The sequence below is a fragment of the Oryx dammah genome, unplaced genomic scaffold (genome assembly GCF_014754425.2).
Source record: "Oryx dammah isolate SB20612 unplaced genomic scaffold, SCBI_Odam_1.1 HiC_scaffold_18, whole genome shotgun sequence".
NCBI classification, from domain to species: Eukaryota; Metazoa; Chordata; class Mammalia; order Artiodactyla; family Bovidae; genus Oryx; species Oryx dammah.
Genome location: NW_024070202.1, coordinates 51,903,396 through 52,174,257, shown reverse-complemented (window position 1 = coordinate 52,174,257; position 270,862 = coordinate 51,903,396). Strand labels below are relative to the sequence as shown.

General features: G+C 38.5%; 1 protein-coding gene across 2 annotated transcripts; it reads left to right on the top strand.

The window, feature by feature from the left end:
* The first annotated feature begins 128,564 nt into the window (after positions 1–128,564).
* MET (MET proto-oncogene, receptor tyrosine kinase) lies at positions 128,565–244,375 on the top strand. 2 transcript variants are annotated; one of them, XM_040260885.1, is made up of 21 exons: positions 128,565–128,833; positions 158,271–159,487; positions 189,785–189,976; positions 198,320–198,454; positions 199,767–199,940; positions 204,737–204,897; positions 206,581–206,683; positions 206,795–206,931; positions 207,564–207,725; positions 208,683–208,782; positions 212,319–212,537; positions 219,502–219,648; positions 220,874–221,030; positions 221,225–221,365; positions 224,564–224,794; positions 226,726–226,806; positions 228,720–228,901; positions 231,732–231,841; positions 233,174–233,339; positions 241,882–242,018; positions 242,124–244,375. In XM_040260885.1, exons 2-21 carry the CDS (start codon positions 158,285–158,287, stop codon positions 242,386–242,388), a joined length of 4,203 nt encoding a protein of 1,400 aa, XP_040116819.1. In that variant the 5' UTR covers positions 128,565–128,833; positions 158,271–158,284; the 3' UTR covers positions 242,389–244,375. The 2 variants fall into 2 exon arrangements, with proteins under 2 accessions (XP_040116819.1, XP_040116821.1); XM_040260887.1 differs by lacking the exon at positions 221,225–221,365.
* The last annotated feature ends 26,487 nt before the right edge of the window (positions 244,376–270,862 follow it).

The window sequence follows — 270,862 nt, the reverse complement described above, 5'->3', positions numbered from 1 at the left end:
AACAAATGTTGGAGAAGATATGGAGAAAAGAGAACCTGCCTTTACTGTTGGTGGGAAATTGGTACAACCACTGTAGAAAATAGTATGGAGGTTTCACAAAAAATTATAAAGAGAACTACCATATGATCCAGCAATTCCACTATTGGGTAAACACCCACGAAAAACAAAAACACTAACTTGGAAAGATACACACATCCCAATGTTCATAGCAACATTATGTACAATTGCCGAGATGTGAAAGCTACCTAAATGTCCATCAACAGAAAAAAATGGATAAAGGAAAAAAGAAGACATATACATACACACAATGAAAGCCATACTGATCCATACACCTTGTTATATTTAAAACAGATAGCCAACAATTCCCTGTATATCACAGGGAATTATGCTCAATATTCTTTAAAAATCTAAATGGGAAAAAGATTTGAAAAAGAACAGATACTGGTATATGTATAACTGTGCTTCCCTGGTGGCTCAGACAGTAAAGAATCTGCCTGGCATGCAAAAGACCCAAGTTTGACCCCTGGGTTGGGAACATCCCCTGGAGAAGGGAATGGCTATCCACTCCATTATTCATGCCTGGAGATTTCTGTGGACTGGAGAACCTGGCTGGCTACAGTCCATGGGGTCACAAAGAGTTGTACATGACTGAGTGACTAACACACACACACATGTGTATAACTGAATCACTTTGCTGTACCCTTGAAACTAACAAAACATTGTTAATCAACTATACTCCCATATAAAATAAAATTTCTTTAAATAAATTAATTTACTGCTGTGTCTGAAAAAAAAAAAAGAGAAAATGAAATAATCCCATTTGCAGAAACATGGGTGGACCTAGAGAACATCATACTAAGTGAGCTAAGTCAGACGGAGAAAGACAAATATCATATGATATCACTTATATATCATGGGCAATTTTTTCTTTAGGATGGTTTCCCTTTTATCATTAATTCAGTGGATTCTGTCAGTTCCATTTTCACTATTACCTTGCTTTTGAACCCTTGTTTCGTTTTCACTGTTACTACCTCAGTGTAAGCAACCATTATTTAAATCCTGAACTATCCTAGCTAGATTTTCTGTTTTTACTCTTGCCCCCTAATCTAACTCATTTGGTCATTTTATGATACAGAAACACAACTGTCATACACACATACACAACACAGCTTAAAAACCTCCAGTAGCTTACTGTATTCAGTATAAAATCTAAGACCCACAAAGTCTTACATGACCTAGACCCTAATTATATCTTCTATCTTAGCTCATACCACCACCTCCTCTTACTATGGGCATGGGAAGTCCTATCTGGTCACAGGACTTTGCACAGATGTTCACTCTGACTGGAATGCTCTTACACCTTCTTCTCTACTTTGCTACCTGCTCATCCTTTAAGTCTCAGCCTCAATATTACTGCTCAGAATGGTCTTCCATATCTGAAGCAAGTCCTCCTGTCTTAGTCACTATCTTAGCCTCTTGCCTATTTTCTTCACTGCATGTGGCATATTAAGAAATTATTTTGTCTGTTTACAAGATTTTGTCTTTGTCTTCCTTAGGATATAAACTCCATGAAGCAGAGATTTTATCATAATAGACATTCGATTAGTATTTTTTAAATGAATGGATTGATGGATGGATGGGTAGAAAGGGTGGTCTATAGAAAGGGAGACTATGAAGGCATGAAGTGCCATGTTTCTGCTTTACCACTAATAGTGTCTTAAAGATGGTCTTCTAACCCATTCTGAAGTAAAGTACAGCATTATCAAAACATACTTGCCATTTGTTTTTATTCCCCAACTTCATTTTTTTTCCTCCATGATTTTCTTCCATTGAAACTTTCTCTATTGTACCCACTTGAACACTTTGATATGTCAAAACATGAGTTTCCCAAATGAAAATTCTAATGAGGACTACCATGGATATTTGATATACATTTTTTTCTTACTTGAATAATGGAAAACACATGTGATACAGTTATTAAGAAAAAAGATGATTTGCCAGCAGCTGTTGACTTCATCAATTCCACTATGTGATGAGTCACTCAAACTTCCACAGAGCTAGAAAGTTACATGCAAGAAAGAGGATTTCTTATTGTGATCAGAGAGGAGTGGGAAGAGTTAGACATGGGGAAAGTGAACAAAATCAACAAAAATGAAGGATTTGATGCTATAAAAAACTAAGTAATTAGGGGACATATGTATACCTATGACTGATTGATGATATTTGGCAGAAAACAGAAAAATTCTGTAAAGCTATTATCCTTCAATTAAAAAATAAATTTTAAAAGAAAATTAAGTAATTTATATGTCAAAAGGAAAAAACCATAATCTACCCAGTACTTTAACAGAACAACTGAAAACATGTGGAAACTAGCATAAAAGGTAGGGAGAGTACCTTCAGCAGGAGAAGGTAGTCGTTTAAAAAGGCACCCGCTGCCAGTCTGAGCCACTCTATGAATGGGCAGCAAAGAAGTCTACTCCTCTACTTCATTTGTGTTATTATCATGCCAAATATTAACAAAATAATAACTGTCCCAGGTATCAGTCAAAGTCCTTGAGAGGACATTTCTTAAACTCTTTATCACATTACACAACCTCTTGGAAAAGGTAAGATTTATTTACCTGTCTAACTCTAAAATAAATTTCTATCAAGTGCATAACACAAGTAAGCACTCTGTGAAATGCACAACACAATATTCACACTGATGGATATAATTTGGCTTGAGATTGACTTTGCATTTTCACTGTGATTTTGTCCTTTTGCTCGTTGCCTTTCCTTTATTGAGCATATACCACACATGATGGAGAAAGAAATGGCAACACACTCCAGTATTTGGTCTGGAAAACTCGATGGACAGAGGAGCCTGGTGGGCTGCAGTTCATGGGGTCACAAAGAGTCAGACATCACTGAGTGATTAAACCACCACCACACACAAAGCAGTATGCTAAGCATTTTATAAATATTCCTAACAACATCCCTGTGGCTTATGTGACCTTCTTTAGGTCAAGTGGTTGCCAGTGCTCCGTTTGAAATCAGAAAACAGAAGCTCAGATGGATTAAATAGTTAAATGCTCAAGGTTACCCAAACACTTTAACACCCATAACTATTAGTCCCAAAGCTTTTCTTTATAGAGAGACTCACTATGATCTTGGGAGAAAATGCTAAAGTGGAGCACCATTGGCAGTATTAAAATAGCATTTTGTGTCCTCAAAGGTTAAAAAAAGACAGTAAATGGTTAAAAGTCATGCAGATAATATACTCTGTAATCCAAGTATCTGTTCACATAGTTATTTATCTTACTCCTTCAGCAGGAAGCAACTCTTTGGTGTAGTAGGGAATAGAAAAATAAGTAAGACAAAGATGGGTAGGACAAAGGCCTTTGTCTTCAAGGAAGCTCAGTGAAGCACCAAATGAAGTCATCTCTAAGATACAACAGAATTGATATTTTGCTATTTTTCTCCGAGAAAATAAGCTTTTCATAAAATAAAAGTTACTGACAATAAATTTTATGGTTCAATACAATGGCCTTATAATTGTAGAACACAGAACTATAGAATCCAGAAGTACTGATAGCTTTCCTAAGAGAACAAGGTTGGGTTAGAAGTAGAGACAAGAGGAACAGTATCAAATACTTTCTCTCAAACAAACAAGTTCCATTTTAATTTTTTTCTCATTAATTTTCAGCATAATATTTTGCTTGATTAAACAGTCCCATCACTGAGAAAATTTGAAAACCTCTGCCTTGGTGAAATAAATACATCTTTTATATCAACTTAGATCTTATGAAAGACTGGTGCTTGCTTTTGTGATTATTACTCAAATATGTCCTAACAATATTCTTTGAAAATCCAGGCTCAACTGAAAAGACAAACCTCAGACAAGATGTATCAAAACCATGAATAAATATATAATAGCCTTGTAAAATCTCATACTCCAGATCTAACAGAAATGAATAATAATTTGAGAATTTGAGTGGGATGAGTAGGAAAAAACTGGGAGTGTCATTTATATTCCTGAGGAGGAAACACATTTAATAGTGAGGTTATGACATTAGGACAAATATCTGAGATGATGTCAAATATTGCCCAAGCAACTTATTAAAAAAATCAGCCTTCAGTATCTACACTGGGTTAGAACAACTTCTTTAGTCCTTGTTTTTTCACCATCAACCTTAAATAATAATGAATGTGAATAATAAGCCATACTGTAGCAGAAAAAACCTCGAACAGAAGTGGGGAACTGTAACCAAATCCACAACCAAACAGCTATGAGACCTTGGATAAGTCACATAACTACAGTCTCTTAATGTAGCAGTCATAATGTCTCCAATCTCATGAGATTGTGCTTCAAATAAAAATGTGAAAAATGACTAAAATAGAGCCAGGCCTCATGGGAAATAGGTGTCAGTCTCTCAGTCCACCACTCAATTTCATTCTTTCCAGTGCCTCTGGGTCACTTGATTTTCTTAACACATCCAAGCCATTCTCTTGCCTGTCTTCATGGACCATATTTCTTCTAGTACTTATCAAATGGACTGAGTCAAAATGCCCCAAATATACCTGACATTTTATTTCAAGAACCTATCATTGTCTGACTTCCATTTCTTGTCTCTATATTCATACATCTGATTGGCTCAGACTAGATCATAATAGGCTTCTCCTACATTAGTTGTCCATTCTGAACCTATCAGTGGTCTCTACAGCATCAGGGTCAGCTGGTTTGAAAAGTTATCCATTTAAGGTGTAATGGAAGGAAGGGGAAGCTAATTAGAAATAGGGATATGACCGGTAAACTAGCCAAATGCCTCATAACCTAAATATCTGTAAAATTATAATCTTCCAAACTCTTCCACATCTGTGTCCTCCATGTTCCCATGAGATAGGAAGGGAAGTAGCCTCATAGTCTCATTTTACATATGGGAAGAATAAAATACCAAGGACCAATGACTTACCTAGGGTCACTTAATGAGTGACTGATGGAGCAGGAAATAAATCCAGATTTTCTGAGAGCTTAGGGAGCCTGGTCTCTTTTTAACAGTTAAGATTGCAAAGATTTCTAAATACAGCAAGGGCAACAAGTACAGTACCAATTGCATCAGTACTAACTGTACAGGCAGAAATACAGTCACAACTAGAAGGAACTACCCCAAGTCACTAAAGTAAGGGAAAAAATCACCTTGACATGGACTTGTGTCTCGACAGTGCTGTGCTTTTACTCCTGGGCAACTTATTTCTGTAGAGGAATATCCATGCCAGTCAGAAAGAACCTAAGGGTTAAATCCTTGGCACTAACCCTAGAGGGTAATGGAGAACTTCCCCCACCCCATCCAATAATTCAGCCAGTGAATAGATCTCTCTTTCATAAATCTCAGAAAACACAGTTAATATTCAGCCACTACCCTCCAATTAAATGAGGATTTATCTTACTCTAAAAGACATAACGATTTCATTATTTGTGCAAATTTAAACAACACATGATAAAAGGAGAAGAGACACAAAATAGCAGCTCTCAGAAATTTCATTAAAAAATCACCGCTGGCCACTCTTAGAACACTGGGACCATGTTAAACATAAATGCCTTCTGCACCTGACTTATAGTAGGAAGAGAAGATGGGAGGAAGGTTCTCTCAGCTTTAAACAGCAGAGTACAAAGAGCAGCGTCACTGGCATGAGATCTAATTGCCTGCCTTATGAATAATGTCGCCAGGCGAATTTGGGAGTTGTCATGGTTCCCACCCTATAGTCCAGGATTATTTGTAAAATAAAGCAAAGGGAGCCCAGTGCTTTGAGAATGCCAATGCAAAATTATAATAATTGCTTATTACATAATATAGTTATTAAAGTACTTTCTGTGTTGCTCAGAAAATGGGGCATGTACATGGATAGAGAAGCCGAAAGAAAATGGACATAATTGTTTTCCTCTTGTAACTTTCCCAGGCAGAGAAAGTTGCCCTGCCCTCAAGGCTTTGGGACATTTTATTCATATCTCCACTGAACTGTAAGCTACTATGGGGCAGAGACCAATGTTTAGCCATCAGTATGGCCATAGAGCTCAGCATAAGTACTGATAATAAATATCTGCTAAACTGACACTCTGTGATTGAACTTACCACAATGTACTCTGTTCAGCCATATGCAAACAATAATAATACGTTTTTTAAATGGTAGGCCCCAGTCTGATCCCTTTACATCTCCGTCACTTTGGAGCAGTGCTATCCAATGAACTTTATTTGAGTAGAGAAATGCTTTATTTCCAGTATAAAAATGGAAAGCACTAAAAGGAACGTTTTTCTTCTAAAAAGCTTTATTTGCACTGTCCAATAGTAACCACTAGCCACATGTGGCTCTTGAGCATTTGAAATGTGACTAGTGTGACTAGAAACTGAATTTTTTAATTATAATTAATTTAAATTGTAATTAATTAATTTCAATTTAAGTCGCCACTTGTGATTCACAGCTATTATGTTGGACACAGCAGCACTGGAGTATAGTATGATGCATTGCACATAGTAGTTACTATTCAAATGTTCCTGAATGAATGAATGACATACCTGTCCTTCCTAAGACCACATCCCTCCACCGAGCTGGCAGCTACAGAGTAGTGGAAGCATTCAAATACATAAACATTAGCCTGGCTCAGTTGGGATTTTTTTTTTCTTTTGAATTTATTTTTTTATTGAAGGATAATTGCTTTACAGAATTTTGTTGTTTTCTGTCAAACCTCAACATGAATCAGCCATAGGTATACATATATCCCTTCCCTTTTGAACTCCCTCCCATCTGCCACCCCATCCCACCCCACTAGGTTGATACAGAGCCCCTGTTTGAGTTTCCTGAGCCATACAGCAAATTCCCATTGGCTATCTATTTTACATATGGTAATGTAAGTTTCTATGTTACTCTTTCTATACAATTCACCCTCTCCTCCCCTCTCCCCATGTCCATAAGTCTGTTCTCTATGTCTGTTTCTCCATTGCTGACCTGTAAATAGATTCTTCAGTACCATTTTTCTAGATTCCATATATATATATATATGTTATAATACAAAATTCATATTTCTTTTTCCGACTCAATTCACTCTGTATAATAGGTTCTAGGTTCATCCACCACATTAGAACTGACTCAAATGTGTTCCTTTTTATGGCTGAGTAATATGCCATTGTGTATATGTACCACAACTTCTTTATCCCTTCATCTGTCAGTGGACATCTAGGTTGCTTCCATGTTCTAGCTGTTGTAAATAGTGCTGCAATGAACAATGGGATACATGTGTCTTTTTCAATTTTGGTTTCCTCAGGGTATATGCCTAGGAGTGGGATTGCTGGGTCATATGGTGGCTTTATTCCTAGTTTTTAAAGGAATCTGCATACCATCTTCCATAGTGGCTGTATCAGTTTACATTTCCACCAACAGTGCAAAAGCATTCCTTTTTCTCCACACCCTCTCCAGCATTTATTGTTTGTAGACTTTTGATGATGGCCATTCTGACTGGTGTGAAGTGATATCTCAATGTAGTTTTGATTTGCATTTCTCTAATAATGAGTGATGTTGAGCATCTTTTCATGTGTTTGTTAGCCATCTGTATGTCTTCTTTGGAAAAATGTCTGTTTAGGTCTTTCTCCCACTTTTTGATTGGGTTGTTTGCTTTTCTGGCATTGGGTTGTATGAGCTGCTTGTATATTTTGGAAATTAATCCTTTGTCAGTTGTTTCATTTGCTATTATTTTCTCCCATTTGGAGGGTTGTCTTTTCACCTTGCTTATCATTTCTTTTGCTGTGCCAAAGCTTTTAAGTTTAATCAAGTCCCACTTATTTACTTTTGTTTTTATTTCCATTAATCTAGGAGGTGGATCATAGAGGATCTTGCTTTGATTTATGTCATCAAGTGTTCTGCCTGTTTTCCTCTAGGAGTTTTATAGTTTCTGGTCTTCCATTTAGGTCTTTAATGCATTTTGAGTTTATCTTTGTGTATGGTGTTAGGAATTGTTCTAGTTTCATTCTTTTACATGTAGCTGTCCAGTTTTCCCAGTACCACTTATTGAAGAGGCTGTCTTTGCTCCATTGTATATTCTTGCCTCTTTTGTCAAAAATAAAGTACCCATAAATGCATGGGTTCATTTCTGGGCTTTCTATCTTGTTCCATTGGTCTATATTTCTGTTTTTGTGCTAGTACCATACTGGCTTGATGACTGTAGCTTTGTAGTATAATCTGAAATCAGAAAGGTTGATTTCCCTAGCTCCATTCTTCTTTCTCAAGACTGCTTTGGCTATTTGGGGTCTTTTGTGTTTCCATATGAATTTTGAAATTTTTTTGTTCTAGTTCTGTGAAAAATGCCAATGGTAATTTGCTAAGGATCACATTGACTCTGTAGATTGCATTTGGTAGTATAGTCATTTTCACAATATTGATTCTTCCTACCCAAGAACATGGAATATCTCTCCATCTGTTTATGTCATCTTTGATTTCTTTCATTTGTGTCTTGTAATTTTCTGTGTACAGTTCTCTTGTCTCAGTTGGGATTAAGTGTGTGATCTAAAGGAAGAGCAAATTTGATCATTCACTGGATATTGTGAGGAAAGTCTTTTATGGTTAATTTGAAAGACAGACTTAAAAGTAACTGATTTGTGTAAGAATAAGTTATTTACAAACCATATTTTCACTTCCAGTCTTATAGCTTTGTGCAGAGTGGTCAAGTGGAAAAACAACATACTTGGGTTCTAATCCCACTGAACTGTCTATTGGCTGAAAGATTTTGGAGCTCAGTTACCCACTCCAGTACTCTTGCCTAGAAAATCCCATGGACGGAGGAGCCTGGTGCAGGCCACTATCCATGAGGTCGCAAAGAGTCAGACACGACTGAGCAACTTCACTTCACGAACATAAAAAGCACTTTACTTGTTTTTTTACCTGCAAAATGAGGGAATTCTATCTGCCTTGCCTGCTTCCCAGGATGTGGTCAACAACAAATAAGATTACATGTGTGAAAATATATAATGCTAAGCAAAGGTAGATTCAGTTCAGTTTAGTCTCTCAATCGTGTCCAACTCTTTGCAACCCCATGAATCGCAGCACGCCAGGCCTCCCTGTCCATCACCAACTCCCGGAGTTCACTCAGACTCACGTCCATCGAGTCCGTGATGCCATCCAGCCGTCTCATCCTCTGTCATCCCCTTCTCCTCCTGCCCCCGATCCTTTCCAGCATCAAAGTCTTTTCCAATGAGTCAACTCTTCGCATGAGGTGGCCAAAGTATTGGAGTTTCAGCTTTAGCATCAGTCCTTCCAATGAACACCCAGGATTGATCTCCTTTAGAAAGGACTGGTTGGATCTCTTGCAGTCCAAGGGACTCTCAAGAGTCTTCTCCAACACCACAGTTCAAAAGCATCAATTCTTTGGCGCTCAGCTTTCTTTTCTTTCTTTCTTTTTTTTTTTTTTAGGGTTTCCTTTTTTTTTTAAATTTATTTATTTTTTTATTTTACTTTACAATTCTGTATTGGTTTTGCCATACATTGACATGAATCCACCACGGGTGTACATGCGTTCCCAAACCTGAACCCCCCTCCCACCCCCCTCCCCACAACATCTCTCTGGGTCATCCCCGCGTACCAGCCCCAAGCGTGCCACATCCTGCATCGGACATAGATTGGCAATTCGATTCTTACATGATATTATACATGTTTCAATACCATTCTCCCAAGTCATCTCACCCTCTCCCTCTCCCACTGAGTCCAAAAGTCCGTTATACACATCTGTGTCTTTTTTGCTGTCCTGCATACAGGGTCATCATTGCCATCTTTCTAAATTCCATATATATGTGTTAGTATACCGTATTGGTGTTTTTCTTTCTGGCTTACTTCACTCTGTATAATTGGCTCCAGTTTCATCCATCTCATCAGAACTGATTCAAATGTATTCTTTTTAACGGCTGAGTAATACTCCATTTTGTATATGTACCACAGCTTTCTTATCCATTCATCTGCTGATGGACATCTAGGTTGTTTCCATGTCCTGGCTATTATAAACAATGCTGCGATGAACATTGGGGTACATGTGTCTCTTTCAATTCTGGTTTCCTCAGTGTGTATGCTTAAATTTATTTATTTGGAGGCTAATTACTTTACAATATTATATTGGTTTTGCCATACATCAACATGAATCCACCACAGGTGTACATGTGTTCCCCATCCTGAATCCCCCTGCCACCTCCCTCCCCATACCATCCCTCTGGGTCATCCTTGTGCACCAGCCTCAAGCATCCTGTGTCCTGCATCGAACCTGGACTGGCAATTCATTTCTTATATGATAATATACATGTTTCAGTGCCATTCTTCCAAATCATCCCACCCTCTCCCTCTCCCACAGAGTCCAAAAGACTGTTCTATACATTTGTGTCAGCTTTCTTCACAGTCCAACTCTCACATCCATACATGACCACTGGAAAAACCATAGCCTTGACTAGACGGAACTTTGTTGGCAAAGTAATGTCTCTGCTTTTGAATAAGCTGTCTAGGTTGGTCATAACTTTCCTTCCAAGGAGTAAGTGTCTTTTAATTTCATGGCTGCAGTCACCATCTGCAGTGATTTTTGGAGCCCAAAAAACAAAATCTGACACTGTTTCCACTGTTTCCCCATCTATTTCCCATGAAGTGATGGGACTGGATGCCATGATCTTTGTTTTCTGAATGTTGAGCTTTAAGCCAACTTTTTCATTCTCTTCTTTCACTTTCATCAAGAGGTTTTTTAGTTCCCCTTCACTTTCTGCCATAAGGGTGGTGTCATCTGCATATCTGTGGTTATTGATATTTTGTTAATGGAGGGCACATGTAGGTTTTTCCTGTGTAAGAAAGTACATATAATCATTTGCTAATAGCACAAGATCATTACTATAAGTAACATTTAAAAATGATTATTATAGTAATGATCTTGTGCTATTAGCAAATGATTATATGTACTTTCTTACACAGGAAAAAACCTACATGTGCCCTCCAAAAAAAGGTCAAATTACTTTCTTCCACTTTGATTTCCACTTTTTTCTCTGCCACTTTCTATCTCATGAGGTCACATCCTGCTTGCTGGGTGACTTCAAGTGAAAATTCTGCAGCTATTCCTCTCACTCATCGCTCAGCATTGTTGGATGTGGCTGTTGCCACAATAGGGTTGCATTATAGGATCTGTGTTTGCAGGGGAAAAAAAATTGTATTGGCATATCATTTTCCCAGCAACTCCCCTAAGGGAGCTTCCCCAATGGCTCAGTGGTAAAGAATCCATCTGCCAATACAGGAGACCCAAGTTTGATCCCTGGGTTGGGAAGATCCCCTAGAGGAGGAAATGGCAACCCACTCCAGTATTCTTGCCTAGGAAATTCCATGGACAGAGGAGCCTGGCAGGCTACAGTCCATGGAATTGCAAAGGAGCTGAACACTATTTAGTGACTAACACACACTAGCGACTAAGCAACAACTCCCTCAAGGAGGAAATTTCATATTGTATTTTTGAAAGTGAAGTGAAAGTGAAAGTCGCTCAGTCATGTGCGACTCTTTGCAACCCCATGGACTATACAACCCATGGAATTCTCCAGGCCAGAATACTAGAGTGGGTAGCCTTTCCCTTCTCCAGGGGAACTTCCTGACCCAGGAATCAAACAGGGGTCTCCTGCATTGCAGGCAGGTTCTTTACCAACTGAGCTATCAGGGAAGTTTCTGAAGGCCCTCATGCAAAGTAATTATATGAACTTCTCTCAGAAATGAAAGAAATGGAGAAAGAAACACTGGAAGGCAATTTGGAGAGAATCCTTCAAGACTAGGGAGATAGCAGAGGTGTGTGGACTCCACAAGCACTGGGAGTTCCTCCTCTGAAGTCTTACAGTGCTTCAACATGTGGTAGGACCTCCTCAGAAAGGATCAACTACCTATAGATTCTAAGGAAGCAGGACACTGAGCACTTGGCTCCTGGCCTTGGCTAATTATCCTAGTTCCCCAGAAGAAGCCCCAACCTTGAGGAACGGTACCTATCATTGACTATTGCCATCAGCTCTGATCTTTAGAGACCAAATACAAGAGACCCGTGGGGTAGTCACATGGAACCAGAAAGGTCTCTATCATGACAAGGTTTGATATTTCTATTAGTCAGGCTAAATGGGAGCTTGGAGCATATTAAATTTATTTAGAGCAAGGAAAAAATGTAATATTACTCACATCCTGTGTTCTGAAGAAAAATCATGCTGCTATCAACTTTATGACTATGTCTCAAATCAGGGCTTCCTTTCACTACATATTTTTTATAGAGGCCATAGTTAGGTGGCTTTTTGACTCATCCTTTGTCAAAGCCTCTATTTCCACAAAACAATGAGGGCTGAGCTAGAAACAAGTCCAGTTATACTCACTAGGCTGTGTTCAAAAACTACCATTTCTCTTCATGCATGCTCAGTCACGTCAGTTGTGTCTGTCTCTTTGAGACCCTATTGACTATAGCCTGCCAGGTTCTCTGTCCGTGGGAATCTCCAGGCAAGAATACTGGAGTGGGTTGCCGTGCCCTCCTCCAGGGGAATCTTCCCGACCCAGGGACTGAAGCTTAGCCTTCTGCAGCTCCTGCATTGCAGGTGGAATCGTTATCACTGAGCCACCAGGGAAGACCGTTTCTCTTCAACCCTCAAACAATTTCCTTAGATCAAAAGAGTATATTGAGAAGCAAACTGTTTTGCTCATGAGTTTTAAATTATTCTGGCAGATATCAGTTACCACCGGTAGCTATGGGTGAGAATTGTAATTATCCTCCCCCACAATCTCAGTACCAAGTGATATATTATACTGAAAGCATTTCAATCAAAAAAGCCACATGTTCAAATACTCAATACAAGAAGGCCCCAAAACATCTAGATAAACTAAGACATGTGCAAAATCCCAGGAAATATTATATATGTATAAAATGGTCACTCGCGGCAGTGTCCTAGTAAAGAATTCAGCTAAATTTCCAGTCAGAAGTCAAGTCATAGGATCCTATGCTAAGCTGTTGAATAAAGCCTGTATGAAGGTCTGTCCAAGAAGCTTCCTATGAAGCTCTCTCTAGATTCTTACTCCCCGAGGTTCATACAAAGGCATGTATAATATTTCCAGCTAGTCTACATAACTTATTCATCATTCTTTCACTAGTGAACAATTATTCTTGTATCCCTTATACAAACTAGCAAATCTTCTTGTCCTTATTGGATTGCAAGTGATGGTTTTTTCAATGCTAACTGACTACCCCAGGGTGCAAATTCCTTAGTCCAGTATTTCAGAAGTTAACTATCCACCACAATCCACTCTAAACACACATACATATACACACATATCCCTCTGTTAGTACTAAATAATAACAAAGTAACTCAGATAATACAATAGTACTGCTCTCTCTTTTCTGAAGAGTTCTCTCCAGGATGGTTGAGAGGTTTGAACTCTTGCTTCTTCCCAGTCATAGGGCTTCACCTTAGAGTTCAATGTTTCCCTTCCCTTCAATGTCTTTCCATTAAGCCTCCCATACAAATAAGCCTCTGGTGAATCACAGAGCTGGCTATTGATAACCATATCTGTGTGAGAAAATTATGATTACACAGCTTGTGTATGCCCTGTTCCTGGTTTTTCCAGTCAAAACACGAGCCATTCTTAAAAGCAAGGGAAAGCCCTGCAAGTGCCGTTCCAAAGCTTCAAGAGTCTCCCAATTTCCCGTTATCTATTTGTTCCATTTAACACCACAGTGCTTGTTCTCATTGGAATGTGGACACCTGGAAAAATTCTCACAGGAGAATGCCTGCCATGTATTGATTTTTTTCTTTCTTCCAGGAACAGAGGATGTTAATAAATTTTGGATTGTATTGACAAAGGTCACTGCACAGCTATCCTGAGGGACAGAAAATAACAGTTTTGCAAATCCTCTTGAACATTCATCCTTTAAGAATGCTGTTACACCAGTATCTGCTTTGGAATGTGTCTCTTTCAGCTAGTGCTTCTTAAACTGTGGATGCAGACCTATCACAGCATTTTAAAACTGATTTAATGGTTAATGGTTTTCATTTTTAAATAAAAATAAGACAGAATAGAATGGGATGGGATGGCATGGCATAGGAAGATGTGGGATGAAATGGGATGGCATGAGATGGCATGGGATGGGATAAGACAGGACAGAATAGAAACAACAAAGCAGATCACAGATAGCAAGGGTAATATAATGACTTTAATATTACTTGTTTCAGTTTTATGAGTGTGGGTGTATGTTTGTGTGTGTAGTGAGTTGCAAATTAGAACATATTTCTTACTGAGGATAGTACCAAAAAAGTATTTTAAGCCACTATCAAAATTTACATGGAGATAAATTTTCTTTGGGTCTCAAATAAAATAAAAGATAGTTATAATGGGAAACTTCCATGTACCAGGGGCTTCCCTGGTGGCTCAGATGGTAAAGCATCTGCCTGTAACATGGGAGACCCAGGTTTGATCCCTGGGTTGGGAAGATCCCCTGGAGAAGGAAACAGCAATCCACTCCACTATTCCTGCCTGGAGAATTCCATGGATTGAGGAGCCTGGTAGGCTACAGTCCACGAGGTTGCAAAGAGTCGGACATGACTGAGTGACTTCACTTCACTTCCATGTACCTATTGAAATTAGCTAGGAAGGAAGGTTAGGGGTAAATACCATCATGATCCCAAAATATGTGCCTGGGGAAAAAATGTTATTTTTAAAGTGTCAGAATAAACCCTTCATGCAGCCCAGGCTATTTTCTGGAATAGTAGAGTTTTAGTTTGCTCTCTCCCAGAGGCAGACACTGAGACAAAAATCCACACAGTTTATTTGAGAAGAGCAGGAACCATCATCAGTTGGGAGCTATGAGTGATCAATCATGGTCAGTTTAACGCACATGGGAAAACTCAGGGAAATGGTCCACTAGACACCAGAGAATTATCCCACCCAAGGAGCAAGAGAGTATGCATTTATATTTAATTTCCGATTCTGCTGAAGCCTGCTTCTGGGGCTGGGAGGTGGAAGTGGCAGGTGTTAATTCCCTGGCACTTCCAGTCTGCCCTACTCCTGGGCAGAGCAAGCCAGAGAAGTTTCCACTTTTCCCACCAAAAAAAAAAAAAAGCTTATACTCTGGACACACACACAAAAAAAATGCAGATACTGGGACTCTACCACCATGAAGGGAAGGGGAATTTGCTGAAGTTCCATAGTCACCTGGATTCCCCTGAGTTAAGATGGACCCAGTCAAGGCATCTCCAAATCCTATGCAGGGGAAGGCCTCACCTGCAGGGGGTGTTACTCACAGGTGTGGAACAATTCCTCAGGGCTATCCAGGTGACTGGTAATTTCATACTTTCTCATCAATCATTCAGCTGCAGATTCACAAGGCGGTTCCTGGCTCTGCCAAATTGTCTGGCCAGATAAATAAATGGAAACTAAGATGGGTTTAGATATGTAGTAAAATAAACCTTGGAGACTCAACCACAATGTCAACTAGATTCAGAGAGAAACTCTATATTCTTCAACTCCAACTAACTGAAGAAACTCAACACCTTTGCCCTAGTCAGCTCCAGGGTTAATTCTATCGAATCTGATAGAGCATCAGAGGCTCCTCTCCATCAAGTGGTGTATGTGTGTCTGGACTAGTTTGTGCAGGAGACTCAACTTTCCTCCTGGACCCACAGCGAGACCAGATTTCCCAACCTTTCTTGCACTGGCCATGAGACTCAGATCTGGCATTGAAATGTGGGAAGAAATTATGTGCTCTGTTTCCTGGTCTGAGCTATAAATGTTCCTCCATTTTTTAGCTGGATATCTGTAGACTAAGGGCATCTATGAAAACCACATGTTGAAACAAGTGTATCTCTCAGCTGGGGTCCTCCAAAGACTGCAAAGGAAAGCACCATCCCCTACCCCATCCCACTCTCCAGCACTAGTGGGCATTTACATGAGTAAAATCTGAGTTACCAAAATTTCAGGGTTTATCTGTTACAGCAGCTGCACTTGGATTAAACAACACAGCCACCCACGACAGAAGCTAGGCTCACAGCCAGATTGGTTACTCAGCTGTTGGCTGCCTGCTCCCCTCTCCCTCACAGCTGTGGGGGTCCCAGTATTCTTTACTGCCCAAGGAGGTAGTTTTAGATATACAGGGTGAGTAAGATGGCTAAGAGACACTGTCTTGGATATGTTTCTCAAGGCAAAATCTTTCATTTTTGCATGTTTTGTGACAAGAATTTTCCATGGCCATGCAGTGAGTCAGAAGCAAAGCAAAGATTCATGTTCTCGCCTGCTAGGGCATCTCCCCACCTCCAGGATGGGGTCTAGGCTCTGTGCTGTGAGATGTGGGGAATCAATCACAATAAGGGTCGGGAAACCAGGATTCTACCTTCTGTCGTAGACCACTGAGAAGACTTTAAGCCCAGCAGCCTCAAATAGTTTAAAATCAGCTGGAAAATCCCTTTTTGGTCTAAATATAGGACCGCTCAATCCTTCTCCCAAGTGACTTTATGCCATTAGTATCTGTACGTCATTAGAAATGCATATGCTCATTGTTTAATCTCTAACCTACATAGTCTGATTCACTTATACAAAGAAGAAAATTGAAAGTTCTACCCTATAGTGTCATCACACTTAGCAGCTAAGTGCTGCCACCAAGATGTACAAGCAAGTTAGTTTAAGAATTGGGGAAGAAACATATTCTAACAGGGTTCTTGAGGCTCTGGACTCTGGGTCTGGTCACCAGGACCAGCTTGTTTCCTCCAGAAAAGAGTTTATGAAGTTCCCGCTGTTTTGTGGGTCCTCAGAGAATTTAGGAACGTTTCTTCAGCCCTACTCTGAGAAGAAAGATTTCTCAGAGCAGTGTAAAAAGCACAGGGCAAAGAATGAGGGAGGAGGCTCATGACATGTAGCAGGCCTCTGTTTGCAGAGAAACAGCTAAGCTGGGAGTGCCTTGCTCAGCCTATATTTAGTTTGTCCAGTGACATCTTTGCACCTCAACACCATCTCTCATGCTAGCAAAGTCCAGAGACCAGTCATTTTTCTCATTGTAACAAGGCTGTGACTCACTAGTTCTAAAAAATATATGAGAACAATAAGACCCAAGGGGACAAGAAAATTCAAAAAAAGAATAATTAAAAAAACAGTTGAGCATTCCCTGTAGGCTGAATTAAAAAAAAAAAAAAGATAGTCCTAGAAGTTTTCCAAGAGGCCTCTAGCAAGCTCTTTTATCGTTAGAGCACAAATTCAAACTGCACCACATACTAGTTTATAATTTCCAATGATGTCTGAAAAACATAAGCCTATTTTTATAATGAGTGTTTGCAAAACAAAAAACTGTTAGCACCAACCACAGACCAGCACTGTGTCTCACTGCCAATAGTCTTTGAGAGGCTGACTCCAAATGGGAGAGGAGCCACATTCAAGCCAAGCGGTGGCCTGTTTTGGTTTCGTCTTGACCCCCCAAAAAGGTTAAAGACAAACTGAATATTTTTCAGCCAAATCTCTTCTATATCTATGCATAACTTACTGCAGAGGTTGGCAAACTTTTTCTGGACCAGAGAGTAAATATTTTGAGGCTTTGTAGGACATACAGTCTTTGTCACAACTAGTCAACTTTGCCATTCCACACACTGGCTGTGTTCCAATAAAACTCTATTTTATTGGGAAAAAATAGGCAGCAGGCTGAAGTGAGCCTGTGGCTATAGTTTGCTAATGTCTGACTTAGTGGTCAGAGCCACCATTGATGAGGCCAGACTCACAAATACTACCTAGGGCTTCACCCTGGGTCCTATGGCCAGGTATGTTCCCCCATCCCCACCCCAGTAAGCTGTTTCAAAAACTCTGTCCTGGTCAAGAAAGCCAAGCAAGAGAAAGTGAATCTATCCTTGTTTTTCTATCAGCACCACAATATTATCACTGAAACTCTAACTTTGTAAGAAACAGAAAGTTACTGGAAATCTGAAATAACTATATATTCTTTTAAGTCTGAATCTGAAAAGAGAATGAAATCTCTGGCAACTCCTGCATCCATCAACAGGAATTGGACTCTAAACAAACTAACTTCTATGAGGTTGGGCCTTTGTGTGACCCGGCTTTTGAGATAACAAATAGACCAAGTTCCAGGGCCATAATATAAGATTTGGTTTCCAAGAAGGACTGACATCAGAGCTGTGTAAGGAATATTTGCGGCATGAGGCACATGGGAGACTTAATTAGTTCTTGCATTAAAAAAAATATTAATGAATGGTTGAGTGGTCCACCCAAGTCTGGTCATTTCTGATTTCATAGTACCTGATTGAGGTTCTTTAGCAAAATAATAAAAAGAATTACCAACCTGATAACAAAATGCAGGCTTATAAATAATTCATTTAAGCAAGTATAACTAATACATTTTTCCCATGTAAGTGGTAAACTCTTACCATCCCAAGTAAAATCTCAAAATCTAGGTCTTGGTTCTATCTCTTCTCATAAGGCAAAAAGCATGGAGTTGAATGAGAAAAGAGGAGGGCCTTTTTCTTTTTAAGTCAGAATAATTTTTATAAAATAGGAATTATGAAAGAGATCAGGATCTATACTATCTATATATTATAAGGCTGTAAGGATTCAATGAGTTAATTGATATCAAAATCTCAACACAGTTCTTAAACATTATCTCTTAGCACCAATTATCTTCTTCTTGGCTTCTCAGTTTTGAACTTTAATACTTTACAAATGGCACTAGTGGTAAAGAACCCACCTGCCAATACAAAAGAGACATAAGAGATTATGGTTTGATCCCTGGGTCAGGAAGATTCCTTGGAGGAGGGCATGGCAACCCACTCCAGTATTCTTGCTTGAAGAATTCCCATGGACAGAGGAGCCTGGAGGGCTACAGTCCATGGGATCTCAAAGAGTCAGACACGGCTGAAGCGACTTTCGCACCTTTCAAACACTTAAGCTTTTCCTCCTCTTTTGTGTTCTTTTGTATCAAGTTACTTTACATATGGCTCTTTCACTGCCTCTCACTCTAGGTTGTGCAGTTGGTACTCTGGCCAGGCTCACGCTTGCCTCCATTAAGGGCTATTGGACAGGCACTGGAGGGTCCAATGCCAAAGAACACACCAACAGACTGAAGATAGTTACATGCAGGATTGCTGAGGACCAAGGAGTTTACCAGGATATGGGGGTTGCTGTGCTAAAACAGAGACAGTCTGGGCTACCTAGGTCACCCTAGCTGGAGCATCTGGGAAGTCAATGCAGGCAAGTTTTAAGGAAGTCAATTGGCAGGAAGTCAGGGTCTGAAGGTCAGGCTCCACTTCTAGGCAAGAATTTGGTTTAAGAAGAGAAGAGATGGAAAGAATAAAGCAAACCCCAGCCCTAGAGACATTAGGCCTATGCTTTTTAAGGAAAGCAAGAACCTAGTTAACAAAAGTGAAATTCAAGAAGGCAGGGTCATAAAGTCAAGGCTCAACTAGAGCATAGGTGGCATGAGTATTGTGCTATAAATGCTTAAATCTCAATGATTTCAACAAGGCTGAACTATCTCAGCCCCAAGCAAAACAAAGATGCAGATGCTGGGTGAAGCAATCTACCCTGCACCATCCTCTCTTTTTTTCTTTTTAACACTCTTAAAATTATGATAAAATTCACATAAAATTACCTTCTTCACCAGTTTTAAGTGTACAGTTCAATAACATTAAGCATATTCACATTGCCCTGCTTCCAATCTCTAGAATCTGTCACCCTGAAAACTGAATTATGTACCCATTAAGCAACAATTCCTCATTTTCCCCTTCCCCAGCCCCCACAATCACCATTTTACTTTCTGTTTCTGTGAGCTTGACTACTCTAGATACTTCATTTCAATGGAATCAAATAGTACTTGTCTTTTTGTGACTGGCTTATTTCAGTTAGTATAATGTCCTCAAGTTTCATCCATGTTATAATATGTGTCAGAATTTACTTCCTTTTTAAGGCTGAATAATATTCTATGGCACATACCAGGTGTTGTTTATCCATTCGTGTGTCAAAGGACATTTGGATCACTTTCATCTTTTGTCTATTGTGAAAAATGCTACTATGAACATGAGTGTAAAAATATCTCTTCAAAACCCTGCTTTCAATTTTTTTGGATAAAAACTGGCACATGGAATTCCTTTGATCTCTTCTTAAGCTCTCAACCTGACCTCCACATCTCCTTACAGAATCTCTGTGGCTTTTCTCAGGGTGACAAGAGCTTGCTACCCTTCCCATGGAACAGCTCTGCCCTGTTACTGTTACCAAGGCTATAGTTGCTGCCTCTGCTGTACTTTCAAACTCTTGGGACCGGAATGTTAATTTTTTCTGCATGCTCATCCATTCATTCATTTACTGAAGAAATACTGACTGTAAGGCTGAGACATGAAGACTGACAACATAATATCCAGTGAAAAGTAGAGGGGAGAAGAGCATTAGAAGTCAAGCAAACGTCATGTGTGAAGATTTACACCTGATACATCTTTTCTCACCTTCCCTGATTTTCTACTACTCTTCCACATCAGGGCACACCCTCTTTGGCTCCATACAGTCTGCCTCACCTAGTACCTTCCTAATCATTTGGCCAGGAAAGATTCCTCCTTGACCTTCCTTGGACCCTCACCACCAGCTGCAGCTACCTCATCACCTCCAGCAGCCTCATATCTGCTTATCTCCAACAAAACTCACAGCAGATGCTCTGAACGCATTGACTCCTAGAAACAATGATTCTTCCTCTCTGCTCTCCAGTGGACTGGGATAGGTTCTTTATCTTGCCCAAGTCTTTTGAGATAGACAAGAACAGCCCCTAAGGCAAAGGACCCCCTGGAAATTCCTGTCCCTTTAGGAGAAAACATTCCATTATCATTTCTCTCTCTTTTCAAATTTCCCTTTACTAAATCATATTGAAACCCTATGCAAGCCAATGTTTGGTATTTAATATGAATAACTCTTCCTACAATTACCTATGAATTGTGTCTTCAACAGATAGGGCATCGGGTGGTGTGCTGCTGGTGACATTCAAAAGGAGAGCATCTGGATCTGGAATCACATCCTCTAGTCTGATCCTTTCTAACAAATCAAGAAAATGCAGAAAATTTGCTTATTAACTTTATCATTCCAGTTTTTGTGGACCTTTTAATTTAATAATATCTCTTGTTTTTTTTAACATCAAAATTGTTTTCAAACAAAATGAAACAAAAAAGGTATATGTTCCATTTATATTGGTCCTCAATGGCCAAAAATGAATCAGGAGGTAGCTTAAAGCTGAGTTTCAACTTCATTATGTGAAACTTCATCAAAATTTCCAAAATGCGTATTTTTAACTAGCTGCAATTAGGGTTTAAGAGGATGGTGTTCTGTGAATGTTAGTGCATAGACTGCCATCTACTGGGCATTTATGATAAAAAAAACTAGCTAAACTGATCTAGGACCAAGGGATTTAATAATTTAAGCAGGATCTGTAAAAGAAAAATATCTCACAAATATTTTTAATTTAATAACAAATGTAAGTATCTAAATGGCTGAATGGAATAAATAAGTAGAATATACAATCACAGCAATATTCCATATGGAAATACTTGTTACGAAGGAGTTTTCATTTGCCACTCTGATGAAAATAGAATAGCAATGTTCATGCTAATAAAACGACTTTCAAAATGTGATAAGGCAGAGAGCAGAGATAATTCATATCATGCTTCCTGTGGTAAAGTAAAAGTAGATGCGTGGAACTTCCCTTTTTTCCAAAATGATTGCAGAATAGGACATTCTGTCTAATCATACATTCTGAAAACATACATTATAAGTATGTACACAGTTAAGGAAATTTATAGAAGCTTACCATTTTCTAAGAAATTGAAATCAAATCATATTTACAATGCTTAATTTTTCATAAGTTAAGTTCAACCTTCGTTTCAGAAGCCAGTTCTGGGTTTTGTAGTGCTTTGTTATCATTATTAAAAACATTATTTTTTATAATATTGCAAAAAATACATTTAGTTGAGCTTTGACCTGTTGTTACTCTAAACAAGTGCTAGACTGATTGGATTGCAGAAAAATACAAGAGTTTTGCATTTTTATTTTTATTTTATTTATTTATTTATTATTTTACTTTACAATTCTATATTGGCTTTGCCATACATTGACATGAATCCACCACGGGTGTACATGCATTCCCAAACATGAACCCGCCTCCTACCCCCCGCCCCACAACATCTCTCTGGGTCATCCCCGCGTACCAGCCCCAAGCGTGCCACATCCTGCATTGGACATAGACTGGCAATTAGATTCTTACATGATATTATACATGTTTCAATGCCATTCTCCCAAATCATCTCACCCTCTCCCTCTCCCTCTGAGTCCAAAAGTCCGCTATACACATCTGTGTCTTTTTTGCTGTCCTGCATACAGGGTCATCATTGCCATCTTTCTAAATTCCATATATATGTGTTAGTATAGTGTATTGGTGTTTTTCTTTCTGGCTTACTTCACTCTGTATAATCAGCTCCAGTTTCATCCATCTCATCAGAACTGATTCAAATGTATTCTTTTTAACGGCTGAGTAATACTCCATTGTGTATATGTACCACAGATTTCTTATCCATTCATCTGCTGATGGACATCTAGGTTGTTTCCATGTCCTGGCTATTATAAACAGTGCTGCAATGAACATTGGGGTACATGTGTCTCTTTCAATTCTGGTTTCCTCAGTGTGTATGCCCAGCAGTGGGATTGCTGGGTCATAAGGCAGTTCTATTTGCAATTTTTTAAGGAATCTCCACACTGTTCTCCATAGTGGCTGTACTAGTTTGCATTCCCACCAACAGTGTAGGAGGGTTCCCTTCTCTCCACACCCTCTCCAGCATTTATTGCTTGCAGATTTTTGGATCTCAGACATTCTGACTGGTGTGAAGTGGTACCTCATTGTGGTTTTGATTTGCATTTCTCTAATAATGAGTGATGTTGAGCATCTTTTCATGTGTTTGTTAGCCATCCGTATGTCTTCTTTGGAGAAATGTCTATTTAGTTCTTTGGCCCATTTTTTGACTGGGTCGATTATTTTTCTGGAATTGAGCTGCAGGAGTTGCTTGTATATTTTTGAGATTAGTTGTTTGTCAGTTGCTTCATTTGCTATTATTTTCTCCCATTCGGAAGGCTGTCTTTTCACTTTGCTTATATTTTCCTTTGTTGTGCCTGAATTCAGGCTCTACTACAAAGCCACAGTCATCAAGACAGTATGGTATTGACACAAAGACAGAAATATAGATCAATGGAACAAAATAGAAAGCCCAGAGATAAATCCACACACATATGGACACCTTATCTTTGACAAAGGAGGAAAGAATATACAATGGAGTAAAGACAATCTCTTTAACAAGTGATGCTGGGAAAACTGGTCAACCACTTGTAAAAGAATGAAACTAGATCACTTTCTAACACTGCACACAAAGATAAACTCAAAATGGATTAAAGATCTAAATGTGAGACCAGAAACTATAAAACTCCTAGAGGAGAACATAGGCAAAACACTCTCTGACATAAACCACAGCAGGATCCTCTATGATCCACCTCCCAGAATTCTGGAAATAAAAGCAAAAATAAACAAATGGGACCTAATTAAAATTAAAAGGTTCTGCACAACAAAGGAAACTATAAGCAAAGTGAAAAGACAGCCTTCCGAATGGGAGAAAATAATAGCAAATGAAGCAACTGAGTTTTGCATTTTTAAATGCTCAAAGTACATACACATGGGAGTGACAAGGTGGGTTCTGAATATTTGGCATACAAATGGGAGTAGCAAGGTGGGTTTTTTGCACAGTAATTTTATAATAAGGGGGAAATTTGGGATAGGGCAGACTTAGGGATGAAAAACATAAACTCATTACAGATATTACAACCAATTTTTATAAGTCACATATCATTTTTCTACTTATTTTGGAGCAAATCTTCCCATGCATATGCACCTTGTTAGAGAGGTCCTTTCAATAACGATATAGTAAGTTGCTCCCTTGTAGCTCCCTTGTAGCTTAGTTGGTAAAGAATTTGCCTGCAGTGCAGGAGACCCAGGTTCGATCCCTGGGTTGGGAAGATCCCCTGGAGAAGGAAATGGCAACCCACTCCAGTATCCTTGCCTGGAAGATCTCATGGACAGAGGAACCTGGTGGATTGCAGTCCATGGGGTGGCAAAGAGTTGGGCACGACTGAGCGACTAACACACACAAGTTGCTCCCAGTCATCCTAAGTCTTAGAAAAATGTGTGTATGAGTGTATATATGTGTGTGTGTGTTTGTGAATATGTATGTGTAATATATGGGGCTTCCCAGGTGGCTTGGTGATAAAGAATCTGTGCAGGAGACGCTAGAGATGTGGGTTCAATCCCTGGGCTGGGAAGACCCCCTGGAGGAGGAAATGGCAACCTTCTCCAGTATTCTTGCCTGGGAAATCTCATGAACAGAGGAGCCTGCCTATCTGGTGGAAAAGAGTCAGACACGACTGAGCGATTGAACATGCATGTGTGTGATATGTATGTCTGTATGTTTGGATGTTTGTGTGTTGTTGGAGGAGTTGTTTATCTGGCAATAGTGGTTAAATTAAAATATGTTCTATGATGCCATAGAAATCAAGATATTATATACTAGTGAAAGAGTTAGATGAGTAGATTAAATTTTAACTGCAAGAGCACAAGAGAAAGTATACCTAACAATAAATAATTTGGAATGAATAAAATGGGATGAAATTTCTATCCAAAATCCTTTAGTATTTTCAGAGTAGAATTCAAGAAAGCTAAAATTTAAGTTAATCAACATTTTTAAAAAACTGTCCATTTCTCTTTGCAGACACTATAATAAAAAGAAAAGTATACATTTCAATATTTCATGGGACTCCTGAGCTTTTTTTTTAACCTCAACTTTCAAACACAAAAAATTAGCTTAGAAAAATAATTATAGGGGTTGGGCATTGAAATTCATGCTTACTAATTGTTACAAAGTGTTCTCTGTTTTTGCATGTTTTCTTCCTTGTTGTGAACCAGAAGGAAAAAAAAAATCTTCGCTTTACCTTAATTCTACTAAATCAAACTTACATAGCTGAAACCATGAGAGAGAATTCAATTATGGAATCAGTCCTAAAGCACTTGTATAGTGAAATCTGCCCCTGCCCCCCGCAAAAAAATGGGAGTGGTGAATATGAAATAACAAGAGTCACATATAGTCAATCAGCATACAAAACACCAATTTAAGTATATTGGTGAATGTCACTTTAACTTTATCAAGAAGTTCCCATATTTCCTACACTCCATAAATCTATATGGTCTAAGATGGCAACCACTAGTCATATGTGACTATTTAAATTTAAATTAAAATTTGTCATTTGTTGTTGTTTCATCACTAAGTCATGTCTGACTCTTTTGCAAACCCATGGGTTATAGCCCACCAGGCTCCTCTGTCCATTGGATTCTCCAGGCAAAAATACTAGAGTGGGTTACCATGCCCTTCTCCAGAGGATCTTGCCAACCCAAAGATTGAACCCAGGCTTCCTACATTGCAGGCAGATTCTTTACCATTTGAATTACAGGGAAGATCTAAAAATACTGGAGCAGATTGCTATTTCCTTTTCCAGGAGATTTTCCCAACCCAGGGATCAAACCTGTGTCTCCTGCAGTGGCAGGCAGATTCTTTACCAGTGAGCCACTTAAAATTAAAATTTAGTTCCTCAGTCTCACTAGCCACATTATAGTTTCAAGTATTGGGTTGACAAAAAAGTTCATAAGATAGTACAGAAAGACTTAAACTTTTAGGCCATCTCAATATTAAGCAAAGCAGATATAGATTAGACAGTGTTACTACAAATCATTAAAATTCTTAGTTTTTGTTAAAACTTGTAACATCAGTTTTTTTTAAGCAAAAGAATAACAATACTCCTCCAACTAACAACTGTTTTATTTACTAGTTTATTGTGTAGACATATTCCAAGCTTCAAAATGGAGTTGGCTGGCATACATATCCAATGCTTAAGATATCTTACAGGGTACTAGAGTTTGAAAGAGCCTAGAGATACATATGGCACCCCACTCCAGTACTCTTGCCTGGAAAATCCCATGGACGGAGGAGCCTGGTGGGCTGCAGTCCATGGGGTCGCTAAGAGTCAGACACGACTTAGTGACTTCACTTTCACTTTTCCCTTTCATGCATTGGAGAAGGAAATGGCAACCCACTCCAGTGTTCTTGCCTGGAGAATCCCAGGGACAGGGGAGCCTGGTGGGCTGCTGTCTATGGGGTTGCACAGAGTCGGACACGACTGGAGCGACTTAGCAGCATCAGCAGCAGCAGAGATACATAAGATCCATCCCTCTCATTTTACCAATGAGGTTATTCAGACAGATTGAAGAGGAAAACAGTTTGCACAAGAACACAGGAGCTACAATGTTATGTGGCAGCCTGGAAAGGAGGGGAGTTTGGCAGAGCGTGGACACATGTTTATGTATGGCTGAGTCCCCTTTGCTGTTCAGCTGAAACTATCACAACATTGTATACATGCATGCTAAGTCGGTTGTGTCGACTCTTTGGGACCCCATGGACTGTACCCCACCAGGCTTCTATGCCCATGAGATTCTCCAGGCAAGAATACTCGAGTGGGTTTTCATGCCTTCCTCCAGGACATCTTCCTGACCCAGGGATTGAAACTGCGTCTCTTATGTCTTCTGCTTTGGCAGGCAGATTCTTTACCACTAGCACCACCTAGGAAGCCCATTAATTGGCTATACCCCAACACAAAATTAAAAGTGAAAAAAAAAAAAAAAAACCACAGGAGCTACCCAGCTCCATGTCTAGAATCCAGGCTTCTGACTTCAAATCACATTCTACAATTTGGATACCAAAGAGTAAGTTATATCTTTCCTGAGACTATATCATAACCTGAATAAATCTCACAAGGTATATAAAGAAATTAAATGAAATTTTAAAAATGGAGACTCAATACACTTTGTATGGAAATATTCAGCAGTACTCAAAACTAACACTAGATGTCCTATCATTAGATTTGAAAAGCTAAACCTGATGAACACACAGTTATATATTTGATCAAAAATTATCTGTCTTCTAAAACTCACTACAAAATTATATATATTGCATGGTAAAGTAGCTTTGCTTGACTTGGTTGTCCCTACAGATTGGGCCAATATAATCAGTCAGTCCCTACCTCTGATTTGCGTTCTTAGAATAGTATTTACTAAATTGATTTTTGTTAACTATTTGGGAACATCTTTCATTGTTCTCTGCATTTGAGAAGAAACCAAAATATCTAATGCTTCTTAACTGTAAAGAGACTTAGGGTGGCATAATAATTCACCTTTATGTTGTGTGCTTAATATCTGAAAGGTAGCATAGCTCCAGGGCAAACATAGAAAGTCTCTCTTTTAGATGATTTACAGAAACAGACACAAGTATAAGTCAATAAATAGAGCTCTAACCCCAGCTGGCAAAAGACAAGATAGCAGGTTGAAGACCAGGGATACTAGGGAAGGATTTAAGCAGAGGAAGGAGACAATCCATGGCAAAGCAGATTAGGATGTGGGCTTAACATGCAGGGCATGTGGCAGAAAAGGTTATGAGTCGAAAGCCAGTTCAGGGACTGAAGGGCAGAGTGAAGAGGGAAACCTGGCAAGAGAAGGAAACAGGAAGGAGTGTAGGTAGAGATAAGAGGTACAATCTAGCCAGCCATGACTCTGCTCCTCCCTCTGAAGATGAGAACTTGATATAAGGGAAATTAGGGGACAAAGTCAAGGAAAGAAGCAATAGAATTAGAAAACCTTGAAAGGAAAATGAACCAATGAACTCACTGTAATTCTGGGGAAAATGGGAAGAGTGAGAGTAAAGAAATCAGAGTTCAGATCACAAGAGAAATTCAGATGAAAATATTAAAACCAAAATATGGGCACGTGATATCACTTTAGCATTTGGGAAGAGGAATTCCACAATCCATGATAAAGTTAACTTGACTTGGAAAGTTTTACAGCAGATCATACCATGTATGCTCCTGTTTTCTGATGTATGGACACTCTGGAAACATCAGGGGTACCTCAAGCATATCACTCTAGATGCCTAGACTTATGCTTGACAGTCTATGATCCTATGACCCTAATGATCCTCCTAGGGGAGTTTTCAGATACTATAGGAAACAGGTCATGCACCTGAAAAAAACAAGTGGACAAAGTTTGCCCTTGGGGAGTTATCCTTTTAAAACCCTCTCCCCTTTTTTAGGAGCCCATGCAAAAGTCCGTGGATCATTTGAAACTGTCTTTCCATAGCCCCTACTCCACACATTACAACATTCCACCAAACCTTATTCCCTCAGGGTTTCAAGTTTCTAGTCTAACAAAGAAAAAGAAAGGTAATATGCTAATGAAAAGGTCTGAGGTTTATAACATGTAAACTTATGACTACACATTGGGCTAGCCCTGCATTACAAGAGAAAAACCACAATTACATTAAGAACACTTACAAAGTTAGGAAACTCATTGTTTCCTATGTGCATTTCTTCTTGTATTTATAGGAATCAGATTTCCAGTGTACTCAGGCTGATCCCTTTGGCTTTGCATTTTAAAGACAATCTTATAAAACTGGAGGAAACCCTGCTGTTTTCTGTCTGTATTCTTAGATCTAGGAAAATTAAAATAATGGCTAAAAGAATGCAGTCATAGTGTGAGTAAAAAGTATTATCTTCCCACTGGCTTTTAAATCCCCTGGAGTTACAGGGTGCCACAGAGAAGCCTTAGAGCCTTTTACTGGGGAAGGATGTACCCTGGCAAGAGGGGAAGATCAGTGGGTATGGCTTATGGCTCCATTCCCCTAGCTTTATTCTTCATTTATCTGTTTTATGCACTGAAATTCACATTAAAAAAATTTTTTTTAATGGTTCTACAGGTAAATGTTTAACAGCCAGCTTTCCAGAGAGTGTAAAAAACCCTGATCTTTACTGTTTTTCCATTTTTCATGCTGTAAGTACTCCCAGTATGGCCAATTTCAAGCTGCCAACATGAAGGCTCTGAATGCAAACTTGGGAAGAAATGCACACAGTCAGCTTGCACAAGCTGGTATGAGTCAGTTCCAATACATACCTCATTAATGAATGGATCAGAATTGGAACTCAGAACCATTACAATAAAGCACAATACCGTTACACATTCCAATAATCTTGGGCTAAAATTACCCAGATCAATGTCTAAATCTCATATGTAAAAATCTGAATTTGGACCATCTTTGTCATGGTGATTCAAACATTTCACAAGTAAACATATGTTTAATTAGGCAAGTAAATGTTAGAATCATGTATTTAGGATTTTCAGTTTCAATAGGAGCTTGGAGTTTGTTAGTCCAATAATGCTTACTAAGCCTAAATCCCTCGGAGAAGGCAATGGCACCCCACTCCAGTACTCTTGTCTGGAAAATCCCGTGGGCGGAGGAGCCTGGAAGGCTGCAGTCCATGGGGTCGCTGAGGGTCGGATATGACTGAGCAACTTCACTTTCACTTTTCACTTTTATGCATTGGAGAAGGAAATGGCAACCCACTCCAGTCTTCTTGCCTGGAGAATCCCAGGGACAGGGGAGCCTGGTGGGCTACCATCTATGGGGTCGCACAGAGTCGGACACAACTGAAGTGACTTAGCAGCAGCAAGCCTAAATCCCTACTGTAATTGATTTTTTCAGCTTATGAGTAAATCCTCCCAATGACAGAAAATTTACTACCTCTCAGATTACCCATTCCATCTTTAGTTATGAAACACCTTTTCTTAAGTAAACCAAATATTTATCACCTTGAAGCTTTATCCATTTGTCATCATCAAGCATATGGAGCCAAGCAGAATAAGTAAAATTAAACATTCACATTAACAGTCTCTTGGCTGGAACACTAACGTGTCTATGAGTTTTCTCTTTCCAGTTCAAGAACCCTTGATTTCTTTTAATTTTAAACCCTATAGGTCTTCCCCAGCAGCTCAGCTGGTAAAGAATCTGCCTGCAGTGCAGGAGACCCCAGTTCAATTCCTGGGTCAGGAAGATCCACTGGAGAAGGGATAGGCTACCCATTCCAGTATACTGGCCTGGAGAATTCCATGGAAAGAGGAGACTGGCAGGCTACAGACCCTGGGGTCGCAGAGTCAGACATGACTAAGCAACTAAACTACTACCACCTCCATCTGCATGAGTAAGTCAGCAATTTGCACTATCTCAGGGTAGTTGCTTTTGGTCAGGAGTTAGAACAAATGCCAGAAGAGGAATGCTCACTAGCCTCAATTTCATGCTACATAACAAATCTGGTGCAAGGGTAGGGTGACTAGAGAAAGCTCTAAAACAATTCAAGGGTTTCAAATAGAGAATTCAAAAATCTGAGTGGATTTTGTATCATTATGAGGCACTAAGGTCTGGAGTGGAGCTGCTTTAAGTTCAAGGAAACCCCTGAGTGTTGAGACCAGAGGTTGAGACCCGGTAAACTCTGAGGCTAATCTGAGCTCTTGGGTTTAAGCACTATGATCACAGGGAGCCCTTCAGTTCCTGGTCACCCAATAAATACTGACTATGGCATATGCTGAGAGCTTGGGTGCTCCTTGTGGGATACCTAATTGTTTCCCTGGAGGTAGTAATACTTTACCAACCAATGAAAACAAGATAAAACCCTCAAACTTAACCTCTAAACTTATCTAGTTCCTCCAAGGTGGAAGTTGAGTGATGAACATAAAGGCAGAGCAGGCTTCAAATGGACACACTCCAAAATTTACAGGAGGTGACCTTGTTCCTGGATAAAGGAAGGAAGTGAGTATGGCCTCTTGTGTTCAGGGAGATTTGGGGAAATTCAGTCTAGGAAATGTGGACAGTCCCAAAGAAATCCTTGTCAAGGACAGTGTCACTCAGGAAAGGTAGAGAGGAATACATTTGAAATTCCCCAGGAAGTTGGAATTATAAAATGACCATGTATTTTTGTTGAGTGTGTAGTAAAGGGAAGATAAAAGGAATATTTAGAAAAGGGGTGGAAATATCATTTTATTCAGTTTTTATCATTTTATTTTAATGTTACTAAACTTACAAAATAATCAGTTTTGAATCATTTTTCTAATGACAAAACTAAGTCTCAGAAAGGTAAAAGACTGACCCAAGATGACAACTAGCAAATAAAAAGTCAGAATTCAAAAATCAGATTTGTTTGACCCCCAAATTAATGCTTTCTTCCCATAAGAAAGAAGAGAGGAGAATGGGAAGGAAAAAATGTTAACTGAGTTCCTCAGGTCAGTTCAGTTGCTCAGTCGTGTCCAAATCTTTGTGATCCCATGGACTGTAGCATGCCAGGCTTCACTGTCCAACACCAACTCCCAGGGCCTACTCAAACTCATGTCCATCACATCAGTGATGCCATCCAATCATCTCATCTTCTGTTGTCCCCTTTTCCTCCCGCCTTCAATCTTTCCCAGCATTAGGGTCTTTTCCAGTGAGCCGGTTCTTCACATCAGGTGGCCAAAGTATTGGAGTTTCAGCTTCAGCATCAGTCCTTCCAGTGAATATTCAGGACTGATTTCCTTTAGGATTGACTAATGTAGACCAATTACTATGCTAGGCACTTTACACATATATTTATTTTTATTATGTACTCTTTACATCAACAGATATAGTTGGCATTTTTGTTCTGCTTTATATTTGTAACTGTGGTCTCCTGTGTAAGTTTGAGAGTCTGATAGCACATTAATCCCCTTCTGTCCCTTTTCACTCACCCCCAGACTCTCTCCCCTGATATGCTCAAGGTTTCTGGTCAGTAGCTAAAATAGTCAAAGGCCCAGACCTATTGATGTATCTCAGACTACAACTCAAAAGGGCCATCTTTAAGCTGGGGAATCTCATAAGTGACATGAGAAGCACATCGCTCCAGAGTAAACCAGGGCTCCTTGTGTTGCCTCAAAAATGAGAGGCCACTGAACCAAGTAGGCAGACCAAGGGCTAGAGGGCTTTATTCTTGTTTTGTCCATGGTTGTACTGCCACTGCCGGATGCTCCACATCCTTAAGCTCTGTCAAGGAAAAGCAAAAGATACTTGTCCTCCTCGCCTTTAGTACAAAGTACTACAGTCACTGAGACTCCAAGCGAAACCACCTAGGGCTAAACCTTGCAGCCCTTTCAAGTGGTGCACAGAGAAATCTCGCCAAAGCTAAAGTAAGTTTCCCTTCACTTCCCTGAACCACTGATCATGACCTGCCCAGTAGTCCTCTCTTTCTACACCCATCATTATTTTATTTTAGGAGTTGTATCACATATTCCCACCCCTGGGCCTTGCTCAAGGAAATCCTGGTCCACTCGAATCACAGAAGAATTGGAATTGAGTGGGGACAGGGCACAGGCAGTAAGTTATCCTGGTCCCTTCCCTTTCTGGAGTCTTCTGTGCTCCTTATGCAAAATTACAAACTGAGCTACTCTATTCCCAAATAGTCATTTTTCATCTCACAGGGGAAGAAAAAAAGTTGGCCTACCATATTGTCAGATTCTCCAAACATAGATGAAAAAAACTGAAGTCATAACAAAGAAAGAAAAAAGGAAGGAGAAAGAAAAAAGCATACCCAAGTTCTTTCAGCTAGTTAGTAGAGATTCAAACCTGTGTCTGATTCCACAGCAACATGTGCCTCAAAGAAAACAATTTTCTGAGATTCAAAATTCAATGTGTATCATTCATTTTTGTGGTACACACCCTGGAAACCCAGCCACCATGCCATGAGAAGCTTAAGACAATGGAGAGGCTACTGGTAGGTACTGTAATCCAAGGTCCCAGCTGAGGCTAGCCTTTCCAGCCCCCCTGCCATTCCAGTCACCCTCAGCTATTTGAGTCTTCCCAGCTAAGGCTCCAGACACCAAAGAATAAAGAATCCATCTCTGCTTGTGCCTTATGAATTACTAACCACCACAGAATCAGTGAGTACAGAAAGATAGCTGCTGCTTCAACCCCAACCCCAAAGTTTGGAGAGATTTATTATGCAGCAAAAGGTAACTGGGGAAATCATCAGAAGGACTAAGAGATCAAAGGCCTTAAAAAGTAAGGTTTTAGATCATCCTAAACAAACAGCATCAAAATGCTGGAAAGTGCATTCTGTCACATAAGTTATCCAAGTACAAGTCTCTCCATTATAACTTTTGGCTGAGGGACTCAATATGCACATTACTAGGTATTGTTAACTAAGTGTTGTTCATGCTGGGCTGGGAAAACCTTTACTGGCAACAGTGGAACATCTGAATGTGGAATTCTCTGCCATGGAAAATAGAAAAACCATTCTTCAGTGAAAAACACTGACCATCTGGAAAAAAGCTTTATCAATATCTTACTGATGTTTTTCACTTTCTTTGAAGCAAAAACAGTTTCTCTTAGGTCTATATGACATTCATAACTTTTAATAAAGAGTCCCTTTTGTGCAAAAAACACTGAATAAAAGAAGAGAAACTGTCCAAATTGTGGAAAAGATTAGAAAAATCTATGACATGTAAGACAAAAACCCATAAATATGGAATTGACTTTCATATTTCTTGTTTCCTTAGCATATATAGAGTGTCATATATCACATGTGTTGAATATGTGCATGAATTTATGACTGAAACAAAACAAACAAAATGAACTTCTGCTATTAAAACTCTTGGTTCTGTATAACTAAAATATAAGGATAAAATTTTTGATAGCCCTATTTTCATCATTTCTCTCTCATAGTAGCAAGCAGTTAAAGTCAAGCAGGACATATAACTTAATATATGTATTTATAGACTTGTAACCATATACATTTATTTACAGACTGTCTCAGTTCATTTATGATGCTATAGCAATACCATTGACTGGAGAGTTCATAATAGAACTTTATTTCTCGTAGTTCTAAAGGCTGGGAAGTCCAGGATCAAGACACTGGCAGATTTGGCATCTGGTGAGAGTTCACTTCCTGGTTCATAAATGGTTATCTTTTTATTGTGTCCTCACATGGTGGAAGGAGAGAGGAAGCTCTCTGGGGTCTCTTTTATAAGGGCATTAATCTCATTCCTGCGGGGATTAGTGTCCTTATCAGATTCCCCAGTGGTCCCACCTGCAAATACCCTCATAAAGGGGGTTAGGTTTCCTCACATGAATCTGAGGCATACACAAACATTCAGTCTATAGCAGAGACTGTCTACTGTCCATAGTCAAACATGTATTCATGTATTTATTTATTAAGAAAATATATACTGAACACCAACTGTGTCAGGCAATACTGGAGTGGTGAATAAGAGAGACAAGATCCCTCTCCTCATTAAGCTTACATTCTGGAGGAGAGAGTTAAATTATAAATAGGTGAATAAATATATGGCTGCTGAGGATTCAAGAAAAAAGCAGATTAGATACAAAACTTTTGAAACATGATGTCACACAGCAAAGAAGTAGAGTAGGTATTTGTTCTTCGCATGTCCAGAATATCACCTCCCTCCCTTTGAGCAGCTTGACTTCCATTTAAGTGAAACCTCTTGATCTTGAAAGAACAACCACCTCCCACAATTAAAACCAATGGTCAAGAGCCTCCCTCTCCTCACCCTGCTGTAACAGGGAGGTGGTGTATTACTGAGGTGCTGCCAATCAAGACTTTGATTCTTGATGACAGATTACTCACAAATCTCAAGGGTGGCAGGCTAACCAGGCCACATCTGTAAAGAGGATTTTGCCATTCATGATGGTTAATTTTATATGTCAACTTAGCTGGGCAATGGTAGCAGATACTGGGTCAAATGTTATCCTAGATATTTCTCTGAAGAGATTTTTTTCGATGAGATTAATATTTAAGCTAGAACACTCTGAGTCTCTGAGTAATGGGGGTATGCCTCACCTAACCCGAAGAAAGCCTATTGACCTCCCATTGAGACAAAAGGAATTCTGCCAGAAGACTGCCTTTGGATTCAAGCTGCAACATCAGTATTTCCTTTATCTCTAGCCTGCTAGCCTACCCTGCAGATTTTGAACTTGCCAGCCTCCATAGTCATGTGAGTCAATCCCCTAAAATAAATCTTTCTGGATAGGTGAATAGGTAGGTAGGTAGGTAGACAGAGATTTGGATAGATAGATTTCTATCTCTCTTTCTCTGTCTCCTGCTCATGATAGACAATGGAGCTTGAAACTATGTACCTTGGCTGATGCAGGAAAATTGTAACTTTTGCAGCTTGTGGGCTCTTCAATATCTTTTACTTGACATCATTTGTCTTATCCTCCTTGAAAAAGTCTCCTCATACCAGTAAATCACATCCATACTTAGAACATTTTTGGCATCCTCACATTAATTCTGTGTAAAGATAAAAAGTTTCTTTGTCTCCCCAGCTAGGTCCTTCAGAGCAGAGATCATGTTATATACCCTTCATATCACCCATGGCAATCCTTCAAGATCTTGCTCGTGGTGGCTTTCCAGCAATGGTCTCTTGAGGTGGTGGAAGTGCAATGCCTGAATGAAAGACCAGCTTTCACTTTGAAAATGCATCTTTGTCCCAGTGAATTCTAAACATCTGAGCACATGATTTCATGCATGAAAATAACTTTTTAGCAAGTTATTTACAAAGAGACATCCAATAAAGACAAAACATTGCAATGATTTTTCCAGGAACACAGTTAGCTAAAAGTAATCTGAGAAAAAGGCTACAATTTTCCTTATATTTAGTAAGCTGTGTTTTAAGCTGTTTGCCTGTGTGATTATCTATAGCCTTTTTCTTTCATTGAGGCTACAGTTTGTCAATATTTGAGGTGAAGATAAAAAAAGAAACTGGGGTATCTGCCCACATACCCCTTACTGACAGTGAAAGGATAAAGAGAGAGGAAAGAAAACAGAAAGTGGGAAGGGCATTAAAGCTATCCATATCCATTCAGAAGGTCAAGAGACAGAATCAAAGATGCCAAAAGGAGACTGAGTGCATCATCTTGCTCGCTCCAACTATGTATTGCTGAGGATTAAAGAAATCAGGCAAAGGATTGAGGCAAGTGGTAAAGGTTTATAGGCTGAACACAGCTAAGTTGTGATATTTAACACACTAATAATGAAGACCTCTTTATGAATTCCTCTTAAGAACTGTTTTAAAGTATTCCTATTTAGGCAAAAATGTTCCCAAGGCAGCTCCCACTTTTCAGTGATTTTTATGAGCTTGAAGCTAAGCTGAAGAATCACAAAATAAGAGGTTTCAAATATGAGTCCCACTCTTACTTGTTTGTATTTTTTGACGTTTTAGAAGTTGGTAAGGGGAAGCAGCAAAGAAAGAGGAAACAGCTAAGAAACTTCAAATTCTTAAGGGTTTATTGCCATCTGCTACTGGCAACTAATTCAAATTTTAATTAGTAAATTATTAATTATAATACAATGGCCAGAAAGTTAAAAGGATCAAGTTGATGAAAATTGCTAGGCCAGAGCCTAAGTAATAATAGTATGATAGTCTTATGTAGCCACTGAAAAAGGAAAATTCAGCTCCCATAGTTTTAAACTCTCTTCTTCAAACTTATTACAGAGACCATTAACCACCAAGCTCAAACGCAAAAGGCTATGAGACAACAAAGGTAAAATTTAAGGCAACTGAAAGGGAACTTGGCTTCCAGTATAACTTACCCATTAAATTACTATCATCATGGACTCATTTTCACCACAATCCAAGTTACTGGCTTTTACTATGAGATTCTAATAGGCAATATAGGAAAATTCTTGTTCTGTTACAGAGCTCCAAACATGGTGATTACTCTATTTAATGTCTTGTACACATCAACAGCAGTCATAAAATCGCATCATGAACAGTTCTCTGTCTGTAGTGCCTAATTAAGTGTTATACAACATGAGTTTCTGTAATTGCCTAAAACATGGGCAAAACGAGGCCTTCAAAGAAATCCAGGTCTTTAATCTGTCACTTCCGATTCTTATCCAAGAAGTAGGGCTTATACCTGGGCTTTAGGTATGTAAGAGCCACTGAGGCTTTGAACAACTAACTTTACCTCTCAAGCCTCAGTGCTTTTATGAGCAAAATAAAGACAGTGGTGATAACAATAACAAAAAGATAATAGTAATAGCCAACACTTAAATAGCTGCCACTATCTGCCAGGCACTGTTCTGAGCAATTCACAGGTATAAATTGACACTCAGAACAACTCTATGAGGTAGGTACTGGTATCAATGGCCCTTCTATTACCACCACTCACCCCAGCACCTCCCCAACACCCCTCCCACTATGGCCCTAAGTCTTAGGCCAACCTAACTTCACCTCTTGTAAACATATGAAGCTGATCTCAAGTGGTGCCAGCTAACTAAATAGGCCTTAAAAGTTAAGAGAGAAAACAGCACCAGGACTCTACAAACAAAATGTATGTCTGTGGTATAATAAAAACACATATAATTTGGTCTTTGCCCCTGGTTTCTGACACAAAACTCCTAAGACCCTTGGAATTTCCTGAGTGATAGGAGGGTCTTGTTTTTCATAGCCAGCCCCTTTCTACTATACCTGAGTTGGTAAGGAGGTAACTCATAGTGGGCCCTGAGATAGTTTCAGAATGACAGCTGTTCACCACGAAGTCCAAGGACATGACTAGAGGATTGAAACTTTCAGCCCCACCCCTCAACCCCTGGGAAAGGGACAGGGGCTGGAGACTGAGTTTAATCAGGTCAATGATTTAATTGATCACATTTACACAATGAACCTTGAATAAAAACTCTTAAACAATGAGATTTGGGAAGCTTCCTGGTTGGTGAACACATTGAAGTGCTAGGAGGGTGACATGCCCAGAGGAGTGTGGAAGTTCTAGACCATCCACCCTGATACCTAGCCCTGTGTATCTCTTCCATTTGATGTTCATGAGTTGTACTGATATCTTTGAAAATAAAATGTTAATTCTATGTACAGAACCTTCCTGAATTCTGTGAGTAGGTCTAGCATATTACTGCACCTGAGGAGTGGTCATAGGAACCTCTGAACTTGTAGTTAACCAAGCAGAAGTGTAGATAGCCTGCTGCTGCTGCTGCTGCTGCTAAGTTGCTTCAGTCATGTCCGAGTCTGTGAGACCCCATAGATGGCAGCCCACCAGGCTCCCCCGTCCCTGGGATTCTCCAGGCAAGAACACTGGAGTGGGCTGCCATTGCCTTCTCCGATGCATGAAAGTGAAAAATGAAAGGGAAGTCGCTCAGTCATGTCCGACTCTTTGCGACCCCATGGACTGCAGCCTACCAGGCTCCTCCATCCATGGGATTTTCCAGACAAGAGTACTGGAGTGGGTTGCCATTGAGGACCCTATTTATAGCTAGTGTCTAAAGTCAGGGCACAAAATGTGGGACTGTGATAATTCCTTATAGTTAGTGTCAGAATTGAAATCTGGGACAGATTGTTAGTGTCAAAAAAGTAGAAACTTAGTTGTTGTTGGAAAAAAACAAAGAATATCCCCAATGACTAATTAATTGGCTAAATCAAGCTCAGTGGCAGAGATGGATAACTAAAATGAAGTGGTATAATTTTCCCTGTAACTTGTAAAGTAACAAGTTACAGTAACCTGTATTTTTAGCAATTAGAAAAAAGAAACAGAAAATTCTTACTTATTACAATACAGGAATTTCCCCAGTCTCATCTGCCAAGTTCATCTGACCCTTCTTTCAATGAGAAGACATATCATCTGTTATTAAAGCTATGTTCCACGAGGAATGTGCATCTTCTGAAAACATCTATTTAAAGACTCATTCCTCATGAAAAAACAGATATACATAAATTGAGAGGATTATAAAAGATTTTATGTAGTTATAAAAATTATTACAGTATTTCTTTTTAAAGTGTTCTCTCTACCAACTACTGTCCTATCACCCACTGAAATATACAGCACTCTAAATATCTATAAAAAATAAATAATACTTGGCCTTAAGTCACCACTTCTGTCTAAAATATATTGACAAAATGTGAAATATTAATAGATGAAGGAGAAAAGAAGAAAGAGAGGCAAGGTGGGAGAGAGGTGGGGAAGGGGAAGGAGGAGAAAGTCTGCCTTCTGCTTACACTAACCCACATAATAGCAGGCTTCCCCATTGATTTGTAGTCATTCTTTTTGTCAGGTATTAATGTGATCTAATGAAACATCAACCTCTATTTTGATCTGTTGCTTCTGCAGCACCCTCAATTTATTAGGTACTTGCTTGCATTTCAAAACACAGCAAAGCTTTGAAGGATGATTGGCCTCCTCTGATCAAAGCAAATCTCATTAGCTGAAATAACTTGACTTATAGCTGGCCTATAATACAGAATTGGAAAAAAATTTAATGTCTGTATAAAAATACCTACAAAGCCTTTCAATTATGTTCTTATTCAAAAGACAAAAGAAAGATGGGATAGCTAAATAATTTCTTATCTAATTGAAAAACCTGGTACCTAGAAACCATTCAGAAATTTTTCATATAAACCAAAATAAAACACTTTTGAAATACTATCACATAAACTGCAAAATCTTACTTAACAGAACTGATAATTATTTATAAAAAACAAGGAAACTACATAGTTAATTCTTTTTAAGCCCACAATTCATAGAATTTAAATACAGTAAGTTCTTGGTGATTTAGTAATTGATAATTCAATCAGAGATTTTCTTTTTAAAGGCCTTATTTCTCTGGAATCTTCTTTCCTTGGCTGCATTTTGAGGCATTTTACTGCTTTTAGTCACAACCACTGAGTTTGAATAAAGAGTGCAAGATCTAGTTCAAATTTCCTACTCAGCATTAATTTAATTACTTAGTAACTTGGTTGGAAAAGTCCAAACCATGGACTAGCATGGGTTTCTAGATTCTCTTTGTTTCATATTATTTCACTCTTCTTCTGTTACTGTTTGATAAGAAAAGAATGTTGGGGTTATTAGTAATAACTTTACAGTGAAAAATCTTAGCTATTTTCCTACTTAGGCAAATGAAAAAAAAGTGATGTTCAAATAACTTACTCAAACAGTCAATCAGAATAAATTAAAAAGAAATGTTTGGGAACGCATGTACACCTGTGGTGGATTCATGTCAATCTATGCCAAAACCAATACAGAATTGTAAAGTAAAAATTAAAATTAAAAAAAAAAAGAGTCTTCTCCAACACCACAAAAAAAAAAAAAAAGAAACAAGTGCCTCAATGCAAATGCTAGTTCACCTAAAATATTCTATTACTCGAATTTCCCTGTACTTTTGTCTTCGTCCTATACTTTATTTTTGTTAACTATTTTTTGAAAATATATAATTATGTGAAACCGATGAACACATGGAAATGATTAGCTTTCATCAAATTCTGGCACATGAGATGAGGATCTATCCCTTGAAACTTGAAAAAGCTGTGATTTTATGATATATCACAATAAAGTTTGATTCATCAAAGTGGAGATAGATTCAAAAAATAAATATTCTTACAGAGCCACTGGCACTTCCCAGATAGCACTAGCAGTAAAGAACCCACCTGCCAATGCAGATGATGTAAGAGATGTGGGTTTGATCCCTGAGTTGGGAAGACCCCGCTCTAGTTCTCTTGCCTGGAGAATCCAATGGACAGAGGAGCCTGGCAGGCTCTGGTCCATAGGGTCCCAAAGAGTTGGACACAACTGAATCAACTTAGCATACATGCACAGAGCCATTAGGTACCACAAAACTAAAGTTATATGTGTTAGAACATAAATATCTGAATATCTGAGATCTGTTATATATAAGATTATGTCATTCTTTTACAGTTCTCCCCTAGAGAAAATGCAAGAGGTCAGATTCAGACCTGTACATAATACCTTAAAAGCTCATCCTACAATGGATGGCAAAATTAGTAAAGAGACAATCTTTGGCTTTGGCAAGTAAAATTCTAAGTTATTTTTTACATCTCAGACCATTGATACCACTTCATATCAGAAATAGAATGCATCTTTTGTCTTGTTAAGGAAAGGGGAAAACAAACTCTAGCAATGAAATTAGAGAGTCTAAGTCATAGGTAACTTAGGAGCATCCAAGAAACATATGTTTAATGAAATTTATCACGTAAAGACTTTTCTTAGCCAAATATGAACAAGAAAATAATATAAATAAAACTTTTAAAAGAGATATTTAGAAAACAGAATATTCACTGAACATCTGCTTGATCCTTTAAATTTATGAGCTCACCTCTATTTCTTTAGCTTGGAGAGATGCTGATTCCATTTCTAGAATATCCAAATCTAGAGTATCTCTAATAGAGTACAAAAGAAGCATGATACAAAGTGGTTTTTACATTAAAACTTGTGTATATTTGCCTTTCACATATATTAATCAGGATATTTTACTGGAACTTACATCACTAAATAGCTAAGCATGTTCAGAAAACTAGTCTCCACAAGACTGAAGAATTCTCTAGTTTCTTCATTCTAACTCCAACTACCACAAAATTCCTCTTAATAGCCTGGCCAGTTCTGTAGTTTATTTTACTTAAGCAAATACAACACATACTATGAATTTTTTTTAAGTTTTTCTCATTTTTAGTAACTTTTGCTATGTGCACTGAAAATTATCAATAATTGGGAAAGTTAGATGACAATTGCATTTAAATCATTTAATAAAACTGTATTGATTTAAAAGCAAATTTGAGAATATATAACCAGGTAAATTCATTTGAAGATTTGCCACTGTTCTCATTAATTAAATAATTCAAAATTTAGACCATTAAAAACTCAGACAGAAATAGAATTTCTGCCCATGGACTGCAGCATCAGCTTCTGGCCTAATAATTTCCAGTCTGCCCTTCCTGACAGCTAGCCCTACTGATTTAGGATTTGCCTAGTCAGTCCCTACAATTTCATTAGATCAATACCTTGTAATAAGCCTCTTTAAATATTTCTACTGGTTCTGTTTCTCTGCTTGAACCCTGACTGATACATGCCACAATGCTCTTGCTAACAACTCCCCAGCCCTCCCCATTCAAAATTCCCTACCCTATCCCCACTCCCACTATTCCTCTCTGAATATACTCCTTACATCCCATTCTCTGGTCTTCCCTGGCACCATAAAGGCAGACATATCATAGAAAAAGAGAAATTCACTACTAATAAAGAAATAGACCAGAAGCCCTTTTTAATTCTTCTATCTGCATATCATTATAAAAATTTTCAAACTATAGAATATTTAAAAAATTTTATGGTAAAAACCTGTACAAGTTAGAGTCTACTATTAACATTATACTGGTAAAGAATAATGCAGGAAACACAACAGATGCAGCTTTGATCCCAGAGTTGGGAAGATCCCCTGGAGAAGGAAATGGCAATCCACTCCAGTATTCTTGTCTGGAAAATTCCGTGGACAGAGGACCCAGATGAGCTATAGTCCATGGAGTCATAAAGAATCAAACATGAGTGAATGCACACATACACATATTAACATTTTATTACAGTTACTTCACATGTTATCTATTCATCCATGTATCCCTCTACTCACCTATCAATTCACCTTATTTTTTGATGTTTTTCAAAGTAAGTGACAGACACAAACACTCTTTTCCCTAAGTGCTTCAGCATGTACATCATTAATTACAATTGAATATTTATTTATAACTTTTTAAAGGAAGATTTAATATAAAACAAATGTCCAAATATTAAGTGTACCGTTTGATGACACTATTTGTTGTTGCTCTTGTTTTAAAAGATTTTATTTTTTAGAGCAGTTTTAGGTTCAGAGCAAAATGGAGAAGAAGGTAGAGATTTCTCATATCCCCTCTACTCCCACATATGCATAGCCTCCACCATTATCAATTTCCCCGACCAGAGTGGTACATTCATTACAATTGAGCCTACATTGACACATGATAATCACCCAAAGTCCAAAGTTTACTGTGTAAATTACCCAAAGTCCATTAGGGTTTACTCTTGGCGTTGAATATTCTGTTGGTTTAGACAAAGATATAATCATGTGTCTCCATCATTGTAATAGCATACAGAGTATTTCCACTGCCCTAAAAATCCTGTGTGCCCCACCTAGTCATCCTTCCTCCTCCCCAATCCCTGGCAACCACTGATCTTTCTACCAGTTTTGCCTTCCTTTCAATGAGTGTTGACGTATGTATTCAACTATGTGATCTGAACTTTATCAATGAGGCATTTATATGACCCTAGAGTTCCCCTTTGTTTTTCCCAATTTGTCTCTCCACCTTAGAAGCAATTACTCATATGATTTCTTTTCATCCAGATATTAGTTTCACTTTTTCAAGAATTTCATAAAAACAGAATCAGCAGAAGATGTATTCTTTTGTGTTTGTTTTTTTTTTTAATTTATTTATTTAATTGGAGGCTAATTACTTCACAATATTGTGGTGGTTTTTGACATACATTGGCATGAATCAGCCATGGGTGTACATGTGTCCCCCATCCCAAACCCCCCTCCCCCTCTCTCCCCAACCCATCCCCATGGATTGTTCCAGTGCGCCGGCTTTGAGTGCCCCGTTTCATGCATCGAACTTGGACTGGTGATCTATTTCACATATGGTAATATACATGTTTCAATGCTATTCTCTCAAATCATCCCACCCTTGCCTTTTCCTACAGAGTCCAAAAATCTTTTCTTTATATCTGTGTCTCTTTTGCTGTCTCATGCTGCTGCTGCTAAGTCACTTCAGTCATGTCCGACTCTGTGCGACCCCATAGATGGCAGCCCACCAGGCTCCCCAGTCCCTGGGATTCTCCAGGCAAGATCACTGGAGTGGGTTGCCATTGCCTTCTCCAATGCATGAAAGTGAAAAGTGAAAGTGAAGTCGCTCAGTCATGTCTGACTCTTAGCGACCCCATGGACTGCTGCCTACTAGGCTCCTCCATCCATGGGATTTTCCAAGTGAGAGTCTTGGACTGGGTTGCCATTGATTTCTCCATCTCATGTATAGGGTCATCGTTACCATCTTTCTAAATTCCATATAAATGCATTAATATACTGTATTGGTGCTTTTCTTTCTGACTTACTTCACTCTGTATAATAGGCCCCAGTTTCATCTACCTCATTAGAACTGATGCAAATGTGTTCTTTCTAATAGTTGAGTAATATTCCATTGTGTATCTGTACCACAATTTTGTATCTGGCTTCATTTGTTCACTGTAATGTTTTGGAGATTCATCCATGTGGTTGCATGTATTAGTTGTTTATTCTGTTTTGCTATTGAGATGCAATTCATTGTATGGATAGACCACAGTATGCTTGTACATTCTCCTACTGGTAAATATGTGGTTTGTTTAAGGCTATTACAAATAAAGATGCTATGGACATTCTCATATTAAAAATAAATTAAATACATAAATACATAGAAATCTAAGATGTTATTACAAGTTCTATTTCTCATATGAACAAATATTTATTAGACAGCTACTATGTACAAAACACTGTTCTAGGTACTGATATCATGGAACTTGAAATCCAATGTTAGAACAAACTATGTACATAGATTATTACTGTTCAGTTCAGTTCAGTCACTCAGTCGTGTCCAACTCTTTGAAACCCCATGAACCACACACAGCACACCAGGCTTCCCTGTACATCACCAACTGCCAGAGTCTACCCAGACCCACGTCCATCAAGTTGGTGATGCCATCCAACCATCTCATCCTCTGTCATCCCCTTTTCCTCCTGTCCTCACTCTCCCCAGCATCAGGGTCTTTTCAAATGAGTTAGCTCTTCGCATCAGGTGGCCAAAGTGTTGGAGTTTGAGCTTCAACATCAGTCCTTCCAATGAACACCCAAGACTGATCTCCTTTAGCATGGACTGGTTGGATCTCCTTGCAGTTCAAGGGACTCTCAAGAGTCTTCTCCAACACCACAGTTCAAAAGCATCAATTCTTCGGCGCTCAGCTTTCTTCACAGTCCAACTCTCACATCCATACATGACCACTGGAAAAACCATAGCTTTGACTAGAAGGACCTTTGTAGGCAAAGTAATGTCTCTGCTTTTTAATATACTGCTAGGTTGGTCATAACGTTCCTTCCAGGGAGTTTAAGTGTCTTTTACTTTCATGGCTGTAATCACCATCTGCAGCGATTTTGGAGCAAAAATAAAAATAGCAAAAAAATAAAGTCAGCCACTGTTTGCTTTGAAGTGATTGGACCAGATGCCATGATCTTAGTTTTCTGAATGTTGAGCTTTAAGCCAACTTTTTCACTCTCCTCTTTCACTTTCATCAGCAGGCTCTTTAGTTCCTCTTCACTTTCTGCCATAAGGGTGGTGTCATCTGCATATCTGAGGTTATTGATATTTCTCCCAGCAATCTTGATTCCAGCTTGTGCTTCCTCCAGCCCAGCGCTTCTCATGATGTACTCTGCATATAAGTTAAATAAGCAAGGTGACAATATGCAGCCTTGACGTACTCCTTTTCCTATTTGGAACCATTCTGTTGTTCAATGTCCAGTTCTAACTGTTGCTTCCTGACCTGCAAACAGGTTATTATTGTTAAGAACTAGAAATGCCACAAGAATGATGTGAATCTGAATTTATCTTGAGAGGCTTCAGTAAAAAGAATATCAGTGGACAAGTCTACAGAAGTATGTTTGGACTACATTTCAGAGGGTTTTAACAGAGTAGGAGGCTCTCTACTGACTCCAGCAAATATTGAAGGAAATAACTGAAAGATTTTGAGCAAAGAAGTGATGATCAGAATTTCATTTTAGCTAGATTCTTCCAGAGGTTATGTCATATTGAAAAGAGGATAGCCTAGAATTAAGATATCAATTTGATATCAACTAACATATCAATATCAATTTATATCAAATAAGATAGCAATAAATACCTTAATTAGAATTAAGAGATCAAGTTGCCAACATCCATAGGATCATAGAAAAAGCAAGAGAGTTCCAGAAAAACATCTACTTCTGCTTTATTGACTACACCAAAGCTTCTGACTGTGTGGATCACAACAAACTGGAAAATTCTTCAAGAGATGGGAATGCCAGATCACCTTACCTGCCTCTTGAGAAATTTGCATGCAGGGCAGAGAGCAACAGTTAAAACTGGACATGGAACAACAGACTGGTTCCAAATTGGGAAAAGAGGCTGTATATTGTCACCCTGTTTACTTATATGCAGAGTACATCATGTGAAATGCCAGGCTGGATGAAGCACAAGCTGGAATCAAGATTGCTGGGAGAAATATCAATAATCTCAGATATGCAGATGACACCACCCTTATGGCAGAAAGCAAAGAACTAAAGAACCTCTTGATGAAAGTGAAAGAGAAGAGTGAAAAGGCTGGCTTAAAATTCAATATTCCTGCCTGGAGATCTGTCTACTGCATACATTGGGGTGTCCTTCCAGGACCTCTGTTCAGAAAGGGGAGGCTTCAGTGACAAGTCTGTGGCCTGAAAGAGGGTCTTCACCTGACCATACTGGGCACCTTGATCTCAGACTATCAGCCTCCAGCACAGCTCTCTTGCAGCTGTGACCTGGACATGTGACCTGGGCCTGACCTTTGAGCTGTGTACACACCAGACTTTAAATTAGTAGCTAGAGATGTGAAGAAGCTGAGACTAAGAGATCAAGCCCTGAGCTTCTGGAGTGGGAGCATTGACTCCAGCACCCTTGACTACCAGAGAACTAACCTGAGGGAGAATCAAATAGTGAGAACTCACACAAAGGAAACCACTTGAATACAAGACCCAGCATCACCCAACCACCACTAGCACCCTGTGCAGGATGCCACATCTAAATTACAAACAAAACAAAAATAAAAACCCAATCATCAACAGATAGGATTACTACCTCATTCAGCCTTGCCCCTCAGAGGAAAAATGAACAAACAAGCAAACAAATGAAAACTCAGCACAAATCTCACCCTATATGAAACTTACACAAACCACTGGGCAAACTTTAGGAGGGAAGAAACCAAAAAAGAGAAAGAATTCAACTTTGAAGCCTGGGAAAAGGAGACCTCAAACACAATAAACTTTAAAAAAATAATGAAAAGGCAGAGAAATACTACACAAATGAAGGAACAAACTAGAAACATAGAAGACCAAATAAATTAAGAGGAAATAGGCAAAATACCTGAAAAAGAATTCAGAATTAATAATAGTAAAGATGATCAAAAATCTTGGAAACAAAATGGAGAAAATCCAAGAATCAGTTAACAAAGACCTGGAAGAATTAAAGAATAAACATACAGAGACAAACAACACAACTGAAATTAAACATACTCTAGAAGGAATCAATAGCAGAATATTTGAAGCAGAAGAACAAATCAATGAGCTGGAAGACAAAAGCATGGAAATAACTTCTGAAGAGCAGAATAAAGTAAAAAGAATGAAAAGAACTGGGGATAGTCTCAGAGACCTATGGGACAATATCAAAAGTACCAACATTCGAATTATTGGGATCCCAGAAGAAGAGAAAAAGAAAGGGTATGAGAAAATTTTTGAAGAGATTACAGTTGAAAATGTCCCAACATGAAAAAGGAAATAGTCAATCAACTCCAAGAAGCATAGAGTCCCATACAGGATAAATACAAGGAGAAACATGCCAACACACATACTAATCGAACTAACAAAGATTAAACACACAGAAAGAATATTAAAAGCAGCAAGGGACAAGCAACAAGTAACATACAAGGGAAACCCCGTACACTTAACAGCTGGTCTTTCAGCAGAAACTCTGCAGGCCAGAAGGGAATGGCAGGATATATTTAAAGTACTGAAAGCGAAAAATCTACAACCAAGATTACTGTTCCTGGCAAGTATCTCATTCAAAATTGATGGAGAAATAAAAAGCTTTTCAGACTACCAAGAGTTAAGAGAATTCAGTACCACCAAACCAGCTTTACAACAAATGTTAAACGGACTTCTATAGTCAAGAAATACACAAGAAGAAAAAAGATCTACAAAATCAACCCCAAACAATGAACAAAATAGCAGTTAAGAAAATGAAGATATATATCAATAATTACTTTAAATGTAAATGGAATGCTCCAACCAAAAGACACAGACTGTCTGAATGGGTACGAAAACAAGACCCATAAATATGCTGTCTACAAGAAACCCACTTCAGGCCTAAAGACACGTATAGACTGAAAGTGAGAGAATGCAAAAATATATTCCATGCAAATGGGAAGCAGAAGAAAGCTGGAATATCAATCCTCATATCAGACAAAGTAGACCTTAAAGAATATTACGAGAGATAAGGAAGGATACAACATAATGATCAAGGGATCAACCCAAGAGGAAGACATAACAATTGTAAATATCTATGCACCCAACATAGGAGCACCTCAATACATAAGACAAACACTAACAGACATAAAAGGAGAAATTGACAGTAACACAATAATGGAGACTTTAACACCCTACTCACACCAATGGACAGATCATCAAAACAGAAAATTAATAAGGAAACACAAGTCTTAAACGATACATTAGATGAGATGGATCTCATCAATATATTCAGGACATTCCATTCAAATGCAGAAGAATACGCCTTCTTCTTGAGTGCAGGTGGAACATTCTCCAGGATAGTCCACATCTTGGGTCATAAATCATACCTCAGTAAATTTAGGAAAATTGACATCGTATCAAGCATCCTTTCCGACCACAACACTATGAGACTAGATATCAATTACAAGAAAAAAAAACTGTAAGAAACACAAACTCATGGGGATTAAACAACACGTTTCTAAATAACCAGCAGGTTACTGAATAAATCAAAAGGGAAATCAAAAAATTTCTAGAAACAAATGACAATAAAAACTCGACAACTCAAAACCTATGAGATGCAGCAAAAGCAGTTTTAAGAGGGGAGATTATAGCAATATAATCCTACCTCAAAAAACAAGAAAAACATTGATTAGACAACCTAACTTTACATCTAAAACAATTGGAAAAAGAAGAACAAAATCCCCAAAATTAGTAGAAAGAAAGAAATCATAAAGATCTAAGCAGAAAAATATGAAAAAGAAAATAAAGAAACAATAGTAAAGATTAATAGATCTGATAGAGTGCCTGATGAACTATAGACGGAGGTTTGTGACACTGTAGAGGAGACAGGGAGGAAGATCATCTCCAAGAAAAAGAAATGCAAAAAAGCAAAATGTCTGTCTGCAGAGGCTTTACAAATAGCTGTGAGAAGAGAAGTGAAAAGCAAGGGAGAAAAGGAAAGACATACCCATTTGAATGCAGAGTTCCAAAGAATAGCAAGGAGAGATAAGAACGCCTTCCTCAGCGATCAATGCAAAGAAAGAGAGGAAAACACTAGAATGGGAAAGACTAGATATATCTTCAAGAAAATTAGAGATACCAAGGGAACATTTCATGCAAAGATGGGCTCAATAAAGGACAGCAATGGTAGGGACCTAACAGAAGCAGAAGATATGAAGAAGAGGTGGCAAAAATACTCAGAAGAACTGTACAAAAAAGATCTCCATGACCAAGATAATCATGGTGGTGTGAACACTCACCTAGAGCCAGACATCCTGGAATGTGAAGTCAAGTGGGCCTTAGGAGGCATCACTACAAACAAAGCTAGTGGAGGTGATGGAATTCCAGTTGAGCTATTTCAAATCCTGAAAGAGGATGCTGTGAAAGTGCTGCACTCAACATACTAACAAATTTGGAAAACTCAGCAGTGGCCACAGGACTGGAAAAGGTCAGTTTTCATTCCAATCCCAAAGAAAAGCAATGCCAAAGAAAGCTCAAACTACCGCACAATTGCACTCATCTCACACGCTAGTAAAGTAATGCTCAAAATTCTCCAAGCAAGGCTTCAGCAGTATGAGAACCATGAACTTCCAGATGTTCAAGCTCGTTTTAGAAAAGGCAGAGGAACCAGAGATCAAACCGCCAACATCCGCTGGATCATGGAAAAAGCAAGAGAGTTCCAGAAAAACATCTATTTCTGCTTTCTTGACTATGCCAAAGCCTTTGACTGTGTGGATCACAATAAACTCTGGAAAATTCTGAAGAGATGGGAATACCAGACCACTTGACCTGCCTCTTGAGAAACCTGTATGCTGGTCAGGAAGCAACAGTTAGAACTGGACGTGGAAAAATAGACTGGTTCCAAATAGGAAAAGGAGTACGTCAAGGCTGTATATTGTCACCCTGCTTATTTAACTTATATGCAGATTACATCATGAGAAACACTGGACTGGAGGAAGCACAAGCTGGAATCAAGATTGCTGGGAGAAATATCAATAACCTCAGATATGCAGATGACACCACCCTTATGGCAGAAAGTGAAGAAGAACTAAAAAGCCTCTTGATGAAACTGAAAGAGGAGAGTGAAAAAGTTAGCCTAAAGCTCAACATTTAGAAAACTAAGATGATGGCATCCAGTCCCATCACTTCCTGGGAAATAGACGGGGAAAGAGTGGAAACAGTGGAAACAGTGTCAGACTTTTTTGTGGGGGCTCCAAAATCACTGCAGATGGTGATTGCAGCCATGAAATTAAAAGACACTTACTCCTTGGAAGGAAAGTTATGACCAACGTAGACAGCATATTAAAAAGCAGAGACATTACTTTGCCAACAAATGTCCGTCTATGGTTTTTCCAGTGGTCATGTATGGATGTGAGAGTTGGACTATAAAGAAAGCTGAGTGCTGAAGAATTGATGCTTTTGAACTGTGGTGTTGGAGAAGACTCTTGAGAGTCCCTTGGATTGCAAGAATATCCAATTAGTCCATGCTAAAGGAGATCAGTCCTGGGTGTTCATTGGAAGGACTGATGTTGAACCTGAAATTCCAATACTTTGCCCACTTGATGGGAAGAGCTAACTCATTTGAAAAGACCCTGATGCTGGGGAGATTGAGGGCAGGAGGAGAAGGGGACGACAGAGGTGAGATGGTTGGATGGCATCACCAAATCAATGGACATGAGTTTGGGTAAACTCCAGGAGTTGGCGATGGACAAGGAAGCCTGGCATGCTGTGGTTCATGGGGTTGCAAAGAGTTGGATACGACTGAGCAACTGAACTGAACTGAACTGAACTGAAAAGCTGGTTCTTCGAGAAGATAAACAAAATTGACAAACCTTTAGCCAGACTCATCAAGAAAAAAACTCAAATCAACAAAATTAGAAATGAAAAAGGAGAGGTTACAATGAACAATACAGAAATACAAAGGATTATATGAGATTATTATAAACAACCATATGGCAATAAAATGAATAATCTGGAAGAAATGGACAGATTCTTAGAAAAGTTAAATCTTCCAAAACTGAACAAGGAAGAAATAGAAATCACAAACAACCCAATTACAAGCACTGAAATTGAAGCTGTGATCAAAAATCTCCCAAAAAAAACAAAAGCCCTGGACCAGATTGCTTCACAGGAGAATTCTATCAAACATTTAGAGAAGAGCTTATGCCTATCCTTCTAAAACTCTTTCAAAAAATTGCAGAGGAAGGAACACTTCCAAACTCATTCTATAAGGCTATCATCACCCTGATACCAAAACCAGACAAAGACAACACACAAAAAAGAAAACTACAGTCCAATATCACTGGTGAACATAGATGCAAAAATCCTCAACAAAATTTTAGCAAACAGAATTCAGCAGCACATCAAAAAGCTCATACACCATGACTAACTTGGGTTTACTCCAAGATGCAAGGATTCTTCAATATGTGCAAATCAATCAATGTGATAGACCATATTAACATCATATCTGACTCTCTGCAACCAGTCCATGGAATTCTCTAGGCCAGAATACTGGAATACTGGGATACCGGAATACTGGGTAGCCTTTTCCTTCTCCAAGGGATCTTTCCAACTCAGTGATTGAACCCAGGTCTCTCACATTGCAGGCAGATTCTTTACCAGCTGAGCCACAAGGAAAGCCCCCATATTAACACACTGAAAGATAAAAACCATTTTATAATCTCGATAGATGCAGAAAAAGCCCTCGACAAAATTCAGCAGCCATTTATGGTTAAAACTCTTCAAAAAATGGGCATAGAAGGAACCTACTTCGTAATAGTAAGGGCTATATATGATAAGCCTACAGCAAACATTATTCTCAATGGTGAAAAACTGAAAGCATTTCCCCTAAGATCAGGAACAAGAGCAGGGTGTCCATTTCAACCACTCTTATTCAACATAGTTCTGGAAGTCCCAGCTACAGCAATCAGAGAAAAAAAAAAGGAACAAAAGGAATCCAGCTCAGAAAAGAAGAAATAAAGCTCTCACTGTGTGCAGATGACATGATACTGTACAAAGAAAACCCTAAATATAGTGTCAGAAAATTATTAGAGTTCATCAGTGACTTTAGCAAAGTTGCAGGATACAAAACCAATACACAGAAATCACTTGCATTTCTATATACTAACAATGAAAAATCAGAGACAGAAATTAAGAAATCAATCTCATTCACCATTGCAACAAAAAGAAATAAATATCTAGGAATAAACTTACCTAAGGTGACAAAAGAACTGTATACAGAAAATTATAAGACACTAATAAAAGAAATCAAAGATGACATAAACAGATGGAGAGATATTCCATGCTCCTGGGTAGGAAGAATCAATATTGTGAAAATGACTATACTACCAAATGCAATCTACAGAGTCAATGCAATCCCTATCAAATTACCAATGGCATTTTTCACAGAACTAGAACAAAAAATTTTACAATTCACATGGAAACACAAAAGACCCCAAATAGCCAAAGCAGTCTTGAGAAAGAAGAATGGAGCTGGAGAAATCAACCTTCCTGATTCCAGATTATACTACAAAGCTACAGTCATTAAACCAGTACGGTACTGGCACAAAAACAGAAATAAAGACCAATGAAACAAGATAGAAAGCCCAGAAATAAACCCATGCACCTGTGGGTACTTTATTTTTGACAAAGTGAAAGTGAAAGTGAAGTTGTGTCCGACTCTTTGTGACCCCATGGGCTGTAGCCTACCAGGCTCCTCAGTCCATGCAATTTTCCAGGCAAGAGTACTGGAGTGGGTAGCCATTTCCTTCTCCAGGGGATCTTCCCAAACCAGGGATTGATCCCGGGTCCCCCGTATTGCAGGCAGAAGTTTTACCATTTGAGCCACCAGGGAAGCAGGAGGCAAGAATATACAATGGAGCAAAGACAGCCTCTTCAATAAATGGTGCTGGGAAAACTGGACAGCTACATGTAAAAGAATGAAATTAGAACAATTCCTAACACTATACACAAAGATAAACTCAAAATGCATTAAAGACCTAAATGGAAGACCAGAAACTATAAAACTCTTAGAGGAAAACATAGGCAGAACACTTGATGACATAAATCAAAGCAAGATCCTCTATGACCCACCTCCTAGAGAAGTGGAAATAAAAACAAAAGTAAGTAAGTGGGACCTGATTAAACTTAAAAGCTTTGGCACAGCAAAGGAAATGATAAGCAAGGTGAAAAGACAACCCTCCAAATGGGAGAAAATAATAGCAAATGAAACAACTGACAAAGGATTAATTTCTAAAATGTACAAGCAGCTCATACAACCCAATGCCAGAAAAGCAAAAAACCCAATCAAAAAGTGGGAAAAAGACAGACATTTCTCCAAAGAATACATACAGATGGCTAAGAAACACATGAAAAGATGCTCAACATCACTCATTATTAGAGAAATGCAAATCAAAACTACATTGAGATATCACCTCACACCGGTCAGAACGGCCATCATCAAAAGTCTACAAACAGTAAATGCTGGAGAGGGCGTGGAGAAAAGGGAATGCCCTTGCACTGTTGGTTGGGGATGTAAGTTGATAACAGCCACATGGAAGATGATACAGAGATTCCATTAAAAACTAGGAATAAAGCCACCATATGACCCAGCAATCCCACTCCTAGGCATATTCCCTGAGGAAACCAAAATTGAAAGAGACACATGTATCCCATTGTTCACTGTAGCATTATTTACAATAGCTAGAACATGGAAGCAACCTAGATGCCCATCAACAGATGAAGGATAAAGAAGTTGTGGTACATATACACAATGGAATATCATTCAGCCATAAAAAGGAACACATTTGAGTCAGTTCGGATAAGGTGGATGAACTTAGAACCTATTATACAGAGTGAACTGAGTCAGAAAGAGAAAGATAAATATTGTATTCTAACACACATATATAGAATCTAGAAGAACGGTAGTGAAGAACTTATTTCCAGGTCAGTAATGGAGAAACATAGAGAATAGAATTATGGACATGGGGAGAGAGGAGCAGAGGGACATGGAAGCTTACATTACCATATGTAAAATAGATAGCCAACGGGAATTTGCTGTATGGCTCAGGAAACTCAAACAGGGGCTCTGTATCAACCTAGAGGGTTGGGGTGGGGTGGGAGATGGGAGGGAGGTTCAAAAGGGAGGAGATATATGTATACCTATGGCTGATTCATGTTGAGGTTTGACAGAAAACAAAACTCTGTAAAGCAATTATCCTTCCATTAAAAAAAAGAAAAAAAAAAAACACTCAACACGCAAAACATGAAGATCATGGCATCTGGTCCCATCACTTCATGGCAAATAGATGTGGAAACAATGGAAACAGTGAGAGACTTTACTTTCTTGGGCTCCAAAATTACTGCAGATGGTGACTGCAGCCATGAAATCAAGATTCTTGTTCCTTGGAAGAAAAGCTATACCAGCCTAGACAGCATATTAAAAAGCAGAGACATTACTTTGCCAACAGAGGTCCGTCTGGTCAAAGCTATGGTTTTTCCAGTAGTCATGTATGGATGTGAGAGTTGGACTATAAAGAAAGCTGAGCACTAAAGAATTGATGCTTTTGAACTGTGGCGTTGGAGAAGACTCTTGAGAGTCCCTTGGACTGCAAGGAGATCAAATAAGTCCATCCTAAAGGAAATCAGTCCTGAATATTTATCCGAAGGACTGATACTGAAGCTGAAGCTCCAATAATTTTGCCACCTGATGTGAAGAACTGACTCACTGAAAAAGACCCTGATGCTGGGAAATATTGAAGGCAGAAGGAGAAGGGGACGACAGAAGATGAGATGATTGGATGACATCACCAACTCGATGGACATGAGTTTGAGCAAACTCCGGGAGTTGGTGAAGGACAGGGAAGCCTACTGAGTGACTGAACTGAATTGAACTGAAGATATCAATTATTAACAGAAGGCTGTTATGCTCAAGTGAGGTAGTAGATGACCTGCCCAAAGTTGAAGGCAGTGAGAAGGAGAGAATACATTGTTACAAACAGGCCTATAGAACTTGGCCACCATTTTTTAATGCAGCCTCTAATTATATCATAACTCAACACATATACATATGCATAAATAACTGAGAAAAAAATTTTCAAAAAAACACACCCCTTTTATGTTTAATGCACACTAATACTTTCTATGTTCTATTCTCTTTCTTTTCTTTATTTAAAAGCTGAGAATAAACCACTAATCTGATTTCATAATCTGTTGGGTCATGACCTTGGTTTGCAGAAGGAAATGGCAACCCACTCCAGTACTCTTGCCTGGAAAATCCCATGGACAGAGGAGCCTGGTAGGTTACGGTCCACGGGGTCGCAAAGAGTTGGACACAACTGAGCGACTTCACACAGACTGGGTAATGGTAGTAAAGATGACTCAGATTAAAACCTGGGCAATTGGAAGAATGGTGGTTTCATGCATTTGAAAATATTTTATTGAAAAAGTCTTAACTTGTTGGGGAATGAACATATGACAATTCAATTTTTTCCAATAAATGCCTTTATCTTGATCTGTCACTCACCTTTCATTCTCACTGAATTCATCTCCACCTAACTTTATAACTTTTCTTTTTATATATTTTTAATGGACTTCAGGAGTACAACACTGGAAAAAATATAATATTTCTTTCATTAAGTACTATCATTGTTATAGCCCTCTTCTTCTTCATTTGTTATTAATTAATAATAAAATAATCAATACCCATAAATCAACCAGCCAGGTAGAGAGTTAAAAAATGACAAAACTTACATTTATGTTCACCTCCCCATTCTACCTCTTGCCTCCTCTTATCTGATATAACTATTATCCCTCTGATTAAAAAAAAAATAATGCATTGCAAATGCTAGTTTAGAACAAAGTAATCAAACTATAAACAGTCTTCTAGGTCTGGCTTTTACTCAACATTATATTATTAGTGTTCATGATAATTTTGGGATATTGATTTAATTAACTCATTTTCATTGTATAATATTCTTTTGTGTGAACAACTGCCATTTTTTATTGCTTTTTGCCATAAATATTTTTGTTAGCCAGAGTTTTGTTTGCTTTTACTACTGAAGTATTGCTACAGTCACTTTTTTTTTTTAAATTTATTTATTTATTTTTAATTTTTACTTTACAATTCTGTATTGGTTTTGGCATAGATTGACATGAATCCTGTGTCCTGGTGCACATATTCACAAGTGATTCTTGGATAAATATCCAGGAATAGAATTACTGGGTCATAGGAGTGTGCATATCTTCAACATCATGAGATAAGTCTAAATGAGTTTATCAGTTCACTTCCCTCTAGCAAGATATTAGAAATACTGCTGCTTCATATTCTCTCTAACACTTGGTATCTGATTTTTCCCCATCAATTTTCATTCTACTTCTTTAAATTCAGTCCCAGTAATTTAGACACCTTAATGTCAGATGGATTTAGAGCTCTTTTGAATATCCCCTTCTATCCATCTTAGATCTGTTACTCCATAAGTTTGGGGTGGGGGTTGGTGCATGGTCTCTTTAACATGTGTCTCTCACCCCTCATCTCCCATGTTTCTCCTCTGATCTTACAGTGGGCGGGGGGAGAGGGACAGAGGAGACAGAAGTTTTCTTACTTGAAGGCTCCAGTCCAAACTTTACACTTTTCTTTTGCTTCCAGGACAAAGATGGAGAAAGATCTTGGAGAGAAAAGGAGGCAGGTGAGAGGTTATGGAGCTGGAGAGGGCTAGACACACAACAGATTCAGCTGAAACCATCTCTCAAGCCCTGAGGAAAAGTGCCTGACTCCTACAATAGTATGCTCTCTGCATTTAGAAAAAGGACTACTTAGAACCCTCTGTTTCCAGCTTTGAACTTTAATCACAATTTTGAAATAAGTCCCATTCAGCACATTTTACCATCCTATTACAGAGAAGAAAAAGTAGTCTTAAGAGAGAGAAGATTTACCTTCAGAATGTTCTGAAAACATCCAGTGACAGGTCTAGGATTATTAGTGAGATATCCAGGTAGGGTTTCCTAGTAAGCAATTGGTAACAGAGTCCTTGACCTTAGGGGGATGATTAGAGCTAGAGAGAAGAACATGGAAATTAGCCACAATGTCAATGTCATTAAAAGGTAATTATTATTATAATCCATTTTACTAATGAAAAAATTGAAGTATGATAGTATAAATAATTTACCCAAGATCTCATAGCTAACCTGAGACAGAAAGAATATTTGCCTCTGAGAACTTGTGACTGAAAATCTATGTTCCTCTGACTACGATGACAACATCACATGAAGGACACCACAAAGAAGGGAAAGGGGGACCTATGACCATGATTATTTCTCTTGGAAATCATGGAAATAAGATCACAAATGAAATTTCTAAAAGTTAAATTGGCTATCCTTTATACAATCTGCTTCTAATAACTCAGAAGCTAGAAGGATTTCCATATATGTTAAGATATGACTGTACTGAAAGAGCATTCATAAGAAACGATGATAGTGTGGGGATATGTACAAGGTATACGAGAGGCACAAAATGGGACATGGTATGATGGAAATCAGCTAATGAAGCAGAGGTGAAAAAGAGCTACAGAGACAAATAGTGACCGTGCTCATACAACTCTAAGCACTACCTATGGGGAGAAAGAACACTGACCCACGAACTCATCCTTTACCCAGACCAAGACTATATATCCCCATTGAGAAGATCAACTGCATAATCTGTATGTCATTTTCCTGCCCCAGGCTCACTATACAACCTGCTGATGATAATTTGGCTTCCTCACACTTTGTTTTAAAAGAGAGAACACATTGACCAAAAGACAAGAGTATCTAGCACTCAGTGTTCTTCCAAATCTCACTGCAGTTTGACTTAGTCAAGGTTATAAGCATCAGTTTCTGGTGATATTTTCCCTGGGGGTAAGGTTTGGTAAGTCAATTGTAGAAGCTGATATCAGATTTCTCATCCCATAGGACTCTGAGCAATGGTCATTCCACCATGATAAAGATTTGGTAAAGCTCCATGACCATCTGGTGTCCTCCATCCCACTGCTTACCTTCACCCTCGACTTCTTGATCAAGTAAGGAACCACTGTATATAGCCAAAATAATTTTACAAAGGAAGAATAAGGAAAGAGCCACAGGACAGAGAAAGTAATGGTTAAATGAGCAGAGGGTTGGTATCCACTGTGTAAAATACTACTGAGGCAGTCAGACCTGAGCACAGAGAAAAGACTTTACTTTCTCTATGTCATACATTTTGATGACATATATATATATATATATATATATATATATATAAAAGCTAATGGATAGCAATGAAAGAACTGCTTCTGAATGAGGATCTTAAATGAGGGTTATTTAAATGTAGTAGGTAATTTAGAAAAATATTATAGATAATCTTTAAAAGAAGGAATTAAAAGGAGTAAAATTAAGTGCTTTGACTTTTTAAAAGTATGAGTTATTAATTCATTCAATTATACACAGGCCAGGTTCGCACATTTTAAGAACATCATCATGAAACTAGCTCTATAAAATGAAAAGAAACTGAGATGCTCTCCTGAATGTTCATCTTTGTGGAGCCCTTTCATGTGAAGACATGAAATTCCTGCTAAAACTGCACACATTGATCACAAATAGGAATGGTTGGGGGGCACTTTTTTTATTATCAAATTACTGAGTCCCAAGTCACAAAACACAGCTTTCCTCTAAATAACTGTTTTTTCAAAAAACTCTGCCCTTGTCTTAGCAGCTCAAATTTTTCAAAATAATAGAATCTTAAATGCAACTAAAAAAAGTAAGCCAGAAGACTGCTGATAAATGATATGTCTGACAGAACACATACCACTGCCTCTTCTGTGTCCAGTGACTCATATTCAAATCATATGTGAGATTTGGATGGGAAACAAATCTTCAGCCCTGATTTCCCTTTCTGATGTATTTGTGATTCTCTCAGGTAATCATATTTTATTTAGAGTGAGGACAGAAACATGGAAAAGGATTACCTAGCAGTCTCAATTAAATAAGAAAACTATGCAAGCCTGTATTTCATTTGCCTAAATGTGTGTCTTAGATTATCACACTGCCCACGTTTCAGCTTCTCTGCCAGTTAGTAACAAATGAACTGAGAAAAGTTATGTTCCTTTGTCCCAGCTGAGGTCGCAGGGGTAGAGGCTGCTCATGCAGAGGAACCACAGAGCAGAATAGCAAGAGTGTCCTTTGTGAGCCCTGTGTGTCCTTTGTGCCCAGACACATTTAATGGGAGCCTCCTCTATGACCCAGGATACACTAAGGGGAAACAATACAATTAAATGATGAAGGTAGGGTCAAGATTAAAGGTTATTAACAACCAGGGAAAGCTCAATTCTGGGCCTAGTAAATATTACACAGATAGTTCATTTAAGGCAGACACATATGAATATCAAAAAGAAATCTCTGTGATATCATTTCCCTAGTGTCTGAAACCCACACAATAGACAAATCAAATGTTTGACAACCTCAGTAGTGTTTCTTTAATTTGATTTGGATGCCGTACTCTCAATATTGACTTCTGAGCTTTATCTGGACTTTCTTTTACTGGCACAGCCTTCCCAAGGAGCTGGTTGTCTAAGTGATGAATGCTGCACACCATAATAAAATAAACTACTTTTGAAATAAACAGTAATTAATGCATTTGCTTTGTAAATTTAACCTTTTCCCTGATGGAGAACGGGAACAGGGGCACCTTCCTTGTCAATAGTCAAAATGAGGTTTGGTGCCATTAATAATTTACTCACGTGTTTATTCGTCTTCAATGGGCTGCAATTAGCCCACATTATGAAAATACTTTCAGTGAGCTCAATTTAAAAAAATAAAAGAATGTTACATCATCTCTTGCCAGCTGGCATGTGATGTGTATAAACCATTTCTTTATGATTCTTTTCATAACTTACCAAATTCACATTATAAGAATTTCCTAGAAGTATACATGCAGCTAGATTTGGATTATTATGCCATTTTCACTTTCAGCTCAGGTTTCTGTCTTGCCGCAACCTGAGAGTGACATGCCAGTCCCCAGTTATCAGCAATTCCATCGAGTTAGCATAAAGGGTTCTCTTAGGTACAACTCAGTGATTCAGTGACAAACAGCAGTTTGAGAGAGGTGGGAATGCACAGCAATGCAGTGCCTAATCCTTTTATACTTTTAGGGAAAGTAATGAAACTGAAGAGAAACGAAAGCCATCTATAAAAGAATGAAAGTAATACCAGGATGTAGTGGCCAATTAGGCTAGCACAATGGATTTTCACATTTAGGAAAAGAGAGTTGAAGACCTAGAAATAAATGAAAGGAAATTGTTTTCAATTTCTGTGCTATTATTCACTTATAAAAGTATGTGCACACATACCACACACACACACACACACTCACTTATCCATTCACACCTACGTACACACCAGAGAACTTAGGAAATCGGTGTGCTGTGCCCAAAAAAGGAAAGGGTAGGAACAGCAGGAACAGGTCCATTGGCAGAACTACACAACAAAAGACAAATACACACAGCGTGCAGTATCTGTGCTTGGCTCAAGTTTGTGCAATTAGTACTGCTATTTACAGCAAACTCCTTGTACCAGAACTTTAAAAGTAAATGACAATTAGATTGAAACTGTTTAATCTGAATGCAAAACTGAACCACGGCAGGTTCCAAAGATGATTAACTAGCTCACTTTATTTTTCCCCTTCTGCTAATTGCTAAGTACATTTGCTGGTTCCTGGCATTGATTTGCTAGATTCTAATTCAGGGTATGAGTTTAAAATATTAATCCACAAACTTCTCATTTTCTTTATTGGTCAATACAACTCATGACAAACTATATTCCATAAATTCTTCATCTTAATGCTTCCACTTTGATTTTTTTTCTGATTCTTCCATCAGCAAAAACAAGACCGGGAGCTGACGTGGCTCAGATCATGTCCTCCTTATTGTCAAATTCAGACTTAAATTGAAGAAAGTGGAGAAAAAACTACTAGACCATTCAGTATGACTTATATCAAATCCTTTATGACTATTCAGTGGAAGTGAGAAATAGATTTAAGGGACTAGAACTGATAGAGTGCCTGATGAACTATGGATGGAGGTTCGTGACATTGTACAGGAGACAGGAATCAAGACCATCTGCAAGAAAAAGAAATGCAAAAAAGCAAAATGGCTGTCTGCAGAGGCTTTACAAATAGCTGTGAAAAGAAGGGAAGCAAAAAGAAAAGGATAAAAGGAAAAATATACCCATTTGAATGCAGAGTTCCAAAGAATAACAAGGAGAGATAAGAAAGCCTTCCTCAGCAATCAATGCAAAGAAAGAGAGGAAAACACTAGAATAGGAAAGAGTAGATATCCCTTCAAGAAAATTAGAGATACCAAGGGAACATTTCATGCAAAGATGGGCTCAATAAAGGACAGCAATGGTAGGGACCTAACAGAAGCAGAAGATATGAAGAAGAGGTGGCAAAAATACTCAGAAGAACTGTACAAAAAAGATCTTCACGACCCAGATAATCACGATGGTGTGAACACTCACCTAGAGCCAGACATCCTGGAATGTGAAGTCAAGTGGGCCTTAGGAAGCATCACTACAAACAAAGCTAGTGGAGGTGATGGAATTCCAGTTGAGCTATTTCAAATCCTGAAAGAGGATGCTGTGAAAGTGCTGCACTCAATATGCTAGCAAATTTGGAAAACTCAGCAGTGGCCACAGGACTGGAAAAGGTCAGTTTTCATTCCAATCCCAAAGAAAGGCAATGCCTAAGAATGCTCAAACTACTGCACAATTGCACTCATCTCACACGCTGATAAAGTGATGCTTAAAATTTTCCAAGCCAGGCTTCAGCAATACGTGAACTGTGAATTTCCAGATGTTCAAGCTGGTTTTAGAAAAGGCAGAGGAACCAGAGATCAAATTGCCAACATCCGCTGGATCATGGAAAAAGCAAGAGAGTTCCAGAAAAACATCTATTTCTGCTTTCTTGACTATGCCAAAGACTTTGACTGTATGGATCACAATAAACTCTGGAAAATTCTGAAAGAGATGGGAATACCAGACCACCTGACCTGCCTCTTGAGAAACCTGTATGCTGGTCAGGAAGTAACAGTTAGAACTGGACATGGAACAACAGACTGATTCCAAATAGGAATAGGAATACATCAAGGCTGTATATTGTCACCTTGCTTATTTAACTTATATGCAGAGTACATCATGAGAAATGCTGGGCTGGAGGAAGCACAAGCTGGAATCAGGATTGCTGGGAGAAATATCAGTAACCTCAGATATGCAGATGACATTACTCTTATGGCAGAAGGTGAAGAAGAACTAAAAAGCCTGTTGATGAAAGTGAAAGAGGAGAGTGAAAAATTTGGTTTAAAGCTCAACATTCAGAAAACTAAGATCATGGCATCCAGTCCCATCACTTCACAGCAAATAGATAGGGAAACAATGGAAACAGTGAGAGACTTTATTTTGGGGTGCTCCAAAATCACTGCAGATGGTGATTGCAGCCATGAAATTAAAAGATGCTTACTCCTTGGAAGGAAAGTTATGACCAATCTAGACAGCATATTAAAAAGTAGAGACATTACTTTGCCAACAAAGGTGCGTCTAGTCAAGGCTATGGTTTTTCCAGTGGTCGTGTATGGATGTGAGAGTTGGACTATAAAGAAATCTGAGGACAGAGGAACTGATGCTTTTGAACTGTGGTGTTGGAGAAGACTCTTGAGAGTCCCTTGGACTGCAAGGGAGATCCAACCAGTCCATGCTAAAGGAGATCAGTCCTGGGTGTTCATTGGAAGGACTGATGTTGAAGCTGAAAATCCAGTACTTTGGCCACCTGATGCGAAGAGCTACTCATTGGAAAAGACCCTGATGCTGGGAAAGATTGAGAGCAGGAGGAGAAGGGGACGACAGAGGATGAGACGGTTGGACGGCATCACTGACTCAATGGACATGGGTTTGGGTGGACTCCAGGAGTTGGTGATGGACTGGGAGGCCTGGCATGCTGCGTTTCATGGGGTCGCAAAGAGTCAAACACGACAGTGACTGAACTGAACTGAACTGAATCTCCCCACATAGTACCTTTTATCTTTCTTCTGGTAAATTTCCTTAGACAAGTACAACGTCAGTTAGAAAAAATGAGAATATGAGTAACAGAGATTAATAGATACCTCTTAGAGCTCATGCGCTCAGTACAATGGACTTTCTGTGCTAAAAATGGAAGCACATTGGAAACCTTAGAGAGACTAGGACTAAAGGTAGATGTGGGCCGATTTCCTGCTTTCTACAAATGCTTCTAAATACCTTATTTAGGAAGCACTGAGTCTTACATTAATCAACATTTTCTTTTGGCATTTGTGATCAATCTAATTTTATAAAGGAGCCCCTTTGCCTGTTGGGAAAATGATACTGGTGTGCTATGAAGAGGGTAATTGATCCCAGCAAACATAATGCCTGATCCATTAGTCTGTTCTTTACTTACAGGGAATAAACTAAACTCTGCACTGTATAATGGGTTACAATGATAATTTTTCCATTAGATAATGGCATGAATACCTCTGTATTTCACAGTCCATTTTGATAAAACTAAAACAAAAGTTATTTGGAAAAATTTATCAACCTCTTAAAAGTTATACTTCATATTAATATGATAATGCAGGTTTTAAAAAATGCTACCATTTTATTTACAACAATCTAATTACTCATACTGCTTACAATTCAGAGAAACTCTGAAAAGTTTTGAAAATAAAGAGAATAGGGTATGGTATATTTTAAGATCACCTGTAGGCAAGGTGCTTTACATATTTCAGACATATGATACATGAACAGAACAACTATGTAAGGTCTATATAGGATTACCTGACAGGCAAAAATTGACAGAGAGACTAAATAAGTTGTCCAAGATCACACAGAGATTAAGTTGTACATTCAAGATTTAAACCAAGGAATATCTGCCCTGAACTACCATCGTAAACTTTCCAGCATATACATCAGTCCCCAAAGTTGTCTTTTTTCCTTTCCTCTTTTATTCCAAAAGCAAATTTCTTGTATCACAATTACCAGGAAATTATTCAGGGATATATAACTTAACTTAGTAAAGGTGTTCTTACATATAAATTAAATTAATTTTGATTATAACCAAGAGTGATTTTTTCTGCTATAACTTGACAAATAATTTTAATAATGTTTCATTTATATTATTAAATCTTTTTATTTAAGGCACATGTACTAATTTGGACTCCAGTATAACAAATTTTAGCAGAGCACAAAATAATTATGAGCAATTCTTCATATGTAAACATAAAGGACACTGGTGACCAGCCATAAATAGGTAATATTATTCAAGGTGTTTTTCCAACAGCAGTGATGGATTTGCACAGATTCATTCTTTCTCTTTTTTTTTTTTTTCTTTTTGCTGGTTCCCTTAGGACCATGTGTAGGTACTCACATTTGCTAGAAAGTCTGTTTAAGATTGAGAGCATGAAAACAATGCAAAGTGAACTAGCCCATGAGGGAATTAAACCTATGACCTTGGCCTCATTAGTAGCATTCTCAAATCAACTGAGTTAACCAGCTGTGTTTTCTTAAGTCCAAGTACATATTTATTTGGTACACACAGGAGTTCAAACTTCTTCAAGCCCCTTGGGGACCATTATGTGGATTTCAACATTCATTCATTCAACAGATATTAACTGAATACTTAAATTGAGCAATTTGTCCTCAACAATCTGTGAGCTATCAAGCAGCGCAAGACATGGTTCCTGGTCACCAGGAATTACAAGTTAGTAGATAAAGGGAAGGAGATATATGTACAAGTAGAGTCTCATGTACCATTAATACTTAAGCAATATTAATAGTTAAGAACCTAGGCCTGGAGACAGAGAAATCTGACCTTGAAACCTGGCCATGCCACTTATTGGCTGTACAACATAACAGATTCTCTAAGAGTCCACATCCCTATATGTGAAACAGAAAGAATACTATCACAGGAAGTTCTTAGAATTAGATTAAGAGCCTATTCTCAAAGCCCTCCACACAGCTGATGACATATAAACACCCAATGAATTGTAACTACTATGTTAAAGACTAGAAAGATGAGAATGACTATTTTTTATTCTCATAAAATTACACAATTTGTCCAGCACTAAAGCTCCTACCAACCCAAACTACCCATATTTTTTTCTCCATTTCTAATGATAATAGTGTCACCATTACTTGAATAAATCTCTGTAAACTCTTGTGTTTTTTCTACATTCCTCTTGACCAGATTCCAACATCTCAATATGACTTCTTGTACCTTCTCTTGCAGAACCCCTTTAATTCTCCTCTGAGCCATCTCTTCAGCTACTCCCTAATTAAAGCTCTTGATTCCTGGGCAGGGGTAGTCTCTTTCCTACTTTAGTAGCCTCCTGATACAATATATTTCTTTCCATTTTGCCATGCATCCAATCAGTCCTCTGTGCATCTGTTCCCAGCAATCTCTCTAAGCATAGTGTTGGTCAAGTTCTGATTTAACTTTCACTGGCTTTCCACTGCCTACAGAGTACACAGTAAATAATCAGCAACCATATCAATATCGCTCTTTTTTTCTGCCTCCATTTCCTGTAGTACCCTCAATATTTGCCATTAGACATATCACAAGTAGGTCAAGCTTCACAACCTCTACCCCCTCACCCATCCTGCATCTTTCCACCTCAGTGTATTCACCTGCCCCCTGCAACTCTGCCTGTCCTGCAAGGTTCAATTAAAATACATCTTCCAAATCAAGCCTCTTACGCTATTCTCAGCATGAAATGAGCTCCCCTGATCTCATGTTCCAACTACACTTCATTTGTATTTTCATAAAACATTTACTGAAGTACACTTTGTATTGGAGTTATTTGTATATGCCTTTCTTCCATTTCTAAAGTAAATTGTCTGAAAATAGTCGTAGTATCTTATATATTTTTCTGTATTACAAAATCCTAGAGCAATGACTGGTTCAACCTGCAGGACCCTTACTCCTTTACCTACTTTTAGCACTAATGCTATAAATGATAAGGTTCTACACAAGTTCTCTTAGCTCCTAAACCCTATAACACATATAGGTTCTTATTTTTACTTTTTTTTTTTTTAATCTAGCCTCTCTGAAGCACTTGGCATTATTCACTCTTCCTTACTTTCTTTAAATCTCTCTTCCATTGGCTTCCATAACCCTTGTTTGTTGTTTAGTTGCTAAGTCATGTCTGACTCTTTTGCAATCCCATGGACTGTATTCTGCCAGGTTCCTCTGTCCATGGGAAATCCCATGGTAAGAATACTGGAGTGGGTTGCCATTTCCTTCTCTATCAGCCCTTCCTGACCCAGGGATCACACCTGCAGCTCCTACATCGGTAGGTGGATTCTTTACCACTGGTCTACCAGGGAAGCCCTCCATAACCCTACTCAGTCTCAATCTTACCCACTATAAACTTTCTACTTCCAGTTTCTTTCGTAGGAGTCACTTCCATGCTACCCGTAAAATACTGATATTCTCATGTTTCAATGATCAGTTATGTTTCCTTTTCCCTTTACATGCAATCTTACTAATACACAAATCTGACCTGAATCCATCCAATTCATCCCTCATCAATCCTATTCCTTCCTTGTTGAAAATCTTCAACATAAACTCAATCACACAAACTGAAAACTTATACATCATCCTGGAGGTTCCTCCATCCTCCACACCAGCTATAAATCTCTTGCCTTCAAGTGCCAAATTCATCCTTCATTGCCCTGCTTATGATACTGAAGCTGGATTGAGTGAACATTTCTGAAAAAAATGTTGGCCCAAAGTTAAACTTCATCATTGGAGGGAAGTGGAGGTACACTGCAGAAGGAAGGGGCTTTTTTCCTGGCTCCAATTTTCTTTCCTCTCTTCTTACTACTGTGTTTCCTGTCCAGTGTGAATGACACACAGTGGTGTGCACCCCCAAGAGTTTCAGTAGCCTCCATGCAGACAGTTTTCTAGTAATTTCCACTGGTGCCACAATCAGCTTCCCAGTGAGATCAGCCATGAAATGGCTCCCCAGCAAGTTAGGCAACAATCCTCCAGACAGCAACCCAACAAATTTCACCAGAGTCCAGCTTTACGGAAAGCTTTATCAAAACCCTAGCAAATGGTTTTCTGCTTGCCAGCCTCAGGCTTCTGTACCTCAGCAGACTTCTTCATTATCAGTGGGCCACAGAACCCCTCTCTACTAAGACTTAAATCAGCCTTGAGGAATGGAAGCATTTCCAATTTTGTTCCTCCTGTATTCTGTAGAGTTTTCTTTACCTCTTAGTTATTAGTTAATAAAACTTTCCCTGTTCAAATCATTGTGGGGTTTGTCTCCTGACTAGAGCTTGATTAATAACCCCTACCCATCTCAATTCCATCTCCTGAGCATCTCTCAGATCTTGACTTCTCTTCAGTTCCAGAGCCCTTGTTTGAGTTTAGACCCCTGTCATCCTTCAGTTCAATTCAGTTCAGTCGCTCAGTCATGTCTGACTCTTTGCGACCCCATGAATCGCAGCACGCCAGGATTCCCTGTCCATCACCATCTCGCGGAGTTCACTCAGACTCACATGCCATCCAGCCATCTTATCCTCTGTCGTCCCCTTCTCCTCCTGCCCCCAATCCCTCCCAGCATCAAAGTCTTTTCCAATGAGTCAACTCTTCTCATGAGGTGGCCAAAGTACTGGAGTTTCAGCTTTAGCATCATTGCTTCCAAAGAAATCCCAGGGTTGATCTCCTTCAGAATGGACTGGTTGGATCTTCTTGCAGTCCAAGGGACTCTCAAGAGTCTTCTCCAACACCACAGTTCAAAAGCATCAATTCTTTGGGGCTCAGTTTTCTTTATAATCCTACTCTTACATTTATACATGATTACTGGAAAAAAACATAGCTTTGACTAGATGGACCTTTGTTGACAAATTAATGTCTCTGTTTTTTAATATGCTCTCTAGATGGGTCATAAACTTTCTTCCAAGGAACAAGCATCTTTTAATTTCATGGCTGCAATCACCATCTGCAGTGATTTTGGAGTCCAAAAAATAAAGTCTGTTTTCATTGATTCCCCATTTATTTGCCATGAAATGATAGGTCAGATGCCATGATCTTAGTTTTCTGAATGTTTAGTTTTAAGCCAACTTTTTCACTCTCCTCTTTCACTTTCATCAAGAGGCTTTTTAGTTCCTCTTTACTTTCTGCCATAAGGGTGGTATCATCTACATATCTGAGGTTATTGATATTTCTCCCGGTAATCTTGATTCCAGCTTGTGCTTCTTCCAGCCCAGCATTTCTCATTATGTACTCTGCATATAAGTTAAATAAGCAGGGTGATAGTTTTTGGCATAAGCTCCCTAAGTAGTTGCCTACTTCTGGTTTAGAAGTTTTCAAGTACTTTTTCCAAACCAGAGAAATCATGTTATAATGTGCAGTAGGTGTGAATTTTGACCCACCAATTCAAAAACAGATGTAATACCAAATTATTTTCCCTAAAACTTAATTAAATCTAACTCTGATCAAAAAAAATCTTTATTATAATTTTTTACAGAGTTTCTCTTAATTAGTCCAACATTTACTCCAGGACTATATGAAGATCCCAAAAGTCTTGTGTAGATTAAAATATGATCTCTTGATGGTGAGTGGCATAGCTAGTTTTCTCAAAGGATGGGATTTTTGTTGAAGCTGGCCCATTAACCATTGGCCAGACTCATTACCATGAGTTCAACTTTCTAAGGGCACTCCACCCTATCCCCTGCTAAACCACGTGCCTTCCTAGGACATCATAAAAGAGTGGAGCACAGGTATGAATGGACCCTGAAGAGCTGCATCCCTTCTCAAGAATCTCTTGCCTTGCTCCTCTTTCCCTACCCCCTATACTGAACAAGGTGAGGTGTAATTCCAGTAAGGTTTATTTCTTCTGACAGCCCTACTTTAGGACACTAAGACCCCAAAATCCCTAAGGCCAAGAAATACAAAATCCTAGCCATCTTCAATAAATAGAAGAGGAAAAAGAAATATATGGGGAAAAAAAGACTTACCTTAGTATCTCACAGAGGGTTATGATCTTATTAGAAAAAATTTTCAGCTCTTTATGTTTCTGGCCAAAGCATACAGAGTATATACGGTATCGTCTTAAACTCTTTTTACCTTTTCTACAAATTCTCTGAAACTTTCAATAAAAGGTTTAGGTTTTAGAGGCAAATTTTCTTATATTTTTCATACTTTATTTCGCACTACAACCATAAGGCAATGAGGACAGAGGCAGCAGTCTGAATTTGGCAGGTTGGGGGAGACAAGCAGTAGAGAAAGGGAAAATACAGGAAGAAAATAAAACATAAGCTGGCTTCTCATTTTATCCCGCCAAATATTAAGTAAACAATCATTCTAAAAATTTAACTAACTTGTCCTCCCCTCTTATCATCCTTCATTATTTCTCAATTATCCCTAGGATGAAATTCAGTCTCCTTGCATTTGAGCAAGGTCCTTCCCAGTGTGGCTCTTGATGACTTCTCCAGAATCCCTAGGTACTGCCAGTTCCCTGCTAGCACTTTCCCCCATCTTGCCTTGTACTTTTACTATTTAATATGTTGCATCTTAGAAATGCCTGGATTTGTCTTTTAAAACTCAGTTCAGGTGACATCTCCACCAAAAAACCTGTAGGCATTTTCCCCACTAAATCAGCCAGTCCTTCAGAGTGCTTCTTCATACCCTGTGCATTCCACATCCTGCACTGTGTTTATTATGATCTGCTTTTTTGTTTGTTTGTTTGTTTTTATATTCTGTTCACTTTTCGTTTTTGCTTTCCCCTCTAGATTATGAGTTACTTTTGAAGGATAGACACAGTACTTCTGATCTTTGTATCCTAAAGCTAAGAACAAAGATTGCTTTTGAATGTTAGCATGTTTGTTTAAATCATTTTACAAATTGCTTTGGGTTGCTACAAAGAAATCTGATGACAAGGGTGACCTGAAAGATGCATTGTTCCATGAGGTACCAAAACTAAGATGTCAAGTATTTTTTTTATCGTTCTAAGAACACACTAAACTCATCTTTAATTTCAGCTATAAAGAAGAGCAAAGTAATTACTTCATCTTTTCAGTGTTACTTATAACATCTGCTATGATGTAGTCTTTGGAACCTTCTAAATATGGAAAAGCATGGAATTTCTCATTCTCCACACTTGAAAATCAGGTGTGTGTTATGCCATATGATATTTTAAAAGGGCATGTCTTTTTAAATGATCTAATGACCAATAGGTGAACTTGCTGATGATTTGCATTTTTAGGCTTCCAGAATTTGAATTTTGAGTTTTCAGAAGGAGGAAGATATTTTTCCCTTAAAAATGAGATGTTAATATCTTTATGTTGCTTGTGTATTTTGGCAGTCTCAAGAAATGCCATCTGGATTAACAAAATGAGGTATATTCTTAAGAACTGAAAAATAGCTCACAATTCAAAATGTTAGTGTTGAAAATGTAAGTTACTTCAAAAAACAACTACTAAAGACGTAGCATGTGTCAAAAAATATGGTAAAGGATTCAGTATAATTTATTGAATGTTTAGTTATCCAAAAGTGAGGTTATCCAAGTGCATTTTGCATACAACACAACCATTCTTTTGTGATTATTATGTAAACTGTTTTCAGATTTTTGCAAATTAGTAAACTGCTTTCACATTTCTGCTTGGTTCAAAACTTGCCTCTGTCATTTTCTAGCTGTGCAGCCTTAACCACTCTGTGCCTTAGCTTTCTCATCTATAAAATGGGGACAATAATAGTATCTATTTCAGACGATCATGGTGATAAAGTAATAAATTGCACTCAAAAATATTTACTGATTGCCTTCTGTGAATCAACTGCCAATCACTGTGAATAAAACAGGCAAAAATATCTTCATAGAGCTTACCTTGTAGCTAAAATGAGCAAGGCTTTGAACAATGCCTTGCATGTGAAGCATATAGAAGGAGTTATCACTATTATTATTACCATTATTAATACTAATACTGTGACCAGAAAGTAAGCATGTGTTCACTGGTAAGTATATACAGTCTGTAAGCAATTGCTCGTGATCTCAAGTCATGTCTCTGTAGCCTGTCACACAAGGCTGCTGGATAAAGGTTGTAAAACACTGCCCAGTCAAACCATGTCCTGAGTTGGAGGGAAGGGGAAGAAAGGGAGTGGGGAGAGTATCATCTGCTTCAAGATGCTTAATATTAGCACTAGCAATTGAGTATCACAGAATGTATTTTTCCACTTCACAAAAGTCTAGGGAAGAAAGGATGAAAATTCAACTCAGGACACAAAGACTGATCCAATCCTAAGTGATTCTACTTTTGCCAACAGAACTTCTGGGACTTTCTAAAGAAGTTGCAACCCATGGTACATGAACCTGAATGGCAGCATCAGGAGGGGGTGGAAGTTTGGGGAATAAACTAATCTGCCCTAATCTTCCATTTCCTCCACAGCTTTGTACCAATTTGAACTTCACATAGAGTACTTTTTTCACAAAGTATGACTGATACAGGTAGCCTGCAATTTGCTTGCTCTCCTATCTTAGCCTTATTCTCCTTTTGCCAATATTTGGTCTTTCCCTTCACAGCTTTTATCCGTCTCTTCCTGCTCTCCCAATGCTTGCTTCACAGACTCTCCTCTATACCTTAATTATTTAATAGATCATAATTTTGGAGAAACTTATTAGATTCTACTAAATCCTTTTTTGAAAACAGGCACAAATAAGAAAAGCATAAGCAGTGGTTGTCTTTACAGATTGAACTTTACCGTATTAATATGATTTAAACATGATTTTTATCCTGTCTAAAATAGTGTGGGGATAGTGTGCTCTCATCCCCACCCTGCACACTATCATGGATGACTCTCACTGCCTCCAAGCTTCTTATCGCATAAGACCAGATATATAAGTTGCCTAACCACTTATTATGCCTACACAATCCATCCAGACCATGATTGACAGTTTAAAGAAGTGGAAAGTCTCCCAAATAAGACTGATGTCTCTCAAAAGTGCAGTTCAACTGACACCATCCTCCAAAGTGATTCCAGAGGTATCTGAGGGTCCCTGTGCCTCTATCTTGCAAACCATAGTCAAACTCCAAGATACAAGCTTCTCCAATCATTTGTCTGCCCAAGAATACAACCCCAAATACTCATTCTTTCCTCTCCACCAACCCAACTTTCCACTGCTCTTCTCCTCCCACATCTTCCATGGTTGCCCCTAGAATTCATTTCAATGGTTAACCAACTCCACCAGCTTCCTCACTAAACATTCCCTCCACATCCAGGCCTGTCAGAGAGAACAGGGTTTTCCCCACACCCTCTCAAGCTAAGTTGGCAGCTGTGGTTAGTGTCCTTGAGAACTTTCCAGCTTCTTTGAGGTTCATGGCATTTTGCTACCTAACCTATTAGCTACCAGGTTGCAGCCACTTTTCCTTTTTCACTAAAATCTTGGAAACACTGTCTCCACCCACACTTAGAATCAAAATTCTTGGAAAAATCAGTGCCCATAAAAGCCAGCTGGCCAGCACTTCAACCACCCAACACTTGGATCTGGTCATTAGCCAGAACAGATCCATCTTTTTAAATTATAAGTGTGGTTTTACAATAACCTGAACTTCTCAATCACAGCACATACCACACTGCTGACTCTTCCCAATCAGACTGTAAGCTCCACGAGAGCAGGGATTTTTATCTGACTTATTTACTGCTGTCTTCCTAAACTCTATCACAATGTCTGATACAGAACAAACTTCAAATAAATACTTGTTAAATGAATAAGCAATAACCTGTGCTTGTCCCAGTGAACAAAAATGGTTTCTCACAAGCAACACAGTTAAAGAAATTCAAGAATTCATGGGACTTGAGCTAATTTTTATTCAGTAACATGGCAGAAATACTTGCTAAGTCACTGTATGTTAGCTGTCCTTGCAACAGTTAATAACTAGAGGATCATTTTATGGGCACTTATATGCAAGTCAGGAAGCAACAGTTAGAACTGGACACGGAACAACAGACTGGTTCCAAATAGGAAAAGGAGTATGTCAAGCCTGTATATTGTCACCCTGCTTATTTAACTTATATGCAGAGTACATCATGAGAAATGCTGGGCTGGAAGAAGCATAAGCTGGAATCAAGATTGCCAGGAGAAATATCAATAACCTCAGATATGCAGATGACATCACCCTTATGGCAGAAAGTGAAGAGGAACTAAAAAGCCTCTTGATGAAAGTGAAAGAGGAGAGTGAAAAGTTGGCTTAAAGCTCAACATTCAGAAAACGAAGATCATGGCATCTGGTCCCATCACTTCATGGGAAATAGATGGGGAAACAGTGGAAACAGTGTCAGACTTTATTTTTCTGGGCTCCAAAATCACTGCAGATGGTGACTGCAGCCATGAAATTAAAAGATGCTTACTCCTTGGAAGAAGAGTTATGACCAACCTAGATAGCTTATTAAAAAGCAGAGACATTACTTTGCCAACAAAGGTCTGTCTAGTCAAGGCTATGGTTTTTCCAGTGGTCATGTATGGATGTGAGAGTTGGACTGTGAAGAAAGCTGAGCTCCAAAGAATTGATGCTTTTGAACTGTGGTGTTGGAGAAGACTCTTGAGAGTCCCTTGGACTGCAAGGAGATCCAACCAGTCCATTCTGAAGGAGATCAGTCCTGGGTGTTCACTGGAAGGACTAATGCTAAAGCTGAAACTCCAGTACTTTGGCCACCTCATGAGAAGAGTTGACTCATTGGAAAAGACTCTGATGCTGGAAGGGATTGGGGGCAGGAGAAGAAGGGGAACGACAGAGGATAAGATGGCTGGATGGCATCACCGACTCGATGGACATGAGTCTGAGTGAACTCTGGGAGTTGGTGATGGACAGGGAGGCCTGATGTGCTGCAATTCATGGGGTTTCAAAGAGTCGGACATGACTGAGTGACTGAACTGAACTGAACTGAGAATTTTATCCCAAAGAGAGTTTCTGATGGTGTTTATGGCCATTTAAAAAAAAATCGTCATGTAGATTTTTCTGACTGCTAAATAAATTGCTTTCTTGTGGACTAAGACAAGGTTAATCTTGTTGAAAATAACCTTGCTGAAGACCACTGGGCTGCATGCTAGGTACTCCCTGAACTCAAATCTAACTACATTCTCACTTGAAAGATAGCCAATAGGCACATGAAAAGATGCTCAAAATCACAAATCATCAGAGAAATTCAAATCAAAGCCACCATGAGATATCACCTCACCACAGTCAAAATGGCTATCATCAAAAAGTCTATAAATATGAAATGTTGACTAGGATATAAAGAAAAGAGAACCATAGGACACTTGGTAAGAATGGAAATTGGTGCAGCCACTATGAAAAACTATATGGAGGGTCCTCAAAAAATATATATGGTCTTTCCTGCCTGCAATGCAGGAGACCCCAGTTCTATTTCTGGGTCACAAAGATCCACTGGAGAAGGGATAGGCTACCCACTTCAGTATTCTAGGGCTTCCCTTGTGGTTCAGCTAGTAGAGAATCCACCTGCAGTGTGGGAGACCTGGGTTTGATCCCTGGGTTGGGAAGATCCCCTGGAGAAGGGAACAGCTACCCACTCTAGTATTTTGGCCTGGAGAATTCCATGAACTCTGTAGTCCATGGGGTCACAAAGAGTTGGACACGACTGAGCCACTTTCACTTTCATACATACATATGCACAATGGATTACTATTTGGCCATTAAAAAGAGTAAAATTCTGCAATGTGCAACAACATGGTTAGACCTAGAGCATATTATGCATAGTGAAATAAGTCAAACAGAGAAGGACAAATTATCTGTTATCACTTTTATGTAGAATCTAAAAAATGTAACAAACAAATGAATATAACAAAACGGAAACAGACTCACAGACACAGAGAATAAAACTAGTGGTTACTAGTGAAGAGAAGGAAAGGAGATTGAGTCGAGATGGGGGTAGGGGATTAACAGGTACAAACTATTATGTATAAAATAAATAAGCTACAAAGATATATTTTACAGAACAGGGAAATGTGGCCATTGTTTTGTAATAAGTTTAAATGGAGTGTAACCTATAAAAATACTGAATCACTATGCTTACACCTGAAACTAATATAATATTATAAATCAATTACACTTTAGTTAAAAAAGATCAGTTCAGTTCAGTCTCTCAGTCATGTCCAACTCTTTGCAACCCCATGAATCGCAGCACGCCAGGCCTCCCTGTCCATCACCAACTCCCGGAGTTCACTCAGACTCACGTCCATCGAGTCGGTGATGCCATCCAGCCATCTCATCCTCAGTCGTCCCCTTCTCCTCCTGCCCCCAATCCCTTCCAGCATCAGAGTCTTTTCCAATGAGTCAACTCTTCCCATGAGGTGGCCAAAGTACTGGAGTTTCAGCTTCAGCATCATTCCTTCCAAAGAAATCCCAGGACTGATCTCCTTCAGAATGGACTGGTTGGATCTCCTTGCAGTCCAAGGGACTCTCAAGAGTCTTCTCCAACACCACAGTTCAAAAGCATCAATTCTTCGGCGCTCAGCCTTCTTCACAGTCCAACTCTCACATCCATACATGACCACAGGAAAAACCATAGCCTTGACTAGACGGACCTTAGTCGGCAAAGTAATGTCTCTGCTTTTGAATATACTATCTAGGTTGGTCATAACTCTTCTTCCAAGGAGTAAGCATCTTTTAATTTCATGGCTGCAGTCACCATCTGCAGTGATTTTGAAGCCTAAAAAAATAAAGTCTGACACTGTTTCCACTGTTTCCCCATCTATTTCTCATGAAGTGATGGTATAAGTAGAGTCAATTGTTTACCAAAATAGATGAATTTAGCAAGTATTCTTTGAGATTGATCTTCTGAAGTGTTTTGATACCACAAAGGGGGAAAAAAAGATAGTATCACCAAACTCTTTATACTCCTTGAGATTAATTTACTATTTGACCTTGTAACTTCATTAGCAGAATATTTTCATTAATTAAGATACTTTTTTTCAATTGTAATTTAAGTGGTTTGTTTTTTATTTTGAAGTTGTAATTACAGCCTAGGTATTGATGAAAGGGACATGTGAACTTGTGATTACTGAATAAATTGAGATCCAAGACCTGGGATTCCAGTATTGACTTCACACAAGTAGACAAATATTTGGAAAAAGTTTCTCTCATCCATAATCCTCCTTCTGGGCCTTTCTATGCAACCTTCAAAAATACCACAGAGATTCCCCAAAATTAATACTTACCCACATAGCATGAATACACATTAAACTATTCTGCTACCCACTGGGACCAAGAAGTCAGTATTCTAAACAAGCAACTTTTGAAAATAATCTATTTTTATTATAGAACAGATCCAGGCAAGAATACCTTTAACCTGGATCAGAACAATTCTCTTTCATGCTTAGAGTGATATTAGTACATCCCCAGACAGAAGGCTTGACAAGTACAGAATTTTACCAACATAGATCTTCAGTCTTATAACCAGACTTTTGAATTTCAATCTAAAAATAATCTCAATAAATTTTTGTAAAAATGCATAGGGATTTTAAGCCAAATAAAATAAAGTTTGACAACAGTTACCATTTATTGGGCACTAGTAAGGTGTCAAACTCTGTGCTCAGCACCCTTACATGCATAGTGAAAGTGAAAGTGAAGTCGCTCAGTCATGTCCGACCCTCATCGACCCCATGGACTTCAGCTTTCCAGGCTCCTCTGTCCATGGGATTTTCCAGGCAAGAGTACTGGAGTGGGTTGCCATTTCCTTCTCCAATGGATAAAAGTGAAAGTGAAGTCGCTCAGTCATGTCTGACCCTCACTGACCCCATGGACTTCAGCCTTCCAGGCTCCTCCATCCATGGGGTTTTCCAGGCAAGAGTACTGGAGTAGGGTACCATAAGCTTTCCCTAATATTGAAAACTTCACCAGTCCACAAAAAATGATGGGAATCTAAAAGAAAATTTGATTATAAAATACAAGCATGGAGTGCTGGCTCTGAAAAATAGTGGGCATATGGGAGGTATTACTAAGGTAATAGGTTTTCAAGACACAATCATAAAAACGTAAAAGAGTTGAATCAATTTTTCCCTTTGGATGAAAACTGCAGTCTCTGTAGACTGAGAGCTCAGAATCCTTAAGGAGGTCTTGGGAAATATCAGAGCAGGCTTACCACTTCACCTTCCACCCCCTTCTCCCTCTCTACCCTCCACTCCCTGGCCACTCTCTCCTCTAACAGAGACTTCTTGGCATGATTGGTAGACTTCCCAGTCTGACTTTGGAGTAGTGAGTAAATTTGGAATGACTGAAATCTTATTATAGGAAGCATTACTATTATTATCAAACAGATGCTAACAAAGTAAAATAATAAAAATTAAATATAAATCACAAGTGACTTTTGAAGGTCCAAGCAAGAAAATAAAAACAACTTTAACAATATTTATTAAGTAAAAAACTTAAAATCTTGAATGTGAAGAAATTCCCTGATTATGCACACACCAAATCAGTACAAACAATCTATATAATATTAACCATGAAATAACTAATGATAATTTTAAAAGGATTAACAAAAAAATTACTTTCATCACAATAAAGACCAAGTACATTCACATGGGGCAATGTATGACGTTAAAAGTGAAAACAAAATACATTTCACTGTTTGGAACACTAAAAGGAATATGAGTAATTAAGGAAAAATTAAAGTAGAGCACACCTAGTAATTACTACAACTAACTGAAATAATAAAATATGAGCAATGATTAGGAAAAACATCACAGCCACAAAAGAGATTACCTGAAGTTATATGTTGCAATAATGAGAAATATTAAGCTAAAAAACTTAATTCCAATTGTAAATTAGTTCAGGTGCTCTTTAAACTATTTATACTTAAATGATCTAAACCACACCTGACAGCAGTTGAAGTTTCTTTCTTTTCTTTTTATTTCTAACCATGATTTAGCTGGGTACACATTAACTTATTCAGCAGAACAGTGTGAGGATCAGCCCAATGAATAACTACGGAGCCCTGTTGCTGCTGCTGCTAAGTCACTTCAGTTGTGTCCAACTCTGTGCAACCCCACAGATGGCAGCCCACCAGGCTCCCCTGTCCCTGGGATTCTCCAGACAAGAACACTGGAGTGGGTTGCCATTTCCTTCTCCAATGCATGAAAGTGAAAAGTGAAAGTGAAGTCTCTCAGTCGTGTCCGACTCTTAGTGACCCCATGGACTGCAGCCCACCAGGCTCCTCCATCCATGGGATTTTCCAGGCAAGAGTACTGGAGTGGGTGCCACTGCCTTCTCTGACAGAGCCCTGTTAGGGTTTTCCAAAAGAAATCTTTTATAAGAATAGTAAAAAGCACACAGAGATTTATGAAAACTGGCATTAATTTTTCTCCACAATTTCTCTAGGAACAACAACTGTCCTTGGTCAAAGTTGGAAAGAGGAGGGGAGTTAGCCTCTGCTCACCTTCGAGTCTGCTTCTTCAGGACATGTGGAACAAAGCCATCTCTTAGAATAGCAATTATAAGCCTAAGATCTTAGGACAGGGGTCCGCAAGCTTTTCCTGGAAAAGGCTACGTAGCCTTTGTGAGACAAGAAGCAAAATCAAGCATGATATGTGGATACTTATATTAGGTTACACACTGCAAAAGTAATTGCAGTTTTACATTGTTGAAATTTGCCATTTGATATTGGAATATATTCTTAAATAAATGTGTTTATGTTATACATCATTTTAATGCACATTTCTTGCCTTATTTTTTTGCTAATGATTTATTATTGCTGTTTATTTTATATTTATTTTAGACTATAGAAATGATGTTAAATAAAAAGCAAACTTGAATGATTTTTTTTAAAGTCTAGTTCAAAATGAGTCATAAAGCAGTGGAGACAACTTGCAAAATCAACAACGCATTTGGCCCAGGAACTGCTAACAAACATACAGTGAGGTGGTGGTTCAAGAAGTTTTGCAAATGAGACAAGAGCCTGGCAGATGAGGAGCATAGTGGTCAGCCATCACAAGTTGACAACAACCAGTTGAGAGCAATCATTGAAGTTGATCCTCTTACAACTATGACACTGAAGAATTCAATGTCAACAGTTCTAGGGTCATTAGCATTTGAAGCAAATTGGAGAGGTGAAAATGCCTGATAAGTGGGTGCCTCACAAGCTGACTAAAAATTTTTTAAAATCGTCATTTTGAAGTGTCGTCTTCTCTTATTCTATTCAACAACAATGAATTATTTCTCAATCTGACTGTTACGTGTGATGAAAGTGGATTTTATATAACAACCTGTGATGGCCAGCTCAGTGGTTGTGCCTAGAAGAAGCTCCAAGGCATTTCCCAAAGCCAAACTTGCACCAAAAAAAGGTCATTGTCACTGTTTGGTGGTCTGATCACTATAGCTTTTTAAATCCCGACAAAACCATTACATCTGAGAAGTATGCCCAGCATATTGATGAGGTGCACTGAAAACTGCAATGCCTACAGCTGGCATTGTCCAACAGAATGGGCCCCAAAGCTCCCTGATAACGCCCACCCACACGTCATACAACCAACACTTCGAAGGTTGAATGAATTGGGTTACAAAGATTTGCCTCTCCCACCATATTCACCTGACCTCTCGCCGACTGACTACCACTTCTTCAAGCATCTCAAAAACTTTTAGCAGGGAAAATGCTTCCACAATTAGCAAGAGGCAGAAAATGCTTTCCAAGAGTCTGTCAAATCTCAAAGCACAAATTTTCACACTATAGGAAGAAACAAACTTATTTCTTATTGGCAAAAATGGATTAATGGTAATGGTTCCTATTTCAATTAATAAAGATGTGTTTGAACCAAGTTATAATGATTTAAAATTCACAGTCCAAAACCGCAATTACTTTTTCACCAAGCCAAAATACTTGGGATGCTTAGAGTTTACCATTTCCTTGGGAAAAAGGTATTAGTTATACCTGCCTAAATGCATTATTTATAAGCCTGAATTCTGTTACCAGGTAGGTAATTCCTCCACTTCCAACCTCCTCTTGTCTTACCTTCTTGCATTATGAGTGTTGGGAACTGAAATACTGTTTTCCTAGTTATCTGGTCATAGGATTCCATGGGACACAGTCTGGCCAAAAGATACAACAGAACCTGGAAGGATTTCCTTTCCTAAAAAAAAGGTCACAAGAGAAGGTTTTTACTTCTTCACCTTTAACCCTGTCTGGAATATGAGCATACTGAAGTTTCTTAAGATTATTAGAGAGAGAGAGACAGACAGGGAGGGAGGAAGAGAGAAAGAAGAGAAAAGAGACTGAAAGCTATAGATAAAGGATGTGAAAGCAGAAAGATAAAAGGATTCTAGATACTTGATGACATAGACAGCTACATTAGCCCTCATCTTCCCACTTCAAGGCTTCTTGTTACAAGAAGAATAAACCACTGTAATAGGATTTTCTGTTACATGTAGCTAAGTGCTTAATTGTTGACAAGCGTGTCTGCTTAATTGTTTCTATTCACTTTCTCCTTTCTCTCCAAGAGGAGGTTGGAATCGGAGGCCAAAGGAGCTAATCCATACTCTACACCTTAACTTCTCTATCCTAAAATCTTGGTAGAAAGGGGTTTGGAAGTAATGAGAGAACATAGGAACAGTGTGACAATTAGGCCACTTACCTGAGTGCAGCCTAGGATAGGGCACCTGTAAACCTGGAAAAGAGGCCTGACATGGACCTAGAGTCACATCCAATCTGACTTAGAAACACTGAGAAAAGGTATATAGGAGATTTGCCTGAAGTATGAGTCTCGGTTTCTGCCTGTGCATGGTTTGGGATCCAGAGACTTCTTCCATTCCTATTAAATAAATTGGGATACTGAGAGGGACATTAGAGGAATAAAGGTTTAAGATCAGGGCACTCTGGGAAGAAATGTTTAGTGCTCAATCTCTTTCCCTAAGATTCAAAATTATTGAAATAAGCTGTGACAGATCCGCATGGCTTCAATCAAGGCCCAAATACACGAAAGACAACAGATAACTAAAATAAGATTACTTTGGAAACAGGGTAAAGCCCAGCCCAATATGCTGGCTGATGGGAGTCAGATGGAATGATGGTTATGGATTTATAATGGAACTAAGGGCAGATGGCCCAGCCCTGCCCTCCTGGATCAATCAGGCTTGGACCAAAGAAGTGGCTCTGTGAATGAACCTAAGGGCTTAGGAGTGGGGAGAAAGTAGGGGAAAGTGGTACATTTCCCTTAGCACTTGGGAGAATCACAATGCCCTAGGAAAGATCAGAACTAGTGCCAATAGCAATGAAGCCTAGGGGAGGTATATCTACAAGAGATACAGTTACCACCACAGACAAGGTTGTGGCTGTGGATCTCATCTGGTCTCCCAGCTGTCTGACCCTCGTGGTTCAGCTACCCCTGCTTTACCAGCCTCATTCTACAGAGAGGGTAGCATCCTTTATCACTAGTGGGGATGCCTGGAACTAACATAAAACAATGATGAAGCTAGGAAGCTTCTAGGGTTTATCTCAGGAGGATATTCTCTCTCTAGGTAAGATGAGAACTCAAGGTATTAATAGAACTACCTTATCTTAAACTTCTTGAACTATCTTATCTATCCTTCCTCTGCAACTGGAGGAAAAGAAGGCTTTTATTATTTTTCTCTTCTGATGAGCAGAAAAAAAATAATCCATCATATCTTATTTATATAAATGACAACATAAATTTCAGTTTTCTTTTTGAGGAATGCTGAGTTAACAATATTTTAATTATTGTGATAACAGCTAACCTTGGTCTGTAGCTCTTGAAACCTTTTGGATAATAATGATGAAGAACAGGGTACAGTGGAGGTTAGTTTATAGAAAATGAATTTTGTATTAATTGCCCAGCAATTTTTTTGCATCTTAATTTTACATTTTCCATAGGAACAACTGGAAACAGTCATTAAGAATGTACAGGAAAGAAGACTTCCCATAATAGTCTTCTCCAATAAATGTGAGAAGTTGCCACCCTGCAACAATACAGTCAACCCAGATGATGATCCTGGTGGGGAACAAGGAGAAGGAGAGAGAAAGTGAGAGTGAGAGAATTAAAATGAGAAAAAGAGGAGAAAGAAATAGACTGCATGGCCTACCTCTAATACCTTGAAAACAAGGAACAGGAAGGCAGTAGAACAGAAGTACATAGGTTCAAATCTCAGATCCCACAATTTATTAGCTGTGTGACACTGAACATTATTTGACACTCAGTGTCTTTATCTGTAAAAAGGAGATAATACTTTTACTTCATATCATTATAGTGATGATTAGAAGACCTAATGGATATAAGCTTCCCTGGTGGCTCAGAAGGTAAAGTGTTTGTCTGCAATGCAGGAGACCCGGGTTTGATATATAAATGGATATAAAGCATTTTCCAGAGTGACTGTCAACAGTTCGTGGTAAACACTGCATTATTATTTTAGTAAATAATCAGTCCATCTCTACTCATTACCTGATGGTATCAATTACGTCTGATAAAATCTACAAAATGGGTTTTTACTTAAAGGGATTTACTCTTTTATAGTTATCTGCCATCAATTTTTCTACCCATCCTTTATACAAAGCTTACTATCCTGTTTTCTCATAAATTCCACTTTCGTGTGACTCCTCACTTACCTGCTCCCCATTCCCACCTCTCGTAGACCAGAGTTGGCTCTGCCACAAAGGAGTGGCCCAGAGTGCCCATTCTGACTGCTCCTCTCCAACCCTCAGGCTCAGCATGGACACTTCCATGAACTCTTCCAAGATACTGATTCCAGTCATCTAGTAGGTCAGTCAGCCAAGCAGAGTCACAGGCTTGATTTCTGTGATGGAATCCTCCCAAGTCATTCAGTAGTTACAAGACTATAATGCATGCACTTAGGAACTCTTGAACCAGGCTCATCAACAAGCCTCTTCCTTTCCCTCAAGCCATTTAAGAATCCCAAACTTAAAAATTTCCCCTCAGGCAAAGAAAAGCTGTCCCATACTTGGAAGAAACTTGCTACCTCACACATCTCCTTTCTCTCTTGGGAAAGACTCTATTGATGTTTACTTCTAATTGCAACATTTTAGAGCTGAACAGGGTGCAGTTCTCTCATTTTCCTGAAGAGGAAACTGGGGCCCAGAGAGGCTGGTAGCTTGTCTAAGGTCACACAGCTAGATCATGGTGCAGCTGGGAGGGAGGGACCTGATTCTTGGTCCAGGATTTTTCCATTTGATCTGACTATTCTCTTACTGTTTGATCCTAGGACTAAGAGAGAGTGTTGGATTATGTCACACAAGTCTCTTTAAATAATACAATCTAAGCAACTACTATATTATAGGGACAGTTCACAAAAGGGGGAATACCCTGCACTTTGAGATATGCATATGCTAAAATCAGTAAATGTCTTACATTTAAGGTGATTGCCTAGGAAATTGAGTTTACAGCTTTATGAACACAGTCAAAATTATGATGAGAGCAACGCTCACCAAAAAGCATGACTTTTATCTATAAACTTTATTTTAGGATCCTGCATAGGGGCATGAAAAAATCTAATATGTCAACTCTTACCCACCTGGTGTGTGTGTGTGTGTGTGTGTGTGTTTATCCTGACAGCGTATGACAGGTCACAATTTTCAATTGATGAAGTTTCCTGCAAACAAGGAAAGGGCTTGCCCTGTTGTGAGTTTGCCCTAATGACTACCCCTTCCTTTCCCATTTGTCATTGGTCAAGCTGGAACTCCAGCTGGGATGAGATCCAGTACCAAGGACTCTGCAATCAATGTTGTACAAGCAGAGCACAGATTCATCAGGACACTGAGCTTATCTAGACTTTGGTTAAATATAAGCGTTTAATATAAAGGAAGAATGCATCATGGCAGGCATGGTCAAATCCATTTAAACTCTAATCCATTTAAACTCAGCATATACTATTCTAAACTCTAATCTGTAGACATTGACTGATTAGACCTCAATTTCACTACTGAGTGATGATAGCACACAGAGTTACTGTGAGACTTGAAGTAGAAAATCTTCAATTCATTCCCCACATATACACTAATGTTCAATACACCTTAGAACAAAGAAACATATATAAAAGAAGAATATAAAATATAGGTCACAAAAAGATGGAGGAAAAGGAGAAAGATAATTTTATCAAAAACCCAGGATGAGGCAGTTGCCTCACTTGAACACCAAATTTATCCTGGGCATTCTGACCAAAATAATATTGGTGAAAGTAAGCACTTTATTTTTATATATTTACTCCCACATAGATAGCACTGTGATTATCTCATAGAATTCTCTTTGGTTCTTATACTTTGAACTAAAAGGAATTACATATGTTAAGGGATTTCTGAGTTGCCTGACTATAAGCCAAAACTATCTAAACTAATATAATACATTAGACAAATTGAAGATCTACCATCACCCATACAAAACCACTGGGGCCAGAATTCAGAATAATTCAGGGTTTGAAAATGTGATTAATTATATGGCACCTGCATTATATATAATACCCAGAGTTGTAGCTGTACCCTATAATCAAACTTATGACTTTCTGAGAGAAAGTGCATGAGATGTCACACTCGCTGGTATATATGAAGTCTACAAGTCTCACATTATTCATACCAGGTTTCACCACCCATGGAGTCTGTCACAGATTTATGGGGAAAAAATGAATTTTCAGAGCTTTTTGGATTTGAGGATGGCGAATAAGAGATTGTGCATCACACTCACATATGCACACACTCATACATATACGTACATATCTAAAGAACTACAGATGAGAAGTATGACTCCTGAAAGCTTTACCTTTTTTCTTAATATCTATTTCAACTGGAGCAAACCATATTACTCTGGGTATTTTTGCAGCCACAAAAAAAGGAATAAATGTGGAATTAACCAAAAGATAAACTGTGACTAAATGTTATAAATACTCTATGTAGCTCTGTTAGTGAATAAGCATAGCCAGGAGGTTAGCAGATCTGAGTACCATTACAGCTTTGCTATTGACTTTTGATGTGACCCCAGGAAAGTCACCTCATTTCCCTAGTCCTCAGATTTCCCTCCTTTAAAATGAGGTGACTGGAAACACTGATCTCTAAAGCACTTTTCAGTTCCACAATCTGTGCTTCTAAGGTTTTTCTTTTGCCCATTTAGCTCATTTCACTTTGCTAATATTCATTTTTTAAAAATTAAAATCCAATAACAATATGCTTTAAATAATCTATTGATATACTATGTCTATTTTTACACAATTGTACGTGTTAATCAAACTTTAGTCATTGAACTACAAGTTTTGGGCCAATAATTTCCCTTTCCAGTTCTAAATACTCTATGTTGTTTTACATGCTAGCAACAGGGAATAACTAAACATGATAATAAAAACAGAACACTCCAGAAAGCTGAAATTTACAAAGTAAAACTTTTTATTATTTTAGATGCCTTAATGTCCTCAAAAGAAGAACAGGAAGTACCACAAGATTATTTCTAAACTCTGGAAATATTTGTGAATTATTTTGCCAAAGTATTAGTCAGAAATGCTAATTGAAAACTCCAGATGGCAGTATCACAGTTACCTTGCTTAGCTAGTTTTCCTCTTTGAAATCTTGCCCTCCTAAAAAAACACATTGAAATCTCTTTGAAACATTATCTTGGACATGGAAATTAGCTTCTCAAGGGTTTTAAACAGCATATTCTGTGCCATGTCTTTTTTTGTAGTCACTGTTTTAATTTGTAGCATGTAAATTTTGGAATACCCCAATGGTAAGAAACAGTGAGTTGACTTTCTATAAAAAAAAATATTTACCAACTTTGAGGCTTATTACACTTCTGGCACACAGGGGAACAATTAGTATGTTATCCAATGTCCTCTTGGAGCCAATCCAGGTTCAAAGTTTCCAGTGACCTTGAATAGGACTTTGTACCCATGTCAGCAGCTTGGTTATAAAGAATAAAATAAGAATCTAGGTCAGTACTGCTTGTGCTGACAGCATTACAGCTTTTAAATTGTTGTCATGTGAATTTCTCCGTGACATATATTCTTGCTAATGTATATTTTCCCCCTTAGCTGTAAAAATAGGTCCTTATATTGTATGTGTGCCCATGCACACATTCAGGAACCTCTCCATTTTCTATCCTCAAGACTTGCAACTTATATCACTATAATTAATTTATTGATTAAAATGAAAAAGAATCTAAATATCTTAATATATTTTATTTTATAGATTAAGGCCAAGTCCTCCAAATCCTAGCTTTATTTTTCACTTCTAATATGTATATTTCCAGCCTTACACTAATCTCTACAGGTTTAGAATGGAAGTTGGAAAGAAAGAATAAGAATTGAAACATTTTATCTTTTCACTCTTTTAACACTTGTTCCAAGCTCTGCCCTACACTTTTATGGTATCCTGAACAGTGGCCTGAAGTTACTATATTAGTATATTTCAGTATGTATTTATAACTTCAAAAACAAAATTTGATGCATAGTATATCCAAATACATATTATTGTAGGAATCCACTTACAGTTTTTCTTTTTTTCCCACTTAGTTAAGCAAAACGTTCCCTATTCCCATATGTATGAAAATGTGTTTATATATATATATAATAAAATATATGAGAAATATGTTTATGGTTCCTCTAATATTTTTGTACGTTGGAACTCATTTCCTAATACAGTAAACTTTTTAAAAATAGCTATCAATATTTCTATTCACTATTCTACTCTTTTGAGTGATAGTATCACTTTAATTTCTTTTAAAGTTCAGTGAGCTGTTTCTGTATAACTTGTCTGCTTTTTATCTAAAAGTATAGTTTTGAAAATACAAAAAAATTATATATACCTAGGATGACTATAAAATATATGAAGAAATATTTTGATAAGTTCAGAGATTTAAATGGGAGGATGAAAAGAAGGCAACCTATTTCTCCCAGCTCTGCTCTCACCAAACAACAGATCTCATCTATCACCACCCCAACCTGCCTCCCAAAGCTTGTTGATTCTTCCTACTGGTCTATCTGCCAGTATGGAATAAAAGAAAATCAAGAAGGGGCTATTAAGGAGAGGTAGAAATGAAGCTAAAAGATAAAAAGAGATAGATGAGAAAAGTATGGCTGTAAGCTACTGGACTCTTGAACTTTTGGTGCTAACTAAAAAAGTAATACACACACTTTAAGCAAACCAAAGCATAGAAGAATTTTTAGCATCTGTGTTCCCTAACCAACAATAGCTTTCTCTTCCTCTCTAAACTTAAACACTTACCCAATTTCTTTGTATAAATTTTTCTTTAAAAGAGAATAAACAAAAAAGCAATTATGCGTAACATCTAACCTAGACTATTTTTATGAGTTAGTCTAACAGATCTGACATACTTAACTGTGACTGTAGATTATAGTGGAAGTAATGGTGTAGCTTATAATTTACAGTCTCTCCAGTGTACACTAAAAATAATAGTAATAACAGCTGACACTTATGGTATACTTCCATGGGCCATACACTTTCATGTATTCTAAACATTTTCCAAATATTAAATTAACTTAGTCGTCACAACAATCACTGTTGTACAGACAAGGAAACAGAGACATTGAAAGATTAAGTAACTTTTCCAAAGTCAACCAGCTTATAAGTAGCAAGCCCAAGGTCACACACATATAAGAAAAAATTTTCACTGACTTGAGAAAATTGACTTACTGAAAACAGATAATTGTGCAAATTAGCAAATAAACATAAGTAAAGATAAATAACAGTACATTTCATTAAATGGAAATTGGTTTCATATCCCATATTTAAATAATTCATTGCAATTTGGGGGAGGAGAGGGGTTAGATTAATCGAACACATACAAAAAAAAAAAACTTTAACCGCATAGTAAATAGATAGTCACGGAGCAACCATTTTGCGCCAAAATTATCCTATGGAATGAAATGTGTCTACTATTTCCTTAAGCTTAGACAATATATGATTTGAATATTCCCATGATCCAGCAAAAAGTGCAAAACAAAATGTGTGCATGTGAGCATTATATATAAAACTGAAGTTGTATTATATCCTTTAACACTGAAAATATTTATTAGGAATGTGCATTAATTCTCAAGTGTCCCCTGTCAGCAGTATATTAAAATCACAGTCCTTCATGGCTTTATATTGATAATTTAAACTACATGTGTTATTTAGCTCTAATCTTACCACCACCTCAGATGTTATGTTTGTAAACTTATACCTCCTGGTTCATTTTATAGGATGCAATTAAGTGGATAGCTCAAAATGGTTGTGACACAGTAATATATTTCAGCATGGCAATCTGATTTAAGGCTATTGATATGTTTGTTCAAAAGACTGAAAACTAAGTGTTATACTAGACATTTAAAGGAGGTACAATAAAATCAAATTTCAGAAAGCATAATGGTCAATATGCCTATCATAAATACTCTGCTTTGCTATTATTTTGAAGACCTAAAATAACTTGCAGAAACATCATAGCTTTAATTTTCTTTACAAAATCAAACAAAATAACTGCACTAAACCTAAGCACAGTATTAGAGTTTGAATACTTAAGTAAAAACACTAGAATAAAAGTTTTATTTACATTTTTAAAGTAAACTTTCTAGGAATATTTCAAGGAAGTTAGGAAAATAATAATGTAAATATGTATGACCAAAATGAATTCTGTCAAACACTAAAGAGTCCTTTAGTGTCATAGGCATTACTCTCCCCCTCCAAAAAAATTCATTTGGGTATCAAATAATTTGAGGAGATGCAAAGTTTCTTTATAGGTTTCTTTTCTATAGTTCATCTTATAATTTTCTAATGTTAACTGCTTTATGAATCTCCAAGAATGGAATATACAGAATTTCCTCAAATGTTTGACTATAAAGCCCCCCTTTTCACAGAACATCTCAAATGACTCGGTTTACACAGAAATCACCCAGGGATTTTTGATTCAGAAACAAAGGAATCTAACCACAAATATATTTGTTAGCCTCTAGTGGAAAAATGTTCCTGAGTCTGGGCTCTCCTTTCTTTTAAGATTTCCACTTGACTCTGCTCCCTTTAGGTAGGAGCAGTGTCACCTATCATTGACTCCCTAGCCTACCAGATTGCTTGATACATATTAAGGATTCAGTAAGTATTTGCTAAACATTTCTATTCAAGATATTTTCATTATACAGCTTTCTTATTATCCTTCTCCCCCTTTTTTTTAATCTCCAAATCAGCTCCCTGAAGTTAATCCATTGAATGACCACTTAAGTCTCGGCCTTTCTAGTTCCTGATTTAGTGTTTCTAGAGCCAAGATATGGTTAAAAGCCTAAACACAGCTTCTGGGCACCCACAGTCTCCTTGACAGACAATCCAAGTGCCAGGAGCCAGAGTTAAATGCATAAAAGGACCTCCAGTTATACCCTCCCAATACCCTTCTAGACTGGCACAGTCCAGAGATCTGGTCCTCTTCCTAGGATTTTTTTTCTCTTATTTTTTTTATAAAACATTTAAATATACAAAAAAATAAAGAGAGTAATATTTTTTTAAGTACTAGTTCATGGCTTAACAAAACATTAACATTGTGTCATACTGAATAAAACATTACAGATACAGCTGAAGGCCTATCTGTATCGCTCCTAACCCCGTTCCTATTCTTCCATCCTGAAATATGACTATTATCCTAACAAAGTCAGTGTGAATTCACAATTTAATATCTTTACTACATATCGTGCAACCATAGCAACACATAAATATTCTTCTGTATGTTATTAATATACATAAATGATACAACCTAAATGTACCATTTTTCAACTTGCTTTTTTCATTCAGTGTTGTGCTTTCAGAATTTAACCATATCAAACAGGTAATTTCATTCACTCATTTTTTAACTTTTATAAAGAATTCCACATTATATGGCATAAGATATAATATTTTACTCATTCTCCTATTAATAAATAATAGGTTTTATTGAATTACACTTTTTAGGGGAATTGCAATGTCCTACCCTTTTCCTCTGGACACTGCATTTACCCCCAGCTGCTTCCTCTAAGGTTTGACTGCTGACAGCTCACAGTTGCCCATTTATCCAGAGATCCCTCTTGGCTGATGGGAGCTACCTTGCCCTAGAGATGACAGCATCTCACCCCATACACACATCCCAGGTATGGGGTACAAAACATTCCCCTTAACTTAAGGGAGGTACTCTTCAATATGATTTGTGTCCCAGAGCCCTTCTTGGATATGACCCAAACTAGAGATTTTTACCTGAGACCACATCCTGGCTGGCATTTCTCCATCCTGCCCCTGCTTTCCTCACTCCTTCAGAGTTAGCACACCTGTAATAAATGGCATACATATTTATGGCTGTCTCAGACTTTGCTCCTGAGAAATCTGATTTCAGACAGGGTCCCTATCATAAACACTATTATAAAATGCTGTGACAGTCCTCATGGGTCTCCACGTGCAGATTTGCCAGGGGGTTGTTTGGGTATATACCAAAATTGTTGCCTAATAGGATAAGCTTAACTTCAATTCAATTAGATGTCCCCAAATTGCTTTAGAAAATAATATCAATTTACACAACTACTCTTACACCTCAGAATTCCCATTTCCCTCACAGTATCTCTAGCACATTGCTGTTGTCAGGTATTTTAAACTGTGCTACCAGTGAAATGATTCATATATTCCACTCTCTTATTCTGGGTTATTTCATTTTTGTTATTAAACAAACATTTATATAACACCTACTATGACTCTTATATTTGAAGCACTTTGCTAATATTAATTCATTTATTCCTCATTAGAAGCCCCTGAGGTAGGTACAGCTATCATTATTTCCATTCTTACTCTTGAGGAAACAGTCACAGGGATCATGGAGGTAAGTAACTTCAAGTTTGCATGTATAGAAAGTGGCAGAATTTGTATTTGAAACAAAGCAGTTTGTCTAAAAACTCCCTGTGCTTAATCACTATACTAATGCTATCTATTAACTATAGCCATTAGTAGTTCTTTCAGTATCTCTTGATCTCTGATTCCCTGAAAAAATAAATTAAAATTAAACCGTATAGAACAATTGTGTTCTGCTAAATCATGCCTGCTCCCCAAAATATCCATATCCAGTGTCCACATCCAAATTCTCAGAACATGTGAATATTACATTATATGGAAAAGAGGGCTTTGCAGATATAAGTTAAGGTTCTTGAGATGGAAAGAACCTGGATTATTCAGGTGGGCCCTAAATGTAATAACAAGTGTTCTATAAGAAGAAGGTAGAATGAGATTTGACCACAGAAGCTGATGTGACAACAGAACAAAAAAATGGGGTGACACAGGATAGATGAGCCAAGGAATGCAGTCTGCCTCCTTGGAAAGGCAAAGAAACAAATTCTCCCTTAGAGCCTCCAGAATAAACAGCCCTGATAACACTTTGATTTTAGCCTACGTGACACACTGCAGACTTTCAGAACTATAAGAGAACAAATTTGTATTGTTTTAGGTCACTAAATTTGAGTTAATTTGTTACATCAGTAATGGGAAAATAATACAACAATCTACTCAAGAACTTAAAAAAGCAGTGATTTATTTTCATGTGTCTGTGGGTAAGCTTATCTCCACCATTCTCAGTTTAGAGTGGCTGTGCTTTTCATATCTCTCATTCTCCTCCTAGGATGAGTGGGTAGCATAAGCATGTTCTTCCCCAAGGCAAAGGCATCAGTACAGAAAATACAGTTCAGGCCTCGGTTTGAAACTGGTACATCATCATTTTCACTTCATACTATTGGCTAGAGCAAGTTGCACAGTTGAACCCAGAATTCAAGCAGTAAAGAAATAAACTCCACCCTTTATTTACTTCAACATTTAAAAATGCATTCCTTTGTCTCCTGAATATAGTTCTTCAATGAGAAAATTGCTTTCAGTCTAAATGTCACGTCTCTTAGGTTTTTTTTTTTTCCTATTTCTGATAGCTTTTAAGTGTGTTTGTTTTTGAGGAGCCTAGATTTGGATTTGTTTTCATATATTTCACTTAGATGTTAGGTTGTTTTTGTTGTTGTTGTTCAAACTGAGGACTCCTATCTTTCTTGAACTCTAGAAAATTTGCAATCAAAGAAACTCATTCTTATTATCTCAGTGTTATACTACTGAAATCCCTATGCTGGGCCTTCTTATCTACTCTGCATCTCTCTTCATCATTTTTTAAATATCTAAATTTATGTTCCTGTGCTACATTTTAATTGATTTTTTCAGACTAGCTCTCCAATCACTTATTTTCTTTGGGGCCAGGCTTAATCTGCTACTTAACATTTGAATTTTCATTTAACTTATTATGTGTTCTTTATAACTATGCCTTTTATTTTTTCATGCTACTTGGTTTATTTTTATTGTAGATTTTAATTCTTTCTTTTTAAATCTTTAAGCTTGTTTAATGCGCCTATTATGTTTCAGATCATTCTATAATCTCTAGTTCTTGGAGTGCAAATTCTCCTGGTTATTGCAGCTGTTCTCTCACCCTCATGGAGTTTTATTTTCTAATATTTTTTTAAATCTCATGTGCTCTGCTTTGTAGGATGATCGTTTAAGAGCTGTTCCACTCATTTCTTCCAGAGACCTGGGAGGTTCATGAGTTCTAGTGCCAATATTGAAATGAATTTCTCAATTTGGAATTCCTACAGCCTAAGAGTTGTGTAAGTTCAGGACTCACACCTGTTTGTGCTGACTTAAATTTCCAATTCCTTGCAGATTTCTTTACCCAATCCACCTCAGGCATGTCCCAGAGGGTGGAGTTTCTGCAGTTTCATTTCATACAAGGGTCAACCCTTTAAGACTTTCACTGAAGCACAGGACTATCACAATGTCTGTCTTACTGCACCCCCATCTCCTGTCTCTGAACTGGACTGTAGCCCAAACTTTTAAATCTCTCTGGTTAGGAAACCCCTCTGAGCCTCTATGGCTTCATCTTCTCCTAGAAAATCTGATTTTGTGTTCCTTCTTTATTTCTGGCACCAGGAATTTTTATTTTCTTTCTTCCAATCTTAGTTTACATTTAAAATGTACATTCTTTCCCCATATTTCCATAACTAGGAGCAGGAGGAAAAGATGTTCATTGTCATCTCCTTTCACTACTTATAGCTATATTTGGAGATCCCTGATTTTATACTGGATGGTTACATCTCAGTTCAGTTCAGTTGCTCAGTCGTGTCTGACTCTGCAACCCCATGGACCACAGGACACCAGGCTTCCCTGTCCATCACCAACTCCTGGAGCTTACTCAGTCTCAAGTCCATTGAGTTGATGATGCCATCCAACCATCTCATCCATTGTCATCCCCTTCTCTTCCTGCCTTCAATCTTTCCCAGCATCAGGGTCTTTTCCAATGAGTCAGTTCGTCGCATCAGGTGGCCAGAGTATTGGAGTTTCAGCTTCAGCATCAGTCCTTCCAATGAATACTCAGTACTGATTTCCTTTAGAATTGACAGGTTGGATCTTCTTGCAGTCCAAGGGACTCTCAAGAGTCTTCTCCAACACCACAGTTCAAAAGCACCAATTCTTTGGCACTCAGCTTTCTTTATAGTCCAACTCTCACATCCATACATAACTACTAGAAAAACCATAGCCTTGACTAAACGGACCTTTGTTGACAAAGTAATGACTCTGCTTTTTAATATGCTGTCTAGATTGGTCATAACTTTTCTTCCAAGGAGTAAGTGTCTTTTAATTTCATGGCTGCAGTCACCATCTGCAGTGATTTTGGAGCCCCCCCAAATAAAGTCTCTCACTGTTTCCATTGTTTCCCCATCTATTTGCTGTGAAGTGATGGGACTGGATGCCATGATCTTCATTTTCTGAATGTTGAGCTTTAAGCTAAATTTTTCACTCTCCTCTTTCACTTTAATCAAGAGGCTCTTTAGTTCTTCTTTGCTTTCTGCCATAAGGGTGATGTCATCTGTATATCTAAGGTTATTGATACTACTCCCAGCAATTTTGATTCCAGTTTGTGCTTCATCCAGCTTGGCATTTCACATGATGTACTCTGCATATTAGTTAAATAAACAGAGTGAAAATATACAGCCTTGACATACTCCTTTCCTGATTTGGAACCAGTCTGTTGTTCCATGTCCATTTCTAACTGTTGCTTCTTGACCTGCATACAGATTTCTCAGGAGGCAGGTCAGGTGGTCTGGTATTCCCATCACTTGAAGAATTTTCCACAGTTTGCTGTGATCCACACAGTCAAAGGCTTTGGTGTAGTCAATAAAGCAGAAGTTGATGTTTTTCTGGAACTCTCTTGCTTTTTCGATGACCCAACAGATGTTGGCAATTTGATCTTTGGTCCCTCTGCCTTTTCTAAATCCAGCTTGAACATCTTGAAGTTCACAGTTCACGTACTGTTGAAGCCTGGCTTGGTTACATCTAGTGATCCTATTTATTTTCCCAGTACTCCTTTAGCACTGAAACTGTCTTCTAAATCCAGATCATATGTATGAGCCCTAATGTGCCCTAGCCTTCCTTCCCCATGTTGAATCTTCCACTCACAAGCACCAACATAAAACAGTCTTTCAGAACCAATTAACCATCATCCATCTGATTACCTTTCCTGGTGGTAGCTATCCAGCCATATCTGGACTCCTATTTCCAAAGTCAAGCCAGAGTTTACAACAGTTGTTGTTGCTATTCAGTCATTAAGTCGTGTCTGACTCTTTATGACCCTGTGGACTACAGTATGCCAGGCTCCCCTGTCTTTCACTGTCTCCCAGTGTTTGCTCAAATTCATGTCCATTGAGTTGGTGATGCTACTTAACCATCTCATTCTGTGCTGCCCCCTTCTCCTTTTGCCTTTAATCTTTTTCCAGTATCAGGGTCTTTTCCAATGAGTCAAGCTCTTCACATCAGGTGGCCAAAATATCAGAGCTTCAGCTTCAGCACCAGTTCTTCCAATGAATATTCATGGTTGATTTCCTTTAGGATTGACTGGTTGGATTTCCCTGCAGTCCAAAGGACTCTCACGAGTCTTCTCCAGCACCACAGTTCAAAAGCATTGATTCTTTCATGCTCAGCCTTCTTTATGGTCCAGCTCTCACATCCATACATGATTACAGGAACAACCATAGCTTTGACTAGATAGATCTTTGTCGGCAAAGTGATATCTCTACTTTTTAATACACTGTCTAAGTTTGTCACAGCTTTTCTTCCAAGGAGCAAGCATCTTTTAATTTCATAGCTGCAGTCACCATCCGCAGTGATTTTGGAGCCCAGGAAAATAAAAGATCTGTCACTGCTTCCACTTTTCCCCCTTCTATTTGCCATGAAGTGATGAGATCAGATGCCATGATTTTAGTTTTTTTAATGTTTAATTTCAAGCCAGGTTTTTACTCTCCTCTTTCACCCAGTTCTTAGATGTTAAATAGACTTTGTTCACTCAAGGCCCATCTCCACATCCAGGTCACTTTCTCCTATCCAATCCCCAACTGTGAACTACATCCTCTTGAGTGTATCACTGCAAGTGTATAGACTAGGCCTCTGCAATCTAGCCCTGCATTCACAAAGTCCCATCAAGAACACATAAAACTCTACTTGAACAAACTCTGTCTAGGATTTTAAGCCGCTGATTAAACAATGCCAATCCCAAGCCATTACTAGAACTCTATTTTAACAAAGATGAAAAAGAAGTACATTCTAAGAAAGGATGTTTATATGAAGCATTTATTCAAATAATAAATTCCCTGATAATGTGCTGAAGTTATATATATCCATCCTAATCTCTGACCAGACAATGATTACTGACATTCAGATAGCAGACACTGGAAATTCACAGCGGTCAAAGAGATTAATATACTTTTTTTACTTCCTGTGACAGTAAAGATTATGAATACATTTAAAAAAGAATTTCATTGAGATTTAAAAGTGAAATACTTAATTTTAAACTAAAAATAAAAAAGTAATTGAACAAAACAGCATATCACCCAAATATTGCCATCAATTGAGGCATTTCTGTACAACATTTTTGTTAAGATATAGTATCATTTAAAGGAATTTTTTAGTTTCCTGCAATTGTTTCCTATATATGTTTTAAAATTAGACTATAAATTTAATTCATCTTGTGAAAACTTACAGAAAACACTGGTTTTTGACATGGCTAAAAATATCAATAATGCCATTTGAAGTTGACTTTTCAAGAATATTGTGACCTACATCAGGATAAGTACTATAGAAAAATCTTCAGGAATTATAAAACAGAAAAAAGAATACAAGTAAATCTTAATCTTTTTAGAGTAATCTTACCTACAGAATAATTACCACACATGAATAACCTATCCCTTAGCTTATTTCCCTAGAATTCCTTGAAAACATTTGCTTATTCATGTGTTCTTCAGATCATTTCAGCTGTCTTCTGGAAAAAAATTTTTTAAAGAAAACTCTCTAAACAACTTTCTAATAAATAAGCCTTTTATGGTTGCTATGCCATGTTTTCTATTTGATTTTTTTTTTTAAGTTATACCACAAAATCTTTAGCAACATTTTCTGGGAGAAATTTTCCATCATTAGAACTAAAATATTTCCAGTAGTAAATATAAACCCTCTATTTCTTACAGCTCATCTCTGTAATATTAAATATTTCTATATACAGTTTAAAGTAGCTGAAGATATCGTTTGCTACATGGTATAACTGAATCATGAAATTAACTCTTTGTTAAAAATAGGGGTCTATGTTACTTATAAAGATATGGAAAAGAGAATATTCTTTTAAAACAGGTAAATAATGAGGCATCTGTTATAATATTCCTATGTTTGTTGCAGGAAGGGGGACCTCTTCCAGGGCCAGAAACTGGGCTCTTGTCTAACACTCAGAAATGAATGGTCTGAAGAGACACATGTGCTGAAAAAACAAGAGATTTTATTGGGAAAGGGCACCCGGGTGGAGAGCAGTAAGGTAAGGGAACCCAGGAGAATAGCTCTGCAGTTCACAGTTTCAGGTTTTATGGTGATGGGATTAGTTTCTGGGTGGTTTTTGGCCAATCATTCTAATTCAGAGTCTTTCCTGGTGGCGCACGCATCGCTCAGCCAAGACGGATGCCAGAGAGAAGGATTCTGGGAGGTGGTTGGACAGGTGATGTCTCCTTTTGACCTTTCCCGAACTCTTCTGGTTGGTGGAGGCTTATTAGTTCCCTTTTCCTTGCCAGGACCCCCTGCCCCTAAAACAACTCATGTAAATGGTTACTATGGTGCCTGGCCAGGGTGGGTGGTTTCGATCATAGTGCTTCCCCTAACAAGTTTATTTTAATGGTCAGTCTCTCTGGATTAGAAAGCCTCTGATATAACTCATTCTTACTCTAGAATAGATCAAACTTCAATATATTTGCAGACCACTGATATTTATAGAACAGAAAGAATGCCACAAAAGATATCTAGATATGCTTTGTTTGGGGTCAGTCTGTTGTAGTAAATTCCAGTAATGATAGACAGGGCTTGTTTGTGATCAAATTTTCAAGAGTTGCAGCAATGGTAGAGTCCCTCAGATATTTCAAGCTTTCATGATTCTTCCCTTAAACTGAGCATGTAGATCCTCATTATTTTCCCTATTCTAATGAATGTTCCCACTATATAAAAAGACATTTCTTTAGCTAGACCTTACACTTTACAGCATGACTTTCTGTTAAAATCAAATTAGCTTTTAAGGGGCTTTGCACTTTTTATTGTCTAAATATGATCAATATTTTAATAGTCAGTACTAAATAATTTTAAACAATTTTACTGATACTGCCTCTTTTAAGTTTCTCAGTGTTTTCTAAACTTCCAAATCAAGTGCACATTCATTTTAGAATGGTAAAAGAGTGAGTTTTTCAAAAAGAAAACACCATAAAGATATTCTTGTCATTTGTGCATAGACAGCTATAAGAATTATCAGAGGGCCTTTGATATAGTGACACAGTTCAGGCTTTGGAGCCCGACAGACCTGATGTCAAATCTGAACTTACTTACTCTACAAGGTGCATGCTCAGAGCGTCACTTTCCTCATCTGTCACATGATGACAATAATTAGCAACATTTACAATTAAAAGGGGCTTCCCCAGTGGCTCAGCAGTAAAGAATCCTACAATGCAGGAAACTCAGGTTGGATCCCTGGGTCCAGAAGATCCCCTGGAGAAGGGAGTGGCAATCCACTCCCCCTGCCCCCTGCAGTCCCCCTCCCAGTATTCTTGCTTGGGAAATCCCATGGACAGAGAAATCTGGCAGGCTACAGTCCATGGGGTCACAAAAGAGTCATATGTGACTTAGCAACTAAACAACACAACAATTAAAAGAGGCAAGGTAAGAATAGATAAGAAAAGATAAGTTCTTCTCTCCCTTAGAATCTAAGGATGTTCACGTTTTTTGCTTCTGACAAAAGCTGCTTCTTATACTATAGATGACCAGTTTGTCTTCTAAAAAATGTAGCATGCTTCCCATTTATTCTGGCAAGTTACTTCCTATTAGTAGGAGTCGCCAGGAGCAGATGGATGACAGTTTATAACATAAACCAAGGAGAAAGCAGATAGTTATCAGTCTTAACTTAGTTCATATCAGTTAACTAAATGCTAGCGATTACCATGTTGCATCCTCAAAGAAGTGTCCACACCAGAAAGAACAAACTGGAAGTAAAAAGCCAAAGGCTTCAGAGAAGATAAAAGGAAGGTATGAAAAATCATGATCTGTGCTGAATCTGCATTGTCCTCCCTTTGATAGGATCTATTCTAAGTCAGTGAAATTTTTCTAGAAGATAAAAAAGCTATTTTCCTTTAAAATTCTCACAATTTTCCTTGTGTAAGAAAATTGCTGCACTTCATGAGCCTTCAAGTCTCAGACCCTGGGTCACTAATTCTCTGGAAGTCTAGAGACCCAGAAAGCATATATAAAAGATTGGCCTGTCTAAAGGAGACATTTCTCAATTTCCAAGTGTCCTAGTAGGATCCCTTTATTGCTACCCTGACTTTGAGTAGGTGCATCAGCTCAGCCTTTGGCCTTGTCTCCTCCTGAATTCTAATCCAGGCCTGTTTCACGGACCTTGGTTACTGATCTCAAGTCAGAGCATCTGCCATAGTCTCACCCAAGTTTCTGTGATTTCTTAATTCTGATCATTCACATAAACTTCACTTATACTGTTGTCTTAACTAACCCAATCCAGACTCCCAACCTGCCTTTCCAATCCATGATCATTCCAGTTCCAATGTGATAAACTGTTCCCAACAAATACAACAATAAAAATGCTGCCCCAGGGACTTCCCTGGTGGTCCAGTGATAAAGACTTTGCCTTCCAGTGCAGGGGGTGTGGGTTCAATCCCTGGTGGGGAAACTGAAATTCCATATGTCTTGTGACCAAAAAACCAAAACGTAAAAAAAAAAACCCAGAAGTAATATTGTAACAAATTCAATAAAGACTTTAAAATGGTCCACATGAAACAAATTAAAAAAAAAAAAAATGCTGCCCCAGAGCTGCCTGCCTTCTTGGAATTTCTACTGAGAATTTTGGATATTTCAGTAACACTTTTCAAATACAATTTATCAACCCAAGTTGTTAGAAAACTAAGTTATATAAACTGTTAAAGCATTCCAACTCTAGAACTTCAAAAGCAGTATGGGGCAATCCTTGTTAAAATCCTATGGGTCAGTGATTCTCAGAGAATGGTATATGGTCCACTGGTGAGTAAGAGACAAAGATTCTCCTCATGAGCCAAGAAAGAATAAAAATCTTTCCTTAGTCGCTTATGGGGAATGATACACACCTCTATGGATTTAGAGGTATGTATCATACCTTTATGTATATAGGATCAAAGGCCAATTTCCAAAACCCACTATCTTAGCCAGGTTCCTCAGAAAGCAGAGATAGAAGTTAAAGCATATGTGCAACTACTTTATTAGAGAGTCCAGCAAAGCAGGAGACTTATGGTAAGAAAATCAGTGAAACCAGCTTTAGTTCCTGCATCTATTGCTAGTCTCATGAGACTATAATTGGTGTTCATCAGCTCATCCTCCCCCTTCCACCATCCATTCTAGATTCACTAATTCTTGGCCAGCTTTGAATGGCCTGGTATTCTTGCCTAGTGCATGACACAGAACTAACTACAGGGTATAAGCTCCTTCTCATTTCTAGGTCACAAATACAGGGGCAGCTCATAGACCCCATGGTGTCTTCTTCCTCACCATTAGCAAGGACACCCCAGAGCAGAGGGTAAATAGTGCATGGGAAGGCTTAAGGAGAGGTACTGTAAGGAGAGCTGTACTCTCTTGAAAATGGTTGAAACTCTTACTAAGATGGAGTGAGTAAAATGAGAGACCAAGGACTTGGGGACAACTGATGGCAAAGGAATCTAAAATGATACAGAAGTGTCTGGTACAGACAACCACATGAGTTAACAAAGGTTAAAGTTTTAAAATTTTCATTCTTAATCTAAAGAGAACATATACACTGGATTATTATTCCCTTGGAAAGTAGAAATGAGTAGAATAAGTGGTCCATAGGGCCTATTCCTTTATCTAACTAGTTGGATAGGGGAATGTCAAATACACTGCACACTATTGCCTTAGATGACCTTTAAGTCACTTGTTTAGTTATTAATAATCAACTCATTTTTTATCTTGACTCTTTGAAAAGGATTTGAAATGTCTAATAAGAAAAGATGATAGATATAATAGACATAAAAAATGGCCCACACAATGACAGAAACATAAATGTGCTTAAAGTATGCTTAACATAATTGCAATGATAGAGCTGCAAATTTGGCTTGGAATTGTATGGTTCAGGAAACATGATTTAGTTATACAGCTTTTGTTATCAGAAAGGAGGAAGCATGCTTTAGGAGAAGCAAAATTTTTCTGAAATCGACAAGAACTTTCTGATGTAGAGCTTTATAAAGGGAAATTGTGTAATGCAATGGAAAATGTCCTCAACAACATTTTTACAGGAAATACAGAAGTTGACTTTGTTTTATAAAAAGGTATGGAAATTTATTCTTTCCCAAAAAATGGCACTATAATTCCTTTAAGGGAGAAAACAACTTTTGCTGGGATAACAGTTGAGGTAGAAGGATCCAGTGTGGGCTGTGAAGGCCTCAGAGGAATAGGAAAATAGTCCTATTTAATAGAGGAAAAGGGATTTGGAGGTCTTTGGGACAACTTGGAATGAGTAGATGAACTCACCTCAGAGCTGAGGTGAGAAGGGAAATGAGGACGAGCAAAAACTACAGAACAGGTGCATTGTTCCTTGAACAAGTGATCTCTTGTCACTAACAACCACCCCCAGTCCTCAGTAAAGTTTGCAAACTTCATAATTTCAATGCACACATTGAAAGCAAAGAGTGTTAAGTTTCAGTCAAGATGGCAGTGGGGCAAGACAGTGACAAAGACAAGGAATCCAGAAGCCAAGAAAAAAAGGAAATCAAGCAATCGTAAACCAACTGGTATTCATGAGAACTGGACAGCAAAAACAATGCTGATTGAGGGCAGGTCCACTGGATATCAGTGCCAGATGTATGGGACTTGGTGGTCCAGTGGCTAAGACTCTGTGCTCCCAATGCAGGGGGCCCAGGTTTGATCCCTGGTCAGGGAACTAGATCCCACATGCTGCAGCTAAGAGTCTGCATGCCACAGCTAAAGATCCCATATGCTGAACTGAAGATTCCATATGCCACAATGAAGATTGAGGATACCATGTGCCTCAACTAAGACCCAGCACAGCCAAATAAATTCTTTTTAAAAGAATACCAGTGTGTTCACTTTAACATCTCCTTATAAAAGCCTAAAGTCTAACATTACCAGAATGATAGACCCTCCCTCCCCTGAAAGCAGATAACATATTCATTATAAAATTGTCAGGTAGCTGTTACCCAGCATGAATTTTCCCCCTTCTTTTAAGATATAGAACTTCCTATTTTTAGCTGGAAACATGGAGTTCCACCTAGAGCCATTTCTTAACAGACCATTCAATTGGTTGCACTTTCTTTAAAAAAAAAAAAAAATGGCCAATGAGATTTAAGTGGAAAGGATGGGGACAATTTCTGGACCAGATTCTTATCTGGCTACTTAGCCATTGTGTCTAACTTCTCCCATTCCTGAAATATACAATATGGACATAGTGGTGGTAAGCCAGCTTTGACTATGTGGATAATGACAACCTTTGTAACCTATAGATGGCATGGTATGATACAGAAGGAACCTGGATTTCCTGGTGAACTAGAACTGTCTCTCCTCCTTCCCTGACCACCTACCTCTTACACTTTACATGAGAGAAAAATAAATTATCAACTTTTAGCCCCTGTTGTTTGGTCTCTGTTAAAGCAGCTGTGCGTTAAAGCAACATCCGTTGGATCATCAAAAAAGCAAGAGAGTTCCAGAAAAACATCAACTTCTGCTTTATTGACTACACCAAAGCCTTTGACTGTGTGGATCACAACAAACTGTGAAAAATTCTTTAAGGGATAGGAATACCAGACCACCTGACCTGCCTCCTGAGAAATCTGTATGCAGGTCAAGAAGCAACAATTAGAAATGGACATGGAACAACAGACTGATTTTAAATTGGGAAAGGAGTACGTCAAGGCTGTATACTGTCACTCTGCTTATTTAACTTATACACAGAGTACATCATGAGAAATGCTGGACTGGAAGAAGAACAAGCTGGAATCAAAGATTGCCAGGAGAACTATCAATAACCTCAGATACACAGATGAGACCACACTTATGTCAGAAAGCGAAGAACCACCAAAGAGACTCTTGATGAAAGTGAAAGTAGGCATAAAGCTCAACATTCAGAAAACTAAGATCACGGCATCCAGTCCCATCACTTCATGGCAAATAGATGGGAAAACAATGGAAACAGTGAGAGACTATTTTTGGGGGCTCCGAAATCACTGCAGATGGTGACTGCAGCTATGAAATTGAAAGATGCTTATTCCTTGGAAGAAAAGCTATGCCCAACCTAGACAGCATATTAAATAGCAGAGACATTACTCTGCCAACAAAGGTCCATCAGGTTAAAGCTATGTTTTTTCCATTAGTCATGTATGGATGTGAGAGTTGGACTTATAAAAAAGCTGAGCGCCAAAGAACTGATGCTTTGAATTGTCGTGTTGGAGAAGACTCTAGAGAGTCCCTTAGACTAAAAGGAGATCCAACCAGTCGATCCTAAAGGAAATCAGCCCTGAATATCCATTGGAAGGACTGATGCTAAAGCTGAAACTCCAATAGTTTGGCCATCTGATGCGAAGAACTGACTCATTGGAAAAGACCCTGATGCGAGGAAAGACTGAAGGCAGGAGGAGAAGGGGACGACAGAGGATGAGATGTTTGCATGGCATCACCAACTTGATGGACATGAGTTTGAGTAAGCTCCAGGAGTTGGTGATGGACAGGGAAGCCTAGCATGCTGCAGTCCATGGGGTAGCAAAGAGTCAGACACGACTGAGCGACTAAACTGAAATGAAAGCAGCCAAATCCATACACTTTACTTCAAATATATATTCATCTTTTGATACTACTCTGCTCTTTGGGTACAGCTCTTAAAATTTATGTAGTATAAAATACCTTCCAAACTTAGCTAAAATTGTATCTCACCAGTTATAACAATGATTCCATCACTGACATACTGCAAGCATTTTGTCCAATTTATTTTTGCCACAACCAAGCATACTACTACTAGATGGAATGTTCTGCTAAGAAGACCTTTTTGCCCACTATGAAGCAGGGTTAAGTATGCTGCAAATAAGAAGTAAGAAGCATGTCATAATGTCATGCTGGCCCAAAGAGCCCAAACTTATTAAATACGCAAAAGTTTTCCCTTATGAATATAAGCAAGAAAACAGTCAAAGCAGTAACAGCTCCATTCATTAAAAAAAAAAAAAAAAAAAAACACAGTGAACAGAGGCAAATCTGCTTGTACAGATCCTATGGTATACTATTAATCTCTAGCAGTGATTATACTATAATTATTGCTGAATTGTTTAGAGCAGTAATTCCCCTAGAAACTGGATTTGACTTTATGCAACAGAAACTCTATTGCTTGGTTTAACCACATATAAAGACACTTACTCCTTGGAAGGAAAGTTATGACCAACCTAGACAGCATATTCAAAAGCAGAGACACTACTTTGTCCACAAAGGTCCGTCTAGTCAAGGCTATGGTTTTTCCAGCAGTCATGTATGGATGTGAGAGTTGGACTATAAAGAAAGCTGAGCGCCAAAGAACTGATGCTTTTGAATTGTGGTGTTGGAAAAGACTCTTGAGTGTCCCTTGGACTGCAAGGAGATCCAACCAGTCCATTCTGAAGGAGATCAGTCCTGAGTATTCATTGGAAGGAATGATGCTGAAGCAGAAACTCCAATACTTTGTCACCTGATGTGAAGAGCTGACTCATTTGAAAAGACCCTGATGCTGGGGAGATTGAGGTCAGGAGGAGAAGGGGATGACAGAGGATGAGATGGTTGGATGGCATCACCAACTCAATGGACATGGGTTTGGGTAGATTCCGGGAGTTGGTGGTGGACAGGGAGGCCTGGTGTGCTGTGGTTCATGGGGTTGCAAAGAGTCGGACATGACTCAGTGACTGAACTGAACTGAACCACATATAAGATTAGTTACATCACATTTAAAGAAATCTAGAGTAGACTGTAAGGTCCACTTTGTCTTAGTAGGGAAGAAGGAGAGTAGATAAGAGTAGGGAACCATCTGTTTCTACCATCAGTTCAGATCACTTGTCAGTCATGCCCAAATGTTTGTGACACTATAGACTGCAGGACACCAGTCATCCCTGTCCATCACCAACTCCTGGAGCTTACACAAACTCAAGTCCATCAAGTCAGTGATGCCATCCAACCATCTCATCCTTTGTCATCCCCTTCTCCTCCTGCCTTCAATCTTTCCCAGCATCAGGGTCTTTTCCAATGAGTCAGTTCTTCGCATCAGGTGACCAAAGTATTGGAGTTTCAGCTTTAACATCAGTACTTCCACTGAATACTCAGGGCTGATTTCTTTCAGGATGGACTGGTTGGATCTCCTTGCAGTCCAAGGGACTCTCTAGAGTCTTCTCCAACACCACAGTTCAAAAGCATCAATTTTTTGGTACTCAGCTTTTTTATAAGTCCAACTCTCACATCCATACATGACTACTGGAAAAACCGTAGCTTTGACTAGACAGACCTCTGTTGGCAAAGTAATTGACTCTGCTTTTTAATATGCTGTCTAGGTTGGTCATAGCTTTTCTTTCAAGGAGGAAGCATCTTGTAATTTCATGGCTGCAGTCACCATCTTCAGTGATTTTGGAGACCCCCAAAATAAAGTCTGACACTGTTTCCACTGTTTCCCCATCTATTTGCTGTGAAGTGATGGGACTGGATGCCATGATCTTAGTTTTCTGAATACTGAGTTTAAGCCAACATTTTCACTCTCCTCTTTCACTTTCACCAAGAGGTTTAGTTCTTCTTTGCTTTCTGCTATAAGGGTGGTGTCATCTGTATATCTGAGGTTACTGATATTTCTCCCAGAAATTTTGATTCCAGCTTGTGCTTCATCCAGCCCAGCATTTCTGATGATGTACTCTGCATATAAGTTAAATAAGCAGAGTGAAAATATACAGCCTTGACATACTCCTTTCCTGATTTGGAACCAGTCTGTTGTTCCATGTCCATTTCTAACTGTTGCTTCTTGATCTGCATACAGATTTCTCAGGAGGCAGGTCAGGTGGTCTGGTATTCCCATCTCTTGAAGAACTTTCCACAATTTTGTGATCCACACAGTCAATAGCTTTGGTGTAGTCAATAAAGCAAATGTTTTTTCTGGAACTCTTGCTTTTTCTATGTTCCAGCAGATGTTGGCAATTTGATCTCTGGTTCCTCTGCATTTTCTAAATCCAGCTTGATAATATGGAAGTTCATGGTTCATGTACTGTTGAAGCTTGGCTTAGAGAATTTTGAGCATTACTTTGCTAGCATATGAAATGAGTGCAATTGTGCAGAATCGAACATTCTTTGGCATTGCCTTTCTTTGGGATTAGAATGAAAACTGACCTTTTCTACCACATATTGTCACTAAAATTTCTGCTACTCTCTGGATATCATGTGCTCAGAAAGACTAGAACCACTGGAATACAAGATTCCAAACATTTCTGAACACTCACCAATCCATTCTATTACTTCTTTTCACAATATTTTGTCATTTTTTTATAGGAAGAATGAACACAACTGCTTATTATCTTATTTTTCCCTCTGTCTTCATTATTAATTTTAAATGTTTAATACTAAATTAAAGATATTTACCATTTTTTTGACATTCATAAAATTCATGAGGTATTCTCCTTTTCTTGAATCTGAGTGAGCACTGTGACTGCTTGTCGAATAGAACATGACAGAAACAGTGTTGGGCCAGTTTTCAGGCAAAAATAATAGGCTGGTATTTTCCTCCTCTTGTCTTTTTAAATACATACTTTTGGAAATTCATTACCATGTTGGGAGGAAATTCAAACAACATTGTGGAAAGGCCAACAGGGAAATAAATCAAGGCCACTAGTGCATAGCCCTGCTAATCTCCCAGCTCAGAACTGGCACCAACTTGCCAGCTTTTACAGTAAGCCATTTTATAAATAGATCCTTCACCTGCAGTTGAGCTGGTCTAACTGATGCTTCATAGACCAGAAATGAGCTGCTCCTTCTAAACACTGCCCAAATTTCAGATTTGTGAGTAACATAACTGCTATGCTTTTAAGCTGTTAAGTCCTGGGTGTTTGTTACACAGCAATAAATTACGTTCAGTGAAAGAAATGAATGACACCTCATGCTCAGTCATGTCTGACTCTTTGCAACCCCCTAGACTATAGCCCACCAGGCTCCTCTGTCCATGGGATTCTCCAGGCAGGAATACTGGAGTGGGTAGCCATTCCCTTCCCCAGAGGATCTTCCTCACCCAGGGACTGAAACAGGTCTCCTGCACTGCAGGTGGGTTCTTTATTGTCTGAGCTACCAGGGAAGCTCCTTAATGATGCTTCAGTTCAGTTCAGTTCAGTCACTCAGTTGTGTCCGACTCTTTGCGACCCCATGAATCGCAGCACGTCAGGCCTCCCTGTCCATCACCAACTCCCGGAGTTCACTCAAACTCAAGTCCATCGAGTCAGTGATGCCATCCAGCCATCTCATCCTCTGTCGTCCCCTTCTCCTCCTGCCCCCAATCCCTCCCAGCATCAAAGTCTTTTCCAATGAGTCAACTCTTCGCATGAGGTGGCCAAAGTACTGGAGTTTCAGCTTTAGCATTATTCCCTCCAAAGAACACCCAGGGCTGATCTCCTTCAGAATGGACTGGTTGGATCTCCTTGCAGTCCAAGGGACTCTCAAGAGTCTTCTCCACAGTTCAAAAGCATCAATTTATGAAATGTAAATATATAATGAATTTCTAGTAGTCAAATATTGTGAAGAATATAAATATTATCATGAACATGCCACTTATCTTTATTTAGTACAATAAGCCAAACTGTATTTATTACTAGTATTTGACTTCGAGTTTATCTTGTTATACACACAGAGCCATTGACAAAAATGTTGGTAAAAAAATTGAGAGGGGTAGATATATTCCTCATTCACATGAAAGCAAAAACTATTTAGGAATCAAATGAAAACTATACCTGAAAAGTATTTGTTGTAATAGTATCACCTTCCTGAATTCTGAAGAATTTCAAATAAAGATCGCCTATTTTTTAAAATATAAATTTTTTATTTATTTTATTTTTTTAACAATGTACAGCTAGCTCTATTGTGTTTCACTATTTAGAAGATTGGTTACTGACACTAGGCCACTCATCTGATAAACAAAAGAATGAAACAGCAGAATAGAGTGCAATGGTCCATCAGGATGGTTTATCTGTCTAATGTTTCAGCATAGTATAATCTCAGCTTACATATTTTCTTTTTAGTCTACTACGTGTATAATGTTCAGGGTTTTCATCAGATGAAGTCATTTCAAAGTAGAGCTCCCTAGTCTGTTTAGAGGTGCAACTAGAGATACTTTTCTTTATCCATCTCAGGATGAGTCTCACCCCTAAATTAAAACTTTTTAATGTACCCAGCACACAAATAAAAATTACAGTTGATTTTTCAATGAGACCTGGTCCATGAGTGGGTAATTTGGTATGAGATCTAAAAACTGAATCACATTTTGCCCTCTCACTTTCTGCAAAAATAGACATGTTAGGATATAATAGGTGGTTTATAACCAAAACTCAAACTAATAACGTCTTAAACATGTTCACAGTAGACAGTATAATGTTACTATGGCAGCTCTGTTCTGCAAGTTGTTCAGGGACCCAGACTCCTTTTGTCTTGTTGTTCCTCTATCTTTAAGCTATTTTCTTCGCCCAAGATGGCTTGTCACCACATACCACATTCCAAGCAATAGGATGAAAAAAAGGGCATGCCTTCCCTTTCAGGATGCAACCTAAAGTTTCACAGATCAATTCTGCTCACATTACATTGGCTGGAATTAGTTAACACAGGCCACATCCAACTGAAAGAAAGGTGGACAATATACAGGCTTTATTTGGTATGGCCATGCATCCAGCAAAAAAAAAAAAAAAAAAATCAGTATTCTACTGCTACTAGAAAGAAATGGAGATTAGATGTTGAGCATCAACTAGAATGCCTTCCATAGGTGCACTCTCTTTGAAGGAAGGATGAATCTTCCAGCTAATATTTTACATTATACAAAATCAGTGACTTGAATTTTCTGCCTGAATGAACAGTAGACAAATGCTTTACCTAAACCACTCTGACCAAAATTTCATAAAGAATTCTTAACTGTCAAATGAGATGATGCATTTTTAAGTCATCTTTAGGTACTAGTCATAAAATACTATAATAAAGAAACCAGAAGTCATTGATTCAGATATTGCTAATAGATATTCACAGCACTTTTATCTTTGCTAAGCAACAATTTCTAGAGTGCTCTACATGTTTGCTTTTTATATAATTTTAATGCACATAAGATCTTTCAGCAGACAATCTCAAGAAGCTTTTATAAACATTAATTAACTGAACTTCACACCACTCTTGAGAACTGAGAATTAATACATCCATTTACATGGCAGGAAGCCAGATGAACATTACAATCAAGCAATATGGAGCTTACTTAGTTTCAGCCCTGTAACAACATCAAATAGGCAGTACCACAAACTCAGTGTTAATCTGAAAATTGGGTATTTAGCTATTTCTAGGCTGGCAAATGATTATTACCCATATTCAATTCAAGCAAAATCGCATTACTAAAACAAACACAAAAAGAAACACTATTTTGAAGTGATACTTCAATTTAAATGCAACTGATACTTAATCTTCTACATAAATCTAAATATAAAAATAAAATTGAAACGATTCTCACCAGATAGACTTAGCATGAATCTTGATGCAATTTGTTTCCAGACTTGCTTTAAAAAACATTATTCAATTTATGTGTAAGTAAAAGATAGCACATATCAGATTTTTCTGAATAAAATAACCAAGCTATATATGAATACATGTTATGTGTAGTTTATCAACCTATCTTAGAGTTATTGTGATGAATAAAAAATAAAAATATGGTAAAATACATTACTGTGAATATACTATCCAAAGAACTAACTTCTCAGTATGATTGAAACATATTGATAATACTTAAAATCCCAAAACTGTTATTCACTGGAAAAAATTAATTATATGATTTTATTTGTTGTAGGGAATTTCCAAATACACAGAGATATAACCATGGTCCCTTAATGAGGCAGATAAGATTAGTTTAGTCACTAAATAAAAGCTTTAACATTACACTTATTTCTTGCAATCTGATCTAGGTCTAAAAAAAGTTAGGTCTAAGCCTCATTTTAATGGAAGCTAAAATACAGAAATAAAAGCAAGAGCATTATTTATTTTTTATAGGGCTGGACAAGTGGCCAGTACAAGATTTACTGAGGACAAACAGCATGAAGACTAATGAAATATGAACCAATAGCTTTTAGCTCAGACTTTCATCAGTGATCTTTCCAAAATGCTCCTTGAATAGATTTTTTTCAAACCCTTCAAATAAAAGCAATCCAAAGTTTAGATATAGGAGAATATCCTGAAAGATCTTTTGAAGCTGCTAATTTTCCAAATCACAAGAAACTTAAAACAAATTTTTGGAAAATTTCTCCTAGGACATTTATCCTGGCGAGGTTAATAAAGAGAGGGAATTCGGATTCCATTCCACCTGGCTCACCCTTTCCTATGGACTGACACACCCAAAACATTAGAGTTTTAAGCCATCTAACTAATGAAATCCATTTCAGAGCTAATAGTTTAAACTTATTTTGTTTGGTTGAGGGGGTGTGGGGAGTACTTTTCCAAAGTAATATCAAGTTACTTTAGTAACTTACCCAAGGAAAAGAATTCTCATCATCAAAACCTGATAAACATGCAAAGTCTCTGCCAAGAGTAATGGTGGAATAGAAAGATGATAATAATTTATGATAGAATGGAAAATAGCTTTATCTAGGGATATAATAACTCTTTTTAAGAAAGATACATATATATGATTTCCAATACATATTAGAAAGTTTTATTGGTTTCTTTTTAAATAAAGCTAAAAAATTGTGTCTACATATGTGATATGAAATTCATTCTAACAACAGTTATTGAGAGTCTTCTACTGTGTATAGTAAAAGATATGGAATTGAGCAAGACAAGTTCTGCTTGACAATGATAAGGAAGATGAGGAGGTATATTTCCAGGGAGAATAAAATAAGTATTGCTAGAAAAGGAGAACTTTAAAGGAGAAAAAAAAAAAGAGTTTCTTGGAAGATTCAGGAAAGGTTGATTCAGTAAGGAAATATTTTATATGGACCTGGATAGATAGGTAAGATTTTGGTGTTTGGAATCTAAGAGTGCACAATAGTGATGAAAAGATTCCAAATAACAATAACAAAAACAGGACAAGTGAAAGTCTAAAACATACTGAGTGGTATAGCATAGAATGTAGAGAGCCACGTAATAGAATATAAATTTGGAAAAATAGGTCAGGGTAAGTACTGTTCTTTTGGGCTTGCAATATGTGCATCAAAAGTATTGGGTACAGGGACTTCCCTGATGGTCCAGTGATTAAGACTTTGTGCTTCCACTGCAGAGGATATGGGTCTGATCCCTGGTCAGAGAACTAAGATCCTACATGTTGTGTGGCACATTCAAAAAAAGTGTCGGTACAAACTCCTGAGATGATTTGATTTTAAGAACTTGTTCCATACACTCTTTATTACTAAGAGTACTCATTCAATTCTTGTGATAGTGAGCTGTGCCAAATAATTATACATTAAATGCTCTAAATGCTTTATTAATTATGCACTTAAAGTGATCATAGCTAAATTAAAACTTCATTTATATTCTTCAAATGAGATCTACATTGGCTGAATAGCATCTGCGATCTTTTTCTTTTTAAATATATAAATATATTGTAGAAGAAATTGAGAATCTAAAAATGAACCTTAGAGGTGCAGATCTCTCCTAACCAACCCTTTTCCTGAAATGTTGAAGGAACTGCTGCTGCTGCTGCTAAGTCACTTCAATTGTGTTCGACTCTGTGAGACCCCAGAGGCGGCAGCCCACCAGGCTCCCCTGTCCCTGGGATTCTCCAGGCAAGAACACTGGAGTGGGTTGCCATTTCCTGCTCCAATGCGTGAAAGTGAAAAGTGAAAGTGAAGTCACTCAGTCATGTCAGACTCTTTGCGACCCCATGGACTGCAGCCTACCAGGCTCCTCCGCCCATGGGATTTTCCAGGCAAGAGTACTGGAGTGGGTTGCCATTGCCTTCTCCGTGTTGAAGGAGAACCAGTATTAAATGACTTAAGTTTTACTTCCTCTCTGTGCCCTTTCTTTTAATAGAATTATTAATTAGTATTGAGATAACCCAATGCAAGCTCAGCTTTTAGAGCCGAATGTGATATAAAAGATGGTGTGCTACCTCTCTTCATTCAGGTCTGACTCACTGCCACCCTATGGTCTGGAGCCCACCAGGGCTCTTCTGTCCATGGAATTCTTCAGGCAAGAATACTGGAGTGGGTTGCCATAGCCTCCTCCAGGGGATCTTCCTCACCCAGGGATCAAACCCCCATCTCTTACATCTGCTGCATTGGCAGGCGGGTTCTTTACCACTAGCGCCACCTGGGAAGCCCAAGATGAAAGATTCAGTTCAGTTCAGTTCAGTCGCTCAGTCGTGTCCTACTCTTTGAGACCCCATGAATGGCAGCACGCCAGGCCTCCCTGTCCATCACCAACTCCCAGAGTTCACTCAAACTCACGTCCATCGAGTTGGTGATGCCGTCCAGCCATCTCATCCTTGGTCGTCCCCTTCTCCTCCTGCCCTCAATCCCTCCCAGCATCAGAGTCTTTTCCAATGAGTCAGCTCTTCACATGAGGTGGCCAAAGTACTGGAGTTTCAGCTTCAGCATCATTCTTTCCAAAGAACACCCAGGGCTGATCTCCTTCAGAATGGACTGGTTGGATCTCCTTGCAGTCCAAGGGACTCTCAAGAGTCTTCTCCAACACCACAGTTCAAAAGCATCAATTCTTTGGAGCTCAGCTTTCTTCACGGTCCAACTCTCACATCCATACATGACCACTGGAAAAACCATAGCCTTGACTAGACGGACCTTTGTTGGCAAAGTAATGTCTCTGCTTTTGAATATGCTATCTAGGTTGGTCATAACTTTCCTTCCAAGGAGTAAGCGTCTTTTAATTTCATGGCTGCAGTCACCATCTGCAGTGATTTTGGAGCCCCCCAAAATAAAGTCTGACACTGTTTCCACTGTTTCCCCATCTATTTCCCATGAAGTGATGGGACCAGATGGCATGATCTTCATTTTCTGAATGTTGAGCTTTAAGCCAACTTTTTCACTCTCCACTTCCACTTTCATCAAGAGGCTTTTTAGTTCCTCTTCACTTTCTGCCATAAGGGTGATGTCATCTGCATATCTGAGGTTATTGATATTTCTCTCAGCAATCTTGATTCCAGCTTGTGCTTCTTCCAGCCCAGCGTTTCTCATGATGTACTCTGCATATAAGTTAAATAAGCAGGGTGACAACATACAGCCTTGACGTATTCCTTTTCCTGTTTGGAACCAGTCTGTTGTTCCATGTCCAGTTCTAACTGTTGCTTCCTGACCTGCATATAGGTTTCTCAAGAAGCAGGTCAGGTGGTCTGGTATTCCCATCTCTTTCAGAATTTTACACATACCCAATTGCTTGTTTAACATCCAGGAAATTAAAGCCCACAGATTGTGACTCATCTAAAGTTACCCAGTGAGTTACCCTAGCAAATTTTCAGAGCTAAAGATGAACAGATAATATTCAGAGCAAGAGAGAAAATTTACTGAATTTGCCAAAAAAGTATTTTTTTCTACTTATGTTGTCAAAGATCAGCTACTAAATTAAGACCTCAATTTATTTTAAATAATTAAAACAAGTATGTTTGAGACTGTTTTTATCACTTACGTTTCTTTGTTCACATTGGTTTCTTTGTTAATCCTCCAAGATGCTACAATGCCTAGCATGGTATCTATTTCATATATACATATATATTTTGTATACATATGAAAAAACTTTATGATAAATCCTACAGGTTTAACATCTCAATTCTGGAGGCCCAGAAGAGACAGCAGAGGAGATGAACAGGAGGAGAAAAAGTCATGTAAAATATTATCAAATTTTTCAATAACAAGAATGAAGCTAGAAGATACTAGATACTTGTCTTTCAATCTAGACTTCTTCATCCACACAACCTATCAAGCAAGCAATAGGGTAAAATAAAAACACATCCAGACTTACTAGGTCTTAAAAAATTTCTGTCACAATCATCCTCTTTCTCCTTCTTTAATTTTTAATTGAGGTAAAATTGGTATTAACATGATATAAGTTTCAAGAGGATAACACTACAACTCAACACCTGCATACATTACAAAGTGATCATCACCAAAGGTTTAGTTACCACCCATCACCATATAGTTGACTTTCTTCACGCATTTCACCCACCTCTCAACCTCCTGTCCCTCCAATAACCACCAATCTGGGGTTACCATACCACCATACAGAATGCACCAATCACATGCACCCTTTTTCAGGAGGCTACAGGAGGCAGTGCTCCACCAAAAAATGAAAGAGTAAACCAAGAAAGAGGAAAACAGAGAACCTGAGAAAGGTAAGAGGTAACAGAGGTACAGAGGTGAGAGGTAACAGAAGTGTCAATCATCCTACTCCTGCCCTCCGGGCTCATGCCTAGGATGTAGCATTGCTTCATCCGTTAGTCCTGACACAAAGTATCGCTTCTTAATTTTTAATTTTGTCATTCATTTTTCAACCTTAATTCAGATACTCTGGCTACATTACCATAGCCATCACAGATTAATAAGTAAGTCTTTAATTTGACCTGATCTGCAGGACGTTATGCTACATGTGATCCCTCATAAATGGATTTCTGTTGAAGTTACATCAGCCCAGTGACCAAGTTACAGATAAGTCCCAGGAGACTTGAATCATATAACCATGAAAGACTGCAGCAAGCACCTTTTCAGAAGGATTATGCTGTCATTCAAAAGCCAAACCTTTGCTACATATTTTAGAATATTGCTAAAATTAAGGATCCTTTCTAGGTAAGGTTTCATTTCATTTCTCTTCATTAAAAAGAGGAAGTAATTTCAGAAGCCCAAGAAACAAACACAGGCCAATGGAACTTTGCCTGCATGAACAGTACAGGACTGCTGGCAGGCATGGCTCACTTAGTCTTAGAGTGATAAGAAAGTTTCTTCTCACCCTATAGCCAGGGGCCATGGGCATGATCAGCAAATGCATCAAAAAGACAGGTGTACTCTGAGTCCTGGGTGACATCCAAGCACAACCGTCCTTCCCCATCCCCATGAGACAGGTTAATTGATATCTTCCAGTCACACACCCTACCTCATTTGTGACAGGGCTAATGGACACATCCAGTTCCTTACATTTTTGCTTCCTTGGTACTAAGCAGTAGATACCTTGTGAGCATCTGATAGAAAACAGCTAGGAAGCATATTATTTGGACAACAACAACAAAAAACTATCCCGAGAATTTTGCACACACTGCATGGTTCTCCCTTTGTGTAGTACATATAATACATCTTTTGGGGAGTTTATACTCATCTCAGTGTGACTTCCTAAAGAATAATCAACACTGGCACCCTTTGTTAATCCCATTTGTTCCTAAGAAATGGAAAAGGCACAGATCAAAGGTCATGAGACCCATAAAACTGGTTGCATATGAAGGCTCTCTCTTGAGAGCACATCTCCAATGCTTGCTATGCCTTCAGAGAAGTCTACAGAGGATACAGCCCAATTTCCAGACTTGCTTGTGCATTTTTAAAACTTAATACATGGATACCACAGAGTTTACACATATGGATTAATGGGGTACTATTTCTGGTGTCTGGCCTAACCAAGCAAATGCAAAGCTGGGTCATACTGTATTTTCAACATGGAAGCCCCTTCTGAATGTACAACACTCTCAGAGATGTAAAACCTTCTAACTCTCCCCACCCTCAATGGCAGCTTTTCTTGTTTTCTTTGCCCTAACTGCTTTCTGATCCATAAAGGAGGAGACAGGAAAAAAATCACATGAATTAATATATCATGCAGTTACACTATCAACAACAACAAAAAAAGTATTATAATATAGTGTGAGATATGCTAAATTAGGAGTATGAAGTCCCACTGGAAAATAGATGAAGCAACCTGTTGGCCAGCCCAGGGTGTGGGACAGAGTATAGTGGGAGAGGGCCAGTCAAGGAAGCACTTCAACATTAGTTTTGTACCTTGAAGAATGAGTCAAAATTTGCCATGCAAATATAAGAAGGAAGGCCATTCCCACCAGAGAAATAAACAATGCCAATACTATTGCCTTTGCTGACAAGGCTGCCGACACTGCCTCCTTCACCATTTTCTTCTTGGAATAGAAGACATTCATGTTCTCCATTGCTGGCTTTGGAGAAAAGCAACACACATATACACACACAAAGTACTCTCCAGGATACACCTCTTTCTAGGTCAAGTCTCATTTCCCAATACTGACAACAAAGTCAATACCTCATCACTATCATCCTTGAAGTTAAATTTCACCCTCTTTCCAGGGTAGGAGTTGTCTATGAAGAGAAAAGCAAATGTTTATTCCAGAGTTCTTGAATGGGAGCCCCTTCTCCTCATTCCTGTTCTTGACCTGCTCATGACGGGATCATCACTGAGCCAACAGAATCAGGAACTCTATTCCACGGCTGTTCTTTCAAAAACCTACATGCTGTGCACTTCACCCCAAGAATGGCTCAACCTGCCAGCAAGAAGAAAACCTTTTTTCCTGCCATAATCTGCCTTAGTCCTCCTCCCTGTCTCCAAGGCATCTGAGATCTTCATGCCTGGCTCTCTTTGGCTCAGACAACTCTAGAACAGTAGATTGTATTAAAATGTTCACATCCAAATAATAACAACGATGATTTCTTTTGAAGGCATAAGAACCAAATGTTGAATTTTCATGAAATTCCTTTTAGTTATCCTGACAATTTCTCCTACTTAGACACAATAAGATCATCATTCTGCACTAATGATCACTATCAAGTCAGTAAAACAACACTCTCAAAATCAAAACAACTTCATAGGATAAAAGTTTCAAGTATTCAGTTCAATCACTTAGTCATGTCCAACTCTTTGTGATCCCATGTACTGCAGCACACCAGGCCTCCTTGTCCATCACCAACTCCTGGAATTTACTCAAACTCATGTCCATCGAGTCAGTGATGCCTTCCAGCCATCTCATCCTCTGTTGTCGCCTTTTCCTCCTGCCGCCAATCCCTCTCAGCATCAATCTTTTCCAACGAGTCAACTCTTCACATGAGGTGACCAAATTATTGGAGTTTCAGCTTCAGCATCAGTCCTTCCAATGAACATAGGACTGATCTTTAGAATGGACTGGTTGGATCTCCTTGCAGTTCAAGGGACTCTCAAGAGTCTTCTCCAACACCACAGTTCAAAAGCATCAATTCTTCAGCGCTCAGCCTTCTTCACAGTCCAACATCTATACATGACTACTAGAAAAACCATAGCATTGACAAGATGGACCTTTGTTGGCAAAGTAATGGCTCTGCTTTTTAATATGCTGTCTAGGTTGGGCATAGCTTTTCTTCCAAGGAGTAAGCATCTTTTAATTTCATGGCTGCAGTCACCATCTGCAGTGATTTTGGAACCCCCAAAAATAAAGTCTCTCACTGTTTCCATTGTTTCCCCATCTATTTGCCATGAAGTGATGAGAACAGATGTCATGATCTTAGTTTTCTCAATGTTAAGTTTTAAGCCAACTTTTTCACTCTTCTCTTTCACTTTCTTCAAGAGGCTCTTTAATTCTTCTTCGCTTTCTGCCACAAGGGTGATGTCATCTGCGTATCTGAGGTTATTGATATTTCTCCTGGCAATCCTGATTCCAGCTTGTGCTTCATGTAGTCCAGCATTTTGCATGATATACTCTGCATATAAGTTAAATAAGCAGGGTGACAATATACAGCCTTGACATACTCCTTTCCCGATTTGGAACCAGTCCATGTCCAGTTCTTAACTGTTGCTTCTTGACCTGCATACAGATTTCTCAGGAGACAGGTCAGTTGGTCTGGTGTTCCCATCTCTTAAAGAATTTTTCACACTTTGTTGTGATCCACACAGTCAAAGCCTTTGGTGTAGTCAATAAAGCAGAAGTAGATGTTCCTCTGGAACTCTCTTGCTTTTTCTATGATCCATCAGATGTTGGCAATTTGTTCTCTGGTTCCTCTGCCTTTTCTAAATCCAGTTTGAAGAACTGTCAAGTTGTTCAACCCTCCGAGCATCTCTGGCAGGTATGGGGTTTGATTCTAAACGTGATTTTGCCCCTCCTACCATCTTGCTGGGGCTTCTCCTTTGCCCTTGGACATGGGGTATATTTTTTTGGTGGGATCCAACATTCTCCTGTCAATGGTTATTTAGCAGTGTGTTGTTGAACAACTGTTAACAGCGACAGTTGTCAAATTGTTCAAGTATTAAGTGTAGCATTTTTTTCAAGGAGTTATGTTTGAAAATACACTTTGGTTGCAGCTTTAAAAAGATTCAGTCTGGGCACCTGAAACACTATGAGCGATATGGAAGAAGGAATTTATAATAAGAATTAGTATCTACCCAATTGTGGGAAGAGCTGAGAAGATAAAGATCCAAAAAACTGCAGTTGAAGGAACAGGGAAAAAAGTCACAAACATGTCAGAACTTGTAGGGAGCCAGCACATCCTGCTGTTGGGATGGGGATTACAAAGTCTGCAGAAGGTTGCTGGCTCTTCACCTCCACCACCTACTGAGTTGTCAAAAAAGCATCCAATGGAAGCCTGAGGTCACTTATGATGGGCAAGGTCAGCATCAGGAAGGAGGGAAGAGCAAGAACAAACCAGCACCCAGCAGAACCCCGGGCTCAATAATAAGTTTCAGAATATACTGACTCCTGCTTCTCTTTTGCCTTCCGGAACTCACGCAGTTTTTCTTTAGACCAACTCCAATCTGGAATTACATGGAGAAGGGGAGTCTAAGAAACGTAGTTCTCAGCCTAATGAAATAGACAATAGAACAATCAGGCACATTGTTATTTTGACTTAACTACCAGACCTCCAAAACCCAAAATGACAAGGTATTATGTCCCAGACTTTCATTAAATAACAGCAACAACAACAAAGATAAACTTTGCTTTAAGTCAAAGTGATCTAAAATGTAGTATTCTAATTATTTTATTTAAAATATTTTAGTGGCTCCTTATCATCTACCACACAGATTTTCTTTCTTGGTGTGGTATATAAGACCCGTGATATTCTGATGCTCACCTACTGATTGAGAAGGGCATGGCAACCCACTCCAGTATTGTTGCCTGGAGAATCCCATGGACTGAGAAGCCTGGCAGACTACAGTCCATAAGGTCACAAAGAGTTGGACACGACTGAAGTGACTGAGCTTACCCACAATCACCTACTTATTTAGCCTCATTTTCTGTCCTAGTCTCAAACACACCACGCTTTCAACTATTTTGAACCACTTGCAGGATGCTGAATATGTCATGATTTTAAGCCTGTGTGCCTACTCCCTCGCTTAAGAATGAATTTCCTCACCACCATCCCCTGTAAACACAGTCACCTGGCAAACTCCTGCTTTTCCTTTCACACGCAGCTCAAGTGTGGCCTCCCCTGCAGTGTCTCCATGTTTCCTTACCTCCTCCTGATCCCCACAGTCAGTTGACAATACTCTCCTAACAGTGTTTTGCACTTGCCACATTGTACCAGGTCTGCTAATTTATATGCTGGCTTTCTATGCCAGACTACAAGCTCCTCAGTGTTAAGGACCACATCTCATTCATCTCTGTAGCCCCAGACACTAACACTTCTCTGGCACATGGCAGGGGCTCAATAAACATTTGGTTAGAAATTTACCTGATGGATTACAAAACCTGACATGTTTAAATATTTTATTCCATATTTATAACTGCTTCTATACAAATTATGATTCTCATAAAATATAGGTTTATATTTCTAAAAAACTGATTAATTTGGAAGTAATTCAATAGATGTAGATGGCCAAATATTGAAATTCAGTCTAAATCTTCAAATGGCCCTAAATCATATGACCTCACTGACCAGATTAAAAAGATCTCAATTTCTACATCTCAGTTTCACTGGTGCTTTTAAACAGGCTCCTGACCTGCCATTGGGATATAGAACAACAAAGGAAACATCTGGTTTTTCTTAACTTTGGGGTGACAAATCCATTTGTTAACAGTAGCAATGGGAGAGCCGACAGTACTTGATAACAGCTCTAACATGGGGAGCTCAGGCCAAAACAGATGGCCCAGACACTTCAGGGAAAGCTTTAAAAAGATGTCTTTTCTAATTCAGGTTGCACACTCCTTGAAAGTTCCTTCAACACAAGCAGAGGTTTGCAGATGATTTTATAGGCTCTGACAGATCTGTCAAGAGGTTAGTTTGTAATTGCCTCTTGGGGGTAGTTTGGTTGGATTTTGTTTTTCAAAGTAAGTAAAGGCAGGAATGTTTATAACAGACCAAAAAACTGGAAGTCTGAAGCAGTTTACATCACCACTGACTTTCTGAACATGACCTCTGACTGGTCACAATTTTTCTGTGCACTCAATTTTTTAAATTCTTTGTTGGAAAACCAAAGTTAATGTGGAATTAGTGCCTTTCCTTCCACGCATATATATTAATAATAATTATGTTTAAACTCTGAGGTACTTAAACAAAAGGTTAAAATCTGGCCAATGGAAAAGCATTGGAATTATCTTTCTTATACATCAGAATACATTAGTTATGTATAATAGTTATACTGACTCTAATTAAACATTTCAAACACTCTATCACTTTTCAATGTCACTAAAACCTAGATATTCCCTCTCAACCTGTTACACTTTGTAGCCATTTCTGAATTGCCAAATTTACTTTTGGATTCACTAAATATACTCTTCTTGAATTATTAAACCAATCAGTCACTGGAAGAGGAAAAAATAATTTTATCATATTTGAACAAGGCAGTAGTTAATAAGAACCACACACTGAAGTACTTTCTTCCTAATATAATGTCCCCTTATATATAGTACAATTAGTAAAGTGTTTGCTATATTCACTCCAAATTGACTTGTTTCAGTAAAATTTTGGTTGATACTTAATTTTTTTTAATCATTTATATCAGACTTTGGAACTGCTTTTATAGCTGACGAAACTAATCCACAGTGGTTAAGTGCCAAACTGCTACTGCTAAGTCACTTCAGTCGTGTCCGACTCTGTGCGACCCCAGAGACGGCAGCCCACCAGGCTCCCCTGTCCTTGGGATTCTCCAGGCAAGAACACTGGAGTGGGTTGCCATTTCCTTCTCCAAAGCCCTTTAATTAGTGGTAAAACCTAGAATTAAAGTAATTACACAAACATATACACATTTTTAAAGGGTTATTCACAAAGAAAAGTTGATCATTGACAGAAACACTTTTTTAGTACATTGTTTCACAAAATGGATTAATCCATTTGTATCACTGCCAAATAGTTTCGATTAACAGATGAAATGGATAAACTAGTTGAGAAATAATGCCATATTGTTTTATATAAAAATGAAAGATTTCTTCTTATATTCTTTACCAAAATACTTTAACAGTTTACCACAAGGTAAAGACAGAAATAGAGGAAAACAATAGAATGGGAAAGACTAGAGAGCTCTCCAAGAAAATTAGACACCAAAGGAAAATTTCATGCAAGATGGGCACAATAAAGGACAGAAACAGTATGGACCTAATAGAAGCATAGGATATTAAGAACAGGTGACAAGAAAACACAGAAGAACTATACAAAAAAGATCTTCATGACCCAGATAACCACGATGTTGTGATTACTCACCTAGAGCCAGACATCTTGGAATGTGAAGTCAAGTGGGCCTTAGGAAGCATCACTATGAAAAAGGGTAGTTGAGGTGATGGAATTCCTGTTGACCTATTTCAAATCCTAAAAGATGCTGCTGTAAAAATACTGCACTCGATGTGCCAGCAAATTTGGAAAACTCAGCAGTGGCCACAGGACTGGAAAAGGTCAGTTTTCATTCCAATCCCAAAGAAAGGCAATGCCAAAGAATGCTCAAACTACTGCACAGTTGCACTCATCTCACAGGCTAGTAAAGTAATGCTCAAAATTCTCCAAGCCAGGCTTCAGTAATACGTGAACCATGAACTACCAGATGTTCAAGCTGGATTTAGAAAAGGCAGAGGAACCAGAGATCAAATTGCCAACATCTGTTGGATCATAGAAAAAGCAAGAGAGTTCCAGAAAAAAAATACGTACTTCTGCTTTATTGACTACACCAAAGCCATTTACTGTGTGGATCACAACAAACTGGAAAATTTCTTAAAGAGATGGGAATACCAGACTACCTTACCTGCCTTCTAAGAAATCTGTATGCAGTTCAAGAAGCAAGAGTTAGAACTGGACATGGAACAACAGACTGGTCTGGTTACAAATTGAGAAAGGAGTACGTCAAGGCTGTATATTGTCACCCTGCTTATTTAACTTATATGCAGAGTACATCATGTGAAATGCCGGGCTGGATGAAGCACAAGCTGGAATCAAGATTGCCGGGAGAAATATCAATAACCTCAGATATGCAGATGACACCACTCTTATGGCGGAAAGTGAAGAGGAACTAAAGAGCCTCCTGATGAAGGTGAAACAGGAGAGCAAAAAAGCTGACTTAAAACTCAACACTCCAAAACTAAGATCATGGCATCCAATCCCATCACTTCACGGCAAATAGATGGGGAAACAGTGGAAACAGTGGCTTTGTTTTAGGAGGCTCCAAAATCACTGCAGATGGTGACTGCAGTCATGAAATTAAAAGATGCTTGCTCCTTGGAAGAAAAGCTACGACCCACCTAGACAGCATATTAAAAAACAGAGACATTACTCTGTCAACAAAGGTCTAGTCTAGTCAAAGCTATGGTTTTTCCACTGGTCATGTATAGATGTGAGAGTTGGACCATAAAGAAAGCTGAGCACCGAAGAATTGATGCTTTTGACCTGTGGTGTTGGAGAAGACTCTTGAAAACCCCTTGGACTGCAAGAAGAGCAAACCAGTCAATCCTAAATGGAATCAGTCCTGAATATTCACTGGAAGGACTGATGCTAAAGCTGAAGCTCCAATACTTTTGCCACCTGATGTGAAGAAATGACTCATTAGAAAACACCATGAAGCCTGGAAAGATTGAAGGCAGGAGGAGAAGGGGACTACAGAGGATAAGATGGTTGGATGGCATCACCGACATGATGGATATGAGTCTGAGCAAGCACCAGGCATTGGTTACGGACATGGAAGCCTGGCATGCTGCAATACATGGGGTCACAAAGAGTCAGACACGACTAATGCAACCGAATTGAATTGAAAGAAAAAAAGAGGGGAAGGGAGAAGAGAGGACAGAAGGGGAGAGGAGGGAAGGGGAAAGGTGAGGAGAGAAAAAGAAAAAAAGAAATTAACACAGTTTCAGGGGGGAAGTATTTGAATGTATTTTCTTTAACTGGTGGAAAATTGATTTACAATGTTGTATTGTTTTCTGCCATGCAACAACGTGAATTAGACATAACATATATTGCCTCTTTTGAGCCTCCCTCTTCTCCCCCCAACCTCTAAGTCATCACAAAGCACCAGTCTGGGCTCATTGTGTTATATAGCAATTGAATAATAACTATTTTGCACAAGACAGTATATATATATCAGTGCTACTTTCTCAATTTGAGGAAGGAAAGTATTGACAGAAAGAATTAAGAGGGCAGGCTTTTGGGACTTTCTGCAAGTTTTAGTCTTTATTTCTTATCTTATGAGGGGACAGAGAGTCTCCAAAAGACCCTCTGTTACTACTGGCTCTCTGTCACCTGGTATTCCCCTTTCTTTCTCACATTCCCCCAGGTCTCCAAAGGAAAGCTCAGGAGTTGTGAAAACAGAGACACTGGGGAGAGAGCATTCCAGTTCCTTTTCACACAGGGAGATCTTGGTCATAAGCACTCAAAGTCCAACCCTTAGGCCACCCTGACTGCCCAGGACCCATGCTCCACCCTGGATAGTGTTTTATAGATGGACAACATAGGTGGTGCCTGCACCTTTACTACGCATGGCAACATCCAGTTCCAGAGGCCAAACAGAGGGGTGGCCCTGTCTTAGGTTGTGACTGACTTTGTAGACAGAGAAGGGAAAATGAAAGGAAGCCTTGATTTCTCCTGCCCCACATTAAAGACTACACCATTCACCACAGGACCAGGGACAGTTTATAACAGTTGCAAGTGGACATGGCAACTCACTCTAGTATTCTTGCTTGGGAAATCCCATGGACAGAGGAGCCTGGCGGGCTACAGTCCATGGGGTCACAAAAAAGTTGGACATGACTTAGCTATTAAACAGCAACAACAACAAGGGGAAGTGCAGGAGTTCTAGAAAGAGACAGGCTTATGCCTGTTGTGCGACCATTAGTAAGTTACAAGATCTCTTTGAATTTCATTTTCCTGGATGTAAACCAAGAAGTATAATACTCATTTTGGAGTTTTGTTATAAAGACCTAAAGTAGAACTCAAAAACATGACAGATACATAGTAGACATTTAATAAATGAGAATGAAATGCATTGTATATTTTCCTGATTTGGGGAAAGAGGCAACAAGCTGGATGTGAAAATGAACAAAATTAAAGCAGCCTGTTGGAGATGGTAATTTATTTTCCATTTTTGTGCCTCCAGTTTCCTAGACCTTCTGATTAAAATTGTGATACTTATAACTTTAAGAGCCAAGCAGTCTTGTTCTTGTTCTCAGTATTGAATATGCTTACTTATATTTTTAGATAACTTTATTATTGCATGTTTTAGAGAGCCCAGCCACAAATATATGACCAATATAAATGGACATAAAAGCAGGTCATACTGAAAGTGCCATCTTCTAGCCCTTTGTTACTGATATTTTCATTCTTTAAGGCAAGGCTTCCCAAAGTGTGTTACCTATTAAACTAATTTTATAGAAAATTGCTACTAAAGATGTTGAGAAGGGAAAAAAGCATGTTTTTGCTTTTGTTCTGTTGTGGTTTTTCCACGTGAATTTTCAGAATCTTCAATAGTTAAATATACATGATGTATCTCTAAAAAGGTAAGAGAAGTTCTATAAACCCAAATTGTATTTATCCACAAAATGATCTAAGGAACTATAACCTGAATTCTTCTTATCCTTTTGAGGAGACATCTTCCATAGGCACAATAACAGGGGCACTGGGGCCAGGGAAGGGAGGAGAGCAGAGAGAATCCAAGAATAAATAAGACAGGGGTCACAAATCCTAATGCCTAAAAAAGTGTCATCATGATCACAGGTAGGCGGTATGCATTAAAAGAGAAGATGGGAGGACAATGGCAAACCGTAGAACACATCCTCTGTCTACACAATTCCAATTTTTATTTTTTATTTTTTTATTTTTTATTTTTTTCACAATTCCAATTTTTAAAAAGCACTTTATGGGCCTCCACATATCTGTGGGCCCTGTCTCTCACACAGTGCCAATAAGAAGTCACTGTTCTAAGAAGACTGCTTTCATTTTTGTTTCAAAAACAGTACCATGTGAATACAAAGAGTACCATCAAATTACAAAAAAGATGGAAATTTTGTGTGTGTTGAAGGGAGAGCAGAAAGTGTGTGACATGTTTAGAGTAGAGCAGGTTTAGAGCATGTGTAGAACTGCTGTTCCTCTTCCTCTTGATCATGGCTACCTTTCGGTCCATCTCAGGATTAAGAGACGGGATCGTCTTTATAGTTAAGCACTATGTGTTACTAACAAGTACATGTTAAATAGTAACTCATGCCTTTTGAGCACTTACATTTTCCCAGAAACTATTTCATGTGCTTTACTTACAGCTTCTCATTTCATCCTGACAATATCACTATTACTTTCCCCATTTTACAGATAAGGAATACAGACTTTAAGCCACTGACCTACAGTTAATAACATAGCTAACAAGCAGCAGAATTGAGATTGAAATCCAGGCTGTCTGGTTCTAAAACTCAAACTCTTGAACTACTATGCCAAACTGTCTTGGAGATGTCTTTCCTCCCATTTGAGGGGTATATCAGTTTTGAATGCTTCTGGCCCCAGGTGACAGAAACCCTGGCTAACAGTGCCTGGAACAAGTATTTTTTCCACAAAATTAGACATCTGGAAGCAGGTGTCAACTGGCATTGGTGCTACAGCTCTGCAATGTCAGAGTCAACTTCTCTCCCCATTGCTAGCTCTCTGCTGAGAGAGAGCTATGTATAATTGTATTATAAATAAATTTAAAAAGTAAGAAGTGAGAAGGCACCGCCCAAGTTTACTACATCCTTATAATAAGAAAACTGAAGTCTTTCCCAGAAGTCTCCAACAGAATTCAGCTTAACCTCCTTGCCAGAATGATATCACATAGTCATGTCTGCTAGCAAAGGAGTTTGGGAAAGCAAACATTTCTCCTTTCCAGTACTAACAGTGGAGGCAAGCGAGGGAATATCTGGTTAGAAACAGGTGCTGGTCAAGCCAGCCAGCAGCATCGGTCACAGGAGTTTGGTTTGGTTCGGAAAATACCAACAGAACTTCGTCATACAGTGTGTCACCCATGCCACAGACCCAAGGAAAATTAAATAGCAACAATTAGAGTTTGCCACAAAACCAAAATGGAATTGTAGAATTCCTATTGCATTTTTAAAGTGTCTGTTTCTATCGAAATCCTTCTTCTAATCCTTTTTCTGATCAAATTTGTCTAGTAGTGTGCAAAATTGATTATTTAATTTTCACACACTCAGATACTTTTGTCATGTTATTCTTAGTTATGCTATTTTTATAAAATGTTTTCTCCTTATTTATGGTTAATAAATCAAAATGATAATTTTTAATCCAGTTTCAAAATTGGATCGAAATTTGTTAGTAACTAGAAACTAGGAAACTTCAGGGCTGAAAATATAGATTATTTGGATTTATAATCTATTTCATTATCCAGTTTGCAATGGTTTTGCTGGGTCTTTCTACCACTTAAATTGTAATTTTTTTCTTTTATATTTTTGTCATGGCACACAAACTCAGAAAACCTGTTACACCAACTACATAATACAATCTAAAAACCCAGTTAACATATTGCTATGGAAACCAGGAAATAGAAAAATAGAAACAGCACTCTAATCATTCCTTTGGACAGCTATGTCTACTTGTGTGTGTGCGTGTAAATTCATTAATTTACTCTTTTATTGAAAGTTTGCACTGAACCCAAGTATATAATTCACCTGTTCATAAATATGACCAGTGACCTTCAACTAGTAAATTAGCATTTTAATGTGATTATTTTAATGCGAAGTAGTCGTTGTTAAATTGTGTCATGTGGTATCAGGAAATCTTCAGTAGAACTGGGTTGTTTAGGTGGCCTTGCCAGCCTGCAGTCTCTTGGCACGGTGTGAAAAACACCTGGCTGGGACTGGAGAGCCTGGTTCTAATCTCTCCTCTTTAACTAACCAGCTGGGTGAGGCTCTTAGGAATTCTTAGGTTCTTGGTTTCCTCATCTGGAAATGGTTCCATGCGGGGCGCCAGTATTACCTCAAATAACAAGAACTTTCCTTTCCCACAAAATTGGGGACTCATGAAGTAATCAGTTTTGAGGGTTGAAAGTGCTCTGTGTAGTGCCTGCCTCATAAGAAGCTCTCAGGAAAACGGTAAGTGTGCCAACTATATTTTTCTGTTTTTAATTCTGTGGTAAATAATTCCTGAACCTGCATAGTAAATGCTGTTTTGTTCCTTGACTCTCATTAACTAACAGCCGCCATTATCTGACCACCCCTTGAGAGAGTTGGAAAGAACTGCTAAATCCTTACAGGCAAGGCTGTAACTTTTATAAGTTTTATATTCAAACGTGAGATTTTTTTTAAAAAGCTACCTTAACACAAAATTAATCCACCAAAGCCCTCAACCCCCCTTCTTAATATCGTGATTTCCACATTTAAGAATTAACCTTTTGTTCTGTTGTGTTGCTCACTGCCTAGTTATTTAATCAGCCTATTTCCTGCTATGAAGGGGGGTAAAAGGGTGGGGTGGGGGAGGTAAGCTAAAGAAGCAAGTTTCCTCAGGGTTAAACTCCTGTTTTTCCTCCCTTCAGAAATCTGAGTTATCATAGTAGGGGATAATCGTTGCATTAATGAAACCACTGGGACAATTTGTCCATCCACTCCTACCTCCGTATCTGACAAAGAATTCCCTGTTTGTGTGGTGCCCAAATCTCCGCGTCCCCGGGGCAGCGCCCGGTGGCTAACGGAGATGAAACGCGGGAAAAGCTCTTTAGAGCAGAGCCTCGCGCTTTTCGCGCCGGTAGCGCGGGGGTGCGCGCCTCGTGCGCGTTGTGTGCGCGCCTCGTCCTCTCGGTGCGTCAGGGCCGCTAGCCACACGGGCACCAGGAGGGGGAGACTCGCTGCCGCTTATCATCAGGCTGTGCTAACTTCAAACTGCCCGAGCTGAGGCGGGGGAGAGTGCGAGTGGCCAGGGCGAGAAAACTACTCCACCTAGAAAGTTTCACCTTGTCGGGGGCGGGGGAGGGGTGGGAGGAAACGCGACCCCCCGCGGGGCCCGGCGCGGCGCGCGGGCGGCAGGAAGGGCGGGGGCCGATTTCCCCCTCAGGGTGTTGCCAGTCCCCACCTCAGCGGTCCTTGGACCTGTGGACGAGGTGGACGGACCTCGCGCGAGACGGCGGACACGTGCAGGGGCGGGTGGGCGAGAGCCCGAGTCTGTTCTCCTAGCCGTGCTTCCTCCTGGACGTGCCCGGGCTGCCCCGGGCCGCGCGCGCCGGTGCCCGGCTGAGTCACTGGCCGGGCAGCGCGAGGGTGGGAAGGGGCGGAGGGAGAGCGGGGCGGAGGGAGAGCGCAGCCGGAGGGCGGACTAGCGCGCGGCTGGGCCCGGCCGCAGGTGACCCGGAGGCTCTCGCCGCCCGCGGCGCCCCGAGCGCTTTGTGACCAGATGCGGAGTCCAGCGGAGAGCGGGAGCCAAATGCGGGACGACAGCTGACTTGCTGCGTGGAGGCAGGGAGGCGCGGAGCGCGCGGGTGGTCCCTGCGCGCTTGACTTCTCCTCCGCCGATTCCTGGGTGCCGCAAGGTAAAACTCCAGCCCGTTTCTGCTCTTCCACCCCCAACCCTGGCCCCTGCCGTTCAGCTCTTTGTTCCCCCGGAGACCTGACTGGTGTTCAGGAGGGCAAGATCAGTAAGGTGGGTGAGAGTTCAGGGGCTTCAGAAACTGAACGGTTGTGGCCCCAGAGGCTAGGTCGTAACTACAATGGGGCTTTTCGTTTTAGGGGGTGGCTTCTGACAGCCACCTGTGTGACTCAGAAGAGAGGGGCAGTGGGATAGGAGATGGTATGTGACTGTTACTGCCCGCAAGTTTCAAGGCTGTGATCTGACTCATCCTTTACAAAAGGGATCGAGTCACCCTGTCGTAGGGTGATGTGACCAGAAAGGATCAAGCAAGCAGTTTTCTAGTTTCCAGCGTTGCTTTCTGCGCATTACGTGGGGCAGCTTCCAAGGGGCAGGTGTTTCTGTGAGGGGCTGAATTTTTAATTTCTGGCAAATACACAGGTCTTGTGATCCATCATTTTCAATCTTTCTTTCTCTCTTTGCTGGGTCTCTGTGGAGGACATCTATCTTATTAGGTGAAATAGATTATAACAGAGGTCAGTCAGTCTGGGGTACTGCTACTGATCCAATAATTAAACCAGAAACGAAGGTATTTTCACAGACTATTGCCAATGCAGAATTTACTCCAAAGTATGGTTTCACATTTCATACCTTTTATGTTTTAAAAGAGCCATTTAACTAATTTGGCAGTTGGAGAGAGTTCCTGTGGCTCATGCATGAATGGTTGCCCAGTGTGTTTTACCTTATCACAGTTTTATATTCAAAGGAGCCCTGAAGCAGAATGAAATATTGTCAACTCTCTTAGGCAAAATAGTCAGGATCCTTTAATTGCCAAGTTAAGATGGTCGATGAATATGAGAGGATTGTAAAAATTGACGTTGGAGAGAATATAGGGTATCTGGACCCTCTCCTGAATTTTAAGAAGTGTTCACATTTTGTAGAATTGGGTGGAGACTTATTCTGTCATTTCCATCAACCAGACACATGCACATTGCCATGCAAATGGATTCAGAGACATTATTTTCCTTTACAGCTAAACTATTATAGCTGACTAATGAATTTTTTCTGCATGAGGATGATCTGAAAATGATGTACATCATGTTTCTGTGTGCTTCTAGGATATAAATTGTGCTTTTATGTAAACTGTAAGTGGTGCTTGGATTATTTACAGGTACATAACTTTTCTTTCTAGGTTTAAGCTTATTGGGTTTTGTTTTAACATGTAAACTTCCCTAATGGAACAAAAAGTGAGGGGCTTTGGTTCCAGTTGTAGACTGCAAGTCTGTGATGTATTCAGTGTTAACTCTTTCTGAACTTCTGAATAATACAAGTAAGATTTACATCACTCATAAGAAATTTTTTAGTACCCAAACTGGCTAATTCCTTGTAAAATTTACTGGTATTTTAAAAATTCTGTTCAGGCCTGGTTTCAAACTTTACATTGCATAAGCCTATAATTATTAACCTAAATATATTTTGATTTTTAACATGGTGTAATTTATAACATTTAGAAGATGATCTGCTGACTACTGCTTTTTCAAAGATTGCCTTGTTCTTAATACATCACAATAGAGGTTTACATTAAATGTACTCTGTGTCCCTTCAGAATTAGTGGATGAGGTTTTTCTGAATGATAAAGATGTATTAGATTAAACCACAGCCAGTCGGTATGAAAGTTCATAAGTAGTATTTTCATAACTTTTAAACCTACAGTAGAAGAAAAACAATACTTTTGTAAGCAGGAGAAAACCCCTTATAAATTCCTGTTAAGACTACAAGCTACTATAATCTTGAAATTCTTTAAAATTTGTTTAAAGGAGGATTAGACTAAGAAATGCATTTCAAAAATCAATTTCCTTAACTGTTGGTAAAAAAAAAAAAGTCCAAAATGACATTAGTCTAATTTGCCTTTTGCACATCTCTGTAATAGCCTCAAGAAACTTTTTCTCAAATGTGGTGAGAAGGTGAATAATCAAAAGGGCTACCATTCTCTCAGGAGACACACCTTTCTCTGACTGCACCTATACCCTTGGTGACACATTCATGATGACAGTTCCCTGCAAATTGAGAGCACCTCCCATCTCTCTGCCACCTTCCTCCTCATCCGTCCCCTTTGGTTTGGTTAGAGCTGCTTTCAAGTCTTCTGTGCCTCTATATCTTGTGATTTCATAGTTTCTTCTTTACTGTCATTAGATTCACCAGAATCATCTATGCTTTCCTTTCCCTGTCATCCCCAGTATTTCTCTTGAGCTGCTAATGTCTGTTCATGGAAAACTGAATTTCCTAATTGTGCCACCTTAAAGGAAGAAAATATGCAGAGTCAAGTGCCAGGGAATTAATCTCCTTTACCTCACTGGTGTGTGTTGAAACTGGTGTCTTTGACACTTAGCCCTCTGGGCAGAGTTTCTCCATGGGCTTTCCTCAGTGCAAAATAGTCACTTCTTAGTAATAAATGATGAATATACTGACTAATGTCAATTCAGGATCACTTTGATTCCCTGTTCTTAACAGAGTTGCTCCCAGGCCCACATTTGCCTTAGCACAGAAATAGCTAAGAACTGTAACTTAAACATCATATGCGTTTGGTACTAGAGGAACACTTTTAGAAAGGAAGAAATGAAATATCTGCCCTTGAAGAATTAGATATTCAGAAAAATCAATCACATGCAAAATGGAATCAAGGTCCATAATTGTTAGAGGGATCTCATAAGCAAATGACAACCTTAGGAAAACAATTCTATTATTTAATAGCAAAGAGATCAACATACTTGCTATTAAGATAATTTTTTTTTAAATCACAAGATTGGAACTTAAAATTTTGAAGCTGCTTGTGAGTGTATCATCTTTCTGATACTACAACACCATTACAAAATAGGCACGGTTGATACCAATATCTTAACCTCCTCATATTATCAACGAGGCAACTGTGCATGAGCCTAGCCCACATGCTATTTTCACGGCACCACACAGCCTCTGCCCAGGAAGGTTTACTATTTGAACCATTTTCCACTGAGGTGTATGTTGGGATTCTTCAGTTAGTGATAAATGATGACTATAACATTTCTAGTCTCAGGAGTTTTTCTCATCTTCTTTTTTTCCAGTTCTCTTTTTCCTTTCTTGTTCTTTTTGTAGTAAAGTGTACCAAGAAAGACCTTCATTCATATGTGTGGGGCATTCTCCTATTATCAGATTAGAGCTGTGAGTAATTTTGTAATCTACACTTCTATCAGAAACCCCATTCTCAGATATCTCTTCAGCTGTGTTTAACAGTTTAGTATATTCCCCCTGGGATTTGTTTCAATAAAAACATCCAGTAAAATCTGACCACTTTGTTTTTCAAGGGACAAAATGAAGAATGTGTTTTTATAAGCTGTAAAATGTAATTGAGAGAAAAATCACATGTATGGCATTTGTAACAGGAGGTGTGAGCATAGTGAAATAAAAAAACAACAGTGAACTAGCCAATCACATACCCAGGTATACATATTTCTTTGTGATTGTGTAAATTTGTGCAAGTATGTTTATACAGGTTACTCTTGTGGTTTTATATTTCTGTAAGAAATTCTGTAGCTATAAGGCAATTAGAAATTATATAAAAATTTATGAGCCATATAGATTATATAGTGGTCTATAGGATTTGAAAAGTGTTTTTTCTAATATAACAGAATTATTATGAAATTTGGCCTGAGCAATTATGAAATATGGTCAAAGAATCACAGGTTCTAGTGAAAGCCAGTTTCTTGTACTCTTAAGAATGTGTTTGAGGGTTTAGGCATTCAGGATAAACTGTTATGCACCTATCAGGCATAATTCTAGACTCTGTCAATGCAGCAAAGAATAAAACAGACAAAAGTCTCTGACTTCATGTTGCTGTGTTTTATATTGAAGAAGGCAAACTAAATAAAATACAGAAATAAAATGTATGTGAGGTGGTGAACTGTGGTGTTGGAGAAGACTCTTGAGAGTCCCTTGGACTGCAAGGAGATCCAACCAATCCATTCTGAAGGAGATCAGCCCTGGGATTTCTTTGGAGGGAATGATGCTGAAGCTGAAACTCTAGTACTTTGGCCACCTCATGCGAAGAGCTGACTCACTGGAAAAGACTCATGCTGGGAGGGATTGGGGGCAGGAGGATAAGGGGACGACAGAGGATGAGATGGCTGGATGGCATCACTGACTCGATGGACATGAGTCTGACTGAACTCCGGGAGTTGGTGATGGACAGGGAGGCCTGGCGTGCTGCGATTCATGGGGTCGCAAAGAGTTGGACACAACTGAGCGACTGAACTGAACTGATGAGAGCTATAAGGAAGCATAAAGTAGAGAGAGTAGTAAGATAGGAGGGAATGGACTGGTGACTGAAAAATTCAGTAGTGGGTCAGAGAATGCCTTAATTCAAAGGTGACCTTTGAGCTAGAACCTAAAGGAAATGAAAGAATGAGGCATGTGGATATCTGGAGCAAGACCTCTCCTTTACATTCCTTGAGAGTATCATTCTCATTTTTTTTCTCTCTGGAATTGTGCAATGCACAGCTGTACATGGACTCCTTGGTCATTTATGGAAGTACTGGGACAGTGCCTGCCATACTTCCTTACAGTCTCAAAGGAGAGGTTGAAGGAGAGACCCACATCCCTTGGTTTGAGAACTATGAAAGAAGAGAACCAGGAGGTTTTCTTGCATTTATTCCCACACCTCATTCTTGATCAGTGATAGTGCTCCATTCAGACAATTTTCCTTCTTATTTTCTACACTGTGAGCCTGGCCTAATGGAATTTGATTAGAGTAGTACTCAACAGCCTTTGTCACAGATCCCTTTCATAGTATAAATCTGGAGACAGCAAAGGAGGCAGTTGCTGGTAGTTTACAACTTCTGTCTACTATGTACTTCTTTTCTTGCCTTCTCTCTCTGTCCTTCCTTTTCCCTTTCCAGTGTTAAATCAGTATGTTGAATTTTCTTCTTCTTTTCTTCTTCCCCACTTATGTTTTGTCTATATCCTGTATAAAGATTTGTAAACAGGTAACTTAAATGAGTAAAACTAACCCTTTTACTAGGGAACAACAATTTGCTCAGAAAAAGCCCTAGCAAAGCAATGCTCAAAATTCTCCAAGTTAGGCTTCAACAGTACATGAACCATGAACTTCCAGATGTTCAAGCTGGATTTAGAAGAGGCAGAGGAACCAGAGACCAAATTGCCAACATCCGTTGGATCGTAGAAAAAGCAAGAGAGTTCCAGAAAAACATCTGCTGCTGCTGCTGCTAAGTCGCTTCAGTTGTGTCCAACTCTGTGTGACCCCATAGACAGCAGCCCACCAGGCTCCCCTGTCCCTGGGATTTTCCAGGTAAGAACACTGGAGTGGGTTGCCATTTCCTTCTCCTTTATTGACTATGCCAAAGCCTTTGACTGTGTGGATCACATCAAACTGTGGAAAATTCTTCAAGAGATGGTAAATTCTTCAGACCACATGACCTACCTCCTGAGAAATCTGGATGCAGGTTAAGAAGCAACAGTTAGAACTGGACATGGAACAACAGACTGATTCCAAATCAGGAAAGGAGTATGTCAAGGGTGTATACTGTCACCCTGCTTATTTAACTTATATGCAGAGTACATCATGTGAAATGTTGGACTGGAAGAAGCACAACCTGGAATCAAGATTGCTGGGAGAAATATCAATAACCTCAGAAATGCAGATGATACCACCCTTATGGCAGAAAGCAAAGAAAAACTAAAGAGCCTCTTGATGAAAGTGAAAGAGGAGAGTGAAAAAGTTGCTTTAAAACAACATTCAGAAAACTAAGATCATGGTATCTGTTCCTATCACTTCATGGCAGATAGATGGGGAAACAGTGAGAGACGATTTTGGGGGACTCCAAAATCACTGCAGATGGTGACTGCAGCCATGAAATTGAAATACACTTGCTCCTTGGAAGAAAAGTTATGACCAACCTAGACAGCATATTAGAAAACAGTCATTACTTTGCCAACAGAGGCCCGTCTAGTCAAAGCTATGGTTTTTCCAGTAGTCATGTATGGATGTGAGAGTTGGACTATAAAGAAAACTGAGCACCAAAGAACTGATCCTTTTGAACCGTGGTTGGAAAAGACTCTTGAGAGTCCCTTGGACTGCAAGGAGATCCAACCAGTCCATCCTAAAGGGGATCAACCCTGGGATTTCTTTGGAAGGAATGATGCTGAAGCTGAAACTCCCAATACTTTGGCCACCTGATGTGAGGAACTGACTGATTTAAAAGACCCTGATCCTGGGAAAGATTGAGGGCAGGAGGAGAAGGGGACAACAGAGGATAAGACGGTTGAATGGCATCACTGACTCAATGGACATGAGTTTGAATAAACTCTGGGAGTTGGTGACAGGCAGGGAGTCCTGGCGTGCTGCAGTCTATGGGGTCTCAGTCGGGGACAACTGAGCGACTGAACTGAACTGAAGAGGGGGCAGCCACTGCTTGGCATCATCAGAGTTGCTGTGAGGCTCAGTGAGTGGTGTGGGACCATGTGGTGTCTTTCAGAATTTTTAAACCTAGATATCTCTCAATTTTAAAATGTTGACTCAATATCTTTAAAATTGTGCAAGCTAGAGAGCCAAAGTGTCTGCAGGCCAGATTTAACTCCTGGTGGTCTCACTTGTGTTCTTGGCCACAACTCTGCCTGCCAAATAGTCCCATGTCTTAGCTTCAGATACTGTTTAATTCAGCAGCATGCATGGGCAAAGAACCCCAGACCGCTCTGTAAAGTACTTTATCTTTAGAGGTCTCAGGCTTTTTACCTCACTGGAAAATTGGCTTAGCAATTTTAAAAAAGAGATATTCTCTAATTCATCATCTATATTGGCACATACTTATTTTCCTAAACTCGTCAACCCACATACTTTCTATCAAACTATGTATATTCTGAACTAAAGAGTAGTATAGTTATTTCATTCTTAAACTACAGCAATATTTTTTTGAAATCTAAATTCATTATAACTTTATATTTCACATTTTATTTCCATGTTCTCATTCAGAATAAACTCTCTGTTTGGAATACTGGTGCTCTCTTTGTTCTGTTTTTTACAATCTGTCTAACTTCACCAGTTGTTATTCCTCTACTACTGAAATTCAAAACGTGCACTGGTTTCGAGTGCCTTTTAAAAGCCCTCCTATTTTTGCAAACCTATTTTTTCCAAAGGAATAAAAGCTCATAGGTTGTGCGCTAACTTGTTTCCTTTAATCCTAAAAACTCAGTGAAATACCCAGACTAGCGGCCTTCCGGAAGGCTATTGTGTTAGAACGGAAGATTATGTACTGTATTTCTTCCTACTATTTTAAATGCAAATATAATAATATATCATGAAGCTGTGTACATATTAAGATCAGTGGCCTTTTCCTGTTTTGAAATGATCTCTTGTTCCTTGGTAGTTGGAAATCTGAATCTAGCACCTAGAATCTTGGGTCCAGTTTTAAAGTGGTATGTAAAAATAAGAATTGACTTGGAGAAATTCAAATATACTTCAGTTGTTCAATAAGATTATGGGATTTTTGTGGTTTTTAATATTTTCTTGAAAATATCAAGAGTATTCAGAGCTAGAGATTTGAAATAATGTGTCTTTACAAATCAGAGAGAGGTGGAGTTAATTTGTTTAGCAGAAGACAGGTTGTCTCCTTTGAGGCCTAATCATGTGGGAAAGTAAAACCTAGCCAAGTTTTAGGTCCATAAGATAACTCAGACTATCTTTAAAAATAAATTTTGGCTTTTCTCAGGAGTAAAGTATGTTTAAACCAACATTTTGGCTCTTAAAATTTAAACCTAGGGGTCTTTTAAAGGAAATTTAATCCCTGTGTTTTTGATTCACTAAATCCTAAATCATTACCCATAAACTGTATGTCTCTCTAAGCTCTTTGATGTCTAAGAAATCTTTGAAATAATGTAAGCCCCCTTTTGTTCCAGAAAAATAGGAAGTTGGTTTTTGTTAAGGGTCAGTAAACAGCATCTTCAAAAATCTGAGTTAGGTCTAAAATCCTGCAACCATGACAAAACGGATGTTTGAATGAATACTAATGCATTTTTCTGATGCAATGTGGAAAATGTAAGTGCTTTTAAAGACCTTGCTTACTATTGGTATTCCATTGTAATCCTTACTAACCCCAAGGAAATTATTTTGGAACAACTCCTCCTTTTTTTATTGTAATATAAAGTCCAAATGTTTATCATTTTATCCTGGCACACAGTAGGTGCTCAGTAAATATTTTGTTAAATGTTAAGTGAATGATTTCTGCCCAGAACCTTCCAGCTAATGTCAATCTTTTTATTCAGTATCAATATCCATCTGTCATATCTTGGAATGAGATCTGAGTCAGTGACCTGATTCAACAAATTTAAAAAATAAACCATTTAACTAAACATATGACACTTATTGAAATTCATTCTGTACCATGAAGAAACAGCCTTACAAAGAGTGCTGAAAACAGGAAGGAATTTCTAGGCTAATTTGATTAAATATTCAGTTGTTAACATATGCTTTCTAAAAACTGATTTTTCCCCCCTTTTACTGTTCCTGCCATCCTTCTATCCACCTTGACATACTTACTGATTGAAAGCTTTGCACAGAAAAGGGCAGGTCGTTTGTATCTGTAAGCAAGAGCAGCAAGTTCAAACAGACTTGGGAAACATAATGCTATAATCATAAGTTGCCATAATATAAGAGGGGAGAGAAGGGTACTCCACAGTAATAGTGGTGTTTAGTTTTGCTCCAAATTGCATAGGTGTGACATCTTTGAACTCTGTTGTGAGGGAGGGAAAATACCTTCTTACTGTAGTTAGATTTCCTATTTATGAGTGTAAATAAATATTTTCTGGTGACTAGACTTCCCATATAGACTTGGAATAAACATGTAGCTTTAAGTGCAATTGAAATGCACATGATTAGAGTATTGAAGGCTATGGAGACAGTAATTTCTCTCCAAAAGAAAAAAAAGTGGTATTTGGACGAAGGCTTAGAACTGAATCATGGTCATTGACATTTCTTCCTGATACCATGTTGTGAATTTCTAACAACTCATCACATTTTGTCCCCAGAAAAGCTTTCCTGGTCAAAAGTGTGTTGTTTCTATATGACATTGTGGTGCCAGAATTTGATTTATTGTTTTTTATTTTTTTAATATATCTTGGTGGGGACAAAAAGGAAATCTGTGCTATTGTGGTCTTGAATTGGAGGCTTTTTTAGGTGAATCTGAAAGTTTGCTGACTACATATATTATCATTAAACTTGTTTTGAAATTTGTTTGTAGACAACAGTGTTAAGGAGTAACTTATTTGTATGGTTTTGACATTCTTAATTTCTGTTTCAGTGGTTGACCAAACCATCAGTAATAATTAAATATTCATGTGTTTGTACACATTCTCATTTAGGGGATTTTTTAAACTCTAAAGGTCTCACAGACTGGTAAATGAGCAGTCAAATGCTTCTGTATTTGTACATTTGGAAAATGTGATTCAATTTAAGACATTTTTGCAATAACTCTCATGCTGCAAGTATAGGAAATAGATAACGAAGGAGAAGACCTGCAGGTTTTGCCAGGGCATTGGGTCAGCAAGGTTAAAGGAAGGGAGAGGTGGGTGGATATGCTTAAGGGTCATGGATTTGGGTGCATTGCAAGTCATGGAGTGTCCCAATAGGAGTCAGGCTGCCACCTTCTGAATAGGAAAAAAGTTGGTCAAAGCTGTGTTTGGAATCAAGGGAAGCTCACAGGAAAATGGTAGGCATATGATAAGCAAGGTCAAAACCCTCCAACTCTGTCACGTGTGGTTTGATTCTGGGAGAAACGATAGACTATCATCTAGCCATTTCTAAATCAAGCCTGTCTATCCTACTCTTAGCTACCAGGAAGAATAACAGGAATATGTAGCAGAAAAAGAAAGAACTTTGATTTTGCATGTCAGAGGCATGTCCTGTGCACTCTTTTAGCTACACACAAACACTGTAAATGAAATTCTGAGTTCTCAGAACAAATTAAAGAGTATTAAAAGAAAAACCAAAATTCAAAATGTTTTACACCATTTTCATGACTAAAATTTTCTAGCGTATCAGGGTATTGTAATGGATCCATTACTGTTAGAACCAAAAGTTACGGCCCTTAAAACTGTGGTGGTTGGTGGTTTAGTCACTAAGTCGTGTCCAACTCTTGCAGCCCCGTGTACTGTAGCCTGCCAGGCTCCTCTGTCCACAGGATTCTCCAGGCAAGAATATTGGAGTGGGTTGCTGTTTCATTCTCTAGGGGACCTTCCAACCCAGGAATCAAACCCAGGTCTCCTGTATTGCAGGCAGATTCTTTATGCACTGAGCTATGAGGGAAGTGTATCAAGGTATTGTAATGCATCTATTACTGTTAGAATCAAGAGTTATAGCCCTTAAAACTATATCCATAGTTACTTTTCGATTTGGGATATCATCTGCAGTGGACATATATTAACTTTTCTTGCAAATATTATTTTGAGACCATTTCTTTGGGTATCAATTGCACAGAATTCATGCTGGAGTGTGTGTAAGAATTGTACTTCTCATGTTCTAAACTTCGTTGTCTAAGAGTTAAGGAAATCTTCTCTCAAGAGCTGCCTTCACTTCCTGTCTTTATGCTCCTCTGGGAGTGTTAGGTGAGTGTCATTTGATTCTGGCTTCACATTCAGGCAGAATCCCTCCAACACTGTCCAGAGTGAGCCTGTGACCTGACTACCATCTAGTTAAGATGGACAGCAGACAGAGAGAATCATTTAGGGCCTATATGAAACTCTGGACGTAAAATATTACCTTAGCTAGTTTTTTAATTGATTGTAAAAGTGTACAATAAATATTTTAAGTTCTGTCATTTTATTTATATATAAAGAAGCAGCCAAAGCATAAGTTGTTGACAGAAGGAAATGTTCTCCTAACAGATATAAAAGTGCATTTTGGACTTTTTAAAGTTCACTCGTAGTTCAGTTGGTGAATAATCCGCCTGCAATGCAGGAGACCCTGGTTGGATTCCTGGGTTGGGAAGATGTGCTGGAGAAGGGATAGGCTACCTGCTCCAGTATTCTTGGGCTTTCCTTGTGGCTCAGCTGGTAAAGAATCCTCCTTTAATGCAGGAGACATGGGTTTGATCCCTGCGCTGGGAAGATCCCCTGGAGAAAGGAAAGGCTACCCACTCCAGTATTCTGGCCTGGAGAATTCCATAGACATGGGGTTCCAAAGAGTTGGACACAACTGAGAGATTATCGCTTTCACTTTCTGTCATATCAGAATTAAGATACTTCTAAATTTATTTCAGTCTCACTAACACATTTGGATTGTTCATTGAAATCTATAAGTTAAGGTTCAATGATTTTAAACATTCTTCTGGTTTTCAAATAGCTTACCAAAAAAACCTGTTCTTTAAATCACTAGAAAAGTACAGATATAACCCTGGACAGTTTCACTAATGACAGTGAAAGGTGATGGTCCTGGAATCTATGTCATAACTTGATTAATTGCTTTTCAAATGTTATTAAGGATTCTGAATGAATAACGAGATTGGTGTTTAGTATCAAGGTTCCCTCACAATTCCTAAATGGGTTTTAATTTTCAGAGTTAAATAATCATTATATCTAATTCATTTCTTTAACACCTTTAGACTGTTGGTTTTATTGAGAAGAGAACAGAGTATCTATTTCAATATGTTTTTCTTTTCCCTGATGTTATTCCTTATAGATTTCAATAATAATGGTTTTGAAATAAAAAGTCCAATTCTGGCATTTCCTCTTAATAAAGGTTCATAGATCTGATGAATTATATAAACATTACAAGGAATTCACTACAAAGATTATGATTATGGGACCATTTAATTGTCAAATCTACCTTGCTGCCTGTTTAGATACTCAGTAAAAATGAGCATTATGCATTAGGATAAATATTACCTTGAGAACTTTTATTTTTGCTTTGGTCATTGCTCATTTTGACCAGTCTGTAGTACCTGCTTCTCTTACCAGCATATCTGTTTACTTGTCTGTAGTCTCATTTTTACCTCTTACCACCACAGTGATTGGGCTTCCCTGGTGGCTCATCTGGTAAAGAATCTGCATACAATGCCGGAGATCTGGGTTCGATCCCTGGGTTGGGAAGATCCCCTGGATAAGGGAACGGTTACCTACTTCAGTATTCTAGCCTGGAGAATTCCATGAACTGTATAATCCATGGGGTTGCAAAGAATTGGACACGACTGAGTGACTTTCACTAGTGGTTACAAGCTTCCATTATTCCCTCAAGTTCTTGAATCTCTTTGGCTCCCCTTCTCAGTGTAGTATCTTCACTTGTAACTTAAAGAGTAAACAGAATCCTAAATGGTTTCCATGTCACCCATTATTACCTCCTTGCTTCTGTGTGAGATGATGAAATGGTCTTTTCAACTTATGGTCTTGATCACATTCCCCACATCTTTAAGCCCCTTGCTCCATCTGTCCCACCTTCCCTACCAACCCCTCTCATCTTTAAATCCTCTATCACCATTTTTCACTCAGCCCTTACTCAACTTGCTTCTTCTAGGAAGAAAGAATACACATATGTCACACACCTGATAAGATTCATAATATACAGTTATCTTAAGTATTCACTCCTATTTCTGCCTTATCCTTTAAAGAATTTCTGAAAATCTCTTAAGTGAAAGTAAAAGTGAAGTCGCTCAGTCGTGTCCGACTCTTTGGGATCCCATGGCCTGTAGCCTACCAGGCTTCTCGATCCATGGGATTTTCCAGGCAAGAATACTGGAGTGGGTTACCATTTCTTTCTCCAAGAGATCTTCCTGACCCAGGGATCGAACCCGGGTCTCCCGCATTGGAGGCAGGCGCTTTACCATCTCTTTTTTTTCTACTGCCATTCATTTATTAACTCATTCAACTCAAGCAGTTTGTTCCCCGCACTCAAGAAAGTATCTTCTAAACACTGGAAACCTCATTGCCAAATCTGACAGTTCTTTTATACCACTTGATCCTTCTATGAGATCTGATACTATACACCTTGCTTTTTCTTTCTTGAAATTTCTCTTCAAGCTTCTGAAATGCCACTCAAACCTTTTTTTTTTTTTTTCCCTTTAGATATAAAGTTTAGATTCTGGTCCTTTTCAGGGTTCATCTGAATCCCGCTTTCTCTTACTGAACATGTCCATAGGTGATACCTCCATGACCTCAAGTTCTTTCATGGGTCATTTCTGACTCCCTCTTTTCTCCTGACCACTATGCCCTTGTTGTTAACCACCTTAAAGACTGCCACGTGAATGACAAACACATACCTCAGTTATTAACTGAAGTATTATTTTTGCCCCAAAACTCTTCTCTGCCTATTTTCCTTACCTTTGATTATTACATACAAGACAGACATTGTATACTCATCTTTGATTTCTCATCTCCTTTGTGGTCAAAATCTATGTTGAATCACTGTCACATAAATTTCTAATTTAGTCCTTTTTTCCTATCCTATCCATATTGCCAGGGTTTTTGTTCAGGATAATTCTTTCATTTATTAATTTATTCCATTATCTGTTCTTCAACAAATTCTTACCAAGTGCCATGAATGACACTACCTGCTGTACTTTCAATATGTCAGGCTCTTTGCGACACCATTGACTGTAGCCCACCAGGCTCCTCTGTCCATGGGGACTCTCCTGGCAAGAATACTGGAATGGGTTGCCATGCCCTCCTCCAGGGGATCTTCCCAACCCAGGGATAGAACCTGTGTCTCTAAAGTCTCATGCATTGGCAGGCAGGCTCTTTACCACTGGTGCTACTTGGGAAGCCCTAATGGCACTATGCCAAGGGCTAAAGATGGAGCTTGTAGCCTGGTGGGAGTTATGAATAAGTAAATTACAATACAACATTATAAAATCTAGATAAGGGAAAGGCAGATTTGATGTATTAGCACTTGGGAGAATTCCCAATCCCATCCTAGAGGGCAAAGGAGGCATTGGTGAAAGCTTCCTAGAAGAAGTGTTTCCTAAGATGAGACTTGAAGAGACAGTAAGAGTTAACCAGTTGAAGGTGAGGGCAGAAGTGTTCCATAAAGAAAGATCTACATGCTGAAACCCAGAGTAGGAGAACACATGGCTTGCTTCAATTCATGCAAAGACAGGATAGCTGGAGCCTGGATTTCTAGGGAGGTGATGGCAAGTGTCAAGGTGGGAGAATTAGGCAGAAGCCACATCATGCATGGCTTTTAAGCTGTGCTAAGGAGTTGATCTATTTTTAAACATAAAAAAATGATATAATCAGACCATCTTTTTAGAAAGATATCTCTGCTACATTGGGGGATGGATGATCAGGGATAAGAAGGGAGAGGGAAGATCAAGTAATAAATACAAGCAAGAAGTGATACTGCCCTGGGGATAGATACAGGTGGACATATTTAAAATACCTGAAGGGAGGAGTTAGGCTTGATGGGAATGTGGGAATGGAGATAGGATATGAAACGGGCGGAACAAGTATCATGGGAGTAGATGGAGGTGCTAGAAGGTCTATCCAACTGCTCCTTTGTAATCACCCTTTTCACCAACCTGTTGGCGCTGGTGTGCCCAAGCACACAGTTCTCTCTCCGTTCCCTACACGCCTTCCCTTGGTGGTCTCCTTCATGTCATTGTTTTTCATACCATTAATATGCAGATAGCTTTCTAATTTAAGTCTCTAGTCCAGATCTTTCTCCTTAACTCCAGGGCTCAAATATCCAACTGCAAACTCAGTATCTCATTTTGGGTGCCTAAGAAGTATCTCAAGCATGAACAAAACTAAACATATGATCTTCACACAGCCCTGCCAAACTTGCTCCACCCTCCTGCTCCTCAGTATCTGTGACTGGCAGAGTCATTCTCCCTTTACCAAAGCCAAAATCTTTTAGCACATTCTTGAGTCCTTTTATTCCTCACACACCTCATCTCCAAATCCATCTGCAAATCCTTTCAGCTCTGTGTTCAAAATATGACCAGAATTCAGTCACCTCTCATCATTTATTCTTTTCTCTTGGCCTAGGCGCCCGCCATCACTCACCTGGACATTACAGCAGCTTCCCAGTCCCTAACCAGCATCATGTCTCTGTTTTAGCACTATCCCACCTCCTGCCACCGGAAATCTCTCACACCTAGTCAAAGTGATTCTATTAAAGTATAATCACTTCCTTGTTCACCACTCTGCAGTGGCTTCACATTTCACTCCAATAAAAGCTCAAGACTACAAGGTCCTGCTTGCTCTGATTCTTTGTCTTCTCTGATATCTCCTAGTCACTGAGGTACAGGCTTACTGGCCCCTGTGCTGTGCATTCTTCATCCTTTGATGCTGTTTTTTTTTTTTTTTTGCCAGTAACATTCATCAACTTCTTTTATTCACATTCTGAAACTGCTTTATTTGTTGAGAACACTTAACAAACAATATAAATACTTCTTACATGGAGCCCTGCATTTTTTCCCAACACTTACTCATCAGCTTCTAATATACTACTTGATTGATTTAACTGTTTTATGTATTTGTTGTCTGGAACCACCTGTCACAAAGTACATTCCACAACAGCAGGCATGTTTGTTTTGTTTACTGATATACCCCCACACATCTTGCATATATTAGGCTCTCAATAAATATTGGTCAAATTTAGTCTTAAATAACTGTTGAACAGGACTTCCCTGGTGGCTCAGTGGTAAAGAACCCACATGCCTCGGAGCAACTAAGCTTGTGAGCCACAACTATTGAGCCTGTACTCTAGAGCCCAAGAAATGCAACTACTGAGCCCGTGTACCCTAGAACCCATGCTCCACAGCAAGAGAAGCCACCGCAACTAGGAGCCCATGCATCACAACTAGAGAAAAATTCCACACAGCAATCAGGACACAGCCAATAAATAAATAAGTACTTTCTAAAAAATAGCTGTTGAACATACAAAACTGATGCTTGAGAGATGGACTTCTGGACTCTCTGGACATAAAGATATGAAGATACAGATCTAGGAGTCTTTGCTTTATTGGAAATCTTCATCCTCTATTGCCTGGGAAGATGCAGTGACCTTCTGTTATGTCTTCTGGCCCCTAGCTTCTTTCCCCTCCAATCCATTCACCACACTGCCACCAAAGTTGTCTAATTACAGTTATAAGTAGGCTGGTTTCCATGTCCTGATTAAAATTTCCCAGGGACTCTCCAATACTAAAAGAGTGCAGACCCCTCAGCAGGATTGTAAGACTTTCTGTGATGTGCTCCGCTTAACCTTCCAACTTCATCCACACCCAGGCCCAGCCCACACAGCTTCTGTGCCAGTTACAGTATCCTAAACAGCCCTGCACATTCTCCCCACGGTGTCTGCATGGGTGTTGTCTCTGTCCAGAGTATCTGTCTCCTGCCTTGACTGTGCCTTAGCAACTCCAGCTTATCCGATATAGTACTATCTTCACTCTGAAATACTCTGTGGCCCATCCTTTACTGTAGTTAGCTCTCCTTCCCTATATTCCTCCAGAGATGCACACCCATCTGGAATGCACAACCTAGAGGGCAGTGAGTGGGACAGGAGGCTGGAACTGCCAACCAGTGGGCAGCACCTGTATGGTTAGCAAGTTTTTTTGATATCTTGAGCTCTTTTCTCTGTTTCTCTCCCTCAGACACACATACCCTGCTCTGAATTATTTTTCCTTGATCAGTTATATAAATGCAGTCCTGAGCACACTTGTTTTTAAGTTGTCCTAACCTTTTGGTTTATTGATTTTTCAAAGATGCAGAGTGTTTACTGAGGGTCAGATATTGGATTCAATTCTTATTTTTCTGTTCTGTGCTATTTTTACGAGGATTGCTTTGTTTGGCATTCCTTATTTAAAAGTATTTAAGATTTCTGTAGAAGGTTTTATTTGGATCTTTTATTCTCTGATTATTGATCTCAATGTAGTGATATTTACACGTTTTTTTCTCTCAACACAGTTAGAACTGCTTTATGTTTACACAAGGAATCCACATTTATACAAAATGTGGCCAGTTTTGTTATTTCTTCTATTCACATCATTTTCTTGTTTTCTAAAAGCTTTTTTATACTTTTCCTGAAAAGAAAATGTTATATACTGACAAAACTCACCTTGAAAAGTGTCCCTGGTTCACTTCACCACCAGAGAGTCTACCTGGTAACTTTGATTTCCAGAAAAGTTCTCATGTGTGAGCAAAATAAAATTCAGGCTTACCCTAAGGACTAAGTGCAAATAGTGGTAAAGGATTCCATATTTCAGGGTCACAGCCTGGCCTTTGGCATCCTTATGTGTCTCCTCTTTTTCTGTTTTCCCCTGGATGCTGCTCTCTCTTTATGTGATGGGGCCATAACATAAATAGGTCCACTTACCACCAGCGTTCCTCTGCAGGCATTTGATTTCTGCTCTAGGTAACACCGGAAGAGATTAATCAGTTATATAAACTCACTCTTGAGCACAGTTCTCCCCATTTGGAATTCACTGTGTCTTATACCGAGAGCATTTTCAACCACTGAGGGAGGGAAATGTCTGATTCATTAATGAGTAATGTACCGGCTTCCTCTCCGTGTCTCCCTTCAGTGGCTCACATTCAGACCATTCAGTCAGGTTCATCCTAATCAAATCCTGTAATTGAGTGCAACTGGAGAAGATTGCTAGGCTATTTTTTTTTTTAATTTAATTCGTGTACTTAGATGTTTCTCAGATGTGACCTGTGGGTTTGAGTTATTCAGGATTTCTGGATTAATTGAACAAAATCTGATAGCACTTCTGCACAATCTGAACTATAAAATTGCATCTTTCCATTAGGCTGAAAAATATTTTAAAATAGTTTTATGGGATTTCAAGCATCTTAGCACTTTAATATTCAAAGTTTAATCTTCACATTTTTAAGGGCAGTGAAACATTCTTACCTGACCTACAGCTTGTTAATGGGACAAAGGCTGTCCATCAGTCAAGACACTGACAGTTCAATGTATTTTCGGAACAGGACTTTTTAATGATATGCACAATGATAAAACAAATGTCTATTTATTAATTCCCAGAAGTTGAGTACTTTCAGCCATTCTTAAAAGGACAAAGATATTTACTAACAGAATAAGACTATGTGAAGGATAATCTTGAGAATATAATGGAATTCAGTTCTTTTTATCTTTACTAGTATCATATCAGAGTTGAACAATGATCTCAATCATATGTTACAGCTGGAAAATGCAAGTTGGCTTTTTCTTGTGCAATGATTCAGTCATTTTCAACTTTTAAAATGTTTATTGGAAGAAGGGATACAGTATTAGATAAAAATCTGAGTAAGAGCACTGTTTGGGTCTCTTTCAAAGAAACATTTGTGTAATAATCAGGAGTAATTGTTTAGAGCAGCCACCAAAATAATATTTATAACACATTAAAATCATTTTGTGCCATTTTTATTTCTCCTTTAGAAACCTATATATGAATTTCAATAAGCTTTTTATTATAAATAAAGTATGCAAATAAATATAGGAATTCTTTTTCTGTTTCAGAAATTTCATGTCAGTGACAGGTTGCCATATAGACTGTAATAAGCACACAAATCTTTTCCTTGATTTTTAGGGAAAAAAAACCTTTATTTTATATGGTTATATCTTCACAGGATATTTAAAACCACCTGTTATGAACAGGTTACCTTGATAATCACTTCGAAAACAGCATATTTTAGACACACAGCCTCAAAACAGCAACAACAACCCCCCCAAAAAGTATGCACTTTTGCAACATGTGTGTGCTATAAAAACCTAAAAAGTACTGTTCTACTCCAACAGATTAGATAGGTTTGGCCAAAACAGTTTCAATCTAAGTTCTGTTAATAAAAATGGTAATTATTCCCTTATTTTTCTCCGTTTGCTTACAACTCATACTGTCATGTAGTATACATTCATGGGACATAATTATACTAAAATTTTATTCATTGTTTAATATGAAATTCAATTTAAGCATTCTGTATACTCATTTGCTAAGCCTCAGTGGTGATGTGGATTTACTTTTCTCTAAAGAGGTAAAGTAATAGTTCCTTCCTGGCGAAGGCAATGGCAACCCACTCCAGTACTCTTGCCTGGAGAATCCCATGGAGGGAGGAGCCTGGTAGGCTACAGTCCATGGGGTCGCAAAGAGTCGGACACAACTGAGCGACTAACACAACATACACACACAATAGTTCCTTGTTTGTTGTTCTGTATTAGTGTGGAAAGCCCTTACAGTGGCCTTTGTCTTAGAGTACAATTTAAGAAGGACTTCAGGAACTTGAAATAGCTTGAGAGGAAAACCACAAGATGGCCAAAGGGTAGAAAAATAAGAAATAATACTATTTAAACTGTGGATGAGAGGGCTAAGGTGATGAAAGAGTCAGCAAGTATTTGGAGTGGGCTCACCCAGTGGACTATGCCAAGTTCCTCATTTTTGATGAGGGTAGGCAGAAACTGGCTACTCAGCTTAGGAAGATGAGCATAAAAGCAGCATTTATTGAATGCCAAATTCCAGTGTCTCATAATTTATCTTTAACCCTCCTGTCCAACCCATGGATGTGTACCCTTATTATTCCCATGTTTTAGATGAAGAAACTGACACTCGGGGTCAGAAAGTATGTTAATGGTAAAGCCCAGATTCGCATCACATTGCAGTGTGATGACACCGAAGCCTGTACTCTCTCTACTATACAATGCCCTCTTCTCCAGAAGACTTACGAGTTATTGGGAACAATGTTGTCAACAAAATACTCTGTAAATATTAGACATAAAATTAAATCATGTGTATTTTGACTCATATAAATGTGGTCATATAAAAGAGTAGTCATGTGGGGAAAAATCATGACAAATCCTTACGTGCCTTTGACTTACTATTAGAAATCATCGTCAAGGTAGTGTCTGGCTACATTAGAAAGGATTTTTGACAGGCATTATTTTATCTTTCTGAAGTCAGCTTTAGGTTTGTTGATGATAAAAACACTTAAGTGTTAAAACTTTAGACCTAAGAATTAAATGTTCCACAAGGCGTGTTTTAAAATTTACTATTTCAACAATCCAGTAGATCTGTCACTTTTCAATTTAGGTTGCACATTTAGATTTTTAGCATTTATCTTACTGTCTTCAAATCCACAGACTATACACTTTTTGAGGATAGAAACTCTCTATTTATACAGGGGTGTGGTATACAATGGGAGCTCACAAATATTTGATTAATATTTGATAAGATATGACTTCATAAGTAATGAGTGTTTATAAATATATTTTAAATGGCATCAGGAATCTCCTATTAGTATCTTCTTTCCTTGACTTTGTTTTTATGGGCACCCTTTTAAATTAATGGAAATAATATATAAATGTAGAAAGGGCTAAGAATTTTCCTTAGTATTTCACTCTGGTAAGTCATCCTGGAGAATTTAGCCATGACTCTTTTTATGACTGCAATTTCCTTAATATGGGGCTTCAGCCATTTTCCATCATCATAAATCCCTTTTATACACTTAAAAGCAGGATTGGAGAGTTTTCTAGTTTTTGCTTCCGTGGTGGCTCAGAGGTTAAAGCATCTGCTCGCCATGCGGGAGACCTGGGTTCGATCCCTGGGTCGAGAAGTTCCCCTGGAGAAGGAAATGGCAACCCACTCCAGTATTCTTGCCTGGAGAATCCCAAGAACGGAGGAGCCTGGTAGGCTACAGTTCACGGGGTCGCAAAGAGTCAGACACGACTGAGCGACTTCACTTTCACTTTCACTTAGATACATTATTTCTATAGAAATATTTCTATCAAATACATTATTTCTATTTTTATGTTAAGTAAATTCTAAAGGAGATCAGCCCTGGGTGTTCTTTGGAAGGAATGATGCTGAAGCTGAAGCTCCAGTACTTTGGCCACCTCGTGGAAAGAGTTGACTCATTGGAAAAGACTCTGACGCTGGGAGGGATTGGGGGCAGGAGGAAAAGGGGGCGACAGAGGATGAGATGGCTGGATGGCATCACTGACTCGATGGACGTGAGTTTGAGTGAACTCCGGGAGTTGGTGATGGACAGCGAGCTCTGGTGTGCTGCGATTCATGGGGTCGCAAAGAGTCGGACACAACTGAGTGACTGAACTGAAATATTGAAGTAGAATTTGAAACTATAGAGCAGGATAAAAGCTACTAGAGCACCTCAGAAATTTTAACCAGAAGATACTTTCCAAATGCAGAATGAAATATTTATTCAAGTAAAAAAAGAAACCATCTTTCCCAGTTACTTGAATATTTTATATAAGGCTTCTTTTGTGCTCTTGAGTTTGAATTCACAAGTTTGTAGAATCTTCGAATGGATATTATTTGGTCAAGACTTCTTCAGGCACAAGAAATAAAAAAATCCCAATGAAACTGCTGATAAAAAAAAGAGAAAGAAAGGAGGAAAGGAAAATTTTACTGGTTCTCATTAGCTGAAGAAGACCCAGTAGAAATGGATACTTCAGCAATAGCACTGGTGACTTGCCTTTCTCTGTGTCTACAATGTTCTATCCCTTGGATCATTTTCATGCCGAGGCAGGCTTTTTCCACCCAGTGACAAAATGGTCATCATACACTACAAATTAACATCATCCTTAGGGCTGGTGATCTTTAAGAGAGAGAAAGATCTCCTCCCCGTATCTATATTAAGCCCTGAAAGACTCTGGTTGCCTTGCTTTAGTCACATGCTCACCCGTGACCAGGCTCTGGGTCAAAGGAATAGAATTCACTAACAGACCAGCCTGGTTTGCAAGCTCACCTTCAGGTGAAGAGGTGATTGACAGCCCCATTAGATAGGGGAGAGTTTTCAAAAGAGTTGCCAGTAGTCGAGAGAGTTGGGGCTGTGCAAGTAAATACAGAAATTTTTTTCAAAATATTGTGCCTTTAAAACAGAAATCTTTTCCAGAAAGTACAAATAATTTGAAATAGTCCAAATAAGCATCATATTTTTTAAAAAAATATAAATACACTTATAAAAACTAGATTTCATGTTTTTCATATTTTAGATAATATTTTATCCTCTTTGAATCTCTTTTTTTTTTTCATAAAAACATGAGATTTTTCCATTTTCCTTAAAAAATGTGAGCAATGCTTATCTTCTAAGAAAACGTTCAGATTAGAAGAATTTATATAATGGACCGAATCTTGCAAACTATAAAGTACTGACTATATAGTTATAAAATATTATAATTTCTAAGAAAATTCCTAAAGAAAGCAAATGTACCCATTTCAAAGTTTTAAAAGTATCTCCTTTACAAAACCTGTTCCATAACACCTGTCATATTTTTTCATGAGGCATCAGTACTTGCTTACAACATAGGGGCTTCCTGTGGCACAGACAGTAAAGAATTTGCCTACAGTGCAGGAGACCTGCAGGCTATCCCTGGGTTGGGACGATCCCCTGGAAAACTGAATGGCTACCCACTCCAGTATTCTGGCCTGGAGAATTCCATGGAAAGAAGAGCCTGGTGGGCTATAGTCCATGGGGTTGCAAAGAGTCAGATATGACTGAGCGACTTGCATAACACAGGCATATGCTTTGAGACAAGTTTTTGTTGATGAGGACAGTGATGGTGATGGTAGTAATGGTGATAGGCACAGGTAGTTAATAAATTTAATAGATTTCTAGGGCATGAAAATCCCAATGTAAGCACGTTACAATATATGAGAAAACTAGAGGTAGATAGATGGCATACAGAGTTGAGTAGGTGGTATTACCTTTAGGTTAAGCTAGTATTTGTAGCTAATAGAGCAGTCCTCTTTAAAGGAAATACCCCTAAATACCAAAACTTTAATGACAAATGTGCCATTGAGATAATCACTCCCAGGAAATATGTTGCCAGTGAGATTATCGTAACTATCAACTGAAAAGAAAGAAAGAAATGTTTTATGAATGATTCAGTTTCACCTGCTATGTGCATGACATTTTAAGAGAATGAATTAGTCAGTCTGTTTGAATCATCTTTACGTGTTCCTTTTAGTAAGGATCTCAAAGTTGGTTAAATGGCCAGCACTATTTCAGAAAGAAAGAAAAAACAAACAGTAAAAAGACATTTTATATTGAAAGCCTGATCCAAGCATGTCACGGGAATAAATGTATCAAGGCAAAAATATATGAAAGATGAAAGTATTTCTGGATTCACTCCCAACATAAATATTAAAATTGCTCACACAGCCTGATCTGGCAGATGATAGAGAAGAAAAAGAAATGCCAATTCAATGGCACTGGAGTAAAACGTAGTTGTAGAAAAACAATCTCTCAGTTGGAATATACTTCAAAAGTTCATCAATTTAACCCAGGGGTATGCTTGTAGGTATTTAATAACCATCCGTCCGTGGGGGGAGAGCTCTGATTTGTAGTGTTTGCCAACTCCTATGGTGTAAATACTCCTACTACGGCCGATGTCAAGCTACCAAGATGAGGTCACTGAACATGAGTTGGGAAGAGATGCACATGATAAGCTCCCATTAGCTGGTTCCAGAGAACTCCATCACACAACTTGTTCAACACTATAATTTTGTAAATAAGAAAGCAGCTAAAGTCAAAGGAACTGGGTGAATGCTTTGGGGTTGTACAACTATGTAGCTTTACTGCCACAACTAAAACTCAGGGTAATGCCCCCCTACCCCATGCTGAGCTTCACTACTGTGAATGCATTGTGAGGAAAGGACCATGACTGATTGATTGATAGACCTGCCTGACTCCCTTAACCTGGTTAATTTTCCCTTGAGGGGCTCCCATAGACATTTCCATGTTGCGTTTAAACTCGTCTAGTTTGCTTCCTTGACTAATCTGAGATCTCACTGACAATTTGAAAGTGTTTTACTTATTTTTGTATCTTCAGCACTCTGCACAGTATCTAGAATACACTACATGGTCGAAAAGTATTAGCTGAGCACATGAACAAACAATAATAGAGATATTTAATGGCTTACTGTGTGCCAAGCACTGCTCATAGGGGTTTATAACCATTCATTCACTGAATCCCCCTCTCAGAGTGACCATCACAAGAGACAGGTACTGTAATCACTCCGATATTTCAGATGAGAAAATAGATGCTCAGAAAGATTTACCCAGGGTCACACAGACAGTGAATGGACTCAAACCCTGCAGTCTGTCTCCAGAGCCTATGCACTCACTCACTCAGATGTCAGTTAACTGGCAGCATCATCAGGGTGTATAGCTCAGCAACATATATTTCCAGAAGTATTCCTTGACTACTTGTGAAGGACACAAACATTTCCTGGAGAAGATCCAATCTGACCAATACACACCGTTGTTAATAGGAACCTTAATTAATTGGAATGATCAGTAAAACAGGATGTTTGTTTTCTTTTAATCTAAGGAGTAAACAGAAACCTATTTTTTAATTTAAAATTCTGTTGTTGACATGGGCCCTACTCCTGTAATTTTGCTTTAATAAATTTTTTTTAAAAATTGACCTTTGATTTCTCAACCTGAAAAACCGCATCACTAGTTGTTGTCAAGAGAATGGAAAGAAAGTAGACTGAGATACTAACTCCAGGGGTATTCTGCATTGTTTTTTCCTTAAATAGATTTTTTTTTTCCTCCTTCCCTACTGGTTTTCTTATGATTTGCCATCTCACTAAGCAAGATAACAAAGAAACCCATTAATGCATTTATATATTTTCTTGGATTCTAGTTGATTGAGGTTTAGTATTGTGGAAGACTTACGTACCAACCTTAAGATATGAACCTGTTTTTTAAACATAATATAATACCTCAGGTTTTTTTAAAAAGATTGTTTTGAAGGCTCCCTCAAAAAGCCTAGAAGAAAAAAGTCATTCTCACTCCACACTATTAATGGGCGTCAATTAAGATGCAATTTGGTTGTAGTGCTTTTTTTGTTCTTTTGGCAGTGATAGTTCATTTATATTCTTCCCTTATTATTTTTCTAGAGAAAATACAGTGATAAATTATGTATTAGACTAATATTTCCATTTTCAGGAGATACAGTGATACCGTTTTGAGAAGTGCATTTAGTTTTTCTGCATAATATATTCTAGAAGGTTTAGGCACATATTTGTAGTTTGTATTGTCTTCTAATAGGACAACTTGTCTTCAGTCCTTTTCTTAACAATCCTTGCCATTCCCACCACCAGTGCCAAAAATGTTCTAGTATATTTCAAATTAATGAGAATTACATATAAAAACAGCACATTTATGTGTGTTTATAAATGTATGTTGGAGAAGGCAATGGCATCCCACTCCAGTACTCTTGCCTGGAAAATCCCATGAACGGAGGAGCCTGGAAGGCTACAGTCCATAGGGTCGCTGAGGGTCAGACACGACTGAGCGACTTCACTTGCACTTTTCACTTTCACGCAATGGAGAAGGAAATGGCAACCCACTCCAATGTTCTTGCCTGGAGAATCCCAGGGACCGGAGAGCCTGGTGGGCTGCCGTCTGTGGGGTCGCACAGAGTCAGACACAACTGAAGTGACTTAGCAGCAGCAGCATAAATATATGTACACATTTAAGAATCATATCAGTTTAGTTCAGTCGCTCAGTTGTGTCCGACTCTTTGTGACCCCATGAATTACAGCATGCCAGGCCTCCCTGTCCATCACCAACTCCTGGAGTTTACTCGAACTCATGTGCATCACGTCAGTGATGCCATCCAACCATCTCATCCTCTGTCGTCCCCTTCTCCTCCGGCCCCCAACCCCTCCCAGCATCAGAGTCTTTTCCAGTGAGTCAACTCGTTGCATGAGGTGACCAAAGTATTGGAGTTTCAGCTTCAGCATCAGTCCTTCCAAAGAACACCCAGGACTGATCTCCTTTAGAATGAACTGGTTGGATCTCCTTGCAGTCCAAGGGACTCTCAAGAGTCTTCTCCAACACCACAGTTTGAAAGCACAATTCTTCAGTGCTCAGCTTTCTTCACCATCCAACTCTCACATCCATACACGACTACTGGAAAAACCATAGCCTTGACTAGACAGACCTTTGTTGGTAAAGTAATGTCTCTGCTTTTTAATATGTTATCTAGGTTGGTCATAACTTTCCTTCCAAGGAGTAAGCGTCTTTTAATTTCATGGCTGCAATCACCATCTGCAGTGATTTTGGAGCCCCCCAAAATAAAATCTGACACTGCTTCCACTGTTTCCCCATCTACTTCCCATGAAGTGATGGGACTAGATGACATGATCATAGTTTTCTAAATCATATATATATATATATATGTATGTATGTATACACACACACAAATGCTATGTAACCGAGCAAATTGCTTTCAAAGATGAGATCTCTTTTTGATACTTAGAGCAGTCATGTGAGGCCATTGGACCCTGGGACTCAGAGGTGAGTGAATGAATTGGCTAAAGTCACACAACTAGAGAGGGAAAGAGCCAGAACCAGAGCTCTGTCTCGCTTCTGCTCCGGTGCACTCTCCCTCTTAGCTCAGGAAGCTGCTTCAGTGTTAGTGAAGCATTCAACAGACTGTACAGATTCCTATCAGCCAGATGTGGGACTGAATCTAATTCTAACTGTGTGACTTTTGGCAAGTTTGCTTGTCTAGAAATGGAGAATAGTAATACTTCTTACGTCACAGGGTGTTTATGAAGAGTATATCAGAGGTTCAGCAGAATGCCTGGCACGTGGTGTAGGCACTCAATACATGTTATTGTTATTTTTACCATTACATGGTTTATTCCTTATTGAAGCTCTGCCTTACCTCTGGTCCAACTATAATTTTGTAGCCTTTAAAGCCTATATCCCCTAATCAGATGCCTTCATTTGGATCCTGAAAATCATTGTGTCCTTAACCTTCTTTCTTGTTGTTTTTCCATATCTCATGAATGTGAAGAGGAAGTCATATACATTGTGTCTTATCTTCAGGAAGCCCTAAAAGCTACTATACAATCCTTTCTTTCATTTCTTGCTGACCTCAGATTGCATGCCCTGCTGTAGATATTCTAAACTTTCTCCTACACCCTGAAGTCAGTCCCTGGTAACTCCTCTGTATCCATCAGTTTCAGCAGATAATCATATACCCTAATTTATTTTTAGATATTGAGATCATATGGCCTAAACTCCTTAAATGTCCCTATATCTATATCTGACCTCTCATCCTCTCCTGCTGTCTCAGAAAGAGAGTCTTCTCTTACATTTCAGGGCTCTTGGAAATGCCTTGTTTTGCTCCCTTGGGATGTTTATCAAGTACTTTTATCTCCCTCATTTGCCCTTTTTGTTTTCCCCACTTCTCTAGGTTCAACTACTTGTATTTCTCCTGATTGTGTCACATACTCTCTCTTGCCACTGTGTCTTTGCACAAATGGCTCTCCCACCAGAAATTCCCATTCCTCGTTGTCCGTCAAGACTCAACTCTAGCATCATTTCCAGTATGATTTGCCCTTCTTACAGACTGCCATAATTTGTGTCAACCCTGTGCCTCTGCCAAGTGACTGTGAGGTTCCCAGAGAAGGTACTGAGTTCTGTATTCCCAGCATCTACCACAGTGTCTGGCCTTTAGTAAATACCCAACAAAGGTTAGAAGGAAAAGACACCTACAAATGAGGGTGTGTCTTTCCTACACTCACTCATCCCTTCCTTTGTATTTTTGGGGCCGCCATCTTTCTTCTGGACCTTTTTATGTTGTGGGCTATAATACCTGTCATCTGGTCTTCTCATTGCCAGGTTCTACCTGCTCTAAGTCACTTTGCCTCCAGATCAATCTTCCTAGAGTAAAACCTTGCTCATATGACTCTCTACCTCAGAATCCTTCAGTGACTTTCTGTTATCTCCTAAATAATGCCTGTGAGGTGAAGGTGAAGTCACTCAGTCGTGTCGGACTCTTTGCGATCCCATGGACTGTAGCCTACCAGGCTCTTCCATCCATGGGATTTTCCAGGCAAGAGTACTGGAGTGGGTTGCCATTTGTCAATTTGGTAGGATAAAATGATCTTTGATTTTGGAATCAATAAGATTTGAATTCAGGTTCTGGCTACTACACTTATCTGTTCTGTGACTTTGTACTGTTTAATTTTTATTCACTCATTTATTCAACATGTATTTATTGAACACCTTCTTCATTCTAGGCTCTATATGAAGCTGATGAGATGGAGTGATGAGCCAAACAGGCATTGTCCTTTTCTTCTGGATCTCAAACGTAATGGACTTGTCCATATTTCTCATGATCATAGTAATCCCAGTACAGGCCATACCTTCCTCTCTTGATGCTTTTAGCTTCTGGTTTTTGCTATACAGAAAATCATAATAGCATGTACTATAGTAATTTGCATATGTGTATCATATCTTAGCTTCAGTGTAAGTTCACTGAAGGCTAAGTGCCATGTCCCATTTCCCAAACTGCAAGCACAGAGCCATGCACAGTGAATTCTGTTGTGTCTCTGTGGACTTCGAGTTAGTCTTTGGCATAATTACAATGCCCAGTATGTTTTTAGAGACTCTTTTGTCCTGTCAGAATTATACATTCTTTAAAATGAAGGGGAAGTAGTAGCCATTTGGTTTCTGTTCCTTCTAAGGCCTCTCTTTTCCAAACCTGCCTGTAACTATTATAAGTAGAACTCACAATGTGCACCTTCAGTTTTTAAAACCTGGATAACAAGTCCACTCATGCTTCCTAGTAGAAATACTGTCCATGCACATAAAATGGCATGTTAAAATAACGTTCTTTTAACTAAATAGCTTTTGACTTGGTAATGAACAATATGTTGTTTTTCCCTGAGCAATAATTCCAGCACTTTAGTCCTAAAGATTATATTTTATACATTTTTAGCTTGCTGTTTTTACATTCCCAGTGATCTTACATTAAGTTAAGCATTTGTCTATCCAAAACAATAGGTCGATTATAACCATACCTTTTCTCTGCACACAAAATCCTATAAACAGCATGTGATCATATTGCTTCTAGAATTTATGATTGTTTTCTTCCAAAAGGAAGCTAAATTTAGCTTAGTAATTCTACATGCTCCCAAGGAAACAATGCCTGCTGTGATTTGTAGAGTAAATGAATCTGAACCACAGTTCCTTTACTTGACTAACTGAGAAAGTTTAAATATCACCCTAGTCATTAACCACAGATATTAAACCACATGAAACAACCAGCAAGGAGTTAAGAAAGAAATGTGCTATTTTTCTGACTTCACTGCTGAATGAGTCTAACTTAATTGTTGTATCATTCTTAATACAGAACATTGTTTGCATCTTATAATGGCTCTCTAAAATTACTTGTTTGTGGCTTGAGTTCTAAAATTAAAACTATGTAAAGTCATGTCCAACTGCACAATGCATCTTTATGTGAAGCCAGCTAGAGTTTTTTGTTTTCACTCAGTGTAAAAATTCCAGTTAGGAAGATTTGTTTCTAATAGTCTAACTGGTATAGTTCTCTGTTTCTTCTTGTTTCTAATGACAACTAAACTGCTCTCGCCTTGAACGTCTTTTGGCAGATAAAATTCTCACCATGAAGGCCCCTGCTGTGCTTGCACCTGGCATTCTTGTGCTTCTGTTTACCTTCGTGCAGAAGAGCAATGGGGAGTGTAAAGAGGCACTAGTAAAGTCCAGGATGAATGTGAACATGCAATATCAGCTTCCTAACTTCACTGCAGAAACATCCATCCAGAATGTTGTTTTGCACAAACATCACATTTACCTCGGTGCCGTTAACTACATTTACGTTTTAAATGATAAAGACCTTCAGAAGGTTGCTGAGTACAAGACTGGGCCTGTGCTGGAACACCCAGATTGTTTCCCATGTCAGGACTGCAGCCACAAAGCCAATTTATCAGGTGGTGTTTGGAAAGATAACATCAACATGGCTCTGCTTGTTGACACGTACTATGATGATCAACTCATTAGCTGTGGCAGTGTCCACAGAGGGACCTGCCAGCGACATGTCCTGCCACCCAACAATACTGCAGACATAGAGTCGGAGGTTCACTGCATGTATTCTCCTCAGGAAGACGAAGAGACCGGCCAGTGTCCTGACTGTGTGGTGAGTGCCCTGGGAACCAAAGTCCTACTGTCTGAGAAGGAGCGATTCATCAACTTCTTCGTGGGCAATACCATAAATTCTTCTTACCTTCCAGATCATTCGTTGCACTCGATATCGGTGAGAAGGCTAAAGGAAACGCAAGATGGTTTTAAGTTTTTGACAGACCAATCCTATATTGATGTTCTACCTGAGCTCCGAGATTCCTACCCCATTAAGTATATCCACGCCTTTGAAAGCAACCATTTTATTTACTTTTTGACAGTCCAACGGGAAACTCTAGATGCTCAGACTTTTCACACAAGAATAATCAGGTTCTGTTCCGCAGACTCTGGATTGCATTCATACATGGAAATGCCTCTGGAGTGTATTCTGACAGAAAAGAGAAGAAAGAGATCCACAAAGCAGGAAGTATTTAATATTCTCCAAGCTGCATATGTCAGTAAGCCTGGGGCTCAACTTGCTAGGCAAATAGGTGCCAACCTGAATGATGACATTTTGTACGGGGTGTTTGCACAAAGCAAGCCAGATTCCTCAGAACCAATGAATCGCTCTGCTGTCTGTGCATTCCCTGTCAAGTATGTCAATGAGTTCTTCAACAAGATCGTCAACAAAAACAATGTGAGATGTCTCCAGCACTTTTATGGCCCCAACCATGAACACTGCTTCAATAGGGTAAGTCACACATGTTCCCTACTTGCAAATTATGAGGTACATGTCAGAATCAGTACCAGCCTAAAAGAGAATATCACGGGCTTTTTGGTGCTTGGTAAATTGTATTTATCCAAATGTTTGGAAATTCTTTCCAAGAAAATTTAGAAATTGAATCTTCATTTAAAGATAGAATCATAACTTGAGAAGAAGTTAATGTGATAGCTTAAAGAAAATATAAAATATTTTTACAATTTGGGTTTGCATGTTTGCCAACATTTTTCTGATTATTAACTTCATTTCTTATGTAAGCTTTAGTAGTTCTGGTCAGATGTACATAAAGTTAGCAACAGCAGTTCCGTAAAGCACAATTATTGAAATGCCATGCAGCCTTTACAACATTTAGATGCTTAATTGTAGGTGTTAAAGGCTTTTTTTTTTAATGAGGTCCCATTCGCTCACTGATGTATGAATTATCTATATTCTTGGCTTTACTTAAAGAAACAACTAAAAACAACCAAAAATCTCTTCTAGAATGTTGATACATTAAACATTATTAATTAGAAAACTATAGAGGAAATTTTTGCTCTCAGATTCCTCCTTTGGATCTTGGCTTCAGTGCATGAAGTCCTACTTGAATGGGCATGTATCTACCAAGTTCTGATTTGGTGCTTTTCACCTGGTTGACATTTGATGTCTATAGATATAAATATTTTGATTGATGAATGTTTATGCAACATGAAATGGTATTTTCACAGGAACTGTTAGGGAAATTCTTTGTTGCTTTGATTTAAATATAGTAAAGGCTACCAGCTATACCAAGAGGATTTATCCTGCTGGTCATCAGATCATTTAGGGCTAGCATCAAATTGAGAGGAAGAACATCAAATTGGGAGTCCATTGTGGCCTTGCACTTTCTTGGTGGGGACCCAGATTTGAACATTACAGAATTGCTATTGCCTCCTAATGTAAGGACCACTAGTGATCATAACTGGATGAACAAATGGTATAGCTTTTCTAAAGACACCTGACTTTGAAAATGTACATCTCTCTTACTCTAACAATTTTCAGTCTAAGTGGTAAAGGTTATAATTGCAAGCAGGAAGAACATTACACATGTCCTTGATAAAAGAAAGTATATAATTTGCAGATGGGTACCGAGGACATATGAATTCAGAAACGTTTGTTTTACTTTTGCTGAAATGTCTAGGATACTTCTCCAGATGGAAAATCTATGTAGTTTATTTATAAAGTTAGAAAAATGCTTCGGAGAAAATGAATCCATCTTTCAGTGAACTAAAGCCATAACTTACTTCCTTCCCTCTCCAAAGTCTATGAATATACATAATATACATACATATAAATTCCAACTAAGACTTATTTCTCCCTGAATACATTTTAATATGTGTTGCAAAATCTGTGAGAAGCAATGGGATTGCTCATGAGGCTACCCCTTTTCCTTACTAGAAAATGCAAAAGAATGAAAGGAAACAAAAAAACTTTCAGAAACCTGGGAATTAGGAAATAAAAGTGTAATATTAATAGCATTTCAGAGAAAACACTTTTCTTGCATCCAATAAATTGCTTCAGAAACACAAGTTTAGAAATGAGTCAAATGGAAATTCCTGCAGGGCTTCTAAAGTACACGACTTTGTTATTTAAATCTTGTTGTGTGAATTTGTTGAAAACTAAAGAGACTTTACCTTACAAGGATATATTGTTATCTTATCTCTTTGCTTTATTTTATACATTTCAAACCCCAGATATAAAAGTATTTATCAATTCTAGAAATTCTCAAAACACAGCTGAACTTTATCCTACCCCTTTGACATTTTTAGTGTTCCAACAGGAACAAAAAGGCAGGATTACTCAATGAAATTCAGGTCAGTTTTATCACCCAGGAAAAATGCCCAAAATGCACCAACCACACCTGAAACTATTATCACTCCCATCGCAAAAATTCTTGTGGGAAACAAGATGAAACTTGCCAACATAGTCTTCTTACAAGGGAAGCCAACTTTAATACTAGCCAAATTCCATAAAGACAAATACCTTCAAATCTCTTCATTTATTTGCCTGTTTATCTTTTCTGGTTACTGGAGGTCAGAATTCTTCCAAGAATGAAACTACCCACATTCTCAGTTTTCATATACCCGCCACAGAAAGACCTCAGGTTGTTCCAATAACCAGCATACAGACATTTCCCAGCTTCATCTTAAAATGAAGGCACCTAGAGCCATTACTCACACAAAACCAAATGATTTACAGGATCAAATTAGTTTGGAAAGACTCTAAGCAACACAACTACTCCATTTCGTCCTGGCAAATTTACTTGGCAGAGATATCAGGTGACCCAACAATTTCCTGGAACTGAGTTTTTATTTTGGCATAACATTTAGTGAATAGATACATATATTATAGTTTTGTTATTAACGTGTCGAATCAATCAGATCTTTATAGAGGAACCATTGTGTGCTTTGTGGACAAAGAAAGCTGCAGTGCTAACTTTCCTTTGAGGCTTTGGGAGCATGTTTGCAGCAGCAGGGGTTTTCTGGCCCTCCTTGAGCGTCCGCCCTGTACAAAATGTATCTCTATCACAGGATCAGACAGAGCACCAGGAAAGGGTCTTTTAGATTTTAAGGGTCCAGCAGCAGCATCAGACCTAACTTGCTTATTTTAAATCATGTATGATGTTGCTTTTTCCACTCTCATATTTTATAAAAGTATATGTGCAAACTTTCATATACATCTTCTATATTAATGACATCACTAAAACCCTCTTTCAAGTTATCTGATAGTTTCCAGAGCAGGTCGTCTTCACCTCTTAGTTATTTATACTTCAAAACTCATTGATTCCCCATATGATGCTGTTTCTGGAAACCTATCCCACGCCACAGATATCCATTCATGTACTATTAGTGTTGACTATTAGTTGTTCTTTATCTTTATAGTGTAACCATTTTCTTTGTTGCTTTTGAAAGTGACTGCTAAAGGGTTTGTTCACAGTGATTTCTACCTTTTAGAAATATGAGATTCTACATCCACAAATAATTAAATCTTTGGTCTTAAAAGTCTTTACTGCCCTTTTTTCGCATTCATCATTCAACCTCTGTAAGCATTCTAAATTAGTATTGATTGAAGTTGTTTTAGGTTAATGTGTGTTCCCTAAACTGTACATTGTTATTCAACATAAAGTAACTGAGAAAATGCTACATAATCTGGAGACTTGGAAAATCTCCAAATTTGGGCATTAAAAAGAAACCCTCATCTTCTATTTTGTGATAAAGTATTAAAAATTCACTTTAAGCACATTGATTGGATATCCAACAGTGTCATGTAAGAGGTTTAGTAACATGACAGTTATTCCAGGAAAAAACTAGAATCAGTATACATTGGCCTAATTTCTTCCAAATAATATTGAATAAAGGAATTTTTTGTCCTCAAATTACAGTATCCTTACTAACAGAAGTGGATATATGCATTTTGAAAGATTTTTAATCAAAGTTGAAATAAAAAAGGGGTCTTTGAAATATCTCTCACCTATCTAAAAAATAGTTATGACATTATACTTTCTCTTGCAATCCCAATATCAAAGTTTTATTTTACATATAAGCATTTGAAAGAATATAAGTAGACTTGTAGCAAATATTTTTACCAATATCTTGGTCATCTTAATGACCAGTGATTGGTCACTTAAAGGGGAAAAGCATGCAATTTGGTGTCAGAGTCACCTGGTTGGAAGCCCTGGTCTCCTATGTACCACCTATGTAACTTCTTCCACATTACCTAATTCTTAGAGCCTCAGTCTCCTCATTTGTAACATGCAGATAGCAATACCTACTTCTTAGGCTTTCTGTAAAAACATGGGATAATAAATATAAAGTACCTGGCACATAAGATAATCATAAATTTAGCTAGTTGGAAGGCAGCACAATCTCATGGAACAAGAGATCTGGATTCAAACTTGTACCCCATGATTTTCTATCTGCCTGTCCTGAGCTGCTGCTGCTGCTAAGTTGCTTCAGTTGTGTCCAACTCTGTGTGACCCCATAGACAGCAGCCCACCTTCAAGAACACTGGAGTGGGTTGCCATTTCCTTCTCCAATGCATGAAAGTGAAAAGTGAAAGTGAAGTCGCTCAGTCGTGTCCAACCCTCAGCGACCCCATGGACTGCAGCCCACCAGGCTCCTCCATCCATGGGATTTTCCAGGCGAAAGCACTGGAGTGGGTTGCCATTGCCTTCTCCGGCCTGTCCTGAGAGCATTATTTAAATCCAATGAACCCATTTTCCTCCATGCAGGACTATGGTGTGGACAAGTTCAACAATGTTTATAAGAGGCTCTAACTTTGTCCTTGGTACATAATACATAATAGCTCTCATTGTAAGGGGTATTTGTGTAAAGAAAGTCAAATTCAAATTACTGGATTTTTTTCTGGAAGAGGCAAATTCTGGTTCTATTGCTCATAGGGGTCTTTTACTTCCCTGGCTGACTGTTATGAGTGACCACCTCCATAATGTTTAATTTGTATAAGTCCTCCTGAATACTTAATAGTTTCAAAAGGCAAAAAGGAGATATGGGAGTGGTGGTGGTTTGAAGGGTGACGAGAAGGACAACTGAATCAGAATTGTGCTCTATAGTCAATCTAGAAGGTATAAGGTGCTTCTTTCCTTGACTTTAATTCTAACTACCTATGGCACTATAAAATACAATGCTTATGTTATGCTTAAGTTATATGTTGAAGAATTTCCAGATAATGAAGTTTTAGAAAAAGTCAACCTCAAGGTTGTTTGTACCAAGCTTCCTTGTTTTTAAACATCATTTATACTCAAAGAGTAGCCAACTGCTTCCCAAAATAAAGGAAACTTAAAGTAGTAATTTTCCATCTCCGTTTCAGAGTGCCAAAGTTAAAGGGTCACCACTCAGAGCCATCAAAGGAAGAAAGCAAAATGATTAGAACAGTTTTGAATGAAAACAAAATCAAAACAAGATGCAAACAAGGGGTAATAGGAATAGGCATAAAAATAAACATACCGTGATGTTTCTTTATTACTATTATAAAGATGATAGATGAGTAAAATTGGGTTACATTTAAGTTGTAATGGAAGAAAATAATTGCAGCCTTCCATCAGGAAACCACAAGGACCATTATTGATCTGTCATCCTCAGGGCATGTCTCATAATATTTAATAAAACAAAGATTTATAACTCTTTATAGGCCGTATATCTATAATCTCCCATACCACACCATTTGAACTGGAAATGTGGAGTCAGTGTTACAAGTAACATCCATATAATTATACTGGTTTGGCATGCTTATTTAAACAGTCTAGCACTCTCAAGAGAACACATTTCGTATTAGGGATGAAAAATGTGAAGTCAGATTTCAGGGTTTTTTTACTTCCTGTGCTTCAAAATGAGAGAATATTATCCTATATGAAAAATGCTATTGAGGATTCTTCATTCTAAACACACTAAACATCTTGGCCATATGCCAAATGTAATAGATTACCAAAGCAAAATCTTGCAAGAAAGAAAATCCTTCACATCTAAGGATTCAATCTACTTAAAAAAAAAAGCTAAGTAGTAATTCATTAATTTTACACTCGATTCCTTTCCTTCTGTAAACTCTTCTTTATTGTCTCCCAGGCTCAGGGAGTTGCTGCTCCCTAACTTAGTTGAATTTTCCATGTTGTCTGTCTCATAAAATGTACTACATTGTATTATTTTATTAAGAGGAATTTAAAATTATTTTCTTTCCAGAATTTTGTAACGCTGTCTGAGATCACAGGGCACACCATTGGGGTATTAGAAAACATGTTACAGAGTGAACCGTTAAAGATGTTTGCTTTTTTTCTCATTCTCCTGATAACCCTTCATTAAACCATTTTGTAGTTTATTCACAGGTACACCCTAGGAAAGAATGAAAAAACAAAGACATGACATTTGAAATAAGTTAAACAAAGAAACACAGTTAACACTGAGATGATCACCAAAACTATAAATAGGTTTAACCTGTGAATTATATCAATTCAGAATGTGATTGATAATATTTCCCACCTGTACATGGGTATTTATGTGTTAACTGTACGACATGCATTATAAATTAATTCTTCATTTTTCTCAATGTCCTTTGAAGCAAGTTGTGTGATCTTTTATTTAAGTAGTTGATTTCTACATGGAGAATTCGCTTCGTTAAATTAATTGAGCAAACAATAAGGAGTTCGGGCAAAAAAATAAATCCTATGGTTTTTGAAGAAGTGATAATAAAATTCTGAAGCTACAGCTCTGGTACATACATTATTGCCATACCACGACATGATTAGAGACTTCTGAAAGCATATGAGACTTCACATTTTGATAAGAATATTCACCTCCTTGAGTAATCATAGATTTTTTATTCCAAATAATGTTATCAAAATTTGAATGTTACATTCTTCCTTCAGACTTCTATCTTATTGATGGCATTTCATCCTGCATTATTATCTCCTCTAATAAGAAAAATGAGGAGCTGTCAGAAATTGGATAGAAGACCCACCAGGAATTTCTGCCGTTGCTTATTCATAGGTTGGCACAGATACTGAGTCAGTGGGCACCCAGAGTTCAGGATGACTCAGTGCCCAGATATGTGCTGTAAGTCACATCTCCAGTGTCCAGAGACGGCTGTAAAGGGCTCATTTGTCAGGGAAATGAAACCAAGTGCTCAGCTACTCTTGATATCATTAAAACTCCTTTTATTTTTTAAAAAATATAATAGTGAATGTGCTAAATGATTCTAGGATCCTGGATACATTCCAGTCTTCTCATTATATATTTTTTCTCTAACTAAAATGGTTCATTTGCATATGAATGACTTGCTAAGTAAAAGCCTTGGAAAAGAGGCTTCCTGCACTTCACCCTAAGGTAGGGCAGATAAAGTGTGTCTTCCTTCTATACTGCAAAAATACCTGATACTCTCTTGTTTCTCAATGAGAGAACAGAAAAATATATTATAAATGCATGCTAATATAGAATAAGGCTTGTTTTAACTATTCTTGATGTTCATTAATGGAGGTGTTTTATGAACAGTATCTAACTATAAAACAAAAAAATAATTAAGACTAAAGTCTGACTTAAGTTGTTTGATTTGAATAAATCACCAAAATGTTCATCAATCAAAGAACATTAAAATGGTGATATTTCAGGTGATGCTGTAGGTAAAGGCATGAATTGAGGTCAGTTTTGATTTGTAAAGCATTCTCATCTAGAACTGATACTACGAAAATTAAAGTTACTGAGTTGTGATCTCAAAATATATGGCTTTCTCATAATTTGCTAGAATTTGAATCATGTACCAGAAAATGTAAATCTGTATGATACTAAATTTTCTGATGACATTTTAAATTTAAAATCCATTTAACACTTGCCTCTAGCAACTAGTCTACAAACTAAACTACAGGTAAAGTGCTACCCAAGGAAAAGGGAAAAATACAAAGATTAAATTGGTATGTTAGCTCTGAGTGAATCAATAGTATTTAGTGCTAAAGCACTAAGCAGATTAAAAGCACTAATGCAATGGCAGTCAATAGTAAAAATGAATATCTCTAAAAATTATCTTGGTAATAAAATGTGCAACATTTTCCATTTTTTTAAGCTAATTACATTACATGCTTGTTCGTTCATTTTATTAGTTTAAACCAAGTAGTAGAGCCTAACCATTTCATTTAATGCATAAAACTGCCAAAAACTTGTAATCTTTGTTTTCATCAAGAGACAGAGGAAAGGACTTATTCATACAACTAAGATTCAATAAAAAATTTCAACAGAAATTTACTGACTGTCTAACCCTGCTGCTGCTACTGCTAAGTCACTTCAGTCATGTCCGACTCTCTGTGACCCCACAGATGGCAGCCCACCAGGCTCCGCCATCCCTGGAATTCTCCAGGCAAGAACACTGGAGTGGGTTGCCATTTCCTGCTCCAATGCATGAAAGTGAAAAGTGAAAGTGAAGTCGCTCAGTCGTGCCCGACTCTTCGCGACCCATGGACTGCAGCCTACCAGGCTCCTTTGTCCATGGGATTTTCCAGGCAAGAGTACTGGAGTGGGTTGCCATTGCCTTCTCCAACTGTCTAACCCTACTGGTCTTAAAATAATGAGTGATATAGGCCTGGTTCTTGCCTTTATAAAGCAAACCTGCTGGGAGAGGAGATGACAATAAACAGTCATCAGTTCAGTTCAGTCGCTCAGTCGTGTCCGACTCTTTGCGACCCCATGAATCGCAGCACGCCAGGCCTCCCTGTTCATCACCATCTCCCAGAGTTCACTCAGACTCACGTCCATCGAGTCCGTGATGCCATCCAGCCATCTCATCCTGGGTTGTCCCCTTCTCCTCCTGCCCCCAATCCCTCCCAGCATCAGAGTTTTTTCCATTGAGTCAACTCTTCTCATGAGGTGGCCAAAGTACTGGAGTTTCAGCTTTAGCATCATTCCTTCCAAGGAAATCCCAGGGTTGGTCTCCTTCAGAATGGACTGGTTGGATCTCCTTGCAGTCCAAGGGACCCTCAAGAGTCTTCTCCAACACCACATTTCAAAAGTATCAATTCTTCGGCGCTCAGCTTTCTTCACAGTCCAACTCTCACATCCATACATGACCACTGGAAAAACCATAGCCTTGACTAGACGGACCTTAGTTGGCAAAGTAATGTCTCTGCTTTTGAATATGCTATCTAGGTTGGTCATAACTTTCCTTCCAAGGAGTAAGCATCTTTTAATTTCATGGCTGCAGTCACCATCTGCAGTGATTTTGGAGCCCCAAAAAATGAAGTCTGACACTGTTTCCACTGGTTCCCCATCTATTTCCCATGAAGTGATGGGACCGGATGCCATGGTCTTCGTTTTCTGAATGTTGAGCTTTAGGCCAACTTTTTCGCTCTCCTCTTTCACTTTCATCAAGAGGCTTTTTAGCTCCTCTTGACTTTCTGCCATAAGGGTGGTGTCATCTGCATATCTGAGGTTATTGATACTTCTCCTGGCAATCTTGATTTCAGCTTGTGTTTCTTCCAGTCCAGCGTTTCTCATGATGTACTCTGCATGTAAGTTAAATAAGCAGGGTGACAATATACAGCCTTGATGTACTCCTTTTCCTATTTGTAACCAGTCTGTTGTTCCATGTCCAGTTCTAACTGTTGCTTCCTGACCTGCATACAGATTTCTCAAGAGGCAGGTCAGGTGGTCTGGTATTCCCATCTCTTCAGAATTTTCCACAGTTTATTGTGATCCACACAGTCAAATGCTTTGGCATAGTCAAGAAAGCAGAAATAGATGTTTTTCTGGAACTCTCTTGCTTTTTCGATGATCCAGCAGATGTTGGCAATTTGATCTCTGGTTCCTCTGCCTTTTCTAAAACCAGCTTGAACATCACCGAGTTCATGGTTCACCTATTGCTGAAGCCTGGCTTGGAGAATTTTGAGCATTACTTTACTAGCATGTGAGATGAGTGCAATTGTGCGGTAGTTTGAGCATTCTTTTGCATTTCCTTTCTTTGGAATTGGAATGAAAACTGACCTTTTCCAGTCCTGTGGCCACTGATGAGTTTTCCAAATTTGTTGGCATTTTGAGTGCAGCACTTTCACAGCATCATCTTTCAGGATTTGAAACAGCTCAATTGGAATTCCATCGCCTCCACTAGCTTTGTTCGTAGTGATGCTTTCTAAGGCCCACTTGACTTCACATTCCAAGATGTCTGGTTCTAGATTAGTGATGACATCATCATGACTGTCTGGGTCATGAAGATCTTTTTTGTACAGTTCTTCCGTGTCATACCAGCAAACAAATACATCATGATAATTTATGAAATACAGTGTAAGGGAAACAAGCATCTGTGAATGAAAATAAAGAGGAAGATCTAAATTTGGTAGTACAGTCACAAAAGGCCACCTGGAAGAGGTGAAAGTTAACTTTTTCATGAACCTAAAAGTTAACTTACATCAAGCTCAAAATTTTAGAAAAAACAATTATGTCTTTATTGCATGGTCAAGTACATAGCCAGTTTTTAACAAACTGATAGCCATTACCTATATCATAAGTTTGTGGTCTTAACTACATGCTGTGGCTTTTTAAAATGGGTTCTGACCATAAGTGCATATTACTTTAAATGTAGAAAAATCTATCACAAGAGGTAAAACTGTGCTGGAGAATTTAACTTTTTAAACACTTTCTCTTTTTTAAAAAAAGTTGTCAGTGTTTCCAAACTTTGTCTTTTCTTTGGTTTCTAAGAAATTGTCACTTTTTGCCAAGTATTAATAATTCTTATTATGAAGAAGATAATGTGTGGATTTCTAGAAGCTAAGGACATAATTTAGATAGCACTCATTTTCACTGCCTCCCATAGCCTATCACTTTAATCACCTTCTTTGAAAACAGAAATTCCTTATATCTGTCAAAGTTGTTTCTTTCTTCTCCCCCTCTTCTTTCTTCTGTGGCCAACACTTAGGACCCTACTCATCAGAAAAACCCATGTTTCTTAGGGACAGATGGGATTGTCTTGTTACCAGTAAGTCCTAAGACAAAAAAAGAGTCATATAATTATGAAAATACACAAAATAAGCTCTTTTGAGACTGTCAAAGTTGTAAAGTTGATGGAATTGAAAGGAATGTGATGCTGAGCCTCATTGTCTTTCTGCATCTGTGGACCGTCCTCTACACAACTACATCCATTTTACACCATTTCCTTGTCATGAGAATAATGTGGCCTTGAGGGCCAAGAGAGAGACAAGTGTTCCCAAGGACTCATGAGATGTCATGGGCACCTGCTGAGTGTACATGAGCATGTATATGGGCGTGTGCTGTAGTTCTAATGCATCTCTAGCTGCAGACACATATTACCTTTTCCTTTCATGATAGTCATGTTTATCTGTATATATTTAATTCTGCAAATATCTAAATAAGTTTGCCTTAGGCACTTTGTCATGCTTTTTTGTACCTAAGGATGTGCTTTGCAGATCATAGACAGTAGTGTTGATTTTGACAAAAAATTTGTCTTCCAAAAAATATGTATGTATATTTGCACAGTAAAGAGAGACCACCTGATTTGCTACAGTGTTTGGATAAAAGGCCTGATAAAATCAACAAATACATTTTTGTAACTGGACCACAAGAAGCATTGTTTTTGTCATCTCTGCAAGTCACAAATATTTGCAATGCAGGTAAAAAAATATGTATGAAGAGTAGAGAGAAATTCTCACTTTTGCACTGTTCACTTTGTTCACATTTGTTTGGCCCTGAATGAAGTAGAGTTTGCCAAGGGAAAAGATGAGGGAATAGGAGGCATTTATTCTTTAGGGCTTATTCCTGTACCTACAAGTCAGAGAGGTCACTGGCTTGCCCCTTCCTGAAGGCTATAATTACAGGCAGAGGACTGTTTATTTTCCAGTAAAGTGACCAGAATTTTGAATGTAAGAGATTGTTTATAAGAGTACCTTGTGAATATGGTTTATATGAAACCTCAGAAAAGATTAGGGATGTGAAATTATTTTTCTTCATGTTTTCACTAATCTGAGAAGGTCTAAGACACTGAAGTATTCTACAGTGCAATAACAGAGGTGAATGTGAGGTCAAGTTAGGTGATCCTGGTACTAAAGGAACTGAATTAAATTAATAAAGAAGAATTTATAATATAATATTCCTGATGATTCATCAAATATAAATTTATCTGTGGCTCCAACATCATGGTAAACAAGAATCAGTAAATATATTAGTAAGAATAATTGAGAAATAGTTCTAATTTGAAAAAAACACCAGTTACATTGGATTTATTTAGAGCTGATATGGGGGAAAAATACACAGTGTTTTATACTCTCAACTAAACTCTCTCATTTCAGAAGAGTCAGAGGAAAAGTATTAATTCCAAGTAGAACTGGACAGACAAAGCACAAGATCAATTCTGTTACTGACCCACTAATAGGGATACTAGTCAGTGTTTGCAGAATGATGAATAGTATTTAAGTGGTGGTTTAACAATAGTAAGTACTACTTGTAATTAATATTGAAATGTCAAAGTTCAGGGTTTGACATGTACAAAGTGGAAGGACTAAAATATGTGCCTGCTTTTAAAAATGATATGGTAAATTTTGACAGTTACGGTATCTATCTAGATACTTTTTTAGAATCAAACAGTTATGAAAACATAAACAGCAGTTTCAGATTTTTAGGCAAACAATGCTTTTTATGATCCTGGGTATATGGTTTGGTGGTGCAGTAATTGACTGCAGGCCTCCTGTCCTATGTCCATTTGTTTTTAGTGGATTCTACACAGGAAAACATAGTTACTTCAGTGTTGAAAATTTGAAGTTCATCTTTTATGAGACAGTTACAGATCCTGGGAAAATATACACCAGGACTTTACCATACCTAACAAAAGAAAATTCTATATTTAAAAAAAAAAAAACCTCCAAATTATAGAATCTAGGGTAGCCATGGTGTGAACTATGATATTGAGTATCTTATCACACTAGTGATAAAATAACAAGCCAGCTGAATGAAGATGAACTCATGAAAAAAGAAGGATTATTAAAGATTTGAAAAGTAAACACCTAAATTTTCATAAGTAAATATTAATTTAGTATTTGTGTGAGCTTTAGATATTAAAGTTCTCCCTGTACTCTCTGGTACCTTAGAGCCAGCTGTTAGAGCTCCTGGTGCCTTATTTAGTACTCTATAAACTGGGTATTCAAGAACTGGTTAGGAAACAGTCAATTTTTCTATTTTCTCTGCCAATATGTAATAAAATCTCTGATCCAGTGAGTTACTGGACAATTATTTTAATAACAATGTTGACATAGCTTCATGTTACCTTTTTTGCTACTAGCACAGCTTTCTAAATTCCAGGTGAATCACAAGTTTAACTGAACTATTGTTTGTTTAATGTTCTGTTTCCTTCTAACCTTATTCTCGTCTGTCAACCTCAGCTCAGTCCCCGATGGCTCAGGAAACTCTCAGTTGGGATTAAGTAATAGTTTACACAGCCTCTCTCACTCATTAACCCATGTTGACATTCTCATTCAGTGCACTAACCTTATTTAAGTCCTTCTTAAGTACCATAAGCAGCTGCTGGTTTCGGTGCAACTAACAACACCTATTTAATCAAGAAATAATATTTCCAAAGAAATTATTTCACCTATCTAAACCGTCTTCATTAGCATGACCTAATTAAGTCTGTTTCTTCTGCGCTTTCTCCAGAAGAAAACCTAGTCATAGTAAATATGAACTTTGAAAATCTTTACTTCTTCTCTCCTTGTGTGTATACCCAAAGCAGAAACAGAAAATTGTATACTGTCATTCTGGACAGGTTTTGTTTTTATTCATCTGTTGAAAATGATACCAATAAGATAAGACTAGATCTCCCTGGCTCCATCTTCATCCCCAAGTAGTCTGAGTGGTCCCAGACTGCTCTTGGAGTAAGTAATCTTTCTTGAAAGCCAACCCATGTATGTAACTGCATCCCTTAAAAGTAATTTGAGGGTTCCCCAATGGTTTCAGTGTGAAGTCCACACTCTCCAATATGGTATTCAAGGGGTTTCTTACCTTGATCCTGGCTATTTCCTGGTCTTCCTTCACACTCAGTGGTGGTCTGGCAAATGTTTAACTCTGGGGCCAGGCTTTCCCAGTGGCTCAGCAGTAAAGAATCACCTACAGTGCAGGAGACCCAGGTTCGAACCTTGGGTCAGAAAGATCCTCTGGAGAAGGGAATGCCTACCCACTCCAGTATTCTTGCCTGGAAGATTCCATGGACAGTGGAGCCTGGTGGGCTACAGTCCATGGAGTCTCAAAGAGCTGGACACAACTGAGCAACTAACACACCCACAGGAGGGGTAGAAGTCCCTGATTTGTGATCTTTTATCAAGTTGAGTGGTGTAAATACCTGCAGCAAGCCAATTTCAAGTCACTGAATAAAAATTAAGAAGAAATATTCACAATTGTCTCTGTAAGTTGGTACAAGATGCCTCAAGCATACCACTGCCACTCTGCCCTACTCTTAACTTTCTATTTTCTCTCATTCTTACATTTTCCTTTTTTCTACTCTTTTAGCAGATTTCAATTTTACATTACTGTGTTATCAACTGCATCCATGTTATGCATTAGATCCCAGACCTTATTTATCTTTTCACTGAAAGTTTGTATGCTTTTACCAAACTTTCTCTATTCCCCCACCACCCTAGGCCCTGGCAACCACTTTTCTATTCTCTTATTTTTATGAATACAACTTTTAAAAATAAAATTCCACATATAAATGATCCAATGAAATACTTGTTTTTCCTTGTCTGACTTATTCCATTTAGCATAGTACCCTCCAGGTTCATACATATTGTCACAAATGACAGGAATTCCTTCTTTTTTCTAGGATTGAATACTATTCCATTTGTGTGTGTGTGTGTGTGTGTACACACACATCTTGTTCTGTTCATCCATTGATGGCCATTTAGGTTGTTTCCATGTCTTGGCTTTTGTGACTTGTTCTGCGATGAACATGGAAGCACAAGTATCTCTTAGAGAGAATGGTTTTGTTTCCTTTGGATATATACTCAAAAGTGGGCTCATGTGATAGTTCTATTTTCAATTTCTTGAGGAACCTTCATACTGTTTACCATAGCAGTTTATATTTCCACCAAAGGTGTCCAAGAATCCCCTTTTCTTCACATTCTAATAAGTATTTGCTATCTCTTGTCTTTTTAATAATCGCCATCCTGATGTGTATGAGGTGATATCTCACTGTGGTTTTAATTTGCATTTCCCTGATGATTAATGGTGTTGAGCAACTTTTCATGTGCCTATTGGCCATTTATATGTTTTTTTTTTTTTGAAAAATATCTATTCAGGTTCTTTGCCTGTTTTTAAGTTATATTTTGTTTTGCTTTTGAGTTGTATGCATTTTTGGTATTATTAACCCCTTATTGGATGTGTCAACTTATCATACTTGTAGTTTCCAGAATTCATCGGTCTCTCTCAGAACCTTGACTTAACTCATATTATTTCACCTACCTCAGTTTCCCTTTGACACTCATTTTGTCAGGTTAACATTTTCTCCGTTTTTTACAACTCTATTAAGGCATTTCCTTCCCTAGAAAACCTCCTCTAACTTTTCCCCAACCCCTCATTCTAGATAAGTTGCCTTTCCTGTATGCGCCAGTAGCACTCTCTGCTTATTTCTAGTATATCTTTAATCATATTTCATAGTAATATGTTCGCTGGTCCCTTATAGCCCCTTGAAGATAGCTATAGCTTTTACCTCCATACCCTCGGTACCTACCAAAACAGCTTGAACAAAGTATATACTTATCAAAATAACAATTAGTCGTGACAAAACCTCGTATTTCAAATGATGTAATGTAATGCTGATTAGCAAAAATAATCTTATCTGTAGATAAAACAGCTTTCTTTTTCTCCTCCAAATCTGTAAAAACTAATTGATAAAACTGGGAACTTTCCAAGAGTTAAAGAGCATTGAAGAAATTCTGGAAAGTTCCATTCACCATACCTATGCCCTTTCCTTACACTCACACACACACACATATGCACACACTCATACTCACATGCACACACCCTCCTCCATCTACCAGTTTAAGATGAGGATGAATCAAAGAACAAAAGGAGAAAAATGAAAAAAGAAAAGATGAAGATAGGACGATGAATAGACAGAAATTCCAGAAATTTGTACTTAACCAAAATTAGGAAAACATAATTAAAGCCATTTAAAAATAAAAGAAAGACAGTGTAACCTCTGAGCTCCTTAAAGCTTTCTCAAGCCTATCAACAGAGCATCTCCTTTGTGTGGGTGACATGGTCTTTATGAGGGACCTTATTGCAAAGCCTTCTGGAGGTTATTGCTCAAGCAGTGGTACCAGTAGAAGCATCCTTCCATGAAGCTTGCTTTTGGACTCCATAGATTTTTCGCCACTGATCACCAATCTGTGATTTCAAGTTGAAAGTACAGGCTAAGGAAAAGAAGTTTGAACATGAAAATCTTTTTTGGTACCTCCTTTACAATGGCCACAGGATTAGACTCCACAGTGGCACTGTTTCATAGGCACTTAAGTACATGCTTGGTGCAGAGAGAAACTTTCTTGAGTTTGGCCTTGATGTAGCTGCAGTCATATTAGAAGAGAGTTTTGTTAGGATCTCAAGGACCTTGGCCAGTGAGAAAGCTCGCCCACAGATTTTAGGCAGGAACAAGTGGAAAAGAGGAGTGAAGAGCCTCCCTACACAGTGATAAGATAGAAATGAGTTATAAGAGGTAATGACAGCAGGCTAGAATACAGTTCTGGGTTTAAACAACATTTGGGGGCATAATTGAAGGACTCTGGTTTCATCCATCTTTCACCTCTCCTGGGCCTCCACGAAGACATTCATCAGCCTGTTTCTATTGAGCATGACACTGTTAGACACATAAACAGACCACGGCACTTTTATTCTTCAGGAGGAACTACTTCTGTTTTATTGGTTAATGCAGGGTAACTGCTGTTCTGTCTTTGAATATCTCTTATACTTCTCTGAGTAAGTATACATTGAATTTTTTCTGTTAATAAAAGCAGAAAACCTCTGTGCACTAAGCATTAAAATCTGCCTCCCTTGGAACAACTTTTTTTTATGAATCACTCTGTCACTCATAAAGGTGATTGAAAGGCACTATGAAGGCTGCTAACCAAAACCACATGGACTTGGTCTGTTTCAGATCTGAATCACCTTAGGAAATGATGATAAAGAAGCAAACGTTTTAACATTCAAAATTCCAAAGCCCCTATCATTGTAAACTTGAATCATCTTTTGAATCCTGACAGTGTCTCAAGAGGAAAATAAATATGTATATTTATTTCATTTATTTATAAATGCATTTGTACACATGTATATATAAATCCATATACACATACACATAAAATATATTCTGCTCCAAGTATTTCTCTCTTCCCTCTTCACTAATTCAACTTCTATCACGGCCAGGCTCAACTTTGGCCTCTGCCATGAGCTGTTTAAGCCCACTCTGATCTCATCCTTATCTAATCTTACAGCATTTACTACCTATACCAATGTTTTCAGAACTTAGCTATCAACAGTAATTTTTGTACTTTATATTATTAATTAGCTGTAATGTAAAGTACAAAAAAATGTGCCTACCTCTTGTTTCCCTTCGTGTACACTGCCTTCAAGTGATATTGAGGAAACAGGCTGGACTTTGGAAACATTTGCTAGGGTTGTCAAACTGTGACCTGTTTTTTTGCACCCAGCAAGTTAACAATGGTTTTTACATTTTTAAAAGCTTAAAAAAATAGACTAAACTAGAATATGCTACAGGGACCCAGTGGCACTCAAAAGCCAAGATTTTTGCTCTCTGAAAAAAGAAAGTGTTAGTCAGTCGTGTCCAACTCTTTGTGAGCCCATAGACCATAGCCCACCAGACTCCTCTGTCCATGGAATTCTCCAGGCAAGAATACTGAAGTGGTTAGCCATTCTCATTTCTAGAGGATCTTCCTAATCCAGGGATTGAACCCTGGTCTCTTGCATTGCAGGCAGATTCTTTAGTCTGAGCCACTAGGAAAGCCGCTTTTGCTCCCTTACCCTTTTACATAAAACGGGTGCCAAGCCCCGCTTTAAGAATAATGAAAAATAATAGTGGATAGATAATAAGTCTGACCTTACTATATATAGATAATTCTACTAAATAGGTATGAGTGTTTCCATTTTACAAGCTTCTTAACCTAAATAATTAGAATTTTGAACTTTTTCTTCTAGGCACGATGAAGACTCAGTAGACCAACCAACAACAGTAATAATAACGACAACTATTTATGTTCCTAAGCACAAGAAATAGACTTAGGCCTTTTTTGTTTGCTTTTATATCCTCCAATATCCAGGACAATATCATGGCTTGGTTTTGTATTAGTTTCCTAGAACTGCCACAACAAATGACCACAAAGTTGGTGGCTAATACAACAGAAATTTATTCTCATGTAGTTCTGGAGTCCAGGAGTCAAGGTCATGCTCCCTCTAAAGGTTCTAGGGGAAAACTCTTCCTTGTACAACTCTTACAGTTCTGGGGGTCCCAGCCATTCCTTAGGGTGTAGCAGCATAACTCCAATCACCGACTTTGTGTTCACATGGCCATCTTCCCTGTGTGTCTCTCTGTGTCTTCTCCTTTTCTTGGGAAGACACCAGACATTGGACTTAGGACTCACACTAAATCCAGGAGTGTTTCATCTCAAGATTCTTAACTAATTAGTTGGACAGAGCCTATTTCCAAATAAGGTCACATTTTGATGTTCCAGGTGGCTATATGACTTTTGGCGGAACTCTATTCACCCTGCCACAGACCTCAATAAATGTTTTTGAATGACTGTGTGAATGAAGGAAGTGACCATTTAATATATTGCTGACACTAGAGTCATTTCATTTAAACCTTGAAACAATTCTGTTAGGTATGTGTTTTTCTATTTTTCAAGTGAAGAACTGAGGTTTCAAGATCTAAGTATCCCCCCTAGTTCACACAGACAATGAAGGCAGGGTCATTCCTGAACCCATGCTCTTCTCCACTAGGGTTGTGTGATTGCCACTGGGCATGACTAAGAAGTGGACTTGAGGAAGGAGATTATGGAATCAAGGAAATCGGATTGTAGGAGTCTTAGTATGAACTTTCCTTTAATTCAGTAGAAAAAAAATGTGAGTAGATAGGTAGATATAAACAATAAAGGAAGAGGAAGAGTTAAAGATGACTAAGACCTCAGGCTTAGGGAGAGAGTGACTATGATGCCATATAGAAATAGGAAGCTGGAATGGGAATCAGTTTGGAAAGAAAAATGATGAGTTTCCATGTCATCAATGGTACTTTCAAACTTGGCCTTAAGGCAGTTGCAGAGACAGGGCTGGTCCTCAGAACAGAGAATGCGCCTGGGTGTGTAAAGTTAGGTCATCACCACGAGACAGCTCCATTACCTCATGAATCACCAGAGTTGAGCTGGCTGGCCAGATGTCTGGTTATACTATGTTCATGACTGTCCGAAGCTGCCCTTTATTCCTTCCTAGAGATGGTCAGCCTTTCTTTAACTGCTCACTCATTTTGCTCCTCTCCTATAACTCCAACTGAAGTTTAAGGTTATTGAAGTCATGAGGCAGGATCACTTCATCAGGAGAAGTTCGTGGCAGCAAAACTACTAAGGAAACTTCTTTCTTTTAAATCATGACTGAGCCCAACATCAGGCATCCCCTGCTTAGCACAAAACAATGAAGTCATATTCTTAGGGTTTGACCACAGCACCCTAATAGCCTGAAAGTGAAAGTGTTAGTTGCTCCATTGTGTCCGTTCTTTGCAACCCCATGGACTGTAGCCTACCAGGTTCTGTGTCCATGGAGTTCTCCGGGCAAGAATACTGGAGTGGGTTGCCATTCCCTTCTCCAGAGGATCTTCCTGACCCAGGAGTTGAACTCAGGTCTCTTGCATTGCAGGCAGATTCTAATAGTTTGGCATTGCATTAAAGACTAAAGACCCCAACAGGAAGGGCTTGCTCTGCCAGAGAGCTGACTCTTCAGCATTTTTCAGAGAATCCCAGCTTGTTGATGTCTTAGACATCTGAGAACAGACTGAGAGAAGCTGAACTACGTGTGAAAGAAACATAAGCAAACACTGTAAGTTCAAAGCTCTGTGCCTCTGCCTGTGGTCAGCTCTCAATACCACCCACCTCCGAGTCCAATGGAGCAAATTTAAGAGAGCACATGAATGAAATTTAGGGAAACAAACGAAGTGGAGTTCCTGAAATTAAAGCAGTTGAGTTTTAGCCAACTCTGTTAAAAGGCTTAGACAAAGAAGAATTTTCTCTTTTGAAATATGTATCCCCCTGAAAAACATTATTACATGTCCATAAAATTTGTCTAAAACATATTGTGAATAAACTTAATATTAAATTGTCTCTGTTAATTTAGTTAAGGAGGGAAGAGAGCTGGTATGAGTGAACTGGCAAAGATCTCACAAGATAGAACATTTTTAAAAATCTCTCTGTAAGACTGATTTAAATTATCTATAGAAGAGCTAAATTTGTCCTATAGATCAATTAGAAGAATCACTATTTTAAATATATCACATACTTAATTATACTGAATTAAATGTAATTGCATATTCACTGCATGCATCATAATGTTAATTAGGGGAAACATTTTGAATCAAATACATTGAAGTATATAGCACTTCAGTTTTCTTTATAAAAAAAATAGTATATGTTTCAGCTAGGTTAGAGATATTTGTCAGGTACTCATGAAAAGGTAAAGAAAGACTAAATTAAAGTATTACTTCAAGGCTTACGGATTGTTGAGTAATTCCTGTTATTTAACTCTGACAGTATGTGGGCTTCCCTGGTGGCTCAGCAGTAAAGAATCCACCTGTAATGCAGAAGACACAAGAGGCACAGGTTCGATCCCTGAATGGGGAAGATCCCCTGGAGAGGGGCTTAGCAACCTCTCCAGTGTTCTTGCCTGGAGAATCGCATGGACAGATGAATCTGGTGGGCTGCAGTCCATAGGGTTGCAAAGAGTCGGACACAACTGAAGTGACAGGGCACACATGCATACGACAGTATATAAGGTTCTAGGTTAACGAAACAAGCCTTTAACAAGTTTAAAGAAAACCCAAACAGAATGTTTACCATTGTTTCTCAGAATTAACATCACATAATTATTTTAGAAGAGGATAAACCTTTAAAAGCTAAATGCTTTTCAAAACTTCTTATTAAATGGATGTATGTATCCAGAATCTATGTATGTTTTGAAGCAGCCTCTGGTGGTTGGGGGACAGTGATCACTCATGGCATCTTAAACATCGTGAGTAATAATTTGTTCCAACAGTGGGCCGGTGGCAGCTTGGTGATTCCAGGCCCAGAGAAGCTTTGGAAAGTTACCTGTAGACCCACAGCATGGTAGAGCTGGAAGAGAAAGTTGAAGTCAGTTCTCTCCACCGCTCCCCTTATAGATAAGGAGCAGGTAGCCTAGGATAGTAGTGAAGACCCTGGGGCACAATGACCTCAGTTTAGTCTTAGCCCTGCTACAGCTGGTCATGTAACCTTTCAGTCCTTCAGTTTGCTCCTAGGATTGTTAAGAGGATTCAGTGAATGAATATTTCAAAATTGCTTAGAACAATGTCTGACACATCATACACACTATGAACAAATGTTTGTTAAATAAATAAAGTAAAACTCAGACCGAGATAGAGCAAGCAATTTGCCTGAGTTCACGGGATTCATCAAATCTTAGCTCGGGTAGAACCATTCATCTCCTGTTCTCATTTTTCGTTCCTCCCAGGTCCTTATTAGACTATCCTTAGAGTGTGTGTTTGCCTCAGAAATACTGTGAGAACCAATAGATAAATAGCATGATGCAATATAGGGAATACAGAGTTTAGAGCAACACCTTGGATTCAGGTTCCAGTTGTTGTTTAGTCGCCAAGTTCTGTCCAAATCTTTGCAGCTCCATGAACTGTAAACCCCCAGGCTCCTCTGTCCATGGGATTTCCCAGGCAAGAATGCTGGAGCAGGTTGCCATTCTTTTCTCCAGCAGACCTTCCCAGCCCAGGGATTGAACCCAAATTTCCAGCTTTACAGGTGGATTCTTTACCACTGAGCCACCAGGGAAGCCCTCAGGCTCTGATACTTAGCATCGACTCTCTGAACCTGTTTCTTCACCTGTAGAAATATGATAATCATGACAAACCCAGCTGAGACTTGTTGAGAGAATCAGCTGAGATAATGTACTTTGAAAACCATAATGCACCATGCAGATGTTAATTTAACATCAGTATTGTGAGCTTCTGTGAGCTGAGAAAAGCTATGAGAATGTTTCAAACCTGCTTAGGACATCAAGAAGTTGGGTTGGAGAGAATACCTAATAGACTCTCTCCACTTTGTTACTTTCCATTTATTCACTGTTTTCTTTTAAAATTTATTTTTAATGATTATATTCATATACACAAAAGAATAATGTATACATGTATGTGTTATGTGTGTGAAAAATAAATACTGATTCTCTACCATGAAGCTTAAAAAGAGAATATTACCAATGCCTTTGAAGCCCCCATGTGTACCGCCCAGTCATATCCCTCCCCTCCCACCCCAGAAAATTGGGTAAATGGCATTTGCGAATTATCTGTTCATCTTCCCCTTGCCTTTAGTTGTGCTACACATGTGTATATATGCCTAGACAATGTATTGTACTAGGTGATTTTCTCTCTTGACTCAAATATCTCAAGCTGTATGGTATCTTCCCCGTGCCCTGTACTATCCTCTACTCTTAGTCTTTGTCACTGTCTCCCCTTCCCCATCCAATAAACACATTACTTCTTTAATTGAAAAGATGTTGCAAAGAGACTTTGGAAGAGAGTCAGGCTTCAGGTTTACGTGAGCAGGGAGTGGGTATCAGTGGCCAGCGGGAGGGGGATGTCAGCTGCCAAAGCAAATGTAAGAATACAAGAACGGGAAGGCTCTTGTGTCATTATAGCCACTTTGAGATTCATTTGGTGTCCTAGATGGTCACTTCACCATCTTAAAGAGAAATCTTAATGCCTTAAATGGAAAAAAGACTAAAAATGTAAATAGAGGCATATTTGGATGTCATATGGCTTTTGGGAAGCAACTGAAGTATTGAAGAATGAAGTGACAGCTCATAACGGCTTCAAGGCAGATGAAATGGGACACAGATGAAAAGGGAACACCTCACCTGGGGCAGGGGTACAGGGGTGGGTGGAGGTAGCACTGAAGAGACACTGTGGACAGGGTTTAGCAAGACTTAGTAACTGGTTGGCTGTGAGGGATGCTAGAGAAAGAGAAGTAGATGATGGCTGACATTTCAAGTTACCAGGATAGAAACCTCATAATGTTCGCTAACCAAAATAGGTGACAAAAAGGTAGATCTGAGAGTCACACTGACTAGAACAGCTCAAATTGCTGGAGATCATCTGTGTCCCATGGTCCAGAAAATAATGATTAATTCCACCCTTTCTCCCAGAAAAGGAATCAGAGAAGGCAAATCTACATTTCCTACTTTGAAGAGTTGTGGGTTTACATATTGAATGGTAACTTTTGTTAAGTGATTCTTACTCTTGAGAATTACAACTTCCCTGACTTTCAGTTTCTTGTACATAAAATGAGGGGGCTGGAGTAAGGTGATCTCTAAGGCCCTTTCCATTTTTGTAACTCTGAAATCCTAGGAACTTTGCCCAGAATAGTTAACAGTAGCATAAGCAGTTCTTGAGCTTGAGAATCAGAGAGAATTAAATTTGAATGCCTGTTTCACTTTGAACCTGTGGCCACCCTTGGCTGCCCTGAGTCTCCTGCTGAAAGTCAATGTGATAGAACCTCACCGGGCTACCGTGTCTCTGCTTGTATGTGAAAATGCCCAACTCAGTGCCTGGCACAGTGTAGGTGCAGGGTGAAGACTGATTTCCTCCCTTCCTTCCTTCCTTCTTCTTCCCTTTGTTATCAAAAAGAGAGTTTCATCTGGCTCCTCAACTGGTGCTGGGGTGAACCTTTCTTGTTAGACTCTTCTATTGTACCCCAAAGCAGCTGTTGTACCAAAGAACTACTCTCCACAAGCTGCATTCACTTTTACCCCAAAGCACAAGACCTCTGGGTTCAAGAGAAGCACAAGAGCACAAGTGGCAAGGAGACCCCTGGCAGTGGGTCTATAGTTGTTCTTCCTGCTGCTGCTGCTAAATCATTTCAGTTGTGTCCGACTCTGTGCGACCGCATAGACGGCAGCCCACCAGGCTCCCCCATCCCTGGGATTCTCCAGGCAAGAACACTGGAGTGGGTTGCCATTTCCTTCTCCAATGCATGAAAGTGAAAAGTGAAAGGGAAGTTGCTCAGTCGTGTCCGACTCCTAGGGACCCCATGGACTGCAGCCCACCAGTTGTTCTTCCAGTTAGATGCAAATCCCACTCCAGATGTCACATCCAGAAACTAACTGTTGTAAAGTGGTGAGAAGTCACCCCATCTTTCCTGAGCAAATGAGCAAGGAATACATTCACTTGTTATCTGTAAGAGACCGCGAATCAGATGGATATCTCGTTGTATTTACACAATACTTTACCTTTGCACTGCTGAGAGTTTAAACCAAGGCTCCTTAGTAGTTAAAAGTCTACTGTACAAGCTCAAAGACAGCCTGCAGCTCTGCAAGCCAGTTCCTGCCACTCTGACCACAGCTGTCAACTTTATCTGGATTCTCAGCAAGAAGAGACAAGAAGTAGTCCCTCTCCTATAGATCTCAGCTGTGGAGAAAAGGAAAAAGTTTCGGTCGGGGTCCCCTGGCTTATGAAATTTGAAAGCCACTCAAACCAGACATGATATTTGTTGGCTTTGGCTCCAAAGTACACAATTTTTCAAGATCAAGGAATTCTGTACATTCTTTACAACACTGTACAAAGTTTCTGTACTTTGGAATTTGTTGGGGGGCTGGGGGTTGGGGAGAAAAGGGAGTAGAGACATAACTTAATCCTCTCAGTCCTTGAGGAACTACCATTTAGAGAACTTTCTCTTTCCTGAAGGAGACGCCTTGAAGTGTGCAATATAAACATTACGTTAATTCTGATGCAGAGTTCTATGGTTGTTAAGCGTTACATGTGATAAAGCCAATAAACAAATGAAATTTCACTATTTTAAAGCATCATACCATATGTTTGCTTTGTACATTTTTAAAATCAGTTATTAACTAATGGTTAAAAAAAAAAAAAGCCTTACACATGAGAAAACAGACAAATAGAAGCTAAGGTCTGGTCCTGTTTTTCTGCCTTCATTTAGAAAAGGCCAGTGAGGTCCTGTAAGTTTGCAGACAATCTGAGATGCATCTAACCTCTGTTCTCCAGGTTGTCCCATTCAGCAACATAGATCACAAAGCAAGCTGGGTAGGCAAATGGGCTTTAACCCTGGGTTACTTTGCAAATGCATTAATTTTTCAGCAGACTTGTTAAATACACACAATGTGCTAGGCAGGGTACACAGTGAGGTTAAAAGATAAATGAGACAGTTCTTGGACTCTTGTTGATTGGTGTTTAGTCAATAACTAAGTCATGTCAGAATCTTTGTGACCCCATAGACTGCCTGCCTTCCCTGATCTTCACAATCTCCTGGAGTTTGCTCAAATTCATGTCCATTGAGTCGGTGATGCTGTCCTATCATCTCATCTCTGTCGCCCCCTTCCCCTGTCCTCAGTCTTTTCCAGCCCCAGGGTTTTTTCCTGGTGAGTTGGCTCTTCATATCAGGTGACCAAAGTATTAGAGCTTCAGCCTCAGCATCAGTCCTTCCAATGAATATTCAGAGTTGATTTCCTTTAGGATTGACTGGTTTGATACCCTTGTTGTCCAAGGGACTCTCAAGAGTCTTGTTCAGCACCACAGTTCAAAAACATCAATTCTTCAACAGTAAACCTTCTTTGTGGTCCAACTTTCACATCCGTACATGGGAAAACCAAAGCTTTGACTATATGGACCTTTGTCAGCAAAGTGATAGCTCTGCTTTCTAATATGCCATCTAGGTTTGTCATAGCTTTTCTGCCAAGGAGCAAGCATCTTTTAATTTCATGGCTACAGTCACCATTTACTGTAATTTTGGAGCCCAAGAAAATCTGTCATTATTTCCATTTTCTCCCCCTGTCTATTTGCCATGATGAAGTGATAGGACCAGATGCCATGATCTTAGTTTTTTGAATGTTGAGTTTTGAGCCAGCTTTTTCACTCCCCTCTTTCACCCTCATCAAGATGCTTTTTAATTCCTCTTCTCTTTCTGCCATTAGAATGGTATCATCTAGTAGACTGCTGCTGCTAGCTGACAACCTAAGACTCTGCTCCATAATTTGCCAGTTGTTTTATATCTTGATGAATCCATCATATCTCCACCAGCACTGAATCCCAAGTCAAGTCTGAGCCTTTAAAGTTCACAGAATGCCTCCTAGACACAGAAAAAAGTAGAACAAGAAATGAACAAAATCAGAGAAGCTGACTCTGAAGAGCAGCCTCCTCTATAACAGAATACTTGAGAAGGCCTTTGATTTAAAATTGGCCTCTGTTCCTTTAAGAAGCTTCTCTAGTTCCAGCCCTCTTCAAAATGGATGATTGATCACCAGTGGAAACCTAATTACCAATTAATCAGTTACTATTGAATTGATGGTACATCTCAGTTATCTGCTACTCCTCAGAGCAATCTATAGCACTTTAGTGAAGAAAAGATTCTAATTAAATAGTAAAAGAGTACTCACTAATATATATCAAAAATGTCTAGAACTATAACATCTTGTTAATTATAAGTCATAAGTTTAGCATCTCTGAGACCCTCTGTTCACTAATTTTTCACCATTTAAAATAAAAAAGTAGTTGTTGCTGTATAAAACAGCACATTAGGTTATATTTAACCATAAAAGTTAATAGATGTAAGAACTCTGCATTTTGTGTGACATAAGTTTGACATTATGGAGTAAGGTTATTTTATATGTTGTTGTTTAGTCATGTCCAACTCTTTTGTGACTCCCATGGACTATAGCCCTCCACGCTCCTCTGTCCATGGGATTTCCCAGGCAAGAATACTAGAGTGGTTTTTCATTTCCTTCTCCAGGGGATCTTCCTGACCCAGGGATCGCATCTACATCCCCTGCGTTGGCAGGCGAGTTTTTTACCACTGCGCCACTAGGGAAGCCTATTTTACATAAGGATATTTAAATTTTTTATTTCAGTTTGTTTTTAAACAGTTGGTTTGAAATATACTGTAACAACTTTATGATTATGACAAATATAACTGGACAATAATAGAATAAATCATTTTCCGGACTTCTGCTTCATACAAAGATGTGTAAAACTGAACTTTTTCTCTCTTTCTTCCAAGTTAGGCTTTGTTTTACTTATACACCTTTTTGCCCTGGTTATCTGCCTCAGAGTTACCAGTTTGCAATCATTTTGTCAGGATAGTCGGAGTCAGTCTCTCCATTTGTCTCTTGTAAACTCTTAAACTACCCCCATTCCTGAAAAAAAAAAAATAGCTTTAGTAATTTGGTTTGTATCTTCACACTCATTCCCCATCTACCCATAATTGATTCACTTACTTGTTCATTCATTCAATTAATATTTATGAAACATCTACTGTGTGTGACATTTCATCTACTACTAACAATACAGTAGTAAACAGGCAGAGTCTCTGATCATAAGAACTCGGCAAATCTCACATCACTCATATTCTCACAAAAACAAATGGTGGTTGCAGCCATAAGTGCCATTTCATATAGGTAAATGGTATTATGGCAGTCTATCGTAGAAGCATTTGACCTCGATATTGAGATCAGGGTAGACATTTTGAAGAATTGATGACAAACTGAGATCTGAAGGAGGTATAGGAGTTACCAAGGTTAATGGAGGTGGAGGGAGCAGAAGGAACAGCATGTTCAGAGACTCTGTAGGAGGACATTTGGCTTATTTGGAGAACTGAAGGCCAGCTCACTGGAGCATAGGGAGCAAGGAAGAAAACAATGCAGGCTGAGTCTGGAGAATTTGAACAGGGGCTGGATGAGGCAAGAGCCAACCAGGCATGTTAAAAATATTGTCCTTGATCCTAAGAACACTGGGGAAATGTTAAGCATTTTAAGCAGAGTGACATGATGAGATATGTGGTTTAAAAAGAAAACCTGGCTGCAGTGTGGAGAATGGATATAGAAAGAGGTTGAATGAGATTGGATTGGTCAGGTCTAGTTAAGCCATTCTCATAGTCCAGGAAAGAAATGGGGGTACTTTGGATGAAGTTGCCATGGTGGAGATAAAGAAAACTGGAAGGACCCAGGAGATATTTAGAAAGTGGAATTGATGGGACTTGGCAGTAGATTGTTTATGGGGAGGAATCAGGGATGACACTTAAATTTCTAACTTGTGCACCTGGAGAAATGGTGGAGCCGTTTGCTGGGGTACATTGTATCGTGAGATCAGGCAAGGAGAATTGTTGTTTCTACTTTGGTCATGTTGAGCCTGAGGTCTCTGAGACATCTGAATGCCAGTTTCGTAGGCAGTTTGATAAATGTACAGTCAGCTCAGAGGAGCAGTGTAGCCTGGAGGCACAAATAAGAGTGTCAACTAAAAAGAATAAAACATATCCTGGGTAGAGAGTGTCAAGAGTGAGCAGAGGAGCAGCCCTAGGATGGAGCCTTGAGAAACCCTAACATTGATAGGCAAACATGGATGGTCCTGCAGAGGAGACAAATGCTACAGTTTGAGAAGTAGTAGAAGGGAAAGTAGTTTGTCAAGGCTGTATATTGTCACCCTGCTTATTTAACTTATATGCAGAGTATATCATGAGAAATGCTGGACTAGATGAAACACAAGCTGGTATCAAGATTGCCAGGAGAAATATCAATAACCTCAGATATGCTGATGACACCACCTTTATGGCAGAAAGCCAAGAAGAACTAAAGAGCCTCTTGATGAAAGTGAAAGAGGAGAGTGAAAAAGTTGGCTTAAACCTCAGTATTCAGAAAACTGAGATCGTGGCATCTGTTCCCACCACTTCATGGCAGATAGTTGGGAAACAATGGAAATAGTAAGAGACTTTATTTTGGGGGGCTCCAAAATCACTGCAGATGGTGACTGCAGCCATGAAATTAAGACTCTTGCTCCTTGGAAGAAAAGTTATGACCAACCTAGACAGCATATTAAAAAAAGCAGAGACATCACTTTGCCAACAAAGGTCCATCTAGTCAAAGCTATGGTTTTTCTAGTAGTTGTGTATGGATGTGAGATTTGGACTATAAAGAAAACTGAGTGCTGAAGAATTGATACTTTTGAACTGTGGTGTTGGAGAAGACTCTTGAGAGTCCCTTGGACTGCAAGGAGATCCAACCAGTCCATCCTAAAGGAGATCGGCCCTGAATATTCATTGGAAGGACTGATGTTGAAGCTGAAGCTCCAATACTTTGGCCACCTCATGCGAAGAGCTGATTCATTTGAAAAGACCCTGATGCTGGAAAAGATTGAAGGCAGGAAGAGAAGGGGACCACAGAGGATGAGGTGGTTGGATGGCATCACTGACTCAATGGATAGTTCCAGGAGTTGGTGATGGACAGGGAAGCCTGGCGTGCTGCAGTCCACAGAGTCGCAAAGAGTTGGACACGACTGAGTGACTGAACTGACTGAGAAGGGAAAGCAGGAGACTGAAGAGTCAAGAAGGGAGGGATCCAAGTGCTTGTCATATATTAGCGAACAGTATTCTTTAAATCCTTTCATTTGAAGTTAAAACTAAAAAATAAATTGCCATCTGATTGGGTGGTAATTGCTTTTTAGTTAGCTGGTTAATAAAGCATTTGATGTATAACTTTTGCATTTTTTGAGCCTTTCGCCATAGTGAGGACAATTTCTCTGTGTTCTCTGTGTACTGGGTTCTTTTATAAGAGATTTCTATAAACTAGCTCATTTAATCTTTACAGCAGCTCTGTAAGGTAGGTGTATTTCTGTAATTTTCTCAGTTTTACAAATGGAAGAACTGAGACAGAAGTAACATGAATTTCACAAACATACAGATAATTGCTGTATGATGCAGGCACCTGGGTCTGGGGTTGGCTCTCTGCTGCTTTCTCACGAGTTTTCTATAAATCGTCACTCCTCACCACCTTGCTGTACACAAATGCGCAAAGGCACACAGTTTAAAATATAGTGGCCCAGTGTGACTCCCACATTTACGATTATTCCAGTTGATAGCCACCTCATTGGACTTGCCTGCTGGAAGTGTTGGCTTTATGTCCAGGCCTGAGACATTCATAGTTTTGTTTTTCTCCTACCAGCGCCTGCTGAATTCCATTTTTGTGTACTTACATGTGGAACCGTGGTAAAAACTGTGATGATAAGATCTGATCCTAGTTTTAGAAAGTGAAAGTGCAAGTATTAGTCACTCCATCGTGTCTGACTGTTTGCGACCCCATGGACTGGAGCCCGCCAGGCTCCTCTGTCCATGGGATTCTCCAGGCAAGACTACTGGAGTGGATTGCCATTCCCTTTGCCAGGGGATCTTCCTGACCAGAGATCAAGCCCAGGGTCTCCTGCACTGCAGGCAGATGCTTTACCATCTGAGCCTCCAGGGGAGCCCTAGTTTTAGCATCTGTGTGTATACAGTGGCACTTACTGATACTGAAGTCGTTTAGGTCACTGGAACTGTTTCTGCCTATCTGGGGCTATATGTCCATTTTCAGATTGTCTGTTATCCTTGCCATTCCCTCTAACCTCTGAAAAGACAGACCAGGAAGTTTCTTAACAGCTTGCTCGCATCTGGACTCACATTAATTCTATGACCGTATTTTATTCCAGACACTTCTGAGAAATTCATCAGGATGTGAAGTGCGCAATGATGAATATCGAACGGAGTTTACCACAGCTTTGCCACGCGTTGACTTATTCATGGGCCAGTTCAACCAAGTCCTCTTAACATCTATATCCACCTTTATCAAAGGAGATCTCACCATCGCTAATCTCGGGACGTCAGAAGGTCGATTCATGCAGGTACGTGCTTTCTGAGAGTGGCTGTGTCTGTTTTATCCAGTGTCATACAATTAATTTGCTTCTCTTTTTACAGTAAAGTGTTGGCAAATACTGTAAAGCGAAAATCACAGTGGAAGCTAGAGACACAGACTGAAAGAAAAACAATGAAGCCTAGTCCCTTTCTTGAAGTGTATGGCCTTTTTTTGTTAAATTCTTAAAGCTTTCAGTTTAAATGTGGTTGCTTTAATTTTCTTGCCTGGAACAGTTTGAGGTTTCTTTTTTCCATTCATGATTTAAATCACATGATTGGAAAATAAAATGAAACAATTAAAGCACTTCCAGGCGATGTTTTCCTATTTCAGGGGAAGCTACGGATCAAAGGAGAGCTATTGTGTGAACTGTGCGTCTCCATGAGAAGAAACATTCACATCATTGAGAAATATTGGCAGGCATTAGGAAGGGACGTTATCATCAGAATCCCATTGTAACTCCAGCTCTTCTGATTCTGCAAAATGATGGGGTCAGACACAAAGAAGTGCAAACACTGGGGGAAAAAGGATCCAGATTTTGTTAAGAAATGCTTTTAATGGATAGCAACAGTATTCCCATACAATAAAAGTTCACATTTCAGAGTTGCAATTATCGTGTCTCCTAGATACAAAAACCCTAGCACTTTGCAGAAATTAAGATGCTCTCATGTTGGGTCTGTTTTACTGTTTTAATAGTTATTGGTAGTGCTTTCAACATGAGTTCATTAGTAGATTCTTGGTTAATGCACAATGATGATGGTATCTATGGAAATGTTGACTTTCCACAAAGACTAGAAATTTCTTTAAAAGGGAGATATTTATTTCGTGATCATCTGACATAATTAACATCCTGGTCAGGAAATGACTTTCAGTAAAGCAATTGAGGATGATGATGTTTTCCTATGACTTGCTCATTTGTACATTCTCTATCTGTATTCTTTAACAAAACATATTTTTTAAAACTACCACTGTCTTTATAACAGTCTGGATATGCATCAAATGTTCTAATTGTACTAGTGGGCCTGGTGGAATTTTTGCAAAATCATAAAACGTGTAAATAAAACCTTCCCACTTCACAACGAATCATATAGCTCTAAATAATTCCACACTTGATCTCCCCTCCTCCCACTGCTTCACAATTAACTATGCTTTTTCTTCCTTGCTCCCTCTCTCCCAGTCCAGTGTTCCTGTTTACCCACTTCAAACCATTTAATTCTGTCCTCAAAATGTTAAGGAGAGATGCCCAGCCCCATCCCACATAGACAAGCACTCCACCAAATTTGAAATATGGTCATATCTACTGTCCTTGTAAAATGTGTGTTGTTATGTGTTTATATGTGTTTTTAGTTGATATTTATATTATTCTAGAGAATTCCAAGAAAAATCTGAAGGAGAATGACTGAAACTAGCGTTTATTGAATTCTCACTGGCTTCCCTATGTTCATTTGCCTCCTTTTATCTTTTTTCTGCTTTCGTTTTCTTATGTTGTGTATTACCTCACCAATCCAGTTGCATATTAATAAGCTTTCTACAGTCTCTTTAGGTCTGACACTTTTTCACATCATAAAGTTCCTGGCCTATTTCCAGATTCTAAAGTTCTAATAAAATTCCATTTTTGTATAGATTGCTTTAATAACTGAGTAAATTCTGCTGTGTGACAGATTTCACCAAGTGGCATGTTATATATATCAGTTTCATTAGAATAGAATTGCTGTAACAAATGTTTTATTCTTATCTCCCAGCTTTTTCATCAAAGAAGCTATAATATACCTGTGCATCCATAACACCAAAGATGAAAATAAGTACTTAAATGAATACTTTTCTTATGAAAAGCACTGATATCCTTGATTTTTTAAAACCAAAGATGAAAATAAGTATTTAAATAAATACTTTTCTTATGAAAAGCACTGATATCCTTGATTTTTTGAAACCAGGTAACTCTCAATTCATTCCTTATATATCAGGAACATACTAACTATGTTTTACTAGGCAAATAAGTGAGGCAAAGGAAGCTGTGACAGAGAACCTTCCTCTCAAGAACTAAATTTTTAGTAGGAAAAATAGAAACATGTACCTGAGACCTAGAGAAAACAAAGACATAAAAAACACAAGGCTATTGAGACTCACTGAGAGAGGATCTGTTTCTCTGCCTAAGAGAATTCCATTTGGTAAAATTTTATGTAAATAATCCTAAACCATTTAAAGGATCAAAGAATCACCATCACTAAAATCCAGTTTGTTTACAGCAAATAATGTTGGAGATGGAGTCAGGAGTACAGCAAAAACTTGGGGACCATCCAGCCTAATCTATCCAAGCAGTGACTTAACTTCTGTAAATGTTTTGACTGCACTGAAGTGCTGAATCTGTGGCCAAGCCTAAGTTTCTACAACCCATGTTTCAATAATACTATGAAGTTTCTGTTACAAAATAGAAGGGACATAATTTTTTTCCCCAAAGACAGCTGCCATACATGAAAAGGAACAGAAGAATGATTTTACTTCCTTCCTACCCTGAAGCCTAAAGGCAAAGTTGCTTTGCAAATGTTTTCTCCCAAGAGTTTGCAGCTGTTTCTGCCTTTCCTATTGTGCTTATGTTCAGCTCTGGCTGGGAATACAAGCTTCAGCTCCAGCTGTTGGGTGCAAAGTGAATCAGGTATTTCACAGTGGTTATTTGATTAGCAAGACTTATATTGTTTAGCTAACAATATTATGTGTATGGAAGAGAAGACATTTTTGACATGTTTCTAACATTTAAGCATGTAACTTATCTCATACAGGTGCAGCTATGTCTAAATATACTAATGTGTACATATATTCAAGTCTATCTGTAGAGCCATGTCAATGCAGATCTAGATTTCAAAAACAGTTTTTATTTGTGTGATTGCTCTCTTGGAATGCTTTGAAGTAAAATAATATGATAAACACTGTTGGAGATAGTGTAAGTAAACAGTAAGAGCAGGGCTTCTTACAAGTTGTGGAGGGGGTGGGGATGTAGAAAAGAACAAGGCTGGAGAACATGAGCACAGAGTGCAGGGCTACGTGGGAGAGGGAAGCGGGATACTCATGAAGATCACAGGACTAATCACAGGGATTGCCCACATCTCCCCTTCTGAGCTCCTCGTCTAATCTACATCCAAAAACAATGCTTGCTTGATTTTTTTTTACAGCACTTATATAAGGCCTTTAATCTCTAGATGCAAGCATTGCTATTAAAATATTTGTGCATGACTGTCAGGCCAGGGAGAGTGAGTGGATGAGGATGGGGTGGGGGTGGGGACACACTTTCCAGACTTTTTGCAAGTTCATCTCCACATTCACTGGCTTGTCTACCTACAGTGGCCGCTGCCTGAGTGCTGTCATAGATGTCATTCGATTCTTTGGTATCATCCTTCTCTTTCCCCATCCCCCTTTCTGTGATGCTGTTACCACCCATAAGCTCTTTTCTCTTAACTGGACTGGTTGGTCTTAAGCAAGAAAGTTCAAGAGGTAGGGATCACCTAAAAAGACATCCTTAGCTCATGGTCATTACTTACAACCATTACCTAAAGGATTATGTTAGTAATCAGTGAACCTGAGAGTAATCACTCACTTCCAGTAAGAAGAATCAATTTATTTATTGACCCCCTGTCTCCAAATTCCTTTGGTTCCTGTGCCACCATCCTGGTATTTCAGTGCTTTGTGTTGAAGCCTGCAGCATGTTACATTTGGGATTACTGCTATTTTAGACTATGTAGACACAGATCATCAACTCATCAGTGCTGCAGGGACACAGCCAAACGAAGTTTGAATTTCCACATTCTCTTCAGAGATTGCTGACTTACCTATCTCCTTTATAAAGTGATCAAATAAAAATATCATCTGCCTTTTTTTTTAAGGCATACATCATTAATTTAGTTACGTCTATAAAGAACAGTAATTTTGGTATATTTCTTTAGAAGAAAATATGTTTCATGGATTCTGAGATTTCTTCTGTGAGGAAAAAACATCTATTGTAAATAATAATTACAGACTTATGTCCATACCAAAAAATTAAGCCCAGTTCATATATAGTTTCCTAAAATGAATTAATGCATGATCTTGAAATATATACATCTTATAAATTGTTATAGCATAGAAATTTAAAATATCATAAGTATTTGAAACATTGAAAAATGCTACCTTTTGGGTTTTTTTTTTTTTTGTTAGCAGGGAATAACTGGAATTTCTTATTCAGGTGCTTACTTGAAAGAAATGGAGAGGCATTTTAAAATGAAATATATTTATCAGTAGCCTCTTTGAAATTCAGACAGATATACTCTGTGTATAGATTGACTAATCCTATAGTCATTATATTTAAAATATTGATTTCAAAGTTTTGGATTTTTAAAATTGTTACAAAGTTACTAGCTTATATGTTTCTTAGATGCTTGAATTTTTTTTACAGAGGTCTCAATTTGGTATTGACTCATTTTGACTCACTTTGACTCATTTCAAAAAGTTGAGACACACACATTGATATAATCATAAAGAAAATTGCTACTTGTACATATCCTGGCCTTTGTAGTGTCAGGTTGGTATAGAAACACTTGTGCCCATTTACCAAAAAGAGTGACAGAACAAAGCAAAGTTTCATTTAATTCAGCTTTTACCGCCTGGTACTTTGTCTTACTATTTCTAATTTTAAGTTGTCAGCACCAATCAGCGATCTCCACTTCGTATGTTTCAATTTTTTAGAATGCTCGATGTTTACCTTGGTTGAAACAAAGCTCTTCGTATCTGATTCCTTTCTAGACAAATATCAATTTCTTTCACATACTTAAGATATAAACCTATTGCTGGTGTCTTAGTCAGTTTGGGCTGCTGTAACAAATTAGCATACTAGGTGGCTCTAAAAAACAAACATTTATTTATCAGAATTCTGTAGGCTGGGAATTCCAGGATCAAGATGCCAGCAGATGTGGTGTCTAGTGAGAGTCTGCTTCCTGGTCCACAGATTGCCATCTTTTTGCTGTGTACTCACATGGTGGAAAGAGGACAAGAGAACTCTGTGGGATCCCATTTATAGGGCATTAATTGTCAACACAGTAGAAACTCAAAATATAATTGCTAGTCTCTATTTCTTACTAATTGTTCTAAGACTGCCAGGTGATTTATCATAAGAATTAAATTTAAATGGTGGATTTTGTTCTGTCCTTAGAAATATCTCCATGACAACCAAAAGGAACTCCTTATTTCTTGCAAACATTGCTTCAGGAGTATTTTGAGAGTTAAAGTGGTTACTCAATTACTTAGAATTTTGGCAAGAAGAGAAAGTGAGGAGTTAATGATAGAAACACATTCTTGGCATTTTATAGCAATAGGTGTCCTTCCAGAGAAAGGGCTAATGATCAGCTGAAAAGGTATTTGCATCTCTGACATGACCTCTGCTCGAAACTCCCGGCAGTCATCTCACTTTTCCCCAGCCTTCCTGTCTTCTCTGTTTCATCTCATTTTTTATACCAAGCCACACTCATCCTAGTTCATGATCAAAAGTTGAACTTGTCGCCTGTACTAATAACATTTCCTCTGTGCTATCAGAAACTATTTAGATGTGGAGCCTTTCTCTTTAGGCACACTTAACTTGTACAGCCAAGATGACTGAAACAAGGAGTATTTGGCAAGGCAAATATATTGTGAAATTTGTTTTAATGCTTTGACTCACAAGTGGCTCTTGGGAGCTCAGAGTTGAAGTTTTTTATTGGTGTTTACTCTGGTGCTCCAAGAGTATATTTGAGTGTTTAAGAAGAGGTCAAGCAAACAGTTTCTGACATGAGAGAAAGTTCCTTGGAAACCTGACTTTTTCTAGCTAAAATTCTCTATCATATTTTCTTTATGGAAAATAATAGTACCTACCCTGTAGGTTATTGTGAAGACTAAACAAAATACCTATTTAAAGCACTGAACACAATGCCTGGCTCAGTTACCATCATATATGGTGTTCTCCAGATAAAGAGTCCTAACAGGTAATGAACCAAATCAATATATCCAAGTTCCAGAGGTGCAAAGAGCATCTTTGTGAAAAGAGAAATATTAATTCTTTCTGGGAAGTGGGTATTTGAATGGACTTCAGATATTTGATAAAGTCAAGGGTAAGTGTTAGTCGCTGAGTCGTTTCTGACTCTTTGGGACTCCATGGACTGTAGCCTGCCAGGCTCCTCTGTTCGTGGATTTTTCCAGGCAAGAATACTGGAGTGGAAAACCATTCCCTTCTCCAGGAGATCTTCTCAACCCAGGAATCAAACCCAGATCTCCTGTACTACAGGTGGATTCTTTACCATCTGAGCCACCAGGGAAAGCCAAAGTCAAAGATGATGACTTATTAAATTAAAAAGAGATTGCTTATTATAGATATGGTGAATCATATTAAAGAGATCAAAAAGATAGGAGAAAAAAAGTAGGAGTTCATTGTTATGTAGGAGGTCTGAATAGAATATAATAGAATAAGAGAAACAGACACAAAATTCAAATATCTATAGGAAGGTTCAGAAGGATGAATAATCTCCAGTGAAGTAGAAAGCACAGAATGAGGAGAAGAGAACAGAATCAGGTTATTAAAAGAGGCTGATATGTTGTTTTGGTTTTTACTTGTGAGAAAAGGAATTTTTTTTCCCTTTGCAGTTTGAAGTGATTGACAACAATCAGAGAAATATTTTTTAAAATGGGAGCAGGGGAGCATGAGGGGTAGGAAAAACAAGAGGTGATGAGCACCAGAAGTAAGTCAAAATAGAAAAAATCGGTTAACGCAAATAATTTGATGTAGAAGCTTTAGATGTCTGGTGTTCTGATATTCTGCTTGAAACCAGCACCAGTGGGAGGTAGCACTGGTAATTGATTTTTTTTTTTGCATTCCCTACAAAAGTCACAAATAACTATTTGGCCCTAAATCTAGAAATAACAGTAGTTTCCTTTCTTTCCCATTCCAACCAAATGACCTTCGGTCTATCTATCACTTAATTTCTGTGCAAATGTAGCCACCCTGCTTAATGGAGTTGTTTTGAATGTGTTGAGTGTTTGGTATAGAGCAAATGTTTGAAAAAAAAAAGTCATGATGTTTAACTTTTACAGCCCTGTGTGAACTTGGTTCATTTCTCTATCAACAATCCATTCTGTGGGAGCAAATTAGGGATTTGGGGAATCTTCCCAAATTGTTTCAGAGTAAATAGCTCCTTTATTGTGCTGAAGGAAAAATATAGTACTGGTTCCCCAGAACATTTTTTATGTTGTGTGCTTGTTAGAGTACTAAGTAGTTCATTCCCATTTTATGGATAAGAAAGCTGAGGTAGAAGTGGTTTATTATTTAATCTCAATCTCACAGATGCCCACATTTGTCCCATGATTCAAACATGGCAAACAAATGCCCTTTCAGTGAAATGTAAAAGGGTATTTGGGTGTCAAGCAATTTCATAAAGTTAGTTTCAAGCCCAGAGCTATGCTCAGCATTGTGCACCTTCCTGTAGATAGAATGTTATGGCCTATTTAAGAATGAGAGTGCGTCTAAGCTCTCCTGTAGTCTGAGTGTTCACCTTCTTCTGATCTTATACCTGGACTTCATTATTACTGGTTTCTAGCGACTAGACTGATGGAAATTTTATAGCTGAGAACCATCCCAAATTAGAAATACCTGACAGCAAGAATGACACCACTCATCAAATCTCCTTTCCAAGACATTGTTATAACCATCAGGCCTTATTATAAAACCAGGCCAAGAAGGAGAACCTCATTTATAATCAAAATAGTAATGTACGATGGGACAATGGTTTATAAGAAATGACAGCACATCATTTCAAAGTTAGCAGAGGGCCTATTTCGACCTCAAAAGATCTATAAATATGGCTAAAGGGTAGCAAAGCTGGAACCAGTTCCAGGTCTCCAGACTCCGTGTTCACTACACTTTCCTGTACGTCAAGGGAAGCTGCCCGGTGGGAGGGTCAGGAGGATAGATTTAAAAATAATCCAGAATCCTTGTAGCATAAGTGAGGTCTTCTGGGGTGAGTTTTGGCTCCTCTGGTTCCCAGTACAATAGTGAGCATGTGTCTGCATGTGCTGACTGATTGGCTGGAAGATCTCCTTTCCTAGAAATCTTTAAAAGATCATAGGCAAAACTCTGTCTTGGGGGTTCAAATGAATTGTCTTCAAGGCAGGAGATTAGAAGACGTATTGATTTACAGTGCATTAAACTGTTGGGCATATCGTTCAGACATCCATGAGCTCATCTGATCTGGTATTACCATTATCATCCATGTTCTCCCCTGATAGTATATTTAAACTGAGCTTGTTGGACTGTTGGACTAAGAGTGCTTCCTGGTTTGTTTCTCAGGTTGTGGTTTCTCGATCAGGATCATTAACTCCTCACGTGAATTTTCGCTTGGATTCCCACCCTGTGTCTCCAGAAGTGATTGTGGAGCACCCGCTAAACCAGAACGGCTATGCACTGGTTGTCACTGGGAAGAAGGTGAGCCCTGTTCCATAGGAAGGTTCCATCAGTGTGGTTCCTCCTGAGTGGACATTTACAGCCATTGTCACCCGGTCCTTTTTAACCTCTCCCTTCATCTGGATTTACCCCTCTTCTATGAAGCTCTTTCCTGAGTATTCCAGACATCTCCTAAAATCAAGTTAAATTTTTACTTGGGGCAAATTGGACCTATGGGAGGTCATCTTCATGAGGTAAACTTCTCCTTTTGTCCTATATTTCTCAATGAGAATAACAAACACACAAAATGAGAATTACAGTCCTAAGGGCAGAACTCTAGTGCAGGCAGATAACTCCTGAAGTGTACGTTGGAAGAGATTATGCTGGCCAGTAATCCCTTTTCCCTGAGAGGAGGTGCATTTTGGTGCCAAAATGATATGTAACCTTACTTAGAATTTCCCAGAGGTTCAAGTGTGTTTTCCAGCAGCTTAAATTATACTCTCTTGTTATTTTAAAATCATCTCAGCAGGGGAGGGATAAATTGGGAGATGGGGTCTGACATATATACACTACTATGTATAAAATGGGCTTCCCTGGTGGCTCAGAGGTTAAAGCGCCTATCTCCAGTGTGGGAGACCCAGGTTCAATCCCTGGGTGGGGAAGATCCCCTGGAGAAGGAAATGGTAACCCACTCCAGTATTCTTGCCTGGGAAATCCCATGGACCGAGGAACCTGGTGGGCTACAGTCCATGGGGTCACAGAGAGTTAGACAGGCCTTAGCAACTAAACCAAGAAGGAAATGGCAACCTACTCCAGTGTTCTTGCCTGGAGAATCCCAGAGACGGGGGAGCCTGGTAGGCTACAGTCCATGGGGTCGCAAAATAAGGACCTGTTGTATAACACAGGGAATTCTACTCAACAATCTGTAATGACCTGTATGGGAAAAATATTTAAAAAGAGTGGATATATGTGTATGTATAACTGATTCACTTTGTTGTATAGCAGAAACTAATACAATACTGTAAATCAACTATACTCCAATAAAAAATTTTTTGAAAAGTAAAATCATCTCAAACTTTCCCCACTAAATAGAACCTCTAACATTGTGTGATAATGCTTGTGTTCACTGGACAGTAATAGTTACTTTTATCACATATGTGCCAAAAGTGGAGGGAAGGAAAAATTTTTTTTAATTTAATCACATTAGCATTATTACATGATGTGCACACATAAGTGGCATCTCTGTTAGACTCTGTAAAATTATACTTATATGTATCTTTGATGTATTTAGTTTTTATTTAACAAGCAAACAAAACCCTCCTCTGGAAGCTCTTTCCATCACTTGTCTTCACAGATCACCAAGATCCCGCTGAATGGCCTAGGCTGTGAACATTTCCAGTCCTGCAGTCAGTGCCTCTCTGCCCCTCCCTTTGTGCAGTGTGGCTGGTGCCATGATAAATGTGTGCGATTGGAGGAATGCCCCAGTGGAAGGTGGACTCAAGAGACCTGTCTGCCAACAATCTACAAGGTAGGAGTCTCTGTCAACTGTCGTATGTGTTTTGTTTTGGAGAGCATAAATCCCATGGATTAAAAAATTCAAAAATCAAACTATTCATTTTCTGTGAAGCATCAGCCCAAGCACCACCTCTCTCCCTCCAGGTTCTCCCTTTAGGGTGTCTTTGGGCACAAGCCCCTGGACCCTGCACTGGAAGTGCTTGCTTCACACTCTCCTTGAGCAGTTGCTCTCCCTTAGCAGATATGTGATTAAAAGAGTAAAGTGGCTAGAGGGCAACACTGCTCCGCGTTTCCTCACACTGGGACCTGTTCCATTCTGACCTGCCCATTGGGATTGCTCACCAGCTACTTTATCTATCAGGTGCCCAGACATAAGACTCCATCATACATAGGGATCTAGTCATCATTACACAGAACCCTAACCTGGACCGTGCAAGCTAGAGGTCCACGACATGCTGGAGCAGGCAAACAGGGGGTTTTGTTCCTTCTAACGCATAGATGGTGGCTATCTCATCATTGATGAGAACAGAGGTTATTTCTCAGGGCAAGTTGGGAGGCAAGTAGATGGTGGACACATAGGTAGCTGTGCGCCTTCTCTCAAAGTTCATGGAAGAGCAGTAAAGACACAGCTGATAATCTCACTAACTTCTATACTCTGCAAGCCAATTCATTCTTTAATTCATTCCAGAAACATTTATTGAGTGCCTACCACACAGCTGGCTCTCTTCTAGACAATGGGGGGACACATTCCCAAACAAGACAAAAGTGCCTCCTGCTCTTAGAGAACTGAGCTTCTAGCAGTCGACTTCGGCCATGATATTGTAGACACACTCTCTTTCTGTTGCCTTGTTTGCTTAAGCATGTATTTGGCGCTCTGAAAATTTCCATGGCAATTTGTAAAAATTTCTTTCTTGATTCAAACACATTTTGCTTGAAGCTACTAACCTGGTAAGCTACTAACCTCAGTGTGTGTTTTCTCTGCCTGCATGTGGAACAGTTGGACTTTGGTAATAATAAATGATGCATGTGGAAAAATCAAGTTAAAGATCTTGGTTGGTCGCCTGGTTCAAGCCCAAGTAAACAGAGTGTGCAAGTTAGAACAGGATCTGCCCCCAAGCACATGGCTGTTTTCATTTAGCTACGGTTTGGGCAAAGATTTGTACTGGGTGACTGGGTTTTAAACCAAATCATTTTTTGTTAGGTGTGACACAATTATTAAGCCTCAGTTTGATCAGCTAGAGAATAAACAAGATATTACAACAAATTTAAATCTGTAGTGTTTATGCATTTTTTGTTTGTGTGTTTAATACACTTTTAAAACCACATGCAGTTTTATACTTTTAAAAACACGTAGCTTTGGCAGTTTGAGACACCAGGAATCTGAATGCAGCTATTCCATGAAAGGTATGGGGTGTGTGTGTGTGTGTGTGTGTGTGCACGTATGCATGTGCAATTAAATCACAACAATTTCATTTCAAAAACAACCAACCTGCTGTTTTAAATAAAGAGTAGGTTGAGAACCTGTACAAATGAAACATCTAATTTTGACCAGTTTACCACCTTTTGTTATTAATATTAATGAAAGCTACATTAAAATGGTTAAAACCAGTAAATATTTTAGAATTTTCTGGAACCAGACTCTCTCATAATGTTTGAATCTCCCCTCCTCCACCTTCCCTAACTCCAGCACTCTAACTGGAAATTTTTAAAAGGTTGGGTTGTATCACGCACAATTCACTGAGGCTTGGGCTGTACAGTTAGAAAGAAAGTAGTGCAGCTGAGTCCATAAATCCCTTTTGGTTCATAGTTGTTAGGAAGATTTCATGCTGCACTAGAGCATGACATTTAGCATTCTTACTGCAAAGAATAAGACAGATTATTCATCTTTTTCTTATCTGTCTTAAATGCTGCAGGCACAAAACCCAGCTAATGTGTAGAGTTTCACTTTCCTATAAATGTAAGTCAACCTGCTTTTCAAGGTACATGATGTTCAGTGGCTGAGATTCTCTGCAGTTCCACATATGAAATATTTCAGGAGTGCAGGCCCGTTATTTTGTTTCAAACATGTTATCTGATCTTGTACTTAAAGAGCAATGAAAAATGCTTCAGAAAAGAAAGAGCACTTTCCAATATATTCTGAATTTATTAGGATAAAATTGTCATATCTTGTAGGATTAGAGTTCAGTCCCGTGAGACAGTAAAACAGTTTATTAATTGATCAGAAGACTCAGATAAGTAGCAGCAGTGATATCTTATGAGGGACATGAGATATTTTATCTCTTTTCTACAGTACACTGCCACCAATATATTGGTGACATTTACTGAAGAGACAGATTTTAATTTTCCAAGGTTGTTGTTGTTATTTTAATTTTCTCATGTATTATACTGATGGGTTTTGAAAACATGACCGTTTAAATCATTTTCACCTGTTTAAGGACAATAGCTATTTTTGTGGCTATTTCTACCCTATCCAGATCCAGCCTCTGTGGCTTTATGCCGTACACTCATTTCCTTCTCACAGAGTTTCTCTACCCTCAGGATAACACAGTTTGCCAGCCCATTGTTGGTTCTGTCCCAGGGTGTGTAGTCCAAGATTGTGTCTTTCCTTTTCCCCCGGAAGAGTGAATGTTACCCCATAAGCTAAGGCAGAATAGCTCAGTTGCCTGCCTCTAATTTTCAGCCAGGAGAGCAAAGCTAAGAAAAGCTGGCCTTTCAAATCCTGATGATCTCACAGAGGTTTTATATTAATAGCACCCATGTCTGTTCAGTGTCTTTTCTGAAATCATCACACAATCCCTTTGTCTTATATAGAAAGTGATGATGAACCTAGAGTGACGGACTTCAGTTTTTACATAGAAAGGGGAGATCTAGGCAGTGGGATCAGGCCAACATCAGCCTTAGGCAGCTGTTTTCAGTGGGGAAGTCTCCTCATTAAAAGAGGAAATAACAGCTGTGTGACAGCCTCAGGCTGAAGAGAGCCCTGGAGGGTTAGATGTCTTTTTCTCTCCTACTGAATTTCTAACATAATAATAAACAGATTTTTTTTTTCTAGCAACTCTCATTGGCTAGACATGGACGAGGTAAATTTTCATGAAAGGCACAACTGTATAATGGATTTCATGGGTAAAGTAGCTATATAAAGGCATTAGGCTAAGACTTTTACAGGGGTTTGACAACAAGAGTATGACGTTGGTTTGCGATTATTTACTTGGGAGGGATGGTAACATTTGCAGATTTGAATTTTGCTAAAAGCTCTTCTAAAGTGTAGAAGAATCACTTTTACACTTTCACTAACTAGTCTTTAGCAAATACCCTTACTGATTTTTGAGTTGCCTGTATAGCAGTGCTATGTTTTCCCACCATTGTACTTTACAGCACAATTTACAATATGTCCCCCCAAAAGAGCATTTCCTTTCTCAATTGTCACAGAGCTGCTGAGGAGAAGCTTATTTTTAACATGGAAATTTGTTTTAATAGTTTTAGCCTAAAAATAGTTGTAGACTTCATAAGAGCCTAATGCTATCTTATATCACAGTTGCCAAATTTTTATTAATGAATTTGTTTTACTTTTAATACACCAAAGGTAAGCCTGCAATAATAAAAGGAACTTATTATTATTTAATACTGAGCCTGAAGTAAATAAGTCAATCCTAGAAATGAAATATACAATGATGCCAAAATAAATAATTAGAAACATTGCTATAATACAGATCACACTTGAGGCCCTCTCCAATTCTGTTTTTATCTATTTCTAACAGAATATGTTGACTATATTAAATGTTACATCATTTTTAGCTTGTTAACTAACCAGCTGGTACATATCAAATAGTGACTATATTTAAAGGAAAAAAATGGTAGTTAGTAATAAATGTGAATTAAGAATAAGTAATTAAGTATTAAGTAAAATAAGTTCAGTTATTCATTTATTGATGCCTGGCACATAGCAGATGATTTATAAATAAATAGTGAATGAATAGGGGTGTCCCTGGTGGCTCAGTGGTAAAGAATCTGGCCTGCAATGCAGGATACCTAGGTTCAATCCCTGGGTTGGGAAGATCCCCTGGAGGAGGGTATGGCAACCCACTCCAGTACTCTTGTCTAAGAATCCCACGGACAGAGGAGCCATGCAGGCTGCAATCCATAGGGTCGCACAGAGTCAGACACGACTAAAGTGGCTAAGCAGCAGTAGCCGCCGTGAATGAATGAATGGCATATATGTATTAAATATCATATACGTGACTGATATTCTGATAGCTGTTAAATGCAACTGTGAAAACACTGGGTACAGAAAGAAGTATTTTAACTGTGTGACTTTCTCCTCTGGGTGGGGAATACCATAGCAACAATATGCATGTAGCACATACCCAGCTGGTGCTCGGAACAAGGCATATATCGGTGCTCAGCTTCTAGGACCCATGAAGGAGTTTTGATCAGAGTTCAACCTAGAGGCCCAGATTATATAAGCATATAAAAGTATGGGTTATATAAAATGTAAAATTTGGGCCCAAAGTGTGTCTACTTCATCCCAAAAAGGACTTTCATCCCCACCTAGGCTGAATTTGCCATCTCTCCCATCTCTAAATCTTCTGAAAACAGCTTGTTTCATCAACCTGACAGATAGTTTTAATGTTTGTTCCAGATTCTCTGAGATTTGTGTCCCTTTTTCCTTCAGTGAAAATTCAGTTTTTTTAGATAATGGGAGAAGGGAAGGATTTCAGGTTCTTTGAGGGTACATATTTTGTCTGTTTTCCACACATGTGAAAGATGATAATGTACTCGCTTTTTTTAAGTTCTATATTGTCCTTATAGGTTTTTCCAACTAGTGCCCCCCTTGAAGGAGGGACAACACTGACTGTTTGTGGCTGGGACTTTGGATTCAAGAGGAATAATAAATTTGACTTGAAGAAAACCAGAGTTCTCCTTGGAAATGAGAGCTGCACCTTAACCTTAAGTGAGAGCACAACAAACATGTAAGGACCTAAAAACACTTGGCCAGGGTGTGGTTGGAAAACAGGTTTTAGTTTTGAATGAATACTTGTAAAACTTGCCCCAAAAGTCCATCTCTTGAGTTAAAAAATGTCTTGGTCCACCACTCCCCTTGTGGATTTATTTTGTTTTTAAAACTATTTACTCACCAGGATTAAGGAGGGAGAAAGTGACATTACTCAGATGAAGAAAAGAAAAATCTAGCATCTGGGAATTTTTCAACCATTTTTGTAACAACTCTTGAGAAATTGTCTGGGTAGATTTGAAAGAGTAGCACTGGTTGGGGTCGGTTCATCTAAAGTCTTCAATAGAGAGACTCTTTCCAGCAGTTTTTTCTATAAAAATCAGAGAAGAGCTCAATAGGGACCCTCTTTTCTAAATTCACTTTCTGAATCTCAGAAATGTAGTGAAGCAGCTGTATCATACGTTTGAGACTCATTGTTTTTGATGAGTTTATATTTAGCTGATCTTTATTGACACTGTAATGAAAAATTAAAATGTTAGTCACTCAGTCGTATCCGACTCTTTTCGACCCCATGGTCTGTCCATGGAATTCTGCAAGCAGGAATACCGGAATGGTTTGCCAGAAAAGAGTATATCTCATGTAGTCATTCCCAAATCTCAGGAAATAGCAATGTTATCCTTGTTTTACAAAGTGGTAACTGAAGTTCAGAAAAATAGATTAGTAGAGGTAATTCAGAGAGTAAGAGCTGAACAGGCCTTCAAACTCAGCTCTCTTGATCCGAGACCTGTGCCTGTTCTACTATATCCTACTTGTTACTTCTATAAGATCTGAATTCCATAATGAACCTCTGAGCCACTAGGGAAACCCATAATGAACAGAGAACCCAGACATTTTTAGTTATGTAGTAACAATAACCAAACATTTGAAGTTTTATAGTTTGACCTATTCTTTCAAGTGGTTATTTTATACCTAGTAGAATTCCTTCCAGGGTTATGCAAAGATCTAAATCTACTCATCTTATTTTACTGAGGCCAAAGCATCAATTAATGTCATACTTGTTTAGCTTAATGGCAAAAAAATTCATTCAAGAAATCCCCCTTGTAAGTTCTTGCTCATTGCTTATAAATTAGAGCCTATAAAAGTGAGACACAATTCATCCTCATTTTTAAAAGTTTCTTAATAAAGCAAATTATACTTTTTAGGATTATAATAAGATTATTAATTTAAAAATAATTTTGTGGAAAGCCTATCTTTATTTTATCATTATTGTTATTAAATAAATGTGTATAACCACAGAAATGCATCTTTTGACATACTTTGAAGAAGAGATTTCTGCTTAGTTGTAATCAGCCCATTGTTTCATATGCTGTCAAAATACCATTTTTATAAGTATGCCAAACATTATGCCTACAGTTGTATAGGATTAGACTGAGATTATTATGAACTTTTCGATTGGTGAGTTCTACATCGATGATGTTTAACATTTCCTGTTTTGTCTGTATGAATAATACAAGACAGTCAATATAAAGTTTAGAAAAATAGTACAGAAATAGAGCTATACAATTTTCAGTCTTGATGCTTACTTGGAAACTCTGCTTGCTATTTAGAGTAGTCAGCTCACTATTTGGAGATAATAACTCTTAATATAAAACACCCAAGCCAGAAAATGCCTTTGGACTTATATAAAACTTTGCTTTTTCAGGTTGAAATGCACAGTTGGTCCTGCAATGAATGAACATTTCAATATGTCCATAGTTATTTCAAACAGTCGTGGGTCAGTACAGTATAGTATGTTTTCCTATGTGGTAAGTCTAGGCATTCATTTTCTCATGAACTAGGATATTTAATTATTACTTAATCTACTTAGAGTTATAAAATTAACAGGTTATTCTATTTTGTTTTTATCTCTCATTCAGGATCCTATAATAACAAGTATTTCTCCAAATTATGGTCCAAAAACTGGTGGCACTTTACTTACATTAACTGGAAAGCACCTAAACAGTGGAAATTCAAGACACATTTCAATTGGTGGAAAAACATGTACTTTAAAAAGGTGTTGTAGTTTATCTTTTGTTTCATCAGTCAAGTTGGATGAATATTTGTACCTAACAAATCAAGAAAATATTGTTCTTTTGTGGCAAAAAGTCAAGAGGTTTATTATTTACTGTCCTTACCTTAAAAAACTTCTTCCTTCCCAAATCCCTCTACTCCTTTTTGCTGTTTTTTCTACCCTTCCCTTATGGTTTATTAATTCCACCTTCTTTATTGTTATACTGAGTATCCCACCTATGCTATAAGCTGTGAGGTTCTGTTAATTGACAATAAACATTTCCATCAAGATTTACAATTAGATCAGATCACTTTGGGGTGGTGAGAACCATGAGGGAGACTAGGTTAGAAAGTTATGTTTCTGCTTCTTAAGAGATGGGAAAGCTTAAATCAAGTACCAAAACTTTAAAAATTGCTTAAAATCCCAAATATTTTTAAGTCAGGTGGCTTGCCTACAACAAAGCTAAGTCTGGGATCTAGTCGAATACAAACACCCTACATTAAAAAGAGCTTTTTTTCCCCCTAGAAATTCCCGTTTAGGTGCTATTGACTGATATCCTTTTTGACTTATGGATATAATTCTAATATATGTGTGTCTTTAATAACAAAGATCCATTTTCTTAATTTTTTGTTCAGTGTTTCATATAGTATTCTTGAATGTTATACCCCAGCCCAAAGTGCTCCAACTGAGTTTTCTGTTAAATTGAAAATTGACTTAGCCAACCGAGAGGTGAACAGCTTCATTTACTGGGAAGACCCCATTGTCTATGAAATACATCCCACCAAATCTTTTATTAGGTAAGTAAAAGTTTCTAATGGGTATAAGAAAGTAATAAACTTGAGAATGATTGGCTGCCAAATAGTCAAAAGGAAGATAGTTTTATCTCTGGATTTGATACTATTGCATTTCTTTTGAAGAATACCTTTCCAATTCAGGAGTGAAAACTACAGTCAGGTTCTGAGTACAATTTGACTTTATCAGTGCTAGTTCATACCATTTTATCCCAGTCTAAATAAATTTCATTAAAACAATTTAACTCAACATCATAGTACTTAAGCATTTATATTGTGAACGTTTTAACTCTTTACTAACCTTAGTGCCTAAAAGTGGAATCACCTTTTTCTGTCACTTTTACAGTGTATTTTTCCTTACCTAATTTACACACAACTTTTCCCTATACCAATGTGTTAATCACTCAGTCATGTCCAACTCTTTGTGATCCCGTGGACTATAGCTTGCCAGGGTTCCTCTGTCCATGGAATTTTCCAAGCAAGAATACTGGATTGGGTTGCCATTCCCTTCTCTATGAGATATTCCTGACCCAGGGATCAAATCCAGGTCTCCCACATTGCAGGCAGATTCTTTACTGTCTGAGCCAATACCAGACTCCCTCTAAATCAGTATCTCATTGGACCCATTTCAGTCTGCCTTATTTCTGTTATTTCAATCAGTCTAGCGACAGTAGTTAAATTCATTTTCCTTTGTATTTTTTTCAGACAGGAAAAAATATTTCTTTTGTGTGTTTGGTGAATAAAAAGAGAAATTCATTCCTTCAGCTTGTGAAATAATGAATTTTTAAAATATTTTCAGGTGAAATAAATTATTTCCAAAGAAAATTTACCACTGAACTTTCATTTGACTTCAGTTGTGGCTGTAACTTGTAGTTACTACATGTGATTTAATTTCATTTCTCCCTTAAAATACTTGATAGAGAAAGAACCTCTCATTGCTATTTTTCTATTTTATTTTGCCAGTGGTGGGAGTACAATAACAGGTGTTGGAAAAAACCTGAATTCAGTTAGTATCATAAGGATGGTAATAAATGTGCATGAAGCCGGAAAGAACTTTACAGTGGTAAGTCCTCTACGTGACAGTTGTGCTTAGAACTCTGCATCTCTGCCTCTGCTGCCTGCTTTCAGGGTACCAGAGACATTTCAGTTTTGCCTTTAATGTCTGCTAGTTATCTATCTTACTTGCAGTGTAGTCAATAGGATTTTTTTTTAATTCAATGACTAAAAATATCTAGTCTCAGGCTAACATAAAACACACTCACACATAATGTTTAGACACAAATAATGATTACCAACTTGAGGCAGTGTTTTTTAAAAAGTCAGTACAAATGCAAGCTACATCATCCCTGTCTTAGTCTGTTCAGGGTTCTAAACAAAAATACCATAGACTGAGTGGCTTACATAGCAAACATTTATTTTTTCTCACAGTTCTCAAGGTTGCGAAGTCCAAGACCAGGGTGCCAGCAGATCTGGCTTTCTGGGGAGGGCCTGCTTCCTGGTTTGCAGCTGATTATGTTCTCATTGTATCCTCACATGGAAGGGAAAGAAAGAGGAAGCAAGCTCTCTTGTGTCTCCTCTTATGAGGGCACTAATTCCATCATGAGAACTTCACTCTCATGACCTACTTACCTCCCAAAGGCCCCATCTCCAAATATCATCATGTGAGGGATTAGGGTTCCAAATATGAATTTGAGGAGGATGCAAACATTCAAACCATAGCATTTCCCTATCCCCCTTTTTATAATGCCCCGTAGAACATCAACCTTTTTGGTCTAATAAAACCCCTGGGTAAAGCCTTTACTCTTGCCAAAGCATCCGTGTCTTCCTAACTGGTATGGTGTTTTCTTTTATATCCCTTCTTAACCATGCCTCTTGTCCTTTTGTTAGCATGTTATCAAATAATGAAAAAGAGCATTAAAATACTTATGTCCTAGAATGGATATGATGTGTAACACTTCTTCACCTTTTTTCTTTAATTTGCAAGGTCCATCTGAATTCCTCCTTAAATTGACCTATTTTGTGCTCTGACAGTTTTGGGTCACATTGAAGTGGCAGTTTTACTTCAGACTTTAGGAAGTTTGGAGTTATTTATGAAGATTATATATTTTATTGTTTTTCTCTGATATAAAATATCCATAATCTAGTCAGACTACACACAACTTAGAATGAAAGTTCTAAGTGCCCCCTCTCAGGCAGAGTCTTGATTGGGGAGGTGATAGATTGAATTACAGCACTTCCTTTTAGATTCTCATCCAATATTTCTTGAAGGCTAAGGCCACAGTGTGCTTTAATTACAAAAACCAATTTGGGGCTAAAAATGTCAAGCCAAATCACCAAACAATAAGGTCATCTCAAATAAGATTTTTCTTGACCTTCTCAATCAGCCACATTGCATCACCTCTAAAGAGTATTATTAGATTTTTATAATATTCCTGAGAGATTATACTCTAGGGAGTCCCCATATGAAGTAGAGAGCTTTGAAACCAACCCCTGCACATGGCCACAAACAAAGTTAGGATACCACCACTAATAATTTAAAGGACATCAGTTCTCCACAACCAGGCATAGCAATTTTTCATTAACCAATAAAAATAACAATAACCCCCTTTGGTGTTGGCATGCAACTTTTTAAAGTAGAAGTCTAAGAAATTATTAGTTTATCTAATTCACACTGAGGCTCCATTATTAAAATCATGACAGATTTCTTCCCTCTGCCTCATCCACGTTACGATGACACGTGACATCATTCATTCATTTGTAATATGTAGTTTTTAAAAACCTCCTAGGTGTAACAAAGAAGATTGGAACAACAGTAGAAGATTAGAATCTTATCTGTTTGTATATCTGGAAATGTAAACTTTGTTATTTTAGCCACAAAGATGTTAAATAGAACAATGGATTCAATTTGGACAGGAATGAAAAATTCAGTGGGTCTATTTGACTATTGTTTCCAAAAAATCTCATAAAGAGACCCGTGTTCTTTCCATATTCCCTGCTTCTTGTAGAATCTGAAGCTGACCATGATGAATTGAAGCCATTCATTATTTAACAGATGAAAACTCTTGGTCAGGTCTGATTTAGATTTACTGATCCAGCCAGAGTAAATTTCCAGTCTAACAAATTCAAATCTTTTAAAATAAAAATATTGATCATCTTCTTAACAAAATGCATATTAATTTGTTAACATACATTATGCCCCAGAAGCCAGAAGTTTGTTAATTTTCAAATTTCTTGTTACATAGAAAAATATTGTAATAGCAGTAAAGTTGTTGATTTCCTTTTTTCAAGATCATAGGATAGCTTTTAGCATTGTCATATGGATTTGATACAAAACTAAGTAATATTTTATACATATTATGTCTGTATATCATTTTTTGTTATCTGCATATAGCACACATTTTTCAATATAGAACAATTTTTAAATCATTTTTAAAAGAAAATATCAAATATCCAATTTTGTTTGTGCTTTTTCTGTATATCCTGAGTATTTTTCTATTGTGGACATAAGTAATTGTTTTATCTCCAACTCTACTTGTCAAAGAAAAGGAAATCTAAGGGATGTTGTTGCTTGTTTGTCTTTTCCTTGGGGGGAAAATGCAACCATTTAACCTTAAATGCACCACTTTGTGTTGCTGGTTTCATCTAAGCACAATCAAGAGGAAACCACATTTTCCAAACTTCTATAAATCAGAATTACAAAGGGGAAAATTTTTAATGAAAGATGAAAGGACATGAAATAATGATAGAGGAACCTTTGTAAAACAGAGAGGATAGGAAAAGTTTGACCAATGTAGAATACAGAGTGAACAAGAAACCACACAGCATGGGAGTCATGTGAATTTTAGAGCCAGTGGTCCAGGATTTATGTTCTTTACTTTGCTACTCAGAGCTTTGTGACCTGGTCTGATGATATCAGCTCAGAAAGCTCTAGCACCTACCTCATAGGATTATTGTGAGAATTAAATGACACCAGCCTTGTGAAATATTTTGCACAGAACCTGGCACTCAGTAATTGATAGCTTAAAACACACTAATAAGATGATCTTACTACATAATTAATTATAGTGTGAACCATATGGTGCTTGGCAGTCGACAAAGCACTTTACCTTGTAGTATTCCACACTGTGAATAATATTTTAATGTTAATTTCTAAATGAGGCAACTGAGTTTCCAAGTGAGGGCTTTGCCATAATTCTTAAAGCTTGATTTAAAGCTAAGATGCGAACAGGACTTAAATTGCACAAAGTTCAGCTTCCCACTCTGCAATAGCTGTTTCATAAGCAGCCACCCTCCTGGTGACTGTCCTATCTTCTTAAGTAAGATAAAGTGACAGAGGAAAAAGACAGCTTCAGATAGAATAGCTTACATCTTCCCAGCAAGTGAAGCTTTGTAGCTCCTTTAAGGCTGGATTGTTTAGATAATCTTACATCCGTCAAGCTTCCAGAAATGTGTTCTTCAACATCAGTGAGTTAAATGGAGATTTTTTTTCCTATAATGTATATTTTCAGTTGATTGTCTGAAACAGTGAAATGTGAAAGTTGCTATTGATGATGTCAAGCTGTGTTCTGTTTACAGTGAATAATTGGTGTCTCACTGTAGGCATGTCAACATCGCTCTAATTCAGAGATAATCTGCTGTACAACTCCTTCACTACAACAGCTGAACCTACAACTCCCCCTGAAAACCAAAGCCTTTTTCATGTTAGATGGGATCCATTCCAAATACTTTGATCTCATTTATGTACATAATCCTGTGTTTAAGCCTTTTGAAAAGCCAGTGATGATCTCAATAGGCAATGAAAATGTACTGGAAATTAAGGTAAGAAATGCTTAAAATGCTCTGTTAAATCATCAACTTGCACTTAATTGACTTCATAGCTGTATGAATAAAATTGTTGTGCGTGGTCATTATCTTATATTACATTAGCAAATATCTAAGTTCTGAAAAGCAAATCTTTTGACATAGGACTAAAAGATATGCATGATCATGGACTGCTTTTTAATGAAGCATTTAAAAATTCTTTCTTAATGTATATAATAAAGAGTAGTAAATGGAGGACACAAATCCTTTAAGTAAGTTGCCTTTGATTTATTCTTCTGCCGATGTTACTTACATATTTCCCTGGACACCTAAATGTGCTCGTTACAAGATAAAAGGTAAAAGTCATAAAAGTAAAGACATCAACTGTAATTCTGTACTTCCTTCTAATACTTGGAATTTTGTATCTGGGTGTGGTCATCTCTAAGCTGATTTATAAATGGAGCTGAATTTCCTCTACCTCAGGAATATATTAGCCTCTAAATAGAATTTAATTGGACAATAACACATCACCTTTTCTAAACCAGCCTGTTGCAAATAAAGAATACCAAAACCCCAGAGAGGTTACATGGTTTGACAAGTGATCAGACTGAGCCAGAACAAAGACTAGAATACAACTCTTTTATGTTGCTTCAGTCATTTTTACCTCAAATAGTAATAAAAGAGGCAATATGATCAAAACTTTAATTATCTATAGTCTCAGTCTCTAGAAACAGCAAAATATTTATATTTCAACATGATGTTTTTAGACATGCAGTATTTTTCCTCAAGAGATAGCATGAATGCAAATATGAGCAAACACAAAGTAATAGGGTAGTCCTTGTTTAGATGTAATATAAATTCCCATAGATCATTTCCATGTAAGTAAGAGTATGTTTTTACTAAAATTATTCTGCTTTTTCAACAAGACTTTGTCTACAGCCAAACCCATGTATACATTCACACTCATACAAGTTTACTAACCTCCCTATTGTGTTTTGCACAATAATTAAGCAAGCCCAGCATGAAATTAAATGGAAGCCTGCTTCAGTGAACAGCATGTTTACCATAGCAAAGTTCTTTCATCTGCCTCTTTAATTAGTTTTAGAAAGGGAGAAAGAGCTTTTATCACTTTTTTTTTCAATAAAATTAATCTAGTGTGACCTTTTGCTTTCAACAATTACTGTGTTTGCCATTTCGAAGATTCCATTTGGTTTTTCTTGATGAAAACAAAGGTTTATTTGCAAATACTTCTACACCCAGATAAATTCTATTTTTCTGTTCCTTTATCTATCATGGAAGGATTAGAGAATAATGGTTCTTTATCTACCCTTTCTAATAGTCTTACAAGGAGGAGAAAACTCCTTTTTCTATAAATTACATACCCATTATTCAATGTCCTACAAACTTGTTGGACCAAGAAAAATATGATTTGACATCATCCTCAGCCTTTCATGCTATTCTCAACCTGGCCCAAGAGGTCTCTGGAAATAGACACAAGAGACTTTCTTTTCTTGTCTATATACAGAATGACTCTCTTCTCTGACAAAGGTCTAGCACCTGTCATGTCACAGAGTGGCAATCTGGGGAAAATAGGAACAGTGTAGGGGGACTATTTCGGGAGTGTCATGATTTAGTCATCTCCCATATTCCATATTATGTATATGTAAGAGAAAATCTAAGCTATACGAGAATCTTTGTGTCACAGCAGTTTAACCCTTTATCAGTTTCTAAAGTTGACCATATTAATAGCTCTGCCTCTCTGAAATAAGGAGCATAAAGCAAGCGAAGAGAAAAGGCCTCTTCTGGACAAACAGTAAACTGTTTTTAGCAAGAGAAAGAGTGCTATTTTATTTCATGTTGTGCATGTTCAATTACCATTCAAAACATGAATTTGTGTTCCATCAGTGAAAGCACTATGGAGAGAATTGTGTTTAGAGTGAGATTTGCTTCTTTTTGCCAGGAAGAGTTTTGTGCTGCTTAAACAGCCATGCATATAAAAATTATTTGGCTAAAAAGAGATTGTGATAGTTTCTAGCCCTAGTTGTGAGAATTGCCTTAGTCAGTAGTTGGCCCAGTGATTACACCATGGCCAAGAGGGTCAGTCAGGTTTGGGTCAAGAGAACATAATAGAGACGAAGTATCAGTCTTCCTCAGCATGAATCAGAAACCCCATAATGTGGGTGGTAGTTTGTATCTAAGGCTTAGGCACCAGTGTGGACAGTGGTCATCAGAAGTAAACATCTCTTTGGGAGTACCCATGAAGGCACAGTGTTCATGTCAGCAACAGCTCACGTTTTTGTGAAATTTTAGTTAACACAGTACTTTGACAAATACTGTTTCATTTGAGATTCATGTGGACATATGAGGTTGGGAGGTCAGTGATGATTATCCCCCTTTGTTGCTGCTGCTGCTAAGTCACTTCAGTAGTGTCCTACTTTATAGATAAGTAAACAGAGGTTTAGAAAGATTGGATAATTTGTCATGGGTCACGTAGGGAGCAAACAGTATAACTTGGGCTCACAATCAAGTTTCTTGATTCCATATTTGGTCTTCTTTCTATGGCACCCCACTCCAGTACTCTTGCCTGGAAAATCCCATGAACGGAGGAGCCTGGTAGGCTGCGCTCCATAGGGTCGCTAAGAGTTGGACATGACTGAGCGACTTCCCTTTTACGGTTTACTTTTATGCATTGGAGAAGGAAATGGCAACCCACTCCAGTGTTCTTGCCTGGAGAATCCCAGGGACAGGGGAGCCTGGTGGGCTGCCGTGGGGTCGCACAGAGTCGGACACAACTGAAGTGACTTAGCAGCAGCAGCTAATACATTACAAAGCTTTGCATATTAACTTTCATTTAATGTATACCAAAATACCTTTCATAATAGGGAAATTTTCTATTGTGTGGTATGTAGATGTCCATGCAATTCTTTAAGTAAAATAGCTCTAAACTCTTTACAAATACCTGAAAGTCAATTCTGATTAAAAGAAACCCTATATTTCCTAATTACCCTATTATATGACTTTTTATTCATATTTTGTGGAAACTAGAGAAGCACAGTATTTAATGCTGGAACTAGAACTGCCTGACACTGCCCCGGGGCTTTATCATATTCTAGAGCATATTGATATACATGGTAATAGAGATGCTTCAGAAATTCAGTTTGGAGAAGTTGGTTAAAACATGGAAAGGAGCAGGAAGATCAACTAAGTCAAGGACCAGGAACTTGGACTATGACACTAGGAAGAAGCCGAAGAACAAAGCTCAGATAGAGTGCGCTCAGATGGACGTGAAAAAAAAAAAGAGTGCGCTCAGATGGCGGTCTGTGTCAGTGTCTTGGCATTAGAAGGATTTAGAAGGGAGAGTCGTTCCAAGCTAACTCAGTCTACTTCGTGCCCAGAGCCACCCGAATTTGTCTTCCTCCCACTTCTGGCTGATGTACCTGGAATTACAGGCCCAAACCCATTCACAACCACTGTGAGGCCAGTTCTGTCTACAACAGGGTAGAAATGAAGGGCTCTTTTCTTAGAAGTCATTTGGCCCAGTGTCAAGACCTACTGATGGGACTCATAAGTTGACACTTAACCCTTGAACAATATAGGTTGAACTGCACAGGTCCAACTTACATGCAGGTTTCTTTTTCAATAAATGCATACTACAGTCCTATGTGATCCAGCATTGAGAGACTCTATGGTTTCAGAACCTCAGATACAGAGGGCTGACTGTGAAATTATATATGGATTTTCAAATACACAGGGATCAGCACCCCTAACCCCCATGTTATTCAGGGATCAACTGTTTTTCTTTGTGCTATACACTGTAATATGCATTCTGGGGTAGGGGAAGCCATATTCCAGGGCTTATAGACAGCACCTGTGGTATCCTACTGACCCAAGTAGCCAGTGAAGAAGCCAGTTTAATTTTGGTTCCCCCAGTTTTTCTCAAATGACCTGGGAACTTCTCTCCCCAAATGCCTGTTAATGTTCTGTGCACTTAGTTTTGAAGTTTCCCGTCAAGGTTCTTTGCCCTAGTTCCCAAGCTGAGGAGGCTCATATTCTCTCGGTAAAGTGTAAATGTCCCTCTACCACCACCTCACTGATTTTTCTGCTGCCAGCCTCCCTGAACCATGGCCGAGTCCTACTGCCATCCTCCTACATGGCCTTAGCTGACTTGCCCAGACTCAACATTGTGGCCACCTGGACACATGAAAACTTGTAAGATCCCTTGTGTAATGATATTCTTTTTCAAGTCCTGCTTCTACTCCTATCTGCTTTGTTCTTTAACCAGCTCAGACATGGGTTCCCAGGCCTGAGTTAGGTAGAAACATGTCATACGTGGCCAGAGTTGCAGAGGAAAGGGCAAGAGACATACCAATATGACACATTGGGAGTAATAGTTTTTTCACTTTAAAAATGTATTCATTTTAACATTGCAGTGAGAAAAAGCAACTCTTACTCATCATTGTATTCTCAGTAACTAGCGTTTTGTGATACAGTAGTAGATGGTAAGCAGTGCACGCATGCAAAGTCACCTCAGTTGTGTCCGACTGTTTGCGACCTCATGGACTGTAGCCCACCAGGCTCCTCTGTCCACGGGATTCTCCAGGCAAGAATACTGGAATGGGTTGCCATTTCCTTCTCCAGGGGATCTTCCTGACCCAGGGATCAAACCCACATCTCCTGCAGCCCCTGCAGTGCAGGCCAATTCTTTACCACAGGGCCACCGGGGAAGCCTAATTTTGTATCAGATGGAATTGATTTGCTTCAAGTCCAAGTCTCTTCTTGAACCTTAGTTCTCAATGTGTAAAGCAGTGATGACAATAATCCCTACCTCAGGAAAGTGTCTTTACAGGATAAAATGAGATAATTACAACTCTAGATTGCTCTATGTATGTAAGGGATTGAAGACCAGAAATCTTCTTTTATATGGCTTTATTTAAAAACCTATTGGACTTCCCTGGTGTTCCAGTGGCTAAGACTTTACATTCCCAATGCAGAAGGCGTAGGTTCAATCCCTGGTCAGGGAACTAGATCCCATGTGCTACCCCTTAAGAGTTTGAATGCCAGAACTAAAGATGTTGCATGCCAGAACTAAGACTGGAACAGCCAAATAAATAAATAAAAACAAAAAAACCTTATATATAATGATTAAAAGGTCAACTAATCCAACTTTGCTCTACTATTTATATTATACTATTTAATAATAGTTAATATTAAATAATAAAAAGTAAATAAAATTTCTAAACATACACATTTTTTTCCACAGCTTGATAAAGCTATGTTTTTTTTTTTTAATGACAAAAACTAGCCTATACCTTCTTATTTTTCTCCTGGTTCAGACCTCTCTGTTATATAGTAGTGGACTTCCAGTATCACATTTTTTATATCTTGGATTGTAGACTTTTAAAATAATCACTATACATACAAAGCTGATATTAATTTCTAACATAAGTCACTAATCATTGTGCATTTCTTAGTAGGCACAAATGAGAAAGAGTTTCATTGTTCAGCTTTGTCATCTGTTTTTGTTTTGGAGATGCTTTTATGCAACATCCTAGGCAAGCCTGTGCCTAAAAGGAGTACTGGAAATGCAGATACAGTATGTTCATCCCCTCCCCCAGCCTTCATCATTATCTAAGCTGGCAAGACACGTTTTAGTCATACCCTCATAAATCAAGCCTCCAGCTCTTTAATCTCTTTCTTTTGTCATTTCCTGAATTCCCTCCAATTTGTGGTCCAGGGCTGTCCTCCTCAGTCCTAACCAAGAAGTTGTCATTTGAAGCCTCAAGGTGACCTGTTAGATTTATGTGCTTCTGCATGGACTTGCCCTGTGTGGCTGATCTGGTTCAATGGAGTACACATACTGCCTCTAGAAGTATCGTAAGGATAGAGTTTGTCTATATCCATTTTTTTTTAAACTCCAAATTCATGTTAGAAAGAAGAATTTTTTCTAACTTCTTTTCCCAGGATATCTTACCTAGCACTCTATCAAGATCTATATGAGGCAATGTAAGACTAGTTTGTCAGGCATTAAAGATCATGTAAAATAAAGTGGAAAACAAGGTAGCCTAACAACTATAGTTGTTACTGGCTGCTCTTTGTCCCTCAGAAAAATACAATTGTGTTTTGATATCTTTCTCCTCTGACTAATGGCTTTTTAATAAATACTGTAACCATACTCATTAAGTCTTCATATGAGAAATTGGACCTCTGTTTTCATTTCTTTCCCAAGGGTAATTATTGGTTTCTTAAACAAAACAGTGGTATTTTAAATGCCTACTGGTGACTTCATTTAACTAAATATGTCAAATTGAATAATGTTTTTAAAGTCCTCATGTAACTATATAATTGTTCAAAATAATATAATCATGCTCTCATCATAATGAGGGTCTTATGGCATCTTACAAGAATGTCTTTAAAAATGGCTTCATTTTTGTATAGGATTCAACTGTGCAAGAAGGATGAAAAGAAACTGCTCAACTCAAACACCAAAGAAATACATTGACTTTTAGATCCATACATCAAAATCTCTGGAGATGGGACCTGGGCATCAGTATTTTATATAAAGCCCTCAATGTGATTCTAAAAGTGTAGCCAGAGCTAAGTGTCTCTGCATTAGGCAGCTCAAACTAAATCTCTAAATTATTTCCCTTTTGCCAACCATCAGTACTCCCTGAAAACATTAGTAAGTTGATTATGAAAAAGACATCATTTGACATAAGGGTGTGAGTCAAGAATCTCTCCTTTTCTTTAAAATCCAATTTGATGGAAAAGCTAGATCCTATGATTCCTGACTGATTAGTACCCTAAAATGGTCATTCTCTGTTTCAGCCATCCAAATCCCCATGAAAATGAGTGTCAGATAATCATGTGCCTTGATAAACAACATGGCCTATGTTTTCAGTATATTTATATTCCTTCGTAATTGTTTGCATTCCTTCAAAATTGTGAAGTGTTAACAAGCTCCTTTTTTTTTTTTTCCTTCCAGGGAAATGATATTGACCCTGAAGCAGTTAAAGGGGAGGTGTTAAAAGTTGGAAATAAGAGCTGTGAAAATATACATTCACATTCTGAAGCTGTATTATGTACGGTCCCCAATGACCTGCTGAAATTGAACAGCGAACTAAATATAGAGGTGGGATTCCTGCTTTCCTCTCATGATGTAAATAAAGATGCCAGTGTAATTATGTCACTTGCAGGCTTAAAATAAATCATTAAAGCTCATTTGTGTGTAGGCTTTTAGCTCATCAGTTCAGCTTGATTCTTAGTTGTTATTTTAGAAATAGTGATGTTTTTGTTGCACTGTCTCCTTCCCAAGCTTCAAAGGGTAGGTCTCAAAAGTCCTTGCTGGCTACACTCTTCTCCATCATGCCACACTCTTGCTGAAATTTGCTGTAATCCTCAGGAGGGATAAGGACACATTCAATGGTGTCTTTTCCCACCTCTCACCACCCTAGGAGGCCAGAGTCAACACAGTACTACCAGCCACAGTGATCTCAAATGCACAGTCCCATAAATAAAAGAATGTGTATGCACTGGATGAAGTGAAATAAGAAACTATTTTATAGTAACCTTTTTCATATAAACAGCTATCTTCATTCCTTTAAAAGGCTGAGTAATATTTTACTGTGTAGATATACCACATTTTGTTTATCCAAATATATGTGATTTTTAAAGGGTTTCTGAAGTTTTCAAACAGTTATGAAATGGGAACATATGAAAAATTTAAAAATAAAAAGCTAAATCATGAGATCAGAGTTTGGAGTTCAAATGGATCATAAATCCACAATATCATACCAGCTCTAGCTGGAAGGAGCATCAAAAACTTCTTCTGTGTATCAAAACAAAGCAAATAAAAATATTCTGAGATTTTATTATCCCGTAATAATAACATAATTATTCACTTCTTATGGGGAGTCTCCTGTGCCCTCTACCCTATCCTCTAGGACAGAATTAATGTTCTATTGTCTCTGCTTCTTATAATATGTTCATGCTTCTACAGTACATATCATCATGAACTATAACCATTTATTATTTTTTTAATCATTTACTTTTGTGTTTGTGTCCCTTTCACACTTTAGTTCCTCATGGTCAGAGACTGATTTTTATCTTTTTACTCCTAGTACCTAGTTATAAGCACAAACAGCTAGGCATGTAAGTATTTCAGTGATTAGTAGCCCCTAATTATTCGAACACTGAACAAGAATTGAAGAATGTCTTAATACTCTGGAGGCAATTATTCCACTTCTAGAACAGTAATAACCAGGTATTATTTCGAGCCTAGAGAGATTATGATTCAACTGTGTAGTGTATTTTGTACATATCATGGTTAATTTCTGACTTTTATTTGTCATTTGTAGTGGAAGCAAGCAATTTCTTCAACTGTTCTTGGAAAAGTGATAGTTCAACCAGATCAGAATTTCACAGGATTGATTGTTGGTGTTGTCTCAATATCAATAATACTCTTACTGTTACTCGGGCTTTTCCTGTGGCTGAAAAAAAGGAAGCAAATTAAAGGTGCATAATTTTCCTTATTGTCTGTTTTAAAGACGTTGCCGTAACAATACAATCATTACAGTTTAAAATTGTCATAGATTCATGTGTGTGGTCTTATGCAATCCATAAAAGCCATGAGTTCTGGTCACCAGGTCAAAGTCTACTGGGACCCATGATAGCCAAGTCTTTAACGAGGTCTTTCTCTCTCTTTTAAGATCTGGGCAGTGAATTAGTTCGCTATGATGCAAGAGTACACACTCCACATTTGGATAGGCTTGTCAGTGCCCGAAGTGTAAGCCCAACTACAGAAATGGTTTCCAATGAATCTGTAGACTACCGAGCTACTTTTCCAGAAGGTATACTTCAGTTTATTTTTCTGAAAAATACCTATACATACACCTCAGTGGGTTGTGGCAGTGTTGTTTATTTTTGGTTTTGCCTTTATATTTTTATAAAAATATAAAAGAAGTAGTCACTCTTCTTTGGCCAAAGAAGTATTTAATTTGACACAAAGTTACATGACTCTTATTTTTTAATGAACTCATATATGAGATTTTTTTAGTCTTTAAGCTCTATTCTCACCAAAAAAGTTCATTTTAAAAATCATTTGAGCAAAGGTAAGCTGTTTATCATCTGAGTGCAATGCTAAGAAACTGGGAAACTCTCTTTAACAGCCCAGGAAGAGTTAAGACTCAAGACATATATATTGAAACAGAAGTTGGTACTGCTATATTTTTTTTTTACCTGCTGATCCTCAAACATTTAAATTATACTTTTAGCACTCCTTTGAAGGAGTTTCAATGAACTGTTAACACCCAGTCTTTTATCCACAGCATCCCAGGACTTGAATATATTTTGAGTCTTAACCAGTGTGTGCTTAGTTGCTCAGTCATGTCTGACCCTTTGTGACCCTATGAACTATAGCCCGCCAGACTCCTCTGTCCATGGGATTTCTCAGGCAAGAATATCGGAGAGGGTTGCCATTTCCTTCTCCAGGGATCTTCCCAGGGATCAAACCCAGGTCTCCTGCTTCACCATCTGAGCCACCAGGAACCTTCAGTTATGCTGTTTAAAAAGGAGAGTTAACATTGTCCTAATAATCAGATTAACCACAGTATTTCACATTGTTTTATTTAAACTCTCCTGGTAAAAGCAGAATGTCTGTATTGTATCTGCTCCATTATCTTTAGAAGTTACAGGACGTGAGTCAAGTACAAGCATTTTCCTGGTTGAATATTTACCACTGGACAAATAAAATGAGTCACAGATCGTTGAGGATACTGCAGAACTTAGAAGCTGCTCATCAAAACAAGTACAAGAGCAATGAGGCACTTAACATTTTAATTTTTTCAACACTTATTGCCTCTTACTTTTTCAAGTTTATGTTAGTTCTACAGGCGCCATTAATGTTGTCTTTTCCCACATGACTCCATTCACCTTTAAGAATCCAGGCCCTTAACAACATGGGAAAATCAAATCCAGTTTATAATTTTGAAATGTAGACCTATTTATTATTTTTTATTCACATTTAATGGCTCTAGTTTGAGATCTTTAAAATTAACAAGTGACTTTTTTGAAGAAGTATACTTAATTTTCCTTCAGCCTCATTGCTCACCAGACCTCTGTCATCATTGCTAAGGAACTTGAGTTTCATCCTCTTCCCTACAGTGAACCTACTCCTTGGAGACATGGAAAAGTAAAATAGGCAAAAGAAGGTTACCCAGAGAAGAATGAGGAAATGCACAGCCAGTACCTAATAAAGGGGCACTTAGAGAGCTTCTCTGTGTGTGTGTGTGTGTGTGTGTGTGTGTGTGTGTGGTGGGGACAGCCTCTTTATGAGTCTTTTCTGCAGACTTAGAATACACGGTATGTCAAACCAGAATCACACTGATGGTTTGTGCACATGTTTGAACTTAACGGAAAGGTCAGTACAATTTCTGTGCAAGAGAACTTTTTCTTGTGCCTCATCAAGGATTTCCCTCCATCTCTGCACCTCTGAGAATATAGAACCCTAATCTTTAGGTGCAAAAGTTTGAGAAGTGAAGGCAGAGGAACTGAGTTTATAGTTTCCATCATCTGACTCATCTGCATTTCCCCCCTAGGAAAGATTTGGAAACCCTGACTCTGGGATTAAAGCAACAGACACCAGCTAGGCTCCTTCCATCCCTCACCCATCCAACATCTCAAGCACTCCCCTAATGTTCTGCATCCTTTAAAGATGGATGTAGAATGCATCTGTCTCATTTCTAGCTAATGATTACTATAACTTATAATTTTCATAACTATAGGTGATCCCAAAGCTCTTCTGGAACCACTGCTGAGTTTACTGCTCTGGCCAAATTGATGTAGTAACCAAACTGTCCAATGTGGCAAACACTAAACATGTTTAAGTGGGTTTAAGAATAATCAGAGGTACCATCAACTTTCTTTTTATGCCGCTCTCTTAAGTTCTGATTTTCCTGATTATTTGCAAGCAAACAATATTTTCTTTTGGTGCTAATAAGGACCCTCCCCCCACATAGACCTCCCTTCTCTGTGTGTTATATACTAATACATTTCAATACCCAACCTAGTTTATCTTCAAGTCAGTTGCTTCCAATATAGCACCCTGTCTTTGACATACATGGATTCCCATTGGAAAGGGCAAAGCAACTGGTGCCTTCTCTGCCCTATTTGACATTAAGAAATGTGCTCTCAGCCCCACAATTTCCTACCTAGTAAAAGGGAACCTTGCCTGAGACTCGTTGTAAAGATCAACTTACAAGGAATGCTGATCTGATCCCTTTCCAAGTGCCCTCAACTAAGCAATGAGGATGGCACTCTAACCCAGTCCTTAGCTGCTCCCTCTAAACAATGATAATACGAGATCTGCTGCCACCACCACAGGATGGAAAACTTACCATGAATGTGGAAAGTTTTCATTCCTAAAAGTTTAACCATTACATATTTCTAGTTGTTTGTATGTATGTGTGTATGTGTGTGTGTGTGTGTGTGTGTGTGTGTGTATATATAGAGAGAGTATATAATATTTCATTATACATATTTTTCTTTGACCAGGAATCCACATACATTTTGAGCAATACTAATTAATTCCAATAATAAGCAGTAGTCTCTCAAAAGGCTTCTTTTTTCCTTTTCTTATACTTCAGTTGAATTTTTGTGGGACAAGGCAGTTGCTTGACTATTTTTGCCACTTTTCATTCTTATGAGTATAGTATGTTAAAAAACAACCCTCAAGCTTGACTTTTGCTATGTAAAAGAGAAATATCTAAGGAAATGAAAAGGAAAAAACAAATTTTCAAAGTTACTCCTTAATGTAAGAAAATCAATAAATGTTTTTTACAAACACATACCCATATCTTTTTCCAGTTTACTATTTTATTAGATCAATTCCTTTGTAGTTTTTCCTAGCCTCATTTAGTGATACAATAATTATTTCTTTACATTTAAATTTAAATTTTGATTTTGTTATTAATTCAGTTTGCTCCTTCTGTTGCAGTCCCCACTAATTGAGGTTTTGCTACTGTTTCTAATAATTTTGCTTAATCTTGCAGACCAGTTTCCTAATTCATCTCAGAATGGGTCATGCAGACAAGTGCAGTATCCTCTGACGGATCTATCCCCCATCTTAACTAGTGGGGACTCTGATATATCCAGTCCATTACTGCAAAATACCGTCCACATCGACCTCAGTGCTCTAAATCCAGAGCTGGTCCAGGCGGTTCAGCACGTAGTAATTGGGCCGAGCAGTCTGATTGTACATTTCAATGAAGTCATAGGAAGAGGTAAGTATTTCCACTCAGCTTTTTGTTAAACACAATTTTCCAGTAAGCATTTTATCTTCTGCCTTTGCAGATTAGGCATTAGACAATGGTGAAAGCAACTGACAGAGCAGTGATAACAAGTGCACTTGATTTCTGTTCTGCAGAAATACAACCCTGCAAATCACATCCATGGGGATTTGCCCCTATGCATGGAGACAACTTGATAATCTCCCAGACATCTTACTAATGAATCACATTCCTTCCTCACCTTTTTCATAATGACAACTATAATTTCTTGAAAGTGCCTTTTACTTCTGTCTAAAAATCATTTTATTAAGTTCTAATATTTTTACTCATATCTCCTTCCAGTCTTTCTTTACTCTGAGAATACTGACTAACTCTATGAAGGCCTGGTTGATAGCAGTTTGCACACTGCTGGACAGCATCAGGAGACAGGGGATTTATAGCCTTCCCTTGGTCTGAAGCAGTATACATCATCTCTGCAATGCACTCCAATTTCTTTATACAAAGAGGAATGAATATTTGTATTAAGCCAGCCAGAGCTGCAATAACAGCTAGCATATACAGTACTGGAGGAAATATTGAGGAGGAAAACAAACCAACCAGAAGCCAGGAAATGAACTCCACTGTTCCCTTTTTTTTCTAAAAAGCTTTTACCTTTAATACCAAATGGCCTCTGATCCTTTTATTCAGTATGTGCTGCAAGAGATAGCACAGACATCAGCCAGCATGATGCAGAGGAGGCTGAAGGGACAGTTGGCCTTATGTGTTCACTAGGCCTTCCCATTTTCCTGTGATAGTATCAACACATTCCTCTATCATATACTCCAGATTTTAGTCCCTAGCATGCTCCCCTTCACAAATAGCAGCCTCACTGTTAACAGACATGAATCTTTCACATCAGAGTAATACATAGTTCTTCTACCAGTCTATAAATCCCAGTAACTACCAGTTTTAGAATGTATGACTAAACTAATGATGTTCTAATTTTACATATTCTAAAATTAGTATTTTGTATTTTTATCATGAAAGGTGATAAAATGGCAGTTATCTCTTTTATAAAGTAGTAATATGAATGATTCTGTGAATACTACTATTTATTTATATGCTTTCCCCAAGAGAATGTGAGCCCTCAAGAGTGTAGGTTTTATTTATTCATCTTTGCATTACAAGAGGGTAGACTAATGCCCAACACTCACATGCTAGGCACTCAGGGAGTCTTAGCTAGCTGGATGAATTTCTTAATGACTTACACAGCTATCAGACATTTGGCACCTCTGGGGAAAATTACTGCCACTGGATGAAAGGCTACCATTGGGAAAGTGATGTGGCTAAAACCAGAGAGAACTGGATGAAATGACTCAGAGTGAATTTGCTTCATTCAGGCCATTGTCTTTCAGTTTCTGCCAGCCTGGATTACATATTAACCAGTGACTAATGGGGAAAATCCTTATTCTATAATACTCATCTTATTTCTAATGGTGACATTTTTATTTCATTTCAGTTTATTGGAATATAGAGAGCTTATTTTATTGTAGTTCTTCATGTGGATAAAACTTTGTTTTTATATTTAAAAGATATTTTTTGATCCTTAATAATAATGTTCCTTATATGAGGCAGATGTTACTCCTGTTTTCACTGGTTCCACTGTTATTGAATACTTTATTATCTTAACCTCTAATAACAATTATATCACCTAAATATTTTACCATGTGTTAAATAATCATATTGCTTTTATCTTTGGGTAAAATATATCTACATATTTTACAAACACACACAAGTAGTGGTACTGTTAATCAAAAGCATAAGAAGCAATGTACTTTTTTGCCATGTAGGAAACAAAAAAGAAATGAAGATCATGAAAAGCTTAATAAATAATATTAAACAAATAAAACTAATGCAGCACTAACCAAGTTCCCTCTATCACATAGGACATTTTGGTTGTGTATATCATGGAACTTTGTTGGACAACGATGATAAGAAAATTCACTGTGCTGTGAAATCCTTGAATAGTAAGTTGTATTTTATTTAACAGTGGAGTATACTTCTGTGGTTGCGGACTAATAAACAGTTCATAATAAAATGTTGATTTACACTTTCCCTTGTGGAAAAATCAGTAACTAGCTGGAACGATGGATCTAATCCTGAAATGTTTGATCGAAATTCTTATTGAAATATTTCCTCAGAAATTATCCCTCAGAGCTCTCATAAGTAAGAATGAAAGAGAAATGAGATTCTTGGATGAGCCTAAGTATCATTTAAATATGTTTGGCTTACAATATTTGTTTTGCAAGTGACATTTATGGAAACTATTGAAAGCATTTTGGCACATACAGTAGTAATGACTCATTGTACCCAGAGGCATTACTATAATTATTTCTTTAACCACAACTTCCATCAAAAAGATAAAAAATGAAATAAGTCAAATAAGAGATAACAGCAGAAAATTGAAAAATTATAAATGTGGTAATACCTCATTTATCCACATTTTTGATGAATGAGATAATCCATTAATTAAATGAACTTCCTTAGCAAGTGATACTTACCCCCTTTTAATGCTAGAATATATGTATTTTTAGTATTATTTACTATTGAGAAAAATCTGCTTAAAATCGAATGCATACTCTTTTTAAGAAGCAGGGAATGCTAGAGTTACTCAGTTTTCCCGGGCCTTTCCCATGTATGTGTGTCATTAAACTTTGTTTGAATTTTTTCCTGTTTAAAGAAAGAGAGAAGAAATATGGAATGCTTCCAAACATAAACTAAGACTTTATTAATGACCCAGAGCCATAATTATGGCATGAATTACTATCTTGTACAACCCACCGTACTCCTCATAGTAGAGTTTGCCTGGCTTCACCTTTGCTGACAGGTCTCACATATCAAGTCAATGTGCTTGCCTTTTCTACCCCCATTTCTAAGTTTCTGCTCATAGTTTGAGGCAGCCTAAAAAAATGTTAACAAGATACATTACAAATTTATATTGGAATTAATGTTTTCAATGCATATGTGAAAGGTTTTCCTACAAGATATGTTATCAACAGAAATATTTCAGCCTTTTTAAACATAAATCTGCATGCTGAGCAGTGTTCTGTATGGTTCATTTTGTTGGAAGTTTAACCACAAGATAATTAAAGCAACAATTTATATGAAATCTAACTACAAACTGTGATGGATTAAGTATAATTGTCAATAAATTTGCCTCAGTAAAGAGCACTACTGCCAGTTGTAGTAAGAAGTCCTATTGCCAAGAAATCTTTCTCTGTCCCTGGTGTATGTTGATCTCTATTTAGTCCAGATGGACATCCAGGTCTTGGAATGCACTCCATTTGTAAAAGAGTATCATCACTGACACTGATACTAATCAGATTAATAAATTAAAGGTTGTTAACTCTTCATTAGTGCTGACTAATATCAGGCCCTTGGGATCTCTATTTGGAAACTATTATAACAAAAGAGTCTACTTAGATAGCATAGGCAACGTTTGGTCTTCAAATCCTCCTAGTCCAGGGACTGGAAAACTATGGCCTGCTGCCTGTTTTTGTAAACAGTTTTTCAAGACTCGGCCACTATTATCAGCCACTAGTGGCTGCCTTTGCACTGCAATGGCAAGAGTTGTGTATTAGTAACAGAGACCATGTGGCTTAAAAAGCCAAAAATATTTACTATCTTGTCCTTTACAGAAAAGTTTGCCAACCCATGCCCTGCTAGACTCTTTCAAAAACAAGGGCAAGTGGTGACTCAAAAGTGCAGCACAGGTGACATCATTCACTCAGTTGTATTGTAAAAAAAACACTCTGAGGATGAGGCATCAGGGCAAGATGTAGTCCAATGGTTTTATATTCTGTGCTGTCTCTCCCTGAACCTGATGAAGTAATCATTGTCCCTATAATGAAGTTAATGTCTCCACTGCTGGCCTTCTCAGGAATCACTGACATAGGAGAAGTTTCCCAATTTCTGACTGAGGGAATCATCATGAAAGATTTTAGTCATCCCAATGTTCTCTCGCTTTTGGGAATCTGCCTTCGAAGTGAGGGGTCTCCACTGGTGGTCCTACCATACATGAAACATGGGGATCTTCGAAATTTCATTAGAAATGAGACTCATGTAAGTATATTGCCAAGCTTGCTAACTCATGAACTAGCCTTAAGCCAGCCAGACTTCCAAAATGTGCTATTTTGAACCTTTTTTAAATTTTTAGCCAAAGAAACCCATGTGAAACATTGACACCGTTCAAATGGACAGAGGCCCATTCAGTTCTCTGGTTTCTCAAAATCCTCTGTCCTAGTGGGAAGATAGTGATACATAGAAGGGTTTCTGGGGACAGTGATTCTTACCTGCCCTGCAGGCAGCCTTGCTCTGCCATCCCCCAGACAGGTACACATCTTTCAATCCCTACTATACACCACAAAAAGCACCGCACAGGAGACATAGAGCCAGAATGAGCCTCAGCCCAAAGGCCGTTTTAACCTTAGAAGGAAATACATTGAAAATTAATTATGAATGAATCTCACTATTCTTCAAAGTTGCTGCCCACTCTTCTACCTCAGGACCTTTGCACTTCTTAGTCTCTCCACCTAGATTACTCTTCTCCAAAATATCCACATATCTCACTTGGTTATTAATTTCAGCTTTCTGCCCTAATGTCATCTTCAAAATAAAGCTTCCCCGACTTGTCTAAAATTGCAGCTGACCACTACACTCTCATGCCTTCTTTCTTTCTCGTCTCCCCTGCTTTGTTTTTATCCATCACACCCTCATATGATACTGAGGCCTGAATTGTCCAAAACTGTGGCCATAAGCCACACATGAAATGTGACTAGTATAAATTGAGATTTGTTGTAAGTGTAGAATACATCCCAGGTTTTCAATATTTAGTATAAAAAAAGAAGGTAAAATATCTCATCAGTAATTGTTTATACTGATTACATGTTAAAATGATATTATTTTGGATATGTGGGTTGAAAAACATACTGTGAAAATAATTTTTGCTTGTTTCTTTTTAATTCTTTAATGAGACTACTAGAAAAATTTTAACTACATATGTGCCTTGTCTCATATTTCTGTTGAACAATACTCTGCTAGGTAATAAATAAATGATAGCTGTGTATATGTATACATGTGTATATATACACACACATACACACATACCTTATTAGAGGACAAGCACCTGAGGGTAGGTAATTTTGTGTGTATATTGTTCACTACTGTGGCTCCAACACCTAAAACAGAGTTAAGTACAGAGACTCTCAGGAGATATCTGCTAAATGAATGAGTTCAGGGTTACAAAAGAGATTCTTAGATGTTTCCAAATGACAGTTTTGTTAGCGACATTTATGCTAGTTCCAAAAAGGCTGAGCAAACAATGGCTAGACCAGGAGTAGGGAGGGAAGAAGAAGTCTTCAGAACTGAAGTCACAGATGGCCCCAGGCTGCTTTTTGGCTTCTGTGAACAGACCTCTTTAGACGTTATGGAGTAGCTTTACTCTTGATCAAAAAAACTTCATAAACATGGGATCGGATTCTTAGAGAAATGAGCTCTAGGATAGTAAAGAAATATTTTGCATTCAGTCAAAAGAGAATACTCTGTAGCTCTGAATTTTTGCAAATAAGGTGAATTTACCTTACGAAGTACCATTGCCTTTATAGTCCAAGGAGTCTGTACTTATTACAACCACTAACAGATATATCTTAAAGAGAGGCTGAAAACACAGGAAATGGCCTCTCTACATGCTGGGTGCATTAAGGGAGGCTGTAGCCCTCCTTATAGGGTCCCCACTGGCTGCCTCTTTAGCTCACAAACTTCACTGTGGCTGCTGAAGAAGAGTTATCCTGTTCCTGATGACCAGGTACTGCAGTGACATCTGGGTGACTTCAGATACAGTTCTTATAGTTACGGAAGCCATTATGCTGTCCATCCAAGTTTGTGGGTTGAACATATGGAGAATGAGATCTCCTATTTTCTGTGTGGGTTCAGGCCACTGTTGCCTCTGTACCAGTAGGAGGGCCTCTAATATGACTGATTTCACTATAGCATAAGCTTTGGAGTCTTAACAGATATAGGCTAAAATCCTAACTCTACAACTTACCATCTGAGAGGTTTAGAGTGATTTATTTCTCTCAAAGCTTTTTGTATTAACCATGTATTTCTGGAGACCTGCCGACCCTGGAAGGACTGCTTTCCCCACTTCCCACAGGACTGGCAAATTCCCAGAGGTGTTAAACAGCTCACCTTCAGAGAGCATGCCTTTCATCACTAAACCAACCACTCCAGAGCCCATGCCCCAACCACCTCCTTTAAAGGGTGCCAACACCCTGGGCCACCATCTGCCTGCCCTCATCACTTCAAAACCAGTTACCAGACTTCTAGAGACAGTCCTTACACCCCAGACCCACTGAAATTATTCAAACCAGCTGATTCTAAGCTGCTTCCTCTGCCTCTCCCGTTCCTTCCCACAGAAATCACCATAAAGGCTCTTGATTATGTTTTCCCCTTGTTTCCTCTGCCTCCTAACCAACCCTGGTGCTTCCCTGTGTGGCCTTGCATGACATGCCATGCCTCCTCCTCTTGGGAATTGTGAGTAACAGTCTTTTTGATGGCCTTTGTTCCCATCTGCTGGCTGTACCATACCTGAATAATAATAAACTCCACATTTTAAAACAACTCCAGTTGCCCATCTGGAAAATGGACAGAAGTGAGGGTATAAGGATTACCCAAAATTTATAAAAAACCTCTAACATGGTATTTTGCAAATAACAGATACTAAGTAAATGATGATTATCAACAGGAAATAAATTATTATTTGAAAATAGGTAATTCTTTGCTGTTGATAAGAAATTGATAAGGTAATTCTTATCAATATTTCAGAATTCTAAAACCATAGCTAGAACAGTAAGTGCTTATTAGTTTATGGGTTTCCAATTCTCTTTGATTACAGAACCCAACTGTAAAAGATCTGATTGGCTTTGGTCTTCAAGTAGCCAAAGGCATGGAATATCTTGCAAGCAAAAAGTTTGTCCACAGAGACTTGGCTGCAAGAAACTGTATGTAAGTATAAGAATCTCTGTGCCTGCAGTCCAAATTAAGTGACAGGGAGGAACCTGTTTCCCACTCTTCAAGGCTAGTGAGGATATTTTCTCTTCTCATGTAAAAGTCCTTTATTTTCGTCACAGTTCTATTTTTTTTAATTAATTTATTTATTTTTAACTTTTACTTTACAATTCTGTATTGGTTTTGGCATAGATTGACATGAATCCACCACAGGTGTACATGCGTTCCCAAACATGAACGTCACAGTTCTAAATCGATGTGTAAGCACTGGGTATGTAGGTGGAGCTTTCAGGCTTTATCAAACAGAATTTAAAAGGAATTCTCCAGAGGGGGGTCTTAAACAGCTGTTGTGCGCTGTAGCTTTTCTTTTTCCTTCCCGCCCATAGCCCCCAGTGTTGTGGTTTTCACACTGCATTAGTGTTTGGAAGGGACAATTCAATCTGCAGCATTTTACAGTGAAACAGAGAGGGGCTGGTAACACAAATACCAACATATTGTAACTTCCCAAGAGTGGATTTGAAGTCAGCCTGCAGAAACCCTACCAAAAATGGTATTTGAGACTGAATATACAAAGAGGTTTATTTGTGTCTGGCTGCCTGGGCTGTATAATACAACAGTCAACAGTTTGTAATTGATTCAGTGCTTTCCCTTCTGTAGCACTGATTCATGCCTTAACGGTATGTGTGAATGAAGAACTGTGCTCTTAATTTTCTACCTTGGTTTTGGTCAATGTGACAACATAAAAGTCATCTTAAACAAAGGATACATAGCCTCAGATAGAAGAATTGATTTTCCTGGAACCTTGATGTTTTCCTAGATGCTTTACTGTGTATCTGTTTTCTCTATTACCTCACTGGTAAAAAGAATTGTATGTACTAGCCTAGCCCTTTGAGAAGGAAAAAATGAAATAATAGTCCCCTGTCATATCTCCCCCATAAAACTAAGTATTGCTAATAAGTTGACAAGTGGTAATTACTGATTGCTTTGGGCAGTCAGTTGGCATACTCAATTTAGCAACCAAAGAAAGCTGGGAGGGTGGCCAATTTTACTACTTCTCCAGATCTACATTAAAGCAAAAAAGATTTTCTTATGCCACATCATTCACAATCTCTTCCCTTGGCCTGTTGAATTTGAAATGTAAATGTCAAGCATTTTTATTCAAGGATTCCATTGTGATTTAGCGCTAGTCAATACAGGCCAGATGAAGCCCTTCCTGCAGAAATTATGGATTTCAAATACTGAAGCTGCTTGTTCTAATCAGTAGAGATTCAGAATCACTGTAAATTATTCTCTTTTAGCCACTGGTAATAATTTTTGTTTTTTCTGTAGGCTGGATGAAAAATTCACCGTCAAGGTTGCTGATTTTGGTCTTGCCAGAGACGTGTATGATAAGGAATACTATAGCGTACACAACAAAACAGGTGCAAAACTGCCAGTGAAATGGATGGCTTTAGAAAGCCTGCAGACTCAGAAATTTACCACCAAGTCAGATGTGGTAATGTATTCATCACCTCAACCTCCTTTTTACTTTCATATCCAACTTTTTAGTAATTTTATGGGAACTTAATTTTTTTTAAAGAGAAATCTTCACCACCATAATTTCAGCTTTTTTAATAAGTAAAAACGGACTTGATTGTCTAATAAGTACCCATACTATGGCCTCATAAATTCATTCATTTATTCAAAAAATGTTTGAATAAATGTCCAGCAGAACAGCATGTTAGGTCCTTGCGAACCGGGTGTAAGCCCTGCCCTCCAGGAGCTTTGTTCAGCAGGAGAGGGAAGCTGTGTTCATCACTAACTCACACAAAGTAGACTGGGATTAATCTAGTCACTCGTAGCTCAAGGGCAGAAAAATTCTACCTGGAGAAACCTGGAAGCTGTCCCTGAGGCATATCTAGCAGTGAAGACATTATCCTTTTGCCTAGCCCCACTTTATCTGCAAAGGTCATCCTCCTCTCACAGAACAAGCATCTGAGGGCGTGCAACAGAGCTCTGAGGGTGGGGAAGACACTCACCTGGGTAGCCGAATCTACCATACTGCCCTTTCACCTGGTGGAGAAGGTTATTCTTGAAATGGGCTTTAAAGTAAGGATGACAGAATAGACAGTGAAATAAAAAATGCCAGTCCAGGTGAGATAAAGGGGCAGGAAAGTATACACTTCTTTAAAGTTCTAAGCAAACAATAAGCAGTGGTGATTTGGCAAAAATAGCAGGCACAGAGGGAAGTTATGAGAATAAATTGAGAAAAATATTTTCATAGTAGATCATAGAGATCCTTGGAAAGCAAACCAGGGAGTCTGGAATTTATTCTCTGGCCATGTGGAAACATTAAAATGTAATCAGATTACACTGTAGCCTTTCTTTATTCTGCAAAATGTTTTGAGAGGAGTAGACACAGGAAGACAAAGTGAGAGGTAGAATATGAAATAACATACTGTAAAAACAGAAAAGATGGAAGAGAAGGCATCTCAGAGGTAGAAACAACAGTATTTAGCAAGAAATTGATGAAAGTCATAGCTGAGCGAAGTTATATACTGGTGCAATTACAATTATGTGAGATAGAGGCACAAAAGCCAGTTTCAGAGGAAAAATATCAATCTTGCCTTGCACATGCTGAGTTTGACTTGGGAGTAGGACATACAGGCGGAAGTGTCTTTCATGCACCTGGAAGTGTGGATCTGCAGCTTGTACAAACAGTTTGGTTGTCTTAACACTATACACTGGATGGCTTACACAGCAGACATTTACTTTTCACAGTTCTAGTGGCTGAAAGTGGGAAATGGGGATTCCAGTGTGGTCAGATTCTGGTGAGGCAAGCACATGGGCACCTTCTCACTATGCCTTGTGCTGGGGAGAGAGCAAGAGTAAGCTCTCTGGGTCTCGTCTTGTAAGGACACTAATCCCATCCTCATGACCTCATATAAACCTAATTTTCTCCCAAAGGCTCCCCCTCTAAATACCATCACACTGGGGGTTAGAGTTTCAACATATGAATTTTGAAAACGATGGTGCACAATTCAGTCCATAGCAGAGGTCATAGCTGGAAATAGGCTTTTGAGACTCCAATACAGTTATTCAGAGGAACCTACATACATGCCGTGAAGGAGAAAAGCAGAGAGGTGGGAGACCCAGAGGAAGAGAAAGTGTCAAGAAGAAATGGGGTGTGGTCAGCAGAGGTTCCTGCTACTCAGAGCACAAGAAGGGTCTTGGAACCTGAATGATTTGGTCTGGAGTGTGCAGAGGAGCCTGGGTGTTGAATGGAATATTCTATTTGCCTTTCATAAATCAAGAGGATTATGATATGTGGAGGTGGGAAAACAGCAATGTCTCAGTCCTTGAGAATAACAACCAAAAACAAGAAAAGCATTAACTAGTGATATTAGCAAACAAGATGGGAAGAAAATAGCATTAATGGAGGACATAAATTGCAAAAGAGAAAGGATTGGCAGCTGTTAAGATATAACAAGGGATGGGCATCTGCGTTCAGCTTTGGGAGGTGAGAAGTTGTCTACCCTCCTCCCTGAGAGTCCGCAAAAGAGAGAGGTGTGGCCTCTATTGGGAAGAGTTTTGAAGACGTTGTGGTCTTTAAGTGAAAGCAGAGTTTCAGTTCCTGAGGAAGTGGAGGAGTCATTAGAGAATAAGCTGAGGGTGACTGAGAGCCTGTTTTCAGTGAACACATGTATCACAGGACATAGTGGAGGAATGGGACTTCAGGATGGTTAAGATTGGTAAGTAGATGTGATAGTCCATGCTAGAGCTTATTGCCTGGATTTTTATCCTGAAAGACTGTGAAAAAGAGGAAATAAAAAGGTGCTAGAGAGGTAGGCTGAGAAAACATTAGTGATGGTGACAGGTAAAGGCATCAGGTAAGGAGAATTAACCCATCCTGAAAGCATGTACATTTCATCTAGACTTGACTACCGCTAGGAAGGAGAACCAACTCTTAGAACTCAATAAGACAAAATAACCCATTTTTTAAAAATAGGCAGAAGATTTGAATAGACATTTTACCAAGGAGATGTATGAATACCTAGCTAATAAGCACATGAAAACATATGCCCACACAAAGACTTGCTCATGAATGCTCACAGCAGTGTTATTCATAATAGTCAAAAAACCAGGAGCAATTTTGATGTCCATCAGCTGGGAAATGGGGATATAAAGCATGGTATAACTATACAACAGAATAATGCTATTCAGTAATGAGAAAGAACCACTGATACATGCTACAATGTGGATAAACCTCAAAAACATTATGTCAGGTGAAAGAAGGCAGACTCAAAATTATTACACATTGAGTAATTCCATTTATATGAAATTTCTAGAAAGGGGCAAAAAATTGAGACAGAAAACAGATCAGTGGTTGCCTGGGGCTGAGGGTAGAAGCAAAGATTGACTGCCAACAGGCATGAGGGAAGTTTCTGGGATGTTGGAATTGATCTTAAACTGAATTGTGATGATAGCTGCACTACTATATAAATTTACTAAACATCATTGACTATATACTTACAGTTGGCAAATTTTATGACATATAAATCATACCTCAGCAAAGTTATTAAGACAAGTCTGATGAAATTTTGGATGCTCAAGGCAAGAGTTGGGATTCTGAGCTTTTTGATAGTCCTGTACCACTCACCACTATCTCCACAAAAATACATATGCACAGCAGGGAGTTCAGCACTTCTTGTGAAACAACTGTCACTCAGATACTTAGGAAATTTACACAGGCTTCTATAGATTCAAAGTGCTGTGTCTTTCTTCCTCTCATTGAAAGACTCTATACTGTACTATATAAAGGGTGAACCTGAGTAGTCCATACCATGCTTCTTTGACAAATTGTTATTGATTGGATGTTTATTGATGGATTTACACATTTGCATAAAGTTTTCATTTCTAGGACAGCCCAATCTTTTGAATGTTGACATGGAACATATCCAAGCACCTGTAATAAATTGTATTATGTTGAGACCTACAGACAAAAACTTGCCTGTTTGTAGGAAGGTCTACTTTCTCACAAATGCCCAGATGCAGTTCAGCTAAAATCTGAATACCCTTGAAACTCTTTCCAACAACTGAAGTATCTTCTATACATGCAATTACTCATATCCAGTATTGCATAGTGTTTGTGCTTAGTACAAGTGCTTTCACTGAAGTCAGTACTGACTTCTTTGTTCAACCAACTGGCTTTCTCATCCTGCTTCATCATTCTGCTGCATTTAATATCGTCAGCTGTCCTCTTGAAATTTCCTTCTCCTTTGTTTTCAGGGCCACTGTACCATCCTGTTTTCCCCCTGCTTTTAGACTGTGTTTTCTTTACCTTGACAGCTTCTCTTTCTTCTCTCACAGCCTACATACAACTGTCCCCCAGGATTTTGGTCTTAAGGTGTCAGCCTCTCTCAACAGTTTTAACCATTCCCATCAACAGTCACCTTTGCATCTCTCTTACTAGATGTTTTCATCAGCAACACACATTTACTGAGTTCAAAGTCTAGTTCTTTCCTGCCAACTGTCGACGCCTCACTTCTTTATTTCTATTAATGGTATCACCATTGTGCAATATACCAACTCTTCATCCTTTCTATTGTACAGTTCTTTAGGTTTTAAAGATTGCATCAGTTGTATGACCCAAATCACCACAACCAGAATATGAAACAGCTCTATCATCCCAGAAAATTTCCTTACACTTCTTGATGGTATAACCTGCCCTAACCCTAAAACCTGGAAACCACTGGTCCATTTTCTCTCTGTAGTTTTACCTTTTCTGGAATGTTCTATAAATGGAATCATACAGTAGATAGCCTTTGAGTCTGTCTCCTTCACATAGCATAATGCATTTGAGAGGATCAATAGTATCAATGTATCCACAGTTATTCTTTTTTTATTATGATAAAAAACATAAAGTTGACCATCTTAACCATTTTAAGTGTATTGTACAGTACAGTTGACTATGTGCACAGTGCTATGCAACTGATTTCTAGAACTTGCAAAACTGAAACTCTATATCCACTGAACAACTCCCCATTTCTCCCTCCTCCAGCATCTCTGGCAACCACCATTCTACTTTCTAAGAGTTTGACTATTTTAGATACTTCATTATAAGTGGAATCATATAGTATTTGTCCTTTGTAACTGGTTTATTTCACATAAGTAAGTTTGCTGGATCATATGTATTCTATTTTCTAGTGTTTTTAAAACTGGGTTATTTTTTATTTTATTTTTAAGAGTTCATTATGTATTCTGGTTATAGGAACATGTTATCAGATATGTGTTCTTACAAATAATACTTTTTAGTCTGTGGCTTGCCTTTTTTAATTGTATCTTTCAAAGAGCAGAAGTTTTCAGTTTTACTGAAAAGATTATCAACCTACCAGTTGCTAAATTTTATCAATTAATCCATTTTTAAATCAGTTATGCTTTTTTATAAGGGTATTATATCTCAGTTTGCTTTTTTAATTTATTTTTTATGGAAGGATAATTTCTTTTTTGAATGCTCAAATTTGGCTATATCTATTATTGATTGCTGCAGCAATGTGCCTATCACTTTTTATAGCTTACGACAGTCTCTTACCTCTAATAACTGCTTTCAGCTTTGTCTTTGGTAAAATTAGGCAGAGATTCTTCAGATGAGCTCACTGCTGGTGCTCAGATATTCAGAAAGCCTTGATCATTCACACAATAAGCATGAATGACTGTGCTCTCCTATCTTGAAGCTAAAACTGGCTTGCTTCCATCAATGCACAGGCATCGTACACCTCCCCCACCCCTTTGTCTCTCTCTCTCCTTCTGTATCCCTCCCTCACATGCCCCACCCCCACTCTCTCTTCTTGGTCAGTATCATTCTCTTCCTTCACTTCCCTACCCGCCACCATCCAGTCAGTCCAAACTGTGAAGGGGAGTTTGGAATGCAGACTGTTCATGAAACTGCCTCCCTCTCACCTCTCCTGTCCCATGATTTCTCTAATCCTCCTCTGATACCAGTTGTCTAAGTCCTACAATTCCTTGGGTTTCCCTGGTGGCTCAGCTGGGTAACGCATGTACACCTGTGGTGGATTCATGTCAATCTATGCCAAAACCAATACAGAATTGTAAAGTAAAAATTAAAAATAAATAAATTAAAAAAAAAAAAAAAAGAATCCACCTGCAGTGTGGGAGACCTGGGTTCAATCCCTGGGTTGGGAAGATCCCCTAGAGAAGGGAAAGGCTACCCACTCCAGTATTCTGGCCTGGAGAATTCCATGGACTGTATAGTGCTTAGGGTCCCAAAGAGTTGAATACTACTGAGTGACTTTCACTATAATTCCTTACAGGACTAAATTTATCCAACTCTTCCCCCTTGTTTTTGCAAATTTGCCTCCAGACCTCCTATAACCTAGGCTGTCAGTAGGGGAGACCTGATCACACACTTGGAGAAGGCAATGGCACCCCACTCCAGTACTCTTGCCTGGAGAATCCCATGGACGGAGGAGCCCGGTGGGCTGCAGTCCATGGGGTCGATCACACACTAGTAATCAGCCTCTCAGAACTTCAGTTCCTCATTCTTGAAACATCTACAAAACCGAATACATTACAGACTTGTTATAAGGATTAAATAAGACAATGTTTTTTTAAAAGGCATGATGCCCACTCATGCCAAGCTCATTTGATGACACGTGCTCTCTCCCACCACTCTAATTCAGGAGAGCAAATTAGAGAGTTCGCTCTCCCAGCAGAGTTTAGTCTCTCCTGGGAGAGAGAGAGTTCAGTCTCATAAGGTTCCATGTTGCCAGTATTCAGTAGCAGCCCTCACCTGCCCCGTTCAAAAAGTGTCCTAACTGGTCTCTGTATTGTGGATGAGTTTCCCCTGTTTGTTTAAAGCAGTGTTTACAGAAGGAATCTCCTGGAGCTCAACCCCAGTCACGTCCCATTGATTTCAGTTTAACCCATGATTAACATTCAAAAACACAGTCCCCTTTCAACCTTATTCAAAAACACGGTCCCCTTTCAACCTTATCTGTCCTTCATCCCTTCATCTGCTCCACACATCAAGCAGAGTGACCTGTTGTCCTTATGGTTCAAAAAAACATGTTTGAGTGTCTTACCCTTTACCCCTGGGCCCACTGCCTTCATCCAGAATACTCTTGCTGCCCTCACAATACATGTATCTACAGAACAAACATTCGCTGTTCCTCAGGACCCACTATACTGTCATTTTCTTCCTGAAGCCTCTCTTAGTTACCCCACTATTATCCCTTTGCCTTTTCACAACATCTGTACCTCTTTTCTATAATTGCTCTATATTGCAGTTATTAGATCTTATTGTTCTACATGACAGTTTTACATAACTAGTTGCATGATTCTCTTAACCCTGTTAAATCAGCCTCAGGGCCTGTCCAGTAACTTGGACAGTAACCTACCTATGCATCATCAAAGGTCAGTGTGTGCTAAGTCACGTTTGTCGTATCCAACTCTTTGTGACCCTATGGACTGTAGCCCGCCAGGCTCTCTCTCCATGGGATTCTCCAGGCAAGAATACTGGAGTGGGTTGCCATTTCCTTCTCCAGGGGATCTTCCCAACACTGGGACTGAACCTGTATATGTCTCCTGCATCGGCAGGCCAGTTCTTTACCTCTAGTGCCTTGGGAAGCCCTCAAGGGTCAATAGATACTTGTTAAATTGATTTAAATTCTAATGCAAATTCTGGGACTTAACACAGTGGTGTCATCAGAAGTGACTCAGAAGATTTTGAGGCTTTGAAAACTTTGAAAGGCTCCAGAAGACAGCAAATGTATCTAGTACCCTGCCCCACCTCCCCCGACCCACCCACCCAAGGAGTTTGTTTTCTCTATTTGGATCAAGGAAGTCAGTGGCCTTAAAGCATTCTTGAACTTGGGCGAAAGGAAAAAGTCATTCATGGAGATTTGTATCAGCAACTACAATGTCTACCTGCTTGCTTCCTTTCAGAAACACGTGCTTTAGTCTCCTTGCTGAGTTATGAGCTACACTTGCATCTGTTTTATGTTTTCCTGCTCTTCATGTCTGTGCTGTATTCTCTTTACCCTCCAAGCTTCTTTTTCCTCAGGGCCTCATTTCTGCCCCCATGTGCTGCTGTGTGCAAGTGTCTTGGAAGTGTTGTGAGAGAACTGATTTCCTGGGTCCTCTGCCCGGGGGGTGACCCACACATGTTGACTTACTCTCACTGTGTCATTCTCACCTTGGCACATGTCCAGGGTGAGATAACATGCATGACCTGATCTATTCCAACGAGAGTGCTCTAAATCAAGAAACTGCATATTTAGTGAAGTTTGGTAGACCAAGCAAAACCCAAGAGTCATGAACTCTGAAATGTTTATCCCTGTGTGAATTCAGATTTATTGAGGAATTTTTACCAAATCAATCAACCTCTCTGTGTCCTTGTGATCATCCTATAAAGTACTGTTACAGCTGTTTTATATTAATTTCCTCCTATAACATTTTCAAAATATAGTTATTTTATTGAAATTCATTTTCATTCAAGAGCCTTGATGCTAAGCAGTCTTATTACTTCTGATTTTTAATATAGATTTTTACTTTTACTGACTTAGACCTTTTAACATTAACTTTTAGATATGGTTACATTTCTTAAGGAGTGTTTCCATTCATTTGGAAATCCCACAGATTTAAATTTTGGAAGCCTTGCCTTCTTTTTTTCACTAATAGTCTAAAACTGTAATGAAACCGTTGAATAAAGAAGGATAGAAACATGTTAATGCTTTGACTCCATAGGAAAGAACTTGGAAAATGCACTGTGCTAACTACTGATGAAATTATAATCATCATGTGGACTTCAGGCATCCTTTTTGAAAACTTTACATTTACTTGTAATCTAAATTCTAATTCTGGCTTAAACAAGTCATAAACTTATAAGTTACTAATTGTCTTCAAAGAAAACTTTGCCTAAAAACAGCAATAGTATTGAATACTAAACCAAGTTTTATTATGAAGACCTACTGATCACCTTTCATATTTGTGCGGCCACTCTTGCCTTACCTGGATTCTCCCTTCCCTTGTTTGACCAGTGGTCCTTTGGCGTGCTCCTCTGGGAACTGATGACAAGAGGAGCACCACCTTATCCTGACGTCAACACCTTTGACATAACAGTTTACTTGTTGCAAGGAAGAAGGCTCCTACAACCTGAATACTGCCCAGATCCCTTGTAAGTAAGAATTCCAGCAGCATCTTCTGTAGCTCTTATGTTCTTTACTTTTGCAGAAGTGCTTGCCTTCAGAGTCCTCACAGCATTGTATCCTTTTTGAAACAGGTATGAAGTGATGCTGAAATGCTGGCACCCTAAAGCTGAACTGCGCCCATCCTTTTCTGAACTGGTCTCCAGGATATCCGCGATATTCTCTACTTTCATTGGGGAGCACTATGTCCATGTGAATGCTACTTACGTGAACGTCAAATGTGTCGCCCCGTATCCTTCTCTGTTGTCATCACAAGATAATGTCAGCGGCGAGGATGATGATGACATGATGTATGGAGGCACCTGTGCCACCGAGTCCCCTTCTGAGAAGCATCACTGAACTGCCTGAACAACAGTCCACCCTTTGTCCAATATTCTTTTCACTGCCTGGCCACTGAAAGGCCACCAGGTACTTTTTGCTTTTGCCAAGATTGCACTATTATAGGACCTTATATTGTTATTAAAATGACTGGATTCTACAGAATTTCTCATCTGACAAAGCATCAGAGCAAGCAGCTTGGTCTCGCAGGCCAGTAACCAACAGCAATCCTGCAGCTGTGATAATGCTTCTGTCACATTCAGGCCAAAACCCAAATGCTGGGTTGAAATTTTTTAAAATCAAGATCCCACTTGATTTAATATGGAGAACTGAAGCAATGCATTTTGAAGACTTCTTAATGACAGAAAATTCAAAAGAAATGGTAATGTCCCAACAGAGCATGGCAGCCCTGGGACCAAACCACTCACTTAAAATTAAAATGTTTCAAAGAACTTATGTGTTGTATGAAAAACACATTTTTTTATTACCGATGTTGTCATTTGCCCATTAGGTAGACATTCCCTTTTAAATTTTTGTCTACACATTCCTTTTATTAGAGAACTATCCATAAACAATACAATATAGTCAACATTTCAAAACAGCAGGACATGAAATATGTTTATAACTTTATAAGAATATTTACATATTGTACATAAACCATTAAGGTTTTCATAAAAAAGCTTAGTCACAATGAAGTATTTGCCATTTAAAAATCAACTGTTTAAGAATGATACTTTGCTAATCTGGATGTGGACACTTAGAAGTTTTGTCTTTTTTTTAATGACAACTCTGAAAATAAAACAAGTAATTTGAGATGACAGTTGTTTTTAAAGGTAACTCGGCATGTTTTTAAAGCAGAATACCTCTAACTAAAAGCATTATTGGTTCCAATCATGGCTTATATGTAGAGCCTTGGAAAGAATCAATGGACTAGAAATATCAGCCTCTTTGTCAGGTGGCAGCTTTCCACCTCACAAACAATTGGAAACAACCAAATCAGGGGAATCCAGTTTTGTATTAGAACATTATGTGTTATTACGTAAAACATATTTTAGGGAAAAAAAATACATTGATTGAAAGTTCTGACCATTTCGCCTGGATGAACAGTTACTCTGGTCAGGACTTTTGTGATGTTTTGTTCTGTGGGATTTTGTGCTTACTACTGTATAATGCATGTGGCACAGGATACTCAAACTGGTTTTGTTGATGTAAACATTTAAAGTATTATATTTTTATAAAAAGGTTTATTTTTAATGATGTGAGAAAACTTTTGTTAGGCCACAAAAATACTGCACTGTGAACATTTCAGAAAAGGTATGTCAAACTTGGATTAATAACAGCATGATTTTAAATGGCTGTGAATAAGTGATAAGGAAATGTACTGACTGCCAGAACTCCCCACCCTCATTACATCACCAGGACTTGAAGCCAAGGGTTAACACAGCAAGCTATAAAGAGGGTGTGTTTATAGTAGAGTTGAGCTAAAACCCAATAGTAGAGTTAAGCTCTTTTTGTGAGACAGTGATTACAACTGAAAGTTCTTTGACAGTGGTGGAACTTACTAGAAGACCCAAGGAATTGTACTGCAGAGATATTCCAATTCAAATATTATTATTTCAGAAGTGTATAGAGTGATACTAATTACAGGATATTGTAAATAATGGATGAGGAAGAAAAAAAATCTGCTCTGCAGAAAAAAACCGTTTCTACTAATGTCAGGAGAATGAATACATCAAGAAGAGAGCTTATGGAAACAACTCATCAACAAGACTGCACACCTGTATATATGCTTGAAAAAGCTACAATGTGAATTTCATGTTTGCTATTTATAAACGTGTCCTTTGGTTAATATGTCTGGACAGACTGTGGGAGTTAAGTGATTCTTCTAAGAATTAGATACTTGTCACTGCCTATACCTGCAGTTGAGCTGAATGGTACTTTGTATGTTAATAGTTGTTGTTCGGATAAATCATACAATTAAAGTGATGTATCGTCTTGTATACTGAAAGTTGGTTATTGTTAGTCATGCTTGATTACCTGCCTATTTACATAAGGACAGGGGAAGCCTAAGATTGATTTCACCTGGCTACATCAAGCCATCCATTAGAAGAGTGTTGTTAGTCAAGTTAATGCTGCTGCTGCTGCTAAGTCGCTTCAGTCGTGTCTGACTCTGTGTGACCCCGTAGACGGCAGCCCACCAGGCTCCCCCGTCCCTGGGATTCTCCAGGCAAAAACACTGGAGTGGGTTGCCATTTCCTTCTCCAACGCAAGAAAGTGAAAAGTGAAAGGGAAGTCGCTCAGTCATGTCTGACTCTTAGCCACCCCATGGACTGCAGCCCACCAGGCTCCTCCGTCCGTGGCGTGGGATTTTCCAGGCAAGAGTACTGGAGTGGATTGCCATTGCCTTCTCCACAAGTTAATGCATCCTTACCTAAAAGAATTTGCATCCCTGAGTTTCAGGAAGTCTCTGCCTTTCTTAACGGTGTTTCCCCTGACCTGCTGCATTTCCTAGCATTTCCCTAACAGTCTTTCAGCTGCCAGAGCACCCGGCCCCTACTTCAGCTTGATGCTCTTCTCCAGAAAGGTGCATCCTTGTACCAGAAGATATGACAATGGAACTGCAACCTGCAGTTGGCACAGAGATACCCAGTTGGGTGTTGGAGGAGAGAGAACTTCTTAACCCTCTGTAAAACCTCACTTTTCATCGAGAGTTCCCACTCTTCAGGTGTCCCCAGGGACTAGCAAAACTATCTTCAGGTTATATCTGTGAGTGTTGTTGTAATGGTAAAGGAATTCAGAGGTGAAATTTCAGTCATCTAAGTCTTGGGGCAATCTGATTTTTTTTTTAAAAAAAAAGGTCCAGGTTTAAACCAGTGCCTACAAAGTGTGGTGGGGGCTGATTCTTTAGTGAGAGAATTTAATGCCCGTACCCAGTCAGACTCCTTCTCTGCCAAGAGATGCATTTCCATGGGACTTTGTCAGACCGCATACCCCCAAAAGAGAACTTGTCATCCTTACATCCCAAGTATCTGGCACTTAGCAGATCTTCAAATAATTGCTCAACTGAAACAAGATTTTCTTGTCCTCAGTCAGTCACTTTAAGCCACCACAGATAACAGAGTTGCGTATGCAAGTCCCATGATATTTGGTGAATCACCAACATGGGGGTTGGAAGAGAACCTTTCTAGGGAGAGAGGGATAAAAAGATATCCCTTTGTAGAGTTTTGCTGGGTGCTCTGAATTTTTAATTGTCACAAGATTTTTTTATTCCACAGTGTAGGCATCAATTATGTTTTTGCTCTCTGACCTACACAAGAGATTGCCTCCTTAGAGAAATATGTTGAAGAGATAGAAAACCTGTACAAGCACATTAAATGTTTAATTGCTGGCATCTTGCTTTGTTAATTTACCCAGTTTAGTTAAGGAAAAAAAGTAACATGGAAAATAAATTAATTTTTAATTCATTTAAATGTTTAGTGAACATCTACATATGTCAGGCCAACTAGGTAATGGGAATACAAATAAACACTCTCCCACCCCAAGAAATTAATCAAAGAGACAATATTACACAGTTAGTGAATATTAAAATTGTATTTTCTTAGATCTGTAAAACATCTTGAAGAGGCTTCACAGTCTATAACTGGGAGTTTAGCTTTTGACCCCTTGGCCTGTTTCTCTAACTGTCTTATCCCCTCTGGCTCTCACCAATCTGTTTTCTGTATCTATGAGCATTTTTTATGGGGTTATCTTGTGATTTAGTTTTGGGTGTTTTGATGGTTTGTTCCTTTCAGATTCCACATATAAGTGAGTCTGACTTATTTTACTTAGCACAATGTCATCAAGGTCCATACAGGTTGTAGCAAATGGCGAGATTTCCTTCTTTTTATGGATAAATTTTATATGGGCTTCCCTGGTGACTCAAATGGTAAAGAATCTGCCTGCAGTGCAGGAGACCCAGGTTCAATCCCTGGGTCTTGAAGATTCCCCGGAGAAGGAAATGGCAACCCACTCCAGTATTCTTGCCTAGAGAATTCCATGGACAGAGGAGCCTGGCGGGCTACAGTTCATAAATCACAAAGCATCAAACACGACTGAGTGACTAACATGTAACACTCTATATATTATATACATTAATATAATATAGAATTATATATTAATTATATATATATATAATTTTCTTTGTCCATTCATCCCACCAATAGATTTTAGATTGTTTCCATGTCTCGGCTATTATAAATAATGTTGTAGTGAACATGAGAGTGCATATATCTTTTTTGAGTTAGAATTTTCGTTTTCTTCAGATAAATGTCCAAAAGTGGAGTCGTTAGATTGTATGCAAGTTTTATCTTCTTAATTTTTTTTAGGAACTCCCATACTATTCTCTGTAGTGGCTGCATTAATTTACATTCCCAGTAGGGCACAAGGGTTCCTTGTTCTCAACATCCTCATCAGCACTTCTTTTCTCTTGCCTTTTCCCCCTCTTGTCTTTTTGATAAATAGCCATCCTAACAGGTGTGAGCTGACATGTCATTGGGGTTTTGATTTGCATTTCCCTAATGATTGGTGATGTTGAGCATATTTTCATGTACATGTTGACCATCTATATATCATCTTTGGAAAAATGTCTATTCAGATATTCTGCCTAATTTTTAATTGGATTATTATTTTGCTGAGTTGTATGAGTTCCTTATATATTTTGGATTTGTGGACATTTTCCCCCATTCAGTAGTTTGACTTTCCCTTTTGTTGATGGTATCCTTTGCTGTGCAGAAACTTTTAAATTTTATATAGTCCCATTTGTTCACTTTTGCTCTTGTTGCCTTCACTTTTGGTGTCAGACTCAAACAGTTATTGCCAAGATTTACATCAAGGAGCTTACTACCTATGTTTTCTTCTAGGAGTTTTATGTTTTCAGGTCTTACATTCAAGTCTTTAATCCATTTTGAGTTGATTTTTGTGAATAGTATAACATAGTGGTCCAGTTTCATTCTTTTGTGTAGGTCTGTCCCAATTTTCCCAACACCATTTATTGAGAGGATTGTCCCTTCTCCATGAATATTCTGGTGCCTTTGTTGAAAATTAACCAACCATGTATGTGTGGGTTTATTTCTGGGGTTTCTTTTCAGTTCCATTGATCTATATGTCTAGTTTTAATGCCAATACCATATTGCTTTGATTACTGTAGCTTTGTAAAACAGTTTGAAATCAGGGAGGGCATCACAGACTAAACATACCAAGTGAAGCTTCTTCGTAAAGCAAAAAGATCAAGCTCTGACTTATTTTGAGAAAATACTGAACCTCTGTCAATCTAAGCTTCTTTGTCTGTCACATAGGTTAATCCTACTTACTGTGCAAGTTGTATAAAGACTAAAAATAGTGTGTAAAGTTCACCTAGATACCATAGTTGCTCAGTAATTGTGATATTATTATTATCATCTTCAATAAAAGCCCATGTAAATGTAGCCTGTAGTTGATGAAAGGGAAATTGCTGCTGCTGCTGCTAAGTCACTTCAGTCATGTCCGACTCTGTGCGATACCATAGACAGAAGCCCACCAGGCTCCCCCGTCCCTGGGATTCTCCAGGCAAGAACACTGGAGTGGGTTGCCATTTCTTCCTCCAATGCATGAGAGTGAAAAGTGAAAGTGAAATTGCTCAGTTGTGTCTGACTCTTCGCGACCCCATGGACTGCAGCCCACCAGGCTTCTCCACCCATGGGATTTTCCAGGCAAGAGTACTGGAGTGGGGTGCCATAGCCTTCTCCAGAAGAACCTTATAGATGCTTAAATACAAATTCTTACCCCATCCATCACCTCGTACCAGTTTTATATAGTAGAATTAAAGCTGTGGTTCTGCCTCGTCCTTGAGTATTGATCCTGCAGTACAGGTGGGGGTTGAGAAGCATGACAAAACAATGACAAGATGGTGGCTTCTTTCCTCTTCGTACGGTTCACCCAAAGACTACCTCTGTTCCTTCTTGTTTCTCCAGACTCTCTACTGTTTCTTTAATTACTTCTTCAATGACTAGTTTCCTTTGTTCTTGTTTAGCCTTCAGACCTACAATTAACAACAGACGTGGAAAAAAGCAACCTGTCTAAATTACAGGAAGGTTGCAGGAAGGCACAAATTGCAGGAATCCCAATTCTCAGTATTCATGTCTAGAGAGTATGACTGTTCCTTACTTTGCTCAAATGGATGGTTAATGATTATTCAGACTCAGGAAAAGTAGACTACGTGCAGTATTGTTACATGGTGTTTTATGTTATGTGGGGTGTGTTTGGAAGATAAGGAATACTTCATTAACATTCTAATCCATCTGGATGACTAGACATACATGGCTGACTACACAGACCCAGTAGGATGCACTCCTGTGGTGCTTTAGACAGTTTCAGGAGATAGGTATGCAGACACTATGCCCCGAAGGAAGAAATGCTTATTGCTTTTAATTCCACAAAGTGTTTTTCCATTTCATACTTGACATTTTTCTTCAAGACTATCTCAATTCCCTATCTATCAAAAATTGGAAATAACTTCAGTCATAAACCAGTGAAATATTTCAGTTGGTGAATTGAAGGTAATAAAACAGAGGCTTGCCCAAACTGTCCTTTGTTGTAAATTACACCAGAGGTCTAGATTACGTCAGCCAAAGGTATTGATCACAATGCTGAGAGGTTTATAACTACTATTGACTTACCATATGACCCTGAAGCAGAAATCTAGGAAAATTGCAAAAGCATATCTGTGATAATGAAAAGTCCATCATTAATAGAACTTACTATCCTGTCATCCAACTAGTACTGTGTTGGCTTCAAGGCAAATATTTAACTAATGCTAAAAACAGAAAGTACTTTTGTGTTCACACTTATTTCCATTGCTTGCTTCTGAGCTATTCTGATAAACATGTTTTCCTTCTTATCAATGAAATTATAGATTTATTTTAAAACTTATATAAAAAAACTTATATGAATTAGTTTGTTCATTAGTTCCATATAAAATTAGCATCAGATATCCAAATAGCTTCTAATCCTTTTTTATTTTTATTTTTTTAAATGAAGAGCTAGTTCCCCACATAGATCAATTTAGAATAGGGCTCAAGTCCCACTCTTCTGGGTAGTTAAACCCTACCTGGTTAAGCATTCTGAAAGCTAGTTAGCATTTTAAAAAATCAACTGAGATGAAAATGGCCATATTTAGGATATATAAATGGAAAATTTTAATTTAAGTATTAATTTAACATTATTTTGAAGCACTGGTCCCAGATTACAGTGATAATTAGTTTTTTATCCTTTTCTTGAAAAGAAGCCTTTGTCTTTATGTATTCACCCTTTCACTGTCACATGCCTACGTTCTTTTCACCACATGAGTTCCAGGCTGGCAGAAACGTCCACTAATCCTTAGACCTCTGGACTGGAACGACAAAAATGCATAAAATCTTACCAGGCCAAAAGAGATAAACTTTAAAAATCTTTGGCATCCAAACATGTCAGAACTGTTTTTCACTGACTCCCCAAACCATTTGTGTTCCCCACTATGGTCCATGGCACCTAATGTCTATTTCTACTTTTATTGGGCAGCCTAGAATTTTTAAACACTGTATTTCATCTCATTTTCCTTAACCTTTCTTGGTTGTTTATACTTTCCCCAGTTGTTTTATGAGTTGTCTTTCTGTCCCTAATTCTGGAAGTGTTGGAAAGTGGTAATGGACAGACTACTGTCTGCCAGCCCAAGCGGTCACTTTGATGTTTGCTACTGTGTTCTGGTGCATCTGCTCTTTCCATTACAGTCAAGCTGGGCCTCCCCCTCCATGGAACTGTGGCTCAGTAACCACTGTATGCATCAGTGGCAACAATTCTTATGAACAAGAAATTCAAATTCAGAACCCTTGTGAAATCTTGCTTCGCACTTATAATGTCAGGCACATAATCACCTTTAGAGATTCTTTCAGAAGTACCAATAAAGAAAAATTGCAGAGGAACCAAAATATCTTGTTGGGATACTTTTGAAAAGCTGTTTCTGATTTTTTGTTAGACTATGAGAATTAAACATAAGAATTTTGAACTAGCTTCAGTGGTAGCCAAAGATCTATGGAAATACATGGGTAAAGCAAAAAATGACTTATCAAAAAGATACTGTAAAAACATGTTTCAGCATATACATAATGGAATATTACTCAGCTATTAAAAAGAATGCGTTTGAATCAGTTCTAATGAAGTAGATGAAACTGGAGCCTATTGTACAGAGTGAAGTAAGTCAGAAAGAAAAACACCAGTACAGTATACTAACGCATATATATGGAATTTAGAAAGATGGTAACAATGACCCTATATGCAAGACAGCAAAAGAGACACAAATATAAAGAACAGACTTCTGGATTCTGTGAGAGAAGGCGAGGGTGGGATGATTTGAGAGAATAGCTTTGAAACATTCATATTACCACATGTGAAACAGATCGCCAGTCTAGGTTCGATGCATGAGACAGGGTGCTCAGGGTGGGTGCACTGGGATGACCCTGAGGGATGGGATGTGGAGGGAGGTGGGAGGGAGGTTCAGGATGGGGAACACATGTACACCCATGGCTGATTCATGTCAATGTATGGCAAAAACCACTACAATATTGTAAAGTAGCCTCCAATATTAATTTTAAAAAATAAAATATTAAAAAAAAAACATGTTTCAGAAGGAAAATACCCACTGTTAAAACTACATAGATACTTTTTTCTGCAAATTAACTTAATTGATAAAAACAATAATGATAATAATAATGATCTCATCCCAAGACATGTCAGAGGAATTAATGACTGTCTGGAAGCTAATGGGCTAAGGTAATGCTCTCAGGAATTAGTCTTGCTTAATGAAATGCTGTTAGTTTAGTAAACGGATGCTTATAATGACAGAAAGTAAAAAACCAGAGCTGCCACCATTGAGCCTGCCTGATACACAAGGGGAAGAAGTTAATGTGTCCTGTGCTGCTCTTATTCATTTTTCCTATTCATTTGTAATGGATCCTTTGTTTTTTCTTTTCTTTCATACATCTATCTCCTACTTTTACTCTGAGGGTATGTTTACTTAAGGATTGTTATACTGACAGAGATTTAAGCTGTTAATAAAAATGTAACTCCCTCTAGTGCAGACGTATCAAACTTTAAATTATGATTACTTTGAACCATTTTATGTATTCTGATGTGAAGAAAATGGATGCTCCATGTGGGCTTTAGAATATTGCTTCCAGAGTATAGTTGGCTTAGAAGTTATTACTGAACATCTGATTCCAAGATTATTCTAACAACTGACCTCCTGATTCTGCTCTCTCTGTATTGATATGAAAGTGAAAGAAAGTGAAGTCACTCAGTCCTGTCTGACTCTTTGTGACCCTATGGACTGTAGCCTACCAGGCTCCTCCATCCATGGGATTTTCCAAGCAAGAGTACTGGAGTGGATTGCCATTTCCTTCTCCAGGGGATCTTCCCAACCCAGGAATCAAAACCAGGTCTCCCTCATTGTAGGCAGATGCTTTACTGTCTGAGCCTCTAGTCTAAAACCATCTGCCAAAATTATATATCTGACTTTGTCATCTTCCTGCTTTAAAACCTGTGCCCATTCCTAGACAGTCTCTGCATCAGTTCTTTTTGTTGTTATGTTTTGTTTTTAATTACAAAATTTATTCTCGTGGAAAAAAATTTTACTTAGACTAAAAAATACACAGTGGACAGGAAATATCCTCTGACCACCTTCCTAATTCTCCATTCTCACTCCCTAAGTGTAATCAATATTAACACTTTCTTGTACATTCTTCAGAAATTTCCACCCTGCATTAGTTCTCAACTAAGCCAAACACTTCAGAACATCCTTCAAAAGTCCCCATCTTATTGGGGCTTGCCTGCTGGCTCAGATGGTGAAGAATCTGCCTGCAGTGTAGGAGACCCGGGTTCAATCTTGGGTCAGGAAGATCTCCTGAAGGAGGACACAGCAACCCACTCCAGTTTTCTTGCCTGGAGAATCCCCATGGACAGAGGAGCCTTGTGGGCTACAGTCTATGGGGTCGCAAAGAGTCAGACACGACTGATGACTGAGCGACTAACACTGACCAAACTACTACTCAGCATAATCTCCTCAGTCAAGAAGGCTGTCTCTCAACCTCTGTGACTGAAATTCTACTAAATGTATCCTCTTTCTGATGTAAAGAGGGCCTGCACTGTGCTCACCCTCCCCCTACTCTGTGGCTGGCTTCTAATTTGGTGTCCCTTCAAACTGATATTCTTTAAATGTTTTCTCAATTTTTATTTAAATAGAGAAGAGATTTAAATGATTTTCTCATAATAAAAAAAAATCAAAGAACAAATTTACTTATTTCCATTTGACAAAGCAGAATCAATGCACTAAAAAGATCAACAAAATACTGTATTTTTCTAAAATTCTAGTTCTCTCTTTCAGTATTCCAAAATAGATTGCTTGGAAATTATAAGAGTTTTAAACTTAGGTAATAAAAACAAGCATCCCCCAAAACTAAAAAAAAAAAAAAAAAACACCCATTCCTGATAAGAAGCATTCTGTGAGGGATTATTTCAGAATTTCAGGGCACAACTTTTAACAGACTGGAACTCTGTTTACGTGTGGTAAACATACTCCAGAGAGATGGGTTGTTTACTGTAGCAAGTTACTTTACTTCACTGCAACTGTCCTTTTGGCATAAGCTTACCCAACCTAATTTTGTCCATTACATAAGGAGCCACATGTGGAAACCTGAATCAGCTGACATCGTATTACTGACTTAATCCAGTCATAATTCAGGGTCCAGTGACCTGGCAGGCACAGCCTCCCCCCGTCTTATTCTGCATAGAAGTACTATGGTATAAACCTTGGATGGACACACTTTGGAATTAGATACTTTAGGTTTTAATCATTTCTACCACTTAACAGTGGTGAGATTTTGGACTAGTTGTTTAACTCTCCTAAGCTTCGTTTTACATATTTGTAAAATGAAAATACAAATTGTGGCTTTCTTATAAGACTGTGTGAGGATTAAATGAAATGATGCATATAAAACTCTCAATAAGTGGCAGTAATATTTCTGGGGACCTTGATTTTCACTATAATTGTTAATTATCTGCCTTGTCCCACAAAAACATTCTATGTGGAAAATGCTAGGATAAAATTACTACCAAACAGGTCAAAAGTTTGGCACAATCTAGAAATATGTGAAGGAGAAATTCATGAAAACTGACACTGGTTTTCTTCATCTTTTTAGTAATACCAGAACAGGGTCCTAGCCTAGTCCTGGCTGACTTTACTACCTATGTGACTCTCAATGTCACTTAATTTTTCAAGTTGTACTTTTCCTGTCTAGAAAGAATGAGAATAATTATACCTCACGATGCTGGTTGTAAATATTATATAATATGTTTTATGTAAATATTAAATGATATGTTTTATAAGATTATTATGGTTGTTAGATACATCAAAAAATATTTTTTATTTCAAAATATATTTTTCATTTTAAATATATCTTGGAATTCATCTGATTCATAAAATTCCCTCTAACCCACTCTAGTTCTTCATTTGCTCCAATGGAATGTCTGGGGTTGTTTGCAGACATCTGTACTTAGAATCAAAGCGCTCAGGACTGGAAAAGTCTGCAAATCTGGCCCCAGCCTCCAGACAGAAGTTCTGGGTGCTAATTGCTTGCTGACCCTTAAACAACTCCAAGTCCTATTCAGAGTTTAAAGTTTGGGGGTTAAATCACTGCCCCTTCTCAAAGATAATACAAATGATCTCACCACTTTAGATCTCTAAAGTGGTGTCCTGAGCTAACATGAGACACAGTGAGTTTGAATCTCATCACAGCAGTATTTTTCCAACATAATAAATTACTCTTTGTTCAAGTCAGAAACTGAATTCACTTTATTTTCCAAAATCGGCTCTGCCAGGTTTCCTTGATTTAATTGTATCTTTTTTGTCTGCTGACAATGGAAAGCAGAAGAAAATAGTCTTGCTAAGGAAATGAAATATGACCAAGAAAAACAGGCATTCTCACACTATATGAGGTAGATTTTTTTTTCACATTCAATTTTTTATAAGAAAAAAGTCTTTACCCTTTGAAACAACAGCATTATTGTGGTGACTGTTGGGTCATATCTACAGAGCCCAAAAGAAAATGTTGGAAAGAAAATTAACCAGTTCACAAGGGTATGGACAACATTATTTTTAAAAGGAAATGGTTCTTCATACATAGAAAGAATAATAAATGATAGCCAAAAAAAGTGAGAGTTGAGGCAATTATTTAAATAATTCAAATAAAATATGTGTGATTAACTAAAGCACCAGTGCAATTTAGGTAAAATCACTTAGAGGGAACACAAGTTAACCAAATTATTACTGCATTTCTTCAGTATATTTAGCTAAAATAGTCCTTGCTTTAGTGTTTAAAGCAAGAAAGCGTCAGGTTTTCATCCCATCTCTGCCATCTACTCACTATTTGCCCATAAACAAATATGGTTGTCCATTTATTCCATGTTAAAATGTTACTAAGAGCCTTCTACATAACACACACTGTTATAAGAAGGGAAAATACCTCAACAAATATACTAGACAGGACTGTTGCCCCCACAGGGCATTAATCCCAAAGTAGAGAGAAAGATGATCAGTTCCGTTCAGTCGCTCAGTCATGTCTGTCTCTGCGACCCCATGAATCGCAGCACACCAGGCCTCCCTGTCCATCACCAACTCCCAGAGTTCACTCAAACTCACGTCCATAGAGTCCGTGATGCCATCCAGCCATCTCATCCTTGGTCATCCCCTTCTCCTCCTGCCCCCAATCCCTCCCAGCATCAGAGTCTTTTCCAGTGAGTCAACTCTTCCCATGAGGTGGCCAAAGTACTGGAGTTTCAGCTTTAGCATCATTCCTTCCAAAGAAATCCCAGGACTGATCTCCTTCAGAATGGACTGGTTGGATCTCCTTGCAATCCAAGGGACTCTCAAGAGTCTTCTCCAACACCACAGTTCAAAAGCATCAATTCTTCAGCGCTCAGCTTTCTTCACAGTCCAACTCTCACATCTATACATGACCACTGGAAAAACCATAGCCTTGACTAGATGGACATTTGTTGGCAAAGTGTTGTCTCTGCTTTTGAATATGCTATCTAGGTTGGTCATAACTCTTCTTCCAAGGAGTAAGCGTCTTTTAATGTCATGGCTGCAGTCACCATCTGCAATGATTTTGGAGCCCCCTAAAAAATAAAGTCTGACACTGCTTCCACTGCTTCCCCATCTACTTCCCATGAAGTGATGGGACCAGATGCCATGATCTTAGTTTTCTGAATGTTGAGCTTTAAGCCAACTTTTCACTTTCAACTCTCAACTTTTCACTCTCCTCTTTCACTTTCATCAAGAGGCTCTTTAGTTCCTCTTCACTTTCTGCCATAAGGGTGGTGTCAACTGCAGAAAGATGATAGATACAGATAAATAGATGTTGTGTAGCTGATAGATACACAGAAGGGCTAGCTATATAAAAGTTAATTTCAAATTGTTATAAATACTACAAAAGAAACAAATAGGATAATAACAAGGTTAAATGACTGTTTGGACAGAGTGATCAGGAAAGGCCCTGATCAGTAAGAAAGCAAAACATGAACTAAGACCTGAAGATGAGGGGGACCCCACAGTGTGAAGAGCTGGTATGGAGCAGTCAAGGCAGGGAGAACACAAAGTGCAAAGCCTGCTTCTGGAGGTAGGAATGGGCTTTGTCTTTTGAGGCCCAGTAAAACAACCTTCACAGTAGTAGTATGTTAAAGGAGAAGCAAGGTGTGAGGCAGCTAGAAATGAAAGCAAGAGCCAATTAGACTTCTATTCTGACAGCAGTGGGAAATTACTGAAGGGTGTTAAGTAAGAGAGGACATGATTTATTTTTAATAGTTTAGTCTGGCTGCAGAGTGAAAATATAGCAATGCAAGAGAAGAAGCAGGGAGGCTATTGAATAACTCCAGGCATGAAACCAAGGCAAGCTTGAAGTTGCATAGAGGGACTGGAAGCAGAGCTAAGTGGATAGATTTGAGATGAGTTTTAAGGAAAAATTAATGCACCGTGGTCCTGAGTTATATGTGGGTAAGGAGGGGAAGGGAAGGATCAAAAAATGATTCCTGGGTTTTTGGCTTAGACAACTAGATGGATAGTGTCCCTACTTAATAAGAGAGAAAGCTGGGAAAGTCACAGGTCAGATCAGGAGTCCCACTTTGGACATGTCAATTTTAGTTGAGTTTTAGACAAAAAAAGTGGAAATGCCAAGTAGACATTTGAATATGTAAGTCTAAATCGTGGAGAGGCAAAAACATCAATCTTTGGTGGTATAAAGCTATGGAACCAGATAAGATCACCTAGGCATGGAAGCTAGAGAGGGCCAAGGATGGAACCTCAGGGGACTGCAGTGTTTAAAGGTGAGGAAGCTGAGATTGAGAAAGAGTTACTTACCTCATTATAAAATGCAGAGTTATCATCTAGAAAGATTAAGTAAAAATATGTATGTTTTGTTACTACCTGATAAAGACACTCAGTAGTTGTAATTTCTCCCATTTTTTAAATCCTCTCCCCATTCAATGACTCCCACCATCCAGATATAATTAACAAATTATATCCAAGCTTCTCTTCTTTCATTTTGAAATGGGAAATTGTGCATCCTGTACCTACCTATTCATCTTGAGTACCTCAACTCTTGCTCTTCCTTAGATGACAAGTTTATACGATCATTATCATACTTAGAGAAAATCCCCAGAAATAAAAAGGAAAAAAAAGTAATGGTCCACAATTAATCTAGATTCTGTGCATCAGGATTAGGTTCAGAAAACCACAAAACAATGTGGCTTAAATGAGAAAAGAATTACCTTTTACACAAAACAGGTTGGGAGACAGGTAGTGTGGGGCCTGGATGGAGGCTGCAAGATGTTGTCAGGGACCCAGGCTCCCATCTTTCTGTTCTGCCATCCCAATGGACATCTTCTCTCCTCAAGGTCACCTTTGTGGTTCAGATGGCTTCCTGAGTTTCAGGAAGAAGGAGGAAAAGCTGAGTCAGCATTTTTAAAATTGACATACAGTATTGTGTTAATTATTGCTATACAGCAAAGTGATTCAGTTATACATATATCTAACTTTTTTTATATTCTTTTTCATTATGGTTTAGCATAGGATACTGAATATACTTCTCTGTCCTATGTAGTAGGACCTTGTTGCTTTCCCATTCTATATATAAAAGCTTACCTCTGCTAACCCCAACCTCCCATTCCCCCTTGGCAACTACCAGTCTGTTCTCTATGTCCCTGTGAATCAACATTCTTTAAGAACCTTCCTTAAAGGCCTGCAAACCTTTAAATTCCATTAAATTCAGTCATCCTGCTGAATTAAAGTCCTGCTAAATTCAGTCATTATGTAGTCTTAGAGTCACAGCTAGATGCAAGGAGTGACTGGGAAATGTAGTCTTTAATTTTTTGCCCCCAGTATACCCAGCTGAAAACCAGGGTTCTGTTAAGGAATAAGGAGAGAACAGATGTTGATAGGCCACTAATAGTCTCTATACAATGTGTTTATAAGACCATTATCAACTAGTGTTTTTTATGGAATAAACCATTTCATCTTTCTCTTTTAATGATTAATTCAATAAAAAGATCTGTCCCTGACACAGCCATCCACTCTGGGTCCTTTGTTCAAGTTTTATTCTACCAGTTTAAGTAAATTCAACATTTAGTGGACCATCAGTGTTGTATGAGGCATTTGCTTAAGGAAAGTAAGAGATAGAAAGATTTACAAATCCTCACCTAATTTACAATTTTATTAGAAAAGAAAAATAAGAACAGAAATCCTAACTGCAATAGGTTACTATAATCGGCATATAAATTAAGAAATCTGGGAGTTCAGCACATAATGAGATTCATTATTCTAGAAGGCTTTAAAGATTTAGTAAAAGAAGATACATATGAATTGGGGCCAGGTGGATGGACAAGAAAAGGATATTTCAAATGGAGACAGTCATGTCAATAAAGTACAAGAATGGTTAAGGAACAAGAGAGATTAATTTGAACATAATAGTATTTGTAAAAGACATAGTACTATGTCCATTAATAATAAGGCTTGATGTGTGATCTACTGTGAGCCTCCCTGCCTTCAACATAATGAACTTTCTTATTCTCTCATGATTCTGGGAAGTGTTTGGAAATTGCAAGATGGGGTTGGGTGATGGGAGGATACAATCAGGATAAAAGAGGAGTGGGGCATCCTTTGCCCTTTTTGGCTTCCAGCCTCTCGCCTCTGGCCATGCCCCCTCCCCCAGCTCGTGTCCTGGATGACACGATGAGCCCATCCAGAACACTCCATGCCCATAGATATGATGCAATATAGAAGCTGCAGATGCTGCACTCGGTGGTTCTCTCTCTTGGAAGAACACGGTACACAGTCAGGCACATCGGATTGCAAACATGTTGTGAATGAAGACTCACGTGACTCTCATGAAGCTAAGGTGCCTCCTCCAGAGAGGACTCAAATCATCAAAGGCCTTTAATGTCACCTTAAGATGTTAAGAAATGGGAAGTGACAAAAGGCTTTCAAAACAGAGGGGCAACAAAATCAGGACTGTTACTTGGAATAATAATTCCAACACCGTTGAGTCGAAAAGGAAATGTTTCAAACACTCTGTTAAGAGACTCCATTTTGTCTCGTTAACTAAAGCAGAAGCTACAGCTGTACTGAAGGAGAGTGACAACAGGTCAGCAGCCCATGATCACATTGCACTGTTGCTTTATGATGGCGTTTGATGGCACAGTTGTTTACAACCCTCTGCTTTCTTCCCTGCCTTATCATTAGTGTTACTTTAGAATAATGAAGCCTCTTCAATCCATTAACTCCACTAACATTTGATCTCCCCATGGACTGAGGTTAAAAATTAATTACTCTTCCAACATATTGATTACATGACTATAAATATAAAAACAGAACTACAGAGCAACTAGAGGGACCTTTGTTTAAATAGCATGTTTGCTCTATTTAAAGGCGAGAATTAATGTTGAAGCACCTTCCTGTTAGTGGAAGATGAAAAGCGACCCTAGAGTGCCATCTAGTGTTCACAATATATTTAAATACAGTGAATCAAAGAAAGGTCTGGTTTCAGATACTGTGTGCAGCTTCTTCCTGTTAGAAGCTAGGCAACATCTGACTTTTTTTTTAATTGAAGGATAACTGCTTTACAGTATTGTGTTGGTTTCTGCCAAACATCAACAAATGTCTGACTAAAAAGAGAAAATTCTTCCACTGCCTTTACTGCTTGTCGTCTGAATATAGTTCTCAATTTTAAACAAATACTCATTTTGGAATTTCATTGTGACAAAGGCCTCAGTTCAGCTTCCAGGGAGTGGTGTGTTAATAGAACCGAGGGCACTGTTTGCAGCTTTGTATCATTTCTCATACAATGCTCTCGTTTTATCTTTCTAGGAAAAAGTTTGCCCTAAGATAGAGCTAGATTTTCACTCTTTATCTCTTTAACCAGTTTCAGACTAGTTTAAGACCATTTATCTTTAACTAGCTTCAGACTATTTCACCTAATTAAAAGTGAACTCATAATATTTCATGAATTAGAGGATGAATAGTATGGAAGAGGTTAAGAACTGGTGGTAAAATCTCCTGCCGTGGAAATTCATTGTTACTGAGGTGGCTCATATATCAGAGCACTGCCTTTTGCAGACATTAAAATTCACTTTGTTTCGTGTCCCTAATACTGCCCAGCCCTTGGGAAGCACGAATCTGACATTATATTAGGCAATTCACACTGACCTAGTAACTCAAAGCAATCATCACTGGAAACTTTAAGTGACTACACTCCAAGTGAAATAGAGCCCAAGGTCACAGTTATAAATCTTGCCACAGAAAGGCCAAAGATTATAATCTTTATGCCAAGTGCTGCAGATTCCTTTCTGCTGAGCAGAGTCATATTTCAAAGCCTTTACTAATTTGAAACCTATAGGCGGCTGTGACAATAGCAGATATGGCTCAGACGACATCAAACACCAATTTTAAAGAATACCGGTGAATCAGTGGGAAAAGGGCAGTTACATTTATTATAGCTGAGGCTGAGATTTTACAGCGCTAGCTTCGCTTTATAGTGAAATCTGATTAGCATAACATTTATGAATTGAGACGCCAACAAATAACTGAATCATGCTTAATTAAGAAGGTGTGTGATCCTGTTTCAGTGTATATTTATACAATTTGCAAGCAGACTCTGAGTTTGCTATGATTATTTGTAGACTGGGAGTTTTAATTCATTTGGAGCTTTTTGCTCTTGCAACCAAAGTCAGAAGTTTGATTTCTAAACAAAATAGACAGCTTCAACGATGGGTCCCTCCAGGCATCTTATCAATGTTTCCTCAGTGGGCTTTGGGACAGTGAATGTGTAAGTTGGCCACTGCTAAAGAAAAACATTTGTTTTAATTTGTTGTTATTTAATATTTATTACATAAGTAATGTATACTTTCTGTGTGTAAAATAATCTCAAGATGTAATTTTTTAAAAGGTAGCATTCTTGCAGATTCTAGCAATCCCCTCCAGTGCTACCCTGTTCCAATAGATGCTCTCACTTCCATATTTTCATGCCTTTCATAGAAATACAAGCATATATGTTGATTTTAGAGCTTTTAAACAAAAATACAATTATGCTATGTACATAATCTGCAGCATGATTTTTTTTTTCACTTAGCAGTATAACACAGGTATTCTTCTGGCATATAGCTCAGTCTTTTTCATTGCCTGATATCTTTTAGAATGGGTGTTTCCAAATTCACTTAATCAAATGCTTCTTCCTAAGCATTCAGGTTGTTTCCAGGTTTTTTGTTTTATTTAGTATTACAAACTAATGCAAAAAAAAATTCTCACACATAATCTAATATACAAGCCTTTTTATCCTTCTAGGATATAGCCCTAAAGATACAAAAAAGTAATAAATAGTTTGGGCAGCCTTTAATATCATGTAAAATATTTGCAGTTGAAAGAGAAGTTTTCTCTTTTGACACACAATAAATCTGTGCATGTTTCATAACAAAAAGACATGACACATTTGCTCTAGATCTGAAGTTCTGGAGAAAACATTTAAAATGGAAAAGAACAACTCTTTATTGTTGATATTAGGATCCTCAATGTACTCTCTCCCAAAATTACATTCTATGAAGTGATTTCATAACATGTAACAACATTAAGTTCTTATCACTGCTCTGTAATCCCGTTATGAGTTAAGTAAAAATCTAAACAAAATGTCCTTGGCTCAGCTACTCCTGAAAAGAGCATTTCAAAAAAAAGTTATTTCAACTTGTTTTTCTAAGAGGACTAACTTGAATGATAGAAAGACCGCTAGACTTGGAGTCAGAGAATTAGGTCAAAGGCCTGGCTGCGTCACTTTTTAATAGCCAGTGTTTATTGAGAACTTACTATGTGCCAGACATAACACATAATGCTTTACATGGATTAACAGATGCACTCTTCACAGTAAATTGATGAGGTACATACTATCGTTATCCTCGCTTTATAGATGAGGAAACTGGAGCACAGAGAGTTAAAGAACTTGCCCAGGATTGCATAGCTAATAAATAGTTAAACTAGGAATCAAACACAGGCAGCGTTAGTCCAAGAATCCATGCTTTTAATCAATGTTCTATAAGTGGGTAACCTTCAGCCCTTTCCTTCCTAAGACTTAGGTAACTTATCTGGAACATGAGGATAATAAACCTATTCTACCTATTTCCCTAGGTCATTTTGAGATCATTATATGTAAAAGTCTCAGTAAGTTATAAATCATTACAGTTTTCTATTTCTTTTCTGGTTTTCAGAAATGAGAAAGATGCTGCTGCTGCTGCTGCTTAGCGATGTCCACCTCTTTTGTAACCCCATGGACTGTAGCTCACCAGACTCCTCTATCCATGGAATTCTCCAGGCAAGAATACTGCAGTGGGTTAACATTTCCTTCTCCAGGGGATCTTCCCAACCCGTGCATCAAACCCATGTCTCATGCATTGACAGGTGGGTTCTTTACCACTGAGCCACCAGGGAAGCCCGAGTAAGATGCATCCTAGGTTAAATTCCAAAGTAGATGTATCTTTTCAACAGAAGTGTTTATAGTTAGATAAAATCACCTGGCATTGGCCTTATAAGATAACTGTACTTTAAAAGTGGGGATGATGACCTTTAGATACAGAATATAAGTATAGCATGTGGAATGCATAGGAGATCTAGAATCAGAGATTCAGACCCAACACTGGTTTCATCTCTTACCAACTTTGTGACATACTCTCTTATTCTTCAAACTTCCCATCTGTAAAAGTTCCTATCTCACAGGTAATGAAAGTAGCATACCTGCACATGCTTTGTAAAAGTGAAAGTGAAGTCGCTCAATCGTGTCCGACTCTTTGTGACCCCTGTGGACTGTGCCTACCAGGCTCCTCCGTCCATGGGATTCTCCAGGCAAGAATACTGGAGTGGGTTGCCATTTCCTTCTCCAGGGGATCTTCCCGACCTAGGGATCAAACCCGGGTCTCCCACATTGAAGGCAGATGCTTTAACCTCTGAGCCACCAGGGAAGCCTACCAAACAACAAGCTGTTGTTTGTATTACTGCCATGTCAGGGAAGAGTAATATACATGTAGCTCACTCAGGAGAAGAAGGAAAGGGTGCCACTAGCAGGGAGTCAACCTCAATTGCCTCAGTGGCTCAAAAACACTGGAGACACAGTGAGGGAAGGAGAGGGTGGGGCGAATGGGGAGAAGAGCGTGGAAACATGTGCCTTACCATATGTAGAATAGGTAGCCAGTGAGAATTTGCTGTGTGCCACAGGGAGAGCCTGAGTCTGAAGACTGTGGCTTTTGTCATATTCTATTTTGCCAACCACAGTTGGCTGAGGCTATTGCCTTGATTCTCTGCCAATCACATGGAAACTATTTTTTCATTCCTTTTTTTCATTCAAGTACCAATATATTTGTTGAGCATCTGCCATATGCCCAGCATTGTGGCATTCGTAATAAACAGTGGGAATACAATGTAATCAAAATAAAGTCCCTGTCCTTATGGAATTTACATTCTAGTTGTTTAGTCGCTTAGTTGTATGCCACTCTTTGCAATGCCATGGACTGCAGCCCGCCAGGCTCCTCTGTCCATGGGATTTCCCAGGCAAGAAGACTGGAGTGGGTCACCATTCGCTCCTCCAGGGTTCTTCCCAACCCAGGTATTGAGCTGCATCTCCTGCAAGTCTCCTTCCTTGCAGGTGGAGTCTTTACTGCTGAGCCACTGGGAAGCCCTTACATTCTAGAGGAGAGACATGAGCAAAAGATAAATGAATACACAAAAAATTAAACCAAGTGATAAGAGCATGGCCTACATGCTAGAAGGAAATTAACACCATAGGTAAGAAGATGGATTGGGAGAGACCCACTTTGGATGGGGTAGTAGAAGTAAAGATGGCATCATGAAGATGGACAAGGGAAGACAGATTTAAGTTCTAAAGAAACCACCTGCAATTCAAGAGACCCAGGTTTGATTCCTGGGTTGGGAAGATCCCCTGGAGAAGAGAATGTCAACTCACTCCAATATTCTTGCCTGGAGAATTCCATGGATAGAGGAGCCTGGCAGGCGCCAGTCGATGGGATTGCAGACTCGGACATGATTGAGCGACTAACACTTTAAAGGCAGAACTGGTGTAACTTGATGGATCTGTTGACAGATATAAGGAAAGAGAATTAGAAGATGACTATGAGTCTTCTGCAACAGACAATTGAAAGAACTGTGTCACTATTTACTTGTTCATACGTGAGATGTTGGAAGAGTGGTTTTGGAAATCAAGAGTACCATTTAGGATATGGTGATTTTTAAAAGTCTTTAAGCCAATCAAAAACTGCGAAAGTGTGAACCCAGAGCACAAAGGCAAGTTCTAGACTGAAGGGGAAAAAATTGGATGTCTTTTTTCGGGGGGAGGGATGTCTTGAGAGTACTGAAAACCATAGGGATCTATATTAAGACATTGAATATTACTTTTGCCTTGGTTATTGATGTATTAATCAATAATGGAAGTCTAGAAACTATCAAGAGTGGAGTTTTTAAATCCCTATTAGTGAAATTTCAAGAACACTATAATCCTCAGGAAAAATATTTTGGGCCAGAAATTGAAACGGATTTCTTAGACTCTGGAGAGTTATGCCTATGGAGTGATCTGCCATTCTGGTTGGGACATGATGAACTGGAATGAGATCGAACTTGGACCAAGACGGACCTGGGTTTGAATTCCAGTTCTCTCATCGTGAAGTTAGGTGGCTTTAAGGAGGTTTCTTGTCCTTTTCATCTTCTGTTTAATTACCTAAACAACAAAAATTAAAATGCCTACCTTGTAGTTCAGTTCAGTCACTCAGTCGTGTCCGACTCTTTGCGACCCCATGAATCGCAGCACACCAGGCCTCCCTGTCCATCACCAACTCCCGGAGTTCACCCAAACTAATGTCCATCGAGTCGGTGATGCCATCCAGCCATCTCATCCTCTGTCGTCCCCTTCTCCTCCTGCCCCCAATCCCTCCCAGCATCAGAGTCTTTTCCAATGAGTCAACGCTTCGCAGGAGGTGACCAAAGTACTGGAGTTTCAGCTTTAGCATCATTCCTTCCAAAGAACACCCAGGACTGATCTCCTTCAGAATGGACTGGTTGGATCTCCTTGCAGTCCAAGGGACTCTCAAGAGTCTCCTCCAACACCACAGTTCAAAAGCATCAATTCTTCAGCGCTCAGCTTTCTTCACAGTCCAACTTTCACATCCATACATGACCACTGGAAAAACCATAGCCTTGACTAGACAGACCTTTGTTGGCAAAGTAATGTCTCTGCTTTTGAATATGCTATCTAGGTTGGTCATAACTTTCCTTCCAAGGAGTAAGCGTCTTAATTTCATGGCTGCAATCACCATCTGCAGTGATTTTGGAGCCCAAAAAATAAAGTCTGAAAATTACAAATAATATATGCAAAAAATGCCTAGCACAGGATGGTGTTCAGCAAATAGTGAAGTGAAGTGAAGTGAAGTTGCTCAGTCGTGTCCAACTCTTTGTGACCCCGTGGACTGTAGCCTACCAGGCTCCTCCATCCATGGGGTTTCTCAGGCAAGAATATTGAAATGGGTTGCCATTTCCTTCTCCAGGGGACCTTCCCGACCCAGGGATCAAACCTGGGTCTCAAACATGGCAGGCAGATGCTTTAACCTCTGAGCCACCAAATAGCATTAAACTCCATTTCTTCCCTACATCATAAGATGTCTTGAAAGACACCACCTCTAATTTCATACCTCATTCTCCCCTTCACTCCAATCAAGTTTCCCATCCCTCCAATTCCACAGGATCTCCTCTGGTCAGATCACCAGTGGTATTAAATTTGTCCTCGGTTTTGCACCCCTTCTCTACAGCATTTTGACCCAGGTGATCACTTCTTCCCTGCTGATTACCTTTCTTCTCTTGGATTCAGTGACACCATACCATTCTGGTTTCCTGCCTGTATCAGAGAAAACTCCTTCTCAGTCTCCTTTGCTGGATCATTTCCCAACTCAGATTCAGTGTCTCAAGTTCAGTGCTAGAGATATTTTTCTTTTGTGGCCTCACTGTCTCCAAAGTAATGTTATCCAGTCCTGTCATTTTTAAATACTTGTGTACACTCCCAAATTTCCTTCTTCCCCTGAACTCCAAATTCATACATTCAGCACCTCCTTGGCATCTTTGTGTAATAAGCCCATCAAGTTTAACTGATAAAAAAAAACAGAATTCTTGACCTACCCCACTCAAATCTGCCCTCTTAATAAGATGGTGTCATAATCCACCTAGTGGTACTCTACCAAAATCCTACCCGTCAGCACACATTCTCAACTCTACTTCCAGAGCATATCCACAGACTGTTTCATCCGTGCTGCCAACCCCCAAGACCCTGTTCTCAGCGTTTCTTATCTAAATTATTGTTCAAATGGTCTCCAAGATTCCACTACAAACCCATTCTTCCATAGCAGCCAGAATGAACTTTTGAAGATATAAATCAGGTCATGTCACTTTCACATCTTAAATCTTTAGTTGGATTTCTTAGAATGAAGTCCAAGTTGTTTATCCTGGTTTGCGAAAGCTTACATGATTGAGCCTCAGCTTCCTTTCCAATCCCTCTCATTTACCCTACCCTCCTACCTCACTGGCCTTCTTTCTTTCCTCTAAGCTTATTTTCCCATCAGGGTCTTGCCCTACTCGTTTTCTATGGCTAAAACTCTCTGCTCCAGATCTTGTCATGTTAGGTCCTTTCTCATCATTCTCAAAGAGGCCTTCCTGATTATCCAGTCTAAAATAGCACCCTCTTCCCTCAGGCATGCTCTGCATCAGTTCAGTTCAGTTCATTTCAGTCGCTCAGTCGTGTCCGACTCTTTGTGACCCCATGAATCGCAGCACACCAGGCCTCCCTGTCCATCACCAACTCCCGGAGTTCTGCATAACCCTGCCTTATTTTCATTTTTTTATAGCTATTTAAAATTTTTTGGTTTATCTCTGTGTTTACTTCTGTATTATCTGTCTCCCCTCCACTAGATTATAGACTCCAAGAAAGCAGAGACAGATCTCTCTTTTTCATCTCTGTACCCTTGAGAACCTCGATGGACGCTAACACACAACAGACTCCCAAATATGTGTATCAAATGAGTGAATGAATGAGTGAACATTAGTTGTTATTGCTCTACACTTGTACACCTGAGACTCAAATGCTGTGGAATATCATCCTCTACCTAGCACAATTTTTGTCACTTGACCCATTTTTTCTGCTTTACCCAAATGCTTTTTATTCTCTTTCCCAAGGCCCAACTAGTTATTAAATTCTGTCAACCACCTGTTTCTCTCTTGTCCTCTCCCACCCATGTCTACTGCTTAACCTCAGGATCTCGTCATCATTTGCCTCAACATTATAGTCTCTTCATTGTTCTATCTTCCTCCAGCTTCATTATTCTTAAATCTAATATTGAATTTTTCTAACATACTAATTTCAGTTAGTAGCCTTTAGAATCCCCACTTTTTCTTAGATTCCTAGGTAAGTGAGTGAGTGAGTGAAGTCGCTCAGTCGTGTCCAACTCTTTGCGACCCCATGGACTGTGGCCTACCAGGCTCCTCCCTCCATGGAGGATTCTCCAGGCAAGAGTACTGGAGTGGGTTGCCATTTCCTTCTCTAGGGGATCTTCCCGACCCAGGGATTGAACCCAGGTCTCCCGCATTCCAGGCAGACGCTTTAACCTCTGAGCCACCAGGGAATGTAATTGGGTTCCTGCCTTCAGTAAACATCACAGTTCACAAATTCCCCTATGCTCCAGCCATTCCAAAATGACTTTCAAATGGCTTCTAAATTTCACCTTTTTGCTATTCCTCCTTCTGGAAATGCCCTTCTATCAGCCTATACCCTTCCCATCTGTATGTTAAACTCATAATCTGCCTTTACTAACCAATTTAAGGACCTTCCCTTTATGAAGAATCTTCTCCAATCTACCAAATCCATGTTAGTCTTTTTTGCCTGTGTGGCCTCTTTAACATACTCTTTTTGTTTTACTTTTCTAGCTATATGACAATTATTTACTAGCTTGGTATCATGTAGTGAGCTCTGTGATAACAGACACTATGTTTTATCTTAGCATCTCTAGCACTCATCCTGGGATATTACAAAATGTCATTGATAAATAGTCGCTTATAGAAAAAAAAACAAAGAATCTAAAGACAAATGCATTCAACAACCATACAAACATGAATTACAAAAAATAAGTTGTGTTTCTAAATCACCATTTAGAAAGTATCAGTGAAAGATGTCATATATTATTACTCTTCAGTATTTACCAGTAAGGAATGATGGGAAAATAGAAATTATATTTTCTGAAAACCTGCTTAATGATCAAAGCTCAAAGACTTGGAAATCACACAGTTTTGAGAACCGTTTGTCATTGCAATGCCTCTCCTCTCCATTTGCTGTTTTGCAAAAACCCAGGTAACAAAATCTTTATTTTGCATGCATCTTATAGTTGCTTTGATTAAAAAGAATAGCCAGTAGTCTGCTTTTTATGAGCTGTCTAGGTTGTTTTGGAATTCCTGAATTAAATGCACAAATCAATTCTAATAGTCCTTGGAAATTCAGAGCAACCAAGCAACTGCTGAAAGGAAGGGAGATGCTTGATGTTCTTTTGGTGGAGCCTGAAAATACTAGGAACACTAAAAAATGCTGGAACCATTGCACTGCAGAGTCAGTGTTAACTGGAGAACTGCACTAAAAATATAAAGCTCTTTTTTTCCCCACTGTTATTCCCTAAAAATATCTGAAAAATCTACAATAGGATGTACATCTCAACTATACCATGAGATCTCTCCTGCACAAAACAGAAAACAATCTTCCCCACTTCTCATGGCCTGTCCTTCTTACTACTAAAGTTAGGATATTATATTTTTTAAAATCCCTGTTAAAAAGCACCTATTGAAGATGGCGGAGGAGTAGGTGGACATCTCTCCACTGATACATCAGGAATACAGCCTCAGACACAGAAGTGCATGCAGAATGCCAGCTTAGAGTGGACAGGAGTACCTGACCAGTGGAAAAGAACATACTGACCCTCATATAACTCAGTCGCTTCAGTCGTGTCCGACTTTGTGTGACCCCATAGATGGCAGCCCACCAGGCTCCCCTGTCCCTGGGATTCTCCAGGCAAGAACACTGGAGTGGGTTGCCATTTCCTTCTCCAATGCATGAAAGTGAAAAGTGAAAGTGAAGTTGCTCAGTCGTGTCCAACCCTCAGCGACGCCATGGACTGCAGCCCACCAGGCTCCTCCATCCATGGGATTTTCCAGGCAGGAGTACTGGAGTGGGGTGCCATTGCCTTCTCCGTAAAACTCAGTAGGATGAAGGAACTAGGGGGAAAGGGGGTAGTGTTAGAAGGCCTGGACCTGCCCTCAGCAGATAGGGCACCTGAAGCAGGGGTCTGACCCCGACATCGGGGCAATTGTCTGAGTCAGAGGAGAAACATTTAAGGCTGAGAGGGAAATAGCTGATCTGTGGCAGCCTAAATGGAATGAGAATCAGACAGTCCTTTCCTCAGCCATACATACCACAGACGGTGCAGCGGCTGGGAGCCGGAGTTTAGGGACTGTGGAGCAATCCCAGGGCGAGGGCTGCTGTTGACTGCAGAAAGATGGATGGAGGGGATGTGAGGGAGGACACTGTGGTGGGAAAAGCCTGTGGAGGAAAGCCGGGTAGCCATGGAAGCAAGGAGATAGTGCTGAGTCACGTGTAGGGGGTGGAGCCATCACCATAGCCTCTCCTGTCATATGCCATTGTTCACTGCAGCACTATTTACAACAGCTAGAACATGGAAGCAACCTGGATGCCCATCAGCAGGTGAAGGATAAAGAAGGTGCGGTACACATACAAAATGGCATATTAGTCAGCCATAAAAGGAATACATTTGAGTCAGTTCTAATGAGGTGGATGAACCTAGAACTTATCATACAGAGTGAAGTGAGTCAGAAAGAGAATGATAAATACCATATTCTAATGCACATATATGGAATCTAGAAAAATGGTTCTGAAGAATTTATTTACAGGGCAGCAGTGGAGAAACAGACATAGAGAACAGACTTATGGACCTGGGGAGAGGGGAGGAGAGGGTGAGTTGTATAGAAAGAGTAACATGAAAACTTACATTACCATATGTAAAATAGATAGCCAACAGAAATTTGCTGTATGGCTCAGGAAACTCAAACAGGGGCTCTGTATCAACCTAGAGGGGTGGGATTGGGAGGGAGGTTCAAAAGGGAGGGGATATATGTATACCTATGGCTGATTCATGTTGAGGTTTGACAGAAATTCAAAAACAAAATTCTGTAAAACAATAATCCTTCAATAAAAAAATAAATTAAAAAATTAAAAAAAAAATTTTAAAGCACCTGTTAAGGTTTCTTCTGTGCAGAAATTCTCATTACTCTGTTGACTGTATTAGTCTGTCAGATTTTCAAAGAGAAAGCAGTTCCCAAGAGGTAAAAAGAGTAAAAAATAGGAAGCTATTGACAGAAAAGGAATTCTGAGAAAGCAGGAACAGAACTGGATGCAAAATTCAATCTACTTTTGACTAAAGCAGGCCTCAACTTTTACATAACATATGTGGTGATGAAAACCTGCGTATAAAGGAACCAGAGCAGTGGCTTTCCAATGTGATAAGAGTTAGGATCCGTTGACCTGAAACAGACTGCCAGATATTTCTCAGCAAAGAGGAGTTTATTTGGCATCAGTTGTTTAGTTGCTCAGTCATCTCTGACTCCTTGCAACCCCATGGACTGCAGCAAGCCAGGCTTCCCTGTCCTTCACTATTTCCCAGAGTTTGCTCAAACTCATGTCTATTGAATTGGTGATGCCATCCAACCATCTCATCTTCTGTCACCCCCTTCTCCTGCCTTCAATATTTCCCAGCATCA

Excerpts from the sequence above, each read along its gene's own strand:
- MET (XM_040260885.1), top strand. The coding sequence starts at position 158,285 with ATGAAGGCCCCTGCTGTGCTTGCACCTGGCATTCTTGTGCTTCTGTTT. Across the intron at positions 189,977-198,319 it reads CAGAAGGTCGATTCATGCAG|GTTGTGGTTTCTCGATCAGG; the intron begins GTACGTGCTTTC and ends TTTGTTTCTCAG. Across the intron at positions 231,842-233,173 it reads TTGGCTGCAAGAAACTGTAT|GCTGGATGAAAAATTCACCG; the intron begins GTAAGTATAAGA and ends TTTTTTCTGTAG.